Raw genomic sequence first — 288,358 nt, forward strand, 5'->3', positions numbered from 1 at the left:
AGAGGAAGCAGAGATGTTTTAAGGTATGGATAAAGTGGGCAATTGGCCAACGCCCCTATCTTCCAAGGGGCCCCCTGAGAAAGTGAATTTTAGTGATATCTCCCAACCGTCTATTTTTTGCATTTAATGTATTTTTCCATATTGTTTGGCATCATGGGGCTTGAATTAGCAGGAAATGGGTAATAAGCACAGGGCCCTAGAAGTATGTGTCGCCTGGGGCCTCCAAAATTGTTAAGATGACCCTGGAAGGAAGTAGCACTCATACTGTTTTTCTTAAATTTGTTGGTGGGAGTTCATGCCCTTATCGTCACTGCTGAGTTGGTTCAATCGGTATTGGTGCGAGGTAATACTCTTACATTTCCTATTGGCTTGGATCTGTCAGTCCTGGTGTGGTACACTGTTCTCAGACTCTCTCTTGGGTAGGGGTTTTCATCTCCAGTGGGAAGTAGAACTCTTGCTATCCCTATTAGATTAGTTCTACAAGTGTTTCTGGGAGGCGGTGCCCCACTTTTCCTGTTGGGTTGGTTGTGCGAGTGTCTGTGGGAGGTTGTGCTCTTGCAAACCCTATTGGGATAAATCACTATATGTTGATGGGAGGTAGTGTAGTTACAGTCCCCATCGGGTGGGTCCTAAGATGTTGGTAGAAGGTAACACTCTACAGTCCCTGATAGTGTGGCTTCTTGTTGACTCTCTTTTGTCATTGTGTACCTTGCTGTGTGAACAATAAAGCACAGTAAAAAATACAGTGTGTGGCTAATTTATTGGAGAATGCAATAGGAAGACATTTAGGCATGTTTTGCTTTGCAATATCTTTATTGTGATCTTTTTATTGTGGACTGTCTTTTCAAGTCCACCTCTTCCCAAAGTGTTTAATTTTGCTTTATTTTCTACTGTATATACACTTCCTTACCACTAAGGCAGAACATGGCAATCTACAACTTTCTTTCTGACCGACCATGTGTTGTATGGTGAGCCATTACCCAACCAATCAGCATTTTTGTTGGGAATACCCGGCCTTTGCAGTTTCACAGCTGCTTCCTCCTTAAAGACTGTTGAACAGGTTATGGCCTGCGTACTCTCTTAGTATACCCTTAACTCAACAAAGGTTAATCACTATCACCTAACAAATGCTTAATGACAGAACCACGCATGCCTTAACCACACGGTCTTTATAATGAGCGCATCTTTACCACGCATGCCTTTGAATGGGAACTCTGCAGTTGCGTTTGACACACATGTCCAATGCTTGTGCGGTGGGTGAAATGGCACAAATGTAGGCATGACATCTGTTCGTCTGAGCACACCCCTGTTCTGATAAGCAGATTAAGGCACAGTTGTGTAAATGTTCAAGTAAGTTCCGGAAATCCAAGTTGGTAACATTTGGCAGATGTTGTTGGATCGGGTGCGTAGCTAGGGATTTCTTCCTCTCGACTTACTCAAAAAGTTAGGCCTGATCTAGGATAGGTTTTTATGGTCACAGAGCCTATGATTCGTAAAGTTGCAGGCTTTCTGAATGCAGAAATCTGACTCGTAATGTAGTGATAGATAGCCCATTAAAAGCCACAAATCACCGAAACGCGCAGTGCAAGCATTGCGACTAGGAACGAACCAATATGAAAAGGGGGGCATGAAATAGTTGCGCCCATTTGTTACTGATTTGCCATGAGATGTATACATGGTTTGAGACTACATTTGTGGTCACAAACCATTGACTGCTAACCGATGCCAAAATGCGGGTGGTAGCCATTGACATGGTGGAAGCTGGCAGTGAGAGGCAGTTCCCAGATAGTGAATGTCAGTTTTGGACTTTGAGGGGAGCACAGAGCAGCCCAGGAGACTGCTGTATCTTCTCCTCAACCCCCACTGCTCTTCAAAGCATGCCACATTTGAATTTAAGGGACAGGGGCTACAATTTTGGCTTTTTACAAATGCCAATGTAGGAATGAAGACATTTGCACACCTCCATTCCTGCATCTACAGCCATTCGGTAGGAATCAGAAAGTGAATCTTGCTTCAGTATGCATGGGGCAGGATTTTTGGGCATCCCGATGAAGGTCTGGTTTAGGTACTCTGGCGGATTAGTACACCCGTTGCAGTGCAAACATTTTCTCGGGTTCTAAACTATTCTCTGTGCAAAAACATTGTCTTGTACGCCCTGCCTGAATGAATGCCATGCTAGATCTTTCACGTAATTTTTTGGAGAGTCAGTGTAATGTGCTTCAAAAAGTCTCAAACAGCGTCCCTCTCAATATATGGCTGGTAAAAAGGCAGATGGTGGCATATTTACAAGGGTCGCCACCAGAACATTACTTTTAGCGAAGTTCTGGTGACGATATCCCCTTCTTATTCACAAAGCGGCGTTAAGCCTCTTAACATGGCTTAACGCTGCCTTGTAAATAAGGCCCCTTTTCATGCTTCACTTAGCATGAAAGGGGCATGCAATGGGTGCTGCAGTGGGTGTTCCGCCGCAACACCTAGGGCCTGATTTATGAGGCCTTGCAACAGTTTTGCGCCGCCGTTGCGTCACTTTTTGTGACACATCGGCGGCGTAAAACATGCCCCCTGTTGCATCCTATTTACCAAGTAGCTTATCTAAGCAGATGCGTCACTTTTTAAACCCCTGCGCTACAGTACACCTGTGTCAGTTATAATTTATTCAGGGGGGGGGGCGTTCTCACGCAAGTAAGCCTCGTAGAAGTGACGCATTGCAATCTGTCAGATTTCACTATGCCACTTCTAGGACACAAATGCGTCAAAACCTTACGCCTGCCTCATGGCAGGCGTAAGGGTGACTTAATGCTATATTCATAGCACTCACCCCTGCATTGCTGGAGTTGCGTCCTACCTCCGACACAACTCCAGCAATGCATCATTTTTGCGCCGTCAGATACGTCAGTAAAACTGACGTATGTCATTCCTTGCGACATGATGCATCATACAGTAAATATGACACATCCATAATGCCGCAAGGAGGGAGCAGTCAAAAATGACTCCGCTGTTTTCACACAGCGATGCATCACTTTTAATAAATGAGGCCCCTATTGTTTTTGATGCCTCCCAATATTTACAAGGCTGGGGCAGCACTAAAAATGAAGACCAGGGAATACCTGGTCTTAGACTGGCGATACCAGGAGAAATATTAATTTGTCCCCATTTTTTGCTCTTTCCATATGTGTGCTTCGAAGCACACATAGAAAGAGCAAAGTGCCTTTCAAAATTGTTTATGTGCAGGAAGGTGTCCCTTCCTGCACATAAACAATCTCCTCTGCAGCACAGGCACTCTTGCAACATTGGCGCAAGGGTGCCTGTGCTGGTGCTAGGCAGCTTTTTTGGCGTCAGCTGAAACACAGGGGTGCGCCATATTTTTGTAAATACAGCACATCCCTGCATTTAAAAAATGTCAGAGTGTGGTGTTACCAAATATGGCGTAACACTGCGCTCCGATATTTTGTTGTAACTATCCCCCTATGCTTTGGGGGTGAGGCCAAAGCAATACCAAAGGGGATGATGGACGGAGCGTTTGAGCAAATCAAACACTCACCCCCAGTCAACTGATCTGGGTTTAATCCATCATCATTCTTTAGCTCACTCCACCACCCCAGTTCAGACATGGCCATATGCAAATCAGTCTAACCCTGTGCCTCATTGGAACAGTCCAGCCCGAACTGCCAAGCCATGTCTTCCCTGGACCGGAAACAAGCATCCTGGGACCGGTTTCGGGTTCATAACCCTCATCAGCCAGGTTATCTTGAATCCAGTGGCAAAGTGAGCAAGGGACCCACGTCTGGGCATACCCTGCCAACTTAGGGCGAACAAAGCGATACCAAAGGGGATGATGGACGGAGCGTTTGAGCAAATCAAACACTCACCCTCAGTCAACTGATCTTGGGGGTGAGGCCAACAACTATGCTGTACATTCAGTCATCCATAAGCCCTGTGGGGCACGTCTTTTGATGCATACATTAATGAGCCATTAATAATGCTACTCCTCTGTGCTATTAGATGACCACATTTCACTGTCACCACTTACAGTGGTGACATTGCTGTGAACAGGTCGGCTTCAAACGGTGGAGTGGGTGTCCAGCCGTGCCCAGCCATGGCGTCCCAGTTTGCCATCCGTCGTCCTTGGGTGTCTCTTAAATTCGCCTCCCTTCTATTACTGTTATGTTTGTATGTGTGAGTCACATTTGAGTTTTTCTAGTGCTGTGTGAGTTGCATTCTAGCAGGCAGTGGTGCACTTGCTGTGCCAGTTGGTGGCCGCCCCCGGTTCTGCTGTCTGCTCAGACTACTAGGTTCATGCCTTCGTACAGAAGATCCCCGCCCCCCATAGTGCAAAATGCTGAAAATTCATGGCAAAAGGACAAGTGAGAATGTGAAAGCCGCTTCTTAATTGTGTTCTAATTCCAATAACCTTTTGCCAATGTACTTGTTAAAATGTTTTTTCAAAAGCGATAATTGTACATGATTGCAATGTGCGAAATGTTGACTGCTACTATGAAAGGAAAACATTTGGTTAAACATGAATATTTCGTAGCGGATAATAGCCTACTCCATTCCCCTTGGATGAAGAGTTCAACTGGTGGGAAAAGTGGAACCTCTAGTGGTCTGTCATTGATTAATTGATTGATTTATTGTTAACCGTTCGATTACTTAAAATCATTACAGTAAAAAGCTAAAATTAGAACCCAACCCCCCCTTACCCACCCACCCTTTCCACCCCCCTCTCGGTGCCTCCTATGAGATTAAAAGCCCCGTTCCGACAGTCAATCTTGTGTTACAGGGACCTTTCAGCTTTCAATCCGGGAACTTAATTTTAATGCGGCAATGTTCCAGACAGAGCACTTGAAGTAGTGGGCGAGCGTTTCTTTGCCCATTTTTGTTCTGGAAACACCTTGTTGGCACTTTAGCAACTCTGAATTTTAAGAGCTTGAGGAAAATCCTTTATACTCTTGCATCTAGAGCTTGCCCAATCTGGTAAATAAATTTTGCCGCTCTTGCAAGGTGGTGTGTTTTTATTTCCGAGAAGCACCAGTCTGATGCCTCCTTGCAGGTTCTAATGCCAAGGGCTCTAAAAATGGGACGAAGCAGCCTCTGACGTTCGCTGGTAAATTTTGGGCAGCAGCATAATAAATGAAGCCAAGATTACCGTTGGTAGTTGCATAGGCGACATGAAACGTCTCCGTCTGTTTGTGCCCATGCTGGATTGAAGTCCCCGATTCCGAAGGCCGTTAGCCTCATAAAAAGTATTTTGTTACGTGCCTGGGCCCCTAGTGCTTCCATTAGGTATGGTTGGGCTTTCCCCAGGGTGTAAGATTCATCCAATGCCTTCGTATAGGTGTTATGTCTGTCAAATCGTCAGATAGGAGGCCAGGCACCAACCTTTAAAATGGCAGTTGGTTATGAGGTTCCAACCCCATAATGTCCAACAGGAAGTCAGACGTAATTCTATAAAGCCCAAAACATTCTAAATCAGACTTGTAATATTCAATTGGAAACCCTGTACCAACCTTCTGATATTCAATGGGACATCAGAACACAATGCCCAATAGGAAGTAGTAAACCAGGTGTATTATGGCCAATAGAAAGTTCCTAGCCTCCTTTGTCACATCAAAGGTAAGTCTGAAATCAAACGTACAATTTACAGTTTTAGGTGTAACCTATCCATTGCACGTCACTGGGAGCCCCCAAAGGGGTGATGCTCTAACATCATTATACACTGGTATATTTTTTTAATGCAGATTGATAAGTTATCTATAGTCACTGATTGTCCATGGCGTCTTATGTCTCAACCTAATGCCGTGCAGTGTTGAACATTGCTGATGGGAAACAGCCATTGCAACGCAGCTATAACCACACAGTACCTTTACAACGCATGTGTGACAACGCATGCACTGTTACTAGGCATAGCCATTATAACGCAATTTTTTACAACACATGTGTTTACCACGCATGCGTTGCAGAGGTGGTAATGGCTATGCGGTTAACTGATTGGTACTATCGGCGTTGTTGTGGTAAAAGTACTGGCGTGATGACATCAACAGAGGAAATGGAGAGCCTTCCGCGACCTCTTGATGACCTATGACATGGCTCGCCTGAGAAGAGGAGCCTCGTCGTCCTGTAGAGGTAAGGGGGAATGGGCCTTGATTTAGGGCTTTAGACTGAGGGTGTTTATTTTTCTTTAAAGTTCCTGGGGGTCGGTTTTAGGGCTCAGGGCAAGGGTCAGGTATTTTTAAGAAGGGCTCAGGGAGGGAGGGGGTCATGCTGGGGTGAAGTATTAGTGCTTAGAGCAGGGGTTGGGTAATTATTAAAAAGTACTCGGGAGGGGGGATTGTGCTGGGGTTTAATGTTAGGGTACAATTCGGGTATTTTAAAAAAAGGTCTGGGTGCCAAAGGGGGGGTGGGGGGGGAGTGATGGGGTATACTTTAAGGGCTCGGGCAGGGGTTGGGAATTTTAATAAGGGGTAGGGGGAAAGGGGGCAACAGGGACCGGTTTAAGAGCGAAGGGCAGGGCAAACCTTTATCAAGCATAAGGCTTTACCATACATGCCTTTACAATGAAAATTGTTGTAAAGGCATGCGTGGTAAAGGTATATTCGTAGTAAAAAATGTGTGGTAAAGGTTATGCGTGGTACAGGTATTGTATTGGCGTTGTAACGCATGCGTGGTAAAGGCCTGCGTTGCAACGGAATGCGTTGTACCGTCATACAAACCTGGCTAAGCTTCATGATCGACGGAGCCGACCGGGGTGGTTCATTTGGCAGGACATTGATCCTTGGAGTCGTAGCCTACCTGGCACGCCCACCACTCGGTCCACGAGCTCATGAGGCTATTTACCTCCTTTTAGCAAGTTAAAAGGACTATGTAAGACCTATTAAGGCATTACGACTTCTTGGAAGCTATTTACTTCCTTTTTTACATTTAAATTTCTTACAATTTTGTTTTAACACAACACAGTTAGTGGCAGGAAGGGATCCTTAAGGTCCTGACGAAGAAGCACGGGGAAGCTTCGAAACATGTCGACAACATTAGGAGGATAGTTCATTGAGGCATACACCCTCCTCACCCCACCTTTTACTAATACCAGCTCGAATGGCAGAATAAATCTTTCAAGTCCAGAGAGCCAGGTATTTTTTAACTCACTCCTTAATTCACTCCTGACCCTTCCTCTCACACCCCCGCATCACACATAGCTGTCTCACTAACAACAGTGCTCCCACGTAGTCGTAGGTCGCAGCACGCCCTGTCCCGTAGAGGGGCAGGAAGACCCCTATGATGAAGCATGACACCAAGGGCCCTTTTGGTGTGTGAGGGGTATTTAAACAACTAATGTGTATTCTCCACGACCGTGGGATGCATATTGAGTAATCGGGAGATCTTGTATACCCATGGGTGGATCCCTTATGTTTATGTATAAGCTTCATGATCATCACTTGTGCTGTCCATCCTTCCTGACGGTGAGTCCTGCCATCCTCTAGATTCCATTCCCCTTGTACTTGGATTCCCATCTGATCCCCCAATGGTAGGATCCCTAGCATCTAAAATTGCGCGTCTGCAACTGCCCTCTGTCAATGCAAACCTGGCAAAAATGAATACATTTCCTATGCGGCCCACAGTGGAGTGGAACAAAACAGATCACACAACAGAACATCTATATATCACAAAATAATCTGGGTTTTATTTCAATATGTTACATCAGGTTCCTTACAAAGGCAGGATGCAGGTCCGTGAATCAGCGTGCCAATAAAGAATTAAATTAGGTAAATTAGGGATTTCGACAGTTTGCCTTTCTTGATAATTCTCATCTAGGGAATGAGGGCTCAGCAGGTGAAAGGGAGGGCAGGGGTGAAATCATCAAGATCTGAGGTAGGACGTGTGGGTGCACTGGATTGGAGGGAAAAAAGCAGAACGAGAATAACCTAGTAGGGATAATAGAAAGCAGTATAGGAGGGGTCATGGGGTGCCAAAAGGTGAACTAAAGGCCTCTGTAACCATTTACAGCTTCAGTGCTAAAAGATACTGATTGGTCACCAACAGATGCGCCAATACCTGCGGCCCAGTGTGTTTTAGTTTAGAACATCATCCAATTAAAAACATCATCCAGAGGCTTGTAATACCGCCCATCCGAATAGGATTTCACATTTTGTGGTCATATTCAAGCTAACTAAATCTGATACCAAATCATCCAACTGAGGTGTAGTGGTGGTACATTATGCCTCACCAGGACCACACCAACACCTCTGGATCTGTGTTCCTCATCTGAAACTGGGGAACTTGCATTGACTCGCTATGCTCCTATCAAAACCAAGCCGGCATTACTTCTAAAGTCACAGAGGAGCACAGATCAGTTTTTATGAAAATGTCAATGTACAAAGTAAGCGAACAATATTGAAGGTAAAATGGAGAGAACAAGCTGCGGATGGGAGGCAAGTGGAACTCAGAGTGGAAGTGGACAGATTTCTGAGAAGTGCAAAAATGGTGACTCTGTCCAAGAGGCGTTCTCTCATCAGCCCTTCCCGCTACAATTGATGCTGCTTGCACTCACAGAGGTACACCATGGAGAGAAATTAACTTCCTGAGTGGACTCGTACAGTGTGTCCGAGATGCCTTCTTGGGCTCGCGTAGCCCATAGAAGACCTCGTTTTGCATCAGTGCGGAGCTGTAGTGCAGCCTGTGCCCCCGTAGGGGAGCAGCAGCATTATCACGAAACACAATGGCTGGAGGGACAGCTTAGTTGAAAAAGGAACTGTCCGCCATAGCAGAGCTCAACGGCTTCAAAGAGCTGCTTTCTGCAGCCCATGGACCCCGGGCTATGTGGCTGCAGGCTGCCTCATGTCCAAGATCCTTGCTTTTGTCAAGACAAGTGCTTTGCAGATGCTGAGCTGTTTCTGCTGATGAAGCCTCCATCTCCTTGATATGTTCTTTGTCCTCCAGGAGTTTTCCAATGTGTTTCAGCAGTGCCGGGAAGAACTCTGGCACCCCTTCGTACCCTACAGGAGCATAAAGGAGAAAAAGATTAATCACAAGCTGCTCTGTGTTCAGGTCACTAATCACTGCCCATCGTACCATTCATAGATTTGCCCCTTCTTTGCTGACTTCTAAATTTCAGATGATTGGCCCTAGACTTTTCTAGGATCAGGACTGGGTTCTTCGACACCAGAGCCATTTCTGTAGCCACAGCAAGCGAGCGGAATAAACTTACTTTGAATCCCCGCTAACTTGTCTCTATCAAGTTGTTTCGCGAGAAACTGAAAGATTTTTTTATTTTTACTAAATCTATTAATACAATTTTAAGTGCTTTATCATTTTATCTCCTACAGTGCCAAGAAACTTCAGTCTGCGTACACTATACAAGTAACACATAACATAATACCTCGAATGATTCCATGCATGCAAGCCTCTAACAAACATCCTCCCGACAACCATCGGCCACAGGAGCACCCACTAAGTTTAGAGATACTGCCTACTTAAAAGGGATTGTTTGCCAAGAAAGTGCTCCTAACTAGTGCAAAAGGAGCACCTGTAGCAAAATGGAAGGCGGCCTACAATGTTTGTTTTATTCTATAGAAAAAATCTACATAATAGGGGAAATATTTCCAGTGCACATTAGTGTCATTGTACTTCTTCTCCTGTCCTGAGAACCTGGAAGGAAAAATCAGATTCCGAAGCCCTGCCATAAATAGGGTGTCAAATGCAAAAACAACAAGGTGATGGATGGAATATTTGCATTTATCTCAGCCACTGGTAATCGCTCGCGGCCACATCCCAGATCATCATTTTTCACCCACCATGCTACCTCAGTTTGGACCCAGCCATATGCAAATCAGTCTTGACCCTGTTCAGCATGAGAATATTCCAGCCTGAACTGCCAGGCTAGTTCCTCCCTGGACCAGAACACAAGCAACCCAGGATTGGTTAAGCCCTTGTTATGGTTTTCAGCCTGGTATAGCTTGGGTCCAGTGGCACAGTGAGCCTGGGACCCACTTCTAGGCATACTCAGAGCATTTAGGGCATCAAATGCAAAAACAACAAGGCGATGGATGGAATGCTTGAATTAATTCCAGTCACTGACAATCGCTTGGGGCCACATCCCAAACCATCCCAAATCAGTCTTGACCCTGTGCCTCATGGGACCAGTCCAGCCCCAACTGCCAGGCCAGGTCCTTTATGAACCGTAACACACGCAACCCAGAACCGGGATGGACTGTTCCTATTGGAGCAGGGTCAAGTTGATTTGCATTTGTATCTAGCTGGGTTCAAACTGAGATGGCATGGTGTGCAAAATAACAAAGGATTGAGATGCGGCCTGAGTGATTACCAGAGACTGAGACTAATTCAAGCATTCCATCCATCACTGTTTTGTATACTTATAAATAAGGTGGGCTTTCTGATGCAGTGCCAGTAGCGACCATCTTGGATGGGCCATTAAGAAAAAGTTAAAACAACTGAGGATCTACAGACAGAAACCTACTGTTTTCCCTCTCTAAATGAGGCAGGGAATTGTGAGTTTTGCAGGGTGGGGAACCCCTGATTTACAGGAGTTTACACGTTCCATCGATCTCTAATTGACCCTTTAACACTCTGTCCAAACTCCATTTTCCCCCTCATACTGGAATGAATCTGTGGCAACCTGCCTTCAATCTTTCCTGGTGTCCACCATTAAGTAGTCTCTTAAGCAGGAATGTGAATTGTCCTCTGCTGCCTCTATCCAATCATGGAAGTCAATTTCGAAAATTAAAAAAATATATATAGTCAGAGACATCTTCATACCCAAAAGTAAATGTAAATGTAAATTGATACTTGTATAGCGCACTACTCACCCGCAAGGGTCTCAAGGCGCTTGTACGAATACCGCTGTGGAACCCATCCTGGCTTTCCCTGTGAGGCGTCCACTCCTGGGCACCCCCAAGGTGGAGGCCAGGCATCCTTAGCGTTGTGGGGGCCGTTGTGGAGATTAAGCAAGCTAATGCCCAGAGTTGCAGAGTGGGACCCCATGATTGGAATAGGCACCGAGGCGAGAATTATCAGGTCCGTGGAATTTTTGAGCCCAAGACCCGCCGAGGCGGGGAATTGATCCCTGGTCCCGGGCTAGACCTCTGCATCAGGGTCTGCCGCTCTAATCATTGAGCCACACTTCTCCAAGTATTACCTGGCCTTCTGCAGAACTACCATTCAGGAGGCCAGCCATTTGTCCTGCTCCTGATGTTCTAATGGGGGTACAGGGTAAAGCAGCTTTGTAAAACAAAACACACTCGTGATATGTCATGAGAGTGGTTTTGTCAGTGTACCTCGTTGAGTACAACAGTGAATGAAGGGAAAGCGACTTGCAAGAGACAGAAGAGCTTCCTCTGAGCTTTCGATTTCACAAAAAGCCAGCTTGGAGGCCTCTGTCCAGGGGTCACCATGCCAAATAAGTGGCACATTGTGAAACTGGCAACGTGGGTGAAGGGGCAGGAAAGGAGGTGCAGCAGTCTCTAGGGCAACAGCCTGCTCCCCACCAGTACAGGCAGCTTGTCCACAAACAGTGGAAGCTACTGGCAACCATACAATCAGGAAGGGATGCAAAATATGTGGCATTCCATTGTGAGTTGCCAGGAGTGGGCTAAGCCATTTTTCTACCATTTTCTTGTGATCTGCAAGAAGCTGCAATGCACCCGCACTCACTAAGGCAGCTGCAGGTCAGTTGAATTGCCTTTGCAAATACAAAGGTTGAGAGTACATATGCCTTGACTCAAAAGGCACAAATAGGTGCTAAAATGTACTGTAAGTCTGTGAAAAGGTGCAAATGCGAAAAGGTCGGGATTTGAAATGAGGCTGAGGCTTAGCAGTAGAAGCTCTAAAAATCATGAAAGGGTAAATAGGGAAGGTAGTAATGTGAAAATGTGTTCAGCAGTAAAAAGATTAAATTGGGGAGTGGGGGTGGGGCAACCACCATATCAAGCATTAGCAAAGCCAGTAGGCTTTCTCTATAAGACCTATTTGCTTTTTCCAATTTTTTTTAGCCATGCTGTACAGCATCGCAGATCATATGCAAAATAGCTTAAAAAAAGAAGACATCATAGTGCTGCTACCACATCATTTTGTAGGCCAGTGCATGCAGGACGCAAAGATTTTTTTATTTACAGATCCAAAATAGATCAGTAAATTAAAAAATGTAGGGGCAGATTTACAAGCCCCATGCAACACTTTTGCGTTGCCGTTGTGTCACTTTTTGTGACACAGCGACAGCACAAACAATGTGCCACATTGCGGCCCATTTACAACGTGATGCATCTAGGGAGATGCGTCAAGTTGTGAAGCCCTGCGTCACATTATACCTGCGTCAGGTATAACGTATGCAGGGTGGGCATTCCCATGCAAAAAGCCGAGAAGAACTGACGCAGTGAAATTTATAACATTTCACTGCATCACTCTAAGCCTTCACGGCGTCAAAATCCCTACGCCTGCTCAAACCAGGCGTAAGGAATGACGTAAGGCTTTTTAAATGTGACTCACCTATCTGTTGTGTCCCATTGCTGGAGTTACATCACTTTCATGAGCAACTCCAGCAATGCTTCACTTTTGGGTCAAGAGATACGTCAGAATTTCTGACGCATCCTTGCGCCATGGTGCGTCGTATTGTAAGTATGGCGCATCAATGGTGCCGCAAGGGTTGCATATGGAGGCGCAGGGAACCTGACGCATCTGAACAGATGCATCAGTTTCTTGTAAATCTGCCCCGTAGTGTGAAAGCACTCCTAAAACATAGCACCAAAGAGCTTTAAAAAAATAAGAAACAAGTAGGTTTAGGTTGGGGAGGGGGTAGGGAAGGGCATAATCCAAAGAGGCAGTCGGGAGCTAAGCAAAATGATGGTGGGATTGAGGGGGCTAAGCAACACGAGGGAGAGAATATGATTAAAAGAGCAAAGAGAGAGCGACACAGGTGCAGGTAGGGTTACAGAAGCACATGGTTGAGAGACAGTAATGTGGGGGGGGGAGAAAAGCACACATAGGAGACAGGTGGAAACTTGCATGGAATGTTTACACAAAAACAAAAAAAGTAGTTCCTTAAAAATGAGCAGATTAAGCATAGAAGCCGCCCAATCAAAGAGATGGCTATGATCCAGGGGATGGTCACACACAAGATGAACAGTCTGAAACAAGGAAGCCATCCAATAGAAAGCAAGCTAAAAAGAGTGATAGTAAAGCAAAGCATGGGTAAGCAATGGGCGGGTTGCAAGCCTCTGTTTGTTCTTGGTAAGCCCACAATAGGTCTTTGACAACCAGACTGCTTAGGCTGTCTGGTAGGTTCGAGCTAACGATGGGAGTGAATCACTCCCTCTTGACCAAACAATCACATCAACTGTTGAGGTGAAACCTTAACACTGTCCTCACAGACATGAAAATACTTGTTTCGGACTGATGTGTCCAGGATTTCTTAAAGGATTGATCTTTGCCCAAATCTTATCCACTTGCAGCTAGGTAGCTACAGCCCATCATTGCGTTATACGCCCTACAGAGGTCTTCAGTCAACCATCACACTATTCCACCAGCTAAGACATATGTGTGTACTTTGAGTGTTTTTCTACACTTTTCTACACTTCAACCCTACATTTTGGAGGCTAAATAAAAGTTCGACTACCTTGCTGTGCCAGTACAAAACCTGCTACTAATGGAAGACATGCTGCAAATGTTTTTACCCACAGACACTTTATGGGAAACTACTTAATAGGGTCCTATCTCGTTTATCATTGCTTTACTGTACTTCACTGTCCTTCTAAGAACTGTGGGTCAACATCTCCCTGTCTGATCCATTTCTTTTCAAAAAGCTGCCATAGTCACTGTTATGGAGTCCACAGCTGGCAAATGGGACACTTTGAGCCAACAACAATTAGTATGCTGGGACACATAGCAGTACTTATAACAGGAAAACAGAGTCACATAATGCAAGGTGTTTACGGCTAAAGTCTGGACTGGCCAAAAATGTCACATAGGAAATGGGGTCCTTTGGTGGCACTGACAATCGAGTCTGTCCCAGTTAATGGAAACAGTGACATGTGTAAACTTAAATCACAACTCAAGATGTTGATTGGCCCCATCAAAGTAAAGCACCCGACATGCAGTCGAGAATGACTATCGCATAACCTCCTTACCTGGAAAAGCGTTGACGTCAATCACAGCACAGCGCCCAGTCCGTGTGTCCACAATCAAATCCACACCAAAGAGAGACATCCCTAGTGCCGACTGCAACCCTCTCACCACCTGGATGATGATGTCCTCCGAAGGGCGGATGACTTCACCGGCTGCCTTGTCCAGCTGCAAGCAGATCCACAGGTCAGATATTTACAAGAGGGTAGGCAGGTCTCCATCACCTTCCTGGTACAACCATCTGTCTACCTCATTTGGGAATTAAAAGGACCAGACACTTTAGACTCCATCTGTCAGCATGTGTTAAAGGCAGAAAGTATCTACTGGCAGGGTGCTAGCAAAAGTCTGAGATAAGTGGGTGTCCTACCTCAGTGTACATGACAGTATTATGCATGCGTTTAGGCACAGGCATGCCTTCTAAACGCCGTCATTATAACGAACGTGCCTTTAGCACGCATTCCTTCGGCATGAAAGTCGTTATAACGACTTGCCTTAGGGGGGCACTGGATTTTGGAATTGTTTCATTTACTATTCCAAATCAAGTCTGCCCAACAGTAGGGAAGGTGTTGGACTTTAAATTCAACACCATTCCACCAATGCGCCCCCCTAAAGCAAGTCGTTGTAACAACTTGTGTGCTGAATGAATGCATGCTAAAGACACATTTCTTCTATTGCCAGCGCTGCGATGGCACAGCGTGAATCCGGGTTTGTCCTAAAGGACGTTTCCCCTTGCAGACATGTAGATAAGAGTTGGCACCTTTCAAATGCTACATTGAAGGACATTCTGGGAGTAAATGGGATATATAATTAGGCCCAAAATACCATTAGCCAATAAGGAATGAAATGTAAAGAATCTGCAAAGAAGCTGAAGACCTGTAGCAAAATTAAATGTAGATCATATGTAGCTGCCATCTTTTCTCACACAACTACAGCATAGGCATGAGCAGCGCATGCTTCTCTGAGGTACAGAACAGGTTATCATGAGCATAGGCAGTGCAAGCTTCTTACAATTAGTACATGTACAGCAAGGGCAGCGGCAGTCTTCTATCTCACGCACAACAGTTATAGAATAGGTAGGGATAATGCAGGCCTTCCCCACAAAAAAGAGAGCGTCGGGACAAAGTGCAAGCTTTCCTCACACACAGTATAGGACAGCATTGGCAAGAGGTTACTTGGCTTAATTTGAGCCGGTCGTTGGTGACGGCAGACAAATGTCAACACTGGTACCGAATTGTCAGCACCAGCACTTATGATAGTCTGCCACATGGTGGCAATGTTTGACTAATTTTATCATATACATAAAAAATGACTAATACCTGTCGCCCAAGCCATTGTATAGCTTTGAGTGACCTAGTATAGTCTAAATTGTCATACTTGTAGGAGTGTGATGGTTAGTAGTTGTGCTGGTTTTGTCATTTGCAGCTCTGGCAGGAGCAGTGGGCGATGCAAGTTGCAGTGGTTCTTGATGCGGACCCTGGTAGCTATTAATATTGGGTTTTTTAAAAATAAATTAAGCTCTGCAAGAGTAGTGAAAGGTAAATTCGCACACAATAAGGGTATAGCAACCAACTCCAGCAATGTGTCACTTTAGCTCTAAAAGATGCATCAGAATTTGTGACGGATCCGTGAATCCTTGCACAAGGCAGCACTGTAATGCAAATACAGCGCATCCATGGCGTCGCTAGGGCATTTGTAGCAGGTGCGAGACATTTGACGCATCAATGCCGATTCATTAGTTCTTGTAAATATGCCCCTTAGTATGATATGCGCATGTATCATCCAAGTCTCCATCAAATTCAGAACAGGTACAACTTAACAGGCGGAAGAATACCACTCTTCGCTGGACTTCCACACACACCTACAGTGGGTGAAGTAGCAAGGCAAGCTTCCCCTGCATACATACTCAGAAAGAACGGCACAGGAAGCAGTATTATTGCAGGTGTCCATGGATAAAAAGAGCACTCATTCCTATTTTGAAAACACAGAATGTGTAAGTTAAAGAGTGCCACATCAGTGGATGCTTCCCCCACACACAAAGCAAGTGCAGTATACAGCGAGGGAGCGTAACAGTGCCGGGTTAAACCCTTTGGAGGCCCCTAGGCAGTCCCCCCCCTCGCAAATTATCTCCTAATACCAGTAGCGGCCCGTGGAGGGAATGCCGTGGGGTGGTGGGATGGAGCGGGGGAGGGGCAGGGTGGGGGGTAGTGAACTCTGGCTCACGGCCGACCGGAGTAATGTAAACAAATAAATGAATTTTAAAAATGTATTGCGCGCGCTGAAACGCATTTGGCATGTAGGACTGACACAACTCTAACGATGCATCAGAACACAGAGGTGAGTCCCATGTTAAAAGCCCTGAGTCAATCCTTACGACTGATTGAGAAGGCGTAGGGATTTTGGCAGAGTCAAGCCGTAGAGGGATGCAGTGAAAAGTCATAAATTTCACTGCATCAGTTCTTTGTGGCTTTTAACGTGGGAACGCCTACCCGGCATACATTATACCTGGAGCAGGTACAATGTGATGCAGACCTTTACAAACTGATGCACTGGGCCCAAAGTGTCAGTTTGTAAATATGGAGCAGTGTGGAGCACTGATTGCGCCGCCGCTGAGTAAAAAATGATGATGCTGCGGTGGCGCTAGCTCCTTGTAAATATGGCACTAACTCTGCAAGCTATACCCTTATTGTGTGCGAATTTATCTTGCACTACTCTTGCAGAGCTTAATTTATTTAAAAAAAACAATAATAATAGATACCAGGGTCCGCATCAGGAACCACTGCAACTTGTACAGTATTTTCTCTATAGAGTCTTTAATTTAAAAGTTTTCGTTTCTTTGAGTGGATTCATTATTTTCTATCTTTTGGAAACAATATTCAAGAAAGCTTGATTGTAATTTTCTTTCAAGATCAAATCAATATTATTTTGATCCGTTGTCGCGGTGCCCCTAAAAGGAGTGGGGCCCAAAGGCCGGTGCCTAGTTTGTCTATTTGGTAATCCGGCACTGGGGGGTAACCACATTTGAAGAATGCACCACACGAAACAGAACTCACTTCATCACCTACTCACTCAATAAATCACAGTACACAAATAATGTGCCAGAAATGGGAAGAGCAAACTAACTACCTTACAACGATTATGCGCAAAAATTTAAACGCTGTGTCAGCCCAGTCTAAAAATACAAGGACAATCTAGGTTTTGACACGATCAAAAGGGAGTAGAATGCAACAATGGTACCATGCGTTTGCTTCCAGAGTCTCACGCTATTTTTTCAGATGACAGTGGAGCTATGGTCAGGATGCAAGGGCGGCCTTAGCATTATATTTGTGCAGAGTGAAAAAAATAAAAATGGTCACATAAGGGTCTCAGAATGATCTCACTTTCTCAAACATAATTTTGCTGGTTACTTGATCAGCAAGACAACTGCAGTGTCAATATTGCTACTGAGAACACACTTTCCATGTATCTTTTCCTTTGATTTATGGATTTCATTCACTAAAGACTGATCCTTTCCTTTACAGCGATGTACTCAGTAGTATTGGTTTAATGCATTTGCAACTGTGAGATAAAACCCTAACTCCCAAACCAAAGGGTTCAACTTCTCAGATTTGCAAACAGATAACGTTTTTCTTCTGCGAAAGAAAATAATGTTTAAGGCAGCTTTGTGTCCTGACTAATGCCTCGCTATGGGGAACAACCTTTACAACGCAACTTTTACAACGCACTACCGTTACAACGAAACTGTTACAACGCGAGTTCATTGACAACGCAGGACATTACAACGCAAGTCTTTACATCGACTTGCACTAGATGGCGTGCTAACATTAAAAATAGTGTAGTTTACTATCCCAACACCTTCCCTACTGTTACGTGGACTGGAGTTGGAATAGTAAATTACACTTTTTTAATGTTAGCACGCCATCTAGTGCAAGTCGATGTAAAGACTTGCGTTGTAATGTCCTGCGTTGTCAATGCACTCGCGTTGTAAAACTTTCGTTGTAACAGCATGCGTTGTAACAGCATGCGTTGTAACGTCATACATCCCCTCGCTATCATCTGAAACAAGCATTTGTGGAGCAAGTGGCTATAAAGAAACCAAACTGGAATGCTTCGATTGTAAGTGCACACCATCCTTGGCACATGGATTCATTAGCAAGGTTTCTTGCCTGCAATTTAAATACTAGAAACACCACTGGAACACAGATCCAGAAAGAACAATGCTTGTGATCAGACTGAAATTTAGCAAGGGCTCCCTCACAAGGAGTCTGCTTTGGTAAGAACTAAATCACGAGGCGTACATTTACAAAAAATACTTTAGAAATTGTTAGATTTTAGAGGTGTTTTTAGCTTTTCAGAAAAGTAACCCAGGCACTCATCCCTGACCTAAGCAACCTGATTGGAGCCAGTACGGTCAAACCCCAAAAGGGCCAAAGGCCGTACCTTGGGGACAACATTAATTTTTCTATGACTGCATAGTTGGGTGGGTGGTCCTTCACCAGAAAGTAGATGGTCAAGTTTGGTCTAATTTGCAGACAAATGCTTAATTTGGAGGGGGGTTCTTCAGACATGGAGTGGATCCTTGGTGGTAAAGTACCGGAAAGGTCTTAGGTTTTGGTGGATGTGGGAAGGTATTAACTCCGAAGGGGTGTTATCAATATGCTAAGATAACTAGTAAAGCTTACAAGTGACATTTAACATTGTGAGGCGTAATACAGGACTAATTTACTTTCACAGAAAACTCTAACCAACCATCTAGTTTTGTTGTGGCTCGTTTGCAAAATTAATTACAATCTGTGTTAGGTTATTGCAAAAAAATGCTTCTTAAGGAAAACTTTATTAAAATCAGGAGCAGAAATGTAGCTTATGAACTGAGACAGAACTTTGAGATTAAGTTTACTAAGTTTACAGATCAATTGCAATGTATCTAACAAAACGTTTGGGGCGCTGGGAACGAAGTTTACTGTTTCGCTACAGGGCGGGCACTGTTAAATATTTGTTATGTTTTCCCTTGGGATTTCAAGCAAACTTGGATACCTCTCCTTGCCCGTGTAACGGGAGCTCAGGTCAATCCATGTTACACTTTTTATTCTTTTGTGGCTTTTATTCTATATATAAAAAGAGTATTTTACTCCCCCTAGTTAAGAACCTTGCTATTACCAATTTTAGAGAAGCATAAAGCGAGCTACTTCAACTTAATGATGATTAGAGCATTTTTTACATGGGTATGTTTTTAAAAATAGCTGTCCGGGCTCTATTCACAATGAATACTAACGAGAATAGGTCTATAGTTTAATTAAATATTCTTTGGTTTTACACCGATTGTCTATGAAATACCAGTTTTAAATGTTTCAAAATATTTACTGTGATTTATAAATGTACTTTTATGGATATTTTTGTTTCCAAATAAAGAAATAATTGATTGATTGAAATGTATGTTGCATCCAAATACACCATTGCCTTTTACATGGGCTCCAGAGTGGGTGCACACCACTACTATGTTTCTGGAAATCATGGTCAAGAGATTTTGGCCAAAGACACTCCTAAATACTGTAGGGCCTGATTTAGGGTTTGGCAGACTGGGTACTCAGCCTCAAACCTGTCTACAGACATATGAGCATTGACACTTTCTTGTTATAAAAGCTTTTTTACATGTAGATGATATCCTTCTTGGGAAACATCCTGAACAACGACTCCGGAACAAAGAGTTCCGGATTCACGCAAGCCGAACAACAAATTGCTCGAACAACAACTCAGCCTTAACCACGCATGTGCGCGGTTAAGGCTGAGTCGGTCTAGTGTTCGGGCAGGGCGGAGTCGGAAGAGCGTCGCAGAGCAACAGTTAAGAGGGATTAATTGTGGGGGTGATTATTTTAAGGGAGGGGAAATTACTTATGTAGGGGTAGTGTTGGTTTATTAAGGGGTATGGGTGATCGTGTATGTTTTTAAGGTGCATGGGTGAACGTGTATATAATTAAGGTGGGGTAATTCGTTATTAGGGTTTGTGGGTGATCGTGTATAATATTAGAGTAGGTGAATTTGTTTATAGAAGGCGGGGTGTGGGGTTAGTATACAGAGGTTGGGGGTTTGGGGTTAGTTTTTAAGGGGTTGGAGGTTAGTTTATAGGGGGTGTGGGTGAACATGTTTGTTTTAAGGGTGTGTAGGAAATCGTGATTAATTTTAGGGTGGGGGAAACCTTTAGTGGGTGTGGGTGACCTTGTTAATTTTAAGGATGGGGGGAATTCGTTTATAAGGGGTTGGGTTTGGTATGGCGCCAGTGGTAAATATCCTATCTGTTAAAGTTGGGGCCCAGTAAATTGAATCGTTATCAATTATCTCTCAAATTATAGCTTTAGAGGTAATAATATTGTCCTCAAATTTCCCTTTGACATTTCCTGGAAAACATTCCTCTTGCTCCCTTATCCAAGCTTTTCATTTTGGATAAATAAACTGTTTGCCCTGAACAAAAGCGTGGGTATTAGTTATTAGGGCTTGTGGGTGATCGTATATAATATTAGAGTAGGTGTATTTGTTTATAGAGGGTGGGGGTTTTGGGGTTAGTATACAGGGGTGGGGGGGTTTGGGGTTAGTTTTTAGGGGTTGGAGGTTGGTTTATAGGGGGTGTGGGTGAACATGTTTGTTTTAAGGGTGTGTAGGAAATCGTGATTCATTTTACAGTGGGAGAATTAGTTTAGTGTGTGTGGGTGATTGTGTTAATTTTAAGGGTGGGGGAAATTAGTTTATAAGGGGTGGGGATTTGGGTGACTAGTTGGAAAGCATTTCTTTTAACATGCATTCCTTTACAACGAAAAATCATGGTAAAGGAATGCATAGTAAAAAAATCGTGGTTTAGACGAGGTTGTGGTTGCGACCTCGTTGTTAGGGAAGTCGTGATTCAGGAAGTCATAGTTCCAACATAAATCTATCCTTCTTACCAGATACCACCCTGAGGCCTTGGTCCCTGTGGTGCCTTTGATCCTGTCTCTGATATATGAACTCTCAACATTTTCAGGCTACTATATGAACTGTTCCATGAGTTAAGTCCTACTCATGACACAGCATTGGACTGTGACAGTTAAGAGGTCTCGGCACCAAAATAAAAGTGGTCCCCATTTGTATACTAAGTAGCTAAAAAAGTGACCCGTGTTTGCAAATTGGGGCAGGTGTGAATTGTAAAGACAGGCTATATAAGGGTTTTGCATGGTATGGGGATTGCATGGATTTCAACTTGCTGCTCTAATATCAGGAAAATCAACAGCAAAAATCAGCCCAGCAGACTACAAAACAAGCTGACAAACAGTCACAAAACCAGTCCACACACTGAGCTGTTAGACCACTGCCCGATTGCCCTATAGGTCATGAATAAATTCGCCATGAAATTATTTTAGCAGGTCTCCCTTTTAAGCGGGTACCAAAAATAGTGAAGTAACTGGATATCTAACATGCATTGTTTCTGATGATATACTGACTTTAAATGCGAAAACCTTCTGTCGATTTTTCTTCCCCACTAGACATGTTTAAAATTGTGACTTTGGGGCAGAATGTAAAGGGTGAAGAGGACTGTTGCTCTGAGATTTGTCTATTTTTGATACATTACTGCTTACAATACCAAGATCCACACTAGTCGAAATAAAGGGGGAAATTATCCCCTTCAGCGCGGCGCGGATTACCGCGCCGTGCTGAAGGTTCCGTGTGCAGGCGGGGCCGTGGCGGAGCGGTTCCGTCATGCGCACAGCGCAACCGACGCGCATGACGGAACCGCTCCGTCACTCGCATCGAAGGGGTTAAAAAGTTCACCTGGGGTTTGACAAGACCCATACACACCTTCAAAGCTCTATACATGAAGTTATCTAGAGACATCAGATTACCTCGTATAGAGTCCTACTACTTGGCCCATCAGTTGGCATTCCTTTCAAGACTACTACCATTCTGCGTCTACGGACTGAGGTGTGTTCAGATTGAGAGACAATTAATATCCTCTTAAGGCTATTTCGAAGCATTGTACAGTGGGTTTACAAAGACCAATCGGTCATTTCACCACCCTCACGTGGTGCATTGCCCATTTTTAGTATGTTAGTAGTGCTACAATCGCATCACTGCCATACTACAGAATGCTACTCATAAACCTACGAGCGAAGGTTCCACCTCCGTCTCGCCTATCTATTTCTGTGCAAAGATCTCTGTCCTGACTGTGGAGTATCCACACATATAATGTATACGTATACATTTTAGTAGCATATGTGGGTGGTACGCTGGGTGGCAAGAAAAAGGGGAGTACTTTCTACAAAATGGGAGGTGTTAGAGAGGAATAAAGAGAGGTTTAGGGATGGACGTGTGTCACCCACAAAAGAGTAAGCCAATTCTTTTTCACAAATTGCACTTCTAAAGTTACTACAGCCAAAAAGGACATAAAGCAGTTGTAAATATACATATACCATCAAGCATTCCTCCAGAGGCTCTAGAATCAATAGGCTGAAAAAGACAGTCTGAGAGCTAGAGGGGTAAAAAAGCAACAGAAAATGGACACTGTACAGAGTGCTAAGCTCAAATACAGGTACGATGCAAATAATGTCATGGTATATGATGTGATATATTATGATATACACAATATGTTGTACATGATCTGATATTATATAATGCAAGATATTGTATGGTATGGCATTATAGCGTTGTTGAGTAAAACAGGAGCAGAGTAAACTGTCAGTCCGTGCCCTATTTGGTCCCAACAGGCTCACACTGGCTTTAACCACAAACAAGAGTGATATTGATTCTAGAACGGCGTGCCATACTCTGGAGTTATTTGTGTTTCTTTTACTATGACATGTGTATTTTTAAGTTACTAATCACAGTCCGTTAATCGATGTACGTGTGTGCTTATTAAACTGCTCACCCACTTCAAAATGATAACCTTTTACTGCCTTGTAGCCTAAAATGAGCTACAATTTTTTCCCATTAATGTTTTCACATACCGTTCCGCCACATCTTTCTAGTGGAATATATTATTTATAAAGTGCAAGAAAATTAATTCAAAATACAAACTGAAATATCTTGGTTGGGTAGATTCCCAATCTTTGTAATCAAATCTTAAATAGCTTAGAGGTAACCAATTGCCTTCCCAATTACAAATAAAGATAATTGGCCTCCACCTGTGTTAACTTATGGGGAGTGTTTTATGTAGGCTCTCTCTGTTGGACAGTGTGTTTCCCTTCAAATCAAAGACTCATCCATGAGCACCAAGGAGATTTTGTGTGAAATTCAGGCTAAAGTTGTGGAGTGACGAAGATCAGAGGGTGGGTATAAAAATATAACAACGGTAAGACTATACGCTATAGCTAGAAGGACATAGACCAAAGGATGTGCTTGGTACCATTTATGAGGGATTTCCATTTGCACAGAGGATTCCAGCAACTTGACACAGGTCTGGAATACCTGGGGACGCTATAATGCAATTCAGGAAACTGCGATAAATGTTGGGGTTCACAAGATTATTGATGGTTTCCATACTGTCCCACATACATTAAAAAAATAAATATCAAGGTAGAAGAAGAATATGTACTCACTGCAGACAAATGGGAGCAGGACTCAGGTTTGGAAACATCTTGGCTGTTGAATGTTATTGTTTTTCTCTCTTTAAACAAACAAGATAAAGAAACCATTATGGACTTTCTCTTGACACAGACGTACTGCCACATATGACAAGGAAATAGTCAGTCATATATTTGCCTGTGAGCAACTGCTGCATTCTCTTGACTTTTGTAATATATTGGATGACTGTGCCTGCTTTTACCAAAACAAATTACCATCAATAATATAACCAACTGCATATCAACAACAATTACAGCTTCATCAGCATGACCCGCATCCACAATCAAGAACCACATTATCGTCATCGACAGACCCTAACTAAAGTGAGCGGCCCTAAGACCAACATCACCTTTATCAGAATTAGCATCATCACTAGTGATAACTTCAGCATCTGCAACCATCTCTTAAGATCACCATCCCGGTATATCTACATCAACACATCTTTCCCCACAAGGACTCTTCTTCAACATAAGTACCACCACACCAACTCTAAGCAATATCAAGAGTTCCATAACCTCGATGCTATCATCATTAATATTCCTATAGTCTACAACAGTACCACTGACATCTTTAATGAGATGGACAAGTTACCCCTTCCAACATCAAAGTCAACAATACTACAAAGAATCAATCAATACCACTACTGGCACCAATGCCCAAAATCAACAGTGCATCACTACTGAATCTGCTACCTCTGCCAATGTAACAGTGCAGCACAATGCCCTTAAATCAAGGATATTACATCTGGCACATTTATCACCATCACCACTGGGACTAGTGATAACAAAAACTCATTATAACAAATAGGCACATCTACCAACAGAGAAAATGTAACTTAAAACCATCAAAACTTTGTTGTGTCACTAATGGCACCTACAACTTGCCCTCTTTCCTACCACAAATAATGCATTTGGCACCAAAATTCAGGCTGATCCTAGCAAAATACTTACACACAGCCTTTAGGGTCACCACCAAGTTTGATCATCATTTCACTTTGATGCTCCAGCAAGGTCTGCTGAGCATAAAAACATTAACTGGCCTAATACAATATACCAAATGACCATGATGGAAGGAAATTTCTAAAGATTACCTGATTCTCCAACAGGAAAATTCTTGAGGGACGGTCTTTGCGCCACAAAGTGTTCAGAGCCCACCACGAAGACCTTGAACAGGACCGCATTGTGGTTTATGAAACTCTGCAGCAAGCAAGGGGGCTTTACCTCTCGGAGGCCCTCGTGGTTGAAGATCAAAGCCATCTGTGGAGGGCATCACACTTTTTAGCACATCAATTCTCCTCCCATTCTGCACAACAGACATTTGGCTCTGAAGTAAAACTCCATGACGCAAGCAACATTTATCTTTTGCATATATATATATACATATATAACTATAAGATGCGTTGTACAAGATTTTCACTTTCCTCAAAATGTGTTTGGGCATCCCGTTGCAAAACGTTCCCAAAATGTGACTATGTCATCGTTCAAACACATTTAGCACCCTGCAGTAAACTCAGATTAACAACATCTGCCTTCTTAGCTAGTTCCGCACAATCACTTTTCAACTGTATCGTTAAACCTGATGTTAAATGCTACAATATGCCCTTAAGTGATTACAGCTCACTCTAAAAATGAAAGGACTATATATTTATGTTTTAATGCATACCCATGGCCAAGAAGGCACGGAAACTCTCAGTTTTAAGATCTCACTTCCAAATCATTTTATATTCGCTATAATAGCTTCAATTTCACTTTATAGTTTTGTGGTTGAGAGGCAAGATAATCAAACACTTACCTAAGGTCACACAGTTCGCCATTAGGGGAATAAACTTTAACTTTTTAGAGAACTTGCATTGCCCTCTCTTATATGTTCTTGAAGGCTACAAAGATCTTTTTGTACGAAGCGTTTGATTTTAGACCCCTACCCACCCTTTCCTTGATGCATTGGAAAGACTCACCTCATGAGAGCTGGATCCATGGGCCACCTGAGTTTTGCAAACTGCAAAATAAAGATAAAACAATCTTACACCACACCACTACTTCCAAAAAGTGACTTACGCTTGGTGCTGTGAAAATTACAAACTAAGAGTAAAACTGTAAAATGTTACCTTGGAGAATCCAAGCACTACATAGAGTAACATTACATGAACGTTACCTACATGCTATGAAACTCTTGTAGAATGAATTCATTGAACTGTATCTAACTTTTGGTGAAATGGCAATACAAATAAATGTTAAAAAAGGAGAATTCTGTGTTGTTGACCCTCATTGATTGAAGGCCAAGAAGCAGAGCCTAGTTCTCTATGCCAGTAGCTTAGAACATTTAGTGGTGCAACCTATTTAGTTCTAACATCAGTGGGGTCGGAACCTTTGCTGTAGGAGATGTACAGTGCTTTGCACCCTACCGCACATTGTTGTATAGTTTTGTATGTTTTTCTCTCCTCTCACAAAACAAAGTGCATCATTCCAATCCAGGGAGTAGGCATAGACTGCCTCTCCACTGCCCAAAGGCCACAGACTCCATGACCAAACAACACATCTCCTTTATGAAGGGTGTTGGTGCAAGGGGGTGTGGGCTTCACTACCACCAGAGAATAAAGAATAATCACCTAATTAGTGAAAAGTTATATATTCACCCAGACCTGCCCTGAAAATCACCTTGTGCTCTACATATAGTCTTGGGTGAAAAGGACCCTATGCATATTTCCCACCGATGGCCTCTGCGCACTTTAGGTGTGGGGTTCTAGCAACAGGATATCATCCTACCTTCTAGGTCCTTCTCCTGTTGGGCTACCTAGGCTACCATTGTTCAAGTCCTTGGTTTTTCATGGATGCTACAAGCTAGCTAGATAGTTATGGGTAATTGACCACAACTGTGTGAGAGGCAAGTCAAGAGGGTGGGTTATTTGAATGAAAGCGTGTTCCTGTTGTTTCACAAAATAGCTATAGAAAGGGTTGAGCTACCCACGTTCCATCTCCTTCAGGATATCTGGGCACAAAGCTGGTGCTTTGGACAACACACACCCAGGGCAATTAGGTAGGGTACTGAATCAGTGCTAACAAGGTTGGTGGCCCATATAGCAACCTAAATGGCTATCCCACTTACTGATCTCTGTCTGTTGCTAGCAAGACCTAAGCATCTGTCACCTGCCAAGGATGCGAATATTGTCCTCAGGGATGATTCAGGAGTGGCGGATCATGCCACTCAAGATATCACTGATGCCTCGGAATAGACATGGGCTGGGGCACATCCTCCACACTGCCTTAACCGCAACAGGAGGTGAAGCGATGCAGAATACATCAAGAGTTTAAGAAGGAGGTTTAAAAATCTCATCAAAGCAAAAAAAAAAAGCTCCATAAGTTGCCGATAAAATCTCACTAGTGAAGTGGCAGCAGCAAAAGGCTGCAAGACTTTCTGGTATCTAGTGGGAAAGGAATGGAAACTCAAACAAATATTACTACAAACATTCCCACTGAAGTCTGTGTAACAGATTTCTAACACATATTCTACAATCATAGCTCATCTTATAGACTAGTAGCTAAACAGCACAGACATGCTGAAGCAAATGATGACGCCCCAATTGCTTGGCTCATAGAGGAGATGATAACTAAAGTGAGACAGAGTCTTAAAGACAATAAAGCTCTTGGACTGGAGAAACACATCTTGTCCACCCACACGGAGGCTTCAGGGACTGCCTATCCACCATAGGCGAGATCGTCCATTTTTATCATACCATCAGAGTTCTCAGCCAAAGGATGAATGCCCTTGTTCAAGGTTTTTCTGGATCTTTCACAAGCCTTCACTCTGGTTGACAGGAAAATGCTCTGGCGCAAGCAGGACACTCGGACTTGCCCCCAGCACTCCTAAGAGCAATAGCGGGACTCTACTCAGACTCTAAAACTCAGAGTTTGTATAATGCAGTAGTGGCCGCCAGTAACAACCGGTGGTGGGGTGGTTGGGGGAGCACAGGGGTGGGTGGGAGAGCAAGCACGAAGGGAGGAGGGAATAAATAATAATGTTGTTTAACTTACATGTGGCCGGCGGCCGCCTCCCATGCCACGTTGTTCCTGCTGGCTGTTTCCTGGATCCCAGCAGCCTCTGGGACAGACTCCCAGCCAATCCTTGTGCTGCAGAGCAGTACAGGGATTGGTCTGAGAGGTCGTAAAAACACCCTGCTCAGACCAGGATGTCTGAGGGGATTTCTCCAGCCCAAAGGCTGAATGCAGCCAGGCTGGAGAAACCTAAGTGCGCATGTGTATTTTGGTCGGCCTGGGATGGCTGGCAAAACACACATGAGCACTTAGGAAGTTAACAAGCCCTTCTCCACCCACCCATGCCCTGCCCCTCCATGCACAGGCTGGCAAATGAAGAATAAAACCATGCTAGAGCATTGTTTCATTTTTCTTTTGCTGGCACTGCGCCAGGCAGGGGAGCGACATTCCACCGCCATTGCGGAGGAGCCGCCACTGGTATAATGGCACCTTAAACAAATTGTTCATCACATAGTAAAGCAAGGTTGCTGCTTTTCAATCTGTATACAAATGATATACCTGATGAAATACCGGCAGCCACTGAGAACATACCCAGAATTAAGTGTTCAGTAGTGTTGTTAAATATCAAGTGGACGTTCATTCCAAGATATAGCTGCTAAATAAGAAAAGGATCTTCTACTTTAATTAATTCTCATGATTTTAGGAACCCTAAAAAATACACTGAAAGCAGATCTTAGTGATCAGTTAGGCGAATGATGATGAAAGTTAATGGTAACATAGCTTGGGCCAGTCTTCATTTTAGCCTTGCATGTCTGGCAAAGTACCTTGAAAAGAATCTCTTTACGGATCGGAAAGCAGGGTAACGGAGGAAGATGAACTTTTACTGATGTTGTTTTTTGGAGTACAAGCATCAGACAGGTAGCTGGGTTTTGCCCCACTTGCATCTGCTGCAAGACATATTGCGATGTGCACAGATGGAGGCAATTGTGTTAAAATGAATCTTCTCGTGTTACCTGTAGGAGAGATTTAGGGCCTGATTACGAGGTTGGTTGGAGTTGCCGACCGACCGACTGTGAGGGAATGGCCCAGGTCGGCGATGCACACACCTGATTACAATGCGACCACACAGGGTGCGGTCGCAAACTCCCAGTTCTCTATTAGAGCTTGTGCAGCAAACGGAAACCGCCCACAGCACAAATTCCCATAGAGAAATGGGAGTTTGTGAAAATCCCTGCACCGTGTGGCAGGTACATCACGGTGGCTGGCACACGGTGCAGGGATTTTCAGGGGAGCACCATAGGTGCCCCCCAAACCCCTAAGCGGAGGTCCAGGGGGTAAGGGGTCCTGCTAGGGGTCCCCAAAGTCACTTTTGGACAGCCTTTTCATTTCGGAAAGGCCGACATGGAAAGGCTGTCAGAAACCAACATCATAATTCTGACAGCGGAAATGTCGTCCTTAGGGGATTATGAGGCCATTCCGACTGGCTGATGGGCTCCTTAAACCTGTCGGAACCGCGTCGGGTCCCCAGGATGGTTTGAATTCCAACCGCCGTTATCATAATACAGCGGTCATACTTTAAACCTAGCATCTTGGTCAGAAAGCCTCTGATCAGCGGTCAGAGGCTTGGAGGCTTTCCTACCGACATTGCAATCAGGCCCTTAATATTTATCGATATTGGATCCCTCTCTTCCAATTGATCGTCTTTTACTACCTAGAAAATGATACCACGCCTTTGTTTCAACAAACTGTGGCCAAACAAGGATGCCAGCAAGGATAATTGTACACTATTCTGGGTAGTCAAATCCTGCAACATACAGAGCCTGGTATACTTGTGCCAGCTGTCTTGATGTTTTCATTCATTTCTTTTAATCCATTTCTGCCCAATCTCGGATTCCTTTTTCTGCGCAGTCCCTTATTCAGCTCATTTGCCTCTTTTTGACGGTTTCAGATTGCCTTTCTTTTTTTCTGCTCCATGTGTCTACTTCAATCACCTGAATTCTCTATATCATTTAATATCTCAACATCGTGAGTTGTCTGTCATTTTTGTTATCTGTGTGTTTTATCTTTTCTCCTTTTCTGTTCTCATTTTCTCACTCTTCTAATCGTTTTACCTTTCATATCTTTCCCATCTGCTTGCTCTGCTTTCTCTTGCCCTTCCCTGCCCCCTTCTTGCTCTCTTCCTGATAGCATAATTTCTTATTTTCCTCTTCCGGCCTTCACTTTTCTCTCCTCCGTGGCCTTCAAAGAGCACAGTTGATTCTTCTTAGCTGCTGATTTTGAGCTGGTAAAGCTCTCTATACAAAATGCATAGTTCACAGCCATGCAACACAGGCAGGAGTTTGTGGTAAAGGGTTTAGAGCAGCCTTGTGCAATGGTATATCCGTCTTTGGTTTGATCCCTTTTGCCCATTCCTTTCAGGGCATTGGAGGTTCAGCTGCAGGAGAGGCTCACTGCAGCAGCTGGAGCGATGATGCGCTGGGCAGTGAAGGCTACAGATGAGTAGGAGTAGCCAGTGTTTGACTGGAACAGAAAATAGGGCCGGGCACCAAAATAAAAGAAGCCCTCTTTGCGTTTTGGGGCATCGCTGAATTTGTAAAGGTACTCTGAATAAGCGTTTTGGAATCTAAAAGGTGACGCACTGTCAACGCGCCCTCTGATAGCAGCCCTCTGGAGGGGAGAAACGGGGTCCCAGGACCCCCCCATACATCCCCATGCAGGAGGGTGCAGCCACCCACTACATCCACCTGAAAGGGGATATCTAATCTCCCTTCAAAGTGCAGGCGGTTTGCCGCCTGCAGTGTGAAACACAGAGCGGCTTCCAAGCAGCTGCTCCATTTTTCACCTGAATGCGCTGCCCCCATCGCAGAGCAAGTTTGTGGCTACTCTGTGGGCAGTGCATTAACTATAATGCAGAGCATTTTCCTGGTTAGCGTTGGGCGCACCTTTTGAAAGGTACGCCCAGCATTAACCAGGAAAATGCACCGATACCGAATACGGCCCCAGGCCTTTTTTACCACCGTCACCACTATTGTCATCTGCAGCTAGTTCGGTCATCATCTTCAGGCCTGACTTGCAGGCACACGCTATACTCTCCTGTCGGCTTAGATGGCGTCTGCTTGGGAGCCACAGCCAACCACCTGTGATGACTATTGTTGCAGTGCGTGCTGCAAGTACTCACATGCTGTAAAACCACAAACCCTAGGAGCATACCACAGGTCACTGCTGCAGTTAAGGTGCAGTGTGGGTAGCATTGAAACAATCCACATCTTCTAAATATAGCTGTGGGCTGGCCTTGTGTATCTTGCACTGATTGAAGTCAGACACAGAGAATGGGGCCCTGGAACAGTGTGGCGTCCCCTGACTGTGACATCACACACAGCTGGTGGAATGTAAGCAGAGCAAAAAGCAGGAATTCAAAGTCAACATCACATTCTCTAAAAGAATTGAAAACTTTGAGCGCATCCCCGGGCACTCACATGCTTCTAGGCACGTAGCCTTCGAACTACTAGGGTGGCTGAGTGGAATCAGCTTCCATAATCTGCACAGCAACTAAATCCACATTTGTATGACACAATATCGAGGTCAACAATACCAACCTACAATTATATTGTATCCAGTACCCTGGCAATAACTGCATCATCATCATGGTACGTATCAGGGCCGGCTTTAGGGCTGTGCGATCAGTGAAGCCGCACTGGGCGCTGACCTATGGAGGGGGCGCTGGCCTCAGGGAGTGTGCTGTGTTTGAAGATAACCTATGATTGAAGAGATGAGGGGCACTTTTGCCCAGTGGTAGTGAGAGGATCCGAGGAGGAGGTTAGGGGTGGTGGCGCCAATGTCGAACCGGGCGGCACCAGCGCTAAAGCTGGCCCTGGTACGCATATTACTATTGTCCACCTCACTATATAAATATATAATATGGTCTTCTATTATAGCAGTATGACAATGCAGTGGATGCAATATATTTGTTATGCAAGATAGGCAAGGTATGCACAATACACGTCACATAATCTGATGTTTTTATGAGTTTAGATAGCCAACCAACCATGCAAAATTGAGAAAATTAGTACCACTGGGTAATAGTAACAGCTATTAAGTCAGAGCCTTAAGAAAATGTGATCAAACAAGCACATGTGTGATCCTTGGCTCTGCAACAGTCTCTTAAATTGGAGCATTAACAGAAAGTTAAAGTATTCAGGTTCTGTTCTGTCATGTTGTAATACAAGCAGTAGCCACTAGAGGGCCATCTTCGCACTCAGTGAAAGGAGACTGTGTACATGAAATGATGAATGGGTATGTCATCACCGATGCCCGTCTCTCCTCCTAGATACACAACCTTGACCGACCTGTGGCAACAGTGCCCCACCTTTTACAAACCTACACCCTCCTAACTCCAGCCGAGCTCCTGACTTGCTGTTCACCAAGATAAGGAGCCGTGCTCCCATCCGAGGAATGTGGCCAATCTTTGGGAGCGGACTGACCCTACATAGTAAGTTTAGTGGCACCGGGGACGCCTTGCCGTGCCTGTCTCTACTTCGCCCTCAGTTCATCAGAACATGTGCGAATGATTAACATGGCCGCTGACTCACTGAAGGGGAAGGTGAGGCGCCGCTCCCTGACTTGTTTCCGGATCTCCTGCTGGTCGCTCGTGATCAGCTCCACGTAGGGCGGTGAGAAAACACGAGTGTCCGCTGCGAAAGAAGAGGAGTGTGTTTTAGACAAGTGATCAAATAAACTGTTATTGACGTCAATGTGAAAACATCTCAATGATCCACGCACCCCCCGTACCCCTTCACACCAAAATTCACACAGTGCGACAGCACGAGGGAGGCCCTTGACGTTTTGCAACCCTACGTGAAACTGCCCATGTAAGCCACGCCTCCTTTGTGACAGACAGGCAGGCACCCAATAATCAGACAGCTACTTAGTGTGAAGTCAGAGATACATAATAACAAAAGCAACTGGTATATGGGATTGGTGATCACACTGTGCTTTCTATTAGCGCTCAGAAGCAGCTTCCTGACCTCTTTAGCACTATATGAAAGCAACAAATATAATAAATAGGATCAAATATATCAACGTGGAAAGAACATTTCGATTTTATTTTCACCTGAGGTAACACTTCTTTTACACTTGCGAAAATAGCTTTGAGCTCACTCAGAGGGAAAATAAGTGAACCCACAACCGCAACTTCCAATCCAATCCAGAAAGCTTTATTCAATTTTGAAATTAAAATCATAAAAGCGTACATCAGAATATTCATACATATACATATAAAGATAAAAATTCTAAAAAAGATTCGATTATACATACTCAAAGCCAATCAGTGTAATCCCATGTTAATGAAAAGTTCATCAAATTACAAGAGAATCTATTTAAAATTAGTACATTGAGCTCCGAAACTTAACAGCCAGCTTTAAAAAGCTTGTTAGTGCGATAGTAGTACATTCGTTGTCCAGCTGTAATAACCTGATCATAGCCAACCTACAAGAACGTAATCCCCAAGACTTTAAAAGTGGTTTCAGAAATGCCCCCCTGGGAAGATGATCGAATTTGCAGAAGAGGACACAATGGGTATTAGATTGAGCAGAGGTGTCATCACAGGGGCAGGGTGGGAGTTCATTCGACCAGGAGTTGCAAAGAGGGAAAGCAATCATACGATAGAAACTTCCAAATCTAAGGCGAGTGAGAAGCATTCGGGCATAACAAGAAGGCTGAGTTAATAAATAGTTTTGGAGACCTTCTTGCATGGTTATTTTTTGGTAGTTGAGAACTGAATTTTTTATTTTTTTCTAATTCCATCTTTTAGTTATAAGATGGTTTGAAGCCAGCTCTCTTAAGGTCTTTCTAGAAACCGACTCCATGGTTGAAGGCTCCATAAAAAACTCAGGATGGCCAAGGTCAATCATCATATTTTTTACAAATGTGAGCCATTTAATGTTGGTTACTCCGTCGAGACTGAGACAATCAGTGATCAAGTCTCTATTAAGTTTGGTCTGCGGAGTAGTCCAAATCTTATGCCACAAAAGTAGAGGCGCAATTTTAATAGTGTCTAGTATGTACAGCAGGCCCAATTCAATATGTATAAAAAAGGTCGATGTAGATTTTGAAACTCCTAATAAGTAGCACAAAAATTGATTTTCAGTTTTTTGTAATAGTTGTGCGTTTGCAATACCCCAGAGACCAGCTCCATAGGTGGCAGTAGAAATACATTTGGCCTTATAAAGAACAATAAGCTCTTTAACTGGTCTGCCACCTAGTTTAGCTGAGAACTGTTTTAGCGCGCCAATAGCTCGGGTGAGGGCCAAATTTCTAGCGTTTATCGCTGTGTGCCAATTTCCCCTCCGGTCAAAATGTATTCCTAGATAGGAGAAGTTGTCCGTGGTCTCAATTCTGCTGTTATCTAAAAAGATAGAGCAGGGCAATTTCTTTGTTCCCGGACCACATGCCATCGTGTAAGTTTTTGCAATATTAATTTTTAGCCCTCGTTCATTCATATAAGTTGCAAACTTCAAGACGGCCCTCTGTAGGCCTATCTTGTTCCGAGACATAATGGCGGCATCATCAGCGTAGAGCAATATTGGTGTCGGAGCTCCTAAAATTTTTGGATAGTCATGCTGTGATTCTATTAAATATTGTCCAATAGAGTTTATGTATAGGGTAAAAAGAAGGGGGGCTAAAATGCACCCCTGTCGTACCCCTCTCTTAATAGAGAATTTATCAGAACACTCGCCTTTGTTTCCATAACGGACTCTAGCGCCTGCATCACGATACAGAGTTTTAATGAATACTAGGATGTTAGAATCTAAGCCCATTTCAGATAATATGGACCATAGTAACTCATGGTTCACGCAATCAAATGCGGAACTCAGGTCCACGAATGTAACAAAAAGGTTTCCCTTTTTTGCCTCCGTATATTTAGATAAAACTAAGGCCAAGTTTAAACTCTGTTCTATAGTCCCTTTTCCTGGACTAAAACCATACTGTAGATGGGATAATACATTACAACCGCAACTTATTTTGGGAAACTGATTTATAATCTGCACTTTTCACTGTCAGAGAGTCATTTTTTTATTTTTATTTTGAAAGTTTTATAAAGCACAAACATGACCCAAAGATATCCGAGTGCTGTACAGAGCAAAGGCATTTGCCGTTACTTACATCCTATAAAAACAACAGGCGTATTGTATTGATGATAAAATATGACTTGGTCCACCCACACCATACGGGGAGTCCATTGCATCATCACAACTAGGATCATTGTCCTCGCGGTCTGATCATGTTCCACCTGCGGTGAAGTTGCAGGCTTGTGGTGTAGAGAGCCCAGTGTTGTAGTGCAGTTACATTGCCGACTCCAGGTCAATTCAGTCTAGGAGGGATCTATTGAATAAAATCCTTTACATTTAAATAAATAAGTAATACATAAATTGTCTTGCTGGTAAGAGTGTTTTTTAAAGGAAAGATCAGAAGTGTTAAAAGAAAGGGATGGCTAGGAATTACTTTCATATAAGCCTTTCAGTAGTGGAGGCGGCTCCTCTGTGTGGGCGGAGGAGCATCGCCCCACTGCTTTCCCGCAGTGCGAGAAGCAGTAACATAAAATGGTATAGATACCATTTTATGTTACAGCTTCTCGCACTGCCAGGAAGCAGAAGGGTTGGGGGCAGGCGGGTGGGCGGTCCTGCAACAGTGCAAGGGAGGAGTGGCTAGCCCAATGTTGCGGGCCCTGACTAGTCGGCCCTCTGGGGCCGACCAAATCAGTCATGAGAATTCTGCATTTTTCTCCATGCAACTGCATGCAGCCTATCTGGAGAAAATGGCCTCCCCATAGGCGCCTTGCTGCGCGCTGTCCCCACCAATCACACCGCTGCCATTGTAGCATTGTGATTGGCTTAGGGGAGGGGAGGGAGGCAGCCTGCTTCCTGCGAGGAGCAGAGACGACGCGGGACCGGATTGAGCTGGCTAAACTACGTTTAAAAAAAATAAAAATAATTAAACCTCTGCCCCCTCCCAGCGCAACCCCTCCTCCCCCCCACCCATGAGCCATGCTGACCGCGACTGTTCAGTAGCAGTCTTCAGATCTGCTAACAGTTTTGCTCGTACTTTGGGGAACAGATTCCTCTGCAATAAAGTGATCCAGCTGCAAGGGAATGGTTTCCTGAAAAGTGGAATGAAAGGATCATGGCAACCTTTACCTCTTGGTGGCCCAGGAAAATGTCTGGTTGAGACAAATTCAGGAGGTAACAGGTTCAACAGTTTGAGTCCTTCGCACCCCCCTAGGGTTACGTAATGAATGAGTGGTCTCAACCATTGGATCAATGGAGGTGAAATATTGTTTGGGGGTAGCAGTCCTGCCAAGAGGGTGATCCAGTTCAAATGAATGGAGGGGTATAGGCTTGGGTAGCAGGTAACTTCAGTAGATATCCATGGATACCAAATATTATTCGACATCCAGTCTGGTGGCTCAGTGGACTGATGCGCCCACTCCGTAAATCTGCACATGACCCTTGGTCTACAGATTGAACTACAAACACAGATTCACTCAGCCTTTCATCCTTTCGAGGGTGGGTAACAGTAAACACTTGTTACTTTGCACCGAGGTGCTTCAAGGGGTGAATGTGCACTTTACAAATACGTGTTATGCTACTAACATTTTAGAGGGGTTTTCCATTGAATGCAATAGACAATATTTATTGTTAGTATTTTAATAGGTTGTTCTAAAAGGGTGATCCCACTGAACTCAAAGTAGGTCAATTGTTATAGCAAGTTCATTACGAGGGCCGTCCCATTCAAGCCAACAAAAGGAAATTGATGTTAGACGGATGACAGCAGATTGAGAAGCGGCAGTCTTGTTGAAGTGAGAACAGGAGCAATGCTACTAAGAGGGTGAATGTAATCCTAATGGAAAGAGACCCCATGCGACTGAGGGCACAATATAAAGCACACATTTACTGACCTTGGTATAAGGACTGCAGGTTGTGAAGCAGCCGATAGGAGTCAAATCGATCCAGGAGCGTTCTCATGGCTGGCAGAGGATCAAGCAAGATGGTGCTGGTGGACGTCTCCAGATAGGCCTGAAAGGGAATGACAGCCAGGTGAAGTTGACGTTGAACCATTCGTCAGGCCAGACTAAACCTTTACTGTGGTGCTCCCAGTAAATTTAATATCAACACCTCGAATAATTTGACATAGTGCTTTATGTTCATTTGTGCAATTTCAAAGTGCTGTAAATAACATATATTACCTTTACTGGGTGTATTCATATTCAATTTACCAACATGCAAAGGATGAATGGCTCATTAACCTGCTGGTCACACAGATGTCAGTAGCAAGCGCTTAATTCACAGAGCGATCATGCCATGATGTGTACTACCAGCATGAAGCATGTGCTCCAACAAACTGTGCCCCCAAAATTACAAACTAGTGAATTTATCTCAAACACAAGGTGCCTTCTACCACAATATATCAAGTTCCTACCCTGTAAAAACATCATATCAGAATATTGACTACTGCGGTACTGTGAAGGTAAGTGCATATACACATAATTAGGTTACTATAGGTAAGTATAGATTTACTATTCTTAATTCTACATATATAAATCGGACATGTACTGTACAAATAGTACATCCGTGCTACCTACATTTGCTTACCTTTGAGATATTGTGGTAGACACTAGTCTGGATACAATATTATGATCAGAAGGATATTTTGTAACTCACTGTTGTCTCAAAACAAGATAAAGAGGAACCCTGGACATCCATTTCGGAAATGCATTACAAAAGTATTGAGAAATGCCCAGATGGGTGCAATTCAGTTTGGACATAGCCACCAATTTATACTTGCCACGACGTCAGCCACAGATCATGTCAACTGTATTTACTCATAAACCAGTAATTAAACCAAGTTGTGTTTATAGACCAGAATGAGCACAACCAAAGTGATTTACCAATTACTCAAGGTAGCAGTGAACACACTCATTAACACTAGTTAGCAGTGAAGACACCCATCTACCCTCAGTAGCGGTGGACACACTCATCTACTCTAGCTAGCAATGAGCATACTCATCTTCCCTAGGTATCAGTGGTTCTACCCATCTACTCTAGGGAACAGTGGACATACTCATCTACTCTAGGTAAAGGTGGAAACACTGATCTACTCTATGTAGCAATGGACATACTCATCTACTCTAGGTAGCAGTGCACACACTCATCTACTCTAGGTAGAATCAGAAACACTCATCTACTCTAGGTAGCAGTGCACACACTCATCTACTCTAGGTAGAAGCAGAAACACTCATCTACTCTAGGTAGCAGTGGATACATCCATCTACTCTAGGTAGAAGTGGACACACCCATCTACCCTAAGTAGCGGTGGACACACTCATCTACTCTACCTAGCAATGAGCATACTCATCTTCATTAGGTATCAGTGGTTCTACCCATCTACTCTAGGAAACAGTAGACATACTCATCTACTCTAGGTAAAGGTGGAAACACTGATCTACTCTATGTAGCAATGGACATACTCATCTACTCTAGGTAGCAGTGCACACACTCATCTACTCTAGGTAGCAGTGCACACACTCATCTACTCTAGGTAGAAGCGGAAACACTCATCTACTCTAGGTAGCAGTGGAGACATCCATCTACTCTAGTTAGAAGTGCACATACCCATCTACTCTAGGAAACAGTAGACATACTCATCTACTCTAGGTAAAGGTGGAAACACTGATCTACTCTATGTAGCAATGGACATACTCATCTACTCTAGGTAGCAGTGCACACACTCATCTACTCTAGGTAGCAGTGCACACACTCATCTACTCTAGGTAGAAGAGGAAACACTCATCTACTCTAGGTAGCAGTGGAGACATCCATCTACTCTAGGTAGAAGTGGACATACTCATCTACTCTAGTTAGAAGTGGAAATACTAATCTACTCTAGGTAGAGGTGGAAACTGGCATCTTTTCTAGGTAGCAGTGGGCACACTTACCTACTCTAGGTAGGAGTGGTCACACTCATCTACTCTTGGTATAAGTGGACATACTCATCTACTCTTGGTAGCAGTGAATGGTTTCTCCTCCGTGGAACATGGACCAAAGGAAATAATGAGAGGGGCAGTAACTTGTAACAAGCCACACTGCTTAACTAAAGGGCTACCTCTTATAGACAGAGAGCTAGCATTGTCATAGATGCCTCAGAAGGAAAGTACCTTGACAATAACGTAGGCCTTTAAGGGACATAGTATGTAGTACCTTAGATGTTTTTCAAAGACAGCAAATATTCCATAGGCCCCAAATACACAAAATACATACATATACGGATTGAGGAATTACATATAATATTTGTCTAGATTTCTGCATTTTTGCCAAAGCAGAACATCCTAAAAGAGTGCACACAGCATCCTACAAAAATCAAAATTCCAGGTTGCATGCCTAGTCCTCTGGGTGCATTTTAGTTGACCTCCTGCAATCCACTTGAGCAAGCATGGTGGAAATTAATTTTATTTATGTAGAAAGATTTACATAGCAAAAAGGCAATCCGGTAGGACATCAGAGAGCTTTACAAGTGAGAAAGGTCAAACGGAAACTGGATGTAGCCGGCAAATATACAAAATAGGTTATGTCATAATATTTACACAGCACATGCGGAAAGAAGAATAACTGAAGTATGTCAGATGTAGAATATCTAAATTTAACAAAAGTTAGGGAACAACTGAAAATAAATTAAAATGACAATAGTCAGCACTGGTTTGCATCAGGAGGACATGAGTTGCTTGCATGAAGAGGAAATAAGTCAACTGTGGTTTATACCAAGAGAAAATGAAAATCAGATTTATTGGAGCAGTCAGGGGGTTGTAGATGTATGGTTAACAAGTGTTTTTTTTTTTTTTTACTTATGTTTGAAGACAAGAAGGTTTCACCTACTTATTTCAGATCCGAAGCGTGTTGCCTGGGAAGGTGCGGAACAGTATGAAACCTTTCGCGAAAAGTAGGGTTTGCAATCAATGTAAAGTTTTGTGTCTCCTTTGGATATTTAAATTATTTGTCAGACACTTAGCAGTGTTTAGTCTTAGAGCCTTGAAAATGATGCAAGCAGTTCTGAAAGTGCATCAAGCTGCAAGTGGCAGCTAATAATTTCAGAACCAGTGCTATTTTCCTTTGCAGTCTTATAAACACAAACTTGGTCCAAAGGCATTAGATCACTTTACAGACACCGGTACTCAAAATGTTACCCCAGTTCCAAAGTAGGCAGCGCAGGCCGTTAGGCCACATCTCCTTTCTTCAATTTGTGATCAATGAGGCAGTTGTCTTCTAACTTCAGGGGAGCTTTGCTGGGAGACTTGTTAGCACTTAGTACCGGTACTGAGGATGTGATATTACAAGTTCTTCCAAAGATTGTGCAAAGTCGCTCTTGGGATAAAGGTTTTGGGGCATATGTATCAAACGATTTTGTATTCGCAAACGCTGCGAATCGCAAAAAAACAGCGTTTGCGAATACAAAATCGCAAAAGGAGATGTATGAGGCATTTCAGCCTCGCAATCTTAAGGAATCGCTAAATTAGCGATTTCTTAAGATTGAGTAAGCATTTAAGAAATCGCAAATTGCGATTTCTTAAATGCAATGTAACACGCACCCAAGCTGTGCGATTTCTCCTTAAGAAATCCAAATTACCACCAACTTCAAGTTGGTGGTAAATTGCGATTTCTTTGAAATATGCACTTTTTTGCATATTTCAAAGTGCCATGTGGTGCACATACAAGACCTTAGGGCATGTATGTGCGTCATATGTGCACACATGCTGATTTCAGGGGTGCATCAGGGTGTCATCATGACACCCTTGCACCTTTGAAAATATTCTCAATTTGCGATTAGCAAATAGCGATTCGCAAATTGAGAAGGACTTCCCATTCATTGCTATGGGTCTCCTGGCCCATAGGAATGAATGGGAAGGAAATTCCTTAATTGCGATTTCACAATTTGCTAATCGCAATTAAGGAATTTTAAGAAATCGCAAAATTTGTGTGATTTTTTAAATACATCCCGTTTTGCAATTCTCAAATAGCGATTCTCAAAAAATTGCTATTTGAGAATCGCAAATGGAGATTTTGATACATATGCCCCATGATCTTATCTGATTGACCAAAGTTGATAGTAGCCATTTTGATGCTATCTACTTTTCAGAGTCTGCAGTAATAGGGAATAATTTGACTTTCAGTTTTCCCGTTTGCCATCAAATGTTGAATAGAGTTAGGATTTGTCTAAAGCCTGCAGCTGATTATTTTTCGATTCTTAATTATATTTGCCTATCATCTGCCTTCAAGCGCTAAGTACTACGCAAGAAGTCCACAAGCCCTCCCGAAGATTCAAAAAATGCGTTATTGAACCTCATGATGTGGGCAGAAGTGGTAGGCCTGTCGTTTGTTTAATAACATTCACCAAAAAAGGTCTGTACCATTCCATTGATTCAAAATCCTTTCTTTAGAAATATACAGGCGTGTTTGTATATGCACATGCATGGCGAGTTTCTGTGTTTTCCCTAATGAAAACAATCAACGTACCTTTTACCAACTGCCCTCCCATCAAATGTCTTGTTCCATTCTGATCCAGGTCCTAAGAATGTGGCAGGTCACTCCAAGTATGTCAAATTAACAGAATGCCAGGAGTAGCGGAAGTCACATCATGCACCCTTTGACCACTTCTCCCACCAAGAGCAACTCAATAGCCTTTTGTTTGCCACTGAGGGGCGGGGGATGGGCAGGAAACGGAAGCTATACAAAGTATCTGGGGTCTGTGTTCACACTATGCCCCTGGCACTGCCTTCATCGATTCCAGTGATCGTGGAAAGCCAGAGCATGTCAGGAGTAGCAATTGCGTGCTTTGAATGCACCCTATTAACAACCATCAGCTACTTCTTGTGACACCTGTTGAGAGGTAAACTGAAAGCAAACCTGAAGACACTTGTCAGCTTCTGCCCCACACCTGGAGATCACCAACACATTTTTGGCTGGGTCACCACCTTTAGAGATTCCACCTCTAATTAGGTATGCCAATCATTCCCTCAGCAGCAGCCAGTCCTCCATATGGGTAAGACATTGTTAGCTCCTTTGCTCAGAACAATAACATTACTGAAATAGGATAATTTTTCAACATTGGGTAAATTCTCTTATTGTAATTGAATTTATAAAGCTCTTACTACCCCAAACGAGGCGTTGAAGCACTTTTCAGCAAGTAGCAACGCTACTCCAGAACCCAAAACAATTAGTGGTGGATTAGTATAGGGAAATATGAGTATACTACTAGTATATGGAGGTATGAGTTAATTTGAGTAGAGGACATGTGAGTCTGTTAGTTGGATTGAATAGAGTAATGGAGGGACTGAAGAGACAAGAAAACCAGAAGTGGTAATTTGGAGATCATAGTAAATTGAGGTCTGGGATGAGTAAAGGAGAAATGGAAGATCCAGTACATTTGATATTATTTTAAACACCACCCACAGATTGCCCAGGCAACACACTCTCACCTGGAAGCTGCGGATCAGGTGATGAGACTGGATGTCATGGCCGGATTCAACGATCAGGTCAGAAAGCTTGTGGATAATGAGATCGAAGGGGCCTTGGTCCGAGATGGGCCTGCTCAGATCAATCTGCAGACAGATTAAGGAAATAGTTGGTAGGACTGGTATCCTACCTGGCGCTAAGCTTTATCAAAACTTCAAATTATTATGTTGTAGCATTCAAAGTACAACCAATTTTCACATTGCCCTACACCACTTAAGTTTCACAAAGCCAGAGAATCCCTGAAAGTGACAGTAATCCATCATTTCCAACAGAGATGCAACATCACTCTTATAATAAACATGTCACCCTCCAATAGATGACATAAAACCCTGAAGTAGACAGGACTGGTAATGGACAACACAAAACACTGGAATGGGCACTCCATCACTCTGACAGAGGAAGTATATTTCCCTAATAAAGCCACATCTCCTTAACATTATAAACATAACCAAAGTATGGGTACAAAGATCTGAAATCATCTGAAACATATACAAGAGCTGACAATGAGATAGTATTTTTTATTCCTTGTTTTGAATTGTATTGGACTATATTCTGTTTGTATTTTTGTAGCATGTATCTATGTCTTGAGAGGTCCTACTCCCTTTTCTGGTAGTCAAGTAAGTAGCTACTCAGTTCGCACCTTTAATAAAAACCATCACACCCCTGGTGAGGATGTGGTGCACTCTGATTTGCATTGGGTTGCTGGGTACCATTCAGAGTGCCTAGTTGGTAGGGTGTTAGTTACCTGCTAGGTCTATGGTGTTCATGCTTGGTGTGGTACTAGCATTGTGCATCGAGCATTGATGCATGTTAACCTACCTAGAAGAGTCCTGTAGCAGCACAGTAATCTAAGAAGAATGTAGTAGTAGCACTAGATTTTCGGTGTTAACTGAATATAACTGAGAAAACACCACTGATGACACTAATTGTTGGAAACGGAAAACAGTATATTTTGCTTGACTTCTATTGCTTTGCCGTTCTTTTGCGTATAAGTGCTGCCCCGAAGGAATGAAGAAAATGGGTAACAATGTCCCAGAATGTAAATAAAAAGCTTATATTGAAAATGTGCTTCACTACTTTTATTATTTGCTCTGTGAAATGTGGGACCGACCGATGTAGTTGGTGTGGATGCCGGGAAAGTTGTGTTCGCCACGAAGAACCTGGAATGCATCTTATATGAATAATGTGAAATTGCATTGGAGCCTCTTCTCCAGGCAAGGCTCCCCTTCTGTCTATGTAGCACATTAATGTAGGACCTTAATTGTTTTTTTGCATCAGCAGTAGGCACAAGAACAAGGAGCCTACACCACAGAGTGTCAAGAAGGATGATGCCCTCCTGCATGCTACAGCTTTCCACTCAGGGATATCAGGGAGGCATTGGCAGCTCAAGTACTCTCCATGCACACAGCAACAGATTACCTTGGTAAACAACGTTTACCGTGAAACTTTGTCCCCGCAGGGAATCACAACGCGGTTGTTACAACGACCGCGTTGTGATTCTGCATACCATTACTCCGCATGTCGGAACAACGACTTGCGGAGGAGGGGGGGTGTGTTGGATTTAAAATCCAACACCTTCCCTAGTGTCCGCACAGACTGGAGTTGGAATAGTAAATTATACTATTCCAACATCCAGCGCCCCCTCCACAAGTCGTTGTTCCGACTTGCGGAGTAATGGTATGCGGAATCACAACGCGGTCGTTGTAACGACCGCGTTGTGATTCCCTGCGGTGAAAACGACTGCAGGATGACGAGATAGACTCGATTACCTTGCCTGGGGTAAGCAGCCACCACCTACAAGAGAGTCCTTGTGCAACGAGGTAAGATAATTCTTGGGATTTCCACGGTAGCTTGCGCTACACCCCTTCATGTCCATGCAAACACCCCTGCTATTCTTTGCTAGCTTACCATGCTAGGGATTTGAGGGATTCTCCAGTGTACAGGGATCCCAACCACAGTAGTAATCATTAGGATTATCTTATTAAGGGTGCAAAAGTACACTCCACAAATAGGGAATTCACAGGATTCCTCTTTTGTACTCAAATAAGTTTGATTTGTAAAAGTGTATTTAAACCTCCTATAGCTACCAAGTAACCACATGAGGTGCTACGGCAAACCAGATTTTTTCTTTGAATTCTGCGACTTGTCGTCCTGTTTCATTATGGAATAAACAAGACTACAAGTCCCAGAATTCAAAGAAATAAACTGTACATACACAAATTCTCTATACAATATGGTGTGTGCAGAACTCACGGAATTCCGCGGAGTTACAAATACACTCTGCGAGATTCTGTGGAATTTCACCTATGGACGGAAAATATGCAGCTTGTGCTGCTTTGCAACAATTTAGCACCGGTAGTGCTAGCAGCCCTGAAAATCAGCTCGAACGGCATCATGCATTGTGCAAGGGCGTGCGGCCATACAAATTGATTTTACTGCCACTCGAGTAGAAAATCTACTCGAACAGCGGTTCTCTGACTGCACCCGCTCATGAATGCCAACGACCACCCGTGTTGGAAAATTGAGCTACGGGACACCAAATCTCACTCACCAGCTGGCATATTCTGGAAGCTTGCGGGGAATAAATTTCACCACGTGGCGATTGGCGGAATTTGGCCCAAACTCTTTGTTAAAGAGCAACGCAGAATGGCCAAAATTCCCCCCAATTCCACTGGTGGAACGGAACATTCCGCCCACCCATACAATTTCAGTGTAGAAAACAAACCATAAATGCAAACCTTTCCGCATACTGAAAAATCATAGTCCTTTGATTTTTCACAGTGCAAAAAAAAGTGTAAGTACTGATTTTCACACGTTTTTAAAACAATGGGAAACACTGAAAAGCCCTCCATTGGAATTCAACAAATAGAAACGAAAGCAGGAAAGATTATAGGATCGCATTTAAAATAAACTGAACAGTGATTCTTCTGAGTATAGTTCCAGTTGGTGTTCATTTTCAGGAAACATCAAGTGCTTGCTACTTATCCATATTTTCTTTGAGAATATGTTCCAAGGCTTGCATATCTGTCCATACCTGGATTGCCTTTCTAATCAAGTTTTTTAAGGGATGGAAATTATAAGGAGAGGTGTTCAGGATCTAAGAATCTTCCTTTGGTGGTAGAACCTGAGTGTTGATTGAAGGAAGTTATGTCCCGCTCAATTCATTGCCCAGGGCAAAATGCTTAGAGCTTTGAATGCGATACACAGACTAGAGGGTAGGGATGACATGGACATGCGCGGTCAGATTTATCACTTGTCTTGCGGTTCCACTGGAAATTGTTGATTAGGCAACTTGGGAGCCAAATAGGGCCCCACTGGCATAGTCAATACTTGAGAACACCACAATTCTAGATACCAAAACAGGGCAAGAGTTGCCAGTGGGTGTTTACACTGAGAAAGATTCTCATAGTGAAATATGCATTTTTTTGTTCATTTGGTTAACATGTGGTTGGAATGACAGGTTAGAGACCTTGTTCCACCCAAGATTCTTCAATTGTGCAAAAGCTTTTAGGGATCAAGCGGTGGTGGGTTTACTGGTATTCCACACTCAACACGTGTATATACTCTGTGAGGATTGGAGCTCTAGGTGGTGACTGGTGGTGCACTCAATGGAGAAAAATTGATCATTTGGATCTTTTCTGCAAGGTAGATCTCATTCTAGTTAAGGATGGCTGATTGAACTCCAGTATCAGTCTTTGGAGGAATAGCTAGTGGCTGACAACGTTGAGGCTGAAGCCATGACACTATAATTTACTATATTCTTGAGGCAAAACCAGATCACAACTACATTTGATTATTTGCTTCTTCAAGGACGGACACCGGTCTGTTTACCAGAGAGAAGGGTGTTTTGTTCCGTAAAGTTAGAGATTTGGGTGAAGGCCATATTATCAATAAGCTATTCTAGGCAAGGTCCTTACACTAGAATACTTAAGTTTGCTGAGACATTAATCCACTCATAGTTTCTTACGTATTGGCTTAAAGTACGAAGTTTCTACTCTCTAGTTGAGAGGATGAGTTAATAATTGATTTGTCTGGATCAGAGCAAGCGATGTCCTGTGAGTTGATCATTAATCTAATGAGTTGCAAAAGATGCTAAGGTGTTTTCAGACCAGTGCTCGAGTTAGTGGTTGAGGATGGTTGTCTGTATCGATGATTGTCCTGGAAATTAGTGGGGCTACTAAGACAGCCCACTGGGTAATGTTGTCGGTATTTCCTGCCAGAGAAAAGCAGAGGGACAGAAGATAGTAGTTTTACCACCTACAAGGATGATTTTTTTTAATGACAAATGTTTGTAAATTAGACGTCAGCCGTCATCTAGCATGTTGTTTCCAACTGAAAAGGCATTGACTGCCAGATCCATCTTGCATCAACAGCTCAAATCTGCCTACCTCTGGCAGCAGTAGCATTTCCTGCATACATTCTCAACCTTTTTTGGACCACTCTTGCATTATGAGCTCCTCTTAGTCGGCATTGACAGATACTTGAATTTGCCACTGCTTGGGGAAACTTTTTCTGGTGCCCATGGTTTAGACAAAAGAGAAACAATTGACACACCCACCCCAAAAACTTTTAAATCCCTGATTTTTACATTAATATCTCTTAACAACCTTTAAAATGACTGAAGAGCAACTTCTTAGGACCATTCTGGGGTTTGCCCGTCTTGGAGACAGTTCCTCAGGCAACTAGAGATGAACTACCTGTTAGACATGTTGCCAGCTTGCATTACTTGGGGTAACAAAAGGTTGCAGTCATACACCTTTTTTGCTGCTTGTAAAGCGTGGTGAGTGATTTGCATCTCCTGTAATGTAACCACTCAGACCACTGGTGTATTACAAGTTAATTAAAAAATATATATATATTTATATCTATATCTATATATATATATATAAAAAAAATTATTCTGAGAATAACAATTGGAATATATGAAGGCATTTATTTTTAGCTCACAAACCATGCAATTTACATCATAACTAAGTTTGCAACTTCAAAATGCTTTTTTTCAAATGCAAAAATATATCTTACAAGTCAGAAATGGTTTTCTGACGTGTGTAACATGAGATTTGTGACCCATACTGAATTGCAATTTGGAAGGAGCGTAAAAGGGACGTCCTGTCAATGTGCAATTCAGTGTGCAACCGTCCCGGAACCGCAATTCCGGTCGCAAAACATTGATCAGTTAAAGAAACCTCAAAGGACTGGTGGCTGTTTTTCAAAGAGGAAGGGGTCCCAAGGGGAAATCTTGCTGGCAGGCTTGCTGGGAATAGTCCTGCTCCCTCTGATGTTTTTCCAAATGGATATTTCTTTTTATAAGTTGTTCCAGTCCCTTTAAGGAACATGGGCTGCTTTAAGAAAAAAAAATGTTTTCATTTAAAAATGAAAACAGGAGGATGGTGGTCTGATGTTGCTTACAGGCCACCATATCTGTGTTTGTAGCCAATCAATAGGGGGTCGCAAATCAAGAACCGGCAATTAATATTCATTAGGCAGGTGATTTTGTGACGCAATCAGTATATAAATTCCTTGGAAAAGTCCAATTGCAAAAAGTGAATGCCCAAAAGCTATTTACGATAAGACATGCAGTAGCCTGTCCATGGTATCAGCTATAAGGTGACGTCATTTCCGCTACCCCAGTAATTTCAATGGCATGAAGCTATTGGAACAGGGCTGGGAAAGTCCCTCCATCTTTCTGGTGGAGATCCCTGAGGTCATGTATGTCACCTTGATCACACTCAAAACTAGTGGTGTAAGGAAACTTGAGGAACCCCCTTGCAAAGTACGTGGAGGCCCCCCCCCCATGTTCTGGACCCAGTCAGGAGCTCTCAGGCGAGGAACAGTACTGGAAAAGGCCCACCTGTAGCACGAGGGTCTCCTGCACCGCGGGGGCTACTGTTACACCCAGCCATGGCTCCTGAAGGTAAGGTGGGGTGCAGGGGGGAAGCCGACATATGAAGGAATAGGGAAAATAAAATAAATAAATCCTATTCCGTCGTCTGACGACTTTACCCCCACCCCGCCCCACCGCGCTTACCTGCAGAAGCCGCGGCTGGTTACACCCCTGCCCAAAAGTCATGACTCATTCCTCAAGACCAAGGCTATCACCAGCCGGTCTAATTCAGAGCAAGGAATTGTCTTTATCAGTGGACTTCGCCAGCCATTGTCATTTGCAACCAGATCTTATCAGCAAGCCCATCCCACCATGCAAACAGGAGTAGCTCTGAGCAATGCACTAAACCACATTCTGCCATCAGACTTGGAAAACAGTGCACACCGGGGGGGGGGGGGGGGGGGGGTGGGTGGGAGGGGAGAGTACGGGAAGAGGTGGAGGAAAAGAAGGGGGCGTGTGGCATAAAAGAAGAAGTTGGTGAGATTGGGGGTGAGCAAGCAAGTGAAATAAAAGGAAGTATTGGTACCTAAATGTGGTGCTTATAGCCGAGTCTGTTCCCACTGCTCATTCCAATAATACTACTGCCCCCTTCTCACTCTCACTGGCCAATTCTCCTCCCACTACAGAGCTGTGTATTTTCGCTAAGACCCTATTTCCTTATATGTTGTTATGTTATGTGGTGTTGGTTTGTGTTTTATTACAATTGTTATGGTTCATTAAGCTATACTACATTACGATTACTTTGGCCTTGTGATGCTTCAACTAAATGGTGCATTTCTTCTTTCAGGTGGTTGTTTGCTCAGACCCACCTGAATTGTATGTGGCAGGATACAGAATTTCTTTCCCTGTGTTCTGTCTCTTCGAGTTCATACATTCCCCTATGCCCACCACATAGCTTCCAGAGTCTCACCACATCTAACCATGTGTACCACGTGTGTCCTGAGTTTCCCAGGTCACCCTATATATCCTATGTCTTATTGGCTCCCATTGACTATGTCGAACCATGCATATCTTGTCTGTCTGTTTCTACCCATTGTGGAACCAGGCCCCCCAAAGTACACTGCGCTAATTAAATGACATGGCCACAGTATAATGCTCAACTGCTAAAGACCAAGTCTGGTACGTGATCTCTGCTTTTATTCAGCCCCGAACATCAGGGGCCAAGCTGAACCAATTCCTAGATGCCAACGGGGTAGACATGGAAAACAAGTTCACATTTCCCCCGTGTTCACCCTCCCCAGTGTCCTAAACTTAGTCGGTGAGTTCAATTGACCCACAACACTACATCCCTCCCTTCTTTGGGATCGACACAAGAACCAAAACAGATTTACGAAATCCATGAGAACATAATAAGAAAAACTTGAAACAAAGAATGGAGTCATATCTTAACCAGAGAACCTGGCAGTTAATAGTCCGACACAAAATCCTTAAGTCGTTGGGATGGGATTCCCCGAAGGGTGATATCGGTCTGCTTCCCCTCGCTGAGTTAGCCACAGAGACACAGTGACATTGCTGGGGGTTGACCTGTCTGGACTACACAGTACTTGCTGGGAATGGGGGTGCGCAACCCTGGATGGAATTTGGTCGAGCTATTGGTATCACCCGGCAGTCTCAGTGTCATCAGCCTGGTTGGGCGTCTCAAAATCTTGGGTGTCGTTCCAGGAATTCAGATTGTCACATCCTGGAACTTTGGACACTCTCATGAAGTGTGAGATGTTTTGTGTAACAGTTTCAGCTCCCCGGCTGGTGGTGATCATGGTCCCCTTTGCCGTTGTCACAATCCCACAGGGATGTTACAAATGGCAGGTGGAACATTCCCACAAGGTGTCGGTCGCGCACTAGCACTGAATCATCTGGCTGGATTTGTTGAGGTTTTGCACACCTTCTTCGTGAGGCATAGTCATTGTTGCTTGCTCGAAAGTATCCGATAGATTCGGAGGGTCCGGCTGCTCAGCGAATGCAGAGTGATGGGGGATAGTGTAATTGATTGTTTGTCCTAAGCTCATCCTGCTGGGAGATATCCTAGTGGTGGAGTGTGGGGTCACACGGTACTCCAGCAGGAACAACAATATATGACACCTTCTACATTCCTGCTTTAGGCTGCTGCTATTAGGATGACTTTGGCGATAGTGCAAACAAACCTTACCACCTTCCCATTGGCTTGAAGGCATCATAGGGTGATCTTTCTGCGGTTGGTGCTGCAAGACTGAAGATAGTCGCCCATTCAAAGCTGTTGAAAGGAGGTCCATTGTCCATGCAGAGTTCTTTTATGAGCCGCTAGGTCACCATGACCATCTCTATTTTCGGAATAACCTCAGATGTGAGGTGGAGGACACAATTTCCAGCCTCAGATAGCGAGAGTAGCCGTTGATTACTATAGGCATGTGGGTGCCATCTGGGAGGCTCCCAAAATCATGCCATGGTGCTGTCAGGCCTGACTCTGTGATGATAGAAGCTGGTGGTTCTAGGGGGTTGCTAGCTTGGCAGGTGGTGTAGGCTCTTACCATTCCTCCTACCCTTTGATCTTGACCTGTAAACCAGACCTTGCTGCAGAGCCGACTCTTCGTCTTCACCATTCCCTGGTCTGTTTCATGAGCTAGCTGAACTACCTGGTGTTGGAGGTTTATGGGCAGGGTTAGGTGGGGTCCTCTCATCAGAGAGCCCTCAGTCGTTACGGAGAGCCTCACCACATACTGCACTTGTAGTGTCGACGTGGCCTGTTATGTCCTCCAATTTGAGTTGTTGTGTACTGCTTTCCATTTGCTGGCTTTCACTGCATTAATGGCCAGCTGCAGGTGATCTGCCTATTCCGTGGTGGCCACAACATCTGCCAGAGTCCTGGGCAAAGGTTTAGATTTCTACACCACTAACCAAACAGACTCTTCTGTATCTTTCACTTCTCTGGTTTCTGTAAGGGTGGCAGGTCTGGCGGAACGTGGTTGGAAGTTGGCTGGATTCCGAGTGCCTGACCTGTCGACTACAGTGAAGTTGAATTCCTGCAGTTGCAGGATCCATTTTTCAATCCGTGGAGGTGGTGTAGATACTGAATTTTTAAATACACAACAAATGGGTGGCCTTACAGATAGACATAAAAAAACGACATCCCCAGTGGATCGCGATGGCCTCCCTCTCAATCTGAGAGTATCTCTGTTCTGTAGGTGTCAGGGTTCTGCTTGCATAGGCAACCGGGGTCCATTCACCACAGTCTTGACGTTACAAAAGTATGGCTTCTAACCCTGTGGGGCTGGCATCTATAGTCAGTACGGACTCTTTATTTGGATCAAAGTATGCCACGGTAGTTGTGGCTGGCAGAGCATCTTTTGCATTTCTGAACACCAGTTCCTGCTCCTCACGCCATACCCAGGGACTGGAGGTTTTTGTTAGTTTCCAGTTGCCCTGTGAGACCTGACAAGTTTTGCATAAATTGTCCACATAGAGTGACCATGCCCAGAAAGCTCCAAATTCCAGACTCCAACGTGGGGGCAGGTGCTTGTTGGATGTCTTGTACTTTCACTGGATCTGGCCCTATGCCGTTGCCTTAGAACTGATAGCTGAAGAAGCTAACGCTTTGTTGTAAGAACTCACACTTTTCTCTGTGTACCATCAGGCCTTTGCCGCTGAGTGTACAAAAAATAGCGCGGAGGCACTTGAGGTGACTATCAAGAATGGGGGCATGTGCACTCACATTGAGGACCCCAGGTAGTCTGGCTAATATGTCTCTTATGATGCCTTGGAATACCTTGAGATGCCAAAATTCAGCCTGGTATATCGTCTGAGGCCAACATGGGTTGACACTGTTGTGATGGACCGGGTGTCAGGGTGGAAGAGAATCTGATGGTACCCTGACCTCAGATCCATTTTGGTGAACCATTGAGACCCAGCTAACTCTCCTATGATGTTGTTGATGATGGGTGTTGGATGGCATTCTCTCTTAATGGCTATGTTAGGTACCCTCATATCTACGCAGACGCGTAGTGCTTTGGGCTGCTTTTGTGGCAACCACAATTGGGGAGACTCGGGGATTATGGCCAGTGACTTTTTCAATGATACCCACTTGTTCCAAGTGTCGCAATTCTTGTTCTACTTTGGGACACAGGTGAAACGCCATACACCGGTGGTGGAGGGCTATGGGCTTGTTGCTTTGTCGATGTGTAATTGAATAGCTGGTCCTTTCAGGCACTCGATGCCTTCAAATAGTGGGACAAAGTCTCATATGAGTTTGTCGATTTTGCTGGTGTGAAGGCTGAATGTGAATTGTACCAGGCTGTCTGAAAGCTTATCAGGAATCCACTGCCCTGTCGGGAAACATATAACTTGGCTTTTGCGCTTGTGTTGTGGTGGTCAATGACAGTATGGAACACCCATGTGATTGTTTGTTGCCATATGCATATACTTTCACTCTTGGCATTTGAGCTGGTGTTGTGGTGGTCAATGACAGTATGGAACTGCCCAGTGAGGTTAAGGGGTTGTTTGTTGCCATATGCATATACTTTTACTCTGGTGGGGCCCAGTTTGGGAAGCAAGGATAGCCCGTGATACAGCTCGGCAGACATGAGGTTGATAAGGCCCATGTATCTATGAGGGCGGTGACTGCACAGTCCTGTATTTTGACATCATACTTGGGGGAGACACGGGCTGCAGAATATAGTGGCTCTATCGTGTGTAGCAGGTGAATGATTTCCTGATCATCTCCTGCTGTTTCTGAGTGAGTCTCCGAGTGTGTCTTGACAGTGCGCACATCCTGTTGTGTGTGGGAAGTGCGTGCATTTGGGGCGGACTAACAGACTTTAGCGAAGTGGTTCAGTTTTCTGCATGCTCCACATTTTTTTCCTCATGCTGAAAAGTCACCTTAATGGGGAAAGGGTCCCCCACACCATTGGCAGGTCCGGCTGGTCTGTGTAGGCTCTGGTAGTTCTGTTTTCGGTCTGCAAGTGCCTTTGTTTCACTTTGATCGGTTGTTGCTTAACCTTGTCCAAGTGCGCAGCACGTGCTATGGACAGTTCTTTGGATTGCCCCAAAGCAAGGATGAATTTCATTGACATGTTGGCCACCTGCAGGACTTGTTCTTGTGGTTTCAATGAGGTACAATCTTGGATAAACTGTGCTCTGCCTTCATCTTCCTCATCAGTGAGGGTGCATGTGCTGGGTAGGCCACGCAGCTGTGCGTAGAAACCATCCACCAATTTGAGGGGCTTTGGCATGCCTTCTGGAGGAGGAAACGTTCGTAGTCCAGGGTTGCGAATGGTTCAAAATGGGCAGTGATGACATTTTAGAGCATAGTATAAGCGCTGGGTGTCTTGGCTTCGGCAACCATTTTGGAGATCTTGTGCACATTCACTCCTCCTAGGTGATGGAGTAGAGACCTTTTCCTCTCATTGACGGTGCTCACTGCCAGAATGTAGGTCTCTAGGGGCTCTACCAATGCCTTCCACCTTGCTGCTTGGGTCAGCGGGGGAATGGTGACGGAGACTTGCTCTAGCGCTGGGACAGATGACATCACTTTAAGACAAATTGAGCAGGGGAGGGGGAACCGTGCAATGTCGCAGACTTCTGCATGAGCAGGTGGTAGGAGTGGATGAGCCATCACTGGGCTGAAGTCACTGGTGAACACATGGTCCTCAGGTATATAGCACAGGGGGTATGAGCAACTTACCAGTCACGGGGCAGGGGAGGAGACCAACAAGCACCACCAGGACCCCGTCTTGCCTTGGTTGGTGGGGGGCATTTACAAACTGTAGTGAGCTGTGTAAAACCAAAAAACTGGATTAGACCCCCTGCTGTGGCTGAATATATCTGATACAGGGCTGGTGCAGAATTATTTTCACTTGCTCTCCTGTGGAAAGAAGATGAGCGATGGGCTGCTTCACGTAGGCTTTAATGAGCATAGGCGGGCACTGGACAAGGGAGCTGCAGCCCGGCGTAGATCAGGAGAGCCGCCTCTGCCTCGGGTGACCCACACGTGATGTTTGGAGAGTGGGGCTTGTCCCTCTGCCGTGCACCAGGACACTGGGGAGGTGTAGCAGCATAGTGGAGCCGGCAGCCTCTCTGCCAGGGATACAGCGGTTTTGGCCTGGGCTGGGCATGGCCATGCAGCTGCGCTCAGCACAAGTGAGCAAGCAGTTCAGGGCACACAGGGCACTTGGCGTCCTCATACCAATGTGGAATCAGGCCCACCAAAGTGTGCTGCACTAATTAAATGATACAGATGCAGTGTAATGCTTAAATATTAAAGACCATGCCTTGCATGTGATCTCTGCTTTTATTCAGCGCCGTACATCTGACTCTAGGCTGAACTAATCCCTGAATGTCCATGGGGTAGACATGGAAAATATGTTCATGTTACCCACGTGTTCACCCTGCCCCTTGTCCTCAACTTAGTGGACACGTCCTCTTGACCAACAACACTACACCCATATAACCTTATTTCCATGTCTCCCACTGCATGTGTCTCGGCAAGCCAGCGTCTTTCCTTATGCGAGTAATAGGAAATAGTGTAGGACTTGATCAGCAATGTGCATTGCTTAGTTTGAAAAAAGTAAGTGAAAGGTCCCAGTGTTTTTCTTAGGTGCCTCCCAAAGGCCAGGGTTTCCACACAAGTCTTATTTCTACCATACGCCTCTTTCTCTCCTACACTTCCTGTCCCTCTATGTCACTATTACAGGTTCTTTTCATCCCTGCTTTGGTCCTTTTGTTGTATTTTGCTTCATTCTTCTTTCTCCATGTTCGGCCTTTCTCACTCTTGCTCTTGTACAAGGTCTAATAAAAAATACATCCCGGTCACCAAAAATGAGTGCTATTGCCCGCCACTCGCAAACATCGGCACAAAACAAGCACTGCCAGTATTTTGGTACTAATAACTAGAGTTAGACATAATTCAAAGTGCTTACTTTTGTAGTCTACAAAAGCTCTTTTTTTATTTCTTCAGATTGAAACGAGTAGGATGCATAGCCAGAGGGGGAGCCAGAGGATCCAAAGGTGTGAAGGAACAGCACTGTTACATGTCCACAACTAGAGGGCGCTGAATATGATTTCCCTTATTCCCTGCTCCCATCCACGCTCCATCTTGCCCGTCCCCTCTCTGGTTATCAACCCCACTCAGCACTTGCACCATTTTAGAATTTTTCCAGCATCTAAGATTCTCCACATCTTCACCAATCCACCACGATTACCCACACCCGTGGTCTGAACTCACCTCAGCAACTTCATATCCTTGTTTTCTGTTGAAACAAAAAATGGGAGACAATTGTCAGAAATAGATCAAGAAGGTCCATATCTTTCTGTGTGTGAAGTGGAGGTGTGCTGTCCGTGATGGAGAGCCAGTGTGTGGGTTGGGTCAATGTCTCTGAATGAAGGTTGTAGGGGTACAACTATGCAACCTCTTTTGGTTTATATGCATGTAGTCTGAGAAGGATTGTAATCTTTAGCTGTAAATTTTGTCTGGTGGACTTTCTCCTTTGCAATTTGCCTTAAGTGGTCTGTTTCTCCATTCAATTCCCACTGCCACAACCACAAAGCAGTGTACACTTTTTTGGAAGCACTGCACAGATGGTGTGACAGGTCTTAAAGTAAAGATTCTTCAGTCTTTTCAGCCTTTTTAAATGATAGGAGAGACCCTCCATTCCCTACTCTGCACCCCTTTCCTCCCCTCCACCACCCTTCAACCATTTCATTGAATAATCCACATGATCTTAGAGTCCCATGTCTATGGTGTGTGCACCCTTTTCCCACATTCTGAACCCCCCACTGCCCCCTTTAAGAGTCCTAAGCTCTGACACTTCTCTAATTTCCCAAAAAGTATTGCTCTGTTCGTATAATTATAGATTTCATTCAAACCATGTTAGATATCTAGTGTTCAAATCCTCTCCCTCCATAATTTGAAAGAATTTAAATCTATTGGGCTCTCGATTTTGAATAAACCTACTATTTTAATGTCATTACTGTAATATAAGGGTGTAGAGCAGCCATATTTGAGTTTTGGTTGAATACTGAATATTTGGTCACATTTTTAGTAGAGTAGAACACTTGCTTTTTTAAATATATGCCCACACCCCATCAACATTTATACAGCGAAATATCTGACTGTTTAACTTAAGCTGAATATATATTTGAAGCTAAATTTCTGTTTGCTCCCTAATCAACAAAGGTGATAATGTTAAATGGAGATGTTTTACCTTCTTCTAGATTCATCCACGAGACGTCTGCATTGCCAAAGAGTTGTACGTAAATTAACTACCACAGATCAAACACTTGCATAGCCCCAGAGGTTGGAAACACCAACACTTTATTAGGCAGGTTTGCCAAACATTTCTGTAAGAGGCTTGCCAATTTTCTTTCCTCGTAAATAGTCCCTCGTAGACACTGTCTACATTTTTATAGTCTCAGCTCTCCAAATAGGACTGGCTTAACGTGGATCGTAAATATATTTTTGGGGAATGTAGATGTTTAAAAGATGATTTTCCAAAGATTAGTTAAACTCAATTATATCACCCTGTTTCTTTCAGTGGCAAGTTCTTCTTCTTTTACTGGAAGTCTTTCCTTCCAGATTTTTATAACAAAAGTAAAGGTAATGGAAAATTGTAATTTACTGTATTCATGTGAATGCATACTTATTTACCTTTTAACTTTAGAGTCTATGGAAGCATGTCTACGCAATGACAAGCGACGATGGAGAGCGGAGTGGGAGGGGTGGTCAAACGAATAAGAGATAAGTGCAGGATGAGTCAGGAGGAAGAAATTGAACAAAGAGTAAAAACACCTAGCAAGGAGGATGGTGGGAACAATGAGACAGTGAAAGAGGTATGGGAGCTGAGGTAGTGAAAACCAAAAATAAATAAAAAGGTGAGTTGGGCAGGGAGGGGGGAGAGCAGCACTGTGTGCATGGTGTACTATGAGGGTGGAAACAGCAACTGAGGAGACAGCAAGAAAACACATGCACTCTAACTAAAATGCAGATAGAAAAAGGAACACAGCTCCCTGAATGTGAGCAGTAGAAGGATACAAGTCATCTAATTAAAAGCATGGTAAGAAGCTGTGCTCCAAAAGAGGGACAAATACAAGAAGAGGATGGAAAGCCATTAAATAAGAAGCAACCAAACAAGGTAGACAAGAAAGCCAACCAATCATGAGCAATAGGTTGATCCATATTCCACTCTCAATTTTGGTACTGCACACAACATGTCTTTCCACAACATACAGCTAAAAGCCGTCTGGAGGTAAGACCTAAAAAGAGCAATGGAGCCAAAACTGGCACAGGGTGAAATCAACGTCAGACCCTCTAGCAGGGCAATCAAATATCCCAATGACCAATCCAATCATTTTGGCTACCGCAAAAGGTTCAGCTTAGGATGAAAGGGCTACTGGAATGACTGCTCTGCAGTTCATTGTAGGCAAGTTGATTTTTGGCAACAATTCGCAAAATGCATGAAGATCAGAGCAAAAGACATCTTGCAAGAGGCTAAACAACTTAGCTGAATGTGTGCTGTACCACCAATACTCAAACAACAAGCATTTACAATGCAATAGGTCTCGCAGTTACACGAGTTAAAGCTATTGGCATTGTAAATGACAATGCCAATAGGCATTGTTATTTGCAATGTCAATAGCTCAAACTCGCGTAAATGCGAGACCTAATGCATTGCAAATGCTTGTTTTGTTGTCTTATTGAATAATGGCGGCCACTTTTGTTTTGGTACCCTGGTCTAATTTTTTTGCCCCAGTCCTGTCCAGTTAGAAACCATCCTGAACCCATGCAGAACACACTAACAACCTAAATGGAACGATGAGCAACTCGCCACATTGCACCTCGAATTGAGGAAATCTGTGAAATGATGGTTAAACATCAAAGCACTAAATGCGACCCCCCTCAACTAAATGATACCTCCACCCTAGGTCAGAACCTCACATGTGGGGGTCTGTCGGCGTTATAGAAAATACAAAAAATATTATAATTTATTTAAAGTTTATATTGCCCAACTCTTACTAGATGTGCAGAAAAAGATTAACTGTGAACTTGTTAAAGGAAGAGGAGTCCGTGTGACATTCGATAATGGCCCTGTTATAAAGTAATAATTCCCCTGTGCTGGTGTAACTCGTGAGTGCTTCCGGGAAACTCGAGCTGCGCGTGGCAGCAAAGAGAGGCTATTACTGAGAGCGGCGGTCTGGAGGTGTCCGTGATGTGTGTCTGTCTGTCCAGCCGGCTGCACTGGATAAGTTAATTATACCAAGAACACAGAGGATGACACATCATTGCTGACGGAATTAACGAAGTTAAAGGAGACTGAAGGTCATGTAGACAGGCTGTGCCTGCACATGGGATGTCGAATTTAACGTGTAAATGGCACGAATACATTAGTCAAATGCGCGGGCTCCTCTGCGTGTGGCATCCTTGGGAGAGAGAACTATTATATCAGGAAGTGCCTGTCGCGGGGGGAGGGATTCCACGGAACCCAGCAGCTGCATTGGAGGGTTCCACTGCTAGTGGGCTTAATGCTCAACCAGAGAAAGAACAAGAAACGCAAGTGGTGCGCGCGCGAAGAGTGAAAGTAGGCTGCGCGCGCAAGTGAAAGTGATCGCGGCTGGCTGTACACACTGCAAAGCTGCCAGCTGCGCGCGTGAACGCAAGCGCTAGGACAGCCAGCAGCACTTTGAAAACTCATCTACAAAAGTATCTCTGAGCAGCGCATGCGCGCTGACTAAGCGAGACCTAAAAATGAAAAAACTGTAGGTCTGTATTTAAAAAATCAGAACAACGGGTATCTTTCCTTTTAGTAAGTTTTGTTTTATGAACCACAGTGTGATGTACTCTCTTAGTGTATTTGCAGACACAGTGACCAGGACTACAACGACCAACTGTTTCATACCGAGACATCAAACATAATCATGGACTATGCAGCAATTTTAATAAGATCCTTGCTCGTTTTTTAATATGCCAATCTTCCTTTCTTGGTACACTGTTGCACATGCTGAAGCACTTAAAGAAGCAATACTGCATTGTTTAAAATTGTAATTGAGAAAAACCCCATTTAAAGTGTTTGTTCTCACAACAGGTGAAGTTGCCTCAACCATCCATCCTCTTCAGATTCTGGGCAGATTACAGGGGTCGTGTTTTTTTGTTGAAGGATACTATTCAGCTGACTGTGAAGTTGGATCAACTGCTAGGAACATATAGCTTTAAAGTCCGAAATGGACATATTGACTCCTGAGCAGTGACCGTTGCAGCAGTCTTGGTAAAAAGATGTCTCTTTGTTGCCTCTGGAGAACACGATGCTGTGCCACACTCCGTACAGTTCCTTGAACATTTGTGTATATCACTTTAGAACTACATCAAATCCATTGCTTCTTGTGAATTAGTCAGTAATCTTCTCAAAGCACACTTTTATTGTGCATTATTCTTTTTTTTTTTCTTCATTGTTTTTTTTTGTGGCTATTTCAGCACTCTGTGGTATAAGGTACATAAAGTCGCCTTCACAGCCATCATTGATTATATTAAACCTGAAAATAGTTGTACATGTTGTGTGAATAATGGTCCTATAGAGCTACACAGGAGTAACGCTGTACTGTCCAATGACAAAAGTGATAATGTGATTAGAGGGGGGGGGGGTGAGGATGAGTAAAGTGGGGAATTAGTAAGGAGAGGGGTCATGAAACGTGGAAAAAGAGTCAAAGGATGGGTAGGTAAAATGGAAGGTGCAGAGGAAGTAGAGTGAAATAAAGAGATCAAATAGATGTGGTCGAATCTCAAGCATTCCCCACAGCTAACAGAGCAATTCTTTCTAGAAGGAGGAGATGAAAGATTTTGTGAGGACCTACAGTAAAATCACAAAAACATTTCCTCCAACACAGCCTCCTAGAGGCAGTGGAGGAAAGTAATGTTTCTAGTGAGGGTACATATAAAACAGTAATCGTCACTACAGAACAGGTTAAGAGTCTAGAGTATGTCCCCATATGTGCTCAGACATCGAGAGTTGACTTTGTATTTGTACATCACCCTTTCGCAGGTAGATTGAAACATCAGTTCTGACATGTATTATCCATGTGTTGTAACTATTCTGATTCTTCAGGGCACAAGTGTGCTCTACTATCATGTGTGTCCCAATTTCCTGTAATTTTGAGGCTGATGCATGGAAATCAGGGCTTGAATTATGTACTAGAATGTTGGTGTGCGGTGAAGGAGTGGGAGCTGGCAAACATGTAGAGTTGGAGGGAGGATGAGAGGGAGGTTGAGGGTCTGACAAGACCTTTTTTCTTGTTGCTGTAGCCTTGGGGCCTAACATGAAATAAAGAACCTACTCTTACTTGAATTACTTCACTCCTATACTAACTACAATACATGCGCACTTTGGCCACAGAGTTATCTACCCATGTACACTATTGCAGTGGACCGCATTCAACATTGGATACATTGTGTATAATAGCACATTTAGCAGTGACTTTATTTGTGACCATTTTGAGCCTTACAGTTGACCAGTACGTGTCAAGATTCAGGCATGCCCGCAGCCTATGAAACGGGTCACATCATAGCAGTCTCCATCTCCAGTAGGAACTGGCTTGGGATAGCCTTCTGCAATGTGAAGGGAGTCCAGTATCAATTATGATGAACTTTGTAGGAGTTGAACTTATGGCACTTCTGCCTTATCCCGCTCCAGTGGTCCGGCATCAGAACTGACTAGTTCTTTTCTGACTGTACATTGTATTTCATGATATGTTTTTAACAGTGCAAAAGAATACCAAGTATTTTGTGGTACCAAGCTCCATTTAAAAAAAACGCTTTATAGCCTTGATGTAATTCAAAAACCTTTTCACACTGAGGCATGCGGTGGAGAGTGAATGTGCATAACCAGTTATGATCTTTGCGTGGCTTATGCGCACTAGTAGGGGTTCGAAGGGAGATAAGAAAAATGAGAAACTCTGCCCAGGAGATGGAAGATTACTCCAAAGTAGTGACAACTGCAACCCAGCACTCTCTTTATAAAGTCGTGATTTAAATGTGCTGTTGCTTTCATCCTTTTTTTCCCCAGATCATCCTAGAGATGCCAGGTTCAAGCAAAGCTTTTCATACTTCGCACAAATTACCTTATCATGGATCCCGTGCAAAAGCACAGAAACACTTATTGGTTGTAGACTTGTTTCCTATATCAAATAACACTATTTTCAACTAGTTATGCTACTGTTCTGTTAAAATGTACTGATGCCATAAGTAACTTTCACTGTTTTTATGTGGTGCATCTCAACTGGGTGACTGTGTTGCCGTGTATGTGGCCAATTGAGGATTCCCCAGGCAGGAAGTTGCCTGGCAATATTTGTATTCATGTGGCATCCCACAACACAAATGCTCTGCAGAGGAGCCATCAGAAGTATGGGGCATGCAAACGATGGAGATGGCAACACAAAACAGTATTTCACACAGAAAAGGCAGCTCATACATTAAAAGGCAAGTGCAAACGTTATATCCCTCCAAACACTATGAGGTGTAGTATGTAGTAGGTCAAATGGCCTTTTTCAGTTTCGAGCATTTTGCATTTGAGATTTTTTTAAAGGAGTCTGACGTTAGTACTGCAGCGTTTAAGTGAAGGAGCTGCCAAAGAGAACATTACATGCATTTTGAGAATACATAGGGCTGATGAGAAGGCAGTGCTCGAATTGCCTGAATGGAGACTACCAGACGTAGACCACATTTAGAATGTTGGTAAAATGATCAAAGCCTCTGTTTCACTTGCTGTCGCTAGTGAGTGGTAAATAAAGATGTTGGAAGGATGCAAGGATATCATTAAATAGAAGAGTCTGAGGATGGGTATTTGCAGCAGTCATACCTTTTCTTCAGGACTGGTGTATTGTTCAGCAGCAAAGCATAAAGTAAGGTGAGATTGAATTTAGTGGTTATTATGGGCTTTCTGTAGTGTTCGTTTTCTTGTAGGGGATTGATATAACCCTGTTGTGCGAACCAGGAGCTTAAGCTTCAATTCAGAAATGAAGCTTTTGTTTTCAGCTATGTTAGTTTTGCAGAGATATACCGTATCGTGTTAGTAGTGGCCAGAGGGATTATTTAAGGTTCTAAATATAGCGGAGGTGTTCTCAGTCTAAATTTGAGTGGATGTTTCTTAGTCAGGTGCTAAAACTGACATAGAAGCAGCAGTAAGCCATGACACCAAGTGAAGTTTCCCCACCTCCTTTTCGAGCTGATAGCCAAGTACACTGGCAGTGGCAGTCTGTCAGCATGGGTATAGCAAAGAGCACAAGCATTAACAATAAAAAGAGGCGCACAGACCCTGAGAATATGAGTTGAGGTGATGGGAGACTATAGAGTTGAAGTAGGTTTGTTTATTTTTCCTTTAGAGGTAGGATAAATATGGTCCCTCTCTTGGCTGGGTTTTCATGATGCAGTGCATGCTTATTCTGTATTGGATGGCAGTGAGGCAGTTAGTCTTGGAAGTCATAAGTTGGTCTACAACAAATGGCAAAGAGAAGATGATTTTGGTGCCATAGATTAAGTTGTAGCAGAGGAAACGAAATGTTGATAATATATAATATTATGTTATTGTTTCTTATTAGGCGCGACAAGTCACCCTGAGGGGTCTCTAGGCGCTGCTTCTTTCAACAGATTAAATTACAGGCCAATTAAAAATGAAGTGCTAAAACAACCATGTTTTAAGATCTTTTTTAAAATAAGTGCATATACGTAAGTGTAGTGGAAGCTGGTTGCAGTGCAAAGGAGCCAAATACAAGAAGGATCTGCAACCATATCTGGCAGTACAGATACATCGAGGATGTAGCAAACATTTCCCACTATACCTGTTTGAACAATGATCACTTTCTTATAGGCAGCCAGTGCAGGCATCTAAGAATGGGTTCAGATGGCAACCGAGGTGGAAGATGACCAACTTACCGTACAGCTGTATTTTGAACCACCTGAAGTTTAGCAATCAATCCTTTTTTCATAGAAGCCATTAGCAAATTTCCATAGTCGAGGCAACTAATTATCAAAGCTTGGACTAAGGATTGTCTTGACTGAAGTGGTAGCCACGCAGATAGTTTTCTGAGCATGCGCTTTATCCAAAGCAAGCGCCAGTGATGTCGTTAATATGTTCTTTGATGGAAAGATCCTCACCCACCATGATGCCCAGGTTTCTGCCCACAACCTTCGGAGTTGGGACTACACCCAGGCTATTCGGCCACCAGTCATCCGACCATACCGAGTGGGCTTTACCACATAGAACGATCTCGGTCTTGCTTGTGTTAAGCTGCAGACAGTTTTGCTGCATCCATGTGGCAATGTCATTCATACAGTCTCAGAACCGCTCCTTGGTGGATTCTGGATTAGGTCCCATAGTGATGACAAGCCGAGTGTCATCTGCATAGGAGATGACCTCAAACCCATAGGATTTTATCACTCGTGCTAGTGTTGCCACATAAATATTAAAAAGAGTGGGACCTAATACAGATCCCTGTGGCACTCCCTAATCCAAGACTATGGTTGGTGAGACAAAGGACTTTCACTGCACCGTGCTGGTGCGATCACTCAGAAAATACTTTAGCCAGTCTAATGCTTTCCTTCCAAAACCAATCTCTGTCTTTTAATTAAGACTGCATGAGCGGGGGCGTGGCCAACCGCTGAGTAAGATGACCTGCGTAGTAGAGCAGCTCCGACCAAACACGCACGTTGAAGCCAAAATTCCCATATTTATCCATAGAGAATACATCTGTGACCTTCGGAAATTGTACTGGAGCCTGTCTGGAGTGACCCGATCGAGAAACTGAGTGAATCGGGCAAAAGTTCGGCCCGACTACGCAAGGTACAGTCCTGACAACACAGCCTACAAAGTGCAGGAGGGGGCGCTACGGAAAATAAAGTAGCGGAGAGCGCCGGACGGACGTAATTATCGGAGCAGACCTACTGAGACTTGCCCGATTGTGATCTGTATCGGGGCATACTGGAGCGTCTGTGGGCTGACAGTGCCCCAATGCGGAGGTTTTCGAGGGGGCGTGAGCGGCCTGGAAGGCACAGGATTGACGCACCGGGACGAGGCTGTGACACTGAGTACATCACGAGAAACGCCAGCGTAGCTCGTCTGTGGTGCACAAGCCCTAGTGTGCCGATCACTCAAGAACATCGCCCTTCACTGACGACCCCGGGGGTAAAATCGTGCAGAGACGGCACATCAGTTGATGTTCAAAGGTAAGGCAGCAGCGTAGAGGCGAGGGCTGGGAGGAGCAGCATCCCAGAGAGTCGGAGACAGCCGATGGGTTCTGTCTTCAGCCCCTAGACAATATTCTGCCAAAATACCCAGGGTGCTATATCTGAAACCTACCACACAGCTCCAAGTAGTTGGAAAAGAACTCCAATTTAAAGACGTTGTAGGCCTCCCACGTTGTGACGCGCTGGCCCTCCAAACAAGTAACTCGCACGCCGTCTATTATTTCTACTCGCAGCTTGCCTCAAATTGTGAATAACCCCCGTCGCGTGTGTGCAACTTTTGCATGGGTTATATAAATGGTATTGACTGCGTGTTATACAGAGTAGTTCTTGCGCCCTGTTTTCAAAGGCTGGTGATCAAACATTCAAAAACGTAACAGTCAGCACTATGCTTTGTGATCAACTGCTTTGTGATCAACTCACCAGGTTATTCACGCGGTGCCAAGATCAACAAGCCGTCTCCGTGGAGCAAGTCAGCAACGAGGTGTGTGCGCGCGCGTTAGGCAGCTGGGTCGGCAGCGGCGGGGTGTGTGCGCGCGCGTATGTCTGTGTGTGCGTCTGCGCGTCCACAGACCCCGATCGCTGCGCGTGCCCCGGTCTGTCTCCCTTGGCAGGCAACTAGGCAACAATAGTACTCGTTGGCGGCAGCGCTTCGCGCTGCAACGCCAGCGAGACCTAAAAAGCAGTTTGTGTATTTACTGTTCTATAATGCCACACAGAAATGCCTACTTTGTCCATAACACCAAGTACACGCACAAAAGTGTAAATTTAAAGAAGCCCATTTCTCAACTATTTTAGAGAATACATTTTTGCAATTCATACCAACTGAAATTTTGATTCTATTTAAGAAATAGATACACAGATATTTAAAACCAGATGGATGTCAAAGGCTGAGCCCAATAGAGGGGCAACGTTCTGAGAACAGTATGCATGATGACATGAGATTTCATGTCGAAAGAAGTTATGCTTTTGAGCCAGCAACAAACATTTCTAGGAAATGTAAGCTGCCAGCAAATACCCAAAGTCTGAGAACCCAGCATTTACATTTTCCAAACATAGGCTTGGCAGGAACACACGAAAAGTGATGGCCTGAAGAATTAATGCCAGTACACCCAACCAAGGCTTGGTCAAAATAAAAATATCAAAGTCACACTTCGTATCCTGAAACATTGTTGAGATGCATGAAACAGGACACTTTTCCCTTGACAGATGGAGTCAATAAAAAGTGTGAAATAGACGAATAACGTCATTTGTCTGAGCAACAATAGTGACATGATGCAGGGCCTAGTCAATACTATTCTACAGGGCTTCAAGTGGAATGACACAGATGGAGGTCTCTGGGCCAAAGAAGTACATCAAGGAATCCCTTCAAAGATCAAGGATGCAGCTTACAACATGTGACCTAAAATGATGTGCTGCATACAGTGTGCTCCCCGACCAGTACGTGGGTGCCTCTTGGTAAGTTTTCTATACTTGTATCCAGACATTTCACAATACAATGGACATGCACCTAAAACAGGCCAGAACTACGGACTTTACCGGTGCTTGTTAGGAGTATCAAATAAACAAGCCACAATAATGATTTTGTTGTGAACAGTGACAATTAAAAATGTTTCAATTCTGAACATATGAGACTCTTAATTAAACATTCCTAAGATCTGTGGAAGCGGTAGTGGTCTTCCGTGTCTCAATCAGTTGCGTTCTTCCCCCACACCTCTTTCCTCTGCAGTTTCTGACTCCGTTTGTCACATACACTCCATTCCCCATATACTGAAATCCTCCACATGCATATTTCACACATCATCTTCTTTCACTTAATTATTGTCTTTTTTGTTCAACTCTTCTACATGTACTGTCCTGGTCCACCTCTCCCTCACTATGCTCTCTCCCTCGAACACACACACACACACACATATGCGCACACGCACACACTTTCTCTCTTCACCTCTAAACACAACATCTTATGTTCCTTTGGTACTCTTAATATTTCAAAAGCTATGCACCTTCTTCACACACTTTCACATAAAACTGTAAGCACAGTAGCCACATATATGACCATTGTATTGTACGCTCTATAGAGAGGTGAACAAATGGATAAGCGTGTACTCTGAACACCTTTATGACCCACTGACAGGCACAGCTTTAGCTCATCAAGACAATAAAGGACAACTCAATCAAAGCCTTTATTCGATTTTAGTTAAAGTCATAAAAGTACTGTTGCAAAAGAAATACATCACACATAAAAAAAACTGCAGAAGGGCGTTTCTACATGAGATAAGGTCCATACAAAATAGGCCAAGAAGACAGCCTACTAGAAAGATTTTAAAGTGCTAGGTGCATGGAGGAGAAAAACAACGGAATATAATAAAGCAATATATTACAAGTTACAAAACCCATCGGTTAACAAAAGCCTTTATGGACCCACTATGTTAGAGGGGCGAGCATAAATCCCTGTGCCTTTATTTATGGAGCCGACTGTTGATATATAAGAGAGCACATCTAAAGTGCAAGAATGGAAAGTGCTACTGTTGGTTAAACCATAGTTAAAATTCTCGTTATCCAATCATGCAGAAACTATACAACAAATGACAATAAAACACACAAAAATGTATAAAATCAGTCGATATAATCAGTTGTGATATAAAAACATAAGACTTAAAAAACAAGGTCGTAACACAGGGCCAAAGAAAGAACAATTTCATGGGGCAAGTACAGAGCGTAAGCGTATTGCCCGCTGTATGAAGACTGCAATCGAATAGCATGAACTCACAGTTGGTAGCGTATTGCAAAAACTCCATGGCAGCCCTGCACTGCCTTAAATTTGCCTATTTCAGGAGTGGCAGAATGAACACAGGGTTTGATTTGCAAAAGTAATCAGAGACAATATCCTAACTTTATGTCTTTCGATATTCACAAAGGGCATTTAGGAGTAGTTAAGTTAGGATTTTGTCGGGGCGTGGCTTGGACGCCGATCGGGATGGCGGCGTGAGCCTGTAGCTCCGAGCCTGATCCCGGCATTAATCCTGATATACCTGCCGTAAGGGGCTCCTAGTGGGACGGACTGCCGGCGCGGAGCACCAGGGCTGCAGGGGCTACTGGCAACGAGATTGAGGAGGGCTAGGAGCGGTGCTGGAGCCTGTCGCCGGGGCTGCGGAGCGCGGAGAACAGCAGGCAAGATGGCGGCGACCTCGACCTCAGAGCCTTGAGGGTGGAGGACGGAGGATCGGGGCCGGAAGGAGACGGGGACTACCCCAGCTGGGCTGAAGGAGGACGGCTTTCCGGTGCCCCTGGTGTTGCGGGCTGGGGGTCGGGGCTCCTCTCGCTGGGTGAGGCGCGGAGCGCCGGAGTCGCCCCCCTCCCCCCACGTGGAGAGAGACGACTGCCTGGGCTGGCGAGGAGCCTGGCTGGGGCCCGGGACGGCGGAGGCGGCCGGAGCGTGTGCGGTGTTGCCCGGGAGGGGCTACGCCTGCCAGGCCGTTGTTGGACAGCGCGCCCGGCATCGGGGCGGACTGACGGTCCCCGCCGGCGGCTACGGAGTGGTGCGGGTCCCGGCGCTGAGCGGGGGCTGGCAGTGCGGGGACGGAGGAGAGCGGCAGGCGGGTGCGGAGGGGCGCCCCCCCCCCGGGACACGGTGCTGACCCCGCTGGGCGGATAGCCCTGGACTGCCTTGATGAGGGCCTAAGGACAAGGAGGTCCGGAGCGGCTGCCGACGCTGAGGGGAACGGAGGAAGGCCCTGGACTGCATGGCCCTCATCGGCGGCTGGAGAGTGGCGAGTGCTGCCGGAGGTTGGAGGCGGCGACCCAGGAGTGGCGCTCTGGCTGACTGAGGGAAACACACGGGCCGCGATTGTGGTGGCCCTCGTGGGTGGCGGCCAAGCCGGGCGGCGGACTTTGGCGCAGTTGAGCGGGGGACCCTCGAGCTCACCTTGATCGGGGGTGCCCATTGAGCAGATGACGACTAAGGGCTCTGCGCTGCAGATGCCGGTGGGGCACGGTCGGGGGCCGGCGCAGGTGGCGGATGGCGGGGCCCAGGCTGACCCGGAGGGATCAGCGCAGGAACGGCGCCTGAACAAACGGCTGGATGGCATCCTGGAGGCGATCACGGCGACCAAGGAGGCACTGCACAACGATATAGCGCAGGTCGCCACTGGGCTGGGTCTCTTGCGGGCGGACCATGCCAAATTGTCAGACCGAGTTAAGGACAATGAGATGCAGCTACAGGAGCTCAAGCCAGCGGTGGTGGCCGCGGACCACAAACTCGCTGATATCCTGAGCCGTTTGGCGACGCTGGAGAGACGGGCGAAGGATGCCGAAGGCCGTAATCGAAGGAACAACGTAAGGGTGGTGGGCCTTCCGGAAAACAGCGAAGGAGGGGATGCGGTGGCATACATGGAGAACTGGTTTAAAACGGTGGTGGCTCCGGAGGGGCTCTCCCCCTTCTTCTCCTTGGAGCGCGCACATAGGGTTCCGGCCCGCCCGCCGCTGCCGGGCCGCCCACCCAGGCCGATGTTGGTCAGACTCTTGCATTACAAGGACAGAGATTTGCTGATCCAGAGGGCACGATCAGAGGGCCCATTTCAGGTGGCGAACAGCCCGGTAACGATGTTTCCTGACTATACGCAGGAGGTCCAGAAAAGTAGGGCCTCTTTTTTGGCGGTGAAAAAGGAACTGAGGGCCGAGGGTTTACAATATTCCTTGCTTTTCCCGGCGAAACTAAGAGTGATTGTGGACGGAACGGCTCACTTCTTCCAGACTCCTGACGAGGCGTGGGCATGGCTTGAGTTGCATCGCGCTGGTACGGACCGCACGGGGAAAGGCGCGAGGGCGAAGAGCCAGCTGGTGAGGGTGCGGAAATCCCAACGCATCCGCAAACGAGATAACCTCCGGAGAGGGGTGCGGGACGACCAGATGGCGCACGACAGGCGGGGAGCGCTGGCGGCGACGGCGATCATAACGGGCTCCTCGCAAGACAGGACATCGGTGGGCACAGAATCTGGTGACGATGGCGAGCAGTCAGGTGGTGAAGTCTCGGAGGCTGAGAGCTCAGGGAGGCCGGCAGTCACCCCACAGACGGCGGATGGACTCTTCAACGACTAACACTGGGAGTAGGGGATTTTATTCGCAGCCCCGAGTCCGGAGGGGCGCCCTGGTGCTCTGCGATTTGGAAGGTACTGTGTTGAGAGACCTGTGGGATCGTGGGCTGGGGGCGAGGGCTGGGCCTGCCCCGGGTCGGCTCTGAAGCACCCCCTCGTGGCCCTTAAGGCTTGCTGTGGCGACGACCGCAGAGTAGGGAATGTTTGGAGGGTTGCAGGTTTGGATGGGGGCTGATATAGCGGTATTGGGTCCTGTTCTGGGGAGAGGGGTGGGGGGAGTTTGTTGGGGTGTTTTGGTTAAGGGGCAATACTGCATGGCTGGGGGTGGTCACTGGGCACTGGTTCATTGGTTGAGGACTGGCTACAATGGGGACATTACCTAATTTGAAATGCCTCTCGTGGAATGTCCGCGGACTCCGGACCATGACGAGGAGGTATAAGGTGCATGCCCAGCTGGTGAGGCGAGGCATCCAAATTGCTTTCCTACAAGAGACTCATTTAACCAGGCAGGAACATACTGCGCTGCAGAGGAGATGGCATGGCCAGGTGTTTGGCACCACGTACTCGGCGTTTGCCAGGGGAGTATTGGTGTGGGTGAGAGCGGGGGTCCCATTCCAGGCTACGACTCAGTTGGTAGACCCTGAGGGTAGATATGTGGTGGTGGAGGGGCGATTGTATGGCCAGGATGTGGTTCTGTGTAGTCTCTATGCTCCTAATGTGGATCAGGCGCGCTTCTTTGCTGGCCTGACGGGATCGCTAGCGCACTTCCTGGCGGGCCCCATTCTGATAAGAGGGGACTTTAATTCCATAACTGATGTAGCATTGGATAGGTCGCATCCGCCCCTGGCCGACTCCCCGGTGCGCCGGTTAGCGGCGCACAGGGCGGACTGGCAGGAGAGGTGGGGATTGGTCGATGTGTGGAGGGAGCAGCATCCTGGCGATAGGGACTACTCCTTTTTTTCCGCTTTACATGCGCTGCACGTTAGGATAGACGCCATTCTGTGTAGTGGCTCCCTGGCTCCCAAAATGGCGCACACGGAGTATTTAACTAGGACCATCTCCGATCATAATCCGCTGTTGCTGACGCTGCAGTGGCAGAGGCCGAGGTCGGCAATCCCGACGTGGAGGCTACGGCCAGCGACCTTAGATGATCCGGTGTTTAGTGATGCTGTCCTGCAGGGCATTGAGCTCTACTTTAGGGAGAATGAAGGGTCAACTACCACGAGAGCGATTGAATGGGATGCAATGAAGGTGGTGACCAGAGGTGTTTGTATGGGCCGGTTCTCGAATGTGCGGACGACAGTCCTGGCTGACCTGGCGAAGGCGGAGGGGTTGCTGCGGGACTTGGAGCGGCGCAGGCCTGAGCGACCGGAACTACAGGATAGGCTGCTAGAGGCGAAGGAGTTGGTTGCGACTGAGACGGAGCGGCTGAGGTGCTTTGATTACAAGCAGTACGCGGCCAGAGTGCATGCGGAGAGGGATAAGGTGGGAACGCTCCTGGCCCGGCTGGCTAACCCGGAACCTAGAGGTTGCCCGGTCATGAGCATTCGCACGGAGACAGGGGAGGTAGTCTACACGCAAACGGCGGTGCTGGAGCGCTTCTGGTCGTATTACACGGGCCTCTATGAGAGCCAGCGGGGGGCGGAGGGCCGTCCACTGGCCGACTTACTGGAGACTACTCACCTCCCGAGGCTGGAGGCCGAGACTGCGAAAGAACTGGGTGGACCTGTCACGCTCTCGGAAATCAGGGTGGCTATCAAGCACATGGCTAGAAACAAAACGCCAGGGGTAGATGGCCTGCCGATCGAATTTTATGCGCAGTATGTAGATGTACTGGCGCCCAGGCTCCTGCTGGTCTATGCGGAGGCCTTGACGCTAGGGAGATTGCCCCAGTCGATGAGGGAGGCGCTGGTGGTGCCGCTGCTGAAGCTGGGCAGGGACGCTTCTGATGTGACTTCGTATAGGCCATTATCCATGCTGACGGTCGACTATAAAATATTGAGTCGCATCCTGGCTACTAGATTGCTCCCACACATGACCCGGCTGGTTCATGAGGACCAAGCTGGATTTATCCCCACTAGGAGCACGGCCATGAATATTCGGCGCCTGGTCCGCATAATGGACAGTGCTTGGGACCCTACCCAGAAACCGGTAGTGTTATCTGTGGATATTGAAAAGGCCTTCGACTGCTTAGAGTGGGGCTACCTTGATGCGGTACTGGAGCAAATGGGTCTGGGGGATGGTTTTGGGCGGTGGGCGAGGATCCTGTATTCCTCTGCTTCGGCCCGAGAACGCCTGGGATCGGTGGTTTCCTCAGAATATCCGGTGCGCAGGGGCACGAGACAGGGTTGTTCGTTACTCCCCTGCTGTTTGCCCTGGCAATGGAGCCGTTGGCGACGCGGGCGAGGACGGGGTCAAGGTACGGTGGGGTCCGGTGTGGGGAAACGACGCACTATATTTCGTTGTACGCTGACGATCTCTTGCTGTATCTCGAGAACTCAGAGGAAGCCCTGGGGGGGGCTATGGAGTTGCTGTCAGGCTTTGGGGGGCTGTCGGGCCTCAAGGTCAATTGGACTAAAACTTGTGTCTTCCCGCTGCGGGCGGATGTACCGTACCCCCCACTCACTGTGGAGGCGATGTGGGAGGCCACGTGCTTCACCTACTTGGGGGTTCGGATCTACCGCGATATCGGGGACTTGATGGATGGTAACATAGGGCGTAGTGTGCGGGCTCTGAGGGGATGCATGACCTTTTGGGCCTCCCTACCGCTGTCGGTGCTGGGCCGAGTGGCGCTGTTAAAGATGGTGGCCCTGCCACAGCTGCTTTATTATTTCCGCACCCTGCCGGTCTGGGTCCCCCAGCGGGTTTTTGCAGAGCTGAGGACACTGGTGGTAGGCTTCCTGTGGGGGGGGGACGGAGGAGGGTGGCCCTGGCTACTTTGGTGCGACCCAAATTCGTGGGAGGATTGGCGGTCTCTGATTTTGAATTGTACTAACTGGCGGCACAGCTACAGGTTTTAACGCAAAATGTTGCTAAAGTATTTAGAGGCCCGGAGCATGAGAGGGAGTCCGGTATCCAGAGACACGTTTTATCCTACATAGTCTTGCAACAGAAGCTGGACTTGAGAGACCTCTCTATAGAGGAGAGAACCCTCCGGCAGTGCTGGCACAGGAGCATGAGGAGAGCGAAGGCGGCACGCCCGTATGCGCCGGAGATCCCGCTGAGGATACTGACAGCATTACCACATGGCGGTGACTGGTCACCATTGGCGGAGTGGGAGGAGCTGGGGCTGCAGATGGTAGGAGACCTGTATGTGGAGGGGGCGCTCGCGCCCTTTGGGGTGCTGCAGGAACAGTTCGGCCTCCCGGAAGGGAGTTACCTGCTGCACGCGGCGGTGTGCGCGGCGGTACAAAGGCACTGGAGGGAGGGACTAGTGGAGCCTGCCGTGGTTCAGACATGCCAGTATGTGGTGATGGCGGCGGGGAGAGTTAAGGCGGTCACCTGCATCCACTCCCGACTGCTGCGGGAGGGCTTGGAGCCGCTCACAGCACTAAAGGAGAAGTGGGAGGGGAGTATAGGCAAACCCATCCCGGACACCGTGTGGAGTCATATTATGCGGAGGACATGGAAGGGGAGTAGGAATGCCCGCTTCCCGCAGGTACACTTCTTCGTGCTGCATAGGGCTTATCTGACCCCGGGAAGGATTAAACGGTATTTTCAGGTGCAGGATGAGGCGTGCCCGAGATGTCAGGAGCTTGGAGCGGAGCTCGACCACCTCTTATGGGGGTGCCCCCGGCTGGGGACGTATTGGGCTGAGGTGGGGGAGCTCTTGAACGCTGTCACGGACCGTGAAGTGGAGTTCGACATGGCGGCCTGTTTATTGCTCTGGTTCCCTCACACAGTGAAGACGAAAGTGACGAGTAAATTCATTGACTTGGGCCTTATGCTGGCCCAGAGAGAAATCACCTGGCATTGGAAATCCCGGGAGGGTCCGTCGTATGGGAGATGGATGGCTGAGTTGTTGAAGTGGGCTAGCTGCGAGAGTGTGCTTAGGAGGCGGCAGGCGGCCAGGGCGGGGGATGAGAAGGGATTGGACTGGGTGAGGGCATGGGAGCTGATAGTGCAGGCTCTGAAGGACTACCGGCTGGAGAGCACAGAGCAGGAAGACCGGGAGGGCGGGGTTCCATGAGGCCTTGAAGCTACAGGCGTACAACCGATAGCAGTAGAAACAGTATGCTAGACCCCTCGATCGGTGCCCACGCCAGCAGTAATGGGGGGGTGGGTAGGGTGGGGGGGAGTTATTGGGGTGTTATAGCAGTGTAAGGACGGCTGACTGGGGATTGAGGCGGTTGGGTAAAATGCAGATATTAACCTGGGAGGTCGACCAGCTCTTCTGTGACGGGATAGCAAGGATACTCAGAGAATTGTAACGATGTGCCGCCCGGCCTCCGGGATGTGGGCTGAATGGCTGTGTACAGCACTACGGAGAGGGGGGGCTCTGAGATACCTTGTGAGCTCGGGTCGCTATTATGGAGTTCTCATTCTTAATTCTGCAATAAAAACATGTTTAAAAAAAAAAATAATAATTAAGTTAGGATTTTGTCTCAGTTAAACTTAAGTATTGGTCTAAAGTTTAATTTAAGGTTAACTGAGACCAAATAACTTAAGAACAAAACTTAAGTTTAACTGAGACAAAATCCTAACTTTAGTACTCCTAAAGGCCCTTTGTGAATATCGAAAGTCATAAAGTTAGGATTTGGTCACAGTTTTGGAGTAGTAAAGTTAGGAATCCTAACTTTACTAATCCTAAATGCCTTCTGTGAATATCGAAAGTCATAAAGTTAGGATTTTGTCTCAGATTAATTTTGTGAATCGGGCCCACAGACCTTAGCGAAGAATAATGTTTTCAGAAGAGATTAAAGTGCGGGGTGCTCTGTGAAGAACGTCCATCGCAAGGACAAACTTGCAAGTTAGCAACAAACATACCTCGGCTGGGATATGCAACAAGAAAGTGAACAGTGTTTAGGAGTAGTCTTACCAACCGGAACATGTGGCATAAATTATTAACCCACAAGAGGTAAGGCTCACTGCCAGGAAGTGCTGATTTGGGTATAGGTGGCTATTGTAGACATTCCTTAGTGTTTTTAACATCCTTTCCTCTGCACATTTGGCAAAAAAAAATGTATAGTCAGTGGTCTGTAGTGCACTGTGTAAGTATAAAGTGTAGACCTGGGACAAAGACACAACAAGATTAATCATGTGTGGAGGGTTCCATGGGTGGGCAGCCTACCGAAACCATACAGCAATGACTGTAGCACTGTTCCTAAAATTGATGACAGTACAGTCATTGCTATATGGCTTCGGTAGGCTGCCCACCCGTGGAAATCTCCACACATGATTAATCTTGTTGTGTAGTTGTCGCAGGACATCCATCCATATTCTTACACAGTGCATTACCTTATCTAGCAATTGGTCATCATTTTCTTGGGTGCCTGACTTCAGTAGGGTTGCACCTTTTAGGATCAGCACAAAAGGGGGGGCCTGTGGAGGTAGCAGGACAGCCTGCTCACCTGGTAAAGATAGTGTTGTATGCTGGACCTCTCTTCGGTCATAAGAACACACCATTGTGTCACCTGGGGCCACTTTGCGACTGCCCTCTATGCGGTAATTTTCCCAAACTGTGCAAAGGCACTACTTGGTCACCTGTATTTGGGGAATGGACCTAGGGGAGCTGGAATATCCCTCTATTCTACTGCATGCCCTCCATCGATTCCAGTATCTGTGCTTACATACTTGACCTGGGCGAACGACCGCTGTGCTTTAGGTCCAGCAGACAAGCCTCCAAAGAGTCCAGTTTGACTATAACGGCCGAGATAAAAATTCCTAATTTATCCTCCAAGTGAGCAGTCTGCTTGCGCTGGGGGCGCTTTTTCTTTTGCTGAGGGCGGTGCACAGTATGCGTCAGGTGGAATTTAGGCAGCGAGTGCTTCAGGTGTAGGATCGGATGTAGTTATATCTTCCGGAGAGTTCACTGCGCATGAATTGACAGCTCTTGTGCCAGCATGCTGCAGAAGAGCATTAGAATTACAACTGATGTCAGTTGGAGGGCGAACGACCTTAACAACGCTGTCATTACACTGCGATACATTTACATCGCGGTCATTACAACGCAAGTCGTTACAATGACTTGCGCTAGATGGCGCTATACACTAAGGAACAGTATGATTTACTATTTCAACACCCTCCCTACTGTTATGTAGGCTGGGGTTGGAATAGTAAATCATACTATTCCTAAATTCAGCGCCCTGCAGCGCAAGTCGTTGTAATGACTTGCGTTGTAATAATAACTGCGATGTAACGTACCGCGATGTAAATCATCACGTTGTAACATCACATATTCCAGTTGGAGTATTAGACTGAGGCCCATTGCCCTTTCCGGCAGCAGACTTCATTGCAGAGCCCAACTGCTCTTCAACTGATCAATCTCCTGTTTGAGTGCCCCCATAGAGTTTGTGAGGTACGATGTTATGGCGCCTGCCTGTGAATTCTCCCTTGCAGAGGTGGACTTTCGCTTCACCAAGTGGCACAGCACAGCCCAGGCTCTAAATTTAGAAGAGTCACAAAGTAACAGAGAAAGAACAAGAAAATTCAATGGGCTTTTGACAAACTGTTTGCAGAGCTCAGACCTTAGTGGTGAAGTCCATCCCGGGCTCTTTTGGTCACTGACAGTCACAGGATGGGCCCGCCCTTTGGCCTGGGCTCGTCCCACACTGTGGGAGAAGACCTAGTGCGATTGTGATGCGGACTCTGCCTCCCCCATTGGTTACAGGCAGCAGTAGCGGTAGATATTGGACATGTAGTCCCTTGATTGCAGCGCCTCGGTTCCCGTGCTGTGGGAGAAAGCCCAGTGCTATGTATCACGATTGCTATGTGGGCCCCGCCTCCCTCGCAGTCACAGGCAGCAGGAGCAGTGAATTATGGGACGCGTAGTCCCTTGATTGCAGCATCTCAGTTCCCGCGCTGTGGGAGAAAGCCCAGTGCTATGTAGTGCGATTGTGATGCGGGCCCTGCCCCTCCCAGAGGTCACAGGCAGCAGGAGAAGTGGATATGGGACACATAGTCCCTTGAATGCAGCGTCTCGGTTCCTGTACTGCGGGAGATAGCCCAGCGCTATGTAGCGAGATTGCCATGTAGCCCCCACCGACGGTCACGGGCAGCAAGAGCAGTGGATATGGGATGCGTAGTCCCTTGACTGCGGCGACTCAGTTCATAACAAACATTATGCAATGCTCCTAAGTAATGCAAGATGAAGTGAAATGTGAAATGTAAACATGGATTGCATCAATCAATACAAAATATTTTATTCCATTTTATATAAGGATAAGACAAACAGAATATTAGCAAAAATAAGGATACATTAAAGGACATATTGTTTTGCAATAGTTAAACAACATTTGCAATAATGTAGGAATAGATATCTACAATAAACTCATAAAAGAAACAAATTATAAAACATATGTTAGGCTGTTTAGGTAATAAAGAATATCTAAAAAAGTAGTCTATTTGGCAATATAATTATCAAGCATTTAACAAAATTGAGAAAAACAAAAGTCTTGAAGGAGGTTACAGCTTTTGTTGAAAGAAGCGTCAATTCCATTTCTCATAAATAAAATAAAATCCCACCAAGCAGTAATACGTAAAGCATTAGCCTTTTTCCAATTCATTGTAACTGAGTTGATGGCTCACGAAAGCAAAAGATCAAATAATTTCATATCTGCATAGGATATAAATGTAAACGCAATAGATTTACATATCATGAACGCAGAAGAAATAGGTATGCTCAAGTTTAAACATTTAAGATTAGATCGTTTTTTTTTTTTACAAATGATTGGGCAATCAAATAGTATATTATTAATATATATATATATATAATTATATATATATATATATATATATTTATATAGTTATTGTTCTAGATTCCCTATTATAGTGCAAGCACTCTGGCTTGTTAATTTTGCATTACATAGTTTTATAGCAGACCAATAACAATTATTTGAAATAAATAAATTAGTCTGACAGAGAGACGATGGTAAGCAGTTCAAAATATCACATAACCACACATTGTTGAACCATAATGTTATTCTGCATAATAGGATTAAAAAACACTTAATTTCATGAAATTCATAAAGTTAGTGATGGTAAGTATTGTATACACTTTAGCAGCAATATGACCAGACACTTTATGAATATTGATGAAAACTTCTAAATCTAAATATTTAGCACGTGGAATAGAAACGCTAAAACATTCAATATTGCATTACATAATAGTGCCTACTTATGATATTCAGAACTAACGAAAAATAGGGTATAAATAAATAATAAAATGAACATATTGCTTAAGCAAATATATGTGAAATAAAGTACTCCAGCTTCAGTCCAGGCTTCCCAATGGGATATTGCTCTGTTTTGTTTCATTATGTGTTTATGCCACAAAGATACTTTCTTAGAAGTTAGATACTTTGTATGGAATTTTGCTTCTAAATCTAATTAAGCATGTTCAGTGTTGTTGACTATTGGGGACTATTACCTTGCTTGTTTAATATCCATAGTTAAAATAGCAAGTAACTGGAAAGATTTGACAATATAAATCAAATATAAATATAATTTGTCAATATAAATATTAATAAACAAACCCAAAATTATGGAGCCAGTAAATATTTTAAACAATCAAAAATGTAGAATGATATTTTGTTTAGTTAGAAATGCCAATTCCACCATCCAGTTTATAAGCCTGTAACAGTTTATAAATAATCCATACAGGCCATATTATTCCAAATAAATTTAGCAATTATTTTGCACAGATTACTGAAGAAAGTATGAGGATGAGGAACAATTACTGGTAAAATATACAATACATTTACTACCTGTGGAGAGATTAGCATTTCATTAGTTTCTATTCTTCTTGGCCACGATAAATATAAAGAAGCCCATTTGTCTAATTTCAGAATAATTTATCAATCATTTTAGAGGTTATTTTTTTTACAATTCATATCAAATGTACTTTTGATTCTATTTAAGAAATAGATACACAGATATTTAAAACCAGATGGGTATAAAAAATGTTCACTGCTATGTAGTCCAGCACCTGGAAACCCTCATGGGTGACAAGCGGCCCTTTACAAGTACTGTATGATTGAATGATTGATATAACAGTAGTACAAAAACATTTAAAAGGTCAAAACAGTTTTATTATTATTCATTATGTATCCTGACACTAATGCCTAACTATGAATATTATTTAATATAACTAGAATAGGGTTAAGTGGGTGACTAAGATACAATAAAACACCGGCTGCATATGCTGATGCTTTTAGAACTATCTTGTTAATAGTAATACTTGTCTTTAGAATAATACATGAGACATAGTGATGTTTCAGTGGCTGATAAAAATAGGAGAGGAGATAGAGAATAACTCAGCCAAAATCCTTCAAAATAATTTAAAAGCGGAAGAGTTGATGACGTTAACATAGATTGTTGCATTAGGGGATCAATATAATGCTTTGACCATCAAAATAAAATTATAACTAAAATGAAAAGATTGCATTTTTTTATTTTTTTTCTTTTTTTTTATTTCATAGAACATAACATCATCAAGGCAGAGTGTTGTTCCCATATGGTAGACATACATAGCAATAAGCAGTAAACCACAGTTTCAGCACTTTGTTACGTTAAAGCATAACATATCAAATACAGACCCAATAGCTCACATTTGACATCCTCCTTCCTCCTTATTAGTCTCCATCAATGCTCTCATCCGCCTGCTCTCTTGGCGGGTCACAGATGTTGCCTCTATATTTATTCCACGCCCCACAGATCTTGTTCCATTTTTGGGGGCAGCCGCGGTTGATAAATACTGTTCTCTCTGCTACCATAGCCGTATCCATATCTTTACACCATGCACTGAGCGATGGGACTTCCACCGCCCCCCACTTCTGCGCTATGTTGCGTTTAGCCATCATGATCCCCAGCGTTGCCCAGTCTTGCGCCAACTTTGTTAGGTCATTTTGGTCCCATATATTTAGCAGACAACTCTTGGGCTCCGGCAAGAGGGACACTCCCTCTGTCTGTGAAATCGTCCTAATCACTTTCACCCAATAGACCTTAATCTTCGGGCATTGCCATATAGTATGATAAAAGGTACCCTCCTCCCCACACTGCCTAAGACAATATGGGTGCGAGGCTCTACCCATCTTAAACATACTGCATCTGGTTTAATATGTTCGGTGCAGAATTTTAAGTTGTACTAATTTGAGTCTCAAGAGTATACGCACTTCCCTTGGTGAGGACAGTGCCTCCTGCCACTCTGTGTCATCCAGGTCGCCTACGTCGCGGATCCATCGGTCCCTAATTGGTGTCGTGAGGTCTGGTAGGTTGTTAACTAACTTGCGGTAAGTGAATGACGTAGCCCGCTTATGCATGTAGTCTGTCAGCAACCTATCCTCCAGAGGGGAGGCTTCCGGGACCACACTACCAGGCGGCAGGGCGGTCGTAAGTGCATGATTTATCTGTGTGTAACGGTATATTTCAGTGGGCACTAATTCATACTGTTGCTGGAGGCGCTCGAAGGTGGCCACTCCCCCCTTATGCCACATGTCTCCCACAGTGGATATGCCGATGGCATCCCACTGATCAAAGCCCTTACTATTCCTAAGTCGTCCCAGTCTCCCCGTGAGTTGGGTTATGACCCCTTGCCAGCCCAGCTTTGCCTGTGCTGCGTGCCATATGGCGACTGTGTGTTTTGTGGGCCCTATTAATGTTCGAGTTTGCTTCTTATTATAGAGGGGGATAGCATACTTCTTGTTCCTAATTGAAACCTGTCAGCCTTAAATGCAGGATCCGCTTGTGCTACGTGTACCCACTGATTAATCACCTTCAGTTGCGCCGCCCCGTAATATAAGTGTATATTTGGGAGTGCTATCCCCCATCATACCACCCCGTACCAGCTTGGCCTGTGCTATGCGTGCCGGTTTGTTCCCCCACACTAAGTTAGAGACCTGAGCTGCAATTGCTTTAAAATAGCTTGGATGTACCGGGAATCATTTTAAAAAGCGCTGCCCTCCCTAGAAGAGTCAGCAGCAATAGCCCCCAGTGCGTTGTGTCCCTTTTTAGGCGCTCTAATGGAGGCATTACGTTTCTTTGGAAGAAGTCATCAGGGTCAGCCATGACGTAGATACCTAAATATTTAAACGTGTCGACCGCGATCTGTAACGGGCAATCTAAAGGAAGTTGTGGTGGGGGGCCGTGTAGCACATACAAGGTAGATTTGGACCAGTTAATGGTGTACCCCGACGCCCGTCCGAAGAGTTCGCATATATTAAGGAGGACCAGTATGGAACACCTGGGGGAGGCCATATATAGTAAGATGTCGTCCGCATACAGGGAGATGCGGTCCTCCCATCCTGCTGCCCACCTGAGTCCTCTTATCATTGGTTCCCACCTTATCCATACCGCCAACGGATCCAGCACCAGGGCAAAGAGCAGCGGGGACAGGGGGCAGCCTTGACGTGTGCCCCTCGCAAGAGGAAAGTCATTAAAGATGTGCCCATTAGCCGTAACGTGCGCTACTGGCTTGGTGTATAAAAGGCGGACCCATGCACGAAAGTTGGGGCCGAAGCCCATGTGGCAAAGGATTGCGAATAGAAATGGCCACTCGACCATGTCGAACGCCATTCTGGTGTCCAGGGAGAGTATAACCGCCGGTTCCTATAGATATGGGATACGGGCCATTACGCCGTGCAGGCGCCGCAAGTTTAATGCCGTACTTCTGCTTGGCATGAATCCGGACTGATCCGGGTGGATCAGGGTCAATAAGTGCGGCGTTGACCTAATTGCCAATAGCTTTGCCAGAATTTTCGCCTCTGCATTAATTAATGATATCGGGCGGTACGAGGTGCAGTCCTCAGCAGGTTTGCCTGGTTTGGGTATTGCCACTATTGTGGCCGTTCGCTGATCTAGTGGTAACTCGCCCATCGTCAAGCAGTCGGTGTACATGTGTAGCAAGTGCAGGGCTATGGTCCCCGCTACGTTTTTATAAAGTTCAACTGGTATACCGTTTGGTCCCATTGCTTTGCCGGATTGTAATGATCCAATCGCTACCTGCAGCTCCTCTACCGTGAGGTCCGCCTCCAGTGTGAGGACCGCCTCCGGAGCGAGCTTGGGCATGGGAATATCTTGTATATATGACAGCGCTACTTCAGGCGACATTTCCAAAGACGACTCCTACACCTGCTGGAAATGGTCCGCCAGTGTGTGTATTATTGTGTGTGGATGCGATGTGATTTGTCCCTCCCTCGTCCGGATCCTCGCTATCCATTTACTACCCCGTTCACGTCTATCTAGCCATGCCAGAAGTTTTCCCGCTTTATCCCCAGTTTCATATATCTTATGTTGCGTGGCCGCTAGACGAGACCTGGTCATTTCTTCAAGGTATCCCCTATGCTGTTGCTGTTTAAGATGCAATTTCTGAGTTGTAAAATGCGAAGTGGGTCGCACACCGCTCGTCATACTAGCAAATAGCCCCATAGGATTCTGGAGAATGTAGTGACAGCGGCGGGTACACCTATGCCACGAGTGTAAAGTTTAAAATGCCATCCCTGGACACGTGTTTCGAGGTAATTGCCTCTCGTCAGCAGGGAGCAGGACCGTATGCGGGGTGCCAAGTAGACTGCCAAAAAATAAAATCAGGTATAGTACCTCTCAAGGCGCGCGGGTGCGGGATCCGGGCTCGTCAACCCAATAGCTCAGGGAGCTTTAAATACAAAATGCGAAGTGGGTCGCACACCGCTCGTCATACTAGCAAATAGCCCCATTTCTGAGTTGTATCTGGTGTTGGGTTGCTGGGATGTTGGGCCTCAGAGTCCTGCACCTCCAGCTCTATATCATGTAGTTCCCGCTGCTTCTCCCGTTTATGCCCTGTGATCGAAACTATGGCCTGTCCCCTAAGGACAGTCTTATATGCCTCCCACAGAGTTGTCGGGGAGTCTACTGTCTTGACGTTCTCCTGAAAGTAGTGTTTTGTCGCCTTAATCACCGCCTTCTTGATCTCTGGGACCTGCAAGTAACCAGGGTAAATGGGATAGGTACGTCACCTAGCTGTATGGTGATGTGTACGTCATCTGCACTGGGGAGTGATCAGATATCCCTCTGGGTCTTATCTCGATATTGTCAACGTGTTTCAGGCAATCCGCTGGAGCTAGGAAGTAGTCTATTCTGCACCCCAGAGTGGAAGGTAAACTGCTGTGTCATGGGGTGGTGCCACCTCCATACATCAGAAAGTCCGAGCTCCTCCAGAAAGCCCCCAAGGCGGGACGTGCCCAACACGGGTGCCCTCGCCGGGAGGCGGTCTAGGGCGCCATCTATAGTTGCATTGAGGTCCCCCCCAATCAAGAGTTGCCCCTCCGGGTGACCAAGCAGGAACTCGCTAAGAGCCGGGAGTGCCACTGCGTGTAGCGCAGGGGGAATGTAAACTGACACTATATTTATAGACCGCCCCTCCCATTGACCTACTATGGCTGCAAAGCGGCCGTGGTCATCCGTTTTAGTATGGTGCACTATCAATGGTGATTGCTTTTTAATTAGGATACCCACAGCCCGAGGAAAACTCAGAATGGACTACCATTTTAAACCCCCATCTGTCCATTGCCCTACATGCAGCACCAGTGAGGTGTGTTTCCTGCAGCAGGGCCACCGTTGGAGAGCACCGCTTTAAGTATTGTAGAACCAATCCCCTCTTTATTTTGTCACCGAGACCATGGACATTCCAGGTGATCATGGACAGTGGTGTCACTGGGGCCATGGGGTACGTTTCAGTATCAGGGGTAGTCTTATTTTGTGCTGCCATACTTGATGTTAGGGGTATGTGAGACCAAAGAGTCACCCATGTACTGCCTCTGCTGGGTATTGTGGAAAAGTGCCCTCTGCCTAAAAACTTCCTTAAGATTAATCAAAAAATATAAACAAAACCACCATAACATAATCACTCCCACCTCCCCCAACCCTTCCCCTCTCCCCAACGAAACATACCGATTCTTTCTGTTCCTCCCTTCCTCCCTCCTCCCTAGCCCCGGATCAGCCCTCAATAAAGAACAAGTTACAATTGTACGATCATCATAGTGTAGTGTTCGGTACCCCGTAGTATAATCAGAATCCACAGGAGTTACGTGCCTCTCACACCCCACCCCCAGTAAAGGGCGAAGACAAATCTCTGTCCCGTGCATCTGTGTCTGCACGGTCTTTTCTGCTAGGGTGACCATCAAACTAAAATAAAAACCATTCAAAATCAAGAACATAGAACTTCCCCTCTTACCTCCCCCCCTCCCTGCCTCCCTGCCAGACGGACCCCCAACTATCCGCCACCCCAACATAGCAGAGTGCTTCAACCCCTGTAACAGTACATGCGTGTGGGGTGGAAGAGAAGTCCGTGAGACACCGCAGTCTATCCCCTCCTCCGAGACAGTCTAGTAGTCGGAGTATGCCACGCGTCCTTGGCCGGGCCCGCCACTCTGGGTCAGAGCCCAGCATCTCCGAGCGGACGGGTGAGTACATCGCGTGCATTACAGCCATTAATTCAATTCCCCTCATACTTATGGCCAGGTCGTATCAGCCGCGCCCTAACATAGCGTCTCTTGATCTGTAGACGCCGCTGCCCCTTATCCCTCATCTCCTCCAGTCCGGTGTGCATCTACCTCCTCACGTCTCGGGCTATGTTCCAAAGAGCCGTCGGTGACCCCAGGGCGCCGCTGTTGTTTCTCTGTCCGCCGGGATCCCTCCGCTCGTCGCCATCCCTCGAGCCAGTCGTGGGCCTCTTCTGGTGATTCAAGAAAACAAGTGTTTCCATCCGCCACCACGCGCAGTTTTGCCGGAAACAGCATGGAGTATGGTAGTTCTCTTCGCCTAAGCTCTTTCTTTAATTCAAGGAAGCTTCTGCGACGTTTCAACACTGCTGCTGTGTAGTCCAGAAAAAAGGACACCACCGCGTTCTGGACTCGCAGTGGGGGGCCACCCTCGCCGTCTGGAGTATTGCATCTCTGTCGCGATGGTTGAAAATGCGGGCCAGGAACGGCCTGGGGGGGGCTCCGGGTATGGGCTTACCCCCCGGCACCCAGTGTTTTCTTTCCACAGAGAAGAAATGTGAAAGCCCTCTGGGCGGAAGTTTGGTTTTTATGAGCTCCTCGACATAGAGATCCATGGCCGGATGCTCGTCGCTCTCTGGAATAGCCGTGATTCGTATATTGTTGCGCCGAGAGCGCCCTTCCTGGTCGTCCAATTTCTCTGCCAGAGTCCGATTTTCTGCTTCTAGATGGGTGAACCTACCGAGTAGAGTGGCGGTGTCTCGCGACAGTGATTTCGTCAGTTGCTCCACCTCAGTGACCCTGGCGGTCATTTTCTGGAAGTCTGCTCTCAGGTAGGAAACATCGGTAGAGATGGTGCCCACCGTTGATTGCACACTGGTAAGGGCCGTCATGATATCTTCCAGCGTCACTTTCGTTGCCCCCGGCGGCTCGGTGTCTTTATGAGGGGCGTCCTTGCGTTCAGACTCCGCAGGAGTATTCTTATTATAGGCGTACTTATCCAGTTTGGCTTGTGAGTTCGTACGCGGGCCCCTGCCCCCCATCTCTGCCACAGCGATGCAGCTCCGACTGGTATTCACCGCCGCCTGCCGCAGGAGCGCACTCCACACGCGGCCTGTCGGTTTTCCCGCCGCGCCGCAAACCCCGTGCAAGTGGGGCGCTACGTCGCTTAGATTGGACCAGTAACGCAGCTTCGCGGCCCCAGGGGCACAACACCGCCCTGCCTCGCTTTACCCTCAAACAGTCGCTCCGTGCGCCAGCCGTTAATTTCGCCGTCGGGGGAAGTGGCGCCCGCACCCTCGCCGTATTCCCTTTCAGTCTGGGCTGCAAGGCCTGATCGACCTTTAGTCACTCCTTTGAGGCCGGGGTTCTCCAGTCCAGCCGGGCTGCTCCTGCCGCCTCTACTTGTCTCCCTCCCAACCATCCATGGCCTTGCTATGGTCCTTTAATCATGCAGAGTTATTAGGTATTGAGCCCCGCAGGCCCCAGACATCCAGCACTCCTTATATGGCCCCTCAGACCTCTCTCCGCACCAGTGGCCACCAGAGTGGACAAAACGGAGCTCTCCTGCTCCCTGCTGCTCAGCTGTGGCGTGTCGACGTCGGCTGGGTCCGAGTCCGCACTCCGCCCCCACCTCCGCTTCCCATGCGCACCTCGTGGCCTGAGACGCGCACCTGGACCTCCAGCGCCTCGTGTTGGCCCCCGATGGGGGGGCGCAAGGACACTCACCGGGAGCGTGCACCGGTGCGGGCCGCGATCCTCCTGTAGCGCTCGCCGGCAGCTCGGGCGCCCGTCGTATCTTCCGCCGCCCCTGGAGTACAGGCACTTCCGGGCGTGCGCGACCTACGCCACTCCCCGGCTGCTAACAGCCCGCCAGGCCGCACGTCGCTGTGTTCTGCCTTCGGCACATGATGCACCTTCGCTGGACCTGGAGCGGCGCAATCGGTGCTCCTAGCGTGGCGCTTGTTGTTGGTGTCCCTGAGGCACAATAAATTTCCGGATAAATGATCGGATGCTTTAGGGATTCCGAGTCTCTCCCTGGAGCTTCTCTAGAGTGTGGCCATTGAGATCGGCTGTTGGCCACGCCCCGATTGCATGGTTTTAAATGAAAATTTCCAATTAACCTTACCATACTTTTTCTGCATACAAAGCTAGAAACTATAGGATATTTAATTTTACTTAAGGATGCTAAAGTATGATTAAAAAAGTCTGGTATTCTGTGATAATAGTCTATCTTTCATAAAATCAATCCGCTACGGATGTATTATAGAATTCAAAAATAGATATAATCTACTTGGCAAAACGTTTGCAAAATACGATATTGGGCAATAATTAGGAACCAATGTGCAATCTTTTGTCAGGTCAAGAAAGAACAATTATTGTCGCCGCTTTAAAATTCCTTTCGACTGAAATAGCATCCTAATAATGGGTCACCCTGCTTATTATTATTTAATTAGTCAGAAATAGCGGCTAATAAATTACTTGGATTATCAACAGATAGGAAAATGGAAGTAGCCATTCTCCATCTGGGAGGTATATTTAGGAAATTCTCCAGTGTCAAAGAAAATTAAATTAATACATTATCACACAAGGCGATAGGTTCTATTTTAGGATCAGAAATTATGTGACACAAAATGTCTAGAAGAGAGTAGATAATCAATTAATAAATATGTAGTGTGAGCATTTTAGAAGAAAGTAACATCTAGAGGGAAAAGTAAGTCTCCAATAATCAATTATTTTAGTATTAGTAAAGAATGCTTTAAATAATACATGCCAAAGAGAAGAAGCACATTCTCAATCTTCACTATTTTTGAAGATAATGTTTCCCAGAAATGATGATCAGGAAGAGCATAAATGTTAGCTAAATGAAGAGAGCCTTTATCAATATGATTATGAACGTATATAAAGCAACCCTCAATGAGATTTTTATGATTTAATATGTTAAATTGTAATTGCAACAAAAAGATATATCAAAACCAATTTTGCATCCTTTTACCTACCTGTGGAAACAAAGGCACCAACCCAATGTTTTAACATATAAGATAATATAATATCTTTGTGTGTTTCTTGAATAAAACATGCCCACCCTACATTTATATAAATTATATAATGCTTTCTGTCTTTAAACCCCGATGAAGTAAACCCTTAACATTCAGAGAATACGTTTTTCAGAAATGCTTGTTTTTTACACCAGCTTCTATTTATAGTAATATAAATAGTGTAAACAAAGTTATATTATTTGAGTACTAAATGCCTCAACAAGTAGCCCATATAATCAGACAGGCAAGCAGACCATACAAACATAACATATGAAGACCCTAAAGGGAAAATAAATTAGGTGAAAAGTTGAGGCAACAGAGGTCTAATCCAAGAAGATGATACTGTGCTACACCAATCTCCCAGGAAGAAGAAAAGCAGTAATAATTATGCAGCAAAGATGCTTATCCATGACTTGTAGAAACTTGAAGGCCCATAGCCACTGCATTATGGAGATCTAAAAAATAAGATGCGGGGGAAGGAGGAACCAAATAGGTTCACAGCCAAGAATACACATTTGATGAAAGTTTGACTGTAAGGTTCACCTGCCTCCTCACCCTCATGGAGTTCTAAATAGGACACTACTAAAGAAATGCAAACAGAGACCCCAAATGGATTGGTATGTATGGCATGTATGAGTATGGTGAATGGAATTTTCACAATTGAATGCACACAAAGAGGATACTAACAGTATCCCTATGAGGCTCTAATGAAAGTCAAATATCCCAGTGAGGCATTGGTTTGATTGCTGAAACATGTTGACCAAGGAATACAGAGGATACTAATTTCCTTAGTCCATCCCCACCTGTTTTCAACTCCGTCAGGGTGCCCTTTGTACATAAAATTAACCCTTAGGACACTTTAGACTGTTTTAATTCTATGATCCCACTCAATAACCAAAGAGCTCCCTTGGCTACTAAGTTTGAGCATGTCCACGTTAACTAGGTATCTGGAAGAAGACTCTATGATGAAGCATGCCACTTGGAATCCCAGTGGGTGAAAGTTCTTATATTGCCATAGGGTGGTACCCTTGTGCTTGAACAGAGAGATAGGCTAGGCATGGTAGGGGATCTCCCCTGTTGTTTTTGTATGGTTAGATGTTTGGGAAGGTGAACAGGCCCCGTATCTCTTCTCACTCCCTTCTTGCTGGAATATTGATCAAAATAATAAACAAATTCTGTAGGTGAAGAGAATGATTTAGAAAAGTTGTTTTTCCAAATTGTAGTAACTGGTGGTTCAAAAGGTCCATAGTAATAGCCAGTTTCACTAAATCTAAGACAGAAGTCTGAAAACTGTTTGCACACTGCCATAGATTCTTTTGTTAAATTCTTGTCAATATTTGATTACCTTCTACCATTAAGGTTGGAATTTCTCTAATAACTTTGCAGATAGGTATAAGATGATGATGACGTAATAGTTTGAATATTACTGTCTTTGGCTTAGCCTGATTAGGCTTACAATGAGAGAGTATACTGTGAGCTTTACCAATGCAAATTTTTTCTGACAATTTTATTTTCCAGCAAAGAAGGACAACATTTTCCAGAAAAACTCCACAATTTTTATCCTCAAAGCTCTCTGGAAGATCGTATTGGCAATTTCTATTTTCCAAGTCAAGCAACATTTTTCTTCATAGACATTATGTGATTGACCTGAGGGGCTATGTGATCAATTGTATTTTTATTATCACTTATCTTGATTTTGTTTTTTGACACTTTCATGGTTAACCCTGTTAAGGGGGTGGAGCGTGTCACCATGCTGTAGGCTGCACAGGGGGAAGAGCTCCCCAGCTGCCTCGCGACTCCTCAGCCTCATTTGGCCCCTACATGCGCCCAATATGGACTGCAGTGGGTGCTCAGGCCCCCATGGGCTGTTGAGCATGTGGTTGTAGTTAGTTTACAGTCTGGAGTGCGACCGGAGAGCGAGTGGAACCGCGAACGGCAGGGCCGCCGTCTGATGTGAATGCCAGCCGATAAGAATGCCGGCTCCGCGATAAACGACTGTAACACTCGTCCTGTGCTGCTGCTCCCCTTGTGGACATCAGCAACAGCGGAGAACGAGCCACGGCTGGTTAGGGGTTGCCCCCCTCTCCCTGCATTTGGACTTTTGGGGGGTTGTGGATTGACTCCCCCACTGCCTTTTTCCCCACAGCACGGGTGCCTGGAGGCTCTACCCTTCTCTGTCTTGTTTGTCACCCTGATGGAGCGCTGCTGGGTCTGGGACCTGGCAAGAGCCCTGCAGCAATCCCCCTCCATACCCTGGGACACTATGTGGAGTGCTGGGGCTGCTTGGAGGTGGGTAGCAGCTTCATCAGTTGCAGCTGAGGGGGAGGAGAGTATGACACCTGGGAGCCTATATCCTTGATCTTTTGCCAGGATGCAGGGGTCCCCCAGATGCACTTGCCTTAGCTATCCTTTTCTTCACTGGCTTGAATTGCTGGACCTGGATGGGCATTTTTGCCAAAAGGACTGCTTGGAGCCCCCACTGCGGTACTGCCAGACTATTTCATAGGGCCCCCAGGCATAGAGGTGCAGTGGTGCGCTGGACAGAGGGAGCTTCTGGGTTGCCAGTGCTCTCCGAGGGGACTGTTATTGGACTTCGCCCACTGTACTTCTCCTGCCCGTAGTTACTGGGTGGCCTTCTGCACCCTACGCTGCAGGCAGGCAGTGGGGGCTGACTCTGAGTTGGTGCTGGGATGGCATGGGTTTGGTAGCGCCGCAACGTCTTGAGCCGTCCGGCGACTACCGCCATTGCCCTTTGGGGGGCTGCATCACTGTCTATCTACTGGCTCTGCTCCGTGAATGCTGTTGAGACTAAGTGAGCGGCTTCACCTTGTAATACCTTGCTTGTGGTATTCCTCGTCTGTCCCAGGTGCTACATCATGGGCCGCTCTCAGAGGTCCAAGAATGAGGCTTCCACAGGCACTCCCCAAGAGGGGATCAAGCAGGGTGCTGATAGCAACTTGGCCTCTCACTTGGATGATAAACTTGACAAGCTGATAGTGGCAATTGATACTTCGGGGGAGAGGTTGGAGGGTAAAATTGGCTCAACAGCGGTGGAACTGGGCCTTATTCCTGAGGATTCAATGAAGGTGTCTGCCGGGTGGCTACTCTTGAGTCCTCCCTCCACACCCTATTACCGGAGATGGCGAAAATGGATCATAGCCTCACAGATTTGGAGGTGCACACTAGCCGGCTGGAGACCCGGATTAACGATCAGGAGGGGAGTCCACGCCGCAATAATGTTAGAATTGTTGGATTGCTGAAGAAAGTGCATGGTGACTCCACGATTAGTTATTTGGAGGACTGTCTGCAGGAGGTTATTGCTCCGGAGGGCCTCTTACGGTTCTACACCCTTGAACGTGAACATAGAGTCCCTGCCTGGCCGCCTATGCCGGGGACCCTGCTCCATCAAGTGATTGCCAGACTGTTGCATTTTCAGTATAGAGATTCTCTTATGCAACAAGCACGCAGCCACGTTCCCTTTCCCTTGGAAAATGCCACGGTCACCTTGTTTCTGACTTTACCATTCAGGTACAATCCCGGAGAGCTTCCTTCACGGCACTGAAGAGGAGACTTTGGAAGGTGGGACTGGTCTATCTTTGCTGTTTCCGGCCCACCTGGGCAGAAGGTCAGAACCACTTATTTTCAGACCTTGAATCGGCATATGACTGGATGGAACATTTCGATAAAGCGACTCTATGACCAACCTCCTCAGACCACTCTGGAATATCGGGACCAAGTCGGCAGAGATTCTGTAAGCAGAGGCCCCCCTGACCCACCAAGCTGCAGATGGCTACAGAGCAGACAAAGGGATGGTGGTGGTGGCCTCCTAGGGATCCGGAAGGGGTCGTCACTCCCTGGGTCGCAGTTGCACAGGGGGTACTCCTTGAGCTCAAAGACATTGGTATTCCCAGGGTTGGAAAATACTCTGTGAGGGGTCACTCCAGACACTGCGAATGACCTTATCTGACCATCGCTGGTGGAGCTGGCCTGCTATACTAAAGGGGACTAAACTTTGCCTGTGGTATTGTGTTCATGGGACTGTTTCCTCCATGTATATTTTGTTGTATTCTTGATGGGGCTGGGGAGGCATTGTGTGTGGCAGGGGGCACCTAAGTTGTTTTTTTTCCTTATATGATCTCCAAACAGGAATAAGCACCATTCCATATTCTAGAGGCCAACACACTTAAAAGATTAGACTCTCTTCTTCAAGCAAAAAAAAATACTGGGCTACCTCAGGTATAACTTGCTTCCTAGGCCCACTGCTTTAAGAAGATGTAATCATTGGATAGGTCAATTTAATACATTTTCAACATATCCCAAAAGTCACCCCCAACTTTTCTCGTGTTTTTCCACCAATCAATCTTCTCAAATAAGGGCACCAAACTTTTCCAAGCATGCCAAGAAGGCGTAGAGGTTTGAGTCCATAACCTACATATTTCCCTTCTCGCAATCAGAATTAAATAGAACTTCAGATTTCTTTGTGTTACATGTAGAGAAGAGCCCCCCAAACCTTGCTGCCTTATCTCAATCATGATTAACACCATGCTTAACTCCACGGTGATACCCAATGAATCGGAGATGGTCTTACCCACAGCAAGCCAGAATTCTTCTAACTCTAGACAGGTAGAAAACATATGCATGTCGTCTGCTCCATTTCTTCCACACCATTTACACTTGGAGTCACCACTTCTCCGTATTTTCGCCAACCTTTTCTGGGTCAAATGAACTTTATGAAGAGCAAAAAAAATGGTTCTACCTTAATGCAGCAGGTTTAACTACTGTATAAAGTGTAGATAAAGGTACTTTCCATAACTCTTCCACCTCAGCATCCGGCAAATATCCATCCCATGCGGGGAATGATACTCTCATCTTAGCATTGGCCACTGTGAGTAAATGCTGGTTCCACTGTGCCATTTCCTTCTTCCTGACCCGGCGGTCTTGGAGGTCAATATCCATGTGGTTTGATTCCACTCTTGTCCAATCCTGACTCTTAAACCTTGAGGTCACATGATGAATTTTGAACCTTGAGATTCTCCCTTCAGTCTTATAACTCCAATATTTCCAGGTTGAATTCTGACCCTCATCCAGCAGCTGCCCCCATCTATTTATACTACTCTGTCTCAAAGGGTCCTGAAGAGCATCGATCATACATTCCGGGGTACCGGGGGAGTACCATATGGGAGGCAACTTACTGTTAGTATACAGTACCCAAAAGCGATCTGACCTCGAACCAGATTTTAGCTGCTGCTTGAAGACATTTTAATCTGACCTTCTTGAAGTATTTTGGAGCCCCAAATTTGTAGGAGAAGCCTTCCTTGGGCAGGCCGCAGAGCATTACTCTATACATAGCACCAAAAAAGGTCTCATCTGGACAGGATAATAACAGTCTGTTTTTTTAAGCTGGAAAGCCCAGAAATACAGTTGAAAGTCAAGGAGCCCCAACCCCCCTACTCCAGCTTTCCTCCTCAACTTCTTTCAAGAGAGACTTACTCCCTTATTGGCCCAGACAAAGGAAAGAATGTTATTTTCCACTGTTAAGTTAGAGTGCTCTTTTTATCAAAACTTAAAGGAATATTATCAAACAAAAAGGTGACTTTGGGTAGAAGAAACATTTTTACTAAATTAATCCCCCCAAAAAAATGGACAGTGGGAGGTTCTGCCATCTTTTTAACAGTTTTCCTACTTATTGGCTCATTTTCCCAAAGTTAACAGTGGCAGGTTTCTCTATGTCTTTGGTTATTTTTATCCCCAGATATCACATTTCTGTGACACTTGTTATTTCCCCTGCATTTTGATTCCAAAACATTATTTCCGTTTTTTCATCGTTAATCTTATATCCTGAAAGACCGCCAAAGATCCTCGCCTCCACCATAAGTTGTGGTAAAGCTGAATTTACATCTGAGGTAAAAAACATTAAATCATCCATGTATAGTGCAATCTTCCTAGAAAATGTCTCTACCTTGAATGCCTTTATTACCCCATTCAGTCTTAGGCTTTGAGCAAACGGCTTAATATAAAGATCAAAAAGAATAGGTGAAAGTGGCCACCCTTGTCTTGTCCCCCTTTCTATTCTCAATGGTGGTGATAAGCTCCCATTCTCCAATATTCGGGAAGTAGGAGTTCTATGGATCTTCTCTAATGTATCTATCAGAGATTTACCCATACCAAAGTGGTCTAATACTTCTATAAGACATCTCCAATTAACGCGGTCAAATGCCTTAGCGGCATCCACGGTCACAACCACAAGAGGAGCACCGGTAGTTATGGAGTAATCCATTGTGCCAATCAACGTATGATTCAACTCTTTCAGGTTTCCCCCCTGGTAGAAAGCTTTTTTGGTTCTCATGTATTAAATGTCATACAGGCTGCCAAAATACTGGTAAAGACTTTATAGTTGCTATTAAGTAAAGAGATCAGAAAAAAAGATTGGCACTGAAGAGGGTTCTTACCGGGCTTCGGGATTAGCGTTATAACTGCTTCGTTCCACGATTCCAGTATTGGAATGCTCTCTACCAATATGGACAGGGCCAGACTGGGAACAGAAATGGGCCCTGGCAAACAGCTCGGCCGGCCCCCCTGGGAGGGGAGGGGGGGTGCGGCCGAGCTGTTTGTTAAGGGGGCCGATATTGCCGACGCCCGGTAACAAAAACGGCCCCCAGGGGCCGAAAACCGTCCCCCACCCTGGCAGCCCACTAGGGAAACGCCTGGTGCCTGCTAGGGTCAGTCCGGCCCTGAATTTGGAATTAAACTAATCCAGATTGGGATAATCTCATCCGCAATTGTAAGATAGAGCTCACTAGGATCGTGTCGGGACTTGCAGCCTTACCTCTTTGTTTATTTAATTGCTGCCAGTTATTTCCTGAGATAGGTAATCTTGTTGTTCTTGAGACCGTTTAGGAAGATGCTTGCCTTGAAGCCAAAAATATATGTGTACTCTGTTTGTTGCAAGATCTTCTGGGTATAGTTCCTGAAAGAATACATTAAAGACCTCTCTTATCTTGCAGCTAGAACCCGCGTGCCTTCTCTCTCATCTGGACTCCATGTAGCAGGGAAGAATCGTTGGCCCATTACGTGTATGTGTGTATCATACCAAATACAATGTCAACAGAGCACCTTGACTCCAGTCAACGAGAATACCAAAACTGTTAAGACTCTAGATTCCAAAAGAACAATGAAATAATACAAACGATAGTAAGACACGAAACGTAACGCAAGGCTGTGAAAACAAGCATTTGCAATGCAATATGACTCGCATTTTTTAAACTTTGACCTATTGGTATTGTAACTGACAATGCCTTTTATTATAGCTGGTTTTTAAACATATAAAAAAAAGACATTGTCATTTACAGTGCCAATAGCTGAAAATCTCGCAATTGCGAGACCTTTTGCACTGCAAATGCTTGTTAAAACAGACATTGATATTGCCCTTTTAGATGAGTGTCTAGAGAGGATTCCCCACAGATCACAGACGGAGGGCAGTTACTCTCCCCATTCTGATGGCCATCCCGTTCTCAATATAAAATAATATACGTCACAATTTGCTATCGCATACCAACTCAGTACTTGATTCCTCATCACCAACTGGCCAGGTATAGGATGTAGGGAAGTGCCTGTGAAATCGTGCTGGTAACTGAAGGGCACTGGTACAGGCCATAACGGCCTGCATAATGAACACTTACGCATTAAGCCATATCGGTCCCTGTAACCTCACTACCAATGTCACAAAAGGTAGACAAAGCGGCATACAAAGGTGGTCCCAAACTGCACATGCAACTCATGTCCTCAGAGCGGCACCTGCAACATATGACCCACGCTATACATAAATCCCCAATTAGGATCCAAAGTACCCCATTATAAAGCAGGGGCCTGGCACTGTCCAATGGAGCCGCATTGTGCGAGGTTGTATAGTGGCATTTGGACCTCCTAACGGTCTAAACGTCTCATGAACATTAAATGAAGTTTTTACCAAAAATTATTACAATTCCAGTCAAGTGACACTGTCTGAAGTCAAAATACAACACAGTGCTCTTTAAATAAAGCCTATTTAAAAAAAGTTGGAAACAAACACAAACCCGGAAAGTAAAAAAAGTAAAATAAAATAAAAAAAAGGTGTGCCATGGAAAGGACGAGTTGGATAAACCGGCCAGCGTTGTGTTATCTTCAAGAAAGTAGCCTTCATCCAGGGAGAATGAGGAATTGGACAGGGCAATTTATTTGACAAAACCAGAGTGTGTGAATGAAGGGATACAAGAAGGAATGGAGCATGACTGTCATGTCAAAGTCATTGAGGCAGGCAATACTTCACTTAAAGTACAGGACTTATACACAATGAATAATCGGTTCGAGTCTCGGCAGTGATGTTCAACATCATGTGATTCTGCGCAAACCACTTAATCTACCCGTGCCTAACAAAATTAATATGTCCGTCTGTAACGCAACTGGTGCTCAATGTAAAGCGAGCTGATACCTTCAGGTCGAGTTCACGCTAAATAAAACTGCACACAAAAAAAAAAAAGAATTAGATCTCTGTAAGTACATAGTTTAATTGCCCATGTCTTGTGATTCAGTTAAGTTAATGTTGCACAAACAGACATGGAGACTTCAGCACGCTATTGCAACATTGTTGAACTACGCGCTTGGACGCTGAGAAATTGAATCGTTGTAAGTCCTTTCACGGTGAGAAGCAGAATTGCTTTTACTTGGCAGTGCTTCGGTTACTAAACCATGGGTGTTAGAAATACACCAGGCCATTTGAAGGACAGCTAGGGGTATGACAGCTGAGGGAAGGCAACAAGATAAAAAAAAACAACAAGCATTTGCAATGCAATAGGTCTCGCATTAGTGAGAGTTAGAGATATTGGGTTTGTAAAGGATACAATTTTTTACCTGTGTTTTGTTTTGGAGTGTAGTGGATGTCTGTAGTGTGGAGTGGAATTATGTGGGTTGTATTGGAATTGTTAGTTGTGAAATTGTGTTGTGTAGTGGAATTATGTGGCATGGTGAATAGATAGTGGTGAGAACTGCACAGAATAGATGGAAGGGAAGAATGAGAGGGATAGGTAGTTTGTGTGGGAAACGGTTATTGAACTTGAGAAAGAAAGAAGGGGTGAGCAGGTCATAGACTCGTATAGATGGAGGCTTTGCGCACACAGAAACCACCTTAAGAAGGGTAGGAGAGCGTGGGATTGAGGGACGGAAACTTTGAAAAGTTACGGGATAGAAACTGTGCTTAAAGACCTGATGTTAACCACATGAGAGAGGTAGGAATAGTGTGTGAGAGAGTGAGAAAGAATATGAGACAGAGAAAAATAGAGGGACAAGTGGAAGGGGCACCTATAGGGGGAGGCAAGAGGTGGACTAGTGCACAGCCTGAGGAGGTAGAGGAAGGTAGCATGTGTGAGTAGGCAGTATAGAGAGGAGACAGGTAGCGTGAGGGAGGGATGAGAGACTGCAGTGATATTGCGGGATGAATGGATAATGGGATGATTTGAGAGAGATGAGAGGGGAAGTGGGTATGTGGGGGAGAGATGATAGTGTCTACTTGGGACATACGGACGTGGAGCACTAAAAAACTACCTAGTGAGCAGGAAAAAGTTTCCTTACTCTAACTGTTGTCACATTGAAAGGCTTGCTGAATTGACAGGCAAGCCTCCACGACCATAAATGTTATGGTTTTAAATCAGGACCTCCTACTTAACATGAGTTCCATGAATACCATTTGGCATTACCCCCTACAAGCAGCACAACCTCCTCTTAAGAACTCAGGCGGCATTTGCAACTTTTCAAACAAGGAATGCCCATGCCGGTGATATATGGTGGTGTTTACAGCCCCTCCCCCTTGCAGCACCCCACTCAACTTCAGTGGGCAAAGCGATGGCATTACCAGGTGAAATGGATCCCTCCCCAGATGAGCCTGGCACTAGTCAGCTCTCACTGCCTGCTCCTACTGCAGCCAGACACTGAGACCCACTGTGTACCATATGCTTGCACTCATATCCTTACCTGCCTGTTATTGAACACTTTCGCCCACCGCACATCTGAATCACAGCCCCAGAACATATGAGAGGAGCAGAAAGCCAGCTATGGAAAGAAAACCTTAATATGGACAATATTGGCACTGCTTGTCGGTGTATGCTGTACATGCAGGGGGCATTCAGCGTTGTTCCCTCACATTCATTGCCCACAAGAATACATGTCCGCTGACTGCAGGGTCTCCGAGACACATACCGCAGTCACACAACATGGTCCTGGCCATACAGGTAGGCAAGCTGCGCTGTGCAGAACAAAAGAAAAGCGCAGCCGCCATACTCAAATATAAACAAGATTTTGAGCTATTGGCATTGTAAATGACAATGCCTTTTATTTATGTGTTTAAAAGACCTGCAATAATAAAAGGCACTGTCATTTACAATACCAATAGGTATAAGTTTTGATAATGCGAGACCTATTGCATTGCAAATGCTTGTTTTAGGACTTGTGCTGTGGAGAAGACCCAAACACGGGACAAACTACACCAGTAACAGGGTTTTCAGACCCAAACAAGAGCCATAACAGTACTAGTGAACGTGTGGCATGAACTAAATGAAATTGCGAATGAGGGCTTACTCAGTATGCTTACATTTCTAGACCTACACACCCTTTCCTTAGACAATGCTATTAGATATTTACTGCCCTCCTTGAGGAGCACACCCAAAATGTAATAATGGTACAACTCCACTCTCCTTACCATATGATCACACATAGAGTCCCACGGAGGGCTTGTATAGGTCAAAAGGAAAGCGTTGTTCATCCCTCTAGAACATCTGCACAAATAAGGACTGTATGTATTACCATTACCCCGAATAGACTCCCAGGAGGACAACCACTTCGCTTATCAGTATCCTTGAAAGTTTGTTAAAAACGGTGGGAAACCAATTTATGAGGGGGGGGGGGGAGGGGTGGGTGGAAGGGGCATGAACCAGTATCCTGCCCTCAAAATCTTCAGGGGCTCCCATGAAGACTGAAGCACATTCAAAATGCTCAGCTTTACATGCAAATGCCCTCTTTATTGCCCATACATGCAATAAAAACAGTATATTATATACTTACCTGTAAACTAGGCTCAGCAGAATGACGGGTCCTGGCCACTCTCATAACCTGCCAGAACACAGAGTATTCTCAGGGTCAGCACCAGACCTCTGCAATAACTTGGCTAGGCAAATCTGCCACTTCCAACCACTGATGCAGTTCCGTTTGGGAATCAAGCCCCGCCTCCACCTGATCTAACACCCCAGAATCAACACTTCTCCCACTGGTTTATAGAAGTCACATAAGCAAACTTCTTGGTTGTTTGCATATGCCCTGCCTGCCTGATATATATCAGGCATGCAATGCCTTTTGGAAGTGTAGTTTGTATCTTCAGTCACCCTGCCAGAGGGTTACAAGTCCTGCATTTAACACTCATCTTTCATGTACATAGAACATTTTACCTATATACTAGGCTATAACTTACTTGATTCCTAATATCTCTGTAACTAGAAACAAATTGCTTGTGCAGTGTGCACTATACACAAACTTCTGTCTGTGTATCAATTCACATCAACATGGATATAGAATAGATGTGTATACAAGGACACACAAATGCTTAGACATGGAAAAATATTAGAAACACTAGACATGATTTGTATATTTTTACTTTAACTATTTTGAGCTTCAGTTCTTTAAAATACATACAGAAAATGTATATTCACTTTTTGTACGATATGGTTTTCATAATTTTTAAATTAAACTATTTTTGACTTGCAGAGAGCATGTATTTATTAAATAAGGCTGTGGTGAAAAGTCACAAGGTATGTACCAGTGTTTCTTTTATGTTTTAGTCGTCATCAATGTAGTAGATTTGTTTCTTCCATCACCACGGATGAATCTGAGAAAACTCGGTGACTTCTCCTAAAGATGCCTTTAATTCATTATGTCCAAAGAGCAATATATGCTTAATCACAAACGTCTACATGCGCTCCCAAAAAAGTGACACTCACTTCCTCCAGAATCAAGACTAGCGATCTACATGATGAATTACAGTTAAAGAGCCCAAAATACTCCTCTCTCAATGAACATCGAGCTTTACTTAGTTGCACAAGGCACCCAAAAAGGTGTCCTATGCAGAAACAGTATGTGCTATGCCCTCTACATTTCATGCTTCTTCAGAAAGAGGTTACTGTTTTTTGGTTTCGTTTTGGCATTTGTCACTTAAAGGTGCCTATTGCACGTCATCTTCATCAATTGGTCTATTACTGTGCCATTTGAATCTTTCTTCCGCCCACTACAACATACAGCATTGGGCAGTTGGTCAGCATACGTCAGCCACTGCCTAACTTCACAGAGTGGCAACATTCTGCCCATTTGCAAGGAGTACATCAACACACAGTAGATTCTGTAAGTGCCAGGCCAAACTGTGGCAGTGTGCTTTTTGAGAAGCTAAAAGAAAAATAGTGCTGTATATATATATATAGCTCCGACAGCTTGAAACAAGGTACATTCTCGAGTTAGATACCAAGGCTCCAAATGGATTGAACTCGAGTGAGGATCTCTTTACATGGCTTTAAATAGTGTGTAACAACAATGTTCAATATTATTTATTTATTTTTTTTTTTTTGTTTGAAACCGTTTATTGCAATCTCAAATATATACAAGTATGGGCCTACAACCTTCCGGCCGGCCGCTAGAATGGCAGGAGCATATGACATGCGTACAAAAAGGCACTTGGCGTTGCAGTGAAGCAAATCAGGAGGTATCAAGACGTGGGCCACAAAACTCTGAGCCCACAATGCGGTTTCATTTTATACGAACACAACAACACAAAAAACCACACCCGCAAGGCAACCCGCAATCGAAAGTAACAGCACGTGCTCCTCAAATGGGGGACCCCAACCATCCACAGGAATCTAAAGAGGGGAAGGGGACCATATCAAGGACTGGGGGAACCCTGTGCCCGGGACTGGGGGAGGGGGTCAACTAGGGGGACGGAGCTGGTGAGGCAGCAGGCAGCAGTGGTGGCTCGCAGATACCCCCGCGGTAGGCGTTCCAGGGGCCCCATATTTTCACCCACGCCCCAGGCTTACCCCTCGCCACATACACCACCTTTTCTCGGAACATGCACCAATCCATGTGTTCTTTCCAGGCCGACACCGCCGGGGGCCTCTGGGATCCCCACAGCTGCGCGATGTCACGCTTAGCTATCATATATCCCAGAGTCACCCATCGCGTCTGCGGAACTGTGTAATCAGTTGGTTCCCACACATTCAGCAAGCATCTCCTCGCTTCAGGCAACAGCGCGACACGCGTAACCACTCGCAGGACCTCATGCACACCACGCCAGAATCGCTCCACCTTCGGGCACTCCCACAGAATATGCAAAAAAGTCGCCAAAGCACCACACCCACGCTTACACAGCCCATCCTCAGCATAGCCCATACGCAGAAGCCTTGGCCCCGTCATGTAAACCCGGTGGAGGATCTTTAGCTGGATGAAGCGAAGGCGAGCCGGTATGGCCACCTCCTTCGGAGAGGCCACCGCGGAAATCCAGTCCTCGTCGTCCAACTCCAGCCCATCGGCAACCCAAGCCTCGCGGAGGCCAGTCAGCAAGCCCGAGCGGTCATTAATCAATTTTTTGTAAATAAGGGAGATCGTGCTGTCCGGAACGTGGCCATCCAGCACTCTATCCTCCAGGGGGGAAGACTCCGGAATGGAGGCGACGTCTGGGAAGACGGAGCCCAGTGCGTGACGGACCTGCAAGTACCGAAAGTATTCACTGCCCTGCAGCTGAAACTCTGTCTGCAGCGTCTCGAATGTTTTAAATCCCCCCCTCGTCCAGAGATCCCCCACTTTACTGATGCCTATCGTGTCCCACCTCTCGAAGCCCTTCGAGGTCCACAGGGAGCCCAACCTCTCAGACGCATATAGCGGTGACGCCCGGGTCAAACGGTCCTTCCACCCCATAGCTGCGTTAGCTGCGTGCCATACTCGCACCATGACACGCGTAGGTCCCGTCAGGCGGGGGTCGGGCGCGCCAGAGTAGAGCGCTCGATTGTAGTCGCCACCGGGCAGGAGCATCTTGTCCATTTCAAATGCCGGGTTTAAGGCGGGCCCGTAGAGGCCATGATTAATTGCAGCTAGCTGGGAGGCCCAGTAATACCGTTTAATATCCGGGAGGGCAATCCCCCCGTCGTACCATGGGAGCGTCAACTTCGCCAGGGCAACACGCGGCCTCCCGTCCCAGAACAGGCGGCGCTGTAGACTCTCCACCTCACGGAAGTAGCGCGCCGGGACCAAGTCCATAGTGTTCTGGAGAGCGTACAGGAAGCGTGGCAACGACATCATCTTAAACAATGCCGCCCGGCCGAGCGGCGAAAGCGGCAAGCGCCGCCAGCGCGCGACGTCCTCCTTCAAGCGCTGGAGGGGAGGAAGCAAATTCCGCTCGTAGCGGGCCTCCGGGTCCAGAGTAATATAGATACCCAGGTACCGAAACCCCTGAGAGGCAATCTGGATCGGACAGTCCCGCGGGAGGACGGGAGCCTCCCCGGAAAGCACATACACACATGATTTAGCCCAGTTGATGACAAGGCCTGAGTTGCGGCCGAATGAGCGCAAAACATCAACCAGGACAATCAGTGATTTACGCGGGGAGGCGAGGTACAAAAGGATATCGTCAGCGTATAGGGACACGCGGTCCTCATACTCGGGGGTCCAACGGAGACCACGGATGGAAGGGTGCCACCGCAGCCACTCCGCCAGGGGTTCCAAGGCCAGTGCAAACAGGAGCGGCGACAAGGGGCAACCCTGTCGCGTGCCCCGTCCCAGCGCGAATGGAGCCGAGACTCGTCCATTCACTACCACCTGCGCCAATGGGCCCGAATACAACAATTTGACCCAGCTGATGAATCCCGGTCCAAAACAATGTTCAATATTAATATGTTCTGCAGTATCATGTTTGAGATTTTATCTCTGTATTTAACAACTTGACCACACATGAGAAATTGAGCCTTCACTAAGTTTTTAATATTTATCGTAGGTTTAATCATGTATTTGCACTACACTCCTCTTTGATTATCGCACTTTATGCTTGTGACCAGTTAGGGCAGATTAGACATACATACACAGGCAAGACTCCATGTGGTTATGGTATTAAGGCCAGTATCTCTTTTCAAGAGTGCAACTTTGCACAAACATATTGGTATATACCATAACGAGTTCCCACAGCATATAAATAGGATTTTGTTTTAAATATTTATGATGTAATAGGTATTTTTTCATTTTTTGGTTTATCTTAAGTTAGTACTTATTTTTCTCTCCTAAATAGGGATTTATATTTGTGGAGGATACTGTGTCCTGAATTTACATGGGGGTCTTTGTGGTACCATTTCAGTTCATTGGGTTTTCAGTGGATAGACTTGGCATTTGGATATGGCAAGAGTTTGCATTTTAACAGTTTGTTTGGCAGATTGGTCAGACAGACAATGTTTACAGGCTGCTCACATGAGTAAGATCAATTAATCCTGCCATTTGCTGTACATGCCCATATTGCACCCTTGTTCAATCCACAAGGCAGATAGACATTACAGTCTAAACATTTTTTAATCATTATGTTTCATAAACTGCCATTAGGTTGACAATTAGACTGGTTTTTCTATGTCTGAAAGTCCAGAAAGGGGGACTTTTTAATTGTTTTGCTCATTTTGCACTTGCTGAATTTGCACGACTATGGATTTTGCACTATTACTAGGGCAGTCAATCAAGTAACACCCTGAACATATTTATACTATGTGTCCTATGCCTGAATTATTATTTATGCTCAGTAACCCCATTTATGGGGAATATCGCATCTTTGTTACATTTTGCACAAATTCAGGATTTACACTATTGCGTATGTTTTGCACAAATGAGTTATAAATACCAAAAATTTAATTTTTAATGTACAAATTTTAGCCAGTCTAGAACCAGACCCATGAACTGTTGGTTTAGCATTTTAGCTGTTATGTGGTACATGTCTTCTATGTCTATTGGCCCGCTGGTCACCTGGTTTGCACTTTAAATTCATTGGCTGCCTTTACCAGCGTCATGTGATCAAGGCCTTTCTGAGGCCGAAACGCGTCATGGCAGTGCATGACACACTCTTGGATTAAATAACTTCTTGCACTGAATCTACTGGGTCCGCTTCGTCCTTTCTGAGTTCCGGATGGTTTGACGAAGTGTGTGTATATGTGTATATATATATATATATATATGTGTGTATATATGCAAAAAAGGAGAGAACCCTCAACACCAGCGACACTCTAAATTTGCTCACCTCAAATGTCAGCTTTTCTATCTAAGTTTTTAAGCATAGGATTAGCACAATGCTATCCACGCCAAGATAGAAATGGACAAAGTATTTTGCCATTTGTTCAGCAAAGTTTTTAAGCATAGGATTAGCACAGTGCTTCCACGCCGAGCTGTAAAATGACAAAAGCCATTTATCACTCCAGGCACATCATTATAGCTTTGGATGGGTAAAATACCATCCAAGCCAACCTGAAATGAAGAAAAGCAACCCCTGACACGTGTTTCGCTGTCATTACAGCTCTTTAGAGAGGTTCACCTAAACTTGGGAACTACCCAGAGTTCTCTCCTTCTTTTTTGCATAATTTATGCGTCACTCTATGCCTGCAAGGGTTTTGTTCTGACATATATATATATATTATATATATATATATATAATATATATATATATATATATATATTCACTGAAAAAACCATAGGTTTCACACATGTTATAGTTAGCGGAAATTTTACTGATAAAAAACCAGTGAAATTGCCCCGTTATAGTTAGTGCTGGCAACTATAACTCACGCGACCGCAATCCTCTGCTGATGCTAATACTGTATTTAGACACTTATTTGCCCATGTCTTCTTCCATAAATTTTTAGCTATACATATATTACAAATATTTTTTTTTCATAAAGACACATATGTCATCAGCAGAAGATTGCGGTCGCGTGAGTTATAGTTGCCAGCACTAACTATAACGGGGCAATTTCACTGGTTTTTTATCAGTAAAATTTCCGCTAACTATAACATGTGTGAAACCTATGGTTTTTTCAGTGAATTTGCAAGGTTTTTTAAATGCTAATTCCTAACTATAACGTGTGTGAAACCTATGGTTTTTTCAGTGAATTTGTACGGTTTTTTAAATGCTAAGTTACTTTACGCCATTCGAGGCGTGCGCGCCCACTTAACGCAGTTCGTTCCGTGCACGGTTTTTATCAACTTTAATAAGCCCTGTACATTTGGTGGCCTTCGGCCACCAAAAGCACAGGGGGTGGGGTCAATGTGGATAGTGTTTTTTTTATTTCGATTTTATAATTTCATGTTGCCAAAATTAAGTTTTTTTTCACAATCCATAAGCCCTGCACATTTGGTGGCCTGCGGCCACCTTAAGCACAGGGGGTGGTGTAAGTGTGGATAGTGTTTTTTTTTGTTAATTTTTATACCGTACGCTTACGGTAAGCGTACGGTAAGCGTACTCCGCGAAATTGCCGAAAAAAAAATAAAACCGTTTTTGCTCTTGGGGGATGTTTGGGGACTCCCTCAACATGATTATGTGGGAGGGAGTTGTCAAAACAGCCCCGTAACATGTTTTTGGCCATCAGGTTTGATAAATAACACTCAGTTCGAGAGACAAAATGGCGGACGCCGCTTCCTGGTTTCGGCCGATTCGAATGTTTACTAAGATCTAAGAGCCAATCAGAATCGCGCTCGCGCACGCCACCGTACGCTTACGGTAAGCGTACGGTAAGCGTACCGTAAGCGGGCTCAGATATATATATTGATTTAAAGGCTATTTTCTCATAATCTACTGAACAGATTTACACCAAACCTACAAAAGGCACTTCCTTGACCTAGGGACTACCTCTCTGCCAAATTTCTAGTAATTCTGTTCAGCCGTTCGGGCTGTAGCTCGTTCTAAAGGTCCTATGGAAAAATGCATGGGAAAAACGCGTTTTGGGACCCCCCTTTTATCTCAGCCCCCGCTTGACGAATCCCCCCGAGACTTTCAGGGTAGGAGCGGAGCGTAGCGCCCCACCTATTTTGAGAAATTCGCGAGGATTCATCGACCGGCGCCAAAGTTATTCAAAATAGAATGTTGAGGTTTTCCTATGGAAAAGGGGTCCTAACTATAACTACCTACTGGCGACCGCCAGTAGGTAATATATATATATATATTCACTGAAAAAACCATAGGTTTCACACATGTTATAGTTAGCGGAAATTTTACTGATAAAAAACCAATGAAATTCCTCCGTTATAGTTAGTGCAGGCAACTATAACTCACGCGACCGCAATCCTCTGCTGATGCTAATACTGTATTTAGACACTTATTTGCCCATGTCTTCTTCCATACATTTTTAGCTATACATATATTACAAATATTTTTTTTTCATAAAGACACATATGTCATCAGCAGAAGATTGCGGTCGCGTGAGTTATAGTTGCCTGCACTAACTATAACGGGGGAATTTCATTGGTTTTTTATCAGTAAAATTTCCGCTAACTATAACATGTGTGAAACCTATGGTTTTTTCAGTGAATTTGTACGGTTTTTTAAATGCTAAGTTACTTTGCGCCATTCGTGGCGTGCGCGCCCACTTAACGCAGTTCGTTCCGTGCGCGCACGGTGCGCTTCGCGCACCGTGCGCGCACAGTGAGCACGCGGTGCGCTTCGCGCACCGCGCGCTCACTTTACGCAGTTAGTGCCGTGCACGCACGGTGGGCACGCGGTGCGATGACAAAGCAAGAAAGCACGTCAACAAATCTGTTTCTGCTTTCCTCCGTGACTATGGTATGGGTGCCATTTACCACAACAACTTGCGTTATGACATGCAAGACATTTATAGAGGAGATGGTGTGCACTTCAACGATGAAGGGAACAGAGTCTTCCTCTTGAACCTTAGACTCTGCATCGGTACTTACTTGTAGGTACCACTAAAAAATCATTTCATAAACACAACGGCTCTTTTTAGAGCCCCCTAATATCTAAACACTTAAATCTGATTTTCATTTTTTTTTGTTTTTTTTTTCTACCGTACGCTTACCGTAAGCTTACCGTACGCGTACCCCGTGATTTTTTTTAAAATCAATAAATGTTTTTTTTGTACTTTTCTGTCCTTCTTTGACCCCCTTACAAATGTTAGGGGGTCTGTAACTCTCCTCATTGCCCCCTTTCCTTGTTTTCACTCTTTTTTTTCAGAGTGAAATACACAAAATGGCGGCCGCCGCTTCCTGGTTTCGGCCGATTCGAATGTTTACTAAGATCTAAGAGCCAATCAGAATCGCGCTCGCGCACGCCACCGTACGCTTACCGTAAGCGTACGGTAAGCGTACCGTAAGCGGGCTCAGATATATATATTGATTTAAAGGCTATTTTCTCAGAATCTACTGAACAGATTTACACCAAACCTACAAAAGGCACTTCCTTGACCTAGGGACTACCTCTCTGCCAAATTTTGAGTAATTCTGTTCAGCCGTTCGGGCTGTAGCTCGTTCTAAAGGTCCTATGGAAAAATGCATGGGAAAAACGCGTTTTGGGACCCCCCTTTTATCTCAGCCCCCGCTTGACGGATCCCCCCGAGACTTTCAGGGTAGGAGCGGAGCGGAGCGCCCCACCTATTTTGAGAAATTCGCGAGGATTCGTCGACCGGCGCCAAAGTTATTCAAAATAGAATGTTGAGGTTTTCCTATGGAAACGTGGTCCTAACTATAACTACCTACTGGCGACCGCCAGTAGGTAATATATATATATATATTTTTTTTTTTGACTGTCAGAGGCGCAGCAGCTACGACAACAGTTTCCCAAAACTTTGACAAAAGAGCACTGGCAAATCCAAAAGGCTGACAGCAAACTACAGATCTATCGTCTTTGCCAATGTTCGTTTAAAATTTGGACTAATAGGGAAAACTGTTGGTATATTCTACTTTAGCATCGCTGATGCATCAACAAACCCTGAAAAAAATTCCTTTTAATGTCTCCACACTATGAATAAGTTAGCATATTCATGGCAGACAAATTAACTACACCCCAGGCAGTATATAGGATCTTGAAAAACTTGTGTATTATTCCGGTCCCTCCTCTAGGAACTAATCTTCTGCAGAACACACAGGTGTTTACGTTCTGTCTGCATATTATTAGATCTTTCTCCTTGAAGTTCAGTTAGTGATCAACGATACAAGTTCTTTTGCAGCATAATCATCTATAAAGTACAGTCACACAAGCATGGAGGTTCTACACCTATCCAGTACAGCGCTGGAGTACCAGGACTTATCTGGTATTTGCTAAAACACATATTGTTCATTTTGCCCCCAGTTGACACGCAGGACTACAAGTACCAGAAATGAAAGATCAAACTGGAAGTGGGTCAGCTTACTTACATCTAACGTGACAGCCTGAGAGGTCTACAGGGGCAAATTCAAAGCCACATGCATGAAAATCTCTATCTGCACCCCTAAGGGACTACATACAGTTGTTTGTTGAGCTCTTGCACCCTGAAGCTGACTGCACGGAGGTAAAGGCCACACTGCTGCAGGATTCTACCCCATTCTTCTTCTGCTGCTAGTGGCCAGCTTTCTCATGACAAGCAATAGTATTGGTACAACAAACTTCATCACTATCTGTCCACTTCTGAAACTAGCACGTGTCCCTGAACACGAAACAAACTACCCGCGTTATTCGTTTTCAGTCCATGGTATTTTTACGTTGCACACTTACTGACTGAAAAACGGACGAAAGAACAATATAAAATGACATCTGAAAAACGGACAAAAGAACAATATAAAAAAGTCATCTAGCGTTAGAAGAGGCCGTCGCACGGTTTAGGCAGATCAATACTTTGCGTGGCCCAGCATGAGAGCCAAGCTCTTCAGGGACAGAGCGATGCAAAGGAAACTGACCCAGTCCTCTGGCAGGGAAATCTGTGCCCATTGTGGGATGCATGCACTGCAACAGTCCACCAAGACCAGCAACAGACCAACAGAGCACCGTCGAGAGCAGGAGAATCGACAATACACACGTTCCTGGCAGTGATCTAAATTGGCAGTCAAGTGTGGATACTCACTCTTTAGAGGACCTGTTTACTCAAGACTTGCTAACAGGGTCTTCCATCAAATCTAGTGCAGCAGTGCCGGCAAGTGGCGGGACTCTCCCCGTCAAAATAAAGAAACGCAGGTACTCAGTACTGACCATACCGGCGCTTTCAAAAGCAGTGGTTAACGGTCAAACTCCACCCACCCCGCACTTGAAGAGGTGCGGCAACAGCCCCCGACAAAAGACCACTGCCACTTCTAAGAGACCCGTCACACACTCCAAGCCACCCCGCTATCTTCAGTGTTCTGTTACCCCCTCCTCATCATCATCACTGCTGTACAGCGCCAAAAAAATATAAAAATTAAATGTCCAAACGTACTCCATGTTCACAGGGCAACCATCCAAAAACCCGAAAAAGGACGAAAACAAGCCCGCGAGTGGTGCGGGCCCCACAGCGAGCCATGTGCTTTCAATGATCGTGCTTGTGTCTGGGCACGATAATTGAAACGACATGACAGCCGGTGCTCGTAACAGACACCAATAGGCCGTGGGCGGAGCAATGCACCCTCCTTTGGCCAATTGCGTGCAGTCTTTTATAAAAAAGACACACGCAAAGGCCAATCGCGTCACACAAAAGGAATCGCAGACGCACAAGCGTGTGCAATTCCTAGGTCAGTGCTGAAATCCCGTTTTTCACCTACTAAATGTCTCGCGCTACGCAAGCAGTGTTGCGCACTGCACCGCTAGACGCGAGACCTAAAAAGGTAATGAAAAGCAGCGGGCGAGGTGAGCAAATTTAAACAAACTGCACCCGGCCAAATGATAAACTATGACACTCACCCAATATGGAGAAACCGGGAACACATCAGCTTCGGTGGCAGGCTGTTGTTGCCGCCCAGAGGGTGCAGCCCCCTAATGGGAGAAGGAGAAAGCCACGTGACTGAAGCAGCTGGTGTCTGCAATAAATAGCAGGCAGTGAAGTGGTGGACCCTTCCCTGGGTAGAGAGCTTCAGACTGCAGCAGAGGAGCGGCAGGGGGACAGCCATAGGTCTGCCTCCGAGAAGCGAGCTCATGCACCATTACTGCCGCTCCAAAATAGTTAGAGAGGGCGGTGCAATCAAAACAAACTGGAACAGGCGGAAGGCAGAAATGTAAAGAAGCGGACGGGCAAATCCTATGTTTCTGGGCAGAAGGCATCAAAATAAAAAATAAAAATTCAAATAAAAAGAAGCGGGACGGCCAAATGCTACGTTTCTGTCGGAGGGTGGACGGAGGGCGGAAGCAGTAACGGACCTAACGCAACATTTTTTAAAAAGTGCTGTAAAACAACAGATTAAGAAACTGAGCATAAGGAGACCGTGCTTGACTGGTGCTCCTTTGCTTTTACCGGAAATGATGTATCGCTATGTGAACGACTAAGAAGGCAGGAAAGAAGAGCGACCGAGGACGGAACCAATGGTAAGTAGCGTGGGGCGGGAATAAAGTGGTTTGATTGAACACAATAGGTCATGCAGACAGCGCATGCGCGCTGACGCTCAAACTAAAAAACCATACTGGGACATGGGCGTGTTCTCTGTTAAAGAAAATGGGTAGGGCTGGGAAGAGGCGGGATGTAAAAAGATGGCAGAGATAACAAGACATTGAAGTGAAAACATTGCAGAAATGGTTGTACAAACAGAGCCCAGGAAGTGAGCTCTGCTCTCCTTAAACACCTTTCATGGCTCAGTTCTCTCCGTAAATAACACCATGGCCAATGCAGAGTGCATTACAAAGATCAACATGTCCATGAAAAAGGACAGGCTTGGAGCAACAAACAGCACTTCAAAACCCTTTAGAGCCCACCACATATTACCAGCCCTGCCAAGTGCCACGCATCACAAGTGACACTAACGCATTTCAATGCCACGTTGAAATGCACTGTCACGCATTTACAGCCCCTCTGAATTGCTTGAGGCTTTCTTAGCACGATGATGTGATTCTCAGTGTCAGCTGCGAATTTGCAGCTGCTGGGTACACTGTCAGCACCTTCCAGGTTGAGAAAAGTAGAGGTTGTCATGCATATACTGAGACCTTGTCATGACACATTTGGTGGTGGCTGGGATTTTGGCACAACTCCCCCTCCTCACTTTTTTGCTACTCGAAACTGGCTGTAAGAAGTCATGAACGTTTCAGACTCCTTTGGCCTTTGTGCACACAAGAAACCTGTGCTTTGCTCCTTGGCTGGCTGCTACAATCCTAGGATCCTTTGCCAAACTCATCCTCCAGCAATCACAAAAGTAAAACTCGCAGAGAAGATGTCTCATGTGCACTCTGTAAGTGGCCAAGATTTTATTATAGATGGAGCAAAATTATATTCCATTAAATAAAACACAAGAACGTTTTTGTACAGCACATATCATGAACTCAAATATTTGAAGGCATTCGAATGTGTGATCATGAACAAAAAGGATGTACACTGAAATACAATATTTTCTTAGGATCACACCGTTTGGGGAAGCTAAGATTTCACATTGTGTAATTTAGCTACTAAACAGGGCCTTTCCAGCGCTTCATACTGACAAAAGGGGGTAATTTATGCAGTTTCTCTGTATAAATAGACTTCATAGTTTGGTTTGCGTGTGTTAACGTGTCACTTGACATGTCACAGATTTGGCAATGGAATGTCACTCATACCCACACTGAAGCTATGGAAATGTCACACATGTGCGCTCTGAAATTTGGCAGCTCTGTATTACCACAAGCGAGTTGTGTGAGCAATTCCAATTTACTTCAGCAGGGCTTGGAACCCCCCCCCCCCCCCCCCCACCCACCTCAATGTTTATTTATGAATGGGGTCCAGGTAGTTCAGTTTACAGGCAGGCAAATATATTAAATACAATATCATACGATTGAAATGCAGTTCTATAGAGGATATCAAGAACTATTCCAATACTTCATAGCCTTACACAGTACCCAGGATCGATATTTCTCCACATCCACTAATCATTTATGTGGCTATAGGATTAATGTGTGTCACCCACTCAGGACATGTTTTAAGCAGTGGTGATCCTTCAGCCCATCCAGTCCAGAAAGCCACCTCAAACCCTCCAGCCTACCAGGGAGTTTGCTTGGCACAGCAGGGCCTGTCCAGCCAAACTCGCTCTAAACACTGACCCATGGTCAGATGGGATCACACTGCACATGATCTGCTCAGACTGTGCATATGTGGACTACCTCACTCCACATTATCACAAACTTAGGGCATCATTAGGATGGCGGCGGAAAACGGGACCGCCCGCCATATGTGCGGCGGTCCTGTGGGGGATATTAGGATGCACCCGCCACACTGGCGGGCGCATCACGCATTTTTAACATTGCTGTGGGCGGTGCTTTCAGCAGCACCCGCCGCAATGCCAAAAGTGCATGTTGTGCATGCACATGCAGGGGGTACCATAGGTACCTTGCATGAGCCCGCCCAGCCCCAACATCCTGGGGGCCCGCAACAGGCCCCCAACTTGAAAATCCAAATGCTTTTCGTGGCGGCAACGCCGCCACGGTAAGGCTGCCTCCTGCCTGCATCCTGATATGGATGACGGTGTCTAGCAGACACTGCCACCATATTAAACCCTTTTCCGCCCGGTCGACTTGTTGGCTTAGGCTTATTAGCGCAATGGAAGAAAAGACTACAACACCCAGAATACATTAGGTGACCATATTAAAATCGAGGACAGTGCTCATGATAACATGGAGTGAGGTGCCCACCATAAATGCACAGCACAATTAATGTGCTCACGGACTGGCTTGCTCTATTTTGCCCCTACGCCCGGTGAGGCAGTAACTTTCTCGTGACAGTTCAGCACTGCACAGCACCCCTTTCTTTCACACATATTAGTTGTATTTATTTCAACATTTGTACAGCAAGAACCTCACCACATAGGGAGCGGAGGGCTATATAAGAAAGGTCGGCAGAGTTCACATACAGTCACGTGTTCTCTAAGGCGCTCATCGCAAGTGTGTCAGAATAGGGTGGGGTATGTACTATACGTGGTAAATACCAATAACTCCCAATAAGGGCTAAGAATTAGAGCGAACGTAGGAAGTCACAAGTCACCACTAGCGGCTATGTGAACCTGCTAGGATTCCAACCTGTGATCATGAGGTTAAACACGGATGTCTGCTTTCAGTGCATTAGTCCACTGAGGCACCAACCTCAGCTCTTACAGGTTGGTGTAGCTCAGTTTACAGAATTCCTCACCATCTAATTATGAGGCTTCAGTCTGGCTGATGATCAGACCTTACCAAAAACCTACCATTTCATAGAAGCTGGCTTGGCTTTCTTTAAAATACTGTTGATTTGGACTCCAGGGCCGGCACTGCACTGCCTTTTTCACGCTAAAGTAGCAAATGTTCAAAATTCACTCGCCTGCAGGATAGGTACAGCAGAGCGCTATCATTAGCATGCAAGCTTCATGGGGACACAGAACAGGTACAGCCTGGAGAGTGGCATTGCAAGCTTCACAGCGACACAGAACAGGCACAGCACGGACAGTGGGAGTGCAAGCTTCACAGTGACACAGAACAGGCTCAGCAGTCAGTGGCAGTGCAGGCTTCACTCATATACAGAACAGGCTCAGCACTGTCAGTAGCATGCAAGGTTCACTCAGACACAGAAAAGGTACGGCACAAACAGTGGCAGTGCAAGCTTCATTCATATACAGAACAGCTACAGCACGGACAGTGTCAGTGCAAGCTTCAATCATAAACAGACCAGGCTCAGCCCTGTCAGTAGCTTGCAAGGTTCACTCAGACACAAAACAGCCCCAGCACTGTCAGTGTCATGCAAGCTTCACTCATAAAGTTCAGGCTCAGCACAGTGTGTAGCATTGAAGCTTCACTCATATAAAGAACAAGCTCAGCACTCTCATTAGCATGCAAACTTCACTCGGACACAGAACAGGTGAAAATTGTGCTTTAAAATGCACTATTTCACACCATTTCTTTATGTTTTCCCAGACGGAGAAACCCCATCAGAGATCTGGCTTACTCACTTCCCTCGCTCAGTACAATTAAGGGCAAGTATTATCTCCAAGAACTTTCAAAGATCAAGTCAACACCATAATGCTGGTGGTATCTAAATTTGAAATTTTTACTAATCATGCAATTATGGAAATTTAGTGGTGTCAACTGTTGCAATGATAGAGTCGTGTGACATGCCTTTCTGGAAATAAATCAGGGTTATGATGCCACTTCCTGTGATGTAATTATGGTCAAAGGGTGTATGATATTACTTCCACTTTCCCTGTTGAGGGGTCAGCATTGTGGGCTCCTGGTTGAGGCGCAAGTGGAAAGCTCTTTCGTGCCACTTGAATAGCATTATGAGGAAGAGGCCACTGGACGTTATGTTCATGCTATACCCAACACGTGCTGCTTTCCGTCTCTCTGTAGGGCCTGCTTGCACACTCACCATCTGTGGGTGTGCCATGTAACAACACTGCCTGTCCGAAACACACTCCAGGGACATCTTAAGGATTTTGGGGGCCATGGGCCAAACGTATTTTGGGGTCCCCTGTTCGGAATGGTTTGGATTTATGATCCAATTTCAGCTCTTTCATGCACTCCTTGGCCAGGTCACTGACAGACCTCAAGCACACTCCTCCCAATTCTAAATGTGTTTACATGTAGTATTCAGGGATAGTGACTTGTGCTTTCAATATTGTAACACAGCAGCAGCTCACTAATATTACTGCAAATAATCTCTGTGACACCCTCCCATTTCTCATATGCGAGGTCCTGTTTTGATCTAAAAGGAACCTTTTTATGGATGTTGCATGAAAGATAATCACAACATCTCTCTGCAAAATGTCTGTAATAGATTTGCTCATACATCACCCGCATTAAAAATAAATTAAAGGAAAACGGTATTTAAAACAATCTGTTTAAGAATTATTCAAGGCAGTCGGGACAAGACTGCAGAAAGGAGCTGGCTCTATCAGGGGCCCCCTGAAAGGTTGGGGCCCTGGGCCACAGCCCCCTTTGCCCATGCCTTAAAATGCCTCTGACACACTCCCTACCTGGATGTAGTTTCCAGAACTGAAGAGCAGTGTTATTAGACTCATTCAGTTGCAAAACTAGTACACTGTTAAAATCGAAACTACAAGTCCCAGAAGGCAACGGACAGAACGATTTCTTAGATGTAACACGGGGTATCCCAGTTATTTGCGGCAGAACCAGTCGTGCCAGAAGTTAACGGAGTCTCTTAAACAGTCAAGCTCTGACCCATGGCCCTGCTTCTTCGGTGCCTCTGGGGGTCTATGTGTGCGCGCTACCACACACAACGGGTGAGACCCACGCACTGCATTGCAGGAGCAGCGCGCCTCGCCCACGCACACTCGGGCGGCGTCAATCCCAGCGTAAGTGAGAGCTGACCTTTGTGACGGACACGCCCCCTGCAGACCAGCGGTACCAGGCGTTATCATCGTGGGAAAGAGAGGAAAAGGCGGGTCTTTGAGTGGAAACCAGCACTGAACAGGAATAAACACAGCAAGGGAAACAAACCGCTGCTAAGGAAGTAAACACAGCGACCATGGGCTTCGGGATTCATCTATATGATAGAGATCAATGGGAGAAAAATGCACATTAGTGAGAAATGAGACGGAGAGAGGGCCGTCACGTTCTTTTCCTTCCCATTGCTCTCATGCTCCAGCGATAGGATTTTCATTCGAGCAACACAATTACAGACTGTGGTGTTAAAGGTATAATTTAATTAGTATAATGCAAATTGCCAGAAATGACGCAAGATCGCTCAGCATGACGAAAATGCCTCCCTGCTATAACGGAAAAGAAATTAGAATGGAAGCTGGTTTGATGGGCTACGTGGCTTTACAGCTAGAACGGCCGACTTTGACTCTAGGGAACAGGGTTCGAGTCTGTGCGCGAGGCTCAACATTCTGTGAGTCTGGCCACGTCCCTCAATGTCTTTGTGCCTAATATTGAATGTGTCAGTAATGTAACTGGTGCTCATACCTTCGGGTGGAGTTCGCGCTATATCAAACTACAAAAAAATGTATTACTCTTGACATATAGGTGAAACATGAAGGAGGAAACGAGAAGCGCAGGGTGATAGGAAAGAGGAGTAACTTAAATGGGGAAGAGAGAGGGGTCATGTTGGTATTTATTTTTCTTTGGGGTCCAGTGCCTGATATGCCACAAAACAAAAGCCAGTGGACCAACCATGACATTATCAGGCTCAAACACAACCACGGACAAATTGGATAAAAAAAAAAAACCTTTTGCACACAAAAAAAGAAACTTGGATTGATTTGGATGTAAAATGTAGGAATGACAAATAATTCAATGTGACAAAGGACGTTGTGTACTGAGTGCACATTTAAAAATAAAAATAGTCCCTAATGCATTGCAAGGTGAGCAATCTTTTGGAGGCAGAAGTATACACCCAATAGTCAATAGCAAGGTGTAAGAAAGAGGTACATAGGCAGAGCCAAGCTGTGATGGACAGTCTCAAGCCAGCTGCAAAAAAGAACTGGCGAAAAAAGCTAGTACCCGCTGGGGTACTCTTAGAAGTGCTTCACAGTGAGGCTGGGGAATAAAAGAACCCAGAGAATTCGCGCAACGTAACTGTGATATTGTACAAGGTTTGCACATGTGAGCAACCATGGAAGGGACTTACATGCTGACGTCACTCCTTCATTCACAATAAAGAGGACTTTCCCCTACTTCCTCAGTCTGGGGCACAGAGGCCTTAGTTATACTCTGTCAATGATGGATCCAGAGACACAGCCCCATCACTAATAACACAGGAGCCACAAAGCTATTAATGATGATGCCATAAGCACTAAGCGAGGCCACTAAAAATGCATCAGTCTGCTGGAGCCACCTTGTCTGTGTAATTGTGGATCGTCCGTACTTGCTGCAAAATCCGCTTCAAAATTTGCAGATATCAACAAAAATGTGTCTAGCACAAAAGGATCTTAAGTTACTACAACACTTAGCATTACAGCAGACGGCAGCTTCCCAAAGAGAACTGGTCACCTTTCCAATGCTGATCGCTTAAGTTAGACACTGAAGGGGGGATGAGAATTCTGCCATAATGGTGTTAATATCCATAATTGATGAACTAGGAAAGGGTTTTGCTCTGCATAAAGAAATACCAACGTTACATATTTAAATGAAATTCAGAGTCGAAAGTATAATGTGCTATGTTTTTCTATGCTCACAAAATCATGTTTACATCATGGGCACTGGCCTCAAGAAGGAAGCAGTTCTTTCTAGAGGCTGCATCCCGCCTCTCATCATGGAATGGACGTGTCTCTGGTTTTCAGTAATCAGGAGTTTGGAGATATCCTACAGCGTGAGCCTCTTGTAAACCAGAGAGGAGCTGCAGAAAATCAAAGAGGCTCATATTTTAACACCAGGAATGTGTGTTTCCTGCTGAGTACAGGACTGGGTATGTTTTACACCAACTCATTTACTCTCCCAAGTAAAAGGAATGAAAAGATGAATACATAAATAACATCGTATTCACGTGCTTCCTTGCCAGGTCCACTTTTAGGCGAATAACATTTTCAATAGGATCTGCTGAATCTCTACAGATTTCATTCTTAAGAATCCCTACTGTATAAGCTGAGATACCCTTTATGTTAAAATAGCAACCTAGTTAAACAATAATGCCACAGACTGAGCTGTATAAATTAACTTCCTTTGCCTCTTAACTTGCCTGTCTTTCGCCACATACTTAAGTCAACCCTACAGCATAATTCGGTCATGCATTGTTTGGTGACTCCAGTGGACCTGTGGGTACACTTTATTGTGGTATTGTGGACAATCCTTTGGCTGCAGACACAAGCCACCCCTCTCGGCCCCTGCACATAACAGAGACGCTGCCCAGTCACTGATGAAACCAAAGACAAAGGTCTGCCACTATTGACACCAAGTACACAGGGGAACACAGTGTACGACGCCGTCTAAACAACTAATGCCTTTACAACAAAGGTTTTACAATGAAAGTTTTTTAACATGAATATGCCTTAACCACGGATTCCTTTACAATGAATTTCGTTGTAAAGGCATAGATGGTAAAGGCATATGTGTGGTAAAAAATGTACATGTATATATCTATCTTTGTTTTTAAGGGTTTTATATAGAGCTGGCCAGACCCGAAGGTATCAGAGCTCTTTACAACCTTTTGTCATGGCTCCCAATTGAAATGCGTGCCAATTTCAGAACTGCCTGCCTCACCCACAAAGCCCTTCACACAGGGAAACCCGCATACCTGGCCTCCAAACTCACGAAGGCCGGTCAGACAAGGAGCCTCAGGAGTTCTAACACTCTACTCCTCATCCCGCCGAAAACCCGTAAACAAAAAACCGCAGCACGATCCTTCTCTGGAAATGCACCCAAAATCCGGAACACCATCCCAGTTCATATCAGGATCATCCCCTCCTTTCCAAAATTCAAAAGACAGCTCAAAGACATCTTCCTCAAGAACATTATCCCAAATGGATAGAATGCCACTAAAACTCACAAGCGTGCACACGTTGGCACAATGTCACTTTGAAACTAAGACCTCTACCTCACGCCTAGCCCGACTCCTTCCCACTATCCCCCCGTCAGGAAGGATGCGCGGCATGAAATACTGTGCTCTCGATTACGAGTCTGTGAAACTTCCCGTCCTCGAGCAGCATACAACGTGCAAAGTCTCCTTCTGCGACCTGGGGCCTCTTGTTGGACAACTGCTGTAATACCTGTCTGTTTAATACTGCTATAATATGTGTTCTCCTCTTTACCAAGTGTTGTAAAGCGCTCCGATACCTTCTGATCTGGCTAGCGCTATATAAAACTCAGAGAAAAAATAAAAAAAATGAAAAATGTCATGTAGCAATCGAGTACAAAGTAAAACAATATAGAACAATAGTAAACATATTGATTCGTGACAAATCCTGTTCAGGGAGAGGGGACAAAGGTAGCAATCGAATACAGAGTAAAACAATAGAAAAAACATTGATACGCGACAAATCATGTTCAGGGAGTGGGGACAGAGGAGCGAGTCAAGCGGTAGGTGATGTAAAAGTCTTCATTATCGACGTGATTATATACTACAGTAGGCAAGATTCTGCGTAAGGCGTAATATCTGTGCATATATACATACATATATATGTGTTCCAGCTCAGTCACAATGATGTGAAGCACTCACGGGGCAACAGGTAGGTTGTTAGGCATTTCTTTATTGAAAGACGCGTTTCGGCGGGATGCCTCATCAGTTTCACGAAATGCTCAATATTCCCGGTCTAATCGTTGGTATAAATATACTGTCCTTGATTCTCATTGGATATTGACGGGCCAATGGCAAAGCTGCTCTCACTGTCTTCAGCCAATGCAGCGATCTTTCTGTGCGTTGCCCTCTTGGCCCCTGGAATTGAACACCATGTCCCCCTCGCCAGCTGGTGCATCTGCGATATAGCCGCAGGCGTCGGTCGAATGGCTCGGCGTCATCAAGCTTGTATAGCTTACGACCTAAATGGTCGACGGTGCACGCATTGCAGCAGCGGTTCAAGCAAGAATAAATCCAGGCTCCAAGTCCCACCTTATTGCTGAACTCTTCAGGCGGGTGCTGTAATTCGCGAGGTGGGGATCGCGATTAAATGTTCCAGCTCAGTCACAATGATGTGAAGCACTCACGGGGCAACAGGTAGGTTGTTAGGCATTTCTTTATTGAAAGACGCGTTTCGGCGGGATGCCTCATCAGTTTCACGAAATGCTCAATATTCCCGGTCTAATCGTTGGTATAAATATACTGTCCTTGATTCTCATTGGATATTGACGGGCCAATGGCAAAGCTGCTCTCACTGTCTTCAGCCAATGCAGCGATCTTTCTGTGCGTTGCCCTCTTGGCCCCTGGAATTGAACACCATGTCCCCCTCGCCAGCTGGTGCATCTGCGATATAGCCGCAGGCGTCGGTCGAATGGCTCGGCGTCATCAAGCTTGTATAGCTTACGACCTAAATGGTCGACGGTGCACGCATTGCAGCAGCGGTTCAAGCAAGAATAAATCCAGGCTCCAAGTCCCACCTTATTGCTGAACTCTTCAGGCGGGTGCTGTAATTCGCGAGGTGGGGATCGCGATTAAATGTTCCAGCTCAGTCACAATGATGTGAAGCACTCACGGGGCAACAGGTAGGTTGTTAGGCATTTCTTTATTGAAAGACGCGTTTCGGCGGGATGCCTCATCAGTTTCACGAAATGCTCAATATTCCCGGTCTAATCGTTGGTATAAATATACTGTCCTTGATTCTCATTGGATATTGACGGGCCAATGGCAAAGCTGCTCTCACTGTCTTCAGCCAATGCAGCGATCTTTCTGTGCGTTGCCATATATGTGTGTATATATATATATATATATTTATATATGAATCACGCTCTCAGGAAATACGGGACTGAGTATTCATCAATGTTCACAATCGTTTATCGTAATAAACAATTGTGAACATTGATGAATACTTAGTCCTGTATTTCCTGAGAGCGTGCTTCATTTATTTTGAATTAATTGATTTACCAAACCAGATTGCTTCGCCGGAGTGCACGCCACTCTCCTTGGGTTCACCGGAGTTCTGAAGGAGCGAGTCTTTACTAGTGATATATATATATATATATATATATATATATATATATGTATGTATATATATATTCACTGAAAAAACCATAGGTTTCAGGGGTGTTATAGTTAGCTGGACTTTTCAGTTGTACAAAACCATTGAAATTCCCCCGTTGTAGTTAGTTCAGCTAACTATAACTCGCGCGCCCGCAATGCACTGCTGATGACGTCTCATATTACATCACTCATGACATGGTCAGTGACATCACTCATGAAATCACTGATGACATCTCAAATGACATCACTCATGACATCATCCAGTGAATGTGTGTTTTTCTGAAAATTAAATATGTTTTATATATGTATATCTCAAGGTCGATGGAAGAATAAATGGGTATATAAGTGTCTAAATGGATGATTTGTTTTTGAAAAATTGATTGTGTAACTGATTAAGTGTATCTTAGTGAATACATGGCTTAGTGAGTAATGTTTAAATATGTAAATATCTGTATCAGTCTCTCACTTTGTGTATAAGTGGCTGCATGGGTTGGTGAGTAGCTACATGGGTGTCTATATAGGTTATTAGTTGGTTTTTTGAGTATCAGTCTGAGTGTCTGCATGGTTCGGTGGGGGGTATTACGTAGTGCATAGTTGCATGAATGAGTGACTCACTGTTTGTATGTGTTGAAGACAGCATGTGTGCAGGACTGTATGGGTGGATGAGTGTGTGTATGGGTGTGTTAGTGAGTGAATGACTGTCTCAATAGTGTCTTTATGAGTAACTACATATGTTTTAAACTAGTATATGTGACTATTGGTGTATATAAGTGAGTATATGTGAGAGTGAGAGATTGAAAGAGTTCCTGTATGAATAAGTATGTGTTTCTATAAGTGATTGTTTAAAAGACTAAGTATGTGTAAGTTTCCGTAGAAGTAAGTGTGGTGGTGTGTGTATAACTGTATATGCAAGTAAATGTATGTTTGATTCTTTATTAGCATGAATGACTATGTGTGTGAGTAACTCTATGGATGAGTGGCATTGTGTAACAGGATGTATAGGTGTATGAGTACATATGATGAGTGAATACATGTATGGGTGACTGTATAGGACTGTTGGTGAATGAGTGGATTTGTATGTGGATCTTAGAATTACTGAAGAGGTTGTTGTAACTGGTATTGGTATGTCCATTGTTTTGAAAATTGTAGTCTCTATTTTTGAATGTGTGTATCAAAGGTTATATTAGGGTGAGAGGAGGTCTGCCACTCTATCACAAGGATGATGTCATCAGTGATGTCATCAGTGATGTCATTTGAGATGTCATCGGTGATGTCATGAGTGATGTCACTGACCATGTCATGAGTGATGTAATATGTGACGTCATCAGCAGTGCATTGCGGGCGCGCGAGTTATAGTTAGCTGAACTAACTATAACGGGGGAATTTCAATGGTTTTGTACAAGTGAAAAGTCCAGCTAACTATAACAACCCTGAAACCTATGGTTTTTTCAGTGAATTTCTGAGGTTTTTTAAATGCTAATTACTAACTATAACGTGCCTGAAACCTATGTTTTTTTCTGTGAATTTCAAAGGTTTTTTAAATGCTAATTTCTAACTATGCCTACAGAGATAGGACATGTGAAGAAAGAAGAAAAAATGCACAGAAAGAAAAAAAAGAAGTGCAGAAAGAAGCAACAGAAGTCCTCAAAGACGAAGAAAAGTGCAGGAAGAAGGATAACGTGCAGAAAGAACAAAAAGAAGAGCAGAAAGAAGCCTTGTTGCAAAATCATCCTGTACCCTCAACATTTTCAGACGGATACTGGTGGTAACTGAGTCTGACTAACCAGTCCTAGAGCCAGTGCTATGTTAAAAGACACTCAGAATACAGTGAAAACACCTACATACACTAGGAAACATTATGCTTTGGGGTCCCCCTGTGATTAGCATGACCTCCTCTGTAAACCCCTAGTATATAATAGGGCAGGGGGATTAAAACTACCTCTTAAAACAGGCCACAGGGCGTTTTTGCACACGTTAACTCAGGCCCCGTCCCCTCCCTTCACCACTGTGTAAACACGCCCTGTGTCCGTTTTTAGTTGGGAGATTAAGTTCATTTGAATCCTGAGGGTCCCTAGGGTCCAACTAGCCCACTAGGTACCTCCAGTAAGTGCCACAGAGCTGCGTTGCAGAGAGGTGTAAAAAGTGGCACAGCCTGGACCACCTCTCTGCAATGCAGCTCAGTGGCGCTTACTGGAAGCACTTGGTGGGCTAGTTAGCCCCCAGGGGCCCTCAGTATTGAAGGGAAATTATATCCCCAATTTAAAACGTGCCATAGTGCGTGTTTGCACACGTCACCTCAGGCCCCGTCCCCTCCCTTCACCACTGTGTAAACGCGCCGTGTGGCTGTTCTAAGTTGAGAGATTAAGTCCCCTTGAATCCTAAGGGTCCCTAGGGTCAAACTAGACCACTAGGTACCTCCAGTAAGCGCCACAGAGCTGCATTGCAGAGAGGTGTAAAAAGGGGCTTGGCCTCAGAACACCTGTCTGCAGCGCAGCTCCCTGGCGCATACTGGAGATGCCTGTTGGGCTAGTTGGCCCTCAGGGACCCTCAGTATTGAAGAGGAATTAATTCCCCAACTTACAACTCGCCAGGTTGCGCGTTTGCAGAGTGCTGCAAGGAGGGGGCGTCGCCTCCGGCACGATGCCAGTCTTTTATTTATTTTAATTTTTTAAGAAGGGGGGCTGTGTGGTTCCCCTTCTTATTCTAATTTATTGGCCCTGATGACCCCATCCCCCAGGGCCTGTCTCCTAATTATATTTTTTTGACGCCAATCCCCAGGGCCGGCCACTGTTTTTTATTATTTTTAAAAAATATATATTTATAGACACACCTAGGACATGCTGGACAAACCGTACGTACCTATCACCATGACGATTTGCGTGATATTCATAAAAAGGCGACTATGCATACAATGAATCCACGTGGAATGTATTTACACCACTAGTGAAGCTCTGACATGTCTGATGCCCTACCGTGCCTAATCCCGGTAGACACCCTTGTTGTTTATTTATACAAACATGGGTAGCTATTGACGGGCACATTTAATACACATGCACACCAAGCCATTCAAAGGGGATTCGACAAAAATTAGACCAAAACTATGCAAGAAACCCCCCTCACGATTAATAAAACACACATCCACTGCCGGATGTGTAATACTTTTTATTTTACTCTCTGGAAAGGGGACGAACATCACTTGAGAGTCACAGCGCGCTCCTGGCAGAGCCCAATGCTGTGTTACACCCACCATTGCCTGCTGAGTGCCACACACCTCTGTGTTGTATTCCACTAGCTAGTGCATATGCTATGACACTCTCTAGCCCATGTGCACTGTAACACCACCCCGTGAATATGTCATGCCACACTTGTCTTCGCACTGGTTATATTGCCCCTTCTAACGTGCCTTCCTCGATGTCTATGTTATAAAGCACAGTGCTATGCCATACATATTACAATCTGGGATCCATATCTTTGTCACAGTGCATATGCAACGTTACACTCCCCAGCACATATTTTATATTACAACTTTAGAGACTAGTTAGGTTACACAACACTGCCCTGTGCATATTACACTCCAAGGCGCATATCGCATAGCACACGCTAGTGCCTGTGCTATCTCGCGCTCTCCAATGAATCTGTCATTGCGCACAATGTATTGCATATTATATTTCACGCCCGGTTCATCTTATATCACACATTTTGGTGCATAGTTTATACCATACACTATATGTAGTTTTCATTTTCAATCGAGCTCTCAGGACTATGTTCTATATAACACTGTGTTCACCTACCCTTTTCACGGGCATTACATTTTGCGATAGGGGTGGAGGGTCAGGGGGTGTTTCTGCCAAGTGAGCCCGGAGTCACAGTCACAAACGTCCTCTTCTTCCTGAATAAAAGTGAGATTATGCTGCATACTTGTTCATATTTTAAGTAGTTCGCACAGACACACGTTTTAAAAACAATAAAGTTCCTAATACCCGCCTTCTCTGAACAGTTAGCTTGCTGCCCCATCCCCCTCCTCCCTATCCTCTGTTGTGTGAATCCATGGACTAGCCTCCTCCCTCCTGCCATGCATGGTCTGATGTGCTGCCACTGCCCTCAATTTAGTATGATGTACCAGTCCACTCCTCCTGCCCTCCATTGCCCAATTCTATGTCCCATCATTGACCTCCTGCTTAAACTCTGTGCTTAGCTTGCTGCCCCTATTCTCCTTCCCCCTGCCCTCCGATGTCTTTGTGCATGCCCCTGCTCCATCCTTTTTGCCCACCATGTTCCATGGACCTGCCACTCCTATCTACTCTGAGTGTTCTGTTGAGCTGCCACTCCCCTCCCACCTGCCTAGCATTGTCAGATGACTGTAACCTGTCCCTGCCACCTCCACCCTGCCTGTCCACATGCCATGCCCCTATCCTCTTCCTCCTGTCCACATGGTCCATTGTACTGCCACACCCTTCTGCCTTCCCTGGTCTGTTGTGCTGCAACTGCTCCTCCTGCCTGCCCCATGCGGTCTGTTGTGAGGCCCCTTCCCCTGAACTTTCTTGTCTGTGCACAGGTCCTGACCCTCCCTTCTATCCTCCACCGTCCTTTGTGCATGCCCCTGCACCCTCCTTCTTGCCCATCATAGCCATTGTGCTGCCACTAACCCTCCAACTTGCCATGCATGGTCTTCTGTGCTGCCATGGCCCCTCCCACCCTCCCTGTGTGGTCAGTTAGCTACCCCTGACCCCCTCCCACCTTCCCTCCATGGTCTGTGTGTATGCCATCACAGTCTCACTGTTGCTCTTCATGGTGTGTCTTGCTTCTAGTGCCCATCCTGCCTGACCTCCATGGCTATCTTGCTGCTCCTGCCCTGCCCCCTTGCCCCCAGCCCTCTGTTTACATGTGCAGACCCCTACTCCCTCCCTCCTGGCTTGTCTGTTCCATTGTAATGCCCCTGATCCGTCCCTCCTGCCCTTTATGGTCTGTTATGCTGCAGCTTTCTCTCCTGTCTGTCCATTATGGTCAGCTAGCTACCATTGCCTCTTGCCCCTCTGTTCTCTGTTGTCCATGTGCATGGTCCTGTCCCCTCCCTCTTGCTTTCTATGGATTGTTGTGCTGCACTCCCGTCCCGCATGCCCTGTGTGGTGTATTGTGCTGCTGCAAACCCTGATGCCTGCCCTGCAGGGTCAGTTTGGTGCACCTCTCCATGTCCCTCCTGTCCTCTGTTATCCAAGTCCATGTCCCTACCCCATTTCCTTCCATGATCCAATGTACCATACTTGCGAACATTTTGAACTTGGTAAGAGGGAGATTTTGAAAAAAAACTGGGGTATTGATTTTCCCCTTTGAGTTACATTGAAAAAGAGGAGATTGTAGACAGGAGACAGATCAAATAAAGCCCATTTGAGCTTAAAAACATTGGACGTTTCCTGGCTGAATCGGGTCTGTTGGCATGTATGGTTGTACTACCATTGCCTCTTCCTTCTGCCCACAATGGTCTATTACATTGCCACAGCCTCTCTTGCAAGTCCTGTATTGTTGGTTTGTTGCCCCTGCCCCCCTTTCCACTGCCCTCCATAGTCTGTTGTGCTGCCACGGCCCTTCCTGCCTGCTCAGTGTGGTTAAATTGTTGCCTTTGCACCCTCCTATCTGCCTTCAATTTTCAGAGTCCATGCCCCTGGCCTCTGCCTCTCAAAAGTATCCTAATGAACAACTAGATTGCTAACAATCTATATTTATTACAAAAGAGTGGAACGCCTGACGTCATCTTGATGTAATCAAAACTGTAATACCTAGAGCATTTCCTTTAGAAATTACATATATGAGAGGGTCTTATTGGCATCAAAAGTATGGTTAGTGCTCTAAAAGACTAAAATAAGGGCATATTTTCTGAGTTTTCAAATAGCGACAAAGCACTTTTAAATTATTTGTTATCTTTATGTTTTTTTATCCAGTTGACCACTTGATTAAATGTTGCACTTAGGGGAGAGGATGTGGTGTTACTTCCAGAACTGCAGACTTTGCAACTGGGGACCAGGTTGGAGTTTCTGCTTCAGCTCGACATTCTGTGATTCTGGTCAAATCACTTAGTCTCCCCATGTCTACAACCAAAATGAATTTGTTCTTGTGTGATGTAACCAATGCTCATGTAAAGCACTCCAATACCTGACAAGTCTGCACTATATAACACTGCAAAAACACAAAATAATAAGTGTTTTGCACACTTCTGTCATTGGGCTATATTTGGCCTACATCTGGGTGATATTTGGGCTACATTTGGGCTCTTTTGTCTCCGGTGGCCATTTTGGGAGATTTATTTGTTATGAAGTTTCCTAATTTCCTCATTTACTGCAGTCTCCTCAGTAGGAAATACTTTCAGTTTTTTACTTTGATTCCATCAAGAAGGCATTCAGATGTGTCACACATTTGCCATAAATTCAGAATGTTAGCACTCTTTTTGCTCATTAGATCACTGTAGTAAAGCTACTGCTCACCAGGGAAAACTGCTGCTGGTATTGAAAGTGCATGTTTCAGTCTGCATGTCAGAATTTTTTAATGAAATAGAAGAGGATTTGAGAAGTCACTCAAAATGTGCCCTAATTTTTCTTTCTGCAGCACTAATCATACTTTTTATTGAAAAATGAACCCCCTCATTTTGTTCCTTTTTAAATTAAATGTTTTAAGAGTTACCACTTTAATCCAAGCAAGATGGCTTCAGGTGTGCCATACGTTTATCATAAGTAGGACTTTTAGCGCTCTAGTAGTTCTTTGGAACACTCTGGGAAGCTGCAGTAGAACACAAAGGAATCAACTGACAGTCTCTGCCCTTGTTGGATGTACATGTTTTACTGAGAATGTCAGACTTCATTCTCACATGACTGAGAAAGATAATGTGAATTTACAGAAAATAAGCTCTCAGTTTAGCCTATAGATCACCTTCCAAACCTCTGTGGTAAAAGCATGAGAAAATATTTTTCTCTCAATCATGATATCCCAGCAGAAGGCTTTTTCACCTGGTGAAATCACCTTAGAACATACCACAATTCCTAAAATGAGTATGGTACCATCAACAAATGATTTATAATGTAACTAAAGTCTTAAAACCTTCTATTAACTGCAATGCTTTTTAATGAGGTGCTATCATGTATATTGGTCCCAAGATGGCTGCCAACACTTCTTGGATGAAGTGCTGACAGCCAATCAGATCTCAGGATGAGATGTGTGGTTAGGCTCCGCCCACATATATATATGCTTTTAAATGCTATTTTCTCAGGATCTACTGAACAGATTTACACCAAACCTACAAAAGGCACTTCCTTGACCTGAGGACTACCTCTCTGCCAAATTTCAAGTAATTCTGTTCAGCCGTTCGGGCTGTAGCTGTGTCTAAAGGTCCTATGGAAAAATGCATGGGAAAAACGTGTTTTGGGACCCCCCTTTTATCTCAGCCCCCGCTTGACGAATCCCCCCGAGACTTTCAGGGAAGGAGCGGAGCGTAGCGCCCCACCTATTTTGAAAAATTCGCGAGGATTCGTCAACCGGCGCCAAAGTTATTCAAAATAGAATGTTGCGGATTTCCTATGGAAACGTGGTCCTAACTATAACTACCTACTGGCGACCGCCAGTAGGTAATATATATATATATATATATATATATATATATATATATATATATACTCTGAAAAAATGCAAATATTACAGGGAAGTTACAGTGAGGAAATAGAATAAAAAAAACCTTAGAAATTCACAGAGAAAACTAAGGTAACAGGGACGTTATAGTTAGGGTCAGATTTCCCTTGTGCAAAACCAGTGAAATTCAGCAGCTATAGTTACCTGAGCTAACTACAACTTACACCCCTGCAATGCACTGCTTATGACCGCAAATATTACATCACTCATTACATGGTCAGTGACATTACTCATGACATCTCAATTTACATAACTAATGACATAATCCAGTTTTTGTGTTTTTTCAAACGTTTTTGTGTGTTAAAATCTACTAAGGTACCACACAAGTTAGATTAGTATACTTTGTGTACTACTAAGGAGTGATTCATTTATTTAACATAGTGTATGTGAGTCGCTGTGTGACTGTGTGTATCCGTGTGTGAGTGGGTGTCTGAGTGACTGTACAGGTGTGTGAGTGGCTGTATGGATGTATAAGTGGGTGTCTGAATAGCTGTGTGGATGAAACAAAACAGGTGTCATTGGGCTATACTTTGGCTACATGTGGGTGATATTAGTGCTATATTTTAGCTCTTTTCTCTCTGGTGGCCATATTCGGGGACTTATTTGTTATGAAGCTCCCTAATTTCCTCATTTACTGTAGTATCCTCATTAGAAAATGCTTTCAGTTTTCTACTTCAATTCCATCAAGGTGGCGTTCAGATGTGGCACACTTGTGACATAAATTCAGAATGTTAGCACTCTAGTTTCTCATGAGAACACTGTCGTAAATCTGCTGATCACCAGAGAGTTAACTGACAGTCTGTTGTGGATCAAGAAAGTGCATCTTTCAGTCTGTATGTCAGAATGTGTTAATGAAATAGAAGAAGAAGATATTTGAGAACTCACGTAAAATGTGTCCTAATTTTTCTTTCTACAGCATTAAACAAAATTTCTATGACAAACTGAACCCCCTCATTTTGTTCCTTTCTAAATTAAATGTTTTACATTTTACTAGCTTTATCAATCAACATGGCCTCAGATGTGCCATACTTTTGTCATAAGTAACACCTTTAGTGCTCTAGTTGTTCTTTCGAAAACTCTTGGAGGCTGCAGTAGAAGTCCAGTGTTGCCAGATTGGGCTATTTCCCGCACAAACGTGCAACATTTTTCCCATTTATGAAGGGAAAAACCACACCTGGCAGGTGCCTACTGTTTAGGTGTATATAACCCAGTTGTTTGCAAAGTTGTAGCTGGGGGAGTGCCGAAAACATCATGCACTGGCAGGCATGGATGGCAGCCAGCCTGGGAGCGCGAAAAGTCAGGTAGCCATGGAGATGATAATGACGCATTGACGCCTATCACTTCACTATCAGTGGCACTTGATGCCAGGTCAGTAGCGAATGAGCGCGAAGCACATTACATGGCTGGGGCATGATTTGATAGGATTTGACACATGACAGTCAGTGACTATTAGTTACTATACACATGTGCTGCTGAAGCCATCTGCATGTGTGTGTGTGTAACTGCAAGCGCACCTGCTGCTGCTTTTCATGTAACATTGTTGCGACCCTAGCATAGTAGTGCAGTGAGTGTACAGTCTGTTTGGGTCACAGGATCATCAATCTTGTAGAGACAAAGCACTACCAATGATGGCCCTGGCAATAATTTTTGGCCAGCCCCTGCAGCGCTCTTAAAAATCAGCAATGACGCGCCATGAGGTCTCTCGGCGTGGGCGACTCGGGAATCGGAATCTGTCATTATCACTTCACTGTCACGGACTGACGTGTTTTTACTGATAATGATACTAAAGGTACTACTACTCTACTTTGTCAGTGAGTGACTGAGTGTGACCATCAACGTGGCATCAGCGGCCACAGACTACGAGAGTCCACTCCCGACATTCCTGACCGAGCCGTGCCCGTGACTACTGTGTCACTCAGAGTCTCGGACTGTCAGACCCTTGTGGTGGTGCAGCCCTGTGCTGTGGCCGTCAACTCATGACACGCGTGCGCCCGGCCGCAGCAAACCACCTTTACAAGAAAGCAAGCACAAATTCGGTGAGTAAGTGTTAACACGTAGGGAGTAGGGACCAGTTTAACACCTAGCAACATCTATGTCCAATGCCAACACACCACTGTGAAGGAAATACCGGCTGCGCCAGCTAGAAACTTCATTGATCCTGCCTCTCACTTTCCCCGGAGTATTTCCCTCACACAATGCTGCCCTCTGCGACACGTGTTCTCCTTTCCTAGTGCCTGTACAGTGTCCCTTCCTCTCACACTTGCTCCTCGCTCCAGTCTTGCTCCTTCATTTCTACACTGTCCCGGCCCCCCACCCAACTTCACCTCACACTCATCTCTTCCTACTAATACACAGTGATGGTGCACCTCTTACCTCGCGGACTAGTGCTTAATTTGTATTAAAAAAAAAGGTGCCAGGGCCCTTGCCAGGAGGCCACAGCAGCTTGCACCACCTGTTGCCTCTGCCAGAAATGCCAGTGACAGCACCAACACACTACTAATCATCACACTCTTAAAAGTGTGACAATTCCAGGCCTGCAAAGTTGTAAAAACGGCCTGGGTGGTAGGTATTAGTAATATATTATTGTGCATTAAATTAATAAAAAGCTGTTGTCTTTATCTCTAAATTCGGCTGACAGTGCCACCATGTGCAGACTTTCATAAGTGCCAGTGCTGAAAATTAAGTGCCGGTGTCGAGCACTGGAAACCACCGGCTCAAATTAAGCATTGTTGCAGATGTGCTCATTCCTCAAACTACTACCGCTCACACTGTCACTCACGCACAACTTTCTTGACCTTTGCACTTAGAACTCTCGCTTTCCCCGTGTATTTTCCTCACACAATGCTGCCCTCTCCGACCCGCACGTGATCTCCTCCATTAAAATAATGCCCGTTCCAGTATCCCTTCCAAGCTCCTCTCACTCTCGCTCCTCCATGCCTACACCACCGTCCCCACCCTACTGCTCCTCATACTCGCCTCTTCCTTGTAATGTACAGTAACTGTGCACCTCTTCCCTTGCAGACGTGCTCATTCCTCACACTTTTCCTGTTCACACGCGCACTTCTTCCTCACACTTAGAACGTGCAGTTGATTCAGTATGCAACATAACACCTATGTGAGATGCATGCTGCAAAATGTATTTAATTTCAAATATCTTTATTGAAAGGTTTATGAAAACAAAAAGAGAAAACAGAACAGGAGTTGGGATCAGGGCAAGGGCCCCAGAATACCCATGGCTGTGCTTCACTGGGTCAGCAGATAGCTGTCAACATTAGACGAACACCATGCCCGTGATGTCCCCCCGAAATCTCCAACTCCCGAAGAGGGGGAGGAAGAAAAAAGAAAGAGAAAGAAAGGAAGAGGGTGAATGGAGAGACAGAAAAGGGGGAAGAAAAAGAGAAGGGAGAGTTATCCGACGCCTCTAGCTTCACAAAAATATAACATAATGCAGCATCAAGTGTCCGTTCTAGTCAGTAGCCATGGTATGGTGACGACATGCGAATTTTTCATCCAGAAAGTGAGTTCATGGCGGCTTATGAGAAGCAAAATAGTCATCCAGGGTAGACCATATGTTCCTCGTGGAGGATTTCCAGGGTGACTGTTGTAGGACAATATTATCTGCTCCCCTGAGATGAATGACCCAGTTCATCCAGCACTTGTAAGAGACCTTGCTAGTGTCCTTCCAATTGGTAAGTATCATTTTAACTGCAGAAATCAACAGTAGATCAAGGAGATCACGATCCCCCTCGGAATGCAAGTCCTCCTGTAAAAAAGCAGTCACCACGGATGATAAGGACCTAGGAAGAAGACAGTTAAATAACTTATACAAAAACAGATAGACCTTATCCCAGAAGGGTTTCACAATCGGGCAGTGCAGAATAAGGTGAGCCAAATCCCCTTTGTCTTGCTTACAATTCCAACACACATCGTCATCCCGGATCCCCACAGAAAACAGCCTGGCCGGTGTCCAAAAAGCTTTGTGTAATAGCCAAAATTTCGTTTGGGAAAGGACTGGGGAAATCTTATTACGTGTGACTGATCTCCATAACTGGGGCCAAGAAACATCGGATAGCTGAGTATCAGACAGTTCGTTCCAGTAGCTTACCACCTTAGAATTAAGCTTGGAGGATTTGGGGCGCAGAAGTCGATAGATTTGGGAGACTTGATGACCAAGCCTATTAAGTTTTGCCACAAAGTTGGGAAGCGAAGGGGAGCTGGGAGACACTCTGGATTTCGTAATGGCAGCCCTCACCTTCAGGAAATTATAGAATTCGATATCAGCCAAGTGGAAGCGGGTTTGGAGATCCCTGAATGTCAAAGGATATGTGCCATCCGTCAATTGGTGTGGAAAAAAGATACCACTTCTACACCAAGAGTCAAGGAGTAAAGGCTCGCCATTGTAAAGGAACTTGGAGTTAAGCCAAAGTGACTCCATATCGGATCCCCTCATACCAACCTCCAAGGACCTGTCAACTTTTAAGAGAGCCAGTTTAGTGTTCCTAAAGATGGATCTGGAGTGGGTAGCAACAAGGCGGTTGGCCGTGAGAACCGATAGAGGACGTATGTTCTGTAATAGAGCCCCTTCCACCTCCAACCACACCGGCATATAGTGATCAGGAGGAGAGACCCAGAGCAAACCCTGCCTCGCTAGAAAGGCATATTGGTATAAACGAAAGTCTGCCAGGTTAACGCCGCCCATAGACTTGTCAAGCCTCAATTTACGGATGCTGATTCTGGCTTTTTTACCACGCCACAGAAAGGACGTTAGAAGATTATCTAGTTTATGGTGAAAGGAATCGGTAAGTAGCAATGGCAACATACTTATGAGATAATTGACTAAAGGAGTAACCATCATCTTGATAGTTTCAATTCTCCCCCACCACGTGATGAATTTAGGGGACCAGGCTTCCAGGAGTGTTTTAATTTTCTGTAGGAGTACCTTTTCATTTTGATACAGGGTGTCCATGATGTTATTACCAAATTCAATCCCCAGATATTTGAGGAAACTCGGCTGCCATGCTAACCCAGAGTCCCCCAGTATGTCGCTAGTACAAAAAACGTTCAGTGGTTTAACCTCCGATTTATCTCTGTTAAGTTTGTATCCAGAGTGCAGAGAATACTCCGCAATCGTCTCCATTAGGGCAGTAATGGAGGAGTCTGGACGCTCTGTAACTATCAAAATGTCATCCGCGTACGCGGCCAGTTTGACCCGGATGCCGTTGATATCCACACCCGCAATGTCCCTGTTAAGTTTGATAGCCTGAAGAAGGGGTTCTAGCGCCAGAAGAAAAAGTGATGGAGACAGAGGGCATCCCTGTCTGGTGCCCTGATATAGGGGGAAGGGTTCCGAAAGAGCCCCATTGACAGCTATACGTCCAGTCGGTTTTAGGTAGAGTGACATAATCATTTTAATAAAGTCCTTACCCAAGCTAAAGGAGTGCAGACAACGCTCCAGGAACAGCCAAGAGACTCTGTCGAAGGCCTTCTCGGCATCTAATGTGATGGCAATCGAGGGCACAGTTTTGGTTGCAGCGTTTTCTAATACGTGGCATAACAGTCGTGTGTTGTCATTAGATAAACGGTTACGGAGGAACCCCACCTGGGAGTTGCTTATCAATTTATGGAGGACCGAATTGAGTCTGACCGCAAGAATTTTGGCATAAATTTTGCAGTCAACATTTATAAGCGAGATTGGCCGATAGTTTTTTGGGAGAACAGGGTCCTTCCCCTCCTTGGGGATGACTACAATGTTTGCTTCTGTCATGGAGTCGGGTGTATGTCCAGTATCGGCCATATGATTAAAAACCTGCTTCATAACAGGACCTAATTGGGTTAGGAAAGACTTATAAAAGGATGCCGTGAAGCCATCCGGCCCTGGGGCTTTATTTTCCTTCAAGGACCTGACCGTCTTATCTAGTTCCGAGCTACTGATTTCCATTGCTAGCATGGCAGAGTCATCGTCTGAGAGGCGTGGCAGATTAAGATCACGGAGAAAGGTAGAGCACTTCTCAGTGTCGAAAATCTGATTATTTGAGTATAGGTCCTGATAGAATTGTTTGAAAGTATTAAGAATGGCCTTGTGAGATGTGTGGGTTAGGTTATTAGCGTCCTTGATGGAAGAGATTACGTGTTGATTTTGTCTATGCTTAAGATATGAAGCCAAGAGTTTCCCCGCCTTGTTGGCCTCGCAGAGATTCAATGCCTTAAATTTATTAATCCACACCCCCGCTCGTTCACTCAATATCTTATTGTATTCATACTTCTTCTGTGTCAGAGTTAAGAGTAGAGTGGAGTCATTCAAGGAGGAAATATGGGCGGTCTCTAAGTCTCTAATTTCCCGTTCCAATTGAAGAAGTCCCTGGTTCAATCGTTTATTTATTTTAGTTTTTATCGCAATGATTGTCCCCCGTATAGTGGCCTTCAATGCGTCCCAGTGCGTGTTTATATTAGTATCAGACACCTTGTTGTGGTCAAGGTATTCTGAAATGGCCTCCGTAATCTTTTTTTTATCTTCAGGGTCCGATAGGACATCATTGTTAAACCGCCACCGTTTGGGAGTTTGTTCTCTGTGGCTACCGGTCAGGGTAAGAGAGATACAAGAGTGGTTGGAAATCAATCGTGGAGCAATATTAGAGGACTCAATGAGGCTGGTGTATGCACCGGACACAAGGATATAATCAATCCTAGTGTATGAATTGTGGGGGGGCGAGTAGAAAGTATAATCCCTTGAGTCTGGGTGTTGGAGTCTCCAGGAATCTTTAAGGTTAAATTTTGAGCAAATAGAGGTGAGCTCAGCGTGTGCGCTTGTGGGGTGGTATTGGCAAGTGGACTGTCTATCAATTATCGGGACCAGGGGGAGATTGAAGTCTCCTGCCATTATTATCAAATCTTCGCGAGGGATACCATCTAGCTTGTCGGACACGTCCGACCAAAAGGTGGGATCATCTGTGTTGGGCCCATAAATATTGATCACATGGATTACATCTTCGCCCCTCCTCAAGTGAGTGAGCAAGAAGCGGCCCTCGTCATCGTGCTGGGAGGATTCTAGCGTGATGTTAGCAGATCTCGAGATCAAGGTTAAGACCCCTCGCTTCTTCTTAACTGCCGATGAGCATGCCAATTGCGAAATCCAACTGCCCTTCACCAGATTATTGTCTACTTCGGAAAGCTTAGTCTCCTGTAGGAGCACTATATCACTTTTGGTTTTGGCTAAATATTCCAAGACCTTACCTCTCTTCACAGGATGGTTAAGGCCCTTGACATTCAGGGAAGCTATCTTCAGATCACTCAAAAGGATCCCTTGTTTGTCAATGGCCATGAGTAATGTATCTATATGGTGAATTCAACAAGTGTGGGTCTTGACATAAGGAAAAATGTGAAAATTCTAATGACCCCAGTGCAGGCCCGATGTGGCCGCCAATATAAACATACAACCATAACTGCATACCACATCTGGAACCCGGACAATCCCATCCCGAACCAAGCATACGGTACATAGGCCACTTATCATGTCTAGAGAGTAGGAGGCGCCAGATAGAGAGAGGAAACAGGCAGAAGGAGGCAAGGAAAGAAAAGAGAAGACGAAAAGAAAGTAAAAGGAGAGCAAATGAGGAAGCAACTGTGAAAACCATCAAAATGGTCGTATAAACGTGGGCGCTCTCAGCCCCAACCCTCCCCACACCCACCCACCCCACCCCACCCTCAAAACCTAGCATGTGGGAGGTGCGACGACAGAAGCGTCCACCCGCCCCCCCAGGGGAAACAACATGGTCGAAATACATACATAAACATACCTTCCCAGTATCCAACTTTCAAAGAGCCGTGTGTAAGATTGCAAATCGAATACAAATGACCGTTGACATATCAGCGTGGCAAATCCCCCAAAGAAAGATCCATACCACCATAGGACACAAATACCAAAAGAGCCAATACATCACATCGGAACACCTGAACCGGGCAAAAACAAAAGGAGCAGAGGAATCAGTACAGTCGTCACGCTGGGCCCGGTGAGGATTTTCTCTTGCTGACCAGAAGCTGCGACGAGTCCATGTCCTGAGTAGGAGGGCCTTCCAGATAGGAGGCAAGAGCACCGGGGTCAGTAAAAAAGAGGTGTCTCCCCCCCTCGGTGATCTTGAACCTAGCAGGCCCCACGAAGGAGAACAGAATGCCTCTGGATTTCAGTTTGTCTCTCAAACTTAGGAACCCCCTACGAGTATCCACAGTAGGTTTTGAAAAATCTTGGGTAAAGATGATTTTGTTACCCTTCCAGCTGAGGTTGTGATTTTTCCTGGCATGGGCCAGTAATGCTTCTACATGGCGAAAACGGAGAGGTTTACAAATGATTGGGCGGACCCCTGCCGAGAGGAGGATTTGAATGCTGCAAAATGTATTTAAATGGAGAGATCACATCTGGGAGGGGGGGGCAGCAAGTTGTTTTGCAGAATCACATGCATGTCAAAGTACACATCGTGTTGGTTCATGATCTTGCACCGATTTGCAGAAGGAACGAAAGACCACAGACGTGTTGCGTTACCTGTTCATGCATTGTAAATTAATCTCATTTGTACTTCTCACTACACCAGCACTGCTACAGAGGGCAGATACAGGTAGCCCCTCAACAGAGTAGGCAGGAGAGCACCTATTCGACCACACGTCTCTCAGTCTCAGAGACAGGAACAACTAAACTTTTTCTCTCAAATGCGCGCCTTACACACAGGCCTACCGCATGTCGCACACACGTTCCTCGCACCGCGCCTGCCTCATCCCAGCTGTATTAGGTCGCTCGCCGGAGTTTAATGAAAGTAAAATCATAGGACAACCAGACCCTGTTCCCTGCCTTGTTGTGTGGGGTATGAGTCGGGGGTAACCAACTAATTTGTTTTATAGATTCATTAGATTCATAAAGAGTCGGAAGGTGCACCAGAAAGAAGTCAGTGAATTCCAAATATATCCAAATAATATCCTTTATTGTAGCAGTAGTTTAAAATTGAACATCAGCCAACGCGTTTCGTTCCGAATGGAACTTCGTCAGGGCTCCAATATCTTAAACACGGTTCGATTACGTAGTGCGCGTGGGTCAAGATTTCCCAAAATTCATTCAAGGCAAACAGAGGCCTTGGTTCTCCATGTACCAGAAATAATGTATCGCAAGCAGTAATTATTTTCAGTATTTCAAAATCCCAAGGGCCAGTGTAGCAGCCAATCGTCCTGGTCAGTGTAGATTCCCACAGGATCAGTCCCTCATCCGGCTTTGAATGTCCGGATGAGGGACTGATCCTGTGGGAATGTACACTGACCAGGACGATTGGCTGCTACACTGGCCCTTGGGATTTTGAAATACTGAAAATAATTACTGCTTGCGATACATTATTTCTGGTACATGGAGAACCAAGGCCTCTGTTTGCCTTGAATGAATTTTGGGAAATCTTGACCCACGCGCACTACGTAATCGAACCGTGTTTAAGATATTGGAGCCCTGACGAAGTTCCATTCGGAACGAAACGCGTTGGCTGATGTTCAATTTTAAACTACTGCTACAATAAAGGATATTATTTGGATATATTTGGAATTCACTGACTTCTTTCTGGTGCACCTTCCGACTCTTTATGAATTTACTGATCTGGTTTCCAGCGGAGTAAAAGTGCGGTGAACTCTGGAAGCTGATGCACAGACTTTCTAATTTTTTATATTTTGGAACTGAGGTGCTGAACCGTGGTCCGCCGCACATTGCTTGCTGATCCCTAATTTGTTTTATAGCGCTGCTCATCCCAATGCAGGGTGTTAGAGCACCTTACATCACACGTACACATTGACAATAAATTATGTGTGTAAATCAATGTGCAGGATGTGCTAGATCAGGCAGTGAGGGTTACAAGGTGTAGGAGTCACATGCCCTTCATAGCTTAATGTGTTTTATTAAAAGGACTACAATTTATGACTGCAAATAACAAACAGATCTTTGTATTAAAATCAGAATCCCACTTACCCATCTACATAAAATAAAAATCTGTCATCTGCATGTTACATAATGTGCTTTGCAGGAGACATATTAACCCTCTACGCTACTTAGATTCAAAACTGGAACTACGCAACACACGGATCTCTCCAGCAAATATGTTATCCTCCAGAGTTTACCATTATTGTTATCCCCTGAGACTTTGGGGCATATATACAAGGAAATGGCGCTGTGTGGTTCTGCTGCAAATTTTGCAGCGCTGAGCTGTCATTTAAAAAACGCAGGGATGTGCCATATTTACAAGAATACGGCATACCCCTGTGTTTTCCCTTGTGCTGATGCCAAAGCTAGCTGCCTAGCGCCAACACAGACACCCTTGCGCCATAGTGCAAGGGTGCCTACGTTGTAGGGATGATTGTTTACGTGCAGGGAGGTGTCCCTTCCTACACATAAGGAATCAATAATGGCCATTTCCTTCTTCTGATTGTGCGCATTCTAAATGGCCATTATTTAATGATTCTTTTTGTGCAACAAAAACAATCATTAATGGCGTTTTGCTCTTTCTATGTGTGCTGCAGAATGCAGCACACATAGAAAGAGCAAAAACAAGGAGAAATAAAAGTATTTCTCCTTGTTGCGCCAATCAAACGTCTGCTTTTACAATGCCTTGTAAATCTGGGGCAGGGTCAAAAAGCAATGAGTGTTGCGGTGGAACGCCCACAGCAACACCCATAGCATGCCCCTTTCACGTAGATACCTGCGTGAAAGGGTACCAAATTTACAAAGTGGCATTAAGCCATGCAAAGTGACTTAACGCCGCTTTGTAAATATTGGTCAGGGCATTGCACCACATAACGTCGAAAATAGGGAAGTTACAGTGGTGCAGTCCCCTTGTACATATGCCCCTTTGTCGGTAGAAGGTGCCTTAACCACATAAGATATTTGAAAATGCAGACTTTGCAACCAACTAAGTGTAACTAATGTACTGCTATGTTTCTCCTTGTTACCAATTTCTTTTTGCCAGTTAAAAAAAATAAATATAAAAGTTGAGGCCCTTTCAGGTTCTTTTTGGGGTGGTAACACAATGCACTAACTTTACTTTGGGTGTCAGGACCCTCCGCTATGAGCCCCTGGGTGCATCTGGGGTGCCCCCCTAAACATCCATGCACTGTGTGGCAGGCACCATACGATGTTTCAGAAGTGTATTTGTCCTATTGCAGCTTGTGCTGCGGCCCCCAGCACAAGCTGCAATAGGAAAAATACACTTTCCGACCACCGTGAAGGCGTTCGCATCCTAATAATGGTAGCGGGACCCGGACTCCTTTTAGGGCGGTCCCGTTTCCGCTATGATGCCGGTCGGACACTAATCTGACTGGCACTGTAATGAGGCCCTGAGCGTGGTGGGACAGTACATACAAAGAATGTGGGTGAGGTGTCTGACAAAGGAGTAGGGTGCCAAAAATCCACTGGCAAAAGTGTAACATCATGCATTTTGAATGAATGCATGGTGATCTATAAAGCGCAATAATGTATGAGATGCATGAAATTCTAGAGGGGTGGTGCTCAATGGAATAACTCTGAACTGTTCTGTGAGGTGCATTTTCCCAGTTTGGTAAATATTCAAGCAAAATATTATACTCTCATTAAAAAGGAATGTGTATTGTGCAACAAAATGGTGTACACTTTAAAAAAAAAAAAAAGTATTTTTTAGTATTAAGGGTTTAACATCTCCCAGAGTAAAAAACAAACTTCCATATGCCTTATATTGGTTGTATTTTCCATGCTTAGGCTAGGATTCATTTTGTGGTCTGTATTGGATCAATAAAAAGTGCATTGAGGGGGCAGGAAGGGAATTAACAGATCAGGTGCTTTAACAAAGGAGAAAAGTAAAAGGATGTATTTTTCTGCAGGACCCTGTTGACCCTCAAAGTCTAGGACAGAGGTAGCCCACTAATATGAGGCATAGAATGTGGCTATTGCCCCTGCTTTCTGTCTTCAAATGAATGAAAATAAACTGGCTCCTGCCCAGGGCTCCAATGCGGAAAGGTGTGTCAGAGGACTACTGTGCACTTGATCAAAGCGAAGTCCAGACAAAAGCTGTGAAACATAAATTCAACAAACCAGAAGTGATTGAATGACCCATTCGCAGTTTCACTTTACTGCCCATGTTTATTTAACTGGTACATGCATCACACTTTGAAACAAGCATATCGAGGCATAGGATGTGGATACTACACTTGCTTTCTGTCTACAAATGAAAGAAAATAAACTGGCTGCTGCAAAGGGTTCCAATGCAAAGAGGGATGTCAAAGGAATGCTGTGCACGTGATCAAAGACATACGTGTCTCACCAAGCCCAGAATAACTACTTTGTCCACTTTGCTGCTCATCATGAGAAGTGAGTGACCATTTCTCCATGTCTATTTCCATTTGTAATATGCAATGCAATGAATAATTCAGGCACTGTAAGTTCTACATATTTGCTTAAAATACAAATTAGAGGGAGAAGTAATTACCACATAATACTATTGCTGCCTTTCTTAATCACTCACTGTTTTCTACTATTGTAACTTTAGCAGTGCCTGTACAAGTTGAAAAGTCACAGTGGGGACTGGTTTTGAAAATGAGTAGCTATTAACACAGGTGCCCAGTTAACCCCCTCCCACTATCTGTATATTGAATAGAATTTAGATTCATCCTTTGAGAGTTGTGATTTTGTGCTGCTCTTTGGGCTGACACTGGTGTGCGTTTGGTCAGACTTAAGTTTCTTATGGCTGAGAAGATAGTGTGAATTTACAGAAAATATCCAGTCATTTTAGCTACCATAACCTCTATGGGAAAAACATGAGAAAACTGTTTCTCTCAAACATGATTCATGAAATCCCAGCAGAAGGCTTTTCCACAGGGCAAATTCACCTTAGAACACACCACAGTTCCTAAAATGAGTACAGTACCATCAACAAATGATTTATATTGTAACTAAAATTGTATACGTTCTCCTTTTTGTGATCCTCAAAACCTGCTATTCACTACAAGGCATTTCAACTGGGTACTATCGAGGGGTGGGAGAAGTATTCCGCTTCACCAGTGGAGTTCAGAGTTTTCTGTGGGTAGTTCTAAAAAATTCTGCAAAGTGACATGAAGCAGCGTTTTTTCTCTCGAGCGGTTCGCCAATGTTAATTTGGCGAGCGCTCAAGAGAAAAAAACACACACTAGACCTCCCAATCAGATTTCTCAACGCGGGCAGTCGCGGCAGGCAGTGACTTCTTGCATTGAGAAATCTGCCGCTCGTGTTGAGAAAGCTGCAGCTCGAGTAGAATGTCTACTCGAGCAACAGAAAGCAGCATCCTCCCTCTGGTGCCACGTGTAGAGCCATTCAAGCTGATTTTACAGTACAGGAAAAACCCCTGGAGGTTTTTCAGCACTTTGTGGAGTTCCTCAGAGTAAAACTCCACCCAGGCCTAGTACTATCATATATATTGGTCCCAAGTTGGCTCCCAACACTTCCTAGTTGAAGTGTTGGCAGCAGATCAGATCCCACCATGAGATCTGTTCTGAGCCTCCACCCAGATATACAAATTGGGTTTTCCATTAATAACTACAAAACTACTGAATGGATTTACACCAAATCACAAAAAGGGTTATCTCCGGAACATAATCTACCTCATTGCCACATTTGATGTAATTCCGTCCAGCGGTTTGGGCTGCAGTAAAGAAGGACGCTATGGTAATTAAAATGGACAACACACCTTTTTGACCCCTCCTTTTTCTCGGCCCCCTGTTTGACGGATCACCCCGAAACTTTCCATGCACCACTAGAATCACCGGAGCACTTTCTTGGGTAAAATTTCAGGAAGATTAATCAAACTGAGCCAAAGATTTAGCTAAGTCAAAAAACCTTGTCTCCTAGGGAAACATGGTCCTAACTATAACTACCTACTCGTGACCGCCAGTAGGCAAGATATATATATATATATATATATATATATATATATATATATATATATATATTACCTACTGGCGGTCGCCAGTAGGTAGTTATAGTTAGGACCACGTTTCCATAGGAAATCCGCAACATTCTATTTTGAATAACTTTGGCGCCGGTTGACGAATCCTCGCGAATTTTTCAAAATAGGTGGGGCGCTACGCTACGCTCCTACCCTGAAAGTCTCGGGGGGATTCGTCAAGCGGGGGCTGAGATAAAAGGGGGGTCCCAAAACGCGTTTTTCCCATGCATTTTTCCATAGGACCTTTAGACACAGCTACAGCCCGAACGGCTGAACAGAATTACTTGAAATTTGGCAGAGAGGTAGTCCTCAGGTCAAGGAAGTGCCTTTTGTAGGTTTGGTGTAAATCTGTTCAGTAGATTCTGAGAAAATAGCCTTTAAATCAATATATATATCTGAGCCAGCGTACGGTGCGCTTACGGTGCGCTTACCGTACGCGTACGGTGGCGTGCGCGAGCGCGATTCTGATTGGTTGTTAGATCTTAGTAAACATTCGAATCGGTCGAAACCAGGAAGCGGCGGCCGCCATTTCGTGTGTTTCACTCAGAAAAAAAAGAGTGATATCTTGAAAAGGGGGCAAGGGAGAGAGTTACAGACCCCCTAACATTTGTAAGGGGGTCAAAGAAGGACAGAAAAGTACAAAGAAAACATTTATTGATTTTAAAAAAAATCGCGGGGTACGCGTACGGTAAGCTCAACGTACGCGTACGGTAGAAAAAAAATAAAATAAAAGAAATGAAATGCAGATTTAAGAGTTTAGATATTAGGGGGCTCTAAAAAGAGCCGTTGTGTTTATGAAGTGATTTTTTAGTGGTACCTACAAGTAAGTACCGATGCAGAGCCTAAGGTTCAAGAGGAAGACTCTGTTCCCTTCATCAGTGAAGTGCACACCATCTCCTCTATAAATGTCTTGCATGTCGTAACGCAAGTTGTTGTGGTAAATGGAACCCATACCATAGTCACGGAGGAAAGCAGAAACAGATTTGTTGACGTGCTTTCTTGCTTTGTCAATTTGCGGACAGAAATGATTGGACCAGTTCCATTTTTGCCTTTGGCATATGTTAGAAAACACAAAGGCAGTTTTAGGGAAAAGTGAAAACAGTTGTGCAAAGGTGTCCTTCATAAGCATTTCCAGACCTACCCCAGTCAAAGTGCCTAGGTCATTGCCACCACAGTGCACTATTATGAGGTCAGGGTGTTGGATTTGCATGAAGGATTTCACCAATGGCATCAATTGGTGCCACTTTAACCCTCTCTGACCAATCCATTTAATGTCTACATTTGGCAAAGCAAGGTCTCTCACCATATCTGTTTTCTCTGCATACTTTTCACTCCAGAAGACATAGCTGTGCCCTACAATCCACACTGTGAACATCTTCAAAGGAGAACTGGATGCACTCAGGAGGTGTAATTCAGTAGAATGGTAAAAAGAAATGAAAGACAGTTTGGAAATGGGGGCATACATATTTTTTTTATAAAAAAAGAACTGATTGGCTGTTTCATACCATTCTACAATTAAAACTAGGCTGTATGTGTAAATTAATAGAAGCATGTTTTGTATTGGTACAGAAAAATGTGTTACCAAAGAACAGTACTATGGATTTGCTGTTAGGTTTGAAAAGTCAAGCACTCTTGCTCTTTGGAAATGAAACATTGTGTGGTGAACTTCTGACCTAACTCAACAAAGCAGTGTTCCATGAGCTGTTGCTATGGTAGCAGGCAGAAGTCAAGTTGGGGGAAGGGTACTAGGCAGAAGTCAAGTTGGGGGAAGGGTACTTTTGGAAAAGGGTTGGTTTTCAACCAATAGAAATGTGTGATTACATTTGAAAAAAAGGGGGAAGCACTGAGATTTGAAATTAACATGTATATGTGTGGAAAAAGAGAGGGAAAGTTTGCCATTATCTGGTTCTGCTGAGAGGAGAGAGGTGTAAAGAACAGAGATTCTGGCTCTGATAATCTGCTGTTTGAGTGCCACATTTCTTTCACAACTAACTAATTTTAAAGGTGAGTTTAGAGTTTGAGAGGGGATGTATATGGTAAATTAAGAAATGAATAATAGAAATGGAATTCCTTTTGTTGAAGTTGTGTTTGTCATTTTCTGTTTTGGGAGAAATTTAAATGTGAGGAACATGTAAAATAATATGGACTATGTTTTCACGATAAATTAAGGTGTACTGGTATAAATAAGGAATACTTTTAGGGTTTGAGGTTGCACTCAGTAATGCAAATACATTCAGCATTACTAAGGCTGGTTGCCCTTGCTGGAGTGTAGTCAGTCACCCAGGTTACACATGTTGCTGGTCTCAGAAAGCTGTTTGGTATTGCTCTGGTGATTTTACATTTGCATTAGATGGAAAGGGGGAGGTATTTTTTTATGCAGAAGCAGACTCTTAGCACACAGCCAGCTGCTTACCCTGTGGAATCATGCACAGTATTCACAAGCGAGTGGGGTTTGAGGTTTCAGTCAGTAATGCAAATACATTCAGCATCACTAAGGCTGGTTGCCCTTGCTGGAGTGTAGTCAGTCACCCAGGTTACACATGGTGCTGGTCTGAAAAAGCAGTTTGGACATGTGCTTTTTTAAGAATCTGAAAAGTGGATTCAAAATGTGTCAGTCTGTAAAAGTGTTTATCACTTGCCAAAAAAAAGAGTAGTAAGTGTGCTTTCAAATTGGCAAAGAAATTTCGTTTTGTGACTAATATGAAAACATGACTCTGTGTGCAAAAAGGAATTACAGGCAGAGATTTATTGCGTATTGCTCTGGTGATTTCACAGTTGCATTAGATGGAAAGGGGGAGCCATTTTTTGGTGCAGAAGCAGACTCTTAGCACACACCCAGCTGCTTACCCTGTGGAATCATGCACAGTATTCACAAGCGAGTGGGGTTTGAGGTTTCAGTCAGTAATGCAAATACATTCAGCATCACTAAGGCTGGTTGCCCTTGCTGGAGTGTAGTCAGTCACCCAGGTTACACATGGTGCTGGTCTGAAAAAGCGGTTTGGACATGTGCTTTTTTAAGAATCTAAAAAGTGGATTCAAAATGTGTCAGTCTGTAAAAGTGTTTATCACTTGCCAAAAAAAAGAGTAGTAAGTGTGCTTTCAAATTGGCAAAGAAATTTCGTTTTGTGACTAATATGAAAACATGACTCTGTGTGCAAAGAGGAATTACAGGCAGAGATTTATTGCGTATTGCTCTGGTGATTTCACAGTTGCATTAGATGGAAAGGGGGAGCCATTTTTTTGTGCAGAAGCAGACTCTTACCACACACCCAGCTGCTTATCCTGTGGAATCATGCACAGTATTCACAACCGAGTGGGGTTTGAGGTTTCAGTCAGTAATGCAAATACATACAGCATCAGTAAGGCTGGTTGCCCTTGCTGGAGTGTAGTCAGTCACCCAGGTTACACATGTTGCTGGTCTCAAAAAGCTGTTTGGACATGTGCTGTTTTCAGAATCTGAAAAGTGGATTCAAAATGTGTCAGACTGTAAAAGTACTTATCACTTGCCAAAAAAAGAGTAGTAAGTGTGCTTTCCAATTGGCAAAGAAATTTCGTTTTCTGACTAATATCAAACCATGACTCTGTGTGCACACAGGAATTGTTTTTAGATATTTAATTTGTGATGGTGTTATTGTGATTTTCACTTGTAGGAAAGGGGTACATAGTATTTTAAGATTTGAAAAGATCATAAAAAATGTAGTAATATATTTAAATAAAATAAATGATTTTTTTTTTAGTTTCTTTCAGGTATTGCTGAAGAGCAGTGAACAAAATTTAAGATGCCTACAAAATCCAGACAAAGGAAAAACCACAAAAAAAATCTATATTTGAAGACAACTGGAGGACCTAAGTTAGCTGGATGGTTTGTTTCCAGAGGAGAAGAAAAAGGAGATGCTCCCACCACAGATGAAGGGCTCACCTGACCTGCAGAAGAAGGACTCGGCCCTGCAGATGATGGACCAGGCTGAGCTGCTGTGGATGTGCTTGGTTGACTTACTGAAGGGTTACCTTCAGTATGTCGAGCATGTGTCCTTCTGTGTACATCTTTAAGGTGTCTCAACATGGTGTGATTCCCGAAGGAATACTTCTTGTTGGGATTCCCTCTTGAAAGTACACGGCCACACAGCTTACAAGTCACTAAGGGTGCATTTACCTTTTTCTTGCCCTCTGGAAAAGTAAAATACTCCCATATGAAAGAGGTCTTTTCTTTCCTCCTTCTCTGCCTCAAGGTAGTGCTGCTAGCCTCACTCTCAGAAGAGCTCTGCTGTTCTGCCATCGTATCACAAAGACAACCCAGCTCCTTCTCCTAAGGGATCACAAGCAGAAATGAGGGGAATGGGTGTGGTGTAGGAGAGTTCCAGAACTGAAAGTAGTTTCAACCAATCAAAAGTTGTGTTTCATGATCACATGACCCACCGTGCGCGTACGTTACGCTTACGGTGCGCTTACGGCAAAAGTACGCATGCGCGTAAAAAAGACACGCGCTCGCGCGCATGCGCATAACAGTCACTCCCCAACACTTCCGCGTAACGTGCGCGTGTAGCGTACACGCGTACGCGCCCCACGCGCAGTACGCGCGACTACGCAAATTGCGTAACTATACGCAAACAGCGTAGATAAATTACGGACATTGCGTAAACCGTACGCTTACCGTAAGCTTACCGTACGCGCACTAAAAAAAAAAAAAAAAAAAAATATATATATTTTCAAAGTTATACTAATATATCTTACCTGTTTGGTAAAAAAAAAAAGAGAAAACTTGAAATATTGCAGATTTTTTAGAAAAAAAACATAGTGTTTTAAGAGAATAAAAAGTTAAAAAAAACTTGTTTTAAAAATAAAAACACATTTAATATAAGAATTTATAAAAAAAAAATCATAAAAAATCAATAAAAAAAAATATGGGAATCACATATGTTATAGCTAAGAATTAGCATTTAAAAAACCATACAAATTCACTGAAAAAACCATGGGTTTCACACACGTTATAGTTAGAAATTAGCATTTAAAAAACCTTGCAAATTCACTGAAAAAACCATAGGTTTCACACATGTTATAGTTAGGAATTAGCATTTAAAAAACCTTGCAAATTCAGTGAAAAAACCATAGGTTTCACACACGTTATAGTTAGGAATTAGCATTTAAAAAACCTTGCAAATTCAGTGAAAAAACCATAGGTTTCACACACGTTATAGTTAGCTGGACATTTCACTCATAAAAAACCAATGAAATTTCCCCGTTATAGTTAGTTAAGCTAACTATAACTCGCGCGCCCGCAATGCACTGCTGATGACGTCACATATTACATCACTCATGACATGGTCAGTGACATCACTCATGACATCACTGATGACATCTCAAATGACATCACTGATGACATCACTGATGACATCATCCATGTGATAGAGTGGCAGACCTCCTCTCACCCTAATATAACCTTTGATACACACATTCAAAAATAGAGACTGAAATTTTCAAAAAAATGGACATACCAATACCAATTACAACAACATCTTCAATAATTCTAGGATCCACATAAACATCCACTTATTCACCAACAGTCCTGTACAGTCACTCATTCGTGTACTCACACATCATATGTACTCATACACCTAAACATCCTGTAACACAATGCCACTCATCCATAGAGTTACTCACACACATAGTTACTCATGCTAATAAAGAATCAAACATCCATTTACTTGCATATACAGTTATACACACACCACCACACTTACTTCTACGGAAACTTACACATACTTAGTCTTTTAAACAATCACTTATTGAAACACATACTTATTCATACAGGAACTTTTTCAATCTCTCACTCTCACATACACTCACTTATATACACCAATAGTCACATATACTAGTTTAAAACATATGTAGTTACTCATAGAGACACTATTAAGACAGCCATTCACTCACTAACACACCCATACACACACTCTTCCACCCATACAGTCCTGCACATATGCTGTCTTCAACACATACAAACAGTGAGTCACTCATTCATGCACTTATGCACTACGTAATACCCCCCACTGAACCATACAGACACTCAGACACTCATACTGATACTCAAAAAACCAACTAATAACCTATATAGACACTCATGTTGCTGCTCACCAACCCATGCAGCCACTTATACACAAAGTGAGAGACTGATACAGGTATTTACACATTTAAACATTACTCACTTAGCCATGTATTCAATAAGATACACTTAATCAGTCAGTAATACAATCAATTTTTCAAAAACAAATCATCCATTTAGACACTTATATACTCATTTATTCTTCCATCGACCTTGAGATATATAAAACATATTTAATTTTCAGAAAAACACACATTCACTGGATGATGTCATCAGTGATGTCATCAGTGATGTCATTTGAGATGTCATCAGTGATGTCATGAGTGATGTCACTGACCATGTCATGAGTGATGTAATATGTGACGTCATCAGCAGTGCATTGCGGGCGCGCGAGTTATAGGTAGCTTAACTAACTATAACGGGGAAATTTCATTGGTTTTTTACGAGTGAAATGTCCAGCTAACTATAACGTGTGTGAAACCTATGGATTTTTCACTGAATATATATATATATATATATATATATATATATATATATATATATATATATATATATATATATATATATATATATATATATATATTAGGGTTTATGGTGGGTATGGATTTTTCAGTGGGAATAGGAAATGTATGGTTTAGGATGGGTATCGGTTGGTGAGGGAATGTTTAGGTGGGTATGGGTGTTGGGAGGCAAGGGAATTTTTAGGGTTTAGGGTGGGAATGAGGTTTTGGGTGGCAAGAGATTTTTTAGGGTTTAGGGTGGGTAAGGGTTTTTGGGTGGAAAGGGAATTTTTAGGGTGGGTATGGAGTTTAGGCAACAAGGGAATGTTTAGGGTGTAGGGTGGGTATGGGTTTTTTGTTGGCAAGGCTGGGTTTAGGGTGAATGGGTTTTTGGTTGGCAAGGCTGGGTTTAGGGTGGGTACGAGTTTTTAGGTGGCAAGGGAATTTTTAGGGGTTGGGTATGGGAGTTTGGGGTGGCAAGGGACTTTTTAGGGTTTAGAGATTGTGGAGAGATATATACATATATCTATATATGGATATAAAATATAAAAATGGGTTTACACTTACCTGATAATTCCCTACAACGCACCTGCCTTCACCATGCATGCTTTTACAATGGAAATGTAAGTACACTATAAGTAAGTATAAAATATATATATATATATATATATATATATATATATATATATAAATATATATATATATATATATTTTTTCAAACCTCATTCAGCTCCTCCTGGGATATCCGCCCATAGTCTGGTGGCGCACGGGGCCGGTAGAGCCACAGCCGGCACAAATTATAAATCCAATTCCAAAGTAAAGCGCGCTCTCAGTTTAGGGTAAAATAACGATCTTTTATTCCGACGTTACGCGTTTCGAGAGTAAACTCTCTTGCTCTTGGTGTGAGCAAGAGAGTTTACTCTCGAAACGCGTAACGTCGGAATAAAAGATCGTTATTTTACCCTAAACTGAGAGCGCGCTTTACTTTGGAATTGGATTTATATATATATATATATATATTCACAGAAAAAACCATAGGTTTCAGGCACGTTATAGTTAGGAATTAGCATTTAAAAAACCTCAGAAATTCACTGAAAAAACCATAGGTTTCAGGGGTGTTATAGTTAGCTGGACTTTTCACTTGTACAAAACCATTGAAATTCCCCCGTTATAGTTAGTTCAGCTAACTATAACTCGGGCGCCCGCAATGCACTGCTGATGACGTCACATATTACATCACTCATGACATGGTCAGTGACATCACTCATGACATCACTGATGACATCTCAAATGACATCACTGATGACATCACTGATGACATCATCCAGTGAATGTGTGTTTTTCTGAAAATTAAATATGTTTTATATATGTATATCTCAAGGTCGATGGAAGAATAAATGGGTATATAAGTGTCTAAATGGATGATTTGTTTTTGAAAAATTGATTGTGTAACTGACTGATTAAGTGTATCATAGTGAATACATGGCTTAGTGAGTAATGTTTAAATATGTAAATATCTGTATCAGTCTCTCACTTTGTGTATAAGTGGCTGCATGGGTTGGTGAGTAGCTACATGGGTGTCTATATAGGTTATTAGTTGTTTTTTTGAGTATCAGTCTGAGTGTCTGCATGGTTCGGTGGGGGGTATTACGTAGTGCATAGGTGCATGAATGAGTGACTCACTGTTTGTATGTGTTGAACACAGCATGTGTGCAGGACTGTATGGGTGGATGAGTGTGTGTATGGGTGTGTTAGTGAGTGAATGACTGTCTCAATAGTGTCTTTATGAGTAACTACATATGTTTTAAACTAGTATATGTGACTATTGGTGTATATATGTGAGTATATGTGAGAGTGAGAGATTGAAAGAGTTCCTGTATGAATAAGTATGTGTTTCTATAAGTGATTGTTTAAAAGACTAAGTATGTGTAAGTTTCCGTAGAAGTAAGTATGGTGGTGTGTGTATAACTGTATATGCAAGTAAATGTATGTTTGATTCTTTATTAGCATGAGTGACTATGTGTGTGAGTAACTCTATGGATGAGTGGCATTGTGTAACAGGATGTATATGTGTATGAGTACATATGATGAGTGAGTACATGTATGAGTGACTGTATAGGACTGTTGGTGAATGAGTGGATGTGTATGTGGATCTTAGAATTACTGAAGAGGTTGTTGTAACTGGTATTGGTATGTCCATTGTTTTGAAAATTTTAGTCTCTATTTTTGAATGTGTGTATCAAAGGTTATATTTGGGTGAGAGGAGGTCTGCCACTCTATCACAAGGATGATGTCATCAGTGATGTCATCAGTGATGTCATTTGAGATGTCATCAGTGATGTCATGAGTGATGTCACTGACCATGTCATGAGTGATGTAATATGTGACGTCATCAGCAGTGCATTGCGGGCGCCCGAGTTATAGTTAGCTGAACTAACTATAACGGGGGAATTTCAATGGTTTTGTACAAGTGAAAAGTCCAGCTAACTATAACACCCCTGAAACCTATGGTTTTTTCAGTGAATTTCTGAGGTTTTTTAAATGCTAATTCCTAACTATAACGTGCCTGAAACCTATGGTTTTTTCTGTGAATTTCAAAGGTTTTTTAAATGCTAATTTCTAACTATGCCTACAGAGATAGGACATGTGAAGAAAGAAGAAAAAATGCACAGAAAGAAACAAAAGAAGTGCAGAAAGAAGCAACAGAAGTCCTCAAATACGAAGATAAGTGCAGGAAGAAGGATAACGTGCAGAAAGAACAAAAAGAAGAGCAGAAAGAAGCCTTGTTGCAAAATCATCCTGTACCCTCAACTTTTTCAGACGGATACTGGTGGTAACTGAGCCTGACTAACCAGTCCTAGAGCCAGTGCTATGTTAAAAGACACTTAGAATACAGTGAAAACACCTACATACACTAGGGAACATTATGCGTTGGGGTCCCCCTGTGATTAGCATGACCTCCTCTGTAAGCCCCTAGTATATAAGAGGGCATGGGGATTAAAACTACCTCTTAAAACAGGCCACAGGGCGTTTTTGCACACGTTAACTCAGGCCCCGTCCCCTCCCTTCACCACTGTGTAAACACGCCCTGTGTCCATTTTTAGTTGGGAGATTAAGTTCATTTGAATCCTGAGGGTCCCTGGGGTCCAACTAGCCCACTAGGTACCTCCAGTAAGTGCCACAGAGCTGCGTTGCAGAGAGGTGTAAAAAGTGGCACGGCCTGGACCACCTCTCTGCAATGCAGCTCAGTGGCGCTTACTGGAAGCACTTGGTGGGCTAGTTAGCCCCCAGGGGCCCTCAGTATTGAAGGGAAATTATATCCCCAATTTAAAACGTGCCATAGTGCGTGTTTGCACAAGTCACCTCAGGCCCCGTCCCCTCCCTTCACCACTGTGTAAACGCGCCCTGTGGCTGTTCTAAGTTGAGAGATTAAGTCCCCTTGAATCCTAAGGGTCCCTAGGGTCAAACTAGACCACTAGGTACCTCCAGTAAGCGCCACAGAGCTGCGTTGCAGAGAGGTGTAAAAAGGGGCTTGGCCTCAGAACACCTGGCTGCAGCGCAGCTCCCTGGTGCATACTGGATATACCTGTTGGGGGCGCGTTTGCAGAGTGCTGCACGGAGGGGGCATGGCCTCCGGCACGATGCCAGTCTTTTATTTATTTTAGTTTTTTAAGAAGGGGGGCTGTTTGGTTCCCCTTCTTATTCTAATTTATTGGCCCTGATGACCCCATCCCCCAGGGCCAGTCTCCTAATTATATTTTTTTGACCCCAATCCCCAGGGCCGGCCACTGTTTTTTATTATTTTTAAAAAATATATATTTATAGACACACCTAGGACATGCTGGACAAACCGTACGTACCTATCACCATGACGATTTGCGTGATATTCATTAAAAGGCGACTATGCATGCAATGAATCCACGTGGAATGTATTTACACCACTAGTGAAGCTCTGACATGTCTGATGCCCTACCGTGCCTAATCCCGGTAGACACCCTTGTCGTTTATTTATACAAACTTGGGTAGCTATTGACGGGCACATTTAATACACATGCACACCAAGCCATTCAAAGGGGATTCGACAAAAATTCGACCAAAACTATGCAAGAAACCCCCCTCACGGTTAATAAAACACACATCCACTGCCGGATGTGTAATACTTTTTATTTTACTCTCTGGAAAGGGGACGAACATCACTTGAGAGTCACAGCGCGCTCCTGACAGAGCCCAATGCTGTGTTACACCCACCATTGCCTGCCGTGTGCCACACACCTCTGTGTTGTATTCCACTAGCTAGTGCATATGCTATGACACTCTCTAGCCCATGTGCACTGTAACACCACCCCGTGAATATGTCATGCCACACTTGTCTTCGCACGGGTTATATTGCCCCATCTAACGTGCCTTTCTCGATGCCTATGTTATAACGCACAGTGCTATGCCATACATATTACAATCTGGGATCCATATCTTTGTCACAGTGCATATGCAACCTTACACTCCCCAGCACATATTTTATATTACAACTTTAGAGACTAGTTAGGTTACACAACACTGCCCTGTGCATATTACACTCCAAGGCGCATATCGCATAGCACGCGCTAGTGCCTGTGCTATCTCGCGCTCTCCAATGAATCTGTCATTGCGCACAATGTATTGCATATTATATTTCACGCCTGGTTCATCTTATATCACACTTTTTGGTGCATAGTTTATACCATACACTATATCTAGTTTTCATTTTCAATCGTGCTCTCAGGACTATGTTCTATATAACACTGTGTTCACCTACCCTTTTCACGGGCATTACATTTTGCGATAGGGGGTGGAGGGTCAGGGGGTGTTTCTGCCAAGTGAGCCCGGAGTCACAGTCACAAACGTCCTCTTCTTCCTGAATAAAAGTGAGATTATGCTGCATACTTGTTCATATTTTAAGTAGTTCGCACAGACACAATGTTTTAAAAACAATAAAGTTCCTAATACCCGCCTTCTCTGAACAGTTAGCTTGCTGCCCCATCCCCTTCCTCCCTATCCTCTGTTGTGTGAATCCATGGACTAGCCTCCTCCCTCCTGCCATGCATGGTCTGATGTGCTGCCACTGCCCTCAGTATGATGTACCAGTCCACTCCTCCTGCCCTCCATTGCCCAATTCTATGCCCCATCATTGACCTCCTGCTTAAACTCTGTGCTTAGATTGCTGCCCCTATTCTCCTTCCCCCTGCCCTCCGATGTCTTTGTGCATGCCCCTGCTCCATCCTTTTTGCCCACCATGTCCCATGGACCTGCCACTCCTATCTACTCTGAGTGTTCTGTTGAGCTGCCACTCCCCTCCCACCTGCCTAGCATTGTCAGATGACTGTAACCTGTCCCTGCCACCTCCACCCTGCCTGTCCACATGCCATGCCCCTATCCTCTTCCTCCTGTCCTACATGGTCCATTGTACTGCCACACCCTTCTGCCCTCCCTGGTCTGTTGTGCTGCAGCTGCTCCTCCTGCCTGCCCCGTGTGGTCTGTTGTGAGGTCCCTTCCCCTGAACTTTCTTGTCTGTGCACAGGTCCTGACCCTCCCTTCTATCCTCCATCGTCCTTTGTGCATGCCCCTCCACCCTCCTTCTTGCCCATCATAGCCATTGTGCTGCCACTAACCCTCCCACTTGCCATGCATGGTCTTCTGTGCTGCCATGGCCCCTTCCACCTTCCCTGTGTGGTCAGTTAGCTGCCCCTGACCCCCTCCCACCTTCCCTCCATGGTCTGTGTGTATGCCATCACAGTCTCACTGTTGCTCTTCATGGTGTGTCTTGCTTCTAGTGCCCATCCTGCCTGACCTCCATGGCTATCTTGCTGCTCCTGCCCTGCCCCCCTTGCCCCCAGCCCTACTCCCTCCCTCCTGGCTTGTCTGTTCCATTGTAATGCCCCTGATCCGTCCCTCCTGCCCTTTATGGTCTGTTATGCTGCAGCTTTCTCTCCTGTCTGTCCATTATGGTCAGCTAGCTACCATTGCCTCTTGCCCCTCTGTTCTCTGTTGTCCATGTGCATGGTCCTGTCCCCTCCCTCTTGCTTTCTATGGATTGTTGTGCTGCACTCCCGTCCTGCATGCCCTGTGTGGTGTATTGTGCTGCTGCAAACCCTGATGCCTGCCCTGCAGGGTCAGTTTGGTGCACCTCTCCATGTCCCTCCTGTCCTCTGTTATCCAAGTCCATGTCCCTATCCCATTTCCTTCCATGATCCAATGTACCATACTTGCGAACATTTTGAACTTGGTAAGAGGGAGATTTTGAAAAAAAACTGGGGTATTGATTTTCCCCTTTGAGTTACATTGAAAAAGAGGATATTGTAGACAGGAGACAGATCAAATAAAGCCCATTTGAGCTTAAAAACATTGGACGTTTCCTGGCTGAATCGGGTCTGTTGGCATGTATGGTTGTACTACCATTGCCTCTTCCTTCTGCCCACAATGTTCTATTACATTGCCACAGGCTTGAAGGAGGGTAGATTTTGTATCACAGGGGGCCCCTGGCCCGTTCTGTCCACACCTGAAGTATGAGACCCTTGTCCTTGCCCTGCCAGCTGCATTTGTAGGCCGTATTAAATTGACCAGCGGGTCCTGTGTTGCTATATAATTATCCTGAGACATCCTTACCACTCAGCCAGTATAAAACCCCTGTGTAGGCCCTTCTGTTCAATATGTAGGCCTCTTTGTTAAATTGACCATAGCTCTGCAATTTTAGTGTATAGCAGTCTGAAGGCAGGTCTGCGAGGCCTTCTGCCCCAAACCAGTAGCCCCCACCCTACCCGAGTGCTCCGTGCTCGGTATCAAAGTTCAACATCCCCCTGAAGCTGTCGACATACAGTAGGCTGCATCCTGGACTGGTACTTGCTTCCTGGGCAGGTTTCCCACTTTTAAGGAAGTGGCAACCGCAGAGCGTCAAGTTAGGAGAACTGAGGAGATTTTATACATGAATATATTGAATTCCCGTACAATACCCATTATTTTCTGCTTGCTCTATGGAACTTACGATAAGCGATTGGCCTGAGAGACTGACCTTTTCACCCAGTCCATTGTCAGCATTAAGTGGGTAAATGACGAAATGTCTGGTAAAATCTGCAGACGAAGCTTTTGGGTAGCATACGTAGGTAGATGTAGCGTGCAAAGGAGCCCACAAAATGATATAAAAAGGGAGCACCCACAGATATCGACGGACTACCTCGCCGTCTGTATGTAGGTTAACAGGCAGTGCAGGTTTTCCCCAAGAGCTGGGAGCTCTTGTCTTCCTTTGCTTAAAATGTCTTGCTCTGCTTTGCTTGAAGTATCTTATTCTATTTTACCTATATGAAATGTCATGTTATGTTTAACCATTGTTCTCTTTACTTTTGCATTTAAAAGATTTTGTATTGTAATTGCAGGAATGCTTGCTCTAAGAGTAAACGTGAGTGTTCCTAGGTAACATTTTCCTTGGTGTAACTTGTTTCTCATGATGCATTTATAGATGTGTTTTCTCTCTCTCTCTGTCAGTACTTTAATTGAGATACAGAGAATATCATGACAGCTGTATGATTATCTGGATTCTGTATTTTGTACTTTATGTCTCTATTCTGCGGTTTCTTTGAAGTTGCATCTTCTCATTAAACTGCCATTGTATTCTGCCTCCAATTCCATGTCTCATATGTCTGTTTTCTTCATTTTTGGAGCAAGCGTTCCTAGGCACCCCGGCTCAAATTAAGGTGCCCCTTTTGTCCCTAACTCACTTTCCTGCTCAGTTCTGTGGTGGCTCCCGGGGATCTGGGGACCGCCCCTAGCTTCCTTGACCCGTAATAGATCTTGCCTCCAACAGCCTCTCTTGCAAGTCCTGTATTGTTGGTTTGTTGCCCCTGCCCCCCTTTCCACTGCCCTCCATAGTCTGTTGTGCTTCCACGGCCCTTCCTGCCTGCTCAGTGTGGTTAAATTGTTGCCTTTGCACCCTCCTACCTGCCTTCAATTTTCAGAGTCCGTGCCCCTGGCCTCTGCCTCTCAACAGTATCCTAATGAACAACTAGATTGCTAACATTCTATATTTATTACAAAAGTGTGGAACGCCTGACATCATCTTGATGTAATCAAAACTGTAATACCTAGAGCATTTCCTTTAGAAATTACATATATGAGAGGGTCTTATTGGCATCAAAATTATGGTTAGTGCTCTAAAAGGCTAAAATAAGGACATATTTTCTGAGTTTTCAAATAGCGACAAAGCACTTTTAAATTATTTGTTATCTTTATGTTTTTTTATCCAGTTGACCACTTGATTAAATGTTGCACTTAGGGGAGATGATGTGGTGTTACTTCCAGAACTGCAGACTTTGCAATTGGGGAACCAGGTTGAAGTTTCTGCTTCAGCTCGACATTCTGTGATTCTGGTCAAATCACTTAGTCTCCCCATGTCTACAACCAAAATGAATGTGTTCTTGTGTGATGTAACCAATGCTCATGTAAAGCACTCCAATACCTGACAAGTCTGCACTATATTACACTGCAAAAACACAAAATAATAAGTGTTTTGTACACTTCTGTCATTGGGCTATATTTGGGCTACATCTGGGTGATTTTGGGCTACATTTGGGCTCTTTTGTCTCCGGTGGCCATCTTGGGAGATTTATTTGTTATGAAGTTTCCTAATTTCCTCATGTACTGCAGTCTCCTCAGTAGGAAATGCTTTCAGTTTTTTACTTTGATTCCATCATGAAGGTATTCAGATATGTCACACATTTGCCATAAATTCTGAATGTTAGCACTCTAGTTGCTCATTAGATCACTGTAGTAAAACTACTGCACCATGGAAGTCTGCTCCTGGTATTAAAAGTGCATGTTTCAGTCTGCATGTCAGAATTTTTTAATGAAATAGAAGAGGATTTGAGAAGTCACTCAAAATGTGCCCTCATTTTCTTTCTTCAGCATTAATCATAATTTCTATGGCAAAATGAACCTCCTCATTGTGTTCCTTTTTAAATTAAATGTTTTAAGTGTTACCAGTTTATTCCAATCAAGATGGCTTCAGGTGTGCCATACTTTTGTCATAATGAAGACAGTAAGCGCTCTAGTTGTTTTTAAGAACATTCTGGGACATTCTGTCATTGGGCTATACTTGGGCTACATCTGGGTGATATTTGGGCTACATTTGGGCTCTTTTGTCTCTGGTGGCCATCTTGGGAGACTTATTTGTTATGAAGTTTCCTAATTTCCTCATTTACTGCAGTCTCCTCAGTAGGAAATACTTTCAGTTTTTTACTTTGATTCCATCAAGAAGGCATTCAGATGTGTCACACATTTGCCATAAATTCAGAATGTTAGCACTCTTTTTGCTCATTAGATCACTGTAGTAAAGCTACTGCTCACCAGGGAAAACTGCTGCTGGTATTGAAAGTGCATGTTTCAGTCTGCATGTCAGATTTTTTTAATGAAATAGAAGAGGATTTGAGAAGTCACTCAAAATGTGCCCTAATTTTTCTTTCTGCAGCACTAATCATACTTTTTATTGAAAAATGAACCCCCTCATTTTGTTCCTTTTTAAATTAAATGTTTTAAGAGTTACCACTTTAATCCAAGCAAGATGGCTTCAGGTGTGCCATACGTTTATCATAAGTAGGACTTTTAGCGCTCTAGTAGTTCTTTGGAACACTCTGGGAAGCTGCAGTAGAACACAAAGGAATCAACTGACAGTCTCTGCCCTTGTTGGATGTACATGTTTTACTGAGAATGTCAGACTTCATTCTCACATGACTGAGAAAGATAATGTGAATTTACAGAAAATAAGCTCTCAGTTTAGCCTATAGATCACCTTCCAAACCTCTGTGGTAAAAGCATGAGAAAATATTTTTCTCTCAATCATGATATCCCAGCAGAAGGCTTTTTCACCTGGTGAAATCACCTTAGAACATACCACAATTCCTAAAATGAGTATGGTACCATCAACAAATGATTTATAATGTAACTAAAGTCTTAAAACCTTCTATTAACTGCAATGCTTTTTAATGAGGTGCTATCATGTATATTGGTCCCAAGATGGCTGCCAACACTTCTTGGATGAAGTGCTGACAGCCAATCAGATCTCAGGATGAGATGTGTGGTTAGGCTCCGCCCACATATATATATGCTTTTAAATGCTATTTTCTCAGGATCTACTGAACAGATTTACACCAAACCTACAAAAGGCACTTCCTTGACCTGAGGACTACCTCTCTGCCAAATTTCAAGTAATTCTGTTCAGCCGTTCGGGCTGTAGCTGTGTCTAAAGGTCCTATGGAAAAATGCATGGGAAAAACGTGTTTTGGGACCCCCCTTTTATCTCAGCCCCCGCTTGACGAATCCCCCCGAGACTTTCAGGGAAGGAGCGGAGCGTAGCGCCCCACCTATTTTGAAAAATTCGCGAGGATTCGTCAACCGGCGCCAAAGTTATTCAAAATAGAATGTTGCGGATTTCCTATGGAAACGTGGTCCTAACTATAACTACCTACTGGCGACCGCCAGTAGGTAATATATATATATATATATATATATATATATATATATATATATATATATATATATATATATATATATATATATGCAAAAAAGAAGAAGAGATCCCTGGGTAGTTCCCATGTTTAGGTGGAAGGCAGCTTCTGTATAGAGCACCCTCAACACCAGCAACACTCTAGATTTGCTCACCTCAAATGTCTGCTTTTCTATCAAAGTTTTTAAGCATAGGATTAGCACAGTGCTATCCAAGCCGACATAGAAAGGGACAAAGTCATTTACCATTTCTACAGCAAAGTCTTTAAGCATAGGAATAGCACAGTGCTATCCATGCCGAACTGTTAAATGACAAAAGCCATTTTATCACTCCAGGCACAGTATTACAGCTTTGGTCTGGCAAAATATCATCCAAGCCAACCTGAAATGAATAAAAGCAGCACCTGACTCGTGTTTGGCTGTTATTACAGCTCTTCAGAGAGGTTTAGCTTTGTCCAGACACAAGGGAGCACCCAGAATAAGTCAAAAGAATACCCTTGCAAGCATAGAGTGACGCAAAAATTATGCAAAAAAAGAAGCAGAGAACTCTGGGTAGTTCCCAAGTTTAGGTGGAAGGCAGCTTCTGTATAGAGCACCCTCAACACCAGCGATTTGCTCACCTCAAATGTTACTGAGTCAACCCAGTAACCCCAAGAACTAGGGTAATTAAATCTTATCAAGTAAATGTGGTTTACTTTGGATAACCTCAGCCAACAGAGGACTCGAGCTATGAACATACATGAGAGCACATGTTAATTAAACAGGGTAAGTAAGCCTGACACACAGATAACCCCAAACACCATATGTCTGTGAACACCAACAAAAATGAGCAAAAGAATATACAATTACCTCCTTAGTCAGAACATATGATCAATAGGAAATAATTACTAAAAATGATGCTTAGAGCTGATTTAGAATCATAAGAATTTTAATAAAAAAACAGCCTAAGACTGTGTTTTTTGATATACTGATTAAACCAGAGACAACAAGGTCCACCACTATTGTTTCAATGTTGATGGCGCTCGATCTCTGACTCTAGATGTATTTGGCTACATCTTGTCTCTTCTCGTGTATTTTAATTCAGTTGTATATACAATACATGGTTTTGCACCATTGTAAGAATAACTAAATTAGGTCCTTTTCTATTGATGCCCCTTGGGACATTGCTGTTTGATACTCCTTGTTGTATTTACTATCAGCAAACAAGGACCAGCAGTGGCACAGCAAGGCTGCCCTGGATCCTAGCGCAAGCAAGTAAAACAAGCATCAACAACTTCGATAGGTCGTGCCTTTGAGACCTACTCGCTTTGCCAATGCTTTTAGTAGGCTGCACAGCATAGCTGCACAGTGTCCCTGATGCATGACTAAAGAATAAAAAATAAAAAAAACTTTTGAAGCAGATGCATGCATGATTTTTAAGGCATGCACTGCATGCATGCGCCTGTAAATTGAGGAGGGCACTTTTTAAAATCTTTAGTTACCGATCAGAGTTGGATCTGTAACTAAAAAGAAAGAAATGCTAAGCAGGGGTGTGGAAGCAAAAATGGGGGACACGAGCGGTGGGGAAAGCAAAACACGGGCGCGGGCCAAAGTAACATGGTGGACAAACACCGGAGGGGCAGACAAGCTCACAGCGAGACAAAGCAACACAGGGAGCACACATGGGGAGACAGTGGAATGCATAGTTAGGGGAGCACAGAAGCACAGAGCAACGCAGAGACGGAGTTTGGAAGCAATACGAGGGCAAAAACAACATGAAAGGAGCAGAGAAACACGCCGCAAGACAGAACAATGTGGAAACGGGGGGAAGCACGCGGCGAGATAGAGCAAAATTATGATGAAGGGAGGGGGCAGAGGAGCCTACCTATTAAAAAGAAAAGCATTTAACATGGCTGCCTACATCATTTTATACGTACATGCAGCAGGCGAGTACGTGCCTTCAAAATGCTGCAGCCAGTTGGTTTTTTTTGGGGTTACCAATCAGAGTTCAATAAGTAACTAAAAAATAGTGCACTCACAACGTCCACTGAAATGGCTCCCATGGAGATAGATAACTGCAATTAATTTGGTTTAACCAAGGGCATAGCCTTTTATTCACATACTCACATCGCTTCAGTGAGGAATGATAACCATAATTAAGGTATACAATATTGTTATGAGAATACTTTAAGATCAGCCAAAGACATTGTTATGAGAATACAGGACATAAGATCAGCAAAACAGCTACATTATTGTGCAAGCAACAAAAGAGTTGTCTCCGCCCATTACAGCACAAAACTTTAGAATGCACTTGTAAGATCAGTCCAAACCATTATTGTTCTGAGAATACAGTACGTAAGACCAGCAAAACAGCTCAAAGATTGTGCAAGCAATAAAACAGTTGGCAACACTTCGGAATGCAAAAAGTGCCAGCAGGCCCCTTTTCCATATCCATCGCCCACGCCCTGAACCCAGGGCATCCGGGGCATAACTTTCAACTTCCCCTCCATCACTCAGAGGGAAGGGCAATACACTACCCGCAGTTCCACATACATTAGGGCACCGCATAGCGCTCTGTCCCTGCCAGGGTACCTGTCACCAGACAAACCCCCCAAAATGTTCAACTTCAGGCATCCCGGGGTAGGGCATAAAGGTCCAGGACCACCAGCAGGTCAGTCCCCCCCCCCCCTGCCTGCCCAGTGCCTGCACAAAACAGCACCCCTCCAAGGTTTAGGTTCCGTAAATCAGTCCAAATTTTGTGTAGCCCCCATTTTTCTGCTGCAATAAATTCTGTCAATTCCTCCTTCCTCCAAGAGTGGGTGGGTGGGTGTTTACTGTGGTATGCTGGCTGGTGCGTGGTGGAGAGAAAAAGAGGCCGATCCTTTGCCTCATGATCCTTATATGTTTTCCAGGAACTCCCAGATGACGTCACTGATGACCCTCTCCACTTCCTGGCCAAAGATAGTAGAGGAACTCCCCAGTTTGGCTCCTGCACTTGGGGCGACTAAGGGCACCCCGCTGCTATTTGCGGGGGGCGCCTGGTCAGAAGAAATACACAAAAGGTAGGGGAGCAGAATACCAGGAGAGAGTGGGAACGCCAAAGCAACACAACAATACAAGGGAGGGAGAACGGTGAAGCAGTAAGAAAGAGGGTAGGCAGGTGAACAGCAAAGCAGCTACACAGAGAGAGGAGGATGAACAGTAAAGTAACATCGAAGCGAAGGGGACATAAAAACAACAGGGGAGACTGGAGTGAAAGCAAGATGCGGGTTGTGAGAAAGCAACATATAGGGTGCTGGTAGACAGAGGCAATGGGCAGAAGCATACGGGCAAGAAAGAGGGGCAGGGAGAAGCAGTCGGGTGAAAAAATAGCACGGAATGGTGGGGAAGAGACATACACGAGGGGGGCGGCTCGAAAACACAAGAATTCTAATGAAGTGCTACAGACAAAAGAACAAAGAGCAGTGCTTACAAAGTGGGAAGTGGAATCAGCAATGCCAGCCATTCAAAGAGTTTGTATAGAAACCATGCTCCATGAGAGGGACAAACACAAGATTGAATGCCGGGACACAAGAAGCTGGCAAGTCACAGTGTCTAGGAAAGCCCACCAATGCCAAGCAATGGGTGGACTCCAAGCCCCTCTATATTCTTGGTAAACCCCAATATGCCCTGCAACATTCAGTGCATGACTGTCTAAAAAGCTCAATTTGAAAAAGTAGCACCCAAAAAAAACAGCAGTGTAAGGACACAGCAATGCATCCATGCCCAAGGGGAGTGGCAAACTCATGACGGGCAATGTGGTCAACCAATAGTAAACAATGGGCAGGTTCTAAGGGTTCTACGTACATGCTGCCCTGCCACTGATAATACCAGAGAGGAAACTCTTACCTACCTCTGTTGAAATAATAATTACAGCTTTGTCATAGTTGAAATCCGAAAAACTCCCCCATAGCTGTTTATACTAAAGAGCAGACCTGTCTTTGCTAAAAACAGACACACAGCTCTTCCACTGTTGATACCAAGCACACAGTCCTGCCACTGCGGACACCATGTCAGTGCTGTTTGTTATCAGGCCGCTTCTAATACCAGGCACACAGAACCATGCTGCTGATACCAGGCCATTGCTGCCACCAGCCACACAGCCCTGCTGCTGCTGATACTGGGAACATAGCCCTGCTGCTATGGGGGCACCCAGCCCTGCCGCTGCTGCTACCGGGCACACAGCCCTGCTGCTACCGGGCACACAGCCCTGCCGCTACCGGGCACATAGCCCTGTCACTGCTGAAACTGAAATGCATGGATTGAAGCAATTTCAGCCAACGTTTGGCCTTGTTGCTCCTCATCAGTAAGATTGAATCTGAGGCCTATGGATAATGGGCTAATGTCTGGACACAGTCATGTCATTTAGGGTACTCACTGAGGAAAACAAAAGTGATGGATGGCCTCCTTGAAGTAGTCTCAGCCAGAGCCAATTACTCTGGGCCAGGCGTCAGTATATGGACCACAATAGACCAGGGGCAACCAACCACCGAAAATCCGTTTTTGCGCGGGCTGAATTAGGACAGTCCAGCACAAAGTGCTAAGCTACACCTCATCTGAACAACTAAACAAGCAGCCCCAGACATTTTGCGGCCCTGCTGGAATGTGTTCCGGACGTTGGTCACGTAGCTCTCCGTGCCATAGGACTCTAGCGCCTGGGTGGCCCTATAGTAATTGCTGTTGACTAAGATCAAATCAAGCATTCCATCAATCACATTTTTTTATTTTTCCCACTTCCAGTGGTGGAGACAGAACCCATTCACTGCTGATACCTTATATTCGAAAGGGGAGGAAGCAAATTATGCAACAGAGTTAACTAAATTATGAGACTAGAAAATACAAACTATGCAGCGTAATGGGGTACATTTTGTGGTTTATCACTTTATTCTTTGGTCATTTTTACACATGTCACCAATGTGGGCGAAGGGTTCACCTCATTCATACCAGTATAACACTTCCATACAGCAGTAAAAACTGAGAGGTGCCAGTCAACCTTTGTGAAGGGCAGTCCAGTGCACTGCAACAGACATCACCCCGTTTTTAGTAACTTTAGATCTGTTTGAGCAGGAAATAACTGTTAAATGTTAAAATCTCTAAGTTTTGCAGCAGAGGATGGATTATCCAGAAAATCCATAGCTGTGCAGGAATCAGCAACAGGATTGCATAATTCCAGTGTTTTGCTTATATTACTATCCTGTTGAAACAAGATACTTAGCTGTATCACTGCTCTTAATAATATGCTGCCCTGTAACTATAGGCTCTACTAAAAACCTGTTAACTGCTTATGCACCTATCACCTGACACAGCTTTTGCATTTCAGATCAATGGGATGCTGCCTGGTCCCTTCTCTTCCGCAGGTATAGCCCGGTCACGGTTGATAATAAGGACACAGACCTGACCATATTCATCAGGCAGACACGTCCCAGTCACAGCTGACACAATTTCTATCTAGCATCACTCCCAGAAGTCAAAAAGCCACATACAAAATATCAACGGACTCCAGATACACTCGTTTTGGATGTGTCTATTTCCACTGTGAAGCCTGAATAGCCCTTACACTGATTTTTCTGAAGACTACATGAATGAGTGAACACCACAACAATGTCATGGCTCATCCAAGTCTTCACCACTGTGAGAAGCTGGCTTGGTATATGGTGCACACTTATGTAAGTAGGCCCCCTGCACCAATCCAGGTGACCCATACGGTGATGTTAGTGGTCTTAGAAACCTTAGAAAGCTCTCTGTGGTAGCTGTGGAGAGCAGCCTTAAGGCTTAGACCAGAAGGAGTGTAAAGCAGCTTGTTTTACCAGAGCATAATCTTATTGATAAAGATTAAGTGAAAAAGAACCACACAGTATATTTATAAACAAATATGTATTTATTATAAGACACTCTCTAACACTCTCCTAGCTGGAGATAAACATAGTGCACACAATACTTTGCAATAGAAACAGATAAGTAGCACAGATAGACAGTGGTCGCCAGGGGGAGACCAAATCATATACTAAAATAGTGGCATGCGAACCACGACTCAAGTCAAGACTATACCCAAAAGACGTAGAAGTGCCAGGGACCAAAGGAACCACCCGAGGTAAGTAATCAGGAACCCCACGGAGGCCGTGTGCAGCGTGGGAACGTGACTGCGGGCTCAATACAAGTCAATAGGTAAGTTGCGGTTGCAATTTTAAAGAAGGACCCTTCCCAGTGGACCCTGAAGAAACCCCATGGAAGACAGATGGTTGGAGAGCCACCCCACCCGTGGATACCCTAGGAACTAGGATACCTACACCAGGGAAGCCGGGTGCATAGGTGTGAAGTGGCGTTCAAAACCGCAGTCAAACTCAATGGAGGACTTCAGGAAGATGCCGCTGCTGGAGAAGGTGAAGGGGTCCGGTGGAACCCAAAGGTGGATTCAATATGAGAAGTACATGCAAGCAGAGGGGACAGAGTCTATGTCACTTGGGAGGGACCAGGAGGCCCGGAAGACGAATGCCCACCGAAGTCAGGTGTTGCAGGAGAGCGGACGATGAACTTGGAGCTGCAGCTGTGCGGACCAGGCGATGCTGTGGAAGACCAGGAGCCATTCATGAGCTTTCCTACATCGGATGTTGAGAGCTGAGGAGTCGGTGTCTGTCGGGACAACCAACAAGCCTTGGCAACTGCAAACAACATGGAAAGCGAAGAAGGTGCAGTGTCTGGACCAGCAAGGTCCAGGTGTCTAACCACAAGCAAGGGAGTCAGAGCAGGCCCTGAGCAATCAGGGGAGCTTGCTGAAATCAAAGAAGACCGTCAAGAGGACCCACAGGCAGGAGGCACTGGAGTCGCAAGAGGACCTCGAGAAGCTCACCAAAGATGCAGGCCCACAATGCAAATGATGCGGTGAGGACAAAGATCTTGTTCACCGGAGATGCTTGAGGTTAGGGCTATTTGGAGCCCGAAGATCTTGGTGGAAGCCAACAAGCCTTTGCAACAGCAGGTCAACGCGGTGCACAGTGGTTCTGTTCCTGCGGCTCCGACAATGGATTCTGGCCTCAAACTTGGTGAGAGGACAGGGCAGGCCTCGAGGGATGTGAAGAAACACCACCTGTGTTGCTGAGCCTTTCGGAGTCCATGGAAGCCTAGGATTAGCAGACCGGTCAGCTTTGTTGTAGTGCCTGCAGATGAAAGGGAAGTGACTCCTTCACTTCAAGGGAGAGTCCTTCAGGTGTCTTGGGTGTCCACAGGCCTTGGAAGGTTCCAGTATGGAGCACAGGCACGGACGTTGCAGCAGACAAGCAGGGCGACGAGACCAGGAGCAGCAGGAGTCTTCCCAGTTGCAGTCTTGATACCCAGAGCGAAGTCCAGAGTGCCCAGACGGTCGAAGAAGAAGTGGTGTCTTGAAATGACTCTTGTCCCACGATGAATCTAGGGATACAACTTCTACGCATTTTTTACTCTTTTACCCTTACCCTCATACACTACATTATCCTACACTACCCAAACACCACTACACTACCCTAAACACTACACTACACTAACACCACAACACTACCCTAAACACTACCCTAAACCCAAATACACTACTCTACACTACATAAACACAACCTTACAACCTAAAAGACAACCCCCTGCACGACCACTACCCTCAACCCAAATACACTACTCTACACTACATAAACACAACCCCAAAACCTAAAAGACAACCCCCTGCACCACAACACTACCCTAAACCCAAATACTCTACTCTACACTACAGAAACACAACCCTAAAACCTAAAAGACAACCCCTTGCACGACCACTATCCTAAACCCAAATACACTACTCTACACTACATAAACACAACCGTAAAACCTAAAAGACAACCCCCTGCACAACCCCAAAAACGACACTGCCCCACTTACCTCTCTCTCCTCGTGGTCCCTCGCTTCACCGTGCTTCCTCTCTTCTCATGCTTCAGGCGTCGTCAGAGCTGCATGTCGTTGTTTGGAAATAGAAGCGCCTCCTTTTCCAAACAACGATGTGAATAGTCAGCAAAGTAATTGACTTTGCTTAGTAATGGTATATGCGAAGTAGAAGTATGCAAACTTAAAGCATTTAAAGTAAAAGATTCTGCTAAGTAAAAAATGCGTAGTAATGGTAAGTCGTAGTAGTGGCTGCGAAGTAATGGTAGATCACCGTCTCCTATGGGTGGCATAATACATGCTTCAACCCATGGGGGACCCCTGGGGTACCTATGCCCTGGGTACCTCGCGTACCACATACTCAGAACCTATAAGGGTACACCATTATCCAATCTGGGAGGTACCTAAGTACTTACAATAACCAATTTAGGGGAGAAAGCACAGAAACTGGGGTCCTGCTTAGCAGGATCTTAGTTAGACTAGTCAGAAACAGTATAGCACCAGGCAAAAAGTGGGGTAACTATAAAAGCAGATCCTACTTTCCTACAACCACCCACAAAGCGTCCTCCACAGACTTCTCCGTAATCGTGATCACCTCAACATTTCACTGATAGGAAAAGAGGAATCCATCTGTGACCCCCCTTAAAGAGAAATCATTCATGGAAAGAAAAGTTATAAGAGCAAACAAAAACACACACAGATCAGCTAGATTATCTTCCTGATCTTTGAAGTCTTGGGTAGAAATGCTTTCGGCCCTCCTGGCAAAGTTCATCCTCTCATCCCTCACTTGAACCGTCATCTCCCTTGCCTCAATGCTCTTAGATTCTCCCTTCTGACCCCCTCTTGTTACTGTTTCTTCACAAACCTTTCAATCACAACTATACATTCAGCATCTAAAACCAGTGTCTAACCCAACTTATTACTTACCACTTTCTCTATGGCCCCGCTATCCAAATACACAGACCTTCTTTCCATGGCCAAGCTAGAATCATGTACCTTGACAATTTCTCAAACTTTTACACACTAAAGTAGAAGGAATCCTACAACAGGATACAGAAGACACAATTTAGTGTCTTCTGTATCCTGTTATAGGATTCCTTGTACTTGTTATGGTATTCTTCAGTTCGCCTGACGATTTTGTGCATCTCTCGCAGCTCTTTTATAACCAACCTCACCAACAATAGCTAAATCTTAGGTCCTGAAGGTCTTCCCCTCATAATCCCAAAGGGACTTTTCTTAAGTCACACTGCTTCATGGGCTCCTTTGTGTCCAGACCACTTCTTCAAGGACTTCCTTTCAATACATATGGTTACTGGCTTTATAGGATCCATACTAAGTGTGAACCCATTTTCTGCCAGTCCGCTCCTGTATCATTAATGTAGCGATGTCCAGTCACCTAACAAAGCCTTAACTTCCACTAAAGATGACTACATCCCTTTGTCAAAAGTAGGATTTTGTAGAGTTCATTCACCTATAAATGCGCTACTGAAATATCAATAGTGATCTTGTGAAAGAAGGCAATCTAACCCTGACTTTCTTTATCCACCACCAGAGGTTAGATTGATGTCATCTTTGACTAAAGGACACTGCAAACTCACATACATCAGTACATCTGCAGTTGTGACTCTGATTGCTACAAGCACACTGTAGGGTGCTGGCTCTCTATATAGTGCACTGATATGAATACTCTGTGCAGAGAGTCTAGCGAGACCCAGATTGGTATACAGAGGCAAAAGTATATAATTCTATCGCTCTATTTGTGGTAATGTGGGCGAGCAGTTAGGCTTATCAGAGGTTAGTGCTAAGAATTTGTTGTACTTACTGAAGCAATAAATGAGAGACACACTCCCAAATAAATCCAAGATCAATTTATAAAAATAACACCAATTTGTATGTAAATTTTCAGACAACAAACTTTGTTCTACAGTAAGTACTTCTTAAGTTATGAATTTTTCAAGTTCGCAAGATGAATTACTTTTGTGCGCAATTACACACCATTGAAGTCAATAGGGGGAAAAAAATGCATATAAAATCACACAGTTGAATTTCAAGGCTTATCTTCGAAAATTAAGTAGGTAGTACGGCCAGGCCCAATGTTCTTCCAGCAGATCCTTGGCAGCATCCCGAATTCGGCCGGGAGCAATGTGTTGAGATCGTTGGTAGCTGGTGAACTACAAAGAAGGGGGCCACTTGAAAACACACTGGACATGGTAACTTAAAAGGAAAGCCCAAAGGGTTCCACTTGAGGGGGCAGGTCGCAAGGGCCACAGGGCTACAGGAGCACAGCTGGTTCGTCGGTGCCCAGGCCAGGTTGGGCTGGGTGCTGAGCAGATAGGTCAGCTTGGTGACGCACATCTAGATGTCCTCGCTAGCAGCTTGGAGAGGCGATTCCAGGACAGGTTGGCCACTCACGAATTGGGTCTCAGGGGTCTTGATGTCCCTCGATGGGTGCTTGCTTCCTGGACAGTTGCAGTCCGGATTGGGCTCTTCGTCTTGGTGAATGCTGCAGAGGGGCCGGTACCCCCGGTATTGGTGTAGCATGACTCTGGTAGGTCCTGGTGTCTCCAAACTTGGTGGGAAGGCAGGTCTGACCATCCGGATCTGATGTATCAATTTTGGTGTGGTGGTTGCTGCATCTGAGTCGCCAGTAGCAGCAGGTTGAGACAGCCGGAATCTGTGGTTTAGTGCCTGCGGGCTGCAAGGGAGTAGTATCACTACTCCAACGGAGTTCTTTGGTGATTTGTAGAAGGCTGGAGGCTCCGGGGTTTTTGGAGACCTCACAATCGCAGGGTGGGGAGCACACCACGATTGTCGAATCCTTATGGCAGCAGGCAGGGTTTGGCGCCAATCTTCTACAGCAGTGTGTCAGTACTTGGGTCAGCAGCTCTTCTTTGTCCTTTTCATCTGTCGAATCTGAGTTAAGAGTCCAGGGATGCCACCAAAATACTACATTTAGAGGCATTAAAGGTGGAAAGAGGTAGTAGCAAATGGCCTACCTACCTTAAGGGTGTATACACCTTCTAAGTGACCATTTCCTTGGGGAAGGGGCACTGCCATGCCCCTAACTGACTAATTACCTCACAAACCAAGATGGATGGAAATGAAAAGTGGGCTCCACATGACCTTAGGAGTGGTGATGGCTGACTAGGGACCTTACTCCTAATTTACCTAATGTTCCCATGTGTCCTCCTGCCAAATGTGAAGCAGGAAAAGGGAGTTGGCATCCTCCAGTAGCTGGAGGTGACTAGGTCGCATTTCCAAGGTGGCATCACTTTTGAAGCTTCCCACCCTTGGGAGGCCATCCTATCCTGGGGGGGGGGGGGGGGGGGGTGAAGCACCTCTGCTTAGAGCAGGCTTTGTTCCTGGCCTCTAAGAGCGCTGGCTCTCTCCCCATGAGGTCAGAAACATGTCTGGAAGTGACAGGCTGGCTAAGATTAGTCAGAGACCACACCAGTGCTTGGTAGGTTTTCAAGGGACCCTTTAAAGGGTCTCCTGTGTGTATTTGTGAATAAATACAACACTAGCATCAGGGAGGATTTATTAAGACAAGATATTTGGTGCCAAACATCTTAGGGTACAGTGAAGCCATCATGGAGCTAGGAAACTTGTAATGACAAGTATCCAGCCCATGTACTCTCAATGGATTACCTGTGCACTTACAGTATCCAATAATAGCTCAAATATTGCAGGGCAATGTCTACTCATGCAGATATGTCCACACATGGGATAAAGTGCACCCTGCCTTAGGGCTGTAAGGCCTGCAGTAGGGGTGACTTACGTATACCTTATGCACTGTATGGGGGCATTGCACACAGGAATGTGTCTCACATACTATTGTATGTCTGGTACTGTGAGTAAAAAAGCAACGGACCACCTTCTGTGGCAATTGAAGACTAGAAAAGAGCACTTTGCTGTTAGGACGGGAACCCTCACTCACCTGAAGGTGACATGCTTCATCATTGGGTTCACCCCTCACACAAGGACCGCAAGGTACCTTGTGTGGGCTATAATTCCGGAGCGTAAGAACAGGAGAAGCAAAGGTGTTTTGATGAGCAAAGATAATGTTCGTGAGTGTGGGACAGAGTACAAAAAGAGTAAGAGGTGTCAGTAAAACTATCTCCTGTTGGGCTGAAAATAACATTTATTCAGGGTGCCCTCACTGGATAGGATGAAAAAAAAGTGATAGGACAGGGGGTAATGAAATACCCTATCTCAATCGGTCAGCATGTTTCTGCCCCTAAATGACTCTATGAAGTTCTCAGGCATTCATCAGGACCAGAGAAAAGTCTGTCACTCTGCTATTACAAGTAAAAATCAAATACCAGCCATGCATTCAACTTGGTAGATAACAGGGTGGCCCAATACAGGCATTAGGGTCAACATATGATTCTGGGAAATTAATGAACAGCAATTACTCACAGTTATATTATCAAAACACCCCTTCAGAAATGTCCTTGTGTAAATTAGACAAATTATGAGGTGTACAAGTGCCAAAAAGTGTCTGTCACTACAAACCACACTCGTGTAACGGGGTAAAAGTAAAAGCAACATGCGAGAAATCTTACCAAGAGCATATGTATACATTCCACCCTCAAGCATCAGTCCCCACCTATGTAACAGTGTTAGATATGTTTAAAATAGAAACGACCGTCATGACATTAGATTAAAACCATCAGTCTTTCATGGTCACTCCGACCTTTCAAACCTGGCTCATTGTTAGAGAGGTGTTGTGTGAATGTACTTTAAAAATGCCATCTATCATCAACCTTTGCTCAAAGCACAATAGATCTATGTTGTGGGTATGTGTCACTATGCCTATATGCACTTCTCACATGGATAAACTTCATGAAAGGCATGTGTGATCACCTATCTCTATATGTACATCAATCTGGTAAGGCCGTAACATCACTATTGGGGTATGGTTGCAGGCATTACGTGCTGTATTCATCACTTGGGACAGTATTAAAGTCGGCTGTCACATGCTGAACTACATTGCCGTGTATATTTAAACCATCCTGCTATATTTACAGGTCACATGTTTCTCAATAACTGGCTGGCTGAAATTGCATTATGCAAGATATGGAACTTTAACATCACACACCCACCTGGAGCATTCACCCAATTTAGCGTAACCCCACCTCGTAATGGCGCAGAAAAATCTCCTTGTTTGCAGTGCACCTACCTTCAGTGCTTCTGCTAGTCGAGTTGTATGTGGGACTGGCTAGAGGCCAAAGTGTGATGGCAAGAGTCAATTTCTATGGTGCCTTCCCCTTACGACCCAGTAATGGCGCTACGCGTCAAGGGATATGTAGTCCCCACGTTAATGTTCGTATGTAAATGCTGCTCGTATAAGTCTCAGTCACGCGATCCAATTTACAAAAAAAGACTCTCCACCCACTGCGATCTCAATGTGATACTAAGGGATACTACAGAGACAGAAGGAGAGGAGCACTAAAGCAAAAGGAACACTGCATCCGCACATGCCACACTCAATCCATAATTCCCGAATACTCTCTGTATGTTGATTAAGCCTATTTACCATCTAATTGCTCAACCAATTTAGCGTAATCCCACATGGTGCAGAAAAATCTCCTCGTTTGCAGAGCACATACCTTCAGGGCTTCTGCTAGTCGAGTTGTGTGTGGGGCAGGCAAGAGGCGGAAGTGTCGTAACAAGAGTCCATTTAAATGGGGCCTTCTCGTTGCGACCCGAAAATGGCATATTGACTCTTCAGCTTTCTCCACACCAAGACATGCAGCCTGCAATGGCAGTTTGCATGGTCTTGGTGAGAGGGCCATAGGGCGACACAATTTGTGCTGCAGCCCTAGTGGACCCTCTTCAGTCCCAACACCCTAGTTACCAGGGGTACGATTTCCTAGGGACGTATAGGGATTGCTAAAGCTTTACCAATTGTGGGACAGTTTAGGGAAAGAACACTGGCACTGGGAACCATGTTAGCAGGGACCCAGTACCCCTCAGTCAAATTTGCATCAAAAACTAGGCAAAAGGGGGTGTGGGCAGATACTGCAAAAGACCCCTAGTTTCCTACACACACAAAAAGTGATGGGAGGAATACTTGCAAAGAATCTAACCAATGGCAGTCACTCGGGGTAACTTCCCAACCTATCATTTCTTTTCCCACTATTGCACTTTATATTAAATCCAGCCGTATGCAAACCAGCCTTGGTCCTTGGTTCCAATTTGAATAGTGCAACAAGAACTGCCAAGCAGGTGCTCTCTGAACTGGAACACAAGCAACCCAACAGCGATTCAGCCTATTTGGGCCTCTTCAGTCAGATTCTGCAATCCCTTTGGCTACTCATGGACTCTGCACAATAACCCTTGATGAACATTAGTGATTCGTCATCACCAGAGCTTGATTTGTAAAAACATAAGTGAATGAGCCCCAAGGTTTTCCTAGGGGCTGGTGCCAGAGTTGGTGACTCCCAAAGCCGCTTAGACTTGATTCTGCCTCACACTTCTTAGTGACCACACCGTCATCCGCTTCAGTCAACACGCATACACAGACGTCACCCAAAGATTACACTGACACTTTATTTGTGGGTGAAGAACTGCTGCAGGTTTATTTCATACAACACAGTATGATAATAAATTTGGGTTATCTTACGGGCGATCCAGGGCAGGCAGCCCCTTGCTGCTCCGCCCGCCTGGTGAGCCAGCACACACGGTGGGTCGATGCCCGGCAGTGTGGCACATAATTATTTACAGATCATCCACTGGGTCACGTGATCTGTCTCCTACTCCCGCCCCTTCCGACAGGGGCGGAGCGTGTTGTGGCACACCCCCGGTTGGTCAGGCCCCCCAACCGCCCGAAGGACTAACGGGGCGCCGTCGCGGTCTTCCCAGAACCCCCTTCGGCTCCTGGACCTTGGCTCGGGCACCCTTACTGTGCCGGACAGGGGTACCCTTACTGTACCGCCTGTCGCAGAGGTACCCTTACTGTACCCGTCTGCATCCAGATCGCCCTGTAACTCCGCCTGCAACGCAAAAAGAAAACATTAAAACATTCCAATGACGCGCTGCGCCTGACACGTGGGGTAAGCGGAAAGGGTGGGAAATCGCGTGTCCAGGCTGGAGCGCAGGAAACAGAGGAGGAACTGGGCGAGAGGGCCTCCTAAGTAGGGGGGCAAGCCGCGCCCCCCCCGCCCCCACTGGCCCGCCTCCAGCTCCAAACTATAGGGGGTCATACCTTAGTGGGCGTAGCCTCGCGCGCGAGGCAGCAAGGGGGAAGGCTCCGACGGGCGGCCACTAACATGCTGCCCTGCTGATGTCCCACTGCTTGGGACGCGGGCAGCGGCATAGTGACCACACCGTCATCCGCTTCAGTCAACACGCATACACAGACGTCACCCAAAGATTACACTGACACTTTATTTGTGGGTGAAGAACTGCTGCAGGTTTATTTCATACAACACAGTATGATAATAAATTTGGGTTATCTTACGGGCGATCCAGGGCAGGCAGCCCCTTGCTGCTCCGCCCGCCTGGTGAGCCAGCACACACGGTGGGTCGATGCCCGGCAGTGTGGCACATAATTATTTACAGATCATCCACTGGGTCACGTGATCTGTCTCCTACTCCCGCCCCTTCCGACAGGGGCGGAGCGTGTTGTGGCACACCCCCGGTTGGTCAGGCCCCCCAACCGCCCGAAGGACTAACGGGGCGCCGTCGCGGTCTTCCCAGAACCCCCTTCGGCTCCTGGACCTTGGCTCGGGCACCCTTACTGTGCCGGACAGGGGTACCCTTACTGTACCGCCTGTCGCAGAGGTACCCTTACTGTACCCGTCTGCATCCAGATCGCCCTGTAACTCCACCACAGCTCTGGGGAGGCTACCGTCGCTGCCAGAGCCCCCCTTCCTCCCTTCGCTGTTATAGGTGCCCTGCCCCTGCGAGCCAGCTTTTAGTGGGCTAAATTATGGGTCCTGTTCTGCAACCCGTAAATGACGGCATTAATTTGCAACATTACTCAGGAGCCCAGGGCAGACTAACAAAGGATGCCTTTTTGCCCCACTGCCGTTCAGCTTAGACGTTAATGGTGTTCCTAACTTTCTTTGCGATGCCCCTGCAGATCTTCTTAACGTAATATGGGAAGATCTAGCACCTGCATATGGAGCCAGAACTGAACCATAGCTGAATTCGTCAAACCATCGATTCTCTTCATATCCTAGCACGAAGAAGGTTTTAATTTCCACTTTGTCTACAAAGGTGATGTATAGATAGCGTCATGGTTCCTGAATTGCTGCTGCTGCTGCGAGGGGTGCATGATGTCTCGGCAGGACAAAACATTTTAACGTAACTGCTAAAAGGCGGCTTTGATCATGACTCCGGATAAAGCCAATATGACTGACTGAGCTGCCGAAGGATACATCTCTCAGCTCGAGGACCAAACTTGTGAACGTTCCCCACCTCCCTGCCTCCAAGGAGAGGATGAGCGAGAAGAGCAACACCTAACTGTGTCTCAGGCTGGAAAATATGGCATGGGTAACAAGGCATTGGTGAAATAGGCGCTTATGGACCTGTAATCCTATTAAGATTTTTCACTTGGCCAAATTAGGTGCCTACCTGGCTTGGAACTGTGTTCCCCCCAGCTACAGCACAATAAGCAGGGTGAAGGTAACGTGTGAGTTACCACTTTACCTACGTATATAAACACAAGCTGACATCACGGGTATCTCAATTTCCTGCCTTTCACATCTTATTCCTATTGTTTACAAACTGACCCCTATCTTAGCAACATCCCCTCATTTTAGCCTTTCTACTTTCAAATAAAGTTACATTAAATTTGACGATAGTCTTATACTAGTCCCGCTGTTATCCCAATCTTTTCGTACTCTCCACTGGGACAGCGTAACCAATTTCCTTGCTTGTTGAATAGAAGCTAGCTATTGGACTTTATTGCTGCTGAAGGAGCTAATAGGTTTGCCTACAGTCCTTGTTATACCGGTGTTGCTGTGCTATAGGTAATTCGTTGCACCGACATCGTGGCTTGAAAATGAAACTTCTTATTTTGTCTAATAATATGTTGGGAGCCCCAGTGATGATTTCGTTGACATCTTCATAGTTGGCAGTGTCTCTATCTTGCCAATACCTGGGTCACGTCCGCCTCAAATGACGACATTACATCTGGCTTTTGCGCTAGCCTTGCCCATTAACCTGTCAAATGTCTGTGGAGGTGTTAAGCCCTTTCCCTTACTAGAACGTTTAAAAGCAAATTCAAGAGGTATGGTCGCTCTCTCAATTATTACCATGTAGCTGAGGGCATGCCATTCACGGGTGTCAGGTTGAAGTATGCACAGGTCATTGGCACTCTCCCACGTGCAGTGCTGTGAACCGTTTGAAGTAGTTCATCAGATTCGTTTCAGCCAGCCACCCCCTAGGTAGAGGCTTGCACTCCCAAACTTCTGCTCGTGTAAAACCCGGACACACCTCCAGTTCAGTGAAATTTAGTAATTCACGACACTGACAACCCCAGGGGCCAAATACTGGGCTGTGTAAATGCGGCCCACCACCATGAACAATTAGCTCGGAGTGGATGGGTGTTAACCTAGGCTGGCTGAAGGCAAAACCTTTGCCAATCACTCCTGGCAAGATGTGCCAACGCAGGTTGAATAAAGAGTTATCCAGCCCTCCTACTTCCTTTCCCAGTTCGACACAGGTCGAAGAAGAATGCCCCTTCCAGAAGGTCATGGCCTTATCCCTGGATCCTATCCACCAGCATTCTACCGGAAATCAACAGCATTGCTTTGTAAAGTTTTTTTTTTTTTTTTTTTTTTTTTTGGTTCCACAATTATTTGTGGTCGATATGCTATCCCTCAGTTTGAACAAAATCTTAGCTAATCGTACGCCTGCCTAATTCCCAGGGCTGTCTGGCTTAATGCTTTACGCCTGTAATTGCCCCACTAAACGTGGCCTTGCACTGAAAGTGACTTGGTTGTCTCAACTTTCCTTTTAGCTAGGAACGCCCCCCGAGCTCCTTGCCCTTACTAAATGGCCCCGCTCCTTAGTTTCCAGCACACAATGCACTTAAATGTCATCTGGCCCTGGCGCCTGTCAAACAGTGACAGCCTCTGTCACCTTCATACAATACATAAACAAACCTCACAAGGTCGCAGAAGCGGCAAGCCAGGCTAAGTTTCGGTAAACCATGTCACTCTGTGCTTTCCCTGGCCCTCTGTTGAACAGGGAGAATAACCTTAAAGATGTTATGTATGACACACAAACCCAGGCATACCGTTTGTCTCCAACCAGCTCAGGCTGACGACTTCCTGTATAAACTAGCTGCCCTATGACTGAGTTGCAGAAAACATTACACCAGCTCTTTCAGAATCGCAAGGCTAAAGATGAAAGGCGGCAGCATCTCTTGACTTAAGCGTGGAACTCACAGTAATAAATACCTTCACGATGTTCTGCATGCCCCGCAAACCCAGGCCTTCAGCTTATCTCAAACAGCGCAGGCTGCTGACTTTCTGTATAGACTGAGCTGCCACTATGACTGATTTGAAAGAAACCCTACACCAGCTGTTTTCATACTGCAAGGCAAAGGAACGACTTACACAAGAGGCTGGTAAAGCAGTGGATACTGCTAGATGTTGCACTTGGCCACACAAGAACTCACACACTAGGTCAGCCTGCCTGTCCCAACGCAGGCAATAACCGAGAAATCACACCTCCTTCCCGGCCAAGAGCCATTGACGGATCTCTAATAGTGTGGGCGAGCTGAAGATTGTCCTAGGATAAGGGTGAAACCCATCAAATTTAACAATGTATATGTAGACTCTATGAGTCACACACTGCACAAAAGGTTAACAAATTGTGACACCTAGCAAACTTCGCCGCACTTTAACACTAAGTAAACCCTGGCCCCCAGAAGCGGCTTCCGTGAGATGGCCTTCTCAGTAGAGGGCGTGGAGCAAGCACCTCCACAGCAAAGTGCACCACCCTTCGCGCAAAAACAGGCCCGAGAATCTCGCAGAGCATATTCCAGATAGGCCAATCATGCTGCGTGAAAATGCAGGATTCTGCAGCATATTCATTTGCTCCTTTGTGCCCCCTGCCACAAACTTCCCTGTGCAAGAGTGACAGCACCATCAGAAACCAGCGAGATGAAAAGGGGGTGCGCCTGGGTGGAAGCATCTGCATGCTGAAAAGAAAGGCCAAAGGACTGAAACAGGCACCTTTGCCAGGTGTAAAACCCACTCTGATCTACGCGCATTGCCGCCAAATAGACAAGAGCAGTATAATACCGATAAAATCTGTTTCCAAAATAGCATCATCCTGGTGTTCCCCTTTGGGCCTCCCATCCAAGTACTAACCAGGCCTAAACTGATTTTGCCCGTCAGAGATGATCTTGCCTCCACTGCTGGGGATTGAAACCCCTGCCTCTTAGCACTGAATGCTCGCCAGGCATATCAACCGGTTCGCCCAGAGCACCCACCGCGCTCCAAAACCTTGAACAGCTCATGGTACTACTTTATCGGCAATGCTAGCTCGGGAACAGTGAAGCAATGCCATCAAGTGACCTGAACAGGCCCCCTGGAGGCAGTGGTCTGTCCAGTTCTACTTCAAATTCTTCGCTATCGGAGGCTCCAGGTAAGCTCAGGTGTGACAAAAGTCAAGCAATAAGAGCATGCGGCCTAAGCAACGGGTGTCTTTGTGTAGTGAAAACATTAAATAGCCCCGCAAAGAACCATGGACATCCCCTTAAATGTGAGTAATCAGATCAATGCCATCGCCTTGGACGTAAAACATATGCGCCATCCAACTACAATTGCATCACAAACTCCGTTTTGAATCAAGCCGCAGTGGCGCTCAAGATCAAGCACAGCTGCAAATCTCGTGGAAAATTGAGTACCGCCTTTACATAACAAATTCTGGTCCAGGGAAATTACGTGATTTGCCCAAGGAACACAGGACGCTCCACACTGTTCGCATTCATGTTACCTGCACCAAAGTGAGCAGCTGCACATTGAGCACCGTGATTGCATTACATACTCATAGCATGCCCATGATCCCAGGACGCGACCTCGCGGCTCGAAACCTGGTTTCCTGCCCCAGAGTCGGCGGCTGCCCATGAGGACAGCATCTACATTACATATTCAGGCACGGGGAGATTAAGGATTCCCCAATATAACAGGACGCGACATGCGGCTCAAACCCTGGTTTCCCGCACCATAATCGCGCTTGCTAGGCAAAGATGTGGCTTCTGCGCTAGATCTCCAAACTTCCCGCCGAGGATGACATAACCCCTGCTTAAGGCCCCCAGGCCCATTAGTCCCCGAGATTTGATTGACCGGGAGAGCAGCGTAATACAGAACTGTCCTCACAAGAAAGCAGGCCCCCACAGCGCCGCTGAAGGCCCTCAGTTACTAAGTTACACGCAACTGTAGCAGGCGCCCGGCCCCTCGAGTTACCCAAGGAGCGGTGTGTTACAATAAAATGCACCGCCGCAGCAGCCAGATGCGTGAGCCAGTCCAAAGCCATTCAAACTATGAAGGATTAAACACTACATACAATAACAGCCTTCCTTCACAGCCTGGGCAGCGAGCTGGGGGCAAACAACGGCGGCCATCACCCCCCACGCGAGCTGCTGAAAATTGATTCCCAATTGGAGCGCGTACGGCCATACCTCAGAGTGTCCCAGCACCGGGTTGTTCCAGTGCCGGGTTGCCCCATCTCGCACGAGGCGCCTGCTGCAATGCTCCATAAGAAAAGTGGGGGGGGGGGGTTGCTACGCGGGCCTCCCCACGCGGTGGAACGGGGCAGTGCCTGCAGATGATATCTTCCCCTAGGACAGCGTCGGGCACAGGAAAGCAGTGAAACGCTAGCACCGAGTCACAGACCTTAACTATTAGGCCACAGTAACTCTAAGGAAATGCCATTGCCAATAATGTTAAAATCGTACCCGACAGCGGTATTTTTTCTTTTTGCATATTTATATAGCGCGAACCCGACCCAAAGGATTGGAGCGCCGTACGTGAGCACCGTATTTACATTGCATATTCAGGCACGGGGAGGTTAAGTGATTTACCCAGAGTCACATGACGCGACCTCGAGGCTCGAACCCTGGTTTCCTGCACCAAAGTCGGCAGCGCAGCCGACGGACCACATCCCCTCCCCGAACACATACCGTTGAAAGTAATTGAACACATCCATTTAGAAAGCTAGTCGGAGACCTTACTAACGATGCCACAGTGACACCTGAAAATACCGGGAGACCCCAGCTCGGCGCAGTCCACCCAGAAAATCGGAGACTGTAACCCAAGAGATCACCCGGTCACACGCTGCCAGCCACTGAAGACGTCCTCCCGCCCCATGACCGGGACAGGCCGCGACGACACGATGCTCCCAAGTGAAGCCCTCGGTCCACCCGCTCCGCCGCGCTGTTGGAGCACCTTAAGGACGTGAGCCCAGACCCCCCTTCCCTAACACGGAGAGGGGCAGCCAGCACCACCCGTACCCCCAAGCTCCAACCAGGAGATCGGGGCCACAGCATATAAAGGGGGAACAGCTTGGGGAGATGGTAATCGCCATTTCCCCCACCAAAGTATTCATTTTGTCGACCGCAGGGGCATGAACGGCTGAGTGAACCCTCCGTTTAAAGCTGTAACCACGAGGGCTGCCCCCCCCCCCCACAGTGGACGCATTAGTCCTCTAAGCCACCAGACCCGGCTTAACACGACCGACGCGAGACCAGGGACACAAAAGCGAGTAGTGGGTCCTTATAACATATGGCCCAGTCTCCTCACCTCTAGCAATCCGATAACACCTGAGTGAGAAGCAGGGACGCCAAATCTCCGCCCTGACTCACCTCAAAACCGGACGAAAGAAACGATCGCCTCCGCGACGCCGACCGGACCTCCTGACCAACGGGGACAAAGACGGCGAGGCAGTGACCTAAAGTGATATGCCCGGAATCACAGGATGGTGAGCCGGTGCCGAGACCCGCACCCTGCTCCCCAAGCCCTTAGCTTGAGGCCTCCCCAGGGTCAACTCACCATATACGCATGGTAGAAAACTAGCGAAACTGCGACAACACCCGCAAAAATGTAAACATAACGTGGCGCGAACCACCTCTGGCAACGGCTCTTAAACACTACACCGCTTGACTCTCTGTGCTGCAACACCCGCCCGTGCCCCGCCCCCAGGCGTCCGGCAAGTTCTGCGACCCAGGTGGACCCCCACTCTATAGCCACCGCGCCTCACACAGCAAGACCCTGTGGGGGAACCGGGGAGCGCCGGGGACAAGGGACTTTAGGCATCCAACGGCTCACACCCCATTACAACTGGGGTGCCATGCCGCAGCTCACCAGCTAGCCGTCAATCCAGGGCCCGTGCCCCCAAGGGTAGCCCAGGGCACCAGCGCCCCCTGCCACTTGCGGAGGTATGGGAGTGGGGATGAACGACTTACCGACAACCTCCCTTAGCGCTCCAGCAGTCCGGGGGCAAAGCAAACCCGATGCGAGACAACGATTTGAGACAACAATGCCCCGCACTCTAAGCTGCACAAACCACCGCACGTGGTGTCGCCACAGCGATACTAAGATTACCTGCTCTTATGCTCCCACCGGCCGCCGGTCAAAAGAGTGCCGTGAGCCAAAGCTGCACTCCATCACGCAGACTCATTTTACCGAAACCGCAACCTTGAATAGCAGGGGGGGTGGACACCTCACCGATCGGTACAAATCAAAGGACCTCAAACAATAGTTACAGTAATCATGCCCACATTACTGGCCACCCCCGCTGCACCCACCCCAGGCCGACTACGATGTCGCTCCCATGCGGCCCTTGAGCCTGCATAGTTGTTAGCGGGCTGGGGTAAGGGTGTTGTGTCTGCGAGAGACAAGGAGACCCCAGATGTACAAGGCAGGGGGTGGCCTTGGGCTGACTCACCGCACTCTCCTGCTAGCCTGAAAATTCGTGGACGAAACGAACACGGCAGGTAACTGATGTTTCTTTGAGGGCACGACCGGGCCTGAACAGACGACGAACGACCCTTCTAGACGGCGTGTCCGGCGCAAAGAGGTCGAACCGAATCGCGTGTCCAGGCTGGAGCGCAGGAAACAGAGGAGGAACTGGGCGAGAGGGCCTCCTAAGTAGGGGGGCAAGCCGCGCCCCCCCCCCCGCCACCACTGGCCCGCCTCCAGCTCCAAACTATAGGGGGTCATACCTTAGTGGGCGTAGCCTCGCGCGCGAGGCAGCAAGGGGGAAGGCTCCGACGGGCGGCCACTAACATGCTGCCCTGCTGATGTCCCACTGCTTGGGACGCGGGCAGCGGCATTCTCCCTCTGCTCTACACCACTTGTCTCTTTATCTCACGCATGCAGTTTCCTTTTCATCCCTGCTTCCCCCTTAGTCATTGTTGTTTGGTGGGACACACATGTTCGCAATTTCAACAGTGAGCCTCATTTGCAAGCAGGCCACTCTCGCCCTGTCTGTCACTCACTGTGACCCCAGTGACCCGGAAGAGCCTCCAAGGCGTGCACAGCGCTGCCTTCGTAACATACGAGTCGGGTTCCAAGGAGGTGGTGTCTGTGGCCGCGGCACCACGTACAGTTCCCTACAGGCTCTCGGCGGTCCTGCCGCTGTCCTCATCTGACCTTGCGCTTGACTTTCAGTAGGGAGTCATGGGGCTGAAAGTAAATTTGTAGCTATAAAATGTTTGTTTACAGAAGCCTGAGGATATTATGCTATATCTATACCATGGCAAACTCCCTGTCAAAACACACCCGTGACAGAAACCTGCGACAGGCAATGTGAAACCCTAATAGAATGCCTCAACTGACCATGGTGTATGGCTGCCTCTCGCCTAATTTATTAACACGCCCTTTAGAAAGGGTGACTGAAGCGCCTCTGATGTAACATCAACTCTGTGAAATAGACACAGGCTCACAGAGCACCACACATTGGCCGGGGTCTAGGAACGGCAGGGTCAGGCAGGGGCGCAACTCAGGATACCATATGATCGGTGACCTCATGACCTTCAAAATAGTTTTAATCATTTATTTATCTCCCACGTCAATGGAACTCATTTTTTTCACCTTAAAAGAATATCAAACTTTTAGATTACTCACAAATGTCAGCTGACAGTGCAGCAACGCACTGAGCTATTTCGCCTTTATTCCTATACCAAAGCAACCTTTTGGTACTGAATAATTTTTTTTTTTTTATGTATAATTTTGATTAGCTTTTCAGAGAGCAAAACAACTTACACTAATCGGAAGCCAGAAGTGAAATCACATCTAATTAGTACATTCTTCAAAAGTGTTCGGCTCTTCCATCCCTACCTTCCCTCCCCCCCAGGTCAGGTCTCAGTGTGAGCGGAACTAACACTTCTATACAGCATTATGGTGAGAACAATATATGTGGGCTAGGCGGGCAAAGGCCCCCATTCGATCCATACGTAGGTGCAGCTGGCATTATGTATTGTACTTTAGGGTCACTCTTCAGCCGCATCAAACATTCGTGTCACTGTAGTTTATGAGAGTAATTCATTTGGCGGTGTCAACAATTCCATAAGCATCGCTGTCCATGCCCTCATGTCATCCTCTAGTTTCTCATCCCTGCGTTTCATATGACATCCCTCAGCATTGATCCATTCAGCCATATCTTTCAGCCAGTCATCGAACATCAGACGTCTAGGAGACATCCACCCAATCACAATTCTACGTTTAGCCAATAGTAACCCCAAAATAAGACATTTCCTACTCAGCTTATTTTTTTCTTATTGAACGGGATGTGCCCCAATAGGCACTGGGCTATCTCCCTGGGGACCTTCCATCCTGTAACCAAGTGGAGCCTCAGAGTGATGGACCGCCAGAAGCCATCAATATCTGAGCACCTCCCAATCATGTGCAGAAAGTCAGCTGCCTGCTCCCCACATCTGGGGCAGCCTGTCGATCTCTCAGGGTTTATGGCTTGTAGCCGTTTGGGCATCAGGTATACCTGGTGGATCATGTCATATTGAAGTAGCTTGAACCGCACATTGGTAGAGGTGGTCTTAACCCCTTTGTGTATAGTTTCCCAAGTATATGTATCAAGAGGCACCTCCAACTGAGTCTCCCATTTATCCTGCACCTTAAGTACGGTCGCGGGGGAATCCTCCCTCATGGCCCTAAAGAGAGGTGCGATATCAAGTCTCTGCCCCCCAGCCATACTGTAAAAACGATCCCAGCTGCGGCGTCCAAGACGGGTAGATGCGAGCGTAGAGATGGAGCAAGGTTTCGTAAAGAAGAAACTTGCTCGGATGCAATCCTCTCAAATAACGTATAATACCGTAATTAATCTGTTTGTGAATACTAATAATTGTATTATACACAATATATCGTATCTAGGGGATGCTTGCCTATGTGTATTACTAACCAGTAACCCAAGTGTCTTAAAATGGCCGACAAAACACAGGAATTTCACTGCGCATGCGTCTACTGCATCTACGTAGTAGGGTGTTTTCTATGCTTGGAGGGAAACTTTTGCAGCTGCGCAATAGCTTCTAAAATGGCCGCTTGTAACTCACATGTTAATGCGCATGCTTTGCTTAAACGAAACCTTGCAAGTTTTACTAAATTGCTAATGCGAAAGATATATATAAGTAAATGGGATTAGAGTTGTGATATGTGGTATACAGTGAATTCATTTATTTCCGTATTCTAACATGTCTTTCCCTGACTTTATTATTAGTTCGTTGGGCCTCGAAGAGTGACTGAATTCCCTACCCCACCTAATCTATGCACAAGCGTACTAAACCCTGCCCGTAACTATGATGACACCATTGAAACCCAGCCAAGGTCAAGCTGGCAAGAATCACATGAGAACTTAACACATTGACCCGGACAGAGGAACAAGCAATTACAATTTTTGCATACAATGTATTGTGCATAATGTGAAATACGGGTGGGAATAAAGCTTTGGGGAAAGTAAATTAAGGGGCGTGAACATTGAACAATGAATCTAAAGTAAAATATTACATTTAGCATGGTGTGATGAACTCACCTCCTTGACCTGTCCAATCAGAAGTAGGGGATTCACGATATTGAAACATTTGGGGGTGATACACGAACACAGAATAGTATAATTGAAGAAGGTTAGTTAGTTAGATGTTGCAGAGAAACACAGGTCACTGACCCGACACAGACCCGACACCGATGCTGCCACAGACTCTGTCAGAGACGCTGTCTCAGACCCTGCAGATGCCAGAAACCCTGCTCGAGAGACCGAAATATTGATCGATAATCCAATCATCTAGAAGGGGAGTCGCGGAAAAAAATCGAGGAGAGTAGTGCAAGAGAGGGGTGTGACACTGGCGTTGCACTTAGAAGAGGTCACCTTCCCCGCCCTGGACCAGTCCTGATCCTTTGTCTTCTACCTATCCTGGTGGACTCCACCTGACTCATCTTCAAGGAGTTGGGTTCATCTAACATCCTAGATAAATATAATTCTGTGAAATCTGTCCTTGTACCTGCTCTCTGTTTTTCTCCCTCTTCAGGTACTGTCATTACGATACTTTAATGAGACTTATATTGAACTAAACTTGATTTTCTTTCCTGAATGAACCCGATGTTAACATGTATTTGATTCTTGACTCACAAAATTAGTGATTAGATAAAACTCTTAAAACTCATTGAGTCTGTGGTTATTGGAGAAAACCTTATATGATTAGTTCTACCTATTCTACTAGCTACTAGATTCATTGACCAGAGGAAATTTATTGACAAGGAGATTGGTTTGGAAAGATTAGGGTAAAGATAACAAAATCTTGCAGGTAAAACAAAATTGACTCCGGCGGTACTACTAGCTTATTTGTGTGTATGTTTATGGGCCCAGGTGAGTATATGGTGGGTGAGTAACCCAAGCTGGTAATCCGCTGGATCAGTAGCCCTCACTTCAGCAGGTAATCAGCACCCGCAGGGTCCGATTTTGGCCCCTGCCTCCATCTCCGCCGTCATCCACATAGAATTATTAAGTGGGAGTCAGCTCACCACTCTGGATTGGCACTAATTGTTGCTGATGGTGCAGGATTGTGCAGGATTCTGAGTTGGTCGGAGGGAGCTCTGGGGAAAGACGTCTAGACAGCCATCTTGCCTGGACATGCTCCATGGTACTGAATTAACTTCTGGCGATCTTGTTCAACTCTTCCATAATAAACAAATGAGTATAAAAAAGAATATGCATGGGCGATGATTATTAAAGAAAATATTTTTGATGAAGCGCTTGTGCCATTTTTATGTGCTGTAAATACCAGAGGTTTCCATTACCCAAATGACAGTACTCCGCTTACCGACTGGGGAAGAACAGACTGCCGAGACTGTCTTGTTTAGATTAGAACTCATGATTTCCAGAACAATGCATTTTGTCAGTACTGAGAATTCAGCTCACTGAGCCATACTGAAAAACAGTGATTCAGGGCTTCTATGTGTAGCAGTTGGCAAAGTTAAAGTTTGTAAAAGTTAATTTCTGCTGGACTGCTTAACCCTCTGTCTTGGAGTCGCATTCAAATAACTCCTGCCTTCCTTTCCCATATGGTTTACATTTCTTGGCTTTTTAACACCTCTGAGCACCCTTAGTTTAGTTACAATTGTCCTGTCTAGCCATTGACCCAAGTGGGATTTACCTTAAGAATTATAAAGTCAGGTATTAAAAATAATCTAATCTAAATAGATAACAAATCTTATAACACCTTAAAAATATAAAAATGAGACCGTACACCAAGACCTCTACCCCATTCCCTTCTGTTGATATACTTTCCTCAAGCCTCTAGATTTCAATGCCTGGTCCCTTTTGCAATGTTCATTGATCTGCTGAGACACTTAGAGAAGCCCTAACATTAAACTCAACTTTGATATTTCTTGACCTAGGCATTTTCAAGTTGTTCTTGTGCTCGTGAACTGAACAGCGAGAACAAGGCATGAACAGGTTCCATGAATTGTCCTCATACCAGTGGCCAGCACTATGGGCAACTTCCATGGTACTCAGCATAAAATCAAAATTGAAGCTAGACACATAGATTCCTGGACCTTGACACTTGTGTATGGGAATATTTGTGAGGAGTGGCAGGGGGTGCTGTGCGGCAAGGATTGTGCAGTCTAAAAGAGGTTCTCTTAGGGTCAGTAGGGAGTGCCGCTGCTGCAATACTGGACTCTCAAACTAATATAAAACTGGCATGACTAGATAAAAAAAATGAAATAGGATGTAAGCTGCTTAATATTGCGCAAGGGGCTGGGGTAACCAGTAAACTATCACACGCAAACTATATACTCTATATACTCTGCACATGAAATACACAACGACACATCACATCTTCCTACTAATAAACATAAACCAATACCTATTAAAACAGCATTCAAAAGTCGAAAGGGAGCCGACAAAAATTAGGAAAGAAGCCCGAGGGCCTCATGGATCTTGTGGATCTAAAACGATGCCCTTCTCAATATTTCAAAATTGTGATCCGCTTTATTTCTAGATCCCGCCTTTGTACTGACATACAGGGCTTTCTCGCCTGTCAACGTTATGGTCCTGCTTTGGTAGTTTCTAGGGACCATTCTCAGGACTTGAGGAGGGTCCAACAGTTTTGGAGGCTACTTCAATTATCTGAGATAATGTTTTACAAACAAACGCAGTGCTGATATTCCATCAAGTACAATCCTAAAGAAATCATATGGAAACACGCTGGAGTAGCAAACTCGTCTATTTCTTTGACTTCAAATGATAGAAAGACAGAAAAAAACACTGCAATCCTTGCTATTGGTTCAAAGGACCTTTGAAGAAATGGACTACAAAATTGTTAAACTCTCATCAAGTCCTGAGGATGGGCATTGCTTGAGTCTAGCATGACTAGATCAGTGCTTAATTTGCCCAGCGGCTGACAGCACTCATTTTAGGGGACCAGCACTTCTTTTTCTTCATCAGACTTTTTCCCAGAGCAAGAGAATGAAAAAGATACAAATAGGAAACAAGGAGGAAGAGGAAGATGTAAAACCTGTGGCAAAGTGATAAAGCAGGAATATCTGGTGGTCGATTATAGACTCAAAGTAGAATCAAGACTACGCAGCCAAGGTACTCAGCATCCTGACCTTTGATTGCACCAGCCTCGGGGTTGTGAGCAAAACTTTGGGCCCCGGCATTTATTCTTAAACAAATTAGGCAAAGGGCTAGATGCATGAAAATTGCAACAGTCGTTTGATGAAGGAGGAACCAAAGAAAGAGCCAAGACAAACTCTAACCCCCATTTCCCACAGATGAATACACACAGTTTAAATGCTACCATCAAGAACTGTAATTTCATGAAGACTGACTAATTGTTTTTTTGTTGGAGACACTGTTACTGCACTCCATGATCTATGCAACTTGGCAATGCGTTGTGCCCCGTATATCTCGGGTATCTAAGACAGTTTTGTTTTTAATGTCAATAAACACATTTTGGATAAAAAAATTGCAACAGTCTGTCCCTTCACATGTAGGCATTTGTAATATAATTTCTATATTCTCTGGTAAACGACAGAAATAAAGAAATGTGTGTGCTGGTTCCCTGCTGTGCAATCCAAAGTAGTGCACTAAAGCTTCGTGTACCAGAAAGTCACAAACTTTCTAGTTTGTCCCCAGATTTTGAGATAATTATGTAGTTTTACCCCTTAGACATTTTTCAGCTTTTTCTGCTCTCACGGTTTTCACATAGCCCCGATTTCGCTTTTATATCCTAATTTATTTGTGTTGCCCACCTAGGCTTCTACTAGGCCCAAACCTCCTCATTCTGCAAAATCAAGCCCCTAACCCCGCCCACTTCAAATTCCACCCATTACAAATCTCACTTGTTTCCCCACAGCTCACCTTGATCTTTTGAGTCGAGTACACCATGTAATTTGTTGGGAAATCCCACACTCCCCTAACTTTATTGACTAAAATACACCCTTGATTGCCACTTCAATGGGATCTTTAGATCTATAAACCACATTCTGGAATTAAAGTTTTCTTGCGTGAATATTTGGGACACGGTAATACATTCCTTAGGGAATGTCAAAACTCCAAATGTGAAATCGGGGCTAAGCACAGAATGTGCACAGAACTTTTTAATTGTCAAAGTAAGCAAAAATTATGTCAAAGTAAGCAAAAATTAAAGTTAGTTGGGATTCACTCCCAGGAAGGGCTGCCGAGTGCCCAATCCCTTCTCTTGCTGCAAAACAGGTACTGAAGTAAACCGCGAGCTGAACGTTTACCCTCTATACTTTTTGTGGCTAGATTCTATGTGGTTACACGGCTTCCCCTTCCCCTCAAATATCGCCTGTCCAGATCACATAGTTGCTTTAGTTTTTGCCTTCAACCACTTATTAAAGAAACCTACCATCATCATAGCAAACCTGTACATTCTTGCCTCCCCCCCACATAGATACGGTTATGTTCATCGTGTCATGCCTCACCTAGATTCACTGTTGCTGTCTGCACTCATGACCCTTATAACGCTTTCTACACGCTTGGCAATACTTACCTGCCTTCACAATTGCCTCATTCACTCTGGGCCACCAAGACCACTACCGAATCCTATGTTTGGTGTAACTGAGTCATAGGTGTCACTTATTCTCTAGGGATATCATTTTCATCCTGACTGACATTGTGGGTACCACTCATTCTTATACAACCATAATATTATTGCCCACAAAAGGTCTTAAAATGTATCATGCCAGCAGGTAAATAAGCCCTTCTCTTACACCACAATAGCTCCTTATGAGCTCTCAACACGTAGGCTGTCGTTTCCACCTCACCTGCTTCCATTCGCACCGCACCATTAAACCTTGGCAGCACAGCACACGCTATCAATTTAGCATTGAACGTCATATCTTAGGTTTGCAAACTGGGCTCTCTGCTGTCATTGTTCACTCTACTCAAATATTGCCTTTTTAAAACCTCTCTCAACTAAACCAGGCTATTAGTCCACAAGGCCCACACATGACCTCAATTGTACTTGTGTTTATTGAGCTAAGATAACCTACGTACCCAAAAAAATATTGTTCGTAATATCAAGGCGATACATAAGAACAATATTGTCAAGGAGCGGTGAAACAGAAGCGTTCATGGCAAAAAAATATTTGATGGTGTGCAAAACTCTTATTGTAGATGACATGGGCCAAAAACATACATTTCGAGCAATGAATATATATGTATATGTGTGATATATAATATGATAATAAGATTTTAGCTCATGTTTAAGAAAAAGCCACAAAAATTCACTTAAAAAAACAAAGCTTAAATTGACATTATAGTCAGGTGCTGAAATGATGTATGTTATGTTATGTTATGTTAAAATAAACTTATATAGCGCACAGCTACTCTAAAAGAGTGTCCCGGCGCTTTCCACAGGCGGCTCCGTGTGTAATAACATAACAAAAAAAAACTAATACAGAAAAGAAAGAAAAAACCCCGCAAAGAAAACAGTTAAACATTAAAAAGCCAAGTCTTCAGGCTCTTCCTGAATTGAAGCAGATTAGAGGTACTGCGTAGCGCCAGTGGCAGAGAGTTCCACAGCTGGGGTGCCTTAAAGCTGAAGGAACGGCCCCCAGTCCGCGCCTTCCGCACACGTGGCACCACGGCAGTAAAAAGAGATTCGGACCGCAGTGAGCGGGCAGGACGATAGAAGGCCAATCTACGCCGTAGATACCCAGCCCCTGAGCCAAACAGGGCTTTATACATCAAAGTAAGGGATTTGAACATAATCCGCTTACGGATAGGCAGCCAATGAAGCTTCTGCAGCAACCCAGAGGCTCGTGACCGCCTATGCAGGCCAAAGATGGCACGGGCAGCAGAGTTTTGTGCCACCTGAAGGCGTTGGACCAGGTAGTCCGGGAGGCCAAGAAAGAGGGCATTGGCATAGTCGAGCCGGGACCCGATAAGCACCAACATTTAAAAAACAAAAAAAAACACTACAATTTGCCAGTTGTAATTTAGTGAACTAACTATAACTTGTGCCCCTGTCACGCGCTGCTTATGACTTCACTTGCTACTTCACACGTGACATGTTAAAATACATTATTGATGACATCACTAATGGCATCTCAGATGAGGTAATTGATAACATAGCTGATTACATCACCTAGTCATTGTGACAGCATCATAAAGGGTTTGTGGATTTGAAGTCATTCAACATGATATATCTGTGCCAACCTCTCTATCACCAATCAAGTGATAACGAACATAACCTTTGCCACATGCTGTTCACCATCTGTTCATTGACATTTGATGGATGTTACCCTCTTTTTATTTTTATTCACCCACCTAACAAAATACCTCCATAGATATTGATATGGTAACCCACTTCTTAAACCTTGAACTCCCTTCAAAAAAATAATTTGTACTTTATTCACATTAGTGGAATCACCATCTTAAAGAATTTGCATAATCCATATTTTACGGCAGGAGGTTGATAGGTATGCATTTGCCAATGATAAGACACCCTCTGCCAGGCCTAGGTGCAACCCTCCATTGTCTGTTAAATTCAGTACAAACATTTGAAATTTGCACAATACCATACAACCTTAGAGCTATGCTTACAACCTCCAGTGTGAGTTAACTAGTCTCTAAGTGGATCACTCCTACATTCAACATTTTTCAACAATCTGCAATTCCTCAAAATCTTAAGCAAAGTTTTGGATATAAACATCCACCCTATAAATGTCCTTGTTACATTAGATTTGTCCGTAGCATTATATTACAACCATTTATTGGCAGGTACCAAGAAATCCACTGGCGGATAATCAATTGTGAAAAAAAGCCTTGGCTCTTCTCCCAGATGGTTTGGAACTGGCTTTGGATTTATGCCACAACCTACTTTGAAACATGCCTCTGCATCCCACATTAGGTGGGCTCAATCATGAAGAGCTACTTGCACCATAGACTTTATAAACCTTGGGCCACATACTTTTCAAAATGTGCAATCACACTCACCTTCAGGGCTTATTCTATTTCCATTCTATGCACCATCAAGTGAACACACAGTAACTCTATGCTGTAGATACTATAGGTCCTTCACTAACAACTTTAATCTTCAAAATAATGCAAGTGTTTATGATGTATTGTTAATAGCATTGTCATGGGTAATGTCATCAGTAATGTCATCAAAATATATATAATTTGAGATGTCATCATTGTTGTCACCAATTATGTCATTTAGCATGTCATGAATGATGTTATATGTGAGGTCATAAGTGTTACATAACAGGGGTGCAAGTTATAGCTAGTTCACTAAACTATGACGGGCGGATTTCAGTCGTTTTTCAATTTTTTTAAAATGTTAGTAGTTCTTATCTCTTTTCAACACCCAACTATAACATCACATTAACCTTTGCATTTTCAGTGAATTTTTGTTTTTTTTAACGTAAGCCAAGATCTGATTACCATACACAACTCAAATATCACATTAAACGTTGTTTTTTCACTAAATGTCTGGGCTTTCTGATCATAGTCGAAGCTAAGCATATGTCCAAGCCCCTCAGGCAATCTGCTTCCAGCGCCCATTACAGCACATTGTCTTCGGCTATTATCGGCAGGGGTTGGCCTCTGGCCAGGGTTTTGCTTGATACCACGTGGGTGCCCAACTGTCCAATTTTACATCGTCCTTGACCGTGTGCAAAACGGGGTTCATTGCAGGACCTGGCCTTTAATCAGGCCCTTTGCCCAGTGTGGAGGGGGGGTCGACCAGGTCTTTCACCAACCCCAACAAGGGAGTCCAATCCCCAGCTGTGCAGGGCCTTCGATCAGACCCTGTGCAACATCTCCCTTAGGCGCCCAACCCTCCACTGTGCACTGACTTTGGCTGTGTTCATGGACGTCATTTAGGGGTTGCAGCTGTGAGCCTTGGCCTACTACTTGTGACCCCTGGCATTTTATATATATATATATATATATATATATATTTCCAACAATGTGCCCATGTATATACTCCCCTAACTATTGAGGCAGACTGCGTATGATCTGGGTGGCAAGAGTGGAGTAGGGGCATAATGAGAGAGATGGGCACATTGTTGGAAATATATATATATATATATATATATATATATATATATATATATATATATATATATATATATTATTTAATTTTTTTTCAGTGAAAAAAACAAAGGTTAAAGTTAGGTGAATATGTGAGTGACAACATTAACATTTGGAACTCAAAAAACACAAAGAAATTCACCAGTTACAGTTAGCAGAGCTAACTAAAGCTTGGACCCAACCATGAATTGCTTATGACCTCACATATTACATCAAACATGACATGTTCTATGATATCATTTGTGGCATAACTGATGTCACTTTAACCTTTGTTTTTTTCAGTGAATTTACACACACACACATATATATATATATATATATATATATATATATATATATATATATATATATATATATGTAAATACTCCCCTAACTATTGAGGCAGACTGCGTATGATCTGGGTGGCAAGAGTGGAGTAGGGGCATAATGAGAGAGATGTAGGTTACTTGTGTGTTAGAAGATAGCTAGTAATTAGAGCAAAAGGGTTTTCACAGGTGTTGAAGACACAACTGAAAAGATCTGCAACTTGAGTGGGCCTAGGATTAATGACTAGAGTTAGCAAATGAAAGTTGGCTGAAAGTATGGAGCGGGCTAGGAGATGACATATAACAAGTTGAAACAAGCATTGGCATAGCCAATAGGTCTCGCTTTTCGGACCTTATAAGTATTTAGTTATGCAGCACAATATCCTTGGTGCAACAACATCAACTGTTGCATGGCTAAACACTTATAAGGTCCCAAAGGCGAGCCCTATTGGCTATGCCAATGCTTGTTTTCTATTTGATGGAAAGGTTTAGGTCTTCAAACACCAGTGAGTGGTTTTCTGCACAAAGGGCCCAGGGCTGCGATGAGGCTAGGACAAGGAGGCTGTGCCCGAGAACTGCCTATTGCTTGTAACATGGAAAGGGTTCAGAATATCTGCATTCATCTGTATTTTATTAATCCCACCAAACATCAGCATGAAGAACCCAATAAACATCTGCATCAACTCACATACCTCAACCACTCCCCCACCCCACTAATGTTAACACCCAACTGCTATTTATTTCATCTACCCAAGGAAATTCTAGTGAATGCATGGAATAGTTGCTTGAGTCACTAAACTAACCCCAATAACCAATAACATGACTAGCCACTAACCTTGGGCTTGGTAGCAGCATGCTTCCCAGGGTAAAGCGCTTCAGCACCTCGTCAGGGTTAGTAAGTGTTATATAAATGCAATTACAATTTACCAAGGTTCCCCAGAAATGGATTTCTGAGGCTTAGATATCTGTGTGAGTGGGAAGGGCTGGGGGGTGGGGGTTCAAGAGCGAGAGAGGGGGGAGAATGAGAAGACTTTGACTGTTGGAGAGGGCGGGGCAGGCAGAGAACAAGACAGATGGAGAGTCAGAGGAAGGCGAGCAGGAGGGAGAGAGTGACAGGAAGTGAAGTAAGAGTGTGTAGAGAGAGAGCGGGGGTTGGGTGAGGGAGTGGGCTGTGGGCAAGGTGTGTTTAGGAACATCAGAGGTTCTTGAAATAAATGACATCATTTAAAATGGAGTAGGTGGGAGAGAAGTGCCATGGCGAGGTGCGAAGAGAGATGAAAGAGAGGTGGGATTGGTAAGGGCAGAGGGGGCTGGAGAGTGTGCAAGACAATAAGGAATTTATGAAGGGAGAATGATGGGAGCACGGGAAGGTAATGCAAAAAAGGAAAAATATGGCAGAATATGAAAGACGGACGGGATAAAGAGATGGGCTATAAAGGGGAAGAAAGGTGTGACGAAAGGAGCGGTCAGAAGAGGGTAGACATATAAAGTGGGAGAGAGGTAGGCGACAATGTAGGGGAGTGAGTGATGGAAAAGGACAATGCAGATATAAAAATAGGAAAGGGAAAGAGGAGAAGATGAGGGTCCGAAAAGATGGTGAAGAGAGGGAGAAAAGGGGGCGAAGAAAGCACAAAGTAGAAACAGGACCAGGGAGAAGAAGGGTTCAGAAGAGTGATGAGCAGGAGATGTAAAGGGGAACAGAGTGGCGGGAAACTGGAATGAAAAAGACAAAAGGTGGAGATGGGGCAAAGTATGAAGAGAGCTGGGGTTGAGACGATAGGGAAAGCAATGAGAAAAGGAGGAGGTAGTGAGACCATGTATGATGTCCTGGCTCGTTCATATATGGAACGGAGATTCTGGGAGAGTGAGGGGAGGAAAAGCGGGGAGAGCCCGTGAGCAAGGGAAGAGAGTCGAGAACAAGGTGTCTAAGAGAGGAGAGAAAGAGATGTCAAGGGAGCAGGAGAGGGTGAGAAAGGCGCTTCATGCGAGTGTGTGAAAGAATCAATGATGAATCTTATAGGCTGGGTCATTTAAATGGCAACGGTTATACCAGATTACAGAGGTCTAATCTGTGTATTATGAAAAGTTTGGATACAGGCAGCACAGTTGACATATTCATTATGGAACCCATATGCTTAAGCCATCACATCTTCAAGACTGTATTGTTATATTCCGTATATACTATGTGAGGCCCCATTCGAAAATGTTCTCCGGGTGCTGATTTTTTTTTTTACTTGGTTTGTATTGCACACATACACTTAGGCACTATCATTTTACAACATTTTTGTCGTAACGTATCTTGCATATACTTTTTTTATGTTTTACTGTGGAAGGAGGAGTGGTTGATTGCAAGAATGAGTGGGTGGATGAATGGATGGATGCACGAGTGCAATGATGAATTACACAGGCCATGTGTGACACTTCGAGTGCCATCACCTTACCAGTAACTTAAGAGGAACTATCACTTATAAGTCATACCAGCTGCCATTGGCAATTCTTTTAAGTTATTTTATTTTCTCTCGAGTCTTAAAGGACTTTTTTTATATTCAAGTTTCAAAACAGTTCAACGCCTACATAGCACAATTTTCTTAAATGAATTGCTTTAACTGAAAGTTGGAATAAGGGGAACATTTAGCGAATATGTACACACCGGAAAGTGCGATTACTCAGACTGATGTATTTGAACCTCATGCAACTCATCCAACACGTTCCATATTTACCAAATCACATCCAACACCCTGCACAGCAATGCACTCTGAAAAGGCATCAGGAGCCAGATGTAAATAGGAGCACTTTGTTTTCATGTCAGGAGTATGATGAGCTACACAAATGCTTCAATACAAAAATCCCAAAAGGCAGGAGAATGCTAATTTAAGTATATGGTTTTAACTATATTATTTATACTTTTTAAAGTCTGGCGTTTTCTTACCATTTGGATAAGCTCTAAATACACGTGCCCTTTGCCCTGTGCACTTATGGCAGCATCTGAGTTGCTGCGTAGTTGCAAACCTAGAGACGGGGGGTGGGGTGAGGGGGCACCAAGAGATGAGTGCAAAGCTGAGAACTTGTTAACTTGTAAGACACACCTACCTTTACAGTGAATTATTGGAAACAGTACTGTATGAGCAGACAAGGGAAAGCAATGCCACATACCTTCCTTATTCATGCCGCTGTCTTGAAAACCAGTTTAAACTGGACATCCCCTCGCATGCTGCACAAGATCTCCACAATAAAGCAGAAAAGCAGCCTTTGTATTCCCGAGCAGCTGCACCCACGGGCGGCATGGCTTCATCTGCAGCCCGCTGTCGGGCATAAACAATTGGTCTTCAAAAAGGAGACGGAGAGGGCAGAGCGAGTGGCGCGCGGCGGCAAAAGTGAAAGCAGCTGCAGCGTCCACACGCTTTCTGTGTGCCCGTGAGCGATGCGCTGAGCGCATATCGAGAGAGGTAAGCCAGATGGCGCCTCTGCTCATAACTGTGCGCGTAACCGCACGCTCGAGGCCACACAGAAAGCATGTGGTCAGATTTTTGAATGCCCACTCACTAAAAGTCTCGCCAGAGCAACGCATGCGCTGGCTCAGGCGAGACCTAAAAACACTGTTAAAAAGGTATAAATAAACTACTTTAACATCAAGACGACCAATCACTGAGTGTTACAAATGGAAGAAAATCAAAAAACATTAAATTCTTCAAAAAATAAAATTTCCTGTGTGCACTGATAAGCTAGAAGTCTTGGGCTGAGGCACAGTGTGGGGCTAGCGGGAAGTTGAAGGGAAAAAGAAGCAGCCACTCCATGAAATGCTTTACAAACAACAACACGGAGTACGGCATCATGTGGCTAGAAGATAGCCAGCAAGCCTAGTTACTGCCAGTAGACCATGGTGGGTAATCAATGTAGTACTTTGAATAGCATGAGCTTTGTAACAATTTTGTTATGGGGAGTAAAATCATAGTGGGGGGGGGGGTCTCACGAGTAAGATAATATGAGTCCAATTTAATAATTACCTCATTATTTAGATTAAACAGACCTTGGTTCTAGCAGAGGAATAACAAGTCAGTGTGCTCATGGGTAATGTAATAAATAGTTAACAAAGGGTCATTGGGGCCAATAAATGTGGAAAGATGATCATTTGTGTCTCAGAGGAATTTGTCATTTCAAACTAGAGACCCTAAAAATGTTGGACAACAGAGAGACGGTCAGAGATTTTACTTTGCAAAAGAAGTTTGACGGCAAAGTAGAAGAAAATGTGTTTATTTGGTGGCAGATAAATGGTCCCAGAGCTCAATGGGGGTATTTTAAGTTATCAAGGAAGATGGTACAGAGAGGAAACAGGTGAGGTTCCAGAAGGGGCGGTCTTTAGAGATCTTAAATGACAAGAAGGTAACGATGGAGGAGAGGGGGGTTGAGGTGAACATCTTGTAGATGTGTGAAAAGCTATTTCTGAAAAGTGAAGCTGACAAAAGGTAGACTTGAGGAAGTTACATTTATTGGTTCAATGGTTGATTTGGTGAATGCATGTGTGGAACCAAACCTGGTCATCCATATCACCAGCAGGCCTAAATGTCTGCAGCTCAACTGACTCTATAATATCACAGCATTGAGAACAAAACTCACTAGTCTTCAACTCTGTGAATATTTTGGATTAGTCTAATTTGCATTAGGATTGCACCAGATGTGTGATACTTGGCAGGTCTGCATCCTGATGGCAGACACTGGAGACTTTGAGTCAACTAGACTTTGACTCAGGGGTGCAACACAGACACCTGCAGCCCACTCTGCGTGGATGCACCCCGAGCTCTTCAGAGTGCCCCCAACCCTCGGTGGAGCTCCTTAAGCCCAAGGCCAATGACTATCTGTGGGATATGGGAGACTCAAGGGCATCTTGCCACTGATTTGAACGACTTGGAAGATGCCTATGTGCCCATCCCTATCCTACACCCTATCTAAAGTTCATGCATGTTGCAGGAATGTATGACTGTACCACGCATATGCTTTTGTCACGCATGGTTAGTATACTTTAAGTAAAACCCATACACATATATATACATATACACATCACCTATTGGCAATAGCCAGTAGGTAGTTATAGTCAGAACCAACTTTTCCCATAGACAAAGCGTTTTATGCTTTGCTAATAACTTTGGCGCCGTTTGACAAATCTTCACAAAAGTTTCCCAAAAAATAAATGCTCTACTTTGCCTAGTTCCACAAGGAAAGTTTCAGGGTGATCAGTCAATCGGGGACTGAGAAAAAGGGGGGTCCTGAAACGCTTTTTCCCCTTGCAATGTCTATGGGGATTTTGCAGTTTTGAGACACGGATACAGCCCAAAACAGAATTACACCAGATCTGGCAGAAAGCTAGATCTTGGTCCAGAAAGATCTCTTTTTGTAATTTGGTGTAAATCTGTTCAGAAACTTGGGAGTTATAAAAGAAAGAAATTAGATATCTAGGGACACGGATCCTCCGCGGATCTGCAGGTACCTGTGGATCTGAAGCCCAATTTATGGGGGGGGGCTCACCCACTCACACACCATACCCTCTTTGTTCATGCGCGGCAGTGGTTGTAGGCAAGTACAGGAATTATATATTAATTTACGTTTATCTAAAGAAACTTTAACTCGTGCCATTAAGTAACTTTAGGCCACAAGTTATAGTTTCCTAATATAAGTATAACTGTAAATGTGGAATTTCTATGGTTTTGAGGGTACAATGTGAACCTTTGTTTTTTTGTTGTTAAAAAGAATATATATATATATATATATATATATATATATATATATATATATATATATATGTATTATATATATTATAGATAGATAGATAGATAGATAGATAGATAGATAGATAGATAGATAGATAGATAGATAGATAGATAGATAGATAGATAGATAGATAGATAGATAGATAGATAGATAGATAGATATAGTTATATAAAGCATTTCTTGACTTGCCTATAACTTTAGTGTCGTTTCACCAATCTTCAAGAAATTCTCCCCAAAAAGTGTCAAAGTAGGTTCTGTGTCATGGAACGTTTGGGGGTGATCTGCGCAGTTAGGACCGAGAAATAGGGGCGCAAAAAAAGGGTTCCTTTGTAATGTTAATTCCCATTGGAACGCTTTGTCGAACCTACAGCCTGAACCACTGGACAGAATTACACCAAATTTGGCAGAAAGGTAGATGTTGTTGCGCAGATTGTGCTTTTTGTTATTTGGGGCAAATCTGTCCTGTAGTTTGAGAAATTTAAGCCAAAAATTATAGACATATCTCTGGCCGTGGATATTTCGCTGTGGTTTTGTGATTAATCACGAATGCACATGCCAAGGGGAGTGCTCTGATCGGCTGTACGCATCCTGAACAGAAAGTTGCGGCTGCCATTTTATCATCAGGAAACAGGTTCCGGGGCTAAAAATGTGTGTGAAAGCTAACATAAGGGGTCAGGGTGGAGATACTCTGACCCCATGTTTGAGATATTGGTGTGTTAGTGACACAAGTTATGTACCCTCGCAGGGACATAGCAACTACTGATGTGGTCGTGAATATTGGGAAAAATATTTTAAATATATAGATATTTGTACACACTCACCAGTCACTGTCACACACTCATATATGCACTCAGACAATTCTACACCCATTCACATACCCACTCACACACTTATACATCCAGTCACATACCCACTCAGACACTCATGCACTCACTCACATACCCATTCAGGTACTTAGACTTACTCAGAGAGTGACTAACACGTGTACAGACCCACTCAGAGACTCACAGACTCACACACCCAAAACTGCTAACTAAACTCCAGGTAATCATGAACGACGCTGCCAGACTGATTTTTAGGCTCCCAAGGCGGGCTCACACCACCCCCCTATTGTAGCAGCTGCACTGGCTCCCGGTCAAGCAGGGACCCAGATTCAAGGGGCTATGCATAGCCCATAAAGCCATCCACGGTCAGGCCCCAGCATATATTAAGGAACGCCTGGTAAACTATGTGCCAGGGCGGTCCCTCCGATCTTCAGTGTCTGGTCTGCTGGCTTGCCCCTGCTCCCAGACCTCTTCCAAAGGTGGCAGAGCATTCTCCACAATGGTCCCTCAACTCTGGAATGAGCTGCCGGCGGTCCTTCGGAAGCAACCCGCCCTCCTCTCATTCAGGAAAAAAATTAAAACACTCCTTTTTACCGAAGCCTGGGCACTACCTAGGCCATGTCGGACGGACCCTCTAGGAGAGGTGCCAAGGTTGGGTGTTCTCTCACAGCGCTTAGAGACCAGTAGGTGATTATGCGCTATAGAAATCCCAATTAACAATAACAATTACAAAAGTTATGCACTGTGTTTTAGCGATATTAAGGGACTTGTTCATGCTATTATACAGTTGTTTAGATAGTAATGTGTTTAGTGTGTTGGTTATAATTCATTTTGCAGTTATAGGTTTTGAATGTGGTGGTGACTATTGAATGTCTGCATTTGTTTTGTCATTCCACAACGTATTCGTGGTGATTGCAACTACCGATGTCATCGCAATTCCCAGCATCACTGTGAAAACGGAAAATTGGTATAAATGTTTTTTATGCACACTCTCTACAAATCCATGACTTAAAACAGTGCAGTAATAAACCCCTAGTGTCTAGAATACTGTAAAATGTGTGCATATATGGGTTTTGCACCCCCTAAAAAAGGCGCAATTGTCGCGGTTTATAGAGTCATTGCAACCCTCGATGTAATCGCAAAAACGGAAAGTAGGGTTCAAACACAGTTTTTTTTTAAGTTACTACAAATATATGTGTACAAATATGTTTTTAAAGCAGTGATGTGGTTAGCAATGTGTGTATTGTAATAGAATTAATTTTTTAAGTTACATTTTTTTAATGTGGTCGTTGAATATCTGTTTTTGTTGTGCAATTTCACAACATGATCGCAATCATCACAACGTCATTGCTGATTTAAAAACAATAAATAAATTATTTGACAAGAAAATTAGCAAAGTTTTGGACTCTTGGGTGGCTCTGATTTAAAAAAATGTCTATAAGTGTGTATGTGAAATACGTTTGCTGATCACAGATTCTCCACTGTAAATATGACAATGTTGTGCTGTGTGCAATGAGTGCTATATAATATAAATATAATATACAATATACAATTATAGAATGAAAATACGAACTCTGGCTCACTTAAAAGAAATGGATGTTACAATTAAGAAATATAATTTTTTTTTTAACTGAAAAATGAACTGAAAAAACCAAAGGTTACAGGGATGTTATAATTAGGAATTAGCATTTCAAAAAACGTAGAAATTCACCGAAAAAAAACTGCGTTTACAGGGACATTATAGTTTAGGAAATAGAATTAAAAAACCTTTGAAATTCACTGAAAAAAACAAAGGCTACAGGGACGTTATAGTTAGGCTGATATTTCAGTCGTATAAAACAAGAGAAATTCAGCAGTTATAGTTAGCTGAGCTATACACCCATACAGGTACTCAGACAATCAATCATTCGCCCATACAGCCACTCAGCAACCCATACAGCCACTTAGACACCAACTGACAGACTGATACAAACATTCACACAACCTAGTTACTCACTCATACATCCACTGAGACACCTAATTGCTGTGGTATACAGTCAGTCACGCACCCACTGAATCATTCATACAGGCACTCATACACTCACTGATTCATCACTACACCTTAGTATATATATTTAACACTCACAATGTTTTTAAAAACACTCAGTCACTGGATGATATCATGAGTGATGTCAATGACCATGTCAAGAGTGATGTAATATGTGAGGTCATAAGCATTGCATTGCAGGGGCACGAGTTATGGCTAGCTCACTTAACTAGAACTGCTGAATTTCTCTGGTTTTGTATGAGTGAACTGTCAGCTTAACAATAACGTCCCTGTAACCTTTGTTTTTTTCAGTGAATTTCTAAGGTTTTTTGAAAATTCTATTGCCTAACTATAACGTCCCTTTAACCTTTGTTTTTTTCAGTGACTATATATTTATGTCATGTGATCAAGGCCTGTTCAGGCTGAAATGCATCATGGCGGATGGTTGACAATAAATATAAAGCACCAGTCTTCAGGGTCCATGTCCGTCCTCGCCAATTACAGTGGATGTTATGAACAGAGTTACTTGGAGATATTTTTATTTTTTTCACAGAAAAGGTCAAAGGTTACGGGGACGTTATAGTTAGTCTCAGATTTCACTTGACAAAACCAGTGAAATTACCTGAGCTAACTATAACTTAAGCTCCCGCAATGCAGCCTACAAGAGAAAATGGCCTCCCCGTAGGTGCCTGGCTGAGCGCTGTCCTCACCAATCACAACGCTGCGATTGCAGCGTTGTGATTGGCTTAGGGGAGGGGAGGGAGGCTGCTGGCTGCCTGCTTCCTGTTCAGCAGGAAAACGGGACCCAGCCAGGAACCCCCGACATCGCAGGACCCGGGAAGGTAAGTTTTAAAAAAAATGTAAACGACTCCCCGTGCGACCCGCCCCATTCGCCCTGTGTGGACAGAGTTTCTAGGGAAGAAGGTTATTTCTCCGTTGCAGAAATGCCTAATTTGTGTACTTCGAGTCAGCAACAGGGTCGGAAGGATGGTGGACCCATTCCTTAATCTCTCGTCATTACGAAGACAGGTTGTGTCACGCAGCAGGTCTGTTTGTGCAAATTCCTATTAGCAAACCTGCACACAGCTACCCCTCGGCAAGAAAGTTTAGTTTACACAGATGATTCAACGAGTACACAGCTCTTCAAATGCACCACTAGCCTGGCATGTAACACCCCCGCTGTTCTTGCACTGGGACTCAGGCAGAGCTCTGCGTGAGTGCCACGGTTCTGATGACATGCATCACCTGCTGCTCTCATAGTGCTGCTGTTCACACGCCTGTGATAACACATCCTTCTAATCCGGTCCTGCTGCAGTCTCTGCTATTCCTGCAGAGGGACTCACTCCCAGCTGAGCTGAGCTGAGCTGGGCCAGCTCTATCAGTGCCCCTCAGTCCTGACCTGTCCCGGCCCCCCTTGCTATTCCAGAACTGACATCTAATACTGCGATACGTTGTCAAAGCGTGTTCAACAAATCCGACAGCAACGCCTTGGCTTCTGTAGTGTGTTCTCACTGATGGAAGGGTATTGCATCAAAAACTGTTTAGCATGCTCAACGTAGTAACCCCTGTTAACCCCTGCAGCCAGCACTGTTTATAAAACTACAGATAATCAGAGAATGGAGGGGAGGGGAGTCCTGGAACTATTCACCCTTTACTACTGTGCTGGGGTAATGTAGAAGGTATGCTCACACTGTAAACCAGCACATTGTCTATCTGCAGACAATCTGTCAGCATGTCAATATATACAAGTGTATATTCATGGCATTTTCTGGTGGCTTGCCTTCATTTTCTTGATGCTGTTTCCAACCAATGGGAAGCGAACAGCATGCATCCATTCTCTTATGTAAACTGTGGAATTCTATTTGTTTAGCTTCACTGCATTCCACTTTCTCCACCGCGATTCCTGGTAACACTGGCTTTCCAAACAAGGTCAAAATCTGGGTGTGCATTATACGCGTTGTTTTATGTGAGCAGTGCACAGAAACTGCCCTGTGCTTCTGCGCCACATGTGCTAAACCCTTTACTGTATCATGGTTACTGGATGCATGGGTACAGCGCCATGTCTTCTAGGCAGGAGTTTACAATCTCCATAGATTTTTTGGGGAACAGCTTCAAGACTATAAAATGGGTATTTACTCATTTAGCAACAGTAATGTCAATTATCGGTTACAAAAATACAATTTTTCATGTTCAGGGGTAAGTTGATATGTCCCACATTCACCCATCCACTCCTCCAACCCAGTCCTCCCTCCACTCAGGTTAATTCCTGGAGTGCTATAACACTCTATCATCTCCAGCCTCTTCAGTGGCAAATAATCACCAGTTCTTTTCACATAATCCATATTCTCCATCCACAATAAATCCACATCTATTTATACTGCGGTTAGAGTAAGTGTGGAAACCCATTTCCAGGCCCGTCCGCCCGCTCTTGAGTTTTGGGTAGTAATAAAGTCCCATTGCCAATCTCAATCACTGTGACATTTTTTATCCTGACTTTGTGTTTTTCCAGGTCCTCAACTTTTAATATATAATACCTACTATCAGCCTACTACTAGAGGCACTCTTTCTAATCCTTATTGCTCATGTAGGATTTCCTGTATGTTGTAAGTGCACCAAAATATACCAATTAAAAAAAAGATTTCTCGGGGTGACCCCTGGATCCCACCTGTAAGCACCAAACTCGCTCCCTTCGCTACAGTCTAATATTACTTTTATTGCTCTTGCGCCTTACCATTCTCAAATTCCATCAGCCGCCACTGCATTGTTGATTATAACACTGTGCATGATGGGAGACCGAGTTATAGTTATTTGAGATGACTATGACTGGTGAATTTCAGTGTTTTTTTATGTAATGACTGAATGCTTTAATTGGCATTTTTTCCTAACTATAACTTCTCTTCAACCTTTGTTTTTTTTCAGTGAATATATATATGTGTGTGTGTAACTATAGTTAAGATAGGCATATATATTTATATACCTATATATCTATATATGTATATACCTATATATACACACATATTTGTGTGTGTGTGTATATATATGCCTAACTTAACCATAGCTACCTTATGTGGTAAAGGGGCCTTTGTGGCAAGGGCAGGCGTGGTATAGGCATATGCTTGGTAAAGGCTGTTTCCCACAATCCATGGTCTACTGGCTAGTATTCTACAAGCAAATAGGGGCAGGGAGGAATCAGTATTCCATCCCGTTCAGGTGACTGATTCTTCGATTCCTTCAATTATGAGTTCCCAGTATCAGTACTGGAGCCCCTGTACAGCGGACTACACTGGCGGTTAGCCAGCCCCATCTATCAAGAGAGATGGATCCAGACCTCTATCCATAGGGTCTTAACAGCAGATGTCAGTATGTAGGGATGGGGTGCAAACCTGTGCTCATCAACACCCAGGGCGTATAAACCCTGCAAGAGGGTTCCCAATCTTTAGACTGGTGGGAATTGACATTCATCTAGATGGCATCCTAGGCACTCATAGGACCCTCCTACGCTACGCAGCTCTTGTTAAAACAGACACTTTGGTAGAAAAGTTCAGTGTTAACAAATGTGGAAACCAAGCCCAAATCCATAATGGGGGCAACAAGTAAATTGTTCTTTTGGCATGAAAATGAATCCCTACTTGTTGAAATCCTCAAACATCTCAGGGGTGTGGAATGTTCAGGCAGATCCTCTGCGGAAGTTTCACCCTCCATCGCTGGGGTTCTTCGTCTGGTTTAACATCTTACAGATGATGTGCAATAAGTTTGGGACGCCAATAAACTCCTTTTTTCCTTTAATGAACAGACGTTCATCCTCCTGTACCTGTAGGATTCTCAGGCACGAGGAATGGATTATTTAACCTTACAGTGGCACAGGGTTTGTGTTTTTGTATGTGCCCTCTGATTACCAAGGGCACTCCTTCAAAAGTTACTTTTTCTTGGACAGCAGACTCTATCACCATCACTTCTTTCCTGCCCCAATTCATCCTCTTACTACTGTGTTAACTTGTCCTTCTCAGAAGTGACTCCAGAGAGCACAGTAAAAACAAGCATTGGAAAAGTCAGCAAGACTTGGTTAGTCTTTTTTTTCTTTCATTTTTGTTTTGTCAAACACCTGTAATAAGCTTTCAAAGCTTACGCATAATAAAACGTGAAAACATCGTTGTCTAAAAGTTGTGTGCATGCTTGCAAAAAAATATATAACCCAATACAAAAATAAAATTTTAAAAAATGAAATAGAAGAAGAGATTTCCCCATCGGACAGAAGTGGACTACTTTGTAAGCAGAAGTGCAAATAAAAATACAGCCACTCATGGTGAACTGAAAACATTTCTGAAGTTAGCTGAACCATTGCACCTGTTGTGGTAGGCAGAAGCAAAATGTGAATGGCAATCGAACAGAGCAATACATGAAGAATGCTATACACAAGGCCCTGAATGTATGTATGTATTTTTACTATGATTTTTTTTTTAAGGAAAACATGAGTCTGGTTAGACTGCTAGAGCTGTCTCTAAGCGAGACCAAAAAATATTTACCATTAGTAAATTATTCACGCTTCACAAACTGAGCTGGTGCGCAATAGTCTTTCCCGTCCTGTTTGAACACAGAATCAACAAACAGCCCTAACAACGTCACCATGCCACAACAGGTACCCAATCTACTCAGCTGCCTTGCTTTTTTATCATATATACTACCCGACGTTCCTCCAACGCTGGCTAGCCGCCTCGCTGCACTCGTTCAGTAGCACTTCAAGACTGCCTCCCCGCGCCCCCACACCTTCCTCTAATGGGGCTTGGGGCCATATTTATGAGCCCCTTGTGCTGCTGGAGCGTCACGAGGCCCAAACTACAAAATCATATTTCTGTGGTCACGCAAAACCACTTTGCGTGGCTTTGAATGGACTCATAGATATGGAGTAAGGCAAGGCAACGCAAATCGCTGCGTTGCCTTACTCTGCACTAGGGAGGTGTTCCTTGGGCGTTGCAGTGGGTGTTCCCACACAACACCCATGGATTTTGACACATCCCCAGATTTAACAAACCATGCAAACCTGGGGATGCGACAAAACTTTACGCCTCCCCAGGGAACGTGCAACGAGGAGAAATAATTTTAATTCTCATCGTCTTTTCCTCTTTCCATGTGTGCTGCATTCTCCAGCACACATAGAAAGAGGAAACAGCCTCCCATGATTGATTTTGGGCATGAAGGTGGCCCTTCCTGCACAAAAACAATGGCGCTAGACTGCCAAATCGGCAGCAGCGTGGGGGAAAGGACAGAAATGCGCCGTTTTAGATTAATATGGTGCATTCCTGCCCTTTCACTTTGATGCAGGGCAGCCCAGCAAGGTGACTTACTGCACTGCCCTACGCCAAAACCCCATAAATGAGGGTCTTGGTTTGTGTTTTTTCTCCCGCCTTCTTATTGACAAGAAACAGCCGTGCATCCTCAATGTGTCCTGAGCCTTGCGATCACAAATTCTCGCACGTGTCCACGTCATATAATTCAATAGGTCTAACCGTAGTTTAGTGAGGGAAGAAATAAGAAGGCTATATTTATTTAATCACTGACCGGTTAAATATAAGAAGGCTGTATTTATTTAATCACTGACCGGTTAAACACACAAATAAAACTTTAAACTTAGAGTTAAAAATGTGAACTGGGTCTGAACCTCAGCTGCTACATAAATAAAGGATTTGTGAGAAACTGAGCTTTTGGTTCGCATATACATGTGACATCAGCAGCTCATTCAGAACAGGATTTTGTTTTTTTGGTACAGTCTATACAACAGTCTGGACTTTAAAACATTTTGTTCGGCGATCACTCAATGCCTGGGGATGTATTTACTGAAGTTTTGCATAGGCGCTTGCGTGGTTGGCACAGAAAACAGCATTTACTAAGCTGTTTCCACAACGCATGGCCTTACAACGTGGTCATTAAAACGACCGTGTTGTTACCACGCGTGCCATTACATCGCAAGTCGTAACTTAATTACTATTCCTACTCCAGTTTGTGCAACAGCAGGGAAGGTGTTGGATTTAGAATCCAACACATTCCCTAGTGTTGCACACCCCCTACAGCGAGTCGTTGTAATGACACGCGTGGTAACAACGCGGTCGTTTTAATGACCACGTTGTAAGGCCATGTGTGGAGAATGTATGAGTAGTAACATCATACATTCGGTTGGCACATGACCCGGGCCTTTATAATGTAGGTGCCACTTTTTGCTGTGTAAAACCTCAGTAAATACCTCTGTGTGCCCAGTTACAGTGTGTGCTCAAAGGACTCTTTAGAGACAGTCTCTGCTCCGATACATATATTATAATGAGAGGTGTTTGTTTAGAAGCCAGGGCTGGCTGAAGGGGGACCCTTGTGAAATCACTTGGCACTATCCCTTCATAAACAGTCTGTTCCAAGAACTCATAGCTCGCGAGTTTCTGGTACTTGTAGTTTTGTTTATCCCATTATAAATTTAGAACCAGATTACAAAGGATAAACTTTGGCTTGATCACCTAGTCGCACATGGAACCGGTGAACTTGAGCGCTCCCAGAACTCTGGTAGAGGCTGTTTGGAGAAGCTCTTGGGGGCATATCAGCAACAGCTGGCGATAATTATCGCTAAGCGCGAGGATAATTATCGCCGGCTATCACTGGATTATATTGCCGAGATAGCGCGCTATCAGCAACGATTATCTCCGATGCGATATATAATCCAGCGATAGTTGCGAAAAAGTGCGATTATTGCTGGAAATCCAGCGATAATCGCACAGCGACAGACGATACCTTGTTGATAGGGCTGGGTGGTCTCAGCCCTATAATCCACCACCCATAAGCTAAAATGGTTTTGTCAGGTTACAGCGGTTGTGTGGGGAGAGCACTCCAATAATGTGACAATTTAATCAATGATTCTCCGTAAGAAAAAGCAGCGGTGCATCAGTTATGTAGGAGTTTGTCCTCTCCTACTGAGATCAAGAACGGGTATTGACAGGATGAGAGCCTGTATATAACTGAGCACTGTTCACAAAGTGTCTTATCTGACACTAACTAGTTTAAGAAACAATATGTTTAATTTTCAACACAGAAACAAAACATTTTCTAGAGCTTTTCACAATATCTTCATGTAAGACAGCGAGTAAAGATATCGCGGTTTGTGCCAATACAAATTCATGACATTTGTACATAAGTAACTTGGTTACAAACAGAAATCATGTGTGACACAAATTCAATTTACATATTATGAACATTTAGTAATACGACGAAATTACAACACAACAGGAGTGTAAATGCCCAATGCATTTCGGAACCAGCCGGTTCCTTCGTCAGGGGCCAGTCTGAAAAATACAAAGTAAACCATTTCGCTAGTTAGAATAATGTGATGGGGCTCAATCTCTAGAACTCTGATATAGAACGAACATGTCTTAGAACGAGTTACCTGTTCGTGTGTGTTGTTAAGTGTTCTCTGAAACAGATAAAGACGTGACCAAGTCAGCAACAACTAAGGTTGTGAGGTGTACGTGAGAGATGACAGCATAACATTGCCAAATTCACGCTTACCTGTGTTTGAAGAAACTCGTGATTCTGAAAATGTGAGAAGCGAACCATGTCGGGTTAATAAAACTGATCAAACCAAAGATGCAAAGAGTGTGCTCAATGGGTTTCAGAAGAGATAGCAAATCTTACCTCTGACAAGATGTTTTATAAGAAGCTGTGTGGGAAATAAGTGCAAAATGTCAACCAAAACGTGCCAGGTAGGCTGTACGGAGCTGACGGAAATTAAAATAGTGCAATCTAGAGAAGATTACGCGCACTGCAAAACGGGTGTAAATCTTACCTCCAGAAAGGTTTGTAAAGAGCTGTGGAAAAAGTAAGAAAGCGGGACTTTAGAAAAAAGGTGTGGCCGTAGTTAACAACTTATTCGACCACCGTAAGTCATGGAAAAGAAACCTTACCTAAGAGGTGCTGCGAGACAAGAGTAACCGACGGTTCTCCAAAACGGATGGGCGAGTGCAAGGAGTCAAATGTAAGGATGCTTTTAGAGGGACAGACCGGAACGCGAACCGGAAGTATTCGACATAGACGGCGGACAATAGGAAACATATGAGATCAACTGGGTGTTTGGTATCCTGCAGACGCGCATAAGCGCCATATTGGAACGGAGTTGAAAGACTAACAAAAGTATAGGCGAATGCATCTAGGTGCATGAGTTGCTATGGATTTAGGAATGGAAAGAATAAATAAAGGAAGCCAAATAGTCAGTACAAATTGAGCGTCGTTGACGGTAGCATACACGATTGAAAAAGCGGAAATTATAAAAAGCTGACATACCAGCTTAGATTTGACGAACAGCTTTCACATTTGTGGTACAGAAAAAATCTGCCATATGTGGCGGTATTGGGAGTGGTAGACCCTGTAGAAAATGCTAAGTCTCGTGTTATGCGGAACGGGCAATTTAAGGAGTGTGATGATGAGATAGTCACTGAAGTGTGAGAATAAGCGCAATAAGTTGCATGGGAAGCAAGTGTGTATGTTGTGACAAAGAAAATAGTACACAAGGTGTAGGTGAGTGTATAACATGGTGTGGGGATTTTAGTTGTGCTGTAATGCTTGTCACTGGTCTGCAGTTTGAAAACTAGCCCAGGGTTTCACGGACTAGTCGATGAGCTTGTAATTAAATAAAGCACGACATATCTAACCTGTCATTAAGACCAATTGGTGCCATGGTATCCAGAAGTTTAATCCAAAAGACCTCCCTTTGTAGGAGTCTCAGGTGAGTATTGACACCTTGTTGTTGTTCCACATGTTCGATTATTTGGAATCTAAGTTGTGATATGGAGTGACATGCTTCATGCCAGTGGGACGCCAGAGGAGAATTTTTGCTCTGAGTTCTAATGCGACTTTTATGTTCAGTGAGACGTGTTTTCATTTTCCGTTGGGTTTTTCCAATGTATAATTTGCCACACGGGCATTTAATCCCGTAAATTACATTAGTAGTATTGCAGTCACTAGTGTGTCGGAGCAGAACATCCTTGCCTGTGGTGGGATGTTTTAAGATGTTTCCTGGGATGATGTTATTACAATGCGAACAATTTTGACATTTCAAAGTGCCTTTGTGGGTGCGGATAGTCTGAGGTTTTTTTGTTGTGGAAGATATCAGTTCACGAAGATTTTGACCCCTAGTGTAAGCATGCAAGGGCAATTCACAGAAAATGTTGTTGAAGTCCGTTTCGTTGGATAGTAGTTCCCAACGTTTGTTGATGATTCTTTTGATAGCAATGGAACAGGTTGAACACTTAGATGTAAACACTATGTTTGATTTGTTGGTTTTTCTGGTGGGTGTCAGTAATTCTTCACGTGATTTTGCCATTGCTCTTTGTGCACAAGAGTCAATGATAGTAGAAGGGTACCCTCGTTCCTGGTATTTTTCTTTTTGTTCATTAATCTTAGCTGTGCTGTCAGCTGTATTAGAACAAATACGTTTGATCCGGATAAACTGGGAGTAAGGTAGATTATTAATGAGGTTGTTGGGGTGGAAGCTGGAAAATTGTAACGCATTGTTGCGATCGGTGGGTTTGGTGTAGACTGTAGTGGTTAGTCCATGTCCATCTGGATTCTTATTAATGGTGACGTCAAGAAATTGGATGGTCTGTGTGTCAATTTTGTGGGTGAATTGAATCCTGGGATTATGGGAATTTAGAGTTGTTATCATTTGTTCGAGAAGTTGCTGTGAGTTGGTCCAAACCAGAAAGATGTCGTCAATGTATCGGCAGTAAGTATAAATGTTTGACCACCACTGAGGTATGTCCATGATATACTCCTGTTCGAACATAGCCATGAAGATATTGGCGTACGAAGGAGCCCCCGGAAAACCCATAGAGGTTCCCGAGAGTTGAGCATAGAATTGTTCGTTCCATTTGAAGTAACTGTGATGAAGGCAAAAGTGCAGTAATTGTAAAATGAAAACCTTTTCTATGTCAATGTCTTCGCGTTGAAGAAGAGCCCATTCAACTGCCTCCATGCCTGTGGAGTGAGGAATAGAAGTGTAGAGAGCCACCACATCGATAGTGCACAATAACCAGGTGGGTTGGATGCTGGGTTGAATCAGCTCAAGTTTCTTAAGGAAGTCTGTGGTGTCCTTGCTGTATGACCACCAATTCTGCACGAATTTCTGTAGGTAATGATCTAAATATTTGCCCACGGCATCAAAAATTGAACCGCATCCTGAAACAATCGGTCTGAAAGGTGGTTGGTGTAGATTTTTATGTATTTTTGGTAACATGTAGAGATGAGGTCTACGCGGATCTGATGTTGTGAGGAACTGTCTGGTTTGTTCGTCAATCCATCCTAAGTCATATGCTCTTTTCAGGATATCTTGTAGGATGATTTCAAGTTGTGGTGTTGGATCGGTTTGTAAAGGTAGATATATTGATTGGTCATTCACGTGGATGTTAACCTGTTGTAAATAGAATTCTGTGTCCATTATGACAATTGCTCCTCCCTTGTCAGCGGGTTGGATGGTGATGTCTGGGTTGTTGGCAAGGGTTCTCAATGTGATTCTTTCGTTGTTCGTCAAATTCCGATGTTTGTTAGAGCGAAGAGTTACGTTTTTGATGTCCTTTTTGATCATAATCTCAAATGTGTCCAGCATCTTGTGGGACACTGGGGCTTGGAAAGTGCTGCGAGGCTTAAATTTCGTCAGTTTGCTCGTTTCTGGGGTTGCATCTGAGATTACTACGTTAGAAAAATAGTGACGTAGACGTAATGTCCGCATGAACTTATACAGTGCAACATCAATTTCCAATTGGTTTGCATGACTGGTAGGAACAAAAGACAAGCCTCTATTTAGAACAGCTTTTTGGTGGGGTGTGATATCAACAGATGAAATGTTTATGATCAGGGAATGTTCTTCCCGCTGCGTAACGATTTTCCTGCCCTTTCCTCGCCTGGTCTTGTGGTTGCGCTTTGGGTCTCTGGTTGTAGAGCTGGAGGTATTCCTTGATCCGGGGCCTGGGATAAAAAAGACACCGTACTGGTTTTATCGGCTTGTTCGGTGGCATCCTTAGTTGGAGTTTGTGAGTTAGAGGATGAGATTCCGGGCTGCACTGGTGTTCTGGATGTAGAAATGTCCTTGTCTGAAACCAAACTTTCCTCTGATGAATGCGTGTGTGGTTTACGTGGTTCAAATCTCTTGCGAGCGTATATTTCGGCCCAGGTGTAAACCTCATTTAACTTGTAGTCGATAGTGTCTCTTTTGTACTTCCTGAGTTTGCCCTCTTGTAATTCTCTGCTGTACTTGTCTAATTTTATATTCAAGCCCTTAGAGGGCTTGAATATAAAATTAGACAAGTACAGCAGAGAATTACAAGAGGGCAAACTCAGGAAGTACAAAAGAGACACTATCGACTACAAGTTAAATGAGGTTTACACCTGGGCCGAAATATACACTCGCAAGAGATTTGAACCACGTAAACCACACACGCATTCATCAGAGGAAAGTTTGGTTTCAGACAAGGACATTTCTACATCCAGAACACCAGTGCAGCCCGGAATCTCATCCTCTAACTCACAAACTCCAACTAAGGATGCCACCGAACAAGCCGATAAAACCAGTACGGTGTCTTTTTTATCCCAGGCCCCGGATCAAGGAATACCTCCAGCTCTACAACCAGAGACCCAAAGCGCAACCACAAGACCAGGCGAGGAAAGGGCAGGAAAATCGTTACGCAGCGGGAAGAACATTCCCTGATCATAAACATTTCATCTGTTGATATCACACCCCACCAAAAAGCTGTTCTAAATAGAGGCTTGTCTTTTGTTCCTACCAGTCATGCAAACCAATTGGAAATTGATGTTGCACTGTATAAGTTCATGCGGACATTACGTCTACGTCACTATTTTTCTAACGTAGTAATCTCAGATGCAACCCCAGAAACGAGCAAACTGACGAAATTTAAGCCTCGCAGCACTTTCCAAGCCCCAGTGTCCCACAAGATGCTGGACACATTTGAGATTATGATCAAAAAGGACATCAAAAACGTAACTCTTCGCTCTAACAAACATCGGAATTTGACGAACAACGAAAGAATCACATTGAGAACCCTTGCCAACAACCCAGACATCACCATCCAACCCGCTGACAAGGGAGGAGCAATTGTCATAATGGACACAGAATTCTATTTACAACAGGTTAACATCCACGTGAATGACCAATCAATATATCTACCTTTACAAACCGATCCAACACCACAACTTGAAATCATCCTACAAGATATCCTGAAACGAGCATATGACTTAGGATGGATTGACGAACAAACCAGACAGTTCCTCACAACATCAGATCCGCGTAGACCTCATCTCTACATGTTACCAAAAATACATAAAAATCTACACCAACCACCTTTCAGACCGATTGTTTCAGGATGCGGTTCAATTTTTGATGCCGTGGGCAAATATTTAGATCATTACCTACAGAAATTCGTGCAGAATTGGTGGTCATACAGCAAGGACACCACAGACTTCCTTAAGAAACTTGAGCTGATTCAACCCAGCATCCAACCCACCTGGTTATTGTGCACTATCGATGTGGTGGCTCTCTACACTTCTATTCCTCACTCCACAGGCATGGAGGCAGTTGAATGGGCTCTTCTTCAACGCGAAGACATTGACATAGAAAAGGTTTTCATTTTACAATTACTGCACTTTTGCCTTCATCACAGTTACTTCAAATGGAACGAACAATTCTATGCTCAACTCTCGGGAACCTCTATGGGTTTTCCGGGGGCTCCTTCGTACGCCAATATCTTCATGGCTATGTTCGAACAGGAGTATATCATGGACATACCTCAGTGGTGGTCAAACATTTATACTTACTGCCGATACATTGACGACATCTTTCTGGTTTGGACCAACTCACAGCAACTTCTCGAACAAATGATAACAACTCTAAATTCCCATAATCCCAGGATTCAATTCACCCACAAAATTGACACACAGACCATCCAATTTCTTGACATCACCATTAATAAGAATCCAGATGGACATGGACTAACCACTACAGTCTACACCAAACCCACCGATCGCAACAATGCGTTACAGTTTTCCACCTTCCACCCCAACAACCTCATTAATAATCTACCTTACTCCCAGTTTATCCGGATCAAACGTATTTGTTCTAATACAGCTGACAGCACAGCTAAGATTAATGAACAAAAAGAAAAATACCAGGAACGAGGGTACCCTTCTACTATCATTGACTCTTGTGCACAAAGAGCAATGGCAAAATCACGTGAAGAATTACTGACACCCACCAGAAAAACCAACAAATCAAACATAGTGTTTACATCTAAGTGTTCAACCTGTTCCATTGCTATCAAAAGAATCATCAACAAACGTTGGGAACTACTATCCAACGAAACGGACTTCAACAACATTTTCTGTGAATTGCCCTTGCATGCTTACACTAGGGGTCAAAATCTTCGTGAACTGATATCTTCCACAACAAAAAAACCTCAGACTATCCGCACCCACAAAGGCACTTTGAAATGTCAAAATTGTTCGCATTGTAATAACATCATCCCAGGAAACATCTTAAAACATCCCACCACAGGCAAGGATGTTCTGCTCCGACACACTAGTGACTGCAATACTACTAATGTAATTTACGGGATTAAATGCCCGTGTGGCAAATTATACATTGGAAAAACCCAACGGAAAATGAAAACACGTCTCACTGAACATAAAAGTCGCATTAGAACTCAGAGCAAAAATTCTCCTCTGGCGTCCCACTGGCATGAAGCATGTCACTCCATATCACAACTTAGATTCCAAATAATCGAACATGTGGAACAACAACAAGGTGTCAATACTCACCTGAGACTCCTACAAAGGGAGGTCTTTTGGATTAAACTTCTGGATACCATGGCACCAATTGGTCTTAATGACAGGTTAGATATGTCGTGCTTTATTTAATTACAAGCTCATCGACTAGTCCGTGAAACCCTGGGCTAGTTTTCAAACTGCAGACCAGTGACAAGCATTACAGCACAACTAAAATCCCCACACCATGTTATACACTCACCTACACCTTGTGTACTATTTTCTTTGTCACAACATACACACTTGCTTCCCATGCAACTTATTGCGCTTATTCTCACACTTCAGTGACTATCTCATCATCACACTCCTTAAATTGCCCGTTCCGCATAACACAAGACTTAGCATTTTCTACAGGGTCTACCACTCCCAATACCGCCACATATGGCAGATTTTTTCTGTACCACAAATGTGAAAGCTGTTCGTCAAATCTAAGCTGGTATGTCAGCTTTTTATAATTTCCGCTTTTTCAATCGTGTATGCTACCGTCAACGACGCTCAATTTGTACTGACTATTTGGCTTCCTTTATTTATTCTTTCCATTCCTAAATCCATAGCAACTCATGCACCTAGATGCATTCGCCTATACTTTTGTTAGTCTTTCAACTCCGTTCCAATATGGCGCTTATGCGCGTCTGCAGGATACCAAACACCCAGTTGATCTCATATGTTTCCTATTGTCCGCCGTCTATGTCGAATACTTCCGGTTCGCGTTCCGGTCTGTCCCTCTAAAAGCATCCTTACATTTGACTCCTTGCACTCGCCCATCCGTTTTGGAGAACCGTCGGTTACTCTTGTCTCGCAGCACCTCTTAGGTAAGGTTTCTTTTCCATGACTTACGGTGGTCGAATAAGTTGTTAACTACGGCCACACCTTTTTTCTAAAGTCCCGCTTTCTTACTTTTTCCACAGCTCTTTACAAACCTTTCTGGAGGTAAGATTTACACCCGTTTTGCAGTGCGCGTAATCTTCTCTAGATTGCACTATTTTAATTTCCGTCAGCTCCGTACAGCCTACCTGGCACGTTTTGGTTGACATTTTGCACTTATTTCCCACACAGCTTCTTATAAAACATCTTGTCAGAGGTAAGATTTGCTATCTCTTCTGAAACCCATTGAGCACACTCTTTGCATCTTTGGTTTGATCAGTTTTATTAACCCGACATGGTTCGCTTCTCACATTTTCAGAATCACGAGTTTCTTCAAACACAGGTAAGCGTGAATTTGGCAATGTTATGCTGTCATCTCTCACGTACACCTCACAACCTTAGTTGTTGCTGACTTGGTCACGTCTTTATCTGTTTCAGAGAACACTTAACAACACACACGAACAGGTAACTCGTTCTAAGACATGTTCGTTCTATATCAGAGTTCTAGAGATTGAGCCCCATCACATTATTCTAACTAGCGAAATGGTTTACTTTGTATTTTTCAGACTGGCCCCTGACGAAGGAACCGGCTGGTTCCGAAATGCATTGGGCATTTACACTCCTGTTGTGTTGTAATTTCGTCGTATTACTAAATGTTCATAATATGTAAATTGAATTTGTGTCACACATGATTTCTGTTTGTAACCAAGTTACTTATGTACAAATGTCATGAATTTGTATTGGCACAAACCGCGATATCTTTACTCGCTGTCTTACATGAAGATATTGTGAAAAGCTCTAGAAAATGTTTTGTTTCTGTGTTGAAAATTAAACATATTGTTTCTTAAACTAGTTAGTGTCAGATAAGACACTTTGTGAACAGTGCTCAGTTATATACAGGCTCTCATCCTGTCAATACCCGTTTTTGTCAGGTTACAAGCAGGCATAATGAAACCTGTGTTAGGCACGGTTAGCGCTACATTTCTCGTTGCTGTGAAGGTTAGCGTGCAGCTTGCTGATAGGAGAAATGTCTGTTAGCGACATTTCCCACGTTATTTTGGTGAGGAACGCCCACTTTGCATATCATTAGAGATGCAAAGCTGGGCGTTAGGGAAACGGGCGCAGAGACATAGAAGCACGCGCTAGCGTGTTCTTGCTGATAGTGCGATTAAATTATCGCCGCTTTTCGCCCGAAAACGGACGCTAAAGCGGCGATAATTTGATCGCTTCCCCTGGATGATATGCCCCTTGGTTCCTCTGGTTTGGTCCCTTTCTGGTTAAATATGTCCCCTGAATAACAATAAAGGGTGCAGTGTACTCGTCATAACTAACAAAAGAGAAACTGTCCTTCCTGGAAATATCTAGCGCTTACTGGTGCAAAGTGGGTGCACGCTGCACTACATAGAAAACTCCATAACCTAACAAATGTTCATTCAGGTCATTCAGAGACAAATTTTCAATGAACCCCCTCAGCACGGATTAGGCTCAGGGCTCTCAAGTCCATCGGTGAGAAAAGTATTCACTTCTGGGCTACCTTTGATTTCTGGGATTTGTAGTCCTGTTGCTCTCTTTACAAAATAAGCACAAGTATCAGAATACAAAGAAAAAACCTGAAGTGAATAAAGAAATTGTACCAAATGTGCAATAGTGAGCCAAATTACACTTTTAATGTTTTGGGAGAGGGGCCTTTAATCACTGCTAATGTCCAATAGCAGGAGGAAAATAAGGATATTAGATCCTGCCTCTCAATCCTATCTACCATATGCAGAAAAACACATCCGCTTTCTCTGTTTAGTTTGTATACTGCACAGAGATAACATGCAGGCAAACAGCAATCATTCCTGGCAGCATTATAAGCATTCTGATTGGCCAAGACAATCTCAGCAATCCATAAAAGGCGTTAATGGTTGTTAACCTTCAGATTATTGTCTTTATTGCTCTGATGAGTCAAGGCCCTTCTGGGCCAAGACAATGAACCCAAGTGACAGGTTACAAGGGCGTGTGGGACTTGGACCCCACTAATAATTTGTGATGCACCCATGGGTTGGGCCAGAACTTTCCGCATTGTTTACTGGATGAATGTGCGGGAGGTCCTTGTACTGCCAGGTGTCTGCTTGAAGAAAGACAAGTCACAAGGTGTGAAAGAGTGATCAGCATTTCTAAAGGGACTGAGATGGGGTGTCGGAGACATATAAGGCTTTAATTAACAGCCACCGCTTTAGCATTCACGCATTATAATATTCAAGGCAGAAGAGCATGTACTTTACGTATTGAAAGACGACCCTTTTTAAATCCATCAAGCAAGCGTACATGATGTCCATTTGACTCATTTATTTAGAGTTTTAGGAATCGTGATCATGACCCGTAGGTATCAAAGTGCTGTACAATTTAAGATAAGAAACTGACACAATATTAAAATCACGGGTGAGTCGTAACTCAAGGTCAGTTACAATGTACTCATTCATAAGGCCAGCTCCTCAATATGTGGAAAATAAGCATTTGAGCTATATTACTAAACAACCTAAATGTTCTCTTCACATTTCCATTTAGAATAATAACGAGTTTATACTTTATACACTGCTCAAACAGCATGGTGGCCTGTTTACGGCTCCGACAAAACAAAATGGGACCATAAACCTTTTAGATTCTTTCATATTGTTTACATTTTAAAATATGCAAGGTACAGCATGGTTGGTGCTAAACAAAATGAATAAATAAGGGCCCGATTCACAAAGGTAAACTGAGACGAAAGTCAAATGTTATGACTTTCGGTATTCACAAAGGACACTTACGAGTAGTAAAGTTAGACTTTTATCTCAGTTAAACTTAAGTTTTGGTCTTAAGTTTAACTGAGACCAAAACCGAGACAAAAATCTAACTTTACTACTCGTAAATGCCCTTTGTGAATACCCAAAGTCTAAAAGTTAGACTTTCGTCTCAGTTTACCATTGTGAATGAGGTCCAAGATTTTTGGGTTGATTTAGATTTTGTTGATTTGGACTTACTGTGACTTTGACTTAGGGTGAGTTCTTTCATTCCAGGCTCTTTTCCATGGACCATTATGCATGTTGTGTTGTGTTATGTGCATTTGTATAGCACACAACTCCCCCAGTGGAGTATCCTGGTGCTCAAGCAGGAGCTGTATGGGCTCAGCCAGGGTGGGGCCAGGTGAAAAGCCAGGTCTTCTGTTTCTTGTTGAATTCAAGAACAAGGAGGTGGCTCTGATGCGCTGGGGCTGGTCATTCCAGGCTTTAGGGGCGAGGTGCGACTATGCACGGCTGCAGAATCTAGTTCTATGTGTGTGCGAGTAGGAGTCTGGCTGAGCAGAGGTGACTGGCAGGTGTGTGAAAGTGTATGCAATTGTTGAGTTACGTGGGGCCAATATTGTGTAAGTCTGTGTATGTGTGCATGAGTATGAAGAGTGCTCTGCTGTTAATTTGGAGCCATTGGAACAGCTGCACTCTGAGGTGTGGGCTGGTGTGAGTGTGAGGTGGGAGGTTGAGGGTGAGCCTGGCAGCAGATTTGTGTATGTTCTGGAGTCTTCTGGCCAGTTGAGCGTTTATTGTGGCATATGGTAAATTGCCAAGGTCCAGCTTGCTTTTGATGAAGGCATGGGTGGCGGCTCTGTGAGTGTTGGTGCACATAAGTAAAGGCACACAGCAGGGCGCACTCATCTCCCCTCTCCATGGAGCTGCTGGTATGGACTGAGCCCAAACCGGAAGTGCAGCCACAGTGTCATGGAACCTAATGCAAGGAAGGAAATGGGACCCGATTGCGGTTTGAATTATAAATTACTGCAAAACCAGGGGTCACTGTGCCCCTCGAGTCCCAGGGTCCTGGTGCCACTGCACTTGCTGCACCAGTGGTAGCTTCACCCCTGCCCACGACAGTCTCTGTTCAAAGATACTCTTTTATCGAGGGCACTTTTCGTGAAAGATCCACTTTGTTTCGACACTGTCTGCGCCCAGAAAGCTCTTTGCATAGACAGTGCCTGCTCAGTTCCACCCTCTGTGCAGAAACAGTCTTGGATGCGAAGCAGTCTTCCGAAATAGACTGGTCGGACAAACTATCAGTTCGCAGGCAGGCCGTGGTCATTGACAGTCTGTTGAGATCTGCTCAGAGACAGTCTATGCTCTCAGACCCTTTCAGTTCACAGACATGGTGTGCTCAGAGACACTCGCGGTTCCAAGTGCACCGGTAGCGTGTACAAGGAATCGTCTATTTCTACGGAGAGCGTTAGTAAGGCGACAGTCAAAGTGAAGAAACAGACAGCTCTTGCGAAATGCACTCTGTGCTAAATAACGCAAAAACTGTACAGTGACAGCAGCCAGTGAGTGCGCTCACATAATATGCAGAAACTACGTCAGCCAGAACAGCAATGTTCCGTGTCGGGGTTGACTGTGCAGAACGCAATCTCACAGTGCTTAATTTGAGCCGGTGGTTGCTGGTGGGACCACCGGAAGTCATTGTTGGGGACCTGGCCATATTTTTCCTCATCAGACTTTGACCCAGCACAAGCAAGAGAAAAAGTGAGAAACGCGCTAATGAAAAATAAGAATAAGTAGGAAGTGTAAGGCGGAAAACGCCTGATAAATGGAAAAGCAGGTAACCTGCACAAGTGAGATAAAGGAGCAGGGGATGTCTGGAGGTCGCTTGAGGAGGCCTGAGGTGGAATCAAGATTAAGCAGTCGCAGTATTCGGCCCTCCGACATCCAATAACGCCGGCGGGCTTCTGAACAAAACTTTGGGTCCAGCAATTATGTGTTCTTTTTTCAAACAAATTAAGCACAGCAATCGCTGTACTGGCTCTGCGTGTGTGACAGCATGCGCTGAGTGTATGAATTATGTTTCAAGAGGCAGTCCGCCTGGCACAGTGACAGCTGGCACACAGTGAGCCTTGGCGCTAACGGTGATACTTTTCAGGTCACAGTTTATAGAAACAGCCGTCCAAATGTTTGGTCAAGTTATGTACAGCGAGTGTGCTGTGTGACGTAACTGTTCATAGTCTGTCGCAACAGGGTCCGTCTGTGCAGTGACAGTCTATGAAGTGACAGCCTGTGGGGGGCGGCAGTCTGTGACGAGCCAGCCAGTGCAGCAGGGTGGTTAGAGGCAGTCTTGACAGTGCACGCATGCGTGATGGCAGCCTGTGACATTACAGCCAGTGCAGTCTGTGTCCTTAGTGGCAGGGGCATTTTAAGGATTTTGGGGGACCCTGTTGGGATCACCTTTGAATTTACTATCCAACTTCAGCTCTTTCATGCCCTCTTTGCCAGGTCACTGACAGTGCACAGGCACACTTGTCCAAATTCAAAATGTGTTTATATCTAATATTCGGGGATAATGATGTATGTTTCCAATATTGTAACAGCAGCAGCTCACTAATATTACTGCAAACAATCTCTGTGACGCCCTCCCAATTCTCACATGTGAGATCCTGTTTCCATCTAAAATGAACTTCTTTTATGGATGTTGCATGAAACATAAACACAACATTTGTCTGCAAAATGTCTGTATGAGACTCTCACATATTACCTAGATGAAAAATAAATGAAAGGAAAACACTATTTGCAACAATCTGTTTAAGAATTATTCAAGGTCTGCAGAGCTGGCTGTATCAGGGGCCCGCTTGAAAGGCTGGTGCCCTGGGCCAGAGCCCACTTTGCCCATGCCTTAAGACATCTCTGCTTACTGGCAGTCTTTACAGTGACAGTGTCCAGGGAAGGAAGGGCTATGAAATGACAGCCCGTGGAGTCACAGGCTGTGACATGCCAGCCAGTGCAGACAAGGTGCTTAGTGCCTTTACAGTGACAGTGCATGGGGTGACAGTCTATGAAATAACAGACTGTGTAGTGTCAGATAACAGCCCATATAGTGTTTATTTACAATCCCTACAGTGGCTGTGTATGCGGTACAGGGACAGCCTCCGAAGGGGTGTGCTATGCAGTGACAGTGTACAAAAGGACAGTCTGTAACATGACAATCATACCGTTTATTAGAAGTCTCTAGAGTGAGAGTGTAAGTAGTAGATGCCGGTAGAGTGAAGTCCTGTGCAGTCACATTCTATTAAAAATATGACATCCGCTGTGGTGAGCCTGCGACATGACAGTCAGTACAGGCGCAGTGTTTACAGGCAGTCTCTAACGTCAGCGGCAGTTCTGAGGGGGCCCGTAGAGTGACACTGTGTTTAGGGTCATTCTGTGAGGGAATATATGATGTTACAATCCCTGCAATTACAACACATGCTTTTACAACGCAGTCTTTACATGTCAACTACCATTACATTGCATGATTTTACAACACATGCCATTACAACGCATTTTTTAAAACTACCTTTACAACGCATTCCATTACAACACATACCATTACAACGCATACCAGTACAACGCATAATACTTTTAGGGCAACAGTAGGGTGAGTGTTGGATAGTATCGGGGTAAAAATTGCTATTCCCACTCCAGTGAGTGCAACAGTAGGGTAAGTGTCGGATAGTGTAGGGGTAAAAATTACTATTCCCACTCCAGTGAATGCAACAGTATGGAAAGTGTTGGGACAGTGTAGGGGTAAAAATTACTATTCTCATCTACCCCAAAACCCATATCCACCCTAATACTAAAAAATCTCCATTACTTATCTTATAATGCTTTGTAATGGTATGCGTTGTAATGGCATGCTTTGTAGTGACATGCGTTGTAGTGACATGCATTGTAATGGCATGCGCTGTAAAGGCAGTTGCGTTGTACATATAGGTCGTTGTAATGACTGCATTGTAATGGATGTTTCCCTCTGTGAGGTGACTATAAAATGATTGCCTGTATAGCACAGCCTGTGACATGACAGTCAGTACAGGTGCAGTGTTTACAGCAGTCTCTAACGTCACAGTCTGTTCTGAGGCGGTCCGTAGAGTGATACTGTGTTTAGGGTCATTCTGTGAGGTGACAATAAAATGTTAGCCTGTATAGCGCAGCCTGTGACATGACAGTCAGTACAGGTGCAGTGTTTACAGTCAGTCTCTAACGTCAGAGTATGTGCCGGGGCAGTCAGTTGAGTGACAATCTCCACAGGGGCATTGTGTGCAGTGATTATCACATGTCAGCCTGTGCCATGACAGTCAGTACAAGTAGGCAGCCTCTAATGTGACATTCTTCGTCGTGGCAGTCCGTAGCGTGACACTGTGTTTAGGGACATTCTGGGGTGACTATAAAATGAAACCTTTAAAGTGCAGTCTGTGACATGACAGTCAGTTGTCAGTTCAGGTACAGTTTTTACAGGCAGTCTGTAATGTCAGAGTGTGTGTGCCGTGGCAGTCAGCAGAGTGAGTCTCCGTAGGGGCATTGCATGGTGTGCAGTGATCATCACGTCAGCCTGTGACATGACAGCCGGTAGCGGCAGAGCGATGATGGACAGCGTCAGCAGCCTCGGTGTGTGCGGGGCGGCGCGTGCAGTGACAGTCTATGAAGAGACACTCAGTGGTTACAGGTACCTGCAGAGCTCCTCGAACAGGTGGAAGTTCAGCTTCCGTTTCTTCTTCTCGTTCAGGCAGTATCCGATCCGCCGCCTCCGCCTGTAGGTTGGCATCGTGAGGGCAAAGTCGAGTGTCCGAGACGCCGGACCCCTGGACATGCAAAGAGACTCTGTGAATGGCGGGAACCACTGAGGCAGTTGGGCTTAGGGGACAGAGAGACACCACGGCACAAAAATTACGGAGCCCCAAGAACTCAAGGGTTCGTGATTGTGTGTGAGACGGAGAAGGTGAGGTTCTGCTCTCTCCACCCTCACTCTTGTATCTGTGTTAACACATTTTCTGTCCCATGCCCGGTCTCTCCAACCTGGGTTTCTGACAGAGAGCTAATCTCTGCTTCCTCGTCTCCTGTCTCTTCTCGGTCCCTCTGTCGCCTGTTCGCTTTTTCCCTCCTCGGGGTTTCTTTAACCTCACTCACTCACTCTCGGACACCTCTCCTTCATGGGTTCTCGCCCCTCCCTCCTGGAGTCTTGTACCCTCTCTCAGGGGTAGTCTCCCCCGCCCCAGCTTCGGTTCTGCGTCACCCGCCCGGGGTTTCCCGCCTCCCCGGGGTCTCCGGCACCAGGGCTCGCCCTGTAGGCTCTGCTCCCGGAGCTCTCTTCTCTCCTGAACAAGGAAGGGGAGGCGCACAGAGCACCAGCCCAGCTCAGCTGATGGCCATAAATATACATCCTTGATTGTGCACCTCTTCTGTGTGCAAAGAACTCCCACGTCAGACACGTACGTGCATGAGTTTATTTCAGGGGTTTTGCCGAAAAGCGCCGAGTCTTACGATATAATTCTTTTAGGAAACTTACCACACGAGAGAATAAAACGAAGGCGATGGGTCTGGGCTGAGAGCAAAGGGACCAGACCAGGACGAGCAGGCAAGGCGAAAAGAAAACAAACAAAAAACAAGCATTGGCAATGGCAATAAATCTGGTTTTAATGTGCTGCATCCTGGATTCTTAAAGCATGTCGCCCACTCTGCATTCACGTGGGCACTTCTCCCTGCAAACAGGCACACAAATTACCTGTTACCATCCAGGCCCAGGGTGTTTCTCTCGATACTAGAACAGCAATGAATGAGCGCCGTTTGAATTGCCACTGCCGCGACACATGACACAGCGCTCCTGGTTTCACGAATTAAAATTGTTTACCCTGCGCAACCCTGCCGAGCGCGTGACAATCTCAAACTCTACGGCGATGTATGGAAAATAATAACACGAGTTAGACTTCGTCAAGATGAGTGGCACTCGGCAGCTATAATCTGGGTTTCTCACCCTGAAAACAAGTTTGGAAACAAGAGCAGCTGGTGACACACTATAAAGAAAATTTTGATACACAATTTGGTGAAAAAGTAATACGGATCATAAAGAAATACTGAAAGTGTGGTCTTCGAAATATTTAAAAACCCGCAAGAGCGACCCATACATAGCTTGAAGCATTACACTTTTCCCAGCAGTCAATCAATCAATCAATCAATATGAACTTTATTCGGATAAAACAACATATCCATAAAAGTACAGCATAAAATAAATAATACACAAAAATGCTAAAAAAGCCAAAATATACACAGATTTTAAAAAGGTCCATTAATCAGGGTGCATCGAGTTACGTATACGCATCACTGTTTTCAAAAATGATCCAACTCTTAAACATAGTTCATCATCAGTAATAGCTAGTACCTTTTCATAGGCTACTTTATAATCCATAATATTGCGAGATTTAAAATATGGGATCAGGAATTTTTTCGTAGGAGCTGAGTAGTAACTACAAAAGAACAGGAAATGAAGCATTGACTGCCCGTGAGTATTATTACATGGACACGGTAATAAGTTAAGGTTATGTATAAAACCGATAGGGAATGACAGCAAGTATTTCATGGTGTCTGTCCTTAACCTAAAGAACAGGCCCCTTTCCCAACAACCGATTGGTTTAAGGAGGTATATAGGCATAGCAGGGGGTGCATCTATCAGCATGTATCTGGCAACTGAGGTTTTATTACACTCAGTTGATGCTCGTGCTATTTTATAGGAATCATACAAAGTTTTTTCCACTTTTTTAATATTGACAGAATTGATTTCAAGTGGAGTTAAAAAAAGATGTTCCATATTTAAGCTACGTAGGCTTTTGCAGACCCCTGCTAACCATGGTATGTCCATCCCTTTGTCACATTTTAGGCAGTCAGTGATTATTTCCCTAGTCAGCTGAGCAGCCGGATTCTTCCAGATTCTTAACCAAAATAAAATAGGACGAGCTTTGATGAAGTCCTCCACATAAGGTAAATTGAGTTCACTGTGAACAGCATATGTAGAGGAAGAGAAAGGTGCTCCTAGAATCTTACGGCAGAATCTGTTCTCTTCACGTTGTATGGGTACACTAACTGTATTCCCCCATACCTCCGCCCCATATGTTACTGTTGGTATGCATTGCAGTCTATACATTTTAATAATGGATGATACAACCTCTATATTCTTTGGCTTTGGTAACCTAAGTATGGTGTTGATAGAGTTAATAAACTTTCGTTTGCAATTCGCTATGTGATCATTCCATAGACCATTTGATGCAAAAGTCAGACCAAGATATGGAAAGGTGCAGGTACTCAATAATTGATTAGAATTTACTGCTATTGTAAGGTTGGAATATTTCTTAGACCCACACGACATTAAAAAGGATTTTTTAAAATTAGTGCACAGATCCAAGGATGCCATAAACTTTACAAAATCTTGGACCAGGCTGCGTAGGGCTTTAGGAGTGCGCCCCATCAAGACTGCGTCGTCAGCATATAGCAATGCAGGGATTTTGTTGCCACCAATTGTTGGGACGTCTATTGTTGAGATTGTCAATGATTTAGTTAAGCCATTGATATATAAGATGAATAGGAGAGGGGCCCGTACGCAGCCTTGTCTGACCCCTCTGCCTACTTCAATAGCTTTGGAAATCTCACCAGCCATACTAATACGCACCCTGGCTTTTAGGTCTCTGTGCAAGTAAGCTAAAAAAGAAACTAAAGATTCATCCAGCCCGAGATCCAACAAGATTTGCCACAATCGTGATCTATTAACGAAATCAAAGGCCGAGGTAAGGTCCATAAATGCCAGGTACATAGGGACTTTCTTGGCTACGTTGTATTTACCAATAATTAAGTTAAGGTTGAGGCACTGTTCCACGGTGCCAACCTTACTCCTGAATCCCAACTGGCATGGATGGAGCACTTTAGAATCCTCAGCCCATGAACTGATCTTATTAAACAGCACCCTTCCCAAAATTTTAAGGGTGTTGTCAATCAACGATATTGGCCTGTAGCAACTCGGATTTGAACGGTCGCCCTTCTTGAAAATTGGGACAATAGTGCTACAGGACCAGGTTTCGGGAATGGATGAATTGGTCAAATTGTTAAAAACATTAGTAAGTAATGGCGCCCAAAATTCAGGGTGACTCTTAATAAGGTCGATAGGAAGACCGTCTGGGCCGGGGGCTTTTCCTCCCAGACTTTGGCTAATTGCTTCTTCAACTTCAGAGAGATCAATCAAGATGTTAGCAGTATATGTGAGCTCCCTGGGTTCACAAACAATGGGAGTTGCATAGATTTTACTAAAGTGAGCCTCCCAAACCTCACTGGAAATATTGCAGCTAATTGGTGTGGATGTATTTCCCACCAGTTTCATATCTTTGACAGTTTTCCAGAAGTTTTTACCATTTTTTAGCTCATTAGCGCGCACAAGTTGAGTCCAGTGATCGTTAGTGATCTCCTCCTTCCTACGTGTGGTAGCCTTCTTGTAATTATTTCTCAATGTTGACACAAGAAGACTATCTCTAGGTTTAGTTTGGAGAGCCTTTCTTAACGCTCTATTAGCCGCAGAGCACTCTGCGTCAAACCACCTAGGATCTAGATTTTTATTCTTAAATGGCTTAGACAATATTTTCCTGATGCCGTTGCAGAGCTCGGAAAACGCGTGGACTACCTCGCTGTTATTTTCACTATAAGTCAGGCATACATTAATTAAGTTATGGTGCGATTTAACCATTGTTTGAAATAATGCCTTGTTATCAATGCCACGCCACACAAGACGGAGGTTATCAGTTGATATCATTATATCCCTTGCTCCATGCGTGTGTTCATACATTGGGCGGCATGTGAAACTTAAAATGGTACTAATGGGATTATGATCTCCATGTATTGTCGGGATTACTTCTGCCTTTAGCACATAGTTAGCGAGGGGTGCTGATACAAAGATATAGTCGATGGTAGATGTTGAGCCCCGACTTCTATAGGTTGGTACAGTACATCCATCAATAGTTGCTATTTCCATAATATCTGAAAAATTCTGCGAGGTTAGGTGGTTCATTAGCTGCTCACCTCTCTTACATAACGTGCTTTTGATGTTAGACCGGTTATCAGAGTTAATAGTTCTAGGGAGCCTGACATTAAAGTCTCCACCTAGACATATACCTTTATTTAGAGCGCCATATTCTCTTTCTATCTTGGAAATAAAATCAAACAACTTAGAAAAGTTCATATTGGGAACATTTTTAAAATCATTGTTATAAAAATTGATTATGTATAAAGAGGCCCCCCGAGTATAAAGGGATACTTGAAATATGTCGCTGTTTGTGGGCACAACCCTGGTACACCCACCTGCCTTGATGTTTATCCAGGTGGAAAGGCCACCAGCGGGCCTTCCTGCAGTGGGAATGGGGGATAGAATGTTATAACACTCAAAACCCTCCATAGACAGCTCCTGGGTTGCCCAGGTCTCTTGAAACATTACAATGTCCTGACCACTTATTAGCTCCCTCCAATCTCGTAAATTTAACTTGGATGCCAGGCCGGCGATGTTCCAGCTCAGAATCTTAAGTGTCGAGTCTGCTGCTATTATGACCGGGACATCCTGTGGACTGGCCTGAGTGTATATATCATTCAGTGCTAATGATGAAGCATCGCTTAACACTTCCCTTGTTGATAGGGATGGCAGTCAATCTTGACAATCCAGACCTGACAGCGATGTGAATCTATTATTAATTGGGATAGTATTACGCATGTTGGGAGTGAGGGCTTCAAAAGCCGGTTTGTAAAAGTAGCCTAAGGGTAGTGCCCATATACCAGTACTATAACTGGCCTCTTCTCTCTGTGGCGATAGAATAGCTTTTGCCACCGATTGTCTGCGAAAATTAATAATTATACAGTCCCCTTTAATAGATTTGGGGGATGTTCCAAGCCATCCTACTCGTCTGACCATAATAATGTTATCAATTAAAGATGGCCTAAACCGCTTATGTTTAGATAACCAATCCACGCATTTACAACGTAATTGCTCCCAAGATTCTTTCTGATCCTGTCTCAAAAAAGGGACGCCAGCCAGCACCACAACATATGGACAGGCCTCCGGGGGTAGGTCGAGTAACTCTTTATTTCCCTCGATGGGGATGCTAGGATTTGAATCAGTGCCTACATTGTACTGACTATTATGTTGCATGTTAACTAAACCATCACCATGATGTAAGGGGATGGAAGCATTACTAGAAATTTGTGAGTTATTTGGTGGATTGGCGATGTTAGTCCCAGTTATATTTTTCAGGGGGATTATGCCTTCTGTAATTCCCGGAATTCCCTTATTGTCTAGACAGGAACGAATTGTATTACATGTCATGCAATCACTAATTTGCCGATTAGTAGTGGGGGGAGCAAGAGTATTTTGGCGTTCTGTAGGGATATTAGCAGTGGATTCATTTTGGGCCAAGTTTCTAGTGTTTGCCAGAATAGGTGACTTGTCTACAACAGGGGGAACAAAGTCCGTTGGTTGAACAATTAACCGTGGGTTTGGAACAGGCTGAGCAACTAAAGTACATTCTTTCACTACAGCTAGGAGGTTATCAAACAAGGGTTTAACACAATCAGTAATCAAACCAACTAAAATGTTAATGTCAATAGCCCTAGTATGATTTCCATTGTCCATGGTAATTGGGAGCAAAAAATCAGTCTCAGTCTGAGTTCCGATTGAGTGAGAACAGGGTTTGGGCAATGCGGTGTGCATGGTTGGTGGATCATGCGTTAAAACCTCCACAGATGTTTGATTTGCGGATGAACGAATCCACGAGTTTAAAGTTGTGCGAGTGGAGCATGGGCGTAGTGGTTGTTTTCTTTTTACACAAGTGGGCTTCCCGGTTTTCCTTTTACGTTTTGCCCCCAAAGATGGGACGTCAGATGATACATGATTTAGTTCTGGCGAGACCACTGTAGTAATTTCGCATGTCTCTTCGCAAGCCACAGTAGGAACAGGAACGTTAGTATTACTTGCGGTGATATCAATAGTATCAGTAGGCAGACCTGAGGATAGAATTGATTTCCCCAAGCCAAGGGACAAGCGCCTCTCAGTAAGTTCGATCTCATTACTTACAATACTAACAGCTCTTTCCAGCATATTCTCAATGCTTGTAGTGGCAGATTTCATAACCGGTGGGATGGTTCGCTTCCCCATTTATTTTTGAAACTGATTAAACTCTCACAAAGGCAGCTGCACAACTGTAGAATCTTAGAGTCAGTGTATTTGGCTCACCTGATTGTAGACATTAAGATGGCTGCAATGAAAGAGGGGTGGCCCAGCCCAGTCTCCTCCGGTCGATGACGGGCAAGGACGGGCCCGCCCTTGGCCCGGGCTTGGCCCGGGCGCGTCCCGCGCTGCGGTGGTGCTGGGGTCCTGAAATAGGGCCCGGGCGCTGCAAGATGCCGTATGCAGTACGCGCCGGGCGCTAAGGCCGCTGGGTATTGTGGTTTAAGCCCGAGCCGTTCCCCTCACGGCGTGGATGCAGGCAGAGACCGAGGCAAGGGTGACAGGGCTTGATAACCCCCACAGAAGAGCCGTTCCCCTCACGGCTGACTCGGATTATGCTGAACAGGAGCAGTCAGGTAAGCGCGCGTCCCAGCAGTGCAAAGTCGTGAACCCGCTATCAAGACCCATATGAGCCGCCCTCAGTAGCTCTAGGTGAACGACTCGAAAAGCACAACCTCACAAGAACTTGACACTAGCGAGGAAAATAAAAAAAAACTCTGGCATGCTATCTCTTTCCCTCTGTACCCTAATCCCTATCTGTGCCCATTCCACTCCTTCCTTTTCCCATACGATGACAGTGGATGGGGGGCAGTCAAGCTACCGAAAATGAACTACAGCTAACTCAGCCAGTTTCGGTTGCCCTGTAACAACAAAGCGTTGAGGATTACATGTTATATGTTATATGTCATATGTTGTAAACATTTTTTTTTTAAAAGTATATTGAAATAAAAAAAAAATCAGGGGGATTTCTTGGACTTAACCAAGATAAAGAAAACATATGTACAGAAGCTTCAGATGCAGCGGGCAGCAGGAGGAGGTGGATGTGAGAAGTTGGCCTGATATGCTGTCCACTAATTCTAGTGGGCACCTTGTATCAGTCCAAACACCCCCTTATGGTGATTGGTTAAAGATAACCTTTATTCTAAGCTATCCTAGTGGTAGCTATGGAGAGTAGCCTTCAGGCTAAGTCTTGAAGGAATGTAAAGCAGCTTGTTTTACCAGTCTATAATCTCTTGAATGATCAAATGAAAGGACAGCCACACCAGGTATATATTAAAAATATATGTATTTAAGATAGAACACACCCATCTAGTCTCTTTATGAGACTGGAGTTCGAAGTACTTAATTTACAAGTTAGCAATCAACAGTAATAGCACAAATACATGTTTGGGCCCTAGGGGGCGTACCAAACCATATACCAAAAAAGTGGTATAAGAACCACGACTGAATTAGACACAAGGCCTAGAGCCTGTAGAATCGCTGGGACCCCAAGGAACCACCCAAGGCAGTGACACAGGGGACACCCTGGGACTTTATGCAGTGTGTAAACACAACCGCGGGTTCCCGTTAGCTTCTATGGGCAAAGTCGCGGTTGGAAATTTAAAGATTAGGGACACTTAGAATCGAGTCAGGACCAAACCCTTTTGGACTTAAGAAGTTCTAGGCTAGCACCCATGGGAGCACCGGAGTACTTGAGTTACCTCACCCAGGGAAGCCGGGTGCATAGGTGTCTTTTGGTGTCGGGTCGCGCCGTCGATTACAATGGAAGCTGGCGAAGAACTGCTGCTGCCGAGAAGAGGAGAAGCATCCGAAGAGATCCAAGACTGGATCTAGGGTGTAAGGAACCTGAAACAGAGGGGACAGAGTCTGGGTCACTTGCCAGTGACCTAGGGCAGGATGGACCAATGCCCACAGATGTCAGGTGCTTCAGGTGAGTTGACGGGTGTCTTGACTCTTCAGCCACGAGGTCCAGGGGGCGTCAACAAAGTCCACGAGCTGGATTCAATCCGTCCTACGAAGTTTGTTGAGTGCTGCGGTGTTGGCGACCAGATTGGACCCAACAAGCCTTGGCAACAACAAGTCTTGTGGAAAGAGAAGAAGGACGTTGGTGCAGACCAGCAAGGTCTGTGGGACTCACCCAGCAAAGGTAAGTCAGGGCACATCTAGAGCAACCAGGGAAGCCTAAGCAGAAGAGGAGTTGCTAGTCAATCAATCAAACAGTCTTTATTTCGACTTCATGTCATAAAAGACAATTTTAAAAACAAAACTCACCATTATTTACAAAAAACACATTTTAAAACATTTCATCATCAAGTGTTTCCAATTTGGGCTATGCGTATAAAATTCATGGTACTAAAGCTAGGAGCAACATGATTTGTTTTACTGCATGAGTGGTATTCCTAGTCGACCAGATAAAAAAATAAATATCTGACTTTCATAAAAACAAGCTAAAACAATACAAAAGATTCCACCGTTATACTGGATTACTTTTAGGGCAGCTGGAGGGCTTTCAGTTTCCCAGCTCTAATTAGCCACATCCGTTTCAGAAATTTAGCTATGGCAATCACTATTATTTCAGAACTATCGGATTGAAATATTCTTAGTGCAGTGATCCCCGTCCTAATACCCTTCTGAATGCAGACTGCTCTTATCCATCTTAGGCGGGGGGCCTTGTATACTGGGCAAATAAACAAAATATGTGCTATGGTTTCACGGTATATTTTACAAAAAGGGCACATTTGATCGTTTTTGCTGGAGGCCCAATTACAGGTGACCGTGTTCAGTGGAAGAGTACCTACCCTGAACTGATGATATAATTTCCTATCTAGAGGCAATGTGATCAAATCCCAGTACATCTCATACCCAGTAGAATGTTTCAGCTCCAAAAAAACCTTGGTATGTGATGGATCTGTGTGTGACTGGAACTCCACCTGGGATATATGTGACCAGTAAGCCTCTTTCAACTCTTGTTTGGTGGGAATTATTGTCCCCTGTGGATTGTCCCATAGATCCCCCATTCCTAAGGACTTTAGAAGGATTTTTACCTTTCTGAACCAAGGAATTTTTTCCCCAGTATCCATATTACGCGTCTCCAAAAGTGCTAACGCATAGTGGTTCAATTCAGGGGTAACCCACAGTCTTCTCCAGTAGGCAATTGGTCTAAATCTACAAATATTTTCTAGACTCTGACACCCCAGATCCATGCGAAGAGGTATTAATGGTGTAGATTGTGGGAGGCCTGTGATACAGCGAAGAAACCTATTATGTGCTTTTTGTAAGCCTGCTATATCAGACGACCCCTACAATTCAGCTCCATACAGCATGGAAGATCTTACTCTCGAGTCATAGATTTTTAATACTGGGGCTATGGGTTTGGTGGCTGATAGCTTAAATTCTCTTAACAATGCGCCAGAAAGTTGCGCATGCTTGGAGATTAAATGGGCCACATGAGGCTTCCACTGTAACCTGGAGCCCAGTGTGATACCCAGATAGTTAAAGCTGTCAGTCTGCTCTAATAATTCCCCATTCATAAAAACTCTGCCCCTGATGTTCCGGTGCCTGTGCATTGTCATAAATTTAGTTTTGGAGACATTAACAGAGAGGCCAAAATCGTTACAAAACTTTTCAAAGCAGGCTATTGCCTTCTGTAGCCCTTCCTGTGTCTTGGATAATAGGAGGGTATCATCGGCAAACATCAGAAGGGGGACGGGGATGCCATTCTGTTTGGGTGGATCGGTTGTAGAGTCCTTGTAATATTCGATAACTCTATTTATATACAGTGTGAATAGTGTGGGTGCCAGCACACAACCTTGCCGGACACCCCTATCCGTTGGGAAACTGTCAGTCACTTGGCTCTGGTTACCCCACCTGACCTGCGCATAATTATTTTCATGTAGTGTAATCAAAATTGCAAGTAATTCAGGTGGGATGCCCTGGTCATGGAGCGCTCTCCACAGCCTGTCTCTCGGTACTAAATCAAATGCAGCCTTTAAATCAACAAAGGCTGCATAAAGTGTGCCTCCCCCCAGAACCACCCATTTCCAGTATATTGTGGAAAATCTAAAAACTTGGTCCACCGTGCTGGTCAGGGGTCGAAAACCAGCCTGTAAAGTGGACATAATTCCCGATTCCTCAATCCAGGTCTGGACCCTGAGAAGAACCATTCTAGCCACAACTTTTTGAATACAAGCTATTAGGCTAATTGGCCTGTAGTTTCCCGGGTCAGCTCGGTCACCCTTCTTATAAATTGGTATGATTTCGGCTCCCCGCCATACATCTGGCACCGTGGTGCCTTTGGCCAGGGTGTTCGCCAATAGTTCGATGTAAGGGACCCAGACTGATCTGCTATGCAAAAACAAGTCTGCAGGAATTTTGTCTAGGCCCGGGGCCCTACCTTTAGGAATTAGATTGAGGGCACATTCGACATCCTTTTTGGTGAACACTAGCGTAGTAGCTGGCGGAAGGGGGCTGAGAGAAGCTAGGGCGGGTGGCGGGACATTATTTACATTGGCAAACTGGGACTTAAAGTGCTTTACCCATTGTTCTGGTGGGACATGATTGACCGGGGCTGGTTTTTGGTTTCCCATGCCCCACCTCACAAGATGCCAGAAGTCCGTTAAATCTCTGGACTGACTGGCTGCCAATAGTTCATCCCAGTATTTAGTGTCCCAGGTTTTTTTCGCCACATTTTGTGTCTTTTTGTAGTGGATCCTTGCCGCCCTTATAACTTCCCTATCGGTGGATCGCACAGCATCAGCTAAGGATTTATATGCGAGCCTACAATTTTTATCATACCATGATGCTTGTTTTCTTTTCCCCTTGCCGGGGTGCTTTTTCCTGGAGATATTAAAAAAAGTACTAAGTTTAAGAAAAAGGGTCGAATGGATATGAATTACCCTACTGCAGCAGTCCTCAAAATCCAACTGCCCCAGCATTTCGATTGTTGCTTCATTTACCATGTCATTCATTGTGTTAATCGATTCAGGCTTACCCAGACACTCAGCCCATCTAAGCCGCCGGGTATCATTTGTCAAGATGATGTCATCTATCAAGTCAGCATGTAATGACCCCTGCCCTTTGTATAACTGCAACTCAAGACTTAGAGGATTATGGTCACTTTCGATACGCTGTATAACTATCATATCAAGTATGGCGGACCAAAATTCGAGGTTGACCAGTATATAGTCAATTCTACTGGTGCACAATCCATTGTTAAAAGTTGGATTGCCCTGCTTATCACCTCGTGTCCTGCCATTTACTGCTCTCAGTCCATACTCAAGACTAAAAGTCTTAAGTTGTAGGGCAGCCTGGGTCCACCGTTTGATAGGGGTAAGGTTAAGGGTGGGGATTTGCCAGCAGATGTCCTCTGCCTCCGTGAGCTCCAAGTCTGTTTGATCCAGGGGCTCATAGGAGCAGTTGAAATCACCACAAATTAGCAAATTGGCCCGTCCCCTCCAAATATTAGCATAGTGTCCCAATGTCGTCACAACTTCTGAAGGTTTCCCTCCTGGCTTTCCTCTGGCATATACATTAAAAATAATAAGCTCACCAAACGATGGAGATTTTAGCTTAACCGCCAGGATATCCCTTGAATTGATTTCAAGTTGTGAAATAGTGAAGCCATCGTCCTGCTTTACCCAGGTAGTCAGTCCCCCCTTGGGTCTCCCTCTATTTGTTTTCGTTGCAGGTATTGCAAAGTGGAGATACCCTGTTCTATGTTGGGGCTCTAAAGCCCATGTTTCTTGCATGTTAACTATCATATAGTTGTCAATAAAGGTAGCCCAGTCACTGGAAGTCAACTTATTTTTTAAACCAGCCACATTCCACGAGACCAGAAACTGGGTCTCCGCATTGCAGGATATATTATTTGGGACAGTTGCAGAAACTCCTGTACCATTAGTATCCAACTTTTCACCAGACTCAATTCCGCTACCTTCACCCGGGCGGTCAGTGTGAATTGACTTCTCTGGAAGGTTGCTTGGCATGGAAGAGCCTGTGGCCCCAGCATAAATCTCATGGTTATTTAGACCATAATTGGATATATCGTTTGTACGATCTCCTTGTGTAGTTAATTTTATGCTGCGCGCAAAATTAATTGGGACATTGATAGTAACACCAGTCAAAATGAGATCTCTGTCGGGTATGTTTAAATCAGTGGGAGAAATCCTATCCAAGGCCTCAGCCGTACCCACTGGCTCCTCCCCGGGTAGCTGTAAGCTTCAATCACAAGCATCCAAACCACTAAAGATGTCGAACCGGTTAGATACTTCCAGTGGAGTGAAAAGTGCCGGGTAGTCCCAGCTCCTATGTACAGGGAAACCCGGCCTAATAGGTACCGTATTCCACCCAAAGAGTTCTGACGTTTTGGCTGGGTTCCTGAGATTCAACGTGTCGGGAAATTTAGTACTAGATAATGTGTAACCCCTAGTCTGGTGGGAAAATACTACAGATCGTGGGTAGAAATAAGTCAGAGGACGTGGAATAATGCAACTATCTGAATTGACCCCTGGTCAATTCAAGATATGGCGTACTGCATTTTGATCTCTAAAGTTTATCACAACCACATCCCCCCCAGTATCTTTGGGTCTACCCCCCAACCACTGGAGCCGGCGTACATGGATTATTTCGCCATCAATATTACTGGCGATTGGCCTATGTAGTGCCAGCCAGTGTGTTATTTTATTCTTTAGTTGGGAAAAACCCTCTCTCTTGTTTACTGGGAGCTCAGGAACCCCCGTTAGAATCACAACATAGGGAACAGCCTCAGGTGGAAGATCCGGTAAGGGTCCCCTAGACTGATTCCCTCGAGTCTGCCTCAAGCCTCCCTCCTCGTGTCTCTGTGGCCCGTCCGAACAATTACCCATGTCATTAGTAATGTTGTTTACAGGGATTATAGGAGGGCAAATAGTATTGACTGACGCATTGCGCACAGGAGCATTTAACTGGTTGGTGGTGAGATTGCTCGCAGTGAAATTAGAGACCGGAACTGGCCCTCTTGTTAAGTTGCTACCAGAGGACGGGTCACCTAATGATAGATTGGTGGGAGCTGTGTTTGCAGCTAGCCCATTTTCAATCAATAGTGGTCGAGTTTTATCAATAAGATTTCCCCCAGAGGGGTGGGCTTGGGCCTGATTGGGTTCCGAGTGAGCTTTTAATTGTGTAGAACTAGACTTCCTATCCAGGTCTGCTTCGATTTTCCCTAGTCGATTCTCAATTTTTTCCAATCTTTCCACAATTGCAAGAGTATAAGAACGCAATATCAGCTCAAAAGTGTCCAAAAGATTACTAGTAAGTTTAATGTTGGACCCATTGTCTTTGGGGCAATGTTCAGTACTATATTCCCCCTCTATATGTGCAGAGGTCGACGCTGGTATAGGAACAGTGTCTGATCCGGTCGCGTCCTTAGTAATTACAGTGGATATAACTTTAGAACTGGAGGGGATTGCCTTCTTCCCAAAATCAGTGTGGCTCATCCTCTGTTTTGTGAGTTCCATCCCTTTGCGTCTCCTCTTAGCAGGTGGTGGAACTTGCTTTGCGGGTTGTACAACTTTCTTAGTTTTTTTTGACTTGTGGGGGGTAGGTGACACTATTTTTGAAATTCCTGGAGAGCTGGGTAGATCAAGTGACGAGTTGATAATAACTATTCCAGTGGGAAGAGTACTGGGTACTACACATTCTCTCAACAGGAGTGGTACACCTTCTGTACTTAGAGTATCATCGACAGGGGCTGGTACAGGAATATAATCATTTAAAGAAGTAGCTGTGGGATTAAGCTCGAGCAATGCCCTGGTTTTAATGTTTTCAATGGAGCGTCTACGCTCAAGTCTTCGCTCTGCTAGGGAAGACTCAGTTGTTCCTGCAAATGGAGTCTTGATAAGATAGTTGTCCAAAGTGCCATTCATTATAGTTCCCAGTCTGTCAGCCACTGCGGAAAACGGGCTCGGCACACTGGTGGTCATAATAGTAGCTGTGTCGAGTAATCAGATATCTACAATAAAAAGTATATGCAACTTACGAAGAGACGTATTCCTAGGTCAATCCGTCTAACCAGGGTGCTGTGCCTGGGCCGGTCTCGTCGGTCCACGGAGGGCCACAGAGGGCCCGCCCTTTGCCCGGGCTTCGCCCGCGCGCGTCCCGCGATGCGGGAGGCGTCCCGGGCAGATAAGGGCTGTCAGCTGTTCCAGCTGGTGCGTGGCAGCGTCAGCGCGCTGGGGTTTCTGGGGATTGTGGTTTGTGCCGGACTCTGCCGTTCCCCTCACGGCGATATTAGCAAAAGACACGGGCAGTTTACAAATGCGACAGGGTCCCAGACAGCAAGGAGAGAACAACAAGCCCGCCGCTTCCCTCGTGGCAAAGCAGAAGGCTCACAATGTGCGTCCCGCGATGCGGGAGGCGTCCCGGGCAGATAAGGGCTGTCAGCTGTTCCAGCTGGTGCGTGGCAGCGTCAGCGCGCTGGGGTTTCTGGGGATTGTGGTTTGTGCCGGACTCTGCCGTTCCCCTCACGGCGATATTAGCAAAAGACACGGGCAGTTTACAAATGCGACAGGGTCCCAGACAGCAAGGAGAGAACAACAAGCCCGCCGCTTCCCTCGTGGCAAAGCAGAAGGCTCACAATGTGCGTCCCCACAGAGGAGTTGCCTTCGTGGGGACCCACTAGCCAACGGGCTAGCGATCGCGAAGGAGCCTCGAGCGGTCGCACTGGAACCTGGCCCACGGGTCACTCGTGGAGTGGAGGCCAGAGATCTTTGGTGCAGTCTTTGCTCAAGGATGGGGCTACTCGGAGCCCAAAGCAGAACTTCAAGAATGAACAGGAAGTTGATGTACCAGCAATAGTATGCGGTTCCCAGGGGTCACGGTTCCTCGTCACCCACGAAAGCCACGGGCCTCAGCTTTGCTGTGGACTCAGGGTAGCCTCGGAGAAGTCAGGAAATCCACCTCTGGTGATGCAGAGACTTCGGCGTCCAATGGGAGCTTTGGATTGCAGACCGGACAGTTGCTTCTTTGGTGCCTGCCAAGCAGGGGAGTCACTCCTTGACCCCAAGAGAGATTTCTTCCGTCTTCTAGTCGAAATAGAAAGTCAAAGGTCCAGGATATATGTTGCAGAGTTTCCTTCAGGGTAATCTAAAGTCTCGAGGACTGGGTTCCCATACTTATACTAAGTTTGGGGGTTGGACATACTCTAGGGACCCACCTATGGGAGGGTTCGGAAAGAGGGGTGGTTACACCCATTTCCTTTGTCCAGTTTTGCGTCAGAGCAGGGGCAGCTAGCCCCTGCAACCGGTTTGAACTGGACTATGCACAGGGACACCAAGTGTGCCCCCAGTGCAGGACTTCAAAGCACCAGAGAGTGCTCCCGCCCAGCCCCAATACACATCTGCCTGTCTGGGGAAGGTGGTTACACCTCCCTAGGACAGGAAACCTATTGTCCAGGCCTCCCCTGCTGGAGTTTCGGTCAGCAGCAGGAAGTCAGACCCGTGTCTGTGGCAGAGGCATCCATTTTGTGATGCCAGGGCTTTGAAAAGTCCTACCGGGTTAGACCAGTGTGAACATGTCTCTCCCACTAGAAGGGTGAAATGCTACCCCCGCCGCCAGAACTGGCGGGGGGTAGTATTCCAAAGCGTTTGACACCAAACTCGACATGTTTCTGTGCAGCCATCCCAAAGTTAGCATTTACCGCGAGGTTATAATGCACTTAAGAGTATATGGTCAGGCTGCACCACAAACAGCATCAAAGAAGGTACTCCGAATGCTGCAGAGGGGTTCAGCTCATGCAGGGGCACCCTGTCACATAAAAACCAAGCACTCTGCCTTCAGGATTGTTAAGGCCTGCCATAGGAGTGACTTATAGGTTTTATATGTGTGTGCAATGGTAGTGATATAGGTAGCCTATACCACTGTAAGGGGTGCAAGCACACCCTTACCCAGGCTGCAGTAGCAGACCTATGGTGCCATTTTGGAGTGCTTCCCAGGGGTGGCATAACACATGCGTGAAGTATGCTGCATAATAAATTCAGCACTCTGGTATGCTGGTTTTAGGATATTTATCCCATAAGAGAAGATCCCATCCATCAGCCAGCAATCAATCCTGTAACTGAACATTCATAGAACTTTTCTATGTACAACAATCCATGACATCAGCAAGATTCTAATATGACATAGCCTTTGAACATAAAATCTAGCAACGCCACCAAGTGTGGAATACCACACATCTCCATTCCTTAAAAGAAAAACATGTTTATAAACATGAAATCAAATAATAGCTTAAACAAAATCTGCAAGATAACTAGATCTCTTAGACAACCTGGAAGATGTCCTAGGACAATTCAAATCATTTTTCTCTTCACCCTTAGTATGAGATAAAGTGGAATTTCCATTAGATGAATCCATCTTCTTGCCAGCTTTTAAAACATCTCTACACACAACTACTCTATTTAAATTCCAAATACGATGGTCCTGTGTTTGAATAGCATTATTAAATATTTTGATTACCCTAATGGGTTTCATGAACTTAGACAAATAGCTTCCCAACAAACCAGGACGTTTAATCCTGACCCAATCACCTACATTCACTTCAGTTTTCTTTACAGCATTTTTATTATCAAAAAATGCTTTCCTTAGTTTTGCCTTTTCTTCCTCCATTCTTAGCATATTTTCACCATCACACACATTCTCCTTCCCTTTTGATAATTCATACTTATTAACCCAATACGGTTCAACACAAGTATTGGGCACCCTACCACGAAACAACAAAAAAGGAGTCTTCCCAGTCGTTGCATGTGGAGTTAATCTGTACTCTTCAATTTTAAAAATAACTTATTTTTTTCAATCTATTCCCACACTTTTTGCTAATGCAAAGGTCTCTTTAATAACTTTATTGAATCTCTCAACCATTCCATTGGCCTCGGGATGATAAAGAGCAGAAGTCTTGTGGACAATCCCTCTAGAAGATAAAAATTGTTCCATTTCCCTAGAAATAAGTTGAACACTATTGTCAGATAAAATTGAAATTGGCAGGCCTTCCCTAGCAAATAAACTCTTCAAACACTCAATCACATTACAAGTATTAATTGCTGATAAGAAGAAAATCTCCGGCCACCTTGAGTACATGTCAATAACCACCAATAAGTATATTTGTGCTTCTTTTCCTTGTATAGGACCAACTATATCCAGAGCAATCTCTTGCCACGGTCCATTGGGACGTTTTCTTAAAACCATAGGTTGCACATGAGTACACTTAGTCTTATCACTGATAGCACAAGAAACACAATCTCTTATAACTCGCTCAACCATTCTGTCCATTCCTGCCCACCAATATGACATGCAAAGTCTTTCTTTACTCTTGGACGAACCTGAGTGAGCCACATGCACTAAATCAATTAATTCTTTTCTGAGACTAGTGGGTGGAATTAATCATGTCCCTCGAAACAACAAGCTATTATCCACTGATAATTCGTTTCGTACAGCCCAAAAACATCTTGTACATTCCGACCCATCTTTACTAGAGCTCCACCCCTTTTTTAACAAGGATATCACTTCACCCAGGGCCGCATCATTCTCTAGTTCTTTCAACCATCTTACTTCTGAAATGATGTCATGATCAACCACACAAACTATTTCGTCATCTTCATCATCATCTGAATTATCTTCCTGCATGCAACTCCTTGGAACTAAGCGTGAAAGAACATCCGCAACTCCATTTTCAATCCTAGGAATATATTTGATCCCAAAACTATCTTCTTGTAAACCAATTACCCACTTGGTTATTCTTCCAGAAACAAGATCTAATCCTTTCTTGCTATATATTTCAATCAGCGGTTTATGATCTGTATGGACCTCAAAATCTAAACCCCACAAGAATTTCTTATGTTTTTTTATTGCCCAAAACACCGCTAAGGCTTCTCTTTCTACGACCGAGTATCGTGTTTCAGGATCTCTGAGACTTCGACAAAAACATGATGGTTTGCACACCATTTGCTCCACACTGCTTCAATACAGCTCCTAACCCTTTCTCACTAGCATCAGTCACTAAGATGGATTTATTCGCTGGATTGAAACTCTTTAACGAAGGAGCTTGACTAAGCTTTTTCTTTATAGCCACAAATTCATCTTCACACTGATCTGACCATAAAAATTCTTCACCTTTACGCAATAATTGTCTCATGTTCACTGTTGCCACTGCAAAACCCATTACAAACTTGGCGTAATATTCAATCATTCCTAAGAATTTCATTAATTCAGTCTTATTAGTAGGAGAACACATTTTTGTAATGGTCTCAATCAAATCAGTTTTCGGTTTCACACCATCCCCAGAAATGTTATGCCCTAGGTAATTGATTGTGTTAGACCTAAACTTGCACTTCTCCACTTTAATTGTGAGATTATGTTTACATAAATTCCTCAGAACAGATCTTAATCTAGTATCATGCTCCATGTCATCTTTTGCAAATACTAAAATGTCATCCTGGTAGACACATACCCCAGGAAGATCTTTTAATACCCTTTCCATCACACGTTGGAAAATTGAAGAAGCAGACACCAATCCGAAAGGCATTCTCCTAAACCTAAAGGTGCCAAAGGGAGTGATGAAAGATGTATAGTCCCGGGATGACTCTTCTAGCTCAATTTGATGATACGCCAAAGTAAGATCTATTGTGCTAAAAACGTTTGCCCCATCAAGTAGAGTCAACAATTCAGTAATGTCCGGTAATGGGTACCTATCCACTACAACACACTTATTGAGTTGTCTTAAGTCGATGCAGAGACGCAAATTCCCATTAGGTTTGCGTGCTGCAACAACCGGAGCCAACCATTCAGATCCTTCAACTTCCTCTATAATCCCACAACTCCTTAATTTTTGTATTTCTTCTTTCATGTCTTCTCTAACAGATAGTGGGACACTTCTCACTTTGCAACACACTGGAACTGCATTTACCTTTAATTGAATCTTGTGTTGATACCCCTACCCAGCCTACAACAGAGCTAGGAAATACTGGCTCGTCCCATTGCTTAAAAATTTGGGTTTCAGGCACCATCTCCCTGCTTTTAGAATTTTAAAAACAGATTTATCGGCTCCTATAGTATTTGCAGTTGCAAAATTTTTAACAGCAATGTGGTACACTCGCAATCGTTGCATAAAGTCAAATATTGGTAACTGAACTTTTTCTTTTGGTTATTATGGTTTATTGTATATGATGGATTTTTATCTTTGTTTCTTGATTGTACCTTATTTTTTCTCTTTTTTCCCTGCATATTTGTATTATTCTTTTATGGTCCTAGTGACCGAAATAAAGCTGATAAATGAAATAATACCCCTTTAAACAGCCTAACGTTTCTTTAAACACATTTGGAAACTCAGTTTTCAGATTGTGCACATAGTTATCATCCACATTTTTTTCCACAGATTGAATTCTGTCCCTCAATTGTATAGGAGGATTTGCATTAGGATCTAAAAATACCCCCAGGTCACCTTGATGTATCCAGCTAATGATACTGTCTCCACGCTTTGAAACATAAATCTTTCCAGATATCAACCTATCTTTGTATTCTATCAACCCAGAAAAATATCCATGTAGCTTTATAGGTTCCCCTCCATATGCTAAAGGAATGATGTCCGGTTTCACTAATGTAATCTTTCCCTTAAGCTTGGAGTTATAAAACTCATTTGAGATAATGGTAATCTTTGCACCAGAATCAAACAGTACTCTAGTTTGTTCCCCTTCTACCAAAATTTCATCATAAGGACACGATTTGTTATTAAATCTGTTCTCAACCTGTACCACAATCTGTCCACGAACAAGATCTTCAGAATTGGGTTCTCCCAATTCCCTTTGGTATATTTCTATTTCCTTAACCTTGGGTTTAAGTTTTGTTTTACATAAAGCCATGAAATGCCCCTTTAACTTGCATTTAGAACATGTTTGTTTGAGGGCTGGACATCTTTTGTCATTAGCAAGATGTCCAGCTTTACCACATCTATAGCATTTTCTTTCTGACCACGTTCTCTCAGCATCATTTTTATCAGTTACGTTGCGTTTTTCTGACTCGACTTTAACTATCTCAACATTAGCCCCTTTTTCCGAATCCTTCTTTATAACAGCAACACATTTTAAAGAGTGCTCAATACGTTTGGCAACAGTTAACACTTCATCAAGAGTTGGTTCATCTCTTAACCACAATTCTTCCCTAATTTTTTCTATACTACAGCCAAACATGAACTGATCTCTGATGCTTTCATCAGTCAAGTTTTCAAATTTGCACGAAGAAGCGAGTTTTCTTAATTGAGTAATATAATCCTCAATTGTCTCATCCGCAGATTGAATCCTCTTTGCAAACTGGTATCTTTCAAGAATAGTGCTGACTTTGGGAAGATAATGTTTGTCAAGTTTCGTAATACAAATCTCATAGTCGTTCAAGCTGCTAGCTTCCGAAGGTGAAAGCTCTGGCAAATGATCAAACACGTCTTGACCTTCAGATCCCAAACAATGAAGCAACAACGATGACCTCCTCTCAGCACTTAAAGAGGGACCGCAGACTCTGGCATATCTCTCAAAAACAACCTTCCATTTTTTCCATTTAATGGGAGGCGATCCAGGACACAATAAAAAAAATGGAGCTGCTGTAACGTTTTGCATGTTTACAAACTGTTATTTTTAAATTGTATATTGTTCAGATTTTGAAATATTTACTGGTTTCAAAGTGAATTTAACTGTAAATATATCAAAATGTTAACAGGACGCGATCATTTTTACTTATTTTGTCAGAAATGATTCATATGCATCTCTGTTAACGCTCAGTAGCTAAAGCTTAAATACCTCTAATGTATTATTATAACAGACCTCACTTCAGAATGAATGCTGTTGTTAATCTATACAATCTACCAAAATTATTCTAATATCACCACAAGTATACATAAGAAAAGATACGTTTACTGCCATAACTCCATATCTTCGTTGTAGTAAAAGCGTTAATTTACTGCCGTGTCTCCATTTCCTCGTTTCAGTATAAATGTCACTTGTTCTTCCGTGTACGCGTTGTTTCCGTGTTCGCGCTTGTTGTGCGCTGCTAGTTGCCAAGTAACAGTAAACAAAATGGCCACCACGCACGCTTGAATCAGCGTGATGCGTGATGACGAGATCCGGTGAAAGACGCAGATAGAAATGTCGAACGAAGCAGAGAGTCGATCGCACAAAGCTGTTCCAGAAGGATGTGGAGATTCCAAGTAAGATGATGGCACTCTTTAACCCCTTGGAGACGCAATGCTTATATTTGAAAATCTGTGATGCACAATGTCTCGAGAGAAAGATACCGTTGTATCGATCTTCAAACCTGTACCGCGAGGAATCACGAACGATCAAAACGACATTGTGTGCTCTCTTTCAACTTCTGTTCAAGCCACCAATTAATAGCAGAGAGAGCTCCAATAATCAAAGGGAAAGTAAGGTCCCACGAAATCAGCAAATCCACACTAGGCTCACGCGTCTAAACAAATAACGCGCTATGAGATGCACCAAAATGACGATCTGCTTGATCACATAAGCACCTTTCACATTGACTTCCAAAGATCGATAGTCTCAGGTCCCACGAAATCAGCAAATCCAAACTAGACACACGCGTCAAAACAAATAACATGCTGTGAGTTGCACCAAAATAATGATCTGCTTGGTCACATAAGCTTCTTTCACAGTGACTTCCAAAGATCGAGAGTCTCATAAACAGCACCAAAGCAAAATACAAACTAAATGCTTATATCTGGTTCCTTCTCCTCTTTTACATGTAGATGGAGGGCAAAGTTCCAATATCAATCCAGAACCTTTTGTTGAGATCCTCTCTTGTTGATTCTTGTGCCGACTACGCCAGTGAAGTATGCTGCATAATAAACTCAGCACTCTGGTATGCTGGTTTTAAGATATTTATTCCATAAGAGAAGATCCCATCCATCAGCCAGCAATCAATCCTGTAACTGAACATTCACAGAACTTTTCTATGTACAACAATCCATGACATCAGCAAGATTCTAATATGACATAGCCTTTGAACATAAAACCTAGCAACGCCACCAAGTGTGGAATACCACAATGCGTCAGCCCCTGGTAGGCCTTTGAGGTACCTATGCCCTAGGTACATAGTATACCATATACTAGGGGCTTATAAGGCACTCCAGAATCCAATTAGATATGTACCTAATGTACATGCAAATCATTTTAGAGAAGAAGCAGCTAGGCTGTGGTCCTGATTAGCAGGACCACAGCCAGACTAAGGTCGAAAAACAGTGAAACACCAGCAAAAAGTGGGGTACCCATGTGAAGCAGATCCTACTCTCCTACACAACCCCCCCCCCCCCCCAAACGCAGGGACATTAAACTAACCGTGACCAGTTGAGTCTTCATGTTCTAAGTGAAAATACCTAGAGAGTCCATCTGCATTGGCATGGTTACTTCCAGGTCTATGTTCCACTGTAAAGTCCATTGCCTGTAGGAAAATGGAACACCTAAGCAGTTTGGGGTTTTCACCCTTCATTTGTTTTAGCCATAAGAGGGGCTTATGGTCTGTCTGAACAAGGAAGTGAGTACCAAACAAGTATGGCCGTAACTTCTTCAGAGCCCAAACCACAGCAAAGGCCTCCCTCTCAATGGCTGACCAACGTTTCTCTCTAGGGGTCAGCCTTTTGCTTATGAAAGCTACTGGCTGATCCTGACCTTCATCATTCAATTGTAACAGTACAGCCCCTACCCCCAATTCAGATGCATCTGTTTGGACAATGAACTTCTTGGAGTAGTCAGGACTCGGCAGAATGGGAGCAGTGCACATGGCCTGCTTCAGGTCATCAACTGCCTTTTGACAGCTAGCTGTCCACTGAACCTTTTTGGGCATCTTTTTAGAAGTTAAGTCATTAAGGGGTGTCACTATTGATCCATACCCCTTGACAAATCTCCTATAGTACCCAGTCAGGCCTAAGAATGCTCTCACCTGATCTGGGTAGTTGGAGCAATCCATTCCATTATGGTCTGGATTTTGCTCTGCAATGGTTGAACCTGGCCTTCACCTACAAGGTGGCCCAGGTACACAACCGGACTCTGCCCTATCTGGCACTTAGTAGCCTTGATAGCTAGGCCTGCTTCTTGCTGGGCCTCCACAACATTCATCAGGTGGACCAGGTGATCCTCCCAGGTGGAGCTAAAGACAGCAATATCATCTAGATATGCTGCACCAAAGTCTTCCAGGCCTGTAAGGACTTGATTCACCAACCTTTGGAAAGTGACAGGTGCATTCTTCAAACCAAAGGGCATTACCACAAATTGATAGTGCCCATTAGGGGTAGAAAATACTGTCTTTGGCTTTGCATCATCAGCTAGTCTGATCTGCCAGTAGCCAGCTGTCAGGTCAAATGTGCTTAGAAACTTGGCTGAGGCCAAAGTATCTATCAGCTCATCTGCCATGGGGATGGGATGGGCATCAGTCCTAGTGACTGCATTGAGACACCTGTAGTCTACACAAAACCTAATTTCTCTCTTGCCACCACTGGTGTGAGGTTTAGGTACCAGGACTACTGGACTAGCCCAAGGGCTAACTGAGGGTTCAATCACACCCAAATCCAACATCTTTTGGACTTCTGTCCTTATACAGTCCCTGACATGGTCAGGTTGCCTGTAGTTCTTATTCTTCACATGTAGACTGTCCCCAGTGTCCACTTCATGAGTGCACCAGGTGGTCTGACTTGGAGTCAGGGAAAACATATGTCTAAACTGGCTGAGAAGGTTTCTGCAGTTTGCTGCTGGGCAGTGAGGCTGCCTGCCAAGGCTACACCATCAAATGACCCATCATCAGGGTTCTGAGAAAGCAGGTCAGGGAGTGGGTCACTCTCTTCCTCCTGTCTTTCATCAGTAGCCATGAGCAAGCCCATGTCTGCCCTGTCAACATATGGTTTTAGTATGTTGACATGAAGTACCCTGTGGGGACTCCTAGGTGTTCCAAGGTCTACCAAGTAGGTAACCTCCCCTTTCTGTTCGACAATTTTATGGGGGCCAATCTATTTGTCCTGGAGGGCTGCTGGGGCCACAGGCTACAACACCCACACTTACTGTCCTGGCTGGTAAACAGTCAGTACAGCCTTTTGGTCATGCCAGGCTTTTGCAGTTCCTGGCTAGTCTCAAGGTTTTTGTTTGCCTTTTTCATGTACTCAGCCATCCTGGAGCGGAGACCAAGTACATAGTTCATTATGTCTTGCTTTGGGGGCTTGAAAGGTAACTCCCATCTTTCCTTCACCAAACACATTGGACCCCTGACAGGGTGACCAAACAAAAGTTCAAATGGGCTGTAACCAACCCCCTTTTGAGGCACCTCTGTGTATGCAAATAAAAGGCAGGCAAGAGTAGGTCCCATTGTCGCCTAAGCTTCTCTGGGAGTCCTTTAATCATGCCCTTTAAGGTTTTGTTGAATCTCTCAACTAAACCATTGCATTGTGGGTGATAGGGTCTGGTGAACTTGTAGTTCACTCCACACTCCTTCCACATAGCAGTCAAGTAACTAGACATGAAGTTTGTACCCCTGTCAGATACTACCTCCTTAGGAAAGCCTACTCTTGTGAACACACTCAAGAGAGCTCTTGCCACCACAGGTGCTGTAGTGGTCCTTAGGGGAATTGCTTCTGGGTACCTGGTGGCATGGTCCACCACCACCAGTATAAATCTGTGCCCAGATGCTGTCTGAGGATCCATGGGACCAACAATGTCAATCCCAACCCTCTCAAAGGGAACCCCCACCACAGGTAGTGATAGCAGGGGGGCCTTTGTAGTGCCACCTGCCTTGCCACTGGCTTGGCAGGTTACACAGGAGCAACAAAACTCCTTTGTGTCTTCAGACATGTGGGGCCAGTGAAAGTGAGGGACAATTCTGTCCCAAGTCTTGTTCTGGCCCAGGTGTCATGCTAGGGGAATATCATGGGCTAGTGTCAATAGGAATCCCCTAAACTTCAGAGGTATAACCAACCTCCTGGATGCACCAGGCTTGGGGTCTCTACTCTCTGAGTAAAGGAGTCCATCATCCCAATAAACTTAATGGGTGCCACTAGCATTCCCAGCAGCCTCATCAGCAGCTTGCTTTCTGAGGGGTTCAAGAGAGGGGCAGGTTTTCTGCTCCTGGCTCAGATCAGACCAGAAGGGCCCCCTGTTCCCAATAACTCAACCTGGTCAGGTTCAAGCTCCTCTGGGACAGTTCCTTCTTCAGGCTCAAGATCATCGCCCTGAGGAGACTGATCAGTATTCTGAGTCAGGGGGAAAGGCTCTGCCTTAACCCTACTGCTCCTCCTCTTGTGAGGCACCTGGTCCATTATTCCAGAATCCAGGGCCTGTCCAGCTTTAGACATGTTGGCCTGTGGACAGGGGATAAGATCCCACAGCACCCAAAGCAAGTTAAGCAGGACTACTTTCTGATTTATAAGAGTAACTAGGAGTGCGACCGACATCTAAATTCATTTATTCTCTCTTGATCCAAACGCGTCAGCACCCAGCGACAACATGTCATATGAAGACATTGCGAACATTACAGGCAATAAAGCCGACACTTTCGGTTTTACTAACGAAGACACCAATCGAATATATTCTCTTATTCAGGAGCCAGAATGTATTTCGACCAGTATAGGATCTATACAATCTAACATAAAAAAATTATTATTTGCCGCTAAAAGAGAAATTAATCAAAGGTTGCACGCCAGCACATTGATACGCTATCACAAAGTACAAAGAATACCAAGAGGTTTAAGAATACCACTCAAATTCACACTATGTAAGAACAATGCACGGTTTACAGAACGATGGTATGGTATTCTCAGTAAGTGTTCATTAGACCTCATATTATTGATCATTGAGGAGCTTTCAAAAACACTGGAAGAACTCGAAAAAGAAGTCGCTCAACTCAAACAGGACATAAGCGATAAAATGCCTGCAGACGATTGGCAAAAGACCTTAGAGGATATTAACATTCAACTTGACAAATATACAACGGAAATAAATGAGAGGAAATTACGAAAATTTAAGAGAGACACCGTAGACTACAAGTTGGGTGAAGTGTACAGCTGGGCAGAAGAATATGCAATACGCAGACAGCGACGAAAGTTTGACAACCGTTCTACGGAAGACACTTCATCGTCAGAAGATTCTCAACAGAGATCACAACCCAACTTACAACCCAAAAATGTTTCAGTAAGCAATCAAGACAAACGACCAACTACATCAAGGGATGGGGGCACAACATCTTCAAAACTTAGTTCTTTTTTAGGAAGAAGCCAAGTCCCACCCAGAGATCCAGGCGGACAAAACACCATACCGATTGCCAAATCAACAAGGAGTCAGAAAACTTAGTAATTAACATCTCCACTACTGAGTTATCCAACTCTCAAATTAAGACACTCCAAAAGGGCACATCATATGTAACCACCTACCAAAGCAATGAACTAGAGTCACAAGTCAGTTTGTTCAGATTCATGAGGAATCTACGCTTAAAACATTTTTTCAAGAATGTCAGTACTTTCACGGAACCAATAAATCAAGGAACTCTAATGGATCTCAAGCCTGAAAGCACGTTCCAAGCACCTGTGAGCCACAAAATACTTGACAATTTTGAAACAATCGTACGCAAAGAACTGCATGATATATTTAAATCAAAAACATCAAAAGTCAGTAACTTGACAACCAAAGAAAGATCAGCAATTTCCGCACTTGCTAGCAATCAGGCAATTACATGCTGCAAAGCCGACAAAGGAGGAGCGTTAGTAATTTTGGATACATCATTTTACGAAAACAGTGTGGATTTACACGTTTCGGATGACAAGGTATACATGCAATTGCTATCCGATCCGACTTCATCTTTCAAACAAGTTCTGCTATGCATCATAGATAAAGCTCTACAATCAGGAACAATCAACGAAAGAGATAAAAAATTTCTTATCAAACAAAATCCCAGCACACCCTATCTGTACATGATACCGAAAATTCATAAAAATTTACGACATCCCCCATTCAGACCAATTGTGAGTACCCGGAACTCTATTCATGAACCAATTGGAAAATACATAGATCGACATCTGCAACCAATTGAACGACAAATGACAACATACATTCAGGATACAACTGATTCCTAATCAAACTAGACAAAATCAAATTGGCAGAAAACATTGATTACATACTTTGCACCATGGATGTACAGGCATTATACACTTCAATTCCACACAACTTAGGACTTGAGGCACTTGAATACTTTCTTTTAAGAAGTGACAAAGACAACAATCTCAGTGTTTTTTTAATGGAGTTAATGCACTTTACGCTATACCACAGCTATTTCACATGGAAAGATCAATACTACACTCAATTGAACGGTACTTCAATGGGCAATTACGCAGCTCCTGCGTATGCAAATCTGTTCATGCACCATTTTGAAATTAATCACATTCTATCGCAAAAACAATGGATGGACAACATCATCTTATTTACCCGATACATTGACGACATCTTTCTTATTTGGAAAGGCGTAGAAGAGGAACTACTGAATGCAATACAAAAGCTGAATCAAGCTGACAACCGTATCCAATTCACATACACCATTGACAAACAAAAACTTTCTTTTCTAGACGTGGAAGTAATGATAAAGGACCATGAATTGGTAACTTCATTACACATCAAAAGCACAGACAGAAAAAACCTGTTACATTTTTCAAGTTTCCACCAAATGAGTCTTAAACAGCATTTACCATACTCTCAACTGCTCAGAGTCAAAAGAATATCATCGACTGAAGAACTATATCAGGCAAATAAAGACAAGATGATGATGAAATTCAAACAAATAGCATACCCTGAGTCCGTGCTACACCAAGCCAATGAAATAGCGAACAAAAAAAGTAGACAGGAATTACTAACGATGAAAAACTTGGGAGCAAGACATGAATACAATGTATTTGTATCAAAATACTCAACAAGAAGTCAAAAGATCAAACAAACTATCAAAAAATATTGGCCAATGTTACAAGCTGAAACGGAGTTCGACGGCATTTTCAATCAAAATCTCATATTCGCATACCAACGCACAACGAATTTGCAACAACTGTTGAAACAAAATAAGAACACTGTAACAGAGACATACAAGGGCACCATCCCTTGCCTTAATTGTGGAAGCTGCAATAATATCATTAAAGCATTACACTGACACACCCTACCCAGGGCACCCCAATCAAATTACGTGTAACAGCGACCTGTGATTCCAGTGTTGTGGTGTACCTCCTCAAGTGCCCATGCGGCCTCACTTATGTGGGCAAAACGGAACGAAAGATAAAAATTCGAATAACAGAACATAAGAGCAAAATAAGAATAAACAATCCTAAATCTGTTATTGCCACACATTTCAACAAATTTTCACATAACATCAGTCAACTTCGATTTCTCATTCTTGAACAAATTCAGCAACAAAATGTGCGGGACAATAAAACATTTCTTTTACAAAGAGAACTTTACTGGATTTTCAAATTGGACTCTCTACACCCAAAAGGGCTGAATGACCGGGTGGAGTATAATTGTTACCTGTAAACTGACTTTCAAATTATCTTGTATCAACGTGCTGATATTGCGACCAAGATTTAATTATCTAGTGAAATTTTGTTTTAATCTAATGCCTTTGGAGCTTTTTTCCAAATAATTTGTTTAAGCAATGTTTGAATTTTTTTTCAGTCATGTATTACATGCAACACGTATGGATTTTAAGTCTATTATTAATGGCAGAAAAAGAGTTGAATAGCACCTCACGCCGATATTTGTCACAATTAATTCTTCGAGTTAGAGTCTTTCTTCTATATCCATTAGCAAAGCCCATGCACGCCCCTTTATTTACTTCCGGGGCACATTAGTAACATTTCCGATTCCGACGAACACAGAACGCGGAGGAGTTATAGCCGAATGGCGGGTTTAAGCAGGTATGTACATCAGTTCACGTTAAACCGAGCACTGCGTTTCACGTCGGGCCGAGTATTTTCTATCACGAAACCTAAGCATATTCACACACGCTAGTAAAGTCACTACCTTATATAGCACAGCCCTTCCGAGTGAGTCATTCACAGCGGTAAACTGAGCACTGCGTTTCAAGCCGGGTCAATTATTTTCTATCACAAAACTTAAGCACATTTACACACGCTAGTAAAGTCACTACCTTAAACATCACAGCCCTTCTGAGTGAGCTATTCACAGCGTTACTTACGAACCACGCACAGCCGATATAATAATAGAGATTTCAACACGTTGTATGGAGCAATGTATCGAAAGCATGACTAACATACACATTGTTCGTATTTTCGTTATCTTTTCTAAAATGTACATTCTGGCGCTAAAACCACTAAGAGACTACATTTTGTCATAGGGAGTATCCCCTGAGGAAGGGTGGACCCCGAAATGCATTGGGATTAAAACCCCGTGACCCGAGTACCTGGGATTAAAACTCGTGACCCGAGTACCTATGTTTTCAACATTGAACAGTACTAATTGTGCAAAATGAATAAGATTCGTTGAAGAAACACATCGAATACTTTACTGTGAAATTAAAACAGTTACAATTGCAGATATACATTGGATTATGTGTTATTAAAGTGCGAAGTTCAGAGGAGTGCATATTGGGATACACCTTCCACTGGTGAGGGAATTTTGCTTTGTATATATGCCACATCCCTTTGGACAGGGGATAAGATCCCACAGCACCCAAAGCAAGTTAAGCAGGACTACTTTCTGATTTATAAGAGTAACTAGGAGTGCGACCGACATCTAAATTCATTTAGTCACAGCAAAGACATGAGCAGGGATCCCTAACATTCCTGCATGTGTCCTGAGCTCCACTTCAGACTAAGCTGAAGTCTCTAGATCATTGCCAAGCAAGCACTGTACTGGTAGGTCTGCACTTACCACAACCTTCTTAAGGCCAGTTACCCCTCCCCAGGAGAAGTTAACAACTGCCAGAGAATGGCCTGTCCTGACATTGCTAGCATTGGTCACTTGGTACATTTCACCAAGTATAATCTGCCCAGGATCCACAAGATCTTTTGTCACCATTGTGGCACTTGCTCCTGTGTCCCTGAATGCCCAAGCTTCTACTCCATTTATCAAAGGCTGTTGTCTGTATTTGCCCAGATTACTGGGACTCACACAGGGGGGCATATCCATGCCCCCATCACAGACAAGCACAGCCTGAGTTGGAACTTTGACTAGGCCAGAGTCCATCTCAGAACCCAGGGTCAACCCTACTACACCCTTATTTTGTGTATTCCCACCACCAATTGTAACTGCACGAGGGGTGCAGGTGCCTTAGGGGCATTGGTGGGGGCGGGAGTATTCTCTTTGGCCTTGGTGCAGTCACTGGTCCATTGATTTTTCTGCTTACAGATTTTGCACCAAGGTTTCTTTTGGCCTTTTCCCTTACTTGACTGTGACTCCGCATTAGAAGAAGATTTTTGGGGCCCTTGAGAAGACTTCTGGTCTTTCCCCTTGTCCCCACCCTTGTCAGAGTTCTTAGAATCCTGCTTCTTTGGGTCACCACCTTGGTTCTGTACCTTCTGCCTCACCCTGGTTCTGACCCATTTGTCTGCCTTCTTTCCCCATTCTTGGGGAGAGGTCAGATCAGAGTCTACCAGGTACTGGTGCAACAGCTGATTTTGACAGTTATTAAGAATCTGCTCCCTCATTATAAGATTGTACAATCCTATGAAGTCACACACTTTACTGCCCAATAACCAACCTTCCAGAGCCTTAGCAGCACAGTCAACAAAGTCAACCCAGTCTTGATTTTGTGCTTTTTGGGTGTCTCTGAACTTTAACCTGTATTGTTCAGTGGTTAGGCCAAACCCATCTATCAGTGCACTTTTCAAGACCTGGTAATCATCAGCATCCTCTTCTCTTACAGTGAGGAGCTTATCTCTACCTTTGTCTGCAAAGGAGAGCGATAAGTTTGCTGCCCACTGACCTTGAGGGACCTTCTGTACTTTACAGGCCCTCTCCAAGGCAGTTATCTATTTGTGGATGTCATCCCCACTCTGATACGGAGGGACAATCTTACTTAGGTTTCTATGGTCATAAGACCTCTCCCTATCTCTAGGGAAATTGCTGCCACCAAGGGACTCTAGTCCCTCCTTTTTACTCGCTCTATAGAGCTCTAGGGCTTCCCAATCTAAGGCCATCTGCTGCTTTCAGAGGTTAAACTTGTCTTGCTCATACTTCAGCAGTTTCTCTCTCCTCTCCTGGGAGGTTTCAATCCCCCTGTGGGAAGAGACAGAGGTCTTGATAGAGGAGTTAGACTGGACAGATCCCCTTGAGGAAGATCTATCCCTTCTAGCCCTACTTTCATCTCTTCCTGGAGGAATAAAGGAAGGAGCATTATTGTCATCCTCCTCACCCTCATCCAGGAGAGCTAGGTTCACCAGATTCTGGTCATTGTCACCAGTCTGGTCAGCATTAGAGGTAGGGTCAGGAGAATTGCTACCCCTAGGCCCACCATCATCTGCTGCCCCACCCATACTGCCTACCCCATCAGAACCACTAGGTCCTGGGGGATCATCCAGCTTGAGTATCTTTATGAGATGCTGGGTGGTTGGGCTTTTGCCTGTCTTCAGCTTCCCAATGGAACATAAGGCCCTAAGCTGTGCAAAGGAGAGATCCTCATATCTATAGGGAAGGAGCTCACTGGCTCCTGGCAGGAACCCACTGGTTCCTGGCTGACTAGATATTACTAATGTGGTGTGGTGTATTGCACTACCTACACTAGTGTGGCCTACTAAAGTTGAGTTGTAGAAAGGGTGTGCTATCCCTTAACACACAACTCTAAGTTCAGTAGAACTTACTGTAGCTAAACTTGATATTATATGTACCATAGGTACCTTTAGTGGTTTTCAGTTGATCAATTTAATTGAGATTATCTGGTGAAACAATAGCAAGCTGGAATCCCACATGCTGCACACCAATGTGTTAAGTTGGCCTGATATATGCTGTCCACTAATTCTAGTGGGCACCTTGTTTCAGTCCAAACACCCCCTTATGGTGATTGGTTAAAGATAACCTTTATTGAAAGCTATCCTAGTGGTAGCTACGGAGAGCAGCCTTCAGGCTAAGTCTTGAAGGAATGTAAAGCAGTTTGTTTTACCAGTCTATAATCTATTGAATGATCAAATGAAAGGACAACCACACCAGGTATATATTCAAAATATATGTATTTAAGATAGAACACACCCCTCTAGTCTCCTTATGAGACTGGAGTTCGAAGTACTTAATTTACAAGTTAGCAATCAACAGTAATAGCACAAATACACGTTTGGGCCCTAGCGGCGTACCAAACCACATACCAAAAAAGTGGTATAAGAACCACCACTGAACTAGACACAAGGCCTAGAGCCTGTAGAATCACTGGGACCCCAAGGAACCACCCAAGGCAGTGACACAGGGGACCCACTGGGACTTTATGCAGTGTGTAAACACAACCGCGGGTTCCCGTTAGCTTCTATGGGCAATGTCGCGGTTGGAAATTTAATGCTTAGGGACACTTAGAATCGAGTCAGGACCAAACCCTTTTGGACTTAAGAAGTTCTAGGGCTAGCACCCATGGGAGCACCGGAGTACTCGAGTTACCTCACCCAGGGAAGCCGGGTGCATAGGTGTCTTTTGGTGTCGGGTCGCATCATCGATTACAATGGAAGCTGGCGAAGAACTGCTGCTTCCGTAAAGAGGAGAAGCATCCGAAGAGATCCAAGCCTGGATCCAGGGTGTAAGGAACCTGAAAGCAGAGGGGACAGAGTCTGGGTCACTTGCCAGTGACCTAGGGCAGGATGGACCAATGCCCACAGATGTCGGGTGCTTCAGGTGAGTTGACGGGTGTCTTGACTCTTCAGCCACGAGGTCCAGGAGGTGTCGACGAAGTCCACGAGCAAGATTCAAGCTGTCCCATGAAGTCTGTCGAGTGCTGCAGTGTCGGCGACCAGATTGGACCCAACAAGCCTTGGCAATGGCAAGTCTCGTGGAAAGAGAAGAAGGTCGTCGGTGCAGACCAGCAAGGTCTGTGGGACTCACCCAGTGAAGGTAAGTCAGGGCACTTCTGAAGCAACCAGGGAAGCCTAAGCAGAAGAGGAGTTGCCTTCGTGGGGACCCACTAGCCAACGGGCTAGTGATCGCAAAGGAGCCTCGAGTGGTCACACTGGAACCTGGCCCATGGGTCACTCGTGGAGTGGAGGCCAGAGATCTTTGGTGCAGTCTGTGCTCAAGGCTGGGGCTACTCGGAGTCCAAAGCAGAACTTCAAGAATGAACAGGAAGTCGATGTACCAGCAATAGTACGTGGTGCCCAGGGGTCACAGTTCCTCGTCACCCGCGATAGCCACGGGCCTCATCTTTGCTGTGGACTCAGGGTAGCCTCGGGGAAGTCAGGCAATACACCTCTGGTGATGCAGAGACTTCAGCGTCCAACGGGAGCTTCGGAATTGCAGACCAGACAGTTGCTTCTTTGGTGCCTGCCAAGCAGGGGAGTCACTCCTTGACCCCAAGGGAGATTTCTTCCGTCTTCTAGTCGAAATAGAAAGTCAAAGGTCCAGGATATATGTTGCAGAGTTTCATCAAGGGTAATCTAAAGTCTCGAGGACTGGGTTCCCATACTTATACTAAGTTTGAGGGTTGGACATACTCTAGGGACCCACCTATGGGAGGGTTCGGAAAGAGGGGTGGTTACACCCATTTCCTTTGTCCAGTTTTGCGCCAGAGCAGGGGCAGGTAGCCCCTGCAACCGGTTTGAACTGGACTATGCACAGGGACACCAAGTGTGCCCCCAGTGCAGGACCTCACACACAGTCTTCGCATTCTGCTGTTCCCACACTCTAATTTATGAACACCAGGAGTGCTTAATTTGAGCCGGTGGTTTCCGGTGCTCGGCACCGGCACTTAATTGGCAGCACCTCACTCATGGCAGTGGTCCACATGGTAGGCTGTTTGTCTAATTTAGAGAGACTATAACAACAGTTGTTTACTAATTCAACATACGTTAAAAATGACTATTACTTACCACCCATGCTAATCTCAAAGCTTTGGGGGCCTGGAATAGTCTGAATTGTCATTCTTGTAGACATGTGATGTTAGTAGCTGGTTTGGTACTTTCATTGGCAGTGCTGACTGGGACAATGGGTGGTGTAGGCTGCAGTGGCCTCCTGATGAGGGCCCTGGCACTACATTGTTTACAGATTAAGCACTCAGTCGATACACGGCCCATTTAAGCACCAGTCTGATAACGCCCACTAGCAGGCTCCCTTGTAACCTGTCTCTTTCATGCATCTGCAGTCTGTAGGACTGCAGGCCAGGGTCTGCTATGAATTCACTTACAGAAACAGATTGCCGTATTGATACCAACTTCCAATGAGATAAATTGTAGTTATGATACACCTGCCCTCTGCATACTCCCTCGTTTAAATCTCCTATTACATACAGAATTAAAACACACCATTTTGCACTACCAGTCATATTTTCAGCTGAGCAGTGGTATATATCCCAAAAGCATCTAAGTAGAAGGTCTTATGTTAGATCAGGCATCTTTTGGTGTGTTTTCCCTGTCTTTTTGCTTTCTGGCCTCCTGTTTTCAATGGTATGTTGGACTTCGGTTTGCTGGTTTAGTGCCTCCACACACTTTCTCACTGTTGTTCAGTGTTAAAGTGCAAGTGCTCTTACTGTAAATTGTATTTATAGATTGGTGTTTCCATGTTTGGCTTATTTGATTTACAACTAAGTACCTAGTACAGTGCACTGTGTGTGCCCAGGGCCTGTAAATCAGATGCTGCTAGTGGCCCTGCAGCACTGATTGTACCAACCACACAAGCAGCCTTTCAAAGGTGTCTCAGACCTGCCACTGCAGTGTCTGCGGGCAGTTTTTACTGCCATATTGACCTAGTAGGTGCCCCCACTTGCCAGGCCCTAACCTTCCCTTTTCTTACATGTAAGGCACCCCTCAGGTATGCCCAAGGTACCCCCATGGGCAGGGTGCAGTGTATGTGAAAGGTAGGGCATGTCCTGGTGTGTGTGACATGTCCTAATTGTGAAATATTGCCAATTTCGTTTTTCACTATTGGCAGGCTATCTGTCCTGTAGGGTACAATGGGAATTGCTTTGTAACAACTTACAAGCCTAACTTTCCCTCGGGACAAGATAGGGAAATAAAGTTTAGTATGCCTGAACTCAGGTGTTAAAAATACATCTTTTAGTAAAGATGATTTTTATGTTATGTCATACCACTTTTGGAAAGTAGGTATTTTCTTGAATAACCATTCAGTGTGCCTCTGCTGGTTTGTGTATGGACTGTTTGGTTTTGGAGTGACAGAGACTGGGGATGTGCATTCACTGTAGACAGCCACATGGGGAGTTGAGGTAGGTCCGGCCTTTCCTGGGGGACTCATAGTTGGGTTGAATAGGCCTGGTCTGTATTTAGAGTCGTAGGAGGAGTTTTCACTAGCACCTGAATAGGCAGTGTCTCATCTGTACAATGCTGCCTACACCTCCTGTAGTGAAGCTTGGCCAGAGAGGGCAGCACTGGTTTGGACTGGGCTCAGAGAGCCTTGCCAAAAGAGAATAAAGAGTAAATGTGATATAAATATTGGGGCCTGACCCCAGGACTTTAGAACTCTTTTGGAACTTGAAACCTGTCAAGAAGAAGAGCTGGAGAAGCTGTGAGGAGGAACTACCACTTTGCTGTGTGCTTTACTGTGTTGGCCTGCAGTGGCTGCTTCTGTCTTGGGCAGAGAAAGGACTGGATTGAACTTTCTGCAACTTTTTTGCTTGAGTTCGTCCAAGGGCTTAAGGTAGAGCCTGCCCCCTGTTCAAGAAGTCTCAGGAAAGGCAGACTTCAAGTTTATTGCTAACAGCACTGGGAACTGTGTTTTGTGTTGCAACAGACGGAAAAGCAACCCAACACCGTCAACGACGCAGCTGCCAACTCTTTGTCCTGAAGGCACCGCAGAGGGCACCACCGCACTTCGCACCGCAACACTGGTCTTACCTCTGACGCTGCCCTACACAGCCACCTTGCTTGCTTGCACCGTGACCTGTGGATTCCGCACTCCGCACCACCATCCTTCACATCGCCTCCATGGTATCCCCAATGATGCTGCTCCACAACAACATTGATGCCGCTCCTTGTACCATGGTTTGATGTGCACCACTCGTAAGTTATACGATGCACCGCCCCGTCCCACACTGCAGCCTTGGCCTACAGACGCCGGCGCCATTGACTCTGCTTCGTCAGCCGATAACAGCAATTCAGCAACGACAACGCCGCTGCTTGCACCGTGACCTGACAGGACCACAACGAGCATCGCACCACTTCGTCCAGCATCCCTGGTCTCACCAACGCCGTTGGACGACGGTCACTGACTCACTACCTGCACCAAGACCTAAGGGCACCTCATGCAGCACCGCTGCATTTCACACCACATCCCCGCCGATGCTAGCGCTCCTGACTTCAACCACACTGAGTTCTTTCTATCTGCAACACGTGTGACTTCAAGGGCCAGAAGACACCTACGCCGATCTCCGAAACCAACACCCGCCGACGCCGGCTCTTTGGAGCTCACCGTGAGGTCCCTGACGCCCTGCCTTTCTAAAGGTACTGTATTGCGGATCTTCTCGACAGCGTTGCTGGCCTGCGATGTCGCGGTTATCCAGAACTGTTTGGATTTGTCGTTCACGACGCCATGATATCCCCGGATGGAGATCTCGACTTCAAGGAACTGTACTTTAAGTCTATTTTTACTTATTGATATTTCTAAGAACTGTAAGGTGTATTTGTATCATTTTTGGTCTTGTTTTGCACAGATAAAATATCCGATGTTTTTCTAAAACTGGTGTTGTGTCCTTTTGCAGTGTTTTCACTTTATTACTGTTGGTTATTTGCAAATCCTTTACACACTGCCTCTGAGATAAACCTGACTGCTCGTGCCAAGCTACTAAGGGGGTGAGCAGGGATTATTTTAGAAGTGTATCCCCCTTATCCTGACTAGGAAGAAGAGTCCCTACTTGGACAGGGTAACAACCTGCCAAGTAGAGATCCCCATGTCTTACATTGGTTGTCAGCAGTGATGATAGGACTTGCATTTGCACTTGACCAACAATGATTGGTGTACACTACTTCATAAACAACCTGAGTTATCAGGTAAAAGAACCTAGCTTGAAGAAATGAGGTGTCAGAAATCTATTAAGTTCTGAGATTCACCAGAAAAAGAAAGAAAAGGATTATTTCTTTCTTGAGTCCCCTCACTCACCAGGGTTTCCCCATGGTGACATGCTTCATCATTGGGGTCCTCTCAGTCCTCTACGGGCTGAGGCGTGCTGCGACTTGCGAATTACGTAGGATCACTAAAAATACAAATTATGTGTAGTGCAGAAAAAGTGTAGTGGAGTGGGGTGTAGTGAGTATTTAAAATAATTAGCTAGTGGGCCAAATTATTTTATTCTTGCTCCTAGCTAATAGTATTAAAAACGGGGTAATATGCTAAAGGCCCTAGCTATAATGAGATAGGTGTACCTAGCATATAGTCAACTAGTTTCGAGCTTCCCCCAGCTCTTCCTCAGGACTACACCGGGACCAGCCCAGTGTAAAAACCACTCCTAGTCCACCTAATTAAGGTGCAAAAGTGAGACGCTGCGACTAATAGGCATGCGTTTGAAATAATACATGCGTAAATAAACGTCAGATAATATCTGTAGGGTACATAAAACACAATATTAAAGGAACAAAAGATCATTGGCGTCATTATTAATTCAATAGTGATGACACTACACACATAAGTGTTGGTAACGTCTCCGCTCTTTTGTGCCGCTATGTGGTTCAAAGGAAGACGTTAAATAAAGAGAGAACAATCTCCATGCAAGCGCTGTGCTGAGAAGTGAATTAAAATGTAAAACCTCATGCATCTGACACAGGACATAACATAAAACACACACACAAAACTTGACTACTACGAGACATTACATACATTTTACGAAGCAACAATGTGCCCCATGGTCACGGAGGGGGTGTGGAGATCTCGTACACATAGAAAATGATAAATTGGTTAGTTAATGGCGAGGGGGCGCCGTGTCTCTGGCAGACCCTTAGTAAAAAACGGGGGAAAAAAAGGAATTAATATCCGGAGTCAAAAGGGGACGGACTGATCTTCCCAAACTTCCTCACTTACTTGTACATGGACACCCACACTCTTGTCAACCCGTTGGAGCCAAACCTCTCGGACCGCATACTGCAGTGTCCCGAGCGAGGGGCCGATTATCTGTGAGTGTTTCCGCGTAGAGAAAGAGGAAGAACTCTCAGTTAGGAGGTCCTATCCGATGTGACCATCTTGGATTGGGAGCGCATAGTGTTCGTGATCCGGAGATCGAGTGGCCAGATTCCACAGTGAAGGGATAAAATAGTAGGGAAAACTAAAAATAAAAATAAGGAAATACTAATTAGATTGTGAACCATAATACGCCTAATTAGGTGTGTGATGCAAAGGCTCGCATAACGTAGTGTGGACGGTGCGGCCATGATGGATAAGGCCACATCGGGAATATTATGTGTTGATGAAAAACAGGTGGAAATACACCTAAAACATATTTTTATCATTATCACGAAAAATTCGTCATAGTGTATTAAACTATGCCGGTTGAAGCCTAAAAAAAAAACCCATGATTAGTCTCGACACATTGGTCATAGTGTATGAACCTATGCCGGTTAAAGCCAAATAGGTGGGAGATATCAGGAAAAGGACCGAGGGCATATGACCCATATGTTCAAGGATGTTAATTAAAAGACAAATGGCCCGATGAGACTCAGTTAGGATAATTACAGACAAAGAAGACAAAACACAACAACCAGCCGGCTGTATGCTGAGAAAGGATCATATGGCAGAATTTGTTAGGCTATGGCCGGTGCATCTACCTTCACTTTACACAAATTGTCCCCAAGGTATATCATCATTCAGTCCTTCGGTGTCCGATCGTAATTTGAACACCCACCGTTGTTCTTTCTCATGCAGTTTTCTTTCAATGTTAGGGTGATTCTTTACATGTTCAAGGATGACCCAGTTAAGGTCGTTTGGTGTGTGTTGGTTTTCTAAAAAATGAGTAGTCATTTTTGTGTTGTTGCGTTTACACCTAAAATTGCTGCGGTGTTCGACTATTCTTATGTTTGCTTTCCTTGTGGTCAACCCCACATAATGGAGATTGCAAATGCAGGTGATGAGATATACTACACCTGTCGTATTACAATTGGTAAAGGATCGAAGATCCCATGTCATACCATTGTTGTAGGTTACTTTTTTGGTAGCTGTAGTTAAATGACAAACACTGCAGTTGCTACAAGGGTAATGGCCCTCAGGTAATGGATGGAGCTGACGTAAGGGGCCGTCATTTTGAGTAGAGTTGGGACGGGTGTGTACCAGATAATTCCTCAAATTCTTAGCTTTCTTATGACTGAACATTGGTTTTTGTAAATTCAGACCTCCACTATTCAAGATTCGCCAATGTTTTTTTATTATTTTTGTGACTTGGTCTGATGCGATATTGAAAGTGGTGATACAGATTTGTCTTCTGTGGTCTTTATTAGTGTCCTCGAGTTTGTGTTCAAGTAGTGCTTCTCTGTTGTTGTTGGAAGCTCTTTTTTGTGCTTTGGACACTAAATGTTGTGGATATTGTCGTTGTAGTAGTTTTTTAGATAGACCATTTGCTTGGATGTTGTAATCTTGTCTCGTGGTGCAATTGCGTCTCAGGCACAAAAATTGCCCAAAAGGGAGGTTATCTTTCAAACTTCTGGGGTGGAAACTGTTATACACTAGTAGACAGTTTCTTGCCGTGGGCTTGAAATGAGTAGTGGTAATCAAGAAACCTTTGTGTGCCATTATGGTGTACACTACTGCCATATCGCAGACAATTACATACCATAAATTGTTTTCTTTTTTGTCTATGTATGTGTTCCATCTTTTTTAACTTAAACTTCGTACTGCATCATGCCTGATTCAGCAGCATTATCAGTTGCATCCCTAGAAGTGGCCGTTGAGGAGGAATGGTTGGAAACCTACAACGTAAAGGAGTTGAAGGCTATTTGTATACCTAAAGGTCCAAATCAGAGGCCTCACCAGGAAAGAGGAGCTACAAAAGGCTCTGAGGGCCTGGGCAGCAGTCAGACATGCCAGTGGGCAATCTGGAGACCTGAGTGTGGAGGCAGAGGAGCCTATTTCTAGGGTGGATGTGTTTCTGGGAGAGGAGGGGCTCTCCAGGCCAGGCAGCTGTGATTTGTCCCCAGAGGAGCTGGACGACAGGAGGGAAGCTAGGAGGCACCAAATAGAGCTTGAGAGACTCAAGATGGAATCACAGAAGATGGTTTTAGACCATGAGCGTGGTCTCAAGGAGCTGAAGATAAAGAGTAAATCCAGCACAGATGGTAGCACCAATTCCTCAGTGGACTGAGACAGAGTAGTACACATTCCTAAGAATGTAGGAAAGGAGTACAAGAAGGGTGATGACATACACAGGTGGTTTAAGGGCTATGAGGCATCTATCCACATAAATGAGCTACCTGAAAAGAATTGGGGAGCAGGATTGAGGCCTCATTTCTCAGAAGAGGGAAGGGACACTTTGTTGGCTGTTAGTAAGGGGTACAACCTAACCTTCACTGACATGAAGGGGGCCCTTCTCCTTCTCGGTATGGTCTCACTCCTGAAAAGTATAGGGATCAGTATAAAACCAGTAACAAAACTGATTCCCAGACATGGTTAGAATGTGTGGATTATTTTTTGCAGGTCACTGGATGGTTGGGTGAAGGGCAGCAATGTGACAGATTTTCAGGGGCTGTACAATTTGATTGTGTGGAAGCACTTGTCTAGTCTATGTTTTGCAGAGCTGTGCCACCACTTGACTGATAGTAAGCTGACTGACCCCAGGAAGCTTGCCATGGAGGCGGACCGCTGGGTGAGTACCTGGGTCCACAAGAAGGTGTATGGGGGAGACTCTACCAAAGGTGGTCAGGGTCCCCAGCAGTAGAGTGAGGGGGGCAAGGGTAAAGAAAAAGAGTTCTCTAAAGGGCCCCAAACTAGTACCCAGGGTAAGGATTCCCATCCCCCCAAATATAAAAAGTATGGGTCTCCTCAGGGAAGTCTGCAGAGACAGGACCCCACAAGTGCTTTGCCCGTAAGCAGGTGGGCCACTTGAAGGAGAATCCCAAGTGCTCCAAGAGGGCACAGCTACCCACCGGTGGGCAGTCCAAGGTGTTGGTTAGTGTAGCGCTTGGGGAGGAGGGTTACCCAGAGGAGGGCAGGGATCCGGAGGAAATCAGGTGCCTGCAAACACTAAGAAGTACAGCGCCGGGAGGAGCCTAGCGCGCAACCAAGATGGCCGCGTAGGTGCGAGGCTCCCGAGGACCTCCGCGACCTCCTGAATAAATCCTGGAAATATCCTGTCCTTGTTAAGGGGACTGTGTCGGGGAACCCGAGCTGAGGCATTACCCGTTTTTTGGGCTCGAATCGGACCCGGAACACCGGTGGGAACATCGACTGAAGGTTGCGGCCTTCTCCTCGCCGGCCCCCCGGATTGGAGTAGTGGCGCGATCCGGGGACAAGGTGAATAACAGCGGCGAGCGGGGCTGGGCGACTCGCGTGCCCTGCACTTTCACTTTCGCTTTTGCGCCCTCCTTGCTCTCTGGCGAGGTCGGGCTGCGGAGCGGGGTGCGGTGGTGTGGCCTTGTCCTGGTGCCCAGCTGACCCGCCGACGGTGGGTCGACCCGCAGCTTTGTGGTCGCCCCCTTGACACCCGTGATCTGGTGTGACGGCCCGTTTGGAGATCTTGGCCCGACGGTGGAAGGGCCAGCATGGCCACCAAACAAGATGGCGACCGGGCGAAGGTGAAGACGACCCGCCGTGGTACGGCGCACCAGGCCAATAGTATGGACCGCTACACGCTCCAAAAGGGTTCTCCGGAGACAGCGCGGTCATCCCCGGTGGGCCCGACGGAGGCACCCGCCCATCCAGTGGATCTAACCCTCCGGGACGTCATGGGCGCCATCGCTGAACTGAAGGCCTCAGTGGACCAGCGTTTTGACACCTTGTCGCAAAAAATTGACTCGGTCCTGGTGGATGTGGGACTTGTGAGGGCGGACTTGTCAAAAACGAACGACCGAGTCGACTCCCTGACCCACACCACAACGAGCCTCACGACTGACGTGGTGGCCCTCCAGAAGGAGGTGCGCCGGCTTGGCCAGGCGAGCGCCCTGATGGACCGGCGACTGGAGGATTCCGAGGGTCGCGCCCGGAGGAATAATATCCGCATTATTGGTGTGCCGGAGGGACGTGAGGCGGAGGCGGCGGACCTCTTCGTGGAAGACTTGATCCTGACCCACCTCCAGCCCCGGGGGCTGAGTAAGTTTTTTGCGGTGGAACGTGCCCACCGGGTCCCCGGGGGCCGCCCTAAGACCGGTGCCCCGCCACGGCCCCTTATTGCCCGAATCTTTAATTTTCGGGACCGAGATGCCATCCTCCAGACCTCCAGGCAACAGGGACCGGTCAGGTTGGACAACATGGACGTAAACTTCTACCCAGACTTTACCCCGGCGGTCCAGAAGCAACGGCAGAGCTTTATTGGCGTCAAACGTCGCTTAAGGGACCTAAATCTTAAGTACTCAATGCTCTTCCCGGCAAAGCTGCGGGTGGAGGTGGATGGTCGCACGCACTTCTTCGACCGGCCCGAGGCGGCTGGGGACTGGTTGGACACCTTGCCTGGGGATCGGGGCCGGGGGGGTGGGGGGAGCGCGGCTGGCGAGGAGGGCCCGCTGGATCAGAATTGAGGGATGACTGTATTGCCTTGCTCGGGACATTGTTCCTTCACCACATACTGCCCCTGTAGGTTCCCCTCCCATGGAGGTCATGTGGGGCCTGCTGGGGGCTTCCCTCCTCCTCTGGGGGACTAGTTAGTATTTAGCTATGGGGCGACAGGCACACTGCACTTTGGGGGGGCTGTCTGGGCTCATGCAGGGGTGCAGGGAGGGGGGAGTTTTGTTGGGACCGGGGGGTGGGGGGGGTGTGTTGTTTGTTTGTACCGCAAGGCAATCCTGCAGCTGTTTTGTTGTCTTTAGACTGCTCGGTGGGGGACGACCGATTGTTTCGACGTATGATGGGGGGTAGGGACTTGACGGTGTTGTCATGGAATGTTAACGGTCTGGGGGATAGGATTAAGCGTGGTGTGGTCCTGCAGTATTTAAAACGTATTTCACCAGATGTTGTCTTTCTGCAAGAGACGCACCTTATAGGTAACACCTTTCATGCAATGAATCGGAGGGGATATCGTTTGGCGGCCCACTCTGGCTTCACCTCGGGCTCGCGGGGGGTGGGTATTATGGTTAGGAACTCGCTCCCGCTGGAGATTGATGAGGTGCACCACGATGAGAGGGGACGTTACACAGCTCTGGCGGGACGTATGGAGGGTAGAGTGTTCAGTTTTGTGTCGGTGTACGTCCCGCCTGGGCTACAGGCCACTACATTTGCGGACCTGGGGCGCCTCCTTCTGGAACTTCCGAGTGGCCTCTTGGTGGTGGGAGGGGACTTTAATGCGGTTGTTTCTGGATCTATGGATCGCCATCCCCCTAGGGACCTCCCCCGGGCACAGGCGTGGCTGCCTGGCCTTTTAGACACACTGGGCCTGGTGGATTGTTGGCGCCTAAAGCATCCCGTATTGCAACAATACACCTTCCACTCGGGGGCCCATGGTAGTCTCTCGCGGCTTGATTACATCCTTGTCCCAGCAGCCCATGCGGGGAGGGTGGGAGAGGTGCGCCATCTGGCACGGGGTATTTCAGACCACTCCCCATTGTTGTTGCATTTCGATGTCATCCCGAGGGGGGATGGCAGGGTGGCCCCGATTAACGCCTGGTATCTGCGCGACCCCACCATTCGTGCCGACTTGATCACATCCTTGCAGCGCTATTTTGAGGAGAATGTGGGGTCGGTCCCATCTGCCCTCTCCCTATGGGAGGCTTTCAAAGTGGTTCTTAGAGGGGAGGCCCTCTCCTTTATTGCCAACGCCCGGCGGCGCGAGCGGGAGGAGGTGACCCGGGTGGAGGCCGAGATTGCGGAATTGGAGGGTGACCTGGGGAACGGGGTAACGGACGCCAAGTTACATGTTCTGCAGTTAAAGCAGGCGGCCTACCGGGCCCTCGTCACGGAGGCGGCCAGGGGCCTTGGTAGAGAGCAGCAGGGGCGCTTGTACGATGTGGGTGATAAGGCCGGTAAATTGATTGCGTGGTTGGATAAGAGAGAGAGAGCGAGCCGCGTGGTGCCTTTGATTGAGAGCGTGGATGGTGCGTGTGCCACGGAGCCGGAAGCCATTGTCTCCTGTTTCGCGGATTATTTCCGCGGAGTCTACTCCCCTGTTTCTCCCTGTTCGGAGGCGGACTCCTGTGCCCTGCTTCGGGATATTGCACTCCCCTCCCTTACGGCGGAAGACAGAGACTCGCTGGACGTTCCTCCCACCTCGGACGAAATTGCCTCAGCTATTCGCTCGATTTCATCTGGCAAGGCCATGGGCCCCAATGGCATTCCCATTGAGCTATATAAGCTACGCCCGGATGTGCTGGCGCCCCACCTGCGTGCGATGTTCCTCGCGGCTCACTCGCAGGGCTCCCTCCCGCCGGACCAGCGTCTGGCTACAATTGTGGTAATCCATAAGGAGGGAAAGCCCCGTGAACGGGTCACATCCTATCGGCCGATTTCGCTTTTGAACGCGGAGCCCAAAATCCTCGCCAAGGTGTTGGCTAACCGGTTGGTTGGCGTGGTGGGCGATTTGGTCCACCAAGACCAATCGGGCTTTATCCCGCACCGCAACACGGCGCTTAATCTACGGCGCTTGCACGGCGTGCTTGCGCGTGTTCCATTTGTGCGGGAGCCAGCCATCTTGGCGTCCTTGGACGCCACCATGGCGTTTGATACGCTCGAATGGCCATATCTCTGGGCGATGCTCGCGAAGTTTGGGTTCGGCCCGGGTTTCATCAGCTGGGTCAAATTACTATATTCGGGCCCAATGGCGCAGGTGGTGGTGAACGGGCGTGTGTCGACCCCGTTCGCGCTGGGACGGGGCACGCGACAGGGTTGTCCCCTGTCGCCTCTTCTGTTCGCCCTGGCCCTGGAGCCCCTGGCGGAGTGGCTGCGGTGGCACCCTTCCATCCGTGGTCTCCGCTGGACCCCCGAGCACGAGGACCGTGTGTCCCTCTACGCGGACGATATCCTTTTGTATCTCGCCTCCCCGCGCAAGTCCCTGATCGTCCTAGTTGATGTGTTGCGCTCCTTCGGTCGCAACTCAGGCCTAGTCATTAACTGGGCGAAATCCTGTGTCTACGTACTTTCCGGGGAGGCTCCGGTCCTGCCGCGGGACTGCCCGATCCAGATTGCCTCCCAGGGTTTCCGGTACTTGGGTATATATATCACTCTTGACCCGGAGGCCCGCTATGAGCGGAATCTGCTGCCCCCTCTCCAGCGTTTGAAGGAGGATGTGGTGCGCTGGCGGCGTCTCCCGCTCTCGCCGCTCGGTCGAGCGGCCTTGTTTAAAATGATGTCCTTGCCGCGCTTCCTCTATGCCCTCCAGAACACTATGGACATGGTCCCGGCAAGCTACTTTCGTGAGGTGGAGGGCCTTCAGCGGCGCCTGTTCTGGGACGGGAGGCCGCGTATTGCTCTTGCTAAACTGACGCTCCCGTGGTACGATGGAGGGGTCGCCCTCCCGGACATTAAACGGTATTACTGGGCCTCCCAGCTAGCTGCAATTAATCATGGCCTTTACGGGCCCGCCCTGAACCCGGCATTCGAGATGGACAAGATGCTCCTTCCCGGTGGCGATTACAATCGAGCACTGTACTCTGGCGCGCCCGACTCCCGTCTGACGGGACCGACGCGTGTCATGGTGCGGGTTTGGCACGCGGCTAATGCAGCTATGGGGTGGAAGGACCGTTTGACCCGGGCGTCTCCACTGTATGCCTCCGAGAGGCTGGGCTCCCTGTGGACATCAAAGGGCTTCGAGAAGTGGGACACGATCGGAATCAGCACAGTGGGGGATCTCTGGACGAGGGGGGGATTCAAAACTTTTGAGACGCTGCAGGCGGAGTTCCAGCTGCAGGGCAGTGAGTACTTTCGGTACCTACAGGTCCGCCATGCGCTGGGCTCCGTCTTCCCGGATGTTGCATCCATTCCGGAGTCTTCCCCCCTGGAGGACAGAGTGCTGGATGGCCATGTCCCGGACAGCACGATCTCCCTCATATATAAGAAGCTGATTAATGATAGATCGTGCCTGTTAACTAGTTTACGCGAGGCTTGGGTGGCCGACGGGCTGGAGCTGGACGACGAGGATTGGATGTCCGCGGTGGCCTCTCCAAAAGAGGTGGCCATCCCGGCTCGCCTTCGTTTCGTCCAGCTCAAGATCCTTCACCGGGTCTACGTGACGGGGCCACGGCTTCTACGTATGGGTTTTGCCGTGGACGGACTGTGTAAGCGTGGCTGTGGTGCGTTGGCGACTTTTATGCATATACTGTGGGAGTGCCCGAAGGTGGAGCGATTCTGGCGTGGTGTGCATGAGGTCCTGCGTGTGGTCACGCGTGTAGCGCTGCTGCCTGAAGCGAGGAGGTGCTTGTTGAATGTATGGGAACCGAATGACTATTCGGCTCCGCAGACGCGGTGGGTGACTCTGGGATACATGATAGCGAAACGTGATATTGCTCAATTGTGGGGATCCCAGAGGCCCCCTGCGGTGTCGGCCTGGAAAGAGCACATGGATTGGTGTATGTTCCGTGAAAAGGTGGTGTATGTGGCGAGGGGTAAGCCTGGGGCGTGGGTGAAAATCTGGGGCCCCTGGAACGCCTACCGTGGGGGCATTTGTGGGCCGCCACAGCTGCCGGCTGCCTCGCCTGCTCCGTCTCCCTAGCTGGACCCCCTTGCTTGGCCGCGGGCACGCGGCCCCCCAGTCCTTGATCTCCTCCCATCCCCCTCTTCAGATCTTTCCTGCCAATCTGGATCCCCCACTATGGAGCAAGTGTTGTCACCTTGAATCTTGGGTTGCCTTGCGGTTGTGGTTTTTGTTGTCGTTGTTAGTCTTTAAAATGAAACCGTACTCTGTGGCAGGACGCCGTGAGGCCTGCACCGTTGATTACTCCTGTGTTTCTACTGTGCACCGCTGAGAGACTTTTACTGTCTGTATGTACTATATTTGTGATGCTCTAGCGGCCGGCCGTGCGGTTGTAGGCCCATAACTGTAACCTTTTTATGGATGTAATAAACGGTTTCAAAAAAAAAAAAAAAAAAAAAAAAAGAAGTACAGCGCCTGGGTGAACATCAATGGGAGAAGGGTAGAGGCTGTCAGAGATACTGGAGTCAGTGTGACCTCAGTCCGGTGTCACCTGGTCTCTGAGGAGCAAGTAGTCCCTGGGCCATTCCACCAAGTAGTTGCAACGGACAACTTAGAGCGCTAGTGTAAGGTGGCACTAGTACCCTTTGAATTGGGGGGGGGGGGGCAGAAGAAAAAGCAATCCAACTCCGTCAACGACACCGCTGCTGGCTCCATGTCCTGAAGGCACCGCAGAGGGCACCGCCGCACTTTGCACTGCAACCCTGGTCTCACCTATGATGCCGCCCGACACCGCCTCCGAGCCGATGCTTGCATTGTGACCTGTGGGCACTGCACTCCGCTTGGCCTCACTTCACATCGCAGCCCTGGTATTCCCGACGATGCCGCTCCACACCGACATCGACGATGCTGCTTGCACAGTGGTTTGACGGCAATGCATGTACTTTAAGTCTATTTTTGCTTATTTATATTTCTAAGAATGGTGTGGTGGATTTTTAAAATCATTTTGGTCTTTTGCACGGATAAAATATTGGATATTTTTCTAAAACTGGTGTGGTATCCTTTTGTAGTGTTTTCACTGTATTTTTGTTGGTTATGTGCAAATGCTTTACACACTGCCTCTGAGATAAGCCTTACTGCTCCTGCCAAACTACCAAGGGGGTGAGCAGGGGTTATTTTAAAAGTGCATCACCGTTATCCTGTCTAGGAAGCAGGGTTCCTACTTGGATAGGGTAACAACCTGCCAACTAGAGACCCCCATTTTCTAACATCTTATCATACACATTCATCTATGTGGATCACCATGTCCCTTACAGATACATTTCTATAGTGCTGTATGCCTCTATATAATGACTTTTCGTCACTATACTTCTACTGACTCACCCATGAAGCCCACTTTTCTTAGGCTTTAGTCCAGTAAACAGGTGAAACACCTAGAGCATACTTTCTGCTTTCCCTGCACTGATCCTAAAGTACAAAATATTCCCTCTGCATGTGTTTCACTTTTAGAACCTAGGTCGTGACTCCTACGTCACTACTACTGATCCAGTGACTCCCTCACTGTTTTTGCTTACTGCCTCTTGGGGTCTCGTAAGGTGAGTGTTCCTTTTGATGTTCTTTTCCTGTTTCTCTGGTGATTGGGCATTTGGCATTGTGCTTCCTCCACTGGGCTTCACTCCAAATGTTTTGCTTCTCTGGGTGGCTCCTAACCTTCCTATGGACATCCACAACATGATAGTGCACATAATTGGTGTATTTCTGGCCCTGACATAATGGTGTGAAATATTGTGAGTGTCCATGGAGCTATGTTGCCAACCGTGGTATAATGCTGGCACTAGCATATTGGTGTTAGTTCTGAACATATTTTGGGCCTCTATAGCATCATGACCCCAACCCCGGTATAATGCTGGTACTGGTCTAATGACAGCAATTCTTGACATAAATGGGGTATCCATGGAATGATGCCCACTTCTTTATTGATCATGGGCCTGGCATAAAGGTGGTAGCTCATATAATATTTTGGGCATGCATGGAATTAGATGGTCATACATGGGTATGAAAGGCAGCCAGAAATTATCCATGTGTGGCATAAGTAAACAGGAGGCAATATAAACCCATAAATCATGTGCTTAGGATCCCCATACAGTGAGGAAATGAGGCCACATCTTGGCAATGTGTGCATTACAATACTCAGACATCCAGCTTTTAAGTGTCCTATCAGTGAACTGGCCAACCTTGAAGATGCAGATTCTAGGAAACCTCAGAAAATGGCAAACCCCTGTTGTCATAGCTGGGCAGAATCAACAAGCTTAAAATTAACATCCTTCCCAGACTGCTTTGTATGCTCCAATCCCTCCCAGGGCCCATTCACTAGAGGGAACTGAACCTGATACAGAGAAAGATGATAGATTTTGTATTGGTGAAAAGTAGAGCTCCGGTCAACAAGCACTTCTGTAGGCACCAAGGCAAATGTGAGGACTAGCAAGCTCTGATGTCATCATGTACTAATTTGGATGATTGCAAGTGGCTGAGAATAGTTCAAGCATTCCATCCATCACCTTGTTGTTGCAATTGACACCCTTAGTGTGACTGGTATGACAGACGTGGTTCCCGTGCTCACTGTGCCACTGGAACTCAAGCTATATCTGGCTGATGAACACTTATCAGGGCAAACGCGGTACTAGGTTGCTTGTATTACGGTTCAGGAAGGAACTGGCTTGTCAGTTCGGGCTGGACTGTTCCCATTGGAGCAGATTCAAGACTGATTTGCATATTGCTGGGTCCAAACTGGGGTTGTATGGTGGACAAAAATAATGGGTTGGGATGAGGCCCGAGTGATCGTCAAAGGCTGAGATTAATTCAAGCATTCCATCCATCACCTTGTTGTTGTTGCATTATGTACGGTCAGGCAGGCCATTTTTGCATCGCAATGGAATGGATATCCACTGAGTCAGATAAAAATGGCAGCCAAAGGACCATCTGGTAGTCAACAGATCGGTGTGAGACTTGACATGCCTGGCAAAAGCTCAATGCACACAGAATGCAAAATTAACCACTCTTTTGAAGACAGTAATGGAGGTATGGGACAATGCTACTAGTCGGGCGAGAGGGATAACAATCTTTCGTTCTCTGAATAAGCCTTTACACAATAACGCACAACACTCCAGGTTTGGAGGATCACGTCAAAAGATGGAGGAAAAGATACTTCAGAACTTTTTCAGACCTATTCTTCCAGAGGCATAGTAGACCTTTAATACATGCAAAGCAGAGAAAAGTAAACATGCAGCTCAGGCACCAGGCCTTGCACCCCCGAACAAAGTGTCAGCATCAAGGGACTTAACCCCCATTGAGAACTTTGATTGATAGGCTTGTGGGTGAAGATACGGGCAGGCCACATGGTGTAGAAGACCAAACGGGAGGAATCCCTGAAGAGGAAGATTTCAGAAGTGGAATGGGAAATAGCTTGGGATGGGATAGGGCATGGAAAACTTCCCCCAAATTTTAATTTTTAATTTAATTTAAAGGCAATGTGTAAAGTATTTGTGCAAAATTTCAAACAGTAATAAAATGAAAACATCACACAAAAATAATCCCACTTCAGTTTAGAAAAATAGAGTAATTATTAATAAATAGAGCAAGACCAAAACCACAAAAATTAAATCAGTAGAATCGGAGACATGCAAGTTTAAAGATGTTAGTGAAAATAGTGCTAAAAAGCACAAAGCGCCAAGTGTGGACATCTAGTCGTGCTAGACCGGGACAAAGTCTCAAATTCAGGCAGAACGCGGTGAAGCACAGGCTGGCTACAGGGACCCATTTAGGCCTCCTGAACAAAGTACCTTATATCCTGGTATGTGGAAACGTTACAAGGGTCCACTTTGAGGATGCATCATGCAGCCGATGCGTTGGTTCTGAGATGCAGCGAGGCTGCGATACAAGGTCCGTTGTAGTTGTTGAGGATCCCACTGACAAGGGCTTGAGATGCGAAGTCCGGCATCAAAGATGCGTCACGCATTCAGGGCGATGGGTCAGTTCCGAGGAGCTGCATGGTTCTGACATGAAGTCCAGCATTGTAATTGAGACTGCTGTCACAGAGGGATGCAAGGGCCTGTGCGGAGGATGCATGGCACAGCTGTGATGTGATGCAAGTTTTTGCAACAAGGAAGATCCACGCAGCGGTGATGAGGTGTCTATTCTGCTGGGAGTTGCGCTGCCCAGCAAAGAAGATGTGTCTGTTCTGCTGGATCCACAGAGGCTGTCAGCACACCTTAGATCCACTTCAGAGGGTCCAGGAATGGGGGGGCACCACCAGGCAAGAGTAGAATCACAAATGGCAGAGTCAAGGTGTTGGGGTCTCAGTTGCTTGACCCTTCTGTCCTTGAGGCTCACATTAGGAGGCCAGCCAACTAGCTCTTGGAGTCACTCTGAGGTCCTGATTTTAACAGATGCATGTCCAGTCATTCTCACTCAGACAAGAGGGCAGCAGGCAGCAGGTCAGCACAGCAGGGCAGAAGTCCAGCAGAGTTGCAGTCCTTTCAGTAGCACAGCAGTCCTTGACAGAGTATCCACAGGTCCAGAAGTGTGATGAAGATTTGGTGTCTGAGGTCCAATATTTATAGCCAGTTCTGCCTCTGAAGTGGGAGACGTGTCTAGAGGCTGACCTTTGATGTGCATAGTTGCTCTGCCTTTCTTGTTCTGGCTCCAGACTAACTATAAGGAATATGCAATTCTTTGTGTGAGGGCAGGTCACAGCCTATTCAGGTGTAGGTGGAGCTGTGCCCAGCTCCTCACTCCCATCCTGCCAGTGATGGCCCATCCAGGAACACCTAAGCTCTCTAATGTGTGTGGCTGTCTAGCAGGAATAATAAAGCCAAACTGTCAACTACACACAGTCAGGTGAACCAGAGACAGGCTGCAGGCACCAAATAGTTAAAGCAGGAAAATGCCAACCTTCTAAAAGTGCGTTTTCAAAATTGTAATTTAAAAATCCAACTTCACCATAAGTTAGGATTTCTTATTACAATTCTAAAGACACCAAACACGAAGGAGTTACCCGTACCCATTTGGAAGTTACAGCTTATTAAATATAATGAGGTAACTCTAATGTTATCCTATGAGAGAAGTAGGTTTTGCAGTAGTGAAAGACGAATTCAAGAGTTTTTCACTACTAGGACATGTAAAACTTAAAAGCACATGTCCTATTCTTTGAACACATTACACCACGCCCCCTGGCCTGTCCAGGGCCTGCCCTAGGGGTGACGTATATGTATTAAAAAAGAAGGTTTGAGCCTGGCAAGTGGTTTATTTTGCCAGGTCGAAATGTCAGTTTACAACTGCACGTTCAGGGTGCAGGGGCAGGCCTGAGACATGCCTAAAGTGCTTCTTAAGCCGGCGGCACAGTCAGTGCAGCAGGCTCACTAGTAGCATTCAATTTACAGTCACTGGGCAGAGGAAGTGCCCCTTTACTAGGGACTTACAAGTAAATTAAATATGCCTATTGGGGATAAGCCAATTTTAGCATGTTTTAAGAAGAGAGCACAAGCACTTTAGCACTGGTTAGCAGTGGTAAAGTGCACAGAATTCTAAAGCCAGCAAAAACTAAGTCAGCAAACAGGAGGTCTGAAGGCAAACAGTTAGGGGGAAAACTGCGCCAAGGATGCCAGGTCTAACAGAGCGACATGCTTGAGTTCAGCATATCACTTCATCTTTTAGAAAAAAAAGTATATTTTGAAAACTTTCAACCTTCTCACTAAAATAAAAATTTCAAGTTGTATATATTTTTTGTTTGTGGAGTAAAATTTTTATATTTCATGATTTGTGTATTTGTTGCTGTATATTTGTTTCTGTATTTTTGTGCATTATTGTGGGGCTCAAATTGTTAAAATTGCTTATGACGGAGTCCCCAGCATTCGATGGTGAGTTAATGAGGGTTCACTGAAATCAAAAGGTTAAGGACCATTGCGATAGGACATTAACACAGTAGCAAAACTGGGACAAACCGAGGAGAAATAGAAGCATGAACAGGCACAATTATTATAAGGCACAAAATTAGGGCACCGTGCTAGCAAAAAAGTAGGACTGATTTAATGGATAAAGGGCAAAATCTGCCAACATTTAAGAAAACCTGGGACACCTCAGTGGACCCAGGTCATAACTAAGACTAGAGCTGGCCCTTGCTCCACCAGGTAACCTGATCACCCACAACATAGCCCTCCAACCCCCCACAGCGACATGCCTTAAAACACACATCTCCACACCTCCCCCAGCTCACCTGAATCACCCATCCCTGAGGCTGATTCCAAATTACTTGGGGGGGTTGTTGATGTGTGGCTGCAGGGGGTTAGAGATAGATAGGGGTGCAAGTTACGGGGCTGATAGGGTACTAAAATATAAACTATGGCAGGTTATAAATGATTCGCAGCGCTTTAAATAGAATCACTGGACCAAGGAAGAGAGAGGTGTTGCTGTTTGCAAGACCTTTGTGCAGACAGTTATTTTTGCCCCTCTGTAGATTGGCTCCCTTGGCCCAGCTTGCTCATGCCAAAAGCCGGCCCTACCCACGACAATGCAAAAGAAGAAATCTGTGACCAATCCACTAACAAAAGTAAACACCAAGAGTACAGTGCAAACAGCACAGCGCGATCAGTCCTGGGAGTTAGCATGAAAACTGGGATATGAGCCGTACTGGTCCATAGACAGCTGAAATGAGCAGCACATGGACGCAGAGAATAAGGAAGACGTTGGGTCGGACTCTGGGGAGAGTGGAGACACCAATCAATGCCGAACAGGCCTTTTATTCCACCGGGCAATTCCTAGGTGAGCTGATGCATAGGAGAGGTGTGGCGCAGCCGCCAGAGCGGCTAACTTTGGAGCGGGGGCACACAGTTCGATCCACAGCGCCGGTGGTAGCTCAGCTCAGAATCATGTGACTTTGGGCAGTAGCTCACTTAATTTCCCCGGCAGACCCCAGCGCTTTGAGGCTTAAGGGGTGATTTGTTTGCGCTTTACAAATAGGAATTATTATAAGTTATTGGGGGCCGGTTTTGAAAGGTCTGGGCTGCTATTGGTGACCCAGTCACTTTCCCCGGCTCCTTGAGGTTAACTTTAAAAGGTACACGGAGGCTTCGATAGTGAGAGAAAGAGGGTGTGAGGGGGTAGAGAGAAAGCAATCAGAGATGGAGAAGAGAGAGAGAGGCTAGAGAGAATGGACAGATGTAGGAAACTGGCTCTATATATACTACACCAAAATGAGGTATAGTGTGTATAGAGTCCAGGTGACCCCCAGAAGTTAAAGTTAGATAGAACCTTACTCTCTATTTATGGTAGAGTGGTCGAGTAGTAAGGAAGTATCAGAGGACAGTGTTAAGCATTTGATGTACACAGTCAGCAAATTAATTCACACACTCAAGAACTGAACTCTAGGCCAACTGTTTTTGTATAAAAATATATACTGTTGTTTTATTTTTAGAACCAAGCAAGCCTGGCACAGGTAAGCATTAAATACTTTACAGTAATAAGTTGCTGTAGAACAGTTTGAAAATGCAATAGGAAGTATACTTTGTTTGATTTACTGTGGATACAGTAGGTTGCAACACTTAGCAAATAAAGTACATTGAAATGAATAAGCTTTTTCAGTAAATTACAGGTAAGTTACTTTTTAACCTTACTTTTCTAACTCAGTGCTGGATACCTAGATTCAGCACTGGGACATTTCCTGCAAACAGGTAAGTAAATATGTTTTGGTTATTCGTGCGATTTTTAAAGAATATTTTTAGATTTCAAAACTCCACATTTAGAAACTTTTTGCAAGAAAATTGTCAATGTTATCCTATGGAGGAAAAACAGGTTATCAGTTCACAGGTAAGTTATCGACTGTGGGAGTTAAGGTTCTTGGCTCCCCCAGGGTCAGTGATGCACTCTTGTTACGCCCCCAGCAGCTCTAGGGCGGCCGGGTGCAGAGTGTTGAGGCTTAATGTTATCCAATGAAGGATAGGGGGTCTCCGGTTGGTGGCTGCTGGCTGCTGGCAAGCAGGCCACTGGGTTGTGGGAGCAATGCTCCTAGGGTTTAGGTCAGGACAAAAAGGGAAACAAAGTAGCACAAAAGGCGCACCCTCAGCGGCACTGGGGCGGCCGGGTGCAGAGTGCTGTTTCGACGTCAGGCGCCCTGTTTTCTATGGAGAACCTCCGGTTTGCAAAGGCACTGCGGGCAGGGAGACGAAGGACTTCTGGGTGCGACCACCACTTCGAGAGGTAAGTTGAGAAGTTAAGGGTTGGTTAGGCACCATTGATTTAGGCACACTCGGCCATGGGGCGTCGTGTGAAGGGGTGCCTTTTGGGGTTGGATCTTCATACCAGCTCCTGGTCGCGGTTAGGGGGGCCTTCTGGATTTCGGCTGCAGGCGTCGACTGGAGGCTTGAGGCATGTTAGGGGTCGCCGGATCTCGGGCCAGGATTGCTGGGGTGACCTCCTCGTGGTGTTTCTCCACTCGAGCTTGGGCCGGGTTCGGCAGGTGCAGAGTGGGTTGGAGTTAAACATATGTGGTGTACACGGAAAAAGCAATCTTTGGGAGTGAAGGCAGGCAGGTCCTCCGGGGTTTTTGAGGTTGCTGGCTGCAGGACACACCGGTGTTTCGCAGGAGCAGGTTCGAGGGGAGAAAGGCCTGTAGGGCTGGGGCCAAGTCAGTGGTTGTCTTCCTCTTGTTAGCTGGCTGCATGGCTGTTCAGTCCTTCTTCTTCTTTTCTTCTTCTTGTCAGGCTGGATCTGAAGAAGCAAGGTTCAGGGTGCCCCCTAAATACTAGATTTAGGGGTGTTACAGGTAGGTAAAGGGCAGGGACCACTGGGTTCCTTCCCTGGGGTGGGTACACCCCCTATCGTGCCACCCTCCAGTGGGAGGGGGAGAGGAGCCTGTCCCTGGTTGGTTGGGTCCCCCCATCCTCAAGATGGCAGAGACTCAGAGATGTGCTTCACCTGAGGGGTGGAGTTGGCAGAGGTGAGCACACCTCTTTCCCTCACTTGTTTTTCCCGCCGGTTCTCCCGCCCAAAGTGGGGGGTAAAACCAGTTGGGACCTGTTGCTGAAGCAGCAAATGGTCTGGGGAGGCTCACAAATGTGGCATGCCTTTGACGCTTCCCCTTCGTGAACACTGCCCATCCTGGGGGAGGAGGCTTGGCACCTCATCCCAGGATGTGCGTTGTTTCAGGCCCCCAAGAGCAGCAGGCTCTCGACCCAGGGGTCCAAAAACATGTCTGTTGGTGGCAGCCTAAGTAGCCACTCAGTCGGGACACTAGAAGTTGGTCGAGTTTCAGAGGGCATCTCTAAGATGACCTCTGTTGTGCATTTTACATTAAATCCCACACTGGCATCAGTGTGGGTTTAATGTGCTGAGAAGTTTGATACCAAACTTCCCAGTCTTAGTGTAGCCATTATGGTGCTGTGGAGTTCGTCATGACAAACTCCCAGCACCATATACTCTTAATGGCAGCACAGCACTTACATTGCGCAAGAATGGACTTGGGCACTGTAGGGGTACAGGGCTCATGCACCTGTACCCTCACCACTGGCATTGTGCACCCAGCTCGAGGGGTGGCTGATCTAGGCCAGGGCAGTGGGTTGTGAGCATGGCACACAGGGATGTGTGCCAGGTTGACTCTTCACTTTGTTCTGCACCAAGAGACGCAGCCTGCAAAGGCTGTGTGTGTGTGAAAAGGTGCAGGGCCTCTAAGGGTGGCACAATAAGTGCTGCAGCCCTTAGGAGCCTTCCCTGGTCACAGTGCCCTGGGTACCTGTGGTACCATGTACCAGGGGCTGACATGTGGACAGGGATGCCAATTGGGTTTAGGCTTCACTGCAGTTTTAGGGAAGGAACATAGGCCCTGGGTACCTGATTAGCAGGAGCCCAGGGCACACTCAGTCAAAGAACATCAGCAATTCAGCAAAAAGTGGGGGCATACCATGCAAGAAAGAGGGCACTTTCTCACAACGGATAGCTGGAAAGAGAGAGCTAGTGTGAGGGGACAGAGGGAGCTGGGCTGATTTGATTAGTTTTGCCAGGAATGCTTTCGGTTCCCTAATCCGGCCCTGACACCAGTGAAATCAATAGCAGGCACCAGTAGAGAGAGAAGTGAAACGAGCAGCCTGCCTGCCACTTTCTCTAAGCCACGAAATCAGAATGATCCAAAGATGAATACCTCTGAGGGATTACAAAGCGAATGCCGCACACACTTGTGAGTGAAGGAAGGAGAGTTCCTTCACTCACGAGGATTAAGAGGTTATTTGAGACAAATGTTCCTTATTCACAAATACATATTAGTTGACCACATAAGAAAAAAACAGGCACATGGCAATCTAGTCTGCGCAGTTACAAGCATAGAGGAGTGCTTAATGACCTCCAGGTCACAGACCCCCAAAGATGGGCCTGGAAGTGTTTGTTTGAATATCTGAAAGGACACAGCATTCACACAGACCACACCTCACACAGACCACGCCCTTTCACTTAAGATCAGTGGATGTTTCGCATAGCGCCTAAATACCCCGGGAGGGGGTGAACCCTGTCCTTTATAAAATATTTGAACAGAAATACATACTCGTACTACTGTCAAGGTTTGTAGACAAACAAAGCTCTTCCTTTGAGTGGACCAAAACAAAGCAGCAGGGCAACTGCAGTCTGTCTGAAATAATGCTGAAATATCTGTGCCACTTGCATAAGGCCGCTACACATTTTAGGATCCTCCAGCTTCCAGCACACACAGGTAGCAATGCTGCAAAGTGTTTTTAGTAAGTGCAGTTGTTGTTCGTTTCTCTGTGATGCGCCAAAAAAGACACTTTTGATGTGTCAGCCCTAATAAATGCAGCTGGGTCTTTTCAAACAGAGGCTACAGCTCCCCCAAGGCCAGCACGCCCGGATTTATGTGATTTTGCGTTCCTGACGTTTTCCTCACAATTGTGGATATGCCACATATTCCAAATAACCCATCATCTGCTGTGTAGTTAGCAGATTTAAACAAAAAGATAAGTGCTTCTAGCTCAAACGGATCAAAAGTTACAAAAAATGCTGCAATACATATTGCCACACAGTGGAAGACAATTTGCAAAGTTTGACTGGTCAACAATTTTATGGTTATTACTGTATTTGGGTGTTAAATCAGTACTAATGGGGTGAAACCTTTCTGCAGATAGTGTTATATGTGCAAACATGACAAAATAATGAAGCAATACTATCACAAAATGTGCTGCATCGTACTGCATAATTTTTTTCTAGCCACAGAATGTAATCTATTCTGTTGCATAATTTGGTAATTCCCTGCTGCATAATTCCAGTGGCATTGCCTATAACAAGCTCTCAAAAACTCAGTCTGCCTGCACAAGCTTTGGTCGTTGGGCTCAATAGTCTGTATGCAGCAAAAAGATAGGAAAAAGAGCAATTGATGGACAGAATGCAGAACAATGTCATACATTCACCCCAGTACAGAGATCTGGGCCTAAATCCATCGTTTTTTTGTTCACCATGCCATTCCAGTTTGGACCCAGCCATATGCAAATCAGTATGGACCCAGCGCCCAATGGGAACAGTCCCGCCTGAACTGCCAGGCCAGGTCCTCCCTGGACTGGAAACAAGCATCCTAGGACCGGTTTCAGGCTTTCAGCCCTCATCAGCCAGGATAGCTTGACTCCAGTGGCATGGAGAGCAAGGGACTCCCGTCTGAGCATACCCGTCCCACTCTGGGGTGACCAATGCAAAAATAACAATTGATGTACAGAATGCAGAACAATGTCATACATTCACCCCAGTACAGAGATCTGGGCCTAAATCCATCGTTTTTTTGCTCACCATGCCATTCCAGTTTGGACCCAGCCATATGCAAATCAGTCTTGACCCTGCGCCCAATGGGAACAGTCCAGCCCGAACTGCCAAGCCAGGTCCTCCCTGGACTGGAAACAAGCATCCTAGGACTGGTTTCGGGCTTTCAGCCCTCTTCAGCCAGGATAGCTTGACTCCAGTGGCATGGAGAGCACGGGACTCACGTCTGAGCATACCAGTCACACTCGGGGTAACCAATGCAAAAAGAACAATTTATGGACAGAATGCAGAACAATGTCATACATTCACCCCAGTATAGAGATCTGGGCCTAAATCCATCGTTTTTTTGCTCACCATGCCATTCCAGTTTGGACCCAGTCATATGCAAATCAGTCTTGACCCTGCGCCCAATGGGAACAGTCCAGCCCGAACTGCCAGGCCAGGTCCTCCCTGGACTGGAAACAAGCATCCTAGGGCCGGATTCGGGCTTTCAGCCCTCATCAGCCAGGATAGCTTGACTCCAGTGGCATGGAGAGCACGGGACTCACGTCTGAGCATACCCGTCCCACTCGGGGTGACCAATGCAAAAGGAATGCACAGGGTCAGACTGATTTGCATATAGCCATGTCTGAACTGGGGTGGCGGAGTGAGCTAAAGAATGATGATGGATTAAACCCAGATCAGTTGACTGGGGGTGAGTGCTTGCAATGTTCAACACTCTATCCATCATCCCCTTTGGTTTTGCTTTGTTCGCCCTAAGTTGGCAGGGTATGACCAGACGCGGGTCCCTTGCTCACTTTGCCACTGGATTCAAGATAGCCTGGCTGATGAGGGTTATGAACCCGAAACCGGTCCCAGGATGCTTGTTTCCGGTCCAGGGAAAAAATGGCTTGGCAGTTCGGGATGGACTGTTCCCATGAGTCACAGGGTCAGACTGATTTGCATATGGTCATGTCTGAACTGGGGTGGCGGAGTGAGCTAAAGAATGATGATGGATTAAACTCAGATCAGTTGACTGGGGGTGAGTACTTGCAATGTTCAACGTCCATCATCCCCTTTGGTTTTGCAAAAAGATAGTAGCAAGGATATTACCTCCCCCCACACACACACTTAGAATCATACTTCCAATGAGGGAGGGAGTAAAGTGAGCTGTCTGGCCTTCCCTGAAGGAGTTCTCATCACTCTTCCATCCCCCTTCAGCCATTCATGCTTTTACCAATCCACCCTTTCTCCCAACCATCCTTTCGCACATGCCTGCATCCATCCAGCCATCCAACCACCTACTGATCCATCCATCCCTCTGTCTGCCCATCCGTCCAACCATCCAATCACATACTGATTCAGCCAGTTTCATTTCTCCCTTTCAACCGTCCTTCATGCCAACTGACCTTCTTTTGCATCACCTTTCTTTCCATTTATGTAGCTACCTACCTTTTCTCCTTTTAGTTGCTGCTTACGTTTATTTCTTTGTCTTTCTCAATGCTGCTCGGTCTATTTACCTCGCTTTATTCTTTTTTCCTCTTTTATCGATTTCTCTTTTTTCTGGCTCCCTCAGCACTTGGCTCATTTGCGGGCCCTTTATCTACAACCCTTACTCCATTACCATCTTATGAATTGCAGTCGGCATGTTTGCAGACAGAAGAGGCCCATGAAGAACTATTGAACGTTTAGTGGTCCAATGACAACGCCCATTGTAGTTGCTGAACTGGAAGGGTTCACAACACCAATGCTGTAGTACTGCTGCAGTTCAACGTCTGTGATTGGTGGTTGAATGTGATGCAAGTGGATGCCATCATGTTTTCTGGGGAAGCTATTCCTGCACTTAGTGCTGATGGTATCTCTAGGGCTATCCTTGGCCATCCTGCTTGGCCTCCCACCTACGGACAAGCCCACTGGAATTATTCGATTGTATGGGTGGGGCATTTTCTCCTACTTATAGATTTGCCGCATTGGTCACATAATCCATCATCTGCTGCATAATAAAAAAGGTTTCTTTCTAGCTTAAACCGATCAAAGTGACTAAAAATGAGGCCACGCATGTTGCCGTACAGTGGAAGGTCCTTAGCTAAGTTTGACTGGTTGCCTTTCAGGTGCTTATTGCTGCATTTGAGTGTCGAACTGGTACTAATCGGATGAAACCTTTGCCCAGATTGAGTTAGCGTGTAAAAATAACAAAACAATGCGCTACTATTATCGCAAAATGTGCCGTATTATGCCACATAAATTACCTTTTCAAGCCGCATAATTTAGTCAACAGTACTGTATCATTTTGTCCATTCCTGCTGCACAATTGCAGTGCCAATGTGTAGTGATGAGTTCCATAGCCAAGATGTAGTTTCATGTAGATTTATTAGTTACAGTTACAGGTAGTCGAGTTCTTGTGAATCAGCCCCACCAGGAGCAGCCTGCTTGCTGCTCAGCCCATTCTCCAACTGTCAACTTCAATTCACAGGCACCCAAACATTCCCTTCCATATCATCACACCAACATTCCACACAGCATACAGTGCATTCACACTGAGCTAAGCAGGTAGGGAGATAAGGAATGGATATTAACATGAACAAGATACTACATATCCCCCTTTCTTATATAACAGAATCTGGTTACCTGAAAGAAGTTATAAAAAGAAGAATGATAAAAAGGAATTAAAGTAAAGTACACAAATCCAGCTAAATATATGCAATAAAAAATTAAACAAAAAGGAAAGTGTGAAAAGATGCGTAGAAGTAAATGAAGAGGAAGCATTAGATACATATACACAATTAGATACAACTCATCCTCCCCTTCTATAAATTTCACAAAAATTAGAATACAATTATATGGCATAAGAAACAACATGTTAGCAGATTGACATAAACGCACCTATGGCTAACCCCAAACACACCCACTGGCCAGACAGGCATAGAAGGAGGCATGACACAGCATGACAAGAACTAACTGGTTGCCTTACACCCCGACACACACAATACATAGATACTGTCCCCTCCTTTTTATTGAAGAAAAAATTCCCAATACTATGTGCGAACAACTATAGACAAAGAATGTCCAAATACCTAATATAGTCCAGAATCCAAGGATTGAAAGCAAATAACATCATGAGTAACCCTGGGCGTAGTTTCTCACGAGAAATGCGCATGCGTGGGCGTCCGCGCATGCGCAATTGCGCGGAAGAAGTTGCAGTTGCACCAGGAAGAGGGAGCCCCGGGACGCCGACCTCAGGTAAGGAATTTTCATACTTTAAAATAGTTAAAATTATTTTAAAATGAGGGTGGGCGGGAGGCGGGCAGCTCTGCTCTGCCGCGCCGTGTGCGTAGTGCTGCCAGCTACGCCTACTTTGTGGAGCACGAAGCAGGCATCACTACGTACACTCCGTGGGCGGAGTGGCGCACTCCGCCCACCCTTAATCATGAGGACAACTGAACAAGCATGAGAACAGAGAAGATGAATAAAAAATATTAAAAGTATCACTCTTCCTCCCCCATTTTCATGTTAAGATGTAAAACAATATTAGTATAATGTAACAAGCAATAAGTGTAGACACAGAAAACTGTACCTCAACCAGGGATTCCTAATGAGATGAATAAAAATCTGTGCTTTGAAAATGGGATAATGGCCCATTTTGACACCCATTTGTGAGTGTCAAAAACATGGAGACAGGGGACGAAACCCACAAATACGTACCTCATGTAAAGTTTAGTGACGTGAACCATGTAAATGGGACTGACACTCATTGATCCAACCCTAATGTGAGGATCAAAACTAGCAGAAATGGGACTCTAACCCATAAAGACACACCCTGTGTAAGGATTTTTAATGTACTACTACTACGTGTAAATGGGACTAACACCCATTACAAACTGTGTAGTTGGGAAAGACCCCCATAAAGTCACACCTCACATAAGGTTAATGTGACTTGCTAAAAAGCAAACCCAAGTGTAAGGCATATGTAAGGGTTGAGCTGTAACAAGAAACAGCCAATGGCAAACATACAAACCAGCAAAGCAAACATACAAAAAAATATGCAAGCTACAATAAAATATAACGTTAGGCGCTATGATGTGACCTTTATAGTTCCTGCCAAAACTCAAGATGTAAATGGAATGCCCAAGAAATTTGTAAATACCCACAAACTGATATTATGTTCTGTAGACTGAAACAAAGAAATACGTCCAACAGTAACTGGATCATCCCAAATGTTGACAGACAAGAACACCTGTGAGCGAATACTCACACGAATCAGCTTGCAAGGTTGTCCAATGGTAAAGGTGGACTCATGATCGAGACACTTAAAGCGCTGATAAATGCTGTTAAATGCTGTTAATTGTGTGTTCAAGAAGTAACAGCTGTAGGATATAGGGCTGTCGGCATGCCGTTACCATAACGAAGTTCCAACGAGGAGATCCAATTCGGTGCACACTGAAGGAGTAGAAAATTCTATGAAAGTAAAGACACCATGTAGCCATAGTGACCACACCGTCATCCGCTCCACTCAACACGTATGCAAAGACATCACCCAATGATTACACTGACACATTAGTTATGGGTGAAGAACTGCTGCAGGTTTATTTTCATACAACATAAGTATGACGATAGAGTGGGTTATCTTACGGGTGATCCAGGGCAAGCAGCCCCTCGCTGCTCCGCCCGCCTTGCGAGCCAGCACGCACGGTGGGTCGATGCCCGGCAGTGCGGCACATTTTTCAGATCCTCCTTTGGATCACATGATCTGTCTAATACTCCCACCCCTTTTAACGGGGGCGGAGCGTGTTATGGGCCACCCCCGGTTGGTCAGGCCCCCCAACCGCCCGAAGGACTAACGGGGCGCCGTCGCGGTCTTCCCAGAACCTCCTTCGGCTCCCGGACCTTGGCTCGGGCACCCTTACTGTGCCGGACAGGGGTACCCTTACTGTACCGACTGTCGCAGAGGTACCCTTACTGTACCCTTCTGCCTCCAGATCGCCCTGTAACTCAGCCACAGCTCTGGGGAGGCTCCCGTCGCTGCCAGAGCCCCCCTTCCTCCCTTCGCTGTTATAGGTGCCCTGCCCCTGCGAGCTGGCTTTAGTGGGCTAAATTATGGGTCTTGTTCTGTAACCCGTAAATAACAGCAATAATTTGCAACTTTACTCAGAAGCCCAGGGCAGAATCACAAAGGAGCGTTCTACAAGAAGCGAATAGACTTCCATCCATCTGTACCCTTCATTCCTTGACTTAATTTATGTTCTCTGCGGGTAAAGGTGGATGTATTTTTTGGAATACAGAGTTTGTTTCCTAGCACGAAGAAGGTTTCCTTCTCAAATTTGTCTAAAAAAGGTGCTGTATTAATAGTGTTTAAGGTCCCCGAATTACTGCTGCTTCGAAGTTTGCCTGATTTCTAGGCAGGGCAAAATATTTAAAGAGTGCTGCTTATATGGACGCCTTTTTCAGGACTCCGGATAAAGCCAATATGACTGGCTGACCAAAAGTTGAGAATTTGCTTCTGAAGGATACAGTATCTTTCAGCTCGAGGACCAAAAATTTGTGCACGTTTCACACTCCCTCGGCTACAAGGAAAGACTGAGGCATTGATGAAATTGGCGTTATGGACGTGAAATCCTATTGTCATTTTTCAATTGGGCCAAATTAGGGACCTTACTGGCTTAGAAGTGTGTTTCCAACAGCAACCGCACAATAAAGCAAGGTGAAGGTACGTGTGATT

At 45.0% G+C, this 288,358-nt stretch overlaps 1 protein-coding gene across 2 annotated transcripts; it reads right to left on the bottom strand.

The window, feature by feature from the left end:
* Window positions 1–7,651: 7,651 nt before the first annotated feature.
* LOC146797813 (inositol-tetrakisphosphate 1-kinase-like) lies at window positions 7,652–224,327 on the bottom strand. Of its 2 annotated transcripts, XM_085624996.1 has the most exons (10): window positions 223,637–224,327; window positions 55,327–55,351; window positions 42,214–42,336; window positions 36,646–36,763; window positions 32,282–32,383; window positions 25,658–25,698; window positions 24,794–24,959; window positions 23,679–23,746; window positions 14,130–14,292; window positions 7,652–8,987 (listed from the first exon to the last, which is right to left on the bottom strand). In XM_085624996.1, exons 1-10 carry the CDS (start codon window positions 223,774–223,776, stop codon window positions 8,728–8,730), a joined length of 1,206 nt encoding a protein of 401 aa, XP_085481122.1. In that variant the 5' UTR covers window positions 223,777–224,327; the 3' UTR covers window positions 7,652–8,727. The 2 variants fall into 2 exon arrangements, with proteins under 2 accessions (XP_085481122.1, XP_085481123.1); XM_085624997.1 differs by lacking the exon at window positions 42,214–42,336 and having other exon boundaries at window positions 223,637–224,313.
* Between the last annotated feature and the right edge of the window lie 64,031 nt (window positions 224,328–288,358).

The sequence above is a fragment of the Triturus cristatus genome, chromosome 9, assembly GCF_964204655.1.
Source record: "Triturus cristatus chromosome 9, aTriCri1.1, whole genome shotgun sequence".
Classification (NCBI taxonomy): Eukaryota; Metazoa; Chordata; class Amphibia; order Caudata; family Salamandridae; genus Triturus; species Triturus cristatus.

Coding starts and splice junctions, on each gene's coding strand:
- LOC146797813 (XM_085624996.1), bottom strand. CDS start 223,776: ATGTCCAGGGGTCCGGCGTCTCGGACACTCGACTTTGCCCTCACGATG. Junction 25,699..32,281: donor GCGCCTCACCTTCCCCTTCA/GTGAGTCAGCGG, acceptor TTTATTTTGCAG/TTTGCAAAACTCAGGTGGCC. Junction 24,960..25,657: donor ATGGATCCAGCTCTCATGAG/GTGAGTCTTTCC, acceptor TGCCCTCCACAG/ATGGCTTTGATCTTCAACCA.